Raw genomic sequence first — 288,358 nt, 5'->3', positions numbered from 1 at the left:
TAATCAGTTGCTACTGTTGGACATTTCAGGTTGTTTCCAATAAATGATGTTCTACTGAACATTCTTGTCCATTCATCTTTGTGCAATGATCTGATTATTTCCTTAGGATATTTTTCCAGACATGGAAATGCTGGTTTAAAAACTATACACGTGTGTTAAGGAGTTTTGCTCTCCAGAAAGTCTGTAGTATCTCACATCTCACCAGTGGAAGAAGGAGGGGTCCACTTTCCACACTCCCCAACAAGCATTGGAAACTTTAGGCGGCAGTGGGGTGAGAGAAAGTTCTAAGACTACATGTGAGGCTTAATCCCAATGACTGACCCTGGAGGGAATGGGTCCTTGGCAGGCTTCGCATAAAGGAGTCATTGCCTGGAGGCAGGAGTTCGCAGTTCATAATCTGCTCCTGTCTCTCTTGGTTTGAGGTTTCTATGAACTGACTGATTTTCAGAGACAAACAGGCTTCCAGGAAGCTTTCCCTCCTCCTGCTTCTTTGATGGCTACAAAGAACATGACAAGAGGATCTTGACCAGTTTAAGTCCAAGGAAGCTATTTTTGCATTAGGACACGATAAACGATGCCACATTTGGAAGCACAGGTACAGTTCTTGATCTTTTATTACAAAAGACCGTCACAGCCACAAATGGGGGTGTAACAGGGAAGTAAGCAGATGGAGGCATTGACCCCAGGAGACCAAGGGAGTCAGATGAAAGTTAGAGAAGCTTGTTCTGGGTTATCAGAGGGAAATACTGCAAGATTTCAAACCCTCAGACGTAAGACTGAGGATGGTGGAAGGGATGAAGGGTAACCTGCTCACTTCTGGAGAAGTCCAGAGTCAGGCTGACCCTCCCCTGGTGCCTCGGTGCCACGGCAGGTCCATGAGAAAACACTGCAGGTTCCGGGACCTGCAGCACTGAACTGTTCCTTTGCTACTATAGAAACTCAACCGCTGTCTTTTAAACTTTCACCTGTCACTAAGGACTCCTGGGCCTATCTGTTGACCTCTCCGTGCTCTGTACCGACCTCCGCCCTCTGTTTAAAATGTGTTCACCCTGCCCTGTGGTTCAGCGTGATCCACAAAGCCCCTCACTCCCGGAGGAATCAGGAAACCCCTAGTTCTCATTCTAGTTCTGTTTGTGTGAGCATCAGGCAGCCCTGGAATTTCACTGCGTCTCTGTTTCTTAGGCCCAACTGAGATGTGACCTATATGGACAAGTAGGAGGACAGAGAAGTGACTCAGCTAGAATCGCGTGGCAGAAGCCCTAGTTACCATCACCCTTCTCCCCACCCTCATCTCCCAAGTTCTCTGCCCCTTCTTTCTTCCCAAGCATGGAGCTCATTCCAACAAAGCCAACAGGAGTACGCGGACCTGCCTGCAAATGGTGACACTAGCCCTTGCCTCACTTTACCTCTGAGAGCCCTGCCAGTGGGTCCTCTCAGGCTCCGATCTATAGATGAAGAAACAGAGGCTCAGAAAGGTGAAACAGGGCTGGTATGAAAATTAAATGAGTTGTCACACATGAGGCTTTTAGGACAGGGCCCGGCACACAGCAAACACTCTAAATATAAGCTCTTATTTACTGTTTGCTATGACTCCTTTATCACCGCGAGCCCAGTGAGATGCACACTTAAGGCAGCCAGGGCTGCACTTGACACTGACAAAGGACACAATAAATGGTGACCGCTTTATGATCAGCCTAGTCTGGGACGATGTGCTTGATACCAGCACTGCATCTTGTTCACAAACTGGGAGTCGCAAGGCTCCCCAAAGACTCTGGCCCCTCAGATAATCTCCTCCCGGAACTCTTGGCCAAAGACTTCTTTATGGGGGATTAATCTCACCCTTTCCCCTGGTTTTTTTCCTCTCTTCACCGCGTGTCGCTTATCACTCTGCTTTACTCTTCGGCTCTCCACTTCCCTCTATTATCTCCTCAGCCGCCCACAGTGGCTTCCACTTTGCATCCAGCCACTGCTTTCTGGCTGCTTCTCCCCTGTGACTCTCCTCCCTTTGTCTCTGCGCTCCTGAGTCTGATACGTGCATCGCCGGAAGGTCAGGCGCACTTCTCAGCTACACGTTTTATCTCCTGCCTTTGGAAAACAATGATTGCTCTCCTCCCCTTACTTTCTGTCACCGGGAACTTTTTCCCTTTCTCTCTACAACTTTTTTTTTTTTTTCTGGAAATCACCAGTGGTTTGTTTTCACCTTTTTTCGTCCTAAATACCAACTTAACAATAGTTTTTGCAGAATGCATAAAGACGTGGGGGACTGGAAAATCTCTTTTCGTTTTCTTTCTTATGTCTTTGTGGTTTGGAAAAGGCACATGTATTTCTGCCCTGACCCCTTCCTTTTCTTTTGTGAGCTCCCCCTGACAAAGAACGACTTCAGTCTTGCCAGCAATATCTTCCTGTCAATAAATCACTCTTGTGGCTTCTCAGCAAATAGTTCCTTCATAGACCTTGACTTCCATTCACACTTGAAACATTTCGTATTTACCTTAAAATTCTTGGAAGTCCTCTCATTGTCTTGTTTTGCTTTACTTCTCAATATTGACACCCTCCTACAAATTGGAATCTGCATGGTCAAAGCCAGAGCTGAGATTGAATACTTTCTCTCCTGTACCTCTGATGACTTGCGTGTTCTTGCCATCCTCCCTGTTCCCCCGTCTCAGAAGGCACATGTTCCTAGTTAGTATTTGCATGCAAAGCGTCCTCACCTGTGAGTATATAGCAGGAGTCAAAATCCCAGCGACGGTTAATTCTCAATCACATAGGTGCACATTTGGTGGATGGTCTAGTCATCTCAGGCTGGCCCCCTCTGATGCTTACCGAATAGTCCAGCTGCTCCTTCACATTCCCCAGCCCCCCTGCAGATACGTGGGGTCCCATGACAGGGCCTGGCCAATGAGCTGTGGGTGGGAGTGACGTGCCCCACTTCCAGGCCAGAGTATAGAAGAGACAGAACAGTTCTCCAGCTGTCCCCTCACCTGCCCAGTGACTGAGGAGGCCTCAGGTTGAGATGATGGAGCCATAAGATTAAAGCCTCCCAGAGCCCTGCTGAGAGCAGGAAAGAACTCGAATTCAGCCCCTGGGCTTGTTGGGGACACATCACAACCTGGCTTACTCTAATATTCTAACATTTCATGCTATAGGGCTAGGGTGTCCCTTATGGGTTAACTTCAGTATTCTGAAAACTTACACTAATTTTAATATTGTTCCACAATAGACGTAGGTAGAAAAGTATCAGTTACCGAGACACACGCATAATGTGTGCCAATCTCACAAGGTAGATAGGAAGACGGATCAAGAGACAGATATAGATTATGTCAAATCACCACAGAGAGGAGTATGATGGAAAAAATTTTAATATCCTTAGGTGCTTAACCAGATGCGATTTTAATTACTCAGTAGAGCGACGGGAGAAAGAGGCAGGCTGCCCCACACGTGAGACCTAGATGGACTCCAGAATCATAGACATGTTCGACAACTCAACGTCAGCACCGCCATCAGGAGAGAGAAATCTCATTCTTAAGGAACATAGTCATATGCTCCAAAGGCAGATACCTCCTTATTACGACAGCGAATGCCATTTGCCTTTTGAAAAATATGTTTTAAACAGCAATTATGAAATCTCGAGCAAAACTTTTAGAAAAACTATAGATGGATAATGTTTGTTAGTGGAGTACGAGATGTGGAGTCGAGTCTGTAAATAATGTTTCAGACACCAAAAGCACATATCATAAAAGGGAAAAATGGAGAAATTCAAGTTTAAAGTTAAAATTTTTATATAGTGAAGTAAAAAGATGTGTCACAAACTGGGAAAAGTTATTTGCCAGTGTACAGTTAGCGAAGGATTCTTATGCAGAATATCTTAAGAACTCTTCAAAATAAGTAAGGAAAAGACCCAAAAAAGGTAGAAAAATGGGCAAAGATAGGAACTGGCAACCCATAAATGTGGCAGCCAAAAGGCTAAAGACCATATGAAACATATTCAACCTCTCTGTAAGCAGAGTTATCCACCAACATTGGATTTTTAGCTAAACTTGTCATCGCACTTAGCAAAAGAGGGCGTTATCCCCAAAGGCAAAGATTTACTTTGAGACAAAAGGGAAGGGGGCTCTGGATTTCTGCGGCTGAAGCATTACCCACAGCAGCAAGGCCAGACCTCAAAACACTGACCTTGAGAGAGCCCAGATGCCTTTGGGAAAGCAAACACTGTAAAGAAGGGCTTCTTTTTAGCCACCTGGCCCACATGCTGCTGAATGGCCCCAAAGCACCAGAAAGAATATGTGTTAAGGCTCCTCACAGCAGACACCCTCGAGAAGACTTCACTGTCATCGGGAGAGCCAGTGACACTTCCTGGAAACTGGTGTGAAATATTTCACGCTGCTGTCAAAGACCGTGTTGCTGGGCTCATGCCCAGAGTTTTCCTCGTCACTGTGGACAGACTGCAGTCGTTCATGCCTTGTATCAAAGTAATGAGTTATCATTGTTGGGAAAATTTATGTTGAAAAGTGTTGCACGCTTTAATGTTGGCAGTCACTTACTGGAAATAAGATTTATTAGTCCTTTGGTAAGATGCTATGCCAGTAGCTTTAACTGAGGATAAAAGTGTTAGGAAGCCAATGAAAATCAGCTCCAGCTCTAACAGTGACTTACTCTTCCCTAGACAGCTCAGCTCAGTGGCTAAGAGAGGCTAAAACTCTTACGATGCATCAGATGGATTTGGGGCAAGTTCCATAACCTCTCTGAGCCTCACCTCAGTTTCTTAATCTGTAAATGTGAAAATGAATAGTTCTTCTTGGGCTTTGGGGAGGATGAAGAAGACCAGGCACACAGCACAGTGCCTGGCACATAGCCTGCAATGCATGTCAGCCCTCCTTAGTAAAAGATTAACAGACTGTTTTCATCCCCAAGGGTGATTGTGCTCCTGGCTCCCAGGTTGTGGGATGAGAGCCTTAGATTGCTTCTCCATCAGTGGCCCTCATTTGCTGAGAGCCAGCCACAGCCGTGCTTGCAGAGCCCCTTGTGACCTTGGGCTTGTATTGGTGATACATATGACCAGGGTAGGGAGGAGAAGAACATGTCTGTGCCTGTGGAAAAAGCAGAGTTAATATTCACAAAGGAAAGATGTCTAGTCTCATCCTTCCCCACTACACGCCACTGCCCCTCTCAATGAATCCACCCTTGTGGGAGATTGACACTCGGTCCTGCCTGGAGGTGGGATATGGGTTAGATGACACTCCCTACACCCAGACCCTGCTTTCACTTCCTCCATAGCCTGTACAATTATTCAACGTGCCACATATTTTTCCTTATTGTTTCTCTGTACCAGAATGTCTGTGTGTTCACTGTGATATCCCAAGTATCTGAACCGTGGTACTCAGTAGGTATTCAATACAACTTGTTGAAGGAATTGAATAAAATTCAACTGAGTAAAATCCAATGTTGACCAAAGTTACTGTCATGGGTTGAATTGTGCCCCCCACAAATTCCTGTCTTAAAGTCCTAACCCCAGTACCACAGAATCTGTATTTGGAGATAGGGCTCTTTAAAGAGGTAACTAAGGTAAAATGAGGTCATATGGGTAGACCCTAATCCAATATGACTGGGATCTTTATAGGAAGAGGAGATAAAAAATATGCATGCACAGAAAGAAGACCATGTAAAGACACTGAAGCAAGACTGCTATCTATGATACAAACAGATGGAGAGATATACCATGTTCTTGGACTGGAAGAATCAATATTATGAAAATGACTATACTACCCAAAGCAATCTACAGATTCAATGAAATCCCTATCAAATCACCAATTGCATTTTTTACAGAACTAGAACAAAAAAATCTTAAAATTTGTATGGAGACACAGAAGACCCCAAATAGCCAAAGCAGTCTTGAGGGAAAAAAACGGAGCTGGAGGAATCAGACTCCCTGACTTCAGACTATACTACAAAGCTACAGTAATCAAGACAATATGGTACTGGCACAAAAACAGAAATATAGATCAACAGAACAGTATAGAAAGCCCAGAGATAAACCCACGCACCTATGGTTAACTAATCTATGACAAAGGAGGCAAAGATATACGATGAAGAAAAGACAGTCTCTTCAATAAGTGGTGCTGGGAAAACTGGACAGCTACATGTAAAAGAACGAAATTAGAATACTCCCTAAAACCATACACAAAAATAAACTCAAAATGGATTAGAGACCTAAATGTAAGACCGGACACTATAAAACTCTTAGAGGAAAACATAGGAAGAACACCCTTTGACATAAATCACAGCAAGATCTTTTTTGATCCACCTCCTAGAGTAATGGAAATAAAACCAAAAATTAAAAAATGGGACCTAATGAAACTTAAAAGCTTTTGAAAAGCAAAGGAAATTACAAATAAGATGAAAAGACAACCCTCAGAATGGGAGAAAATATTTGCAAATGAATCAATGGACAAAGGATTAATCTCTAAAATATATAAACATCACATGCAGCTCAATATTAAAAAAACAAACAACCCAATCAAAAAATGTGCAGAAGACCTAAACAGACATTTCTCCAAAGAAGACATATAGATGGGCAAGAAGCACATGAAAACCTGCTCAACGTCACTAATTATTGGAGAAATGCAAATCAAAACTACAAAGAGGTATCACCTCACACCAGTTAGAATGGGCATCATCAGAAAATCTACAAACAACAAATGCTGGAGAGGGTGTGGAGACAAGGGAACCTCCTCTTGCACTGTTGGTGGGAATGTAAATTGCTACAGCCACTATGGAGAACAGTATGGAGGTTCCTTAAAAAACTAAAAATAGAATTACCATATGACCCAGCAATCCCACTAGTGGGCATATACACAGAGAAAACCATAATTCAAAAAGACAATTGTACCCCAATGTTCATTGCAGCACTATTTACAATAGCCAAGTCATGGAAGCAACCTAACTGCCCATCGACAGGCAAATGGACAAAAAAGAAGTGGTACATATATAGAATGGAATATTACTCAGCCATAAAAAGGAACGAAATTGGGTCTTTTATAGAGACATGGATGGATCTAGAGACTGTCATACAGAGTGAAGTACTGTCATACAGAGTGAAGTAAGTCAGAAAGAGAAAAACAAATATCGTATATTAACACATATATGTGGAACCTAGAAAAATGGTACAGATGAACCGGTTTGCAGGGGAGAAATTGAGACACAGATGTAAAGAACAAACGTATGGACACCAAGGGGGGAAAGTGGTGGGGGGGTGGTAGTGGGATGAATTGGGAGATCGGGATTGGCATGTATACACTAATATGTATAAAATGGATGACTAATAAGAACCTGCTTATAAAAAAAAAAGACTGCCATCTACAAGCCAAGGAGAGAGGCCTTGGGATGAAATCAACCCTTCCAACACCTTGATCTTGGGCTTCTAGCCTCCAGAGCTGTGAGGAAATAAATTTCTGTGGTTTAAGCCACGCATTCCAGGATACCTCATTATGGCGGCCATAGCAAAACACTTCAGTCCTGAAGGAGGTTTCTGCAGCAGAACTGAGGTCTGGGTTTCGTTAGCTTGAAGCACTAATTTTTTAATAGTCCATCGTTTGGAAACAGTACCTCTTTAAAAGTTGAGCAACCCTCCCCCCACTCAATGGGGTCCAAAGACTTGAGTTTTCAGGTGACCCGGCCCAGCTCTTCTTTTCTTTCCCTGGAAAAGTCAGCTAGTATAGCTGCAGCCCAGGACTCACCCTCTGGGAAGTCCCGCCCTCCCACTGCAGGACAGACACCTCCAACAGCTGCTTTGGCTTCTGAAGAGTCCTCACATGGGATTGCTTATTGCACAGACAGTATCACTTGTTTACTTGGGGTCTCGCTCCACTGGAGAAGGGAGATGACAGTCATCTCATGTACTTTCTCATTTCCCAGTCAAGAGATGACAGCAGTGCTTGCTGTGTACAGGGCCCTGGGCTGGGCACTGGGAGGAGATAGATACAGTCGAGCTCACTTCCCTAGGGAAACCTATAGTCCAGTAGGAATAATACGATTTACAGACCTGAAACAGCCAGAGGCACAAACATACCCAAGGCGGGATCTAGTAATCCCCATCCTAAACGGTAGGTAAAGAGATGCTACAATAACTCAGAGAAGAGAGAGGACTCGACGCGAGAGTGGATGGATGGGGAGGCTGGGAGCATAGTCTCCTGTCATTGTAATATTGGGACTCGTGGTTGTAATGTAACACTGCACTATTGGGCTAGTGATAGTGGGCTGGGAGTAGGGTGGAGCCTTCGAAACTTGGAGGACAGCAGAAGTCAATGTCCAGAGGAGGATCTGAGCACGAGATGTGTTTGTCATGTCTCAGAGAAAATATCTAAGGCACGGCAAGGCCAGCCACCCATTTCCACACTAGATCCCAGGAGGAAATGAGCAAAGCATCTGAACTACATTCAGTTACTTGCTTTCCGACCACAGGCCTTTTGCCCAAACCCTCACATAGGCCCCTGATGTGTTCGGGGGTGATGACAGGGAGCTGCTTCTCTCTGTCCTGTTACACGCAGACACCAATGTCCCCACACTAGACCACATCGGATCCTGACCCTAAGCATCTCAGCACTGGTCAGTGCACACAGACAAAGGCAAGAACAGAAGTGGCATGGAGGGGAGAAAGTTTTCTCCTTAGAAGGTGAAACAGTGAAAGCTACTCAGTCACTCATGCTAAGTCTTCTCAGCAGGATACAGCCTCAAGCTTGCCTTTAAACCCCAGGTGTATATGAGGGGGAGGGAGAGAATAAGAGAGGGAGCAGGAGACCAAATGAATGAATGAATTCCAATAGATAACAGGGCATGCATTTAGAAGCACCACTAATAAAGTCTTTGCATCCTCCTAGCCTTAGCTTATCAAAACTCCTCCCCTGGGTATGAGGAAAGGAGGTGGGCAAAGATCTTTGAGATGCCCCTGAGATATGGCAGGCAGTGACCAGGCTGGTCTTCTTGGAGTAGAAGGGAGGGCCATGCTGAGTGATGACCTGAGGAAGAAGGAGGTACACGAGGCCAAAGCAAGTTTTCAGATTTGCCTCCCATACCTGAGACTAGGCTTCCCCATCAGTTCCTGTCACCTCTCCTCTTCTCCCCAGCCATGCACAGGTCTAGCAGTACAGGCAGGAACCGAGATAGGGTTTGCATTCCCATTATCCACAACTCCTTTGCCTCACTACCATGGACACTATGTTATTACTATTATTACAACTTGTTCAAGTATTTGCTCAGAAGCTTCATAGATTTTTCTTTCCTGAAACCCGAGTTAAATTAACTTATTTACATGTATACTTTGGAGCTGCATTGGAAGATCACCCTGTACTTTGACACAATGTATCTCTTTCCTAGTGACAGTGATGGAGGTTAAGAGAGATCATCTCACTTTGGTAAGATTATACTGTGATGTCACATGGCATCAAAACACAGGACATGTACAGGTGGTTTCCCAATATTTCTTTAGCAAAAGGGGTCAGAGGTGTAAGTAGGCGCAACTTCAAACTGAAAACAATGGTCTCATAATTGTTCTTAGCCATTTCTGGCGCGATCTTTCTGTGGGTCACCATCTCTTGGCACCCGTCTCCCAATTCTCTGCCCCTCTAAGGAGCCCTCGGACAGTTTATTCTTTATTGCTATGCTGGACAGCTGAAAAACGTGCATTTCTGTGAGTTCCTTCCTTCTTTCTAGCTGTAATCAAGCTGCAAGGTACATGTGAAAATTCCAATCAGGAACCTTTGGAACTTTTTTTCAATTCCCTTAAGCCAATTTTTTCAACGTCAAGAAAAATTTGCGATGAGCCTCCAGGCTATCCTCTGTTGAACACTTCACTTCTAATGATAGATGGTGTTACTAATCTTAAACACTCCCCGACTTCTCTTAATTGACTAGATTTGGCTCAGTGCCTAGAATCAGCCCCTTGGTAGCCTCCGACCAAGTAGACTGTTCAATAGAGTGGAAGGAAGGTGGTGATTTCATGTGACTTTGAGCAATGCTTTTCCCTCCTTAATTCTCCCTTTGCTGCAGCCTGAGCAACAGGCTAGGAAATAAGATCCCCATGATTCTTCTTTGAACTGTTGAGCATCAAACCCTCAACTATCCTTTTACTATAAATTAAGTTCACGCCTCTTCCTGTAGGGTGGTGCTTTCAATCATTTGCATTTCTCAGCTTTTATAGATTTGGAAATGTTTAGATGCAAGGATTGGGGGAAGAGATGTAGGCAGATGAAATGTACTGTTGGACAAAGTGGAAGATACAGAAGAGAGAAAGGAACAGAAAAGCAGGGAGAACAAGAGAGAAGGAGAGAGACAGAGAATTGAAGCCTTTTGTCACAGACCCACCTCCCAAAACTTCTTATAAGAAACCCCATTGGCTGTAAACTTAGCACTTTTCGATTTCTCACCAAAGGCTTTGGTACGACCACCATGGATAGTTCCCAAACTATCTCTGTAACTCTCTGACCAGCGGGGTTTGGTCACAGATGGCAGCTTTAGCAAATATAGGATCTCAATATAAAAATGCTTTGGGCTTTCCCTGAAATTTTCTTTCTCCAGACAGCTCAGTTGGAAGTTCCAGTAGTTTGGTCTTCTGTGTTTAACTTGACCTTAAATAATTACTGGCATTTACGGGGGCTGCCTCAGTAATTCCCAGATCAATGTTTTATGTTCCTGGATTGTACTCTTGACAGAGAATATCTATTTTTAAAGCAAATATATATTGAATATATTATGTACCCAGGAATAGAAGGAGGAGAGAAGATCGGCTCAAGGGTAAGGAAGAGTCAGTCTTCCCTTTGGGCTCCCGTGGGAGTGGGGCAGACGAGGGCTCCCTCAGCCATCAGCGGGACCAAAGCTCGTCATTGGTACATTGTTCTCTTCTAACTACTGGAGGAGGTGGGTGCTACGAAGCTTTCTCAGCATCCCAGTCCCATGCCCTCGGTACCCTGCTTGTACTTTTTTGCCACGTAGCTCGTGAGCTGCCACAGGGGGTGCATCTCTGCATCCTCCCTGGGCTCAAAGGCTCTCTTCACTATTTTCCTCCTCACATTGTGTGTCTCCCTTGATTTTTTTTTCCACCACTATATGTGTCAGCCTTTTTCTCCCCAAACATGACAAGATGAGTTTTAGAGGAAGCCCCATCCCCTCATTCCCCCTTCCCAGTCCCAACTGCTCTTCCTCTCTGTGCGCCCCCCGCAACCCACTCACCTCACCAGCCCTGCAGGAGCAGCTCCCTCACCTGCTCAGAGACGGAAGCCAGCTGACCAAGGCGCTGCTCTTCCCAGCTCTCTGGGCGGCTGCCCTCTGCAGCAGCGCACCTAGTGCACTGAGCGAGCGGAGGGCAGGGCTGGACCCCGGGGGGATGTTCACAAGCTTCTCTGTGCCTCAGCTTCAGTGCCACCTGGGTTGGGCTGGCCCTATGCAGCTTGGTGAGAGCTCGCTTTACAAAGATGCGGACCGCCTGTGGGTTTACCATTCACCTGCCGTTGTGGGGCTGCCAGGAAATTCTACCAGCCTGACCCCCACCCTGACATGTGAGTGCTGAGGTCTACCATGACCCTCTTTGGGGGAAGTCTACTCTTGACATCTCTAAATCTCACTGAGAACTGGTTTCCAATTTTTGATTCACCTGAAGGCCCCATAGCTCTGAGTACTTACACCTGGATAGAAGAACATGGTAAAACTCAAAACTGATAAACATAGACTGAAACCTTTCTTTATAATCTCTAATCTTTGAGTCATTCAAATCCCCATAATGCTTCTGAGTATCTCTGTTGTACCTGTCATGCGTGGCCTGTGAAAGATATAGGAGATGCTTGTCTCTCCCAATGTCATAGCACTGTTAGATCATTGGGGGCCAACACTTGGCACGTGGATGGCCACTTTCCACTTCTAAACCAGTTGCAGGGCTGAGTAATAGCTTAACCTTTCTTTGCTAACAAGCCTAGATTCAATCTCAGAATCTTTTCTGACATAGCGTTCCAGGTTATCATTGTCAATCAGTTGAAGTTGGTATCCGAGATAAAACACATTTGCCTTATTTATCCCAGACCAGTGTTTTTCAAACCGCAAGTTACAACCAACTGATGAGTATATTAATTTAGCAGGCAACAGCCAACATGAGGGAGAGAGGAAGGGAGGAAGGAAGGAAAGAAGAAAGGGAGGGAATGACTGATTGGGGAGGGTGGGAGCAAAAGAAACGGAAAATAACAGACAGGATCGAATAGGAAATATCAAAACATATCACATAGAGTTAAGTGTAAATATTTGGGTTGATTGCTCTCTGTTTGCCAACCCTCTCTCTCCCGACCCCCACCCCCAAGATTTATTCATCAACCTGCTAAGGACCTGGGGTCTCATCCTCCATGGACTCTATCACCACAGTTCCCTTGCCCCTGGCTTCTTGTTGGCCTTGGCCAGACAGGAGCACCAGCAGGAGATCCTAGAGGGCAGTGGCTGCATCCTTCCACTCCTGCAGCCAGGTTGTGTGGTCCTCTTGCCATGCTCCAGAGCTTACTGGACATCAGTATTACTTCCTTCCTTCTTTTATGTCTTTATGTCTAGGGGATGTTAAAAAAAAAACTATTAAATTTTAATAAAATGTAAATATTTCCAAAAACTTTTGCTTCAGCATTCGATATGTCCATATGTGTACATATGCCTACCTCTAAACACACACACACACAAAGTGTACCAGGACACAGTGTAACATTTATTCCTTACTGTGTTATTGTGGGTCATGGTCTAAAAAAAAGTTTGAAAGTCACTACCATAGATGGCAGGCTAAAGACTTTCTTTTGGTTTCCTCTCCACCTAGTGCTTTGAGAATACATTAACTGGTAGTCATTTCTGAGCTCCTTGGACTTGACTCCTGCCAGTTCACCCTTGTTAATTCACAGCTGGCTACTCCTTTTGTTTATCATTTCTCATCATTTGTTCATTCAGCAACATCAGACACCAGCCATGTTCTAAGTCTCTTGTTAACCCTGGAAGGCACTGCAAAGGTCTCTGCCCCTCTGGTCTTGTTTTCTCTACCTATCAGGGAACAATTTGAGGGCAGGGCTTCCTGCGGGCTTTCCTTCTTGTCTCCAATGTCTTGCTGCTCAAAGTGTGGTCCATGTACCAGCAGCATCAGCATCACCTGGTTGCTTATTATAAAAGCAGAATCTCAGGCCACCCCAGAAGTAAGGATCTGACTCTGCATTTTTACACACTCTCCAGGTGATTCGTAAGCAAACGCAAGTCAGAGAAGCACTTCGCCAAAGCCCAGCCTGTGCTGCATGAGGACTGGTTGCTCAACAAAGGGAGGTTGGGTGACTGAGAAGCTCTTGAGACTGGAGAAGATGGTACCCAGCAGATGGTGTTTGTGGAAGATGAGACCCTGGGAGCCCTGCTTCCCTGAGGCCTTGGAGACCAACAGGCTATCTGTGCCTTAGTCTCTTCCACCAGGAAATTGAGGAAATAGTCATTTCTCCCATTCAGTCAGCCTCTTATGGTAAAGTCCCAAGGGAGGAGCTACCAGGTTTCCCAACGAGTGAGTGAAGAGAGCATCATGTAACTGGAAGGGAGCTAGTCCAGGCTGGGAGAGGCTGAAATGATTCACCCATGGGGTTCAATTTCCTCATCTGTAAAAGGAGGATAATAATTGCTCTCCTGCCCACTTCTTGTGGACATCCAATAAAGTCCCAGGTGTGAAGAGGCAGGTGGGCACCAGCCTCATTATCTGAGCAGTTTCAGCTTCTGGGTTGTGTGGGGTCCAGAGCATTCTACCCTTTTACCATGAGTACCTGCAAGAACAAAAGGTTTCTGAAGGCCTTTACAACATTTTAAAGTTTATCCCAAATAGAGAACAAGGTAATTAAGCTCATTAGCAGAAAATAACTTGCTCAGCTTGTTGAAGGTCGGTGGCTCCAGTCTCATGCGCAGCACAGAAGGCAATGGAGAAAGAGGTGGAGTTGGAACAGCCAGACGATCCCTGCCTGGCCTCTCTTTTCCATTTTCATAGGCACTACAGAGTCTGGTGATGTTGAGAAGAATGGAAGTGGGAGCCAGCAGTGAGGAAATAATAGTGGAAAAGTAGGGTCTCTAGGAAATCTGTCTGGATGAACATTAACATAGGGAAAGCAGGTGCTTTCCTATGCCCTCCGGTAGAACATGCTCTCAGGTAGAAGCTCAAACCCAGGCAGAATCTAGTCTACAAACTCTGCTTTTGCAAATGCAAAGACTGGCTCTGAAAAATCATCTCTCTTTAAAATATACTCACTCATTCGATCAATATTTATAGAGTACCTACTCTGTGTCACACATCAGCAGTCAGAAAATACAATGCAGAAGAAAACATATTTTCCGCTTTCCAGGAGCATGTCTGATTTCATCAGTTTCTCTCTTAAAAGCCCTCAATAAATCCATAACTTAGAAGATGATATCTAGGTAAAAAGATGAGTAGTTGCCAGAGGTTAGGAGAAAGGGAGGGATGAATAAGTAGAGCACAGAGAATTTTTAAAGAGTTAAACTATTCTGTATCATACATAATGGTGGATACATGTCATTATAAATTTGTCCAAACCCATAGGATGTACAACACCAGAAGTGAATCTTAATGTAAACTATAAACTTTGGATGATAATGATTTGTCAGTGTAGGTTCATCAATTGTAACAAATCTACCACTGTGATGGGGAATGTTGATAATGGGGGAGGCTGTGCATGTGGGGGCAGGGGGTATATGGGATATCCCTATACCTTATTCTCAATTTTGCTGTGAACTTAAAATTGCTCTAAAAAATAAAGTCTATTAAGTACTTTTTAAAAAAAGAACAAGGATGCTCACTCTCACCAGTACAATTCAACATTGTATTGGAAGTCCTAGCCAGAGCAATTAGACAAGAAGAAAAACAAAAAAAAGGCATCCAAATTGGAAAGAAGAAGTAAAATCATCTCTGCAGATAACATGATATTATATATAGAAAACCCTAAAGATTCCAGCAAAAAATAGTTAGAACTAATAAATTCAATAATGTTTCAGGTTACAAAATCAATATGCTAAAATCAGTTACATTCTCTTTTCAAAAAAGAGAAATTAAGAAAATAATCCCTTTTACAATTTCATCAAAAAGAATAAAATACTTAGGAATAAATTTAACCAAGGAGGTGAAAAATCTGTACACTGAAAACAATGAAAAATAAAACATGGATGAAAGAAATTGAAGAAGATACAAAATAAATGGAAAGAAACTCCATGTTCATGAATTGGAAAAATTAATATTGTTAAAATGTACATACTACTCAAAGTGATCTACAGATTCAATGCAATCCTTATCAAGATTCTAATGGCAATTTTCACAGAAATAGGGAAAGCAATCCTGAATTTCGTATGGAATCACAAAAGACCCTGAAGAGCCAAAGAAATATTGAGAAAGAATAACAAGCTAGAGGTATCACACTTCCTGATTTCAAACTATATTACAAAGCTATAGTAACCAAAACTATATGGTATTGGCATAGAAACAGAAAGATCACTGAACAGAACTGAAAGCTCAGAAATAAATCCATGCATGTATGGTCAATTAATTTTTGACAAAGGAGCCAACAATATACAATGGGAAAAGGGTACTCTTCAATAAATGGTGTTGAGAAAACTGGATAGCCACATACAAAAGAATGAAACTGAACCCCTATCTTATACCATACATAAAAAATCAACTCAAGATGGGTTAAAGACTTGAACATAAAACCTGGTACTGTAAAACTCCCAGAAGAAAATATAATGGGCAAGCTCCTTGTCACTGTCATGACAACTATTTTTTTGGATTTGACACCAAAAGCAAAGGCAACAAAAGCAAAAATAGACAAGTAGGACCACATGAAACTAAAAAGCTTCTTCATACCAAAGGAAACTATCAACAAAATGAAAAGGCAACCTATAGAATGGGAGAAAATATTTGCAAACCACATATCAAATAAGGCATTAATATACAGAATATATGAGAAACTCACACAACTCAAAATATAAAAACCAAATAACCCAACTTAAAAACGGACAAAGGCCCTGAGAGACATTTTTCCAAAGAAGACATATAAATGGCCAACAGATACATGGAAAGGTACCCAACATCACTAATAATGAGGGAAATGTAAATCAAAATCACAATAAAATATCACTTCACAACAGTTAAGAAGCCTCATATCAAAAAGACAAAAGCTAACAAATGTTGGCAAGGATATGGAGAAAAGGGAACTTCTGTACACTGCTGGTGGTAATGTAAACTGGTACAGCCACTATGAAAAACAATATGGAGGTTCCACAAACAATTAAAAATAATATACCATATGATCTATCAGTCCCACTTCTAGGTATATGTCCAAAGGAAATAAAAACAGGATCTTAAAGAGATACCTGCACCTCCATGTTAACTGCAGCATTATTCACAATAACCAAGGTATGAAAACAACCTAAGTGTCTGTTGACAGATGAATGGGTAAAGAAAATGTGGTATATATATAATGGAATATTTTCCAGCCTTGAAAAAGAAGGAAATTCTGCCAATTGAGACAACATGGATGAACCTGAAGGGTATTATGCTAAGTGAAATAAGCCAGACAGAGAAAGACAAATACTGCACGGTATCACTTATAGAAGGAATCTTTCTAGAAAGTTGAACTCATAGAAATAGAGTTGAATGGTGGTTTCCAGGAGCTGGGAGGTAAGGGAAATAGGGAGAGAATGGTTAAAGGGTACAAATTTTCAGTTATAAGATGAATAAGGTCTGAGGATCTAATGTATAACATGGTGACTATAGTTGCTAATGCTGTAGTGTGCAATTGAAATTTGCCAAGAGAGTAGAACTTAAGTGTTCTCACCAAAAATAATAATAATAATACTGTTTAATATGGGAAGTGATGAACATGTTAGCTCTATGGTAAGAATCCTTTCATAATGTATATGTATATCAGATCATCATATTGTACACTTTAAATATATCACAATTTTATACTTCCATAATAAAAATAGAAAAAAAAGATAACATCTAAACTCCTTTGCTTGGCCATTCAAACTCCGGCCCCAATCCACCTTTACAGTTTCTTCTTTGGCCAACCCCACCCCTGCCATCCCTCCAGCATAAACTCGACACTTAAGCCAACTAAAGCTCTTTGCAACCCACCAGTTTAATGTGCTCTTTAGGTCTCCTTAACTTCACACAAGTTCTTCCCACTGTCTGGAATATCCTTTTTCCTCTCTTGTCTCCTTGATCAACTCCTATTCATCCTTCAAAGCCCATCTCAGAAGATATCTATCTGTGTAGCCCACTTGATGTCCTCAAAAAGTGACAATTACTCTCTCCTCTGTGCTTCTACAGCACATAACAGCATGTAGTTTTATTATATAATTCATTCAGCTGTTTACTCGCAGCGGCCAGCATTAGACTGAGTTTCTGGAGGCCAGGGCCATGTCTTTTTTATCTTTGCATCACCATCATTTGGATCAAGGACAGAGCTGGAACCAGAACCCAAGCTTCTAAATCCAGTGTTCTATTCATTTTGCCATCCTGCTAGCCGGCCAGCCTCACTTACCACCCTTAGGCTTTATTAGCTGGATTCCTGGAGGCCTGTAACAAGCACAAAGCAAAGAGAATTTGGAATCAGGATATGATTTCTTAAACTTTCTTTTCAGCCCTCTGATTCAAAGTCCATGCAATTTGGTTTTTATCTTATTTCTGTCATAACTAGTTCATCCTGGGAAAATGCCTTAATCTTTCTAGGTTGCCTCAGTTTTCCCATAAGTTAAATAGATATAAAGAAACTTCGCCAAGTCTTTTTCATAGAGATGTTTTAAATATTAGCCAAACATTTAACAAGTATCTATTAAGGCCCTATCATGTAAAACCCAGAGCGAAATTTTATCGAAGGGGAAAAAAGATGAAAAATCATAGTCCCTGTTCCTAAGTAACTTGTCATCTAATAGATAAGAAAAAATGTATACCCTACTGTCAGTAATAAAATACAAAATGTGTTAAGTGCTATAAGAGAAGTACAAATTATGAGCTGTAGAAGAGTGAAGAAAGGAATTATATAATTGCTGTTTAAATACACCCTTTATTATATTCTAGAGACTGAGATTTTTGAAACTTCCAAATTATGTTAAAATATTTTATAATAAGAGTCTGCTTAAGTGCATGAGACACTTTATTAACAGGAGGCTTGGGGAATTCTGAAGGAGACTGTCTACCTCCTTAAGAATGCCAAGGGGGAAGGGTATCAGTTACGGCATATTAGTTCCACGGTAAAAAGCCACTGGGCTGAGCATTCAGAAGACAGAATGTTCTGGAACAAGCTGTCTTCAGAGGCGTCAGAAAACATCTCTCAGAATTAGGCAGAGAGCCCAGGAATCCTGGCCCACAGAGGCCAGCTGTGGTCCTCAATGCCATCCAAATGGGTGCTTGGACCACAGACATGGGCTCTAGAGAAAAACACCTTCCTCATATGCAATCCACAGGATGCTAAGAATTATACAGAAAAAAAAAAAAAACAGTTGGGAAACTCCTACTTACACAGATTAAATAGATTCTTCTGTATTGTAGAACTTCTTGGATTCTTTAACATATTAATGTGCTTTAGAACTTTTGAAGAGGAAAATAAATACAGCGGTATTTCCCCAATTTATTAGACTACAAGCCTTACATTTTACAAAGCATTTCATGGAACTTGTGTCACACAGAATATTTTGGAAAACGCTGAAGAAAAAAGAAGGAATCTGAAACTTACCAGTTACTTCTTATATAAGTTTGCATATTTATTATAAACATGTAAGCATTTGATGGAGGAGTTTGTAGACATTGTACCCTTCATTCCTGTACCTTACTGAGTCATTGGAGCAAAGAGAAAAAGGGCTCAGAGAGAGAATGAATGACTGATTTTTAAATCTCAAATGTCTTGCCTGGCTTTATTATATTTTTCCTTCTTACAAATGCCAACAATGATGAAAACAAATGATGGACTGATCTCTCTGATCAAACTGCATTACTGGGATCCAGGCTGATTTTAAACAAATCAAGAAAAATACACACTTCCCAGAGTATACCTCTTAGGGGGAGATAGCTTTTGATTTTTGGGTTTTTTTTTTTTTTTTTTTTTTTTCTGCTGTAGCGGGCCTCTCACTGTTGTGGCCTCTCCCGACGCCGAGCACAGGCTCGGGACGCGCAGGCTCAGCGGCCATGGCTCACGGGCCCAGCCGCTCCGCGGCACGTGGGATCCTCCCAGACCGGGGCACGAACCCGTGTCCCCCGCATTGGCAGGCGGACTGTCATCCACTGCGCCACCAGGGAAGCCCGATAGCTTTGTTTTTAAAGTCCTCTGTGAACTTTCAAACAGCAAGGATCTGAACCAGGAGTGTCAACTAGAATTCTTTGGGGGTCCAGTTCTTATCTTATTCTGTTGGCTTCTCACTTACCTGGAAGACCAGAACCAAATGTAGGTGAGAATGTGCATTTGGATCCATTCATGAAGGACAGGTTAGACGTTTAACCACCTCCCCATTCAACCGACACGTTTAGAGAAACGGCTGTGACCCAGCATGGTTCCAGAGGAAGAGAAAGATGGTCTTTCCCACGTATGAAGATAAGTAGATATACAAGGGTACAGTCTCCCAGATGTTTTAAGCTCCCAGATCTACCTCTGATTCCTCCCCACATCAGAGACGCTCAGTTCCTCATAAAAATTAAAAACGAGCTTTTGACCCTTTGATAACATTTATAGCCATTTTCGTGAACCACCACACATACTGCTTTCAACTCCCTTCCAATTGTGCAGGCTGCTGACCACCCGTCCTGTCCTCTCTTTCTCAATCTTGCCTCACAATTTTGCCCTAAATGAGAATCTCAGCTGCCCAGCGATGGCCCTTTCTCTCCTCCCCACGAAATGAACAATCTCTCTGGTCCTGCCACAACTCCCACTCTCCCACTTTCTGCCCCTGCTGACTCCGGGTGACTCCTCTCTGCACCCCCTGACCTACTGCCCCCTCCCTGAGGAGAAGCCTGCAGACCGATGGCCCCGCCCTCCCACTCACACAGAGCGCAGTCCGTTCTGCTTGTGAGGGCCGGGTGGCAAAGAGCCTGTGAACGACTGCACTGTTGGCCTCATCCACTTCCAGCAGCAGCAGTGTTTATCTCCAGGTTGAATGGTGGAATACAGGAAATAGTCTCCAAAGAAATCAAGCCAATCTGCCTAGAAGGGCTTAGAGTTCCCAGAGTGGAAGTTGATGCCCGAGAATAAGGCCTTCCTTGTTTTGACACTGGTCGGAGAATGGATTCAAATTTCTGAGAGAAATGATTTGAACCTAGACGTCCACAGCTCAGAATACACCCTGAAGGGAAGCCCACAGTATGTCTTGCCCTGTACACCTGCCCAGACAGGTAGTCAGGATTCTCAGGACAGAGAAAGGCTAGAAATAGCAGAAGAAACCCAGGTGAGCCATTTATACTAGTCAACTGAATCTTTCATTCTCAAATATGAATGGACGACTAAGGATCAATAGAACATGAGGAAAATAAGTAGCAGAAAAGGGAAGGGTACTCTACTGCTGTGAAGATGGCTAAGTCAGCATTTTCTTCTTCCTTCTAGAAATCATCCAAAAGCACAAAGAAGGAAAATTTTTAAATCCAACAAATGATATTTTGGGTGAAAATAATAACAACAATGATAACAACAGCTAATGATTATAAAGCAATTATTCTGTACCAAGTATTGTTTGTAAAACTTTGTACACACTGACTCATTTAACTCTGCACTAAATCATAGATATAACTACTATACTGATTTTTTTTCTGATGAAGTTATTTAGGCACAAGATATTAAGTAATCTGTAGAATGTCACAGAGGCAACAAATCGAGAACTAAGATTAGAACCAAGGCAGTTTGATTCTAGGGTTCACAGTCTTAACCTTTGTACACTGTCACTACCTTCCATGACAGATAGAGAATGCACATTCTGAAGAATGTGTAATGTAGGGTCAAAGCAGATTAAATCAAGCAGAAGACAGAAATGAAGGAAAGAAATACAGAGAATAAGGAGAGAGATTGGTAGCAGCATATGTTAGAAAGCACCAGCAAAAGTACACTTAGGGAAAGCCAGGAGTGCACTGAAATGCAAAATGTATCTACAATTTGCCACAGTTAGTATGGGTTCTAAGGTAAACATGTCTGGTGGCAGAAGTTCTTCTGTTTCTGGTTGGTTCAGAGATGCAGAGGAGGTGAGCTAGAAAGAATACAAGTAAATGCACCAGCACTTTATGCCCTCCTTTATGGCAGAATATGACATATCCAAGTGATACGTCAGGGAGGAATCTGTATCTGTAGCAGCAGGGAAGACTTTGGGTTGTGAAAAACAACTAGTCTCGGTGACTTGCCTACACACACCCCACTCCACTCCACCCACAGAGACCTAATGTTGGCTTTAGGAAAATGCAACTTATTAAAAGACAAAAATTAAATGGGAACTTAACAAAAATTGAAACAAAGATATCCAAGAATAAAAGCAGCAAAACTTGATAAGAAATGAACAACATTTACTAAAAATTATTGCTATGAAACAGATGAAAGTTATGAATAAGTGTTTCTCAGGAAATTAAAAGTAATTAATTGAAGCAATTGCCTCTATGAAGCACGATTACAAAGCAGAAGTGTGAAAACTCAGGGAGAAAAAGGAATAGGGCAACAGGAACAGATAAAATATGAGCTGGCTCATTTAGGAGAAAAATATTAGGTTGATCTGTATGAAATTTTTGTGCATCAAAAAATGGTCAAAACTTGGTTATTGCATATGGTTAGCAAAATAGAAGGAAAAATACAAAATAAAACCAAACCATCATAGAAATAAAATTGAAATTGGAAAAAGCATCAGAAATTATCTAGCTTGTGAAAAAATAAAAGACAAAGGATATTAATTTAAAAATGCACAAAATAAAATGGAAATAAAAGGTCTAGAAGAAATAAAGAAAAAATATATATATACAGGAGCGATACAAAGGAAATCCAACGTAATTGCAGACCCAAAGAAGGAAACCAAAAACAAATAACAGACAAATATTTAAGTTATAATGTGGCAAAAAATTTCCTGAAATAAAGAAAAACTTGAATCTATATAAAAAAAGGGTACAAACGGTAGCCAGAGAAAATTGACCAAGAGCAGTCAAAACTAAGTCATTGCAGTAAAGTTTCAGACTTCAAAGATTAAACTCCTTTAGTCAATGAAAAAAAAAGATCACTTTTAAGTGGGGTACAAGTAAGGATAGCTCCATATTTCATTGCAAAATGAGACTGAAGACAGAAAGGAACAGAGGCAGGCATGAAAGTGGTGGCATGTTTACTTGCTTAATAACCATGACTATAGACCATTGAGTCCTAGTGTAGTTTTCCCACAAACAATGAATAAAGTGTGCCCACTGAAATACAACACAAAGTCAAATTGGAAAAAAAAAAGAAATAGTGCCAAAAATAATAGAGCAACACCTACACAATATTCAGGAAAAGAAAGGCTGACTCAAAGGTTTTATATCCAGCTAGACTAACTCTGTTTAGTTACAGGGAAGCAATTTTGAGCATGCAAGCACTCAGGGAGTGTTGGTCCGGTGAGCAATTCTTGAGGAAACTACTAGAAATAAACTTTGGCAAAGAAAGTGATAACTAAGGACAGTACAGAAAAATAATATTCTGTGAAAATTAATTATATTTACCTATATTTTTAAGGTGGCAAATTTAAGATAAAATCAAAGGTGGAATTACAGTGACAACCCAGAATGTAAATATTATTGGTCAGCCCTTGTAGAAATGATCAGACTAATAAAATTAGGAGAGGGGAAAAAGAAAATGGGAAGCAAACTAATTTCACTGATTGAAAGAGGCAAGTTAAAGTTTCTACAATATCTGGGAGTCAAAATATATTATTTAATAGTGCAAAGATAAATACTAAAACATATAATATTATTGACTAGCATCAGGTAATAGTAGAAAAGGAAAGAGGATAGAGAAGAGGAGGAGATACATTAAGTTTTTCATTGTTCATAAGGACCTAAAAAGTTGAGGACCGGACTTCCCTGGTGGCGCAGTGGTTGAGAGTCTGCCTGCCGATGCCGGGGACACAGGTTCGTGCCCTGGGCCGGGAAGATCCCACATGCTGCGGAGTGGCTGGGCCTGTGAGCCAGGGCCTCTGAGCCTGCGCGTCCGGAACCTGTGCTCCACAACGGGAGAGGCCACAACAGTGAGAGGTCCACGTACAGCAAAAAAAAAAAAAAAAAAAAAAGTTGAGGACCAAAGGTATTACCTAAAGTTATAATCATAAAGGTAACCACTATAATATAATAGAAACCTTCCTAAATATCAAGGAAACAATATACAGAAAGCAAGTAGAACAAACCACATAATAGAATATATATATTCTATAGTAGAATATACATATATATGTATGTATATATATATATATATATATATACAAAATTTAAGATAATATGGTAAAACTAAACATATTTCTCATACTAAAAATATGTACACTAAATTTATCATTCTAAAGAAAACATTTTTTTTCAGACAGGATTATAGAGCAAAACTCAACTTTAGGCAGTGATATATTCAGCAAATGAAAATAAACGAAAAAGGAGTGGATGTTCAGACAAGGTGAAATTAAGACGAAAATTAGTTGAATAAAAATAAAGAATGATAATTTAGAATGCTAAAGGGTAAAATTCATAATGCAGAAATATCATTAAGAAAGCAGAAATTCAGAAATATAAAGAAACATCATAATACAGAAGACTTTAATTCACCTCTTTCGATCCATCAAGATCAAGTGGAAGGGGGAAAAATAGCTAATCATATGAGTAAGTGACATAAAGGATCTGTCCAGGAAGATTAATTCTCTTCCCCAAAAGAGAAAAATAACAAAATGGAAGAGCAAAGAAATCAAAGAAATAATAGAAGAAAACTTTCTAAGGTCTAAATATAATAAGGAAACAACTAGTACATTCATGATTAATGAAAAATGACACACATCTAGACAAATCCCCATGGAATATCAGAACATCAGTGATCACAAACAGATACTAAAAGTGTCCAGAGAGAAAAACTGTATCAGACTTGTAGTGGTAGGTAGGCTTTAAGATGGCTCACAATGATCTCTGTCTCCTGGAATCCATGTCTTTGTGTAATCCCCACCCTCTGAGCATGAGCAGGACCTGTGACTCACTTCTAACCGCTAGAACATTGCAAAGGTGATGGGATGTCATTTATGTGATTTTGCTACATAAGATTGCCACTTTTGTCATGCAGGCAGGCTCTTTTTTGCTTTCTCAGCTTGCGCACTTTGATGAAGCGTGTCATGTTAGAGAGGCCCACGTGGGGAGGAACTGAGAACAACCTCTAACCAAAGTCAGTAAGAAGCTGAAACTCCCAGTCTTACAGTCCACAAATAACTCATTTCTATCAACAACCATGTGAGCTTGGAAGCAGTAGAGCCTTGAGATGTGAGTGAAGCCCTAGTGGGCACCTTGACTGCAGCCTACTGAAAGACCCTGACATAGAGAAAGCCGAACTGTGCCTAGATGCCTGACCCATGAAAAATGTGGATAGCAAATGTGTGGGTTTTTTCTTTAATTTTACGTTTATACTCTTAAAAGATTTACTTCACTGTTCATAATCCTGCTACTTTTAGACTCTGCAATCCCATATTTCATTTCAATTCTGAGGTGGGATTGCAGAGAACTAAGATGCATAGTGGAGGGACCACCAAGGCATAGAGTTAGTAGACTTTAAATCTGTTCTCAGCTTAACACATTATTTAGGCTTATATTTATGTCAGCATTATTTTGGTAAAGTCACTTAGACTCCTTAGCTTCAGCTTCCTCATCTGTATAAATGTAGGATTGGACTAGATAATACTTAGTATTCTTTCAAGTCCAAAAGTTCTATTTATATTTAATCTTAAACAAAGTAAGTGTCTGGTATTTTAAACTGCTAAGTTTGTGACAATTTGTTATGCATCACTAGATAACTGATACATTGGCATCAGATTTCCCTTTAACATATGTAGAATCAGGAAAAGCTTTTGAATTTGGATTATATTTACAGCTAAATTATCAATTAAGTAAAGCTAAATCATTTCAAATATTATTTCTGAAAATAATTTTTAGAAGTTTGCCTCCTACGCATAACTTCTTTTAAAATATATATGAGAGGTTGTATTTGAGCAACACAAAAAAAGGGACTAAGGGGAAAACAGGGGATCCAAGAAGTATAGTGGAACTAACCCAAGTGTTCTTTAAAATCTGAGATGGACAGCTGTGTAGCAGCTCCAGAAAGCAGTCTTTCAAAATTGATTATTTAACAAGTGGTCTGATTAAAGAACTGAATGAGCTTCGTGATAGGAGACCAAAGGAACAACAGTTTATTCAAAATACCTCAGGCTAATAAAGCCCCAGAAACTTTACTAAGATGGCAATGTCTTATAATTTTATAGGACTTGTTTTTCACCCTTCTGATACACGAATCTAGGGTAGCTGTTACTTTCTGCTCTCAAGGACTTATCAGCATAATTTTTTTTTTTTGCAGTACGCGGGCCTCTCACTGTTGTGGCCTCTCCCGCTGCGGAGCGCAGGCTCCGGACGCGCAGGCTCAGCGGCCATGGCTCATGGGCCCAGCCGCTCCGTGGCATGTGGGATCCTCCCGGACCGGGGCACGAACCCGTGTTCCCTGCATCGGCAAGTGGACTCTCAACCACTGCGCCACCAGGGAAGCCCAGCACAATATTTTTAATATGGTATATGGTGGAATGGTGAGTCAGAGAATTCGCCAGCAGATTAAACCTTAGCATGGTTAATGTAACTCTGAGGTTTTAGAAGTTTTGCTAACCCTGCCAGCAAACTATTCTGATATTTGGGAGATAATCTTTCTGAGTAATTATGATGTGCAGCCAGATTTGGGAATTCTTGATATGAAGATGAAGGTGTAGCCTTTAAGTTGTTTAAAACAAACCATGAAAGAGACTGGAAGTCAGACATACAGCATCTCCCCAAGAGAGCAACTTAACTTCTGTTCCTCATCTGGTCTAGATTGTTGTTCTGATTGTGTGTGTGTGTGTGTGTGTGTGTGTGTGTGTGTGTGTGTGAGAGAGAGAGAGAGAGAGAGAGAGAGAGAGAGATACTGCCCTTTCACTCTTATTTTACTCAATAGAAATTCTATGATCATTGTGGAGATGAAAGAAAAGGCAGAGCAGAATTTGTCTCTTGATGTCATCTATTAAGTGATATTAGAACAACCAGATGGCTTAACCATACAGGGAACTTTAGGTCATATAAAAAGGCTACCACTTGGGCATTTCTTTTAAATCCTGACCTTAGCTCCCAGGACTCAGGTTATGATTCCTTTGTTCTGGTTCTGTGGGCACAAAGACCAGCCACTAGCTGTAGTGAAATCAATATCCTTACCCTATGTAGCTGTACATAATTACAAATAACTGTAACTATATATTTTTGTATACTGTTTATATGTTTTATTTACCAATCATGTGAAAATTTCTATGTAGACAATGTTCTAAAAATAGCAGGTGTATGATTCTTTGTCTAAAAGAGTTTTAGAAGAGTTTCCAACATCCATGATTCTCAGTCTTCATAATAGTTTCTGGTTAATTGAAAAATAATTGTATCCATTCATGTTTATCAGATCGTACTCTGCTCAGAAAAGTGTGAAAATATGAGGTTGAAAAATGTACTCAACTGGAAAAAAGGAGACTGTTAATGTTTTAAATCACGTTTTCTCTTTCTTTCAGCTTCTTCCCTAAGAAGAGAAAGGGGAGCAGGAATTACCCCTCAGCAAGCTGAAGGTAGACTGTATCAAAAATCCGTCCTTTTACTGACGAGGTTTCAACGACCACGGGCTGTTGCAAGATGACTCAGATTCTGTGCAGTTGGAAAGTTGAAGGCAGTTCCCTGGAGGAAGTTTAGATTTTAATCTGACCTAGAGCATTGTAGGAGTCCAAGTCAAAGGTTCATGATGATTTGGGAGACCAGCTTTTCATCTTTATGGTTAAAATAAGAATTACAATGAAGTTATTGATAGCAGTCTAAAATGCTGTATGCTTTATTCAAAATACACTTTGGACTCTCTACCCTTTGATCAATGTCCTTCACCGTTTTAATAAGCTGTTCTTTTAAGTTGTCTCAAAAGGCATTGCAGGTGGGTAGAAAAGGATGCTGATGCCTTTCCTAGCTGTATCTACAGGACAGGATGATGAAACTACACCAGTCACCTGATGCCCATCCATTCTGGTTGACGACAAACTCCCCAAAAGGGAAGGCCAGCCTGTTGAAAGCTGGACTTGCAATCCTGATCCCGTAAGTCCTTGTAATAGGATGCTGTCACACTGAGAACATCAAGTAAAGGGGAGGTAAAATCCTTTTCTGCAATGGACTCCTCACCACTCTCCGTAGACGTGCCGCTGTCCTTTCCCACATCCATCTCCTGAAACTCCTTCAGGGCAGTTAGAGTCGGGCCAGCACTTCCTTCTCAACATCTCCAGTGTCAAGCTCTGTCTTCCAGCCTTTGGGTGGGTTGGCTTCTGCCTCTCTGCCCCTCCTGCATGAAGGCACAGGTATCACATCTACTCCCTTCCTATAGTTTCAAGTCTTATTTCAGTGACGGCATCATGAAGGAATAGCTATTATCTCTCACGCCCAAGACATTTTGAAGATATTATTGCCCACTCTGCCTTCTAGTTCTTACTCATCTTTCGAGATTCATCTCAGGTGTCACTAACATTCATTCAACAAATATTTATTGAGCGCCTACTACACAGGCACTCTGTCAAACATTAGGAGTACAGCAGTGAATAAAGTCAGACAAATCCACAGCCTCACAGAATGGAACGCACCTTCAGTGAACAGATGAGTCACCTCTTCTAGGACCACTGGTTTGGGTCAGCTGCCCCAACCCTTGGCTTCACTGGCACTCTGTGTGTTTATTACGTCTTCCTCACACTGGACATCAGTGTCTGCATCCCCACAGGTTTGCGGGGGCTTTAGGAGGTGGAACTTGCCTTTTTGTTTTTCTTGCCCCTCTAGTACCTGGAATGAAGTAGGTGCTCAATAAATGCTTGTTGAACATGAACATGTGAATGTTAAATAAAACAGTGCAGAATACGACTGGTTGCCGCGCCAGCATCCATTCCCTTCCTCCTTCCTAACTAAACAAAAAAAAGTTAGTATAGTTCAGGGAATCTATCCTCCCCCCACGGTCATGTGTTGCCCCAATCCAAAATCATCCAAATGATACAGAATTTGTACCAGGACTGGAGTGCTGCAAGAAACAGAGTCTATAGTTAGGCTGAACAGAAGAAGGGAAAGTGGAGAGCAGGGATGTCCTGGCATCCCTAGCAGGGAAGTTGGTGACTCTTGTTATATGATGGTAAAATTCGCAAACTGTCATTTGTGGAACCTCAGGACACCAGTCACGTGCTTACAGAAACAGTAGTATTAGGGAAGTACTAAGGGGAATTCAGAATATTGGCATCTTTTATGTCTTGCAACCTTCAGTCAGGTTATACGTGAATGAGACCAGCTCAGACTAAAGGTGACCTATCTGAAAACGGGGGAAAAAAGACAGCTTTGCTTAAGAGAGGTGCTTTCCGTCTGTCTGTCTATTCTCTGAGATTGAAATGGATTGACTAAGAGTCCAATAACTTGACGCCTTTCAGGGTTGAAAAAGCAGAATTCTCTAGTCTTAGATAAAATCGGTGGGAGCAGAGGCAAAGAGGCAGGAGATGAAGCAGGAGATAAGATTGAGCCCAGCTCTAATCCGGATCCCCAGGCCTCTCCCAGCACCTTCTGTTCAGCATTCTCCACCAGACAAAGGAGACACTCATGCTTATTGTGAAGATGCTGGCTGGGAAAAATCAGATTATGGGTGGTATCTCCCCGCCAAGCTATTGTTTCAAATTGCCTCAAGGCAGAGGCCATTGAATGAAGGGCCAGGGTGATGGACAGAACCCAGAGGCCAGATGGGCGGTGGGAATTCTCAGACTCAAGGACTATGACAAGATCTTTGCCCCATGGAATTGACTGGGCACAAACAGATTAGAAGCCAACCACCATAATGGAAAAGAATATGTTTAAAAAGTATATATATGTATTGATATAACTGGGGTCACTTTGCTGTACAGCAGAAATTAACACAATATTGTAAATCAACTATACTTCAATGAAAAAAATGATTAGAAGCCAGCCATGTTTTTAAAAGAAATATATTATTGGCTGTTTAACACATAAAGCAATACCCAGGCCCACCAATAGGAAGTGGGCTGCTAAGTTTCTATAGCCCCCACCCCCCCAAAGGGGATTCTTCTCTGTGCCCTTCTCAGATTTGGCTTTGAAAGACAAAGAACAGCAGTGATTCTGCAAAGTGCAGGTCCAGGGGCTGCCTGACACCAGTGGGCTCCTTCCTCCGCCAGGGCACAAGTGTCACAATTCCTGCTCTGTGGGCCGGTGACCAGTAGGTGCCGTTTCCTATTCTTCCCTGAATGAGGCTTGACCACAGCTGTTCAATTTTTTTTCAACCACTGAATTTGGGGTGTTGGGTGTTAGGAACACATTCTTGTGAAATAAAATTCACATTTTATGGCAAGACATGACAAATTTAAACATAAAAATTCTTTTCTGCCCTTTGACCTCCTCTCCCCCCACCTGCACTGTACATCGTGTATCTGCATCGACCAAACCCCTCGCATTGTAAGAAATACCTGCTCAGCCATAAACAGCAATATTCTCCCAGCATCAACAAGACAACTCCGTAAAAGATAACATTCCTTCTTGATCTTGTAAAGGGTCACACGACCCACCACGTTGGCACTTAGATCTGGATTATGTAAATCGTCAATAATACGCCATTTGACGTACGCCCCTCTGTCTCAAAAAACTTGTATAAACTGTGGCTTGACTTCTAAGGGGATAGAACAGTTCTCAGAGCTTTCTGAGATGTTCTTCCTGGATTATAATCCTCAAATTTGGCTCGAAATAAAATTTTCCATATCTTTTTAGACCGACTTATTAATTTCTTGTTGACATCCTTAACAAAACAGAGTCCCGCCACAGCATGGGGGGCGGGGGTGTCAATCAAGGCTTCCAGAACAACGTGAATCCTAAATTGAGATCTGAAGGATCAGAAAGGACACTGGGAGTCAAGAGTAGGGTGGGAGCGGGGAGGGTGAAGACAGAAGGCACTCTTAGAAAGCCCCACTCCGGCTGATGAGAATGGATTGGAGCGGGGAAAGAGGAGGGGGGACTGGAGGCCCATTGGGAGGCAGCTGATATAATCCAGCCTTGAATGCCAGACTCTGGGTTTTATTCTCGTTTGCCTTTGTCGGCATATCCTGATGTCCTTGCTAAACCCCTCAGGGCAGGGCCTTGGGTCTGTCCCAGGACTGGAGCCTCAGGGAAAGTGAAAGCAAGCCTGCAAATGCTCAGTCCCCTTCTGTGTCACTTGTCCTTGAGCCTATCTGCCCCTTCAGGAAAGTCTCCGGCCCCAAGGTCAGTGCAGCTTGCAGAAGATTCATTCTGATAAAGACTTGAGTCCTGATAAGCTTCCTTCCTCGCACCTCTGATGAAATAGCCCCGAAAAATCCCTTCCCTGTGTACTTTCCATACCCAGCTAACCTCCCAGATTAATTAGATACTCCCAGTAGCTAAATACGACAAGAAAACACAATTTCCCTAGAGCCATTTTGTTCCCTGGATCTTTTCCATCATTAGAACATAGAGTAATTTAATTTGGGCTCCCGGGTCAACCACACTGTTTAGAAGGTACTTTGGAGGCAGAGGCACTTCTCTGAGACTGTGATTTCAACTAAAAGCAAGTATATCCTTGAAAACCTGGCTACCCAAATAGCAGCAGAGGTTTCTAAAAGATGGAATCTAATAGATAATCCTGCTCAAAATATTTATGAAATTGTTTTAAGGGCCCTTACCAACCCACTAAGGAGTCCCTTTGCACAAACATGTAATGTATGATTTCAAAGAGGCCTCTTTACCAGGACCCCAAGGTCTCACAAGAGGAGTCTGCTTCAGACAGGAAAGAAAAGCATGAGATAAGAGGACCGCACATCCGCTCAAGTATTTGTATTTGGAGGTTTGCATTAAAAAGAGAATCTCTTTATACCATCCTGATTGGGGATTTTCAATTAAAGCTGAGTCCACCAGTTTTAACTTGGTTCAGCAGAGCAGAGCAGAGGAGGGGGTGCCTTGCGGGGGTGGCCCTGAGCCAAGGAGGCTTCCATTGGATGTGCTGACCAGAGCAAGGGAAGATGGGGAGATGGCCTGTTCCCTGGAGTTTGCAGGCGTGGTTTATAAGAAAAGGGAATGGGCAGCTCTTGGAGTGGGGGCCCCTCCAAGGGAGAGAAAAGGGGTCCCTCTCACACTCCCTCTTGCTTTTCTGAAAAGTAAAGCAGTCAAGGAGGAGTTGGCAGGATACTAAAGAAGGCAGCAGCGGAGATTGCCTTGACCTTTCACAAAATGGAAAGCCCTTTTAGTGCTTCGTCAATGGCTGGCATTTTGGAGTGCCCACTCTCTGCTGACTAGTCACGGGGTAAAGGGTTTCAACTGTATTATTTCACTTATTCATTTATCTCTCCCACCCCCAACAAACCTATGAGTAGATACTCTATTTTTATTCCCATTTTCTAGCTGAGAAAACTGAGGCTCATGGAGTTTGAGAAATTCATGAAAAGATAGCTGGCAATAGGTAGATCCAAAACTGGAATTCACATCTGAGTTCCAGGCTCTAAACCACTAGGGCAGACAGTATCCCCTTCGAAGGAGAATGAGATCCACTTGTCTTACATCTTGGTCCATCCTACTCCCAACTCTTGGAGACCAAGTTTCAAACCCCCTTGGATTGGTCAGTCAGTGAACTTGGTGGGCATATTCCAGGAGGGGTGTCCCCAGACAAGCAGCTATGTGTCTAGTGACTGATTGATGAGATGGCGCTGTCCTGAGGGAAGTAGGAGGACCTGCGGCATCTCGTTCTAGGCTCCCTCCCACCCAGAAAACCTACTGGCTTAGCTGCTATCAGGAGAGTGGCCTGCTAGGGAGAAGGAGGTGTCAGTTGGTCAGCAGACAGACAAACAAATAGAAAATGCCTTTCCTGAACATTGTCCTGAGCACTGTGGGAAGAAACAAAAGAGAAGAAATAGAAGCCTTCAAGGACCTTGCTGTCTGGTTGGAGAGACAAGATAAACAGAGTGAGCCATCTAAGGGCCTTTCAAAGCAACAGGCAAACATGAGCCTTTCCAAGCAGTGCAGGGGCAACACAGGAAGCACAGAACACAAGAGCAAGCCGGTGTGTGTGGTGGAGGAAGAGGGTGAGAGGTGAGGGGCATGCCTGAAGAAGATTTCCTGCAGGATGGGTGCTTGGCCATGGCGAGCTGGAGCAGAGGAGGGAAAACATCCAGGAGAGTCTAACTGGGACCACGCTCCAGGAGACTGCTCCCCTGTCCCTGGACCACACAAAAAAGGGGTGGGACTTAAAAGGCTCCAATTTGGAAACCTGACGCTACCTACCTCCAGACTCAGCGCCCTCCACAGTCCTTGGCTGGATGGACCCCTTTGTTCCTCATGTCTCCTATCCCCATGGCTCTGCAAACCACCTCATGGCAGGAATTCTTTGCCTCCTCAGAGCCCTGCATCTTTTGCACGGAGTAGGTGTTGCCAATGTTCTTCTCCCCAAAACCCATCTTTTGGCTTCTGTCACAGCTGTTCGGTTATGTTGGCTGAGAATTTGAACTGTAGTCTGAGGATTCTTGAAGGCTTCGAAACTCAAGAGAATGAATCCATAAAAATATTTGCGGGAAGGGACTGGCTATCAGCCACAGGATTTCCCATCTACTAGTAGCCACCTACCATGACTATGTGTCAGTTCATCCTCCACGTTGAGGGAAATACCCTAATGAAAACCCCAAACCCCTTTTCCTGTAGGGCTCACAGGCTCTTGTCTTCCAGGGTTGGGGGGATCCTATACATTGATTCATAGACATATAGGTCTGGAGACCCCCTTACCCAGTGTTTCTCCAAAGGTGTTGTGGAGATGACCTGCATCAAATGTCCTGGTGGTTGGTTTAAAATGCAGACTCCTGGGCCTGGCTATAGAACCATGGCACTAGAATCTCTGGGATCTGGGATTGGAAGTGGCTTTTCAACAGCTCTCTAGAAACCCTCATATGCAGAGGAATTTGCATCTATAACCTAGTCCACAGTTCGGAAATGAAGAAACCAAAGCCCTGAGAAGTTATGTTCTTGGCTTATACCACCATCAGGACATGTACCCAACAAATGCAATCTTGAGTTTAATAGAAAGAAATGAAATTGAACTGTGGAATCATGACAGCCCAGTGTGAGAACCCAGACCTTCAAAAAAAAAAAAAAGAATAACATTAGTTAGAAGGAAAGTAGATCATAGTCATGGGAAAATTCCCAGCTTTCTGAAAATGTGTTTTCTTTAAGAGGTTGGGGAGGCTTGCTACAGAGCAGGTGGAGATTGTGTTGTGGTACCCAGATCACTGAGTGCGGGGAACGGGGCAAAGGGTTCAGAATGGGGAAGCAGTGGGCTGCCAAGGAAACTCTACCTGCTCCACAGTTATGCCTGGGGCTGGATCCTGAATCAACAGAATTCCATATAATACATATGTGCCTTGAAGAAAGAGAGAGAGAGGGACAGCGATTGGATGAGTTTAGAGGAGCTGAAGGGGCAGTCGGGATAATTCTCTTAGGAAAAGGGCACATCACAGTGTAGTAACCTTCACCCATCAGGTCTGGCAACTTGCCTGTTTTCCAGAACATTTTGGAAACACAGGCGGCTAAATTATTCCTTCCTACTTGCTCCTTCTGTGAGAGAGGTAAAAGCAAAATGATTTACCTCTGAGCATGTTAGAAGCACCTCTTGGGAGGTTCCCAGCTGTGGACGCTGAAAGATCAGAGAATCAGAGATAGTGCAAGGAGGGTGGGGAGTGAGGAAGAGGCAGTTCAATGAGGCCAATAAAATGAAAGGAGTGATATGAGTAGTATTTATGGCACCCGGGAGCCTGAGGACTCTCCCAAGTAGGATACAGCCAAGACTCCCAGAGCTGACCTTGAATGGAGCTTGGAGAGGGGGAAGTGGGAGGGAACAGGATAGTCACACTGAGGCGGAGGAAGAACTACTTCCTCTCTGACCCGGGGCCTCCACATTCCACAGGGTAGCTTCTAAAAGGGTGGGAACTGGCAAAACCTTTCTTAGAAGGAACAGGAGTTTGCTTTCCCTGGGAGAAGCTAAAGAAAGGGGGAAGCTAATTAAATGAAAATTGAGGAAGCTCCTGGGCTGCACACAGGCTGAGAATAATCTGGGAGTGGTCATCAATCATCATAAACTAGCACTTACTCAGCATCTTCCCCCCAAGGGCGCACAGTACAGGCTCAGGATGTGACTGAGGCCACTGGTCACAGAGACTCCCTCGGAGCCTGAGAAGGAGTGGAATAGGGAGTCAGAACTAAAGAAGCCAGACTGACATTGTAGTGTGAACCAGCCCCAAACACTTCTCTCTCTCTATGAGAATTAACACATCATTCATTTGTGAGTGGTCATGGCTGTATTAGGGACTTTCTTTTAATTTTCAATTTTTCATGTTTATGCTTTGTCTCTCCTGCTAGAATGTCAAGTCCCTGAGGTCAGACTAAAGGGTCCCTCTAGTAAATTTCTTTTTATCTCCCCATCACTCCCTCCATCCACCTACCTACAATTGTGTGGTATTGTTCCCCATGCTTCTCACAGCTAGAAATGCAGAGGGAAACAGTGCTCAATCTCTAACTTTGATGAGTATACAGTGTTGTATAATACATATATACATATATGTGGGGTTTTTTTTTTAATTTTTTAATTTTTTGGCTGTGATGCGTGGCATGTGGGATCCTAGTTCCCTGACCAGGGATCGAACCCATGTCCCCTGCCTTGGAAGCGTGGACTCTTAACCACTGGACCGCCAGGGAAGTCCCATACATATATGTGGTATTGTACATAATCCAACAAAGTACCAGTTGTTAAAAAGGAGGCATGGGCACCGTGGATTCTCAGAATAGATGGGGGTGGTAGCAAGAAGAGCTCAGGCCCTAGAATAAAATGAACCTGAGTTTAAGATCCAACTTTGTCACGTAGTAGCAAAGAGACCTTCTGGGGTTATTTAAACCTCCCTATAATGGGGAAATAATAGAAACTCCTTCAGAGAGACAAGTTGAGAGTTACATGATTTAATGCATGTGACGAGCTCATTATGGAGTCTAGCGTAGGTAAGTGCTCCAGCTTTGTCTCACACACACACACACACACACACACACCCAGGAAGTTCATGACATAGTGCCAAGACGTTCACTTCTCCTGATCCCCCACACAAGATGATTTCACAAACAACTATTTCCTCAGGGCATTTTCAAATTCTCTGAGTGAAGTTCATTTGGGTGAGTGGCCAGGAATCTGAAAAGGGCGAGGATACCAGGAGTTTGCTTTTGAACTCCACTGACCTCAGTTTCCAACTCAGGAGTTCTTTCTCAGCTGGAACAAACAAGGAACTAAAGCCACCACACATTCCCTCCAATGTGCATATGCAAAAGCTCTGCGGCCACCAAAAACTGTTCTACAGAAAGGCTGTTGAAACACATGCTTGTCTCCCAGAGGGCAATGTCATAAGCTTATCTCACTTCTCTGTTTGGGACAGGAAGCCTGGTAAATGGTTGAAACTGGGGGGCCGGAGTGAGCAGTTGTGACCTAAGATGGTAGACAGTCCCTCATTTTATTCCCCTCCAATGCCAGCTCCTCCCCAGGGGCAGTGTTCAAGCCAGCCTAGCACGTGGTCTCAATGCAAAAGGGAAGAGATGCTCTATGTCTTCTTACCTCCCTCAGAGATGACAGCTTCTCTCACCTGGTGATGGATGCTCAGCTAATGAGGAATTCTAGTGACACATTTGCAATAAAAAAAAAAAAAATCACTGGAGCGTCCAAATGTTCTGTTCTCAATTTGCCATTAATCTGCTCATAAAGCAAAGAACTTAAGCAATGGATGGCAACACACAAAAGCCGAGTTCAACAATTATTTTCATTTATTTTTCAATTTAACAGACACTTTTGTGGTGCACACTATATGCCAGACACTGTTCTAAGTAACCTCTTACACTGGAACGGCATTTTAAAGTTTGAAAAGGACTTTTATGGACACTACCTCATTTGATGATCGGAATAAGCCTGAAAGGTGAGTTTGTTGTTTTAAGTCATCTTACAGATTTTTTTGAAAACTGAGTTTCGAGAAAATAAAGTTATCCATTCAAGACCATTCAGCTTGTGATAGGGGTGGGATTCATACCAGGTGTTCTGACCCTGTACTCTTTCCATTGTACAAATAAGAGAAAAGAGAAGAAATTTCCTGTCCTCAAATTGCTTATGATAAAGTGGGGAAAAGACACAAGCATGTATTACTGACATTTTAATCCAGGGCAACACGTAAGTGGACCCTGTAAGGGGATGTAGAAGGAGGATTTGTAAAGGAGGATTTGTAAAGAGTGTTGGCGGTGGGTGTTAAATGAGTCAAGGCTCTGTTTTTTGAAACAGGTGACACCATCCCAATTCGAACCAGCTTCAGGTGGATTCAGTGGAATCCACCGATGCCAGCAATGTGCTCGGGACTGGGCTCCCTCAGGGTCCCTTTGTGCTTCGTGGTCCTCTTCATCAGCTTACTTCTCAGGCAGGCATCTCCAAGTGGTGGTCCATGCTTACGTTCGACAGATTTAGAAATTTCAGCAGACAGAAAGCATCTCTTCCCACACAACTCCAGCAGAAGACCCGCAGTTGCACTTCGCTGTGCTGGCTTTGGTCACATGTTCTTCTCTCAACAAATCACTGTGGTCAGAGGGACACACAGCATGGATTGGCCGGCTCTGACCATGAGTTCACCCACAGAGCCTGGGGGGTGAAGCCGATCCCATCAAAATCATGAGCTGAGGGGACGGGGATGGTTTCTCAAGGGAAAAATGGGGTTCTATAAACTAATAGGGGTGAATGTGATGGGCAAGCAAAAAATAACCTCAGAGGCTGTGTTGAGGGCAGCTCCTGGAGGCTCCCAGGTAGGTGCTTTAGAGATGAGAGGGACACAGCACGAGGCAGAGAAGAAGCCCCAGGAGGCGGAGACATGAAGTCCTTGTTCTAATTCCAGCTCTTTCTGTAACTACCGATGTGACTTTGAACAAGTCATTGAGCCTCCATGAGCCTCAGTTCCTCCAATATAACAGGGAATAATAATTTAAATAATAGTAATAAAAAAAAACCCGGGTTGCTGTGAGTATCATGATATGATCCAACTGGATGAGATCATAGACACAAAAGCCTTTTGAAATGCTAAGTGAAAAAGATTTATAAATATCAGAGTGTATTTGAGGCAAGGGACTAACATCAACAGAGACAGGAGACAGGAATAAGTAGGGTGTGTATAGGGAATAGTAAGCAGATTGGACAGGAAAGCAAGAACAATAAATGCAAAAGCTTATATCCAGCGACCCCAACACACATCAAGGCTGAAACTTGGTCTAAGTCGGTGTTTTCTTTCTTTGGATGGTACCGGGAAGAGGATTCTTTCTGATGGCTGAGAGTTGGTGCCTGGAAAGGAGCCCCAGTTAATTCCAGTTAGGGAGGACTTTCCCCTTGTACGGCCAGCTTTCCCAGGGGAAAGGTGTGGACGGGGCTGGGAGCCTGGGTCTGCCCCCGGCCAGTGTTTGGTTTCTGGGAGGCCCCTTCCCCTGCCCACCACCAAAGAAATCACAGCAACAGGTGGGGAATGGGGAGCTGGGGAGGGCCAGGCCAAGGCCCCTGGAGGGTGGGGCAGGGGTGAGGAGGATTGGAAAGTAGCAGGTGGAACTCGAACAGTCACAGCTTTCATGTGTGACCAGCCCTAATTAAGGAAAATCACTTTTGTTTACTAACCAGTTCCCCGCGCCCTTCCAAGCTGAGCTACATTGCCGGCTCAACCCTGCAGAGTTTTTCTCGGTTCATGAGGATATGAGGCTGGTGCTGGGCAGGGTGGGAAGAGGAGATACGATGGATTTCTCCTACCAGTTAGGGGGTGGGGTGATCTGTGCCATTTCTCTCTAACAGCCTCAGGATAAATACAGGATGATGGAGAGCAGTGCTCATCCAAAAAAGCAAGAGGGGAGGGTGCCGAGGAGATTCTGTCGCTGGCCTGGCTTGAAGACAAAACTAGGGGCACTCCCGACCCCTGTGATCCCAGGCCCACCCAAATGAGATTCCAGAGGGGAATGAGAATGAAGATAAATAACCACTTCCTTGCCTGGAGCACTTCACAATTTACAGTGGAATTTCAAATAATTTACCATATCCACTTTTGCCTATGATACAGGCAGAGGTTTTCTTTCCAGAAGCAGTTTATAAAGTTGCTGTCATTTGTTCAAGATTCCAGCTGCTGATACATGGGAGAGCCGAGACCAGAAGCCGCTCCTTCTAACTCTCGTGGTCAGCGTTCTGTTGCTATGGAGTCTGCAACCTTATAAGGTTGGCAGTCTTCTCCGCCCTGGCTGGCCCTGCCCTGGAGAGCCTGTTTGGGGTCTTCTGGCTCTACCTAAAGAGCCTTTGGAACGGTTAATGAAGTACAGTGTAAGGAGTGTAAGGTGTGGGCTATCGTCTTGTATTTGCCCAATGTGACATGGCTCAGGTGACTCGCTCTTGGTTTCCGTTTTGCTGTCTGCAAAGCGAAAGTGGCATTACACACCCAGCCCACCCCACGGAGGCGCTGAAACCTCAGTGGCCGAGTGTGGCAAGTGCTTTGAAGAGTTCCCTGTGCTGTTTGTGCAGGAGAACAATGCTTCCTAGTTTCTGTTACTCTTCTGCCCTTAACAATAGATGCTCCCCCCAGCCCCAGTTAGGGAAAAGACTGTGTCGTCTCTGATCTGGGCTGCTGCTAGCTCACTCGTTTACTCAGGATCCCTCTTGGGTAGCCGAGTTTCACTGACTCTGTCCTGGGCAGGCTGCCCAGAGGCCCATTTTGCTGGAAGGATGAGTCATGGGGGGAAGAGCAGCTCCACTGGTGAGCAAAAGACACAGCCAGCTCCGAGCCGTGAAAACGTAAAGTGTTCTCTTGGGAGTGTGCAAAGACCTGACCTGTGGGAGATCAAAGTCGGGAACACACCGCTCCTCCAGAATCAAAAGCTCCTTGCTCTCAGGAGCAGACAGCCCAGATTCCCCCAGCTAGAAAAGCCGAGCATAACAGTGGAGGGTGAGTGGCTACCCGCCTGCCCCAGGCTGGGACGGGGGTCTGGCTATGTTTGCAAACATCTGCACCTGGGCTGCACCTGCCAGGCGAGGACTGACCTGGAAGCAACGGAGCGCACCTGCTCCTCTGATTACCCATCATTCATTTGCATTGGGGATGGTCCCGCTGAACTGTGCACGTCTCTGCATCCCTCCTTCCCTCCTGCTTGGGGTTGGCGGTCCCCAGCTTAGCCAGGGTCACTCAACAGTATTGTGGATTCAAACCATTGTCCTTTTCAGTCTCAGGGAGCTGTGGGCTCAGCCAGGACAATGGAAGAGCCCTCTTGTTCTGTGGTCAGGAATGAGCCATTCGTGTGTGATTGCTGGCGGCTTTGACTGGAGACCACGGAGAAGGAGGGAGAAAACCCAAGCCTTCCACAGCGCTCAGTTCCAACCAGGTCGCTTTTAATCATCAGGAAAATGGAAGGTAGCAACAGTGATGCTCCTCACTTTTCCACCCCCAATCCCCACCTGTACAGGTGTCTTTAAGCACGCCCACCCAGCATCAAAGCATGAGGAGCCCCTCTTCTTCTTCAAGGCTTACAAGGATGCCTTTGACTCCACCCTCTCCCACATCTTCAAGACCTTGCCCCACGAGTCATATTCAACCTCTTCCTCCACAGTCAAGCCTTCCCTTCAGTCTATGAACCTGCTCAACACATCCTATCCTATCAAATAAACAAACTAAAACTCTCCTCCACACCCCTCTTTGGCCAAGACCCAATCTCTTTCCTCCCTTTCTCATCCACTTCTCGAAGGACTTGTCTATACCCTGGGACCCAATGTCTGTACCTTCTTCTCGGCCTGAAACTAATTTGAATCCGGCTGCAGCCCTCACTACTCTACTGAAAGTCCTCTTGCCAAAGTGGCTGGAAAATTTTAATTGCCCAATTCAAATCTTTTTTTCATACCCCTTTACTAAAGTGACAAGTTGAAAATGCCATGCTTCTTAAAATTTTAGATGACCTTAGCTGTGATCTCCCATACTCCTTTAGCCTTCCTAATGTCTCTCTGACTAATTACTCCTTCATCTTCTGTGCGGGGACCTTTTCTTCTACCCACACATGAAATACAAGCATTCTAGAGTTTTATCCTACACTCTTAACCATATCCACTCTCTCTCTGAGTGTTTCAACTTTCACATATAAACTAATAACTCTCAAATATTTACAGCCCAAAACTTTTCTCTGAGCTTCACACTTGTATAACCAATGGTGGGCTAGATGTTTACCTGGATGGACACTCAACACATCCAACAAGCTCATCAGCTCATCCCTGAACAGTATTTCCTCCATCACTCCTAACCTCAGTTGCTGGCATTTCCATCCACCTGTCATCAGGCCAGACCTGAGAATCCATCCGCCTCTACTCAAAGACCACCAAACTTTAAGTCCCGTTAGTTGTGCACTCTAAAAGAAATTCTCAAAATCTGCACCATCCTCTTTTATCTTTCCTACCCCATTTCTACTTCAGGTCCTTATCCCCTTTCCCATAAACACGAAACAACCTCCCAACTGATCTCCCTGCCTCTAATTGTATCCCTCTAAATCCATCCTCTACAGACACACACACACACACACACATACACACACACACACACCATTGAAATGTAGGTCTGACCGTGCCACTTCCCTGGTCAAAGGCTTTTATTTTCTTATCATCACCCAGGCAGGTTCCTACGGACCTCCAAGATCATTCTCGTGCATACAATCCCAGTCTCAATTCCTACAGCTTTCAGCCTTGCACTTCCATGGAACTTTGCTCATTCTAACTTCTGTACCTAGAATATTTCCATCACGATATTAGAAACTGGATATTGACAATGCCAGAGAGAGAGGGTTTTTTTTAAACATCTTTATTGGAGTATAATTGCTTTACAATGGTGTGTTAGTTTCTGCTGTACAATAAAGTGAATCAGCTATACATATACATACATCCCCATATCTCCTCCCTCTTGCATCTCCCTCCCTCCCTATCCCAACCCTCCAGGTGGACACAAAGCACTGAGCTGATCTCCCTGTGCTATGTCGCTGCTTCCCACTAGCTATCTACTTTACACTTGGTGGTGTATATATGTCCATGTCATTCTCTCAGTTCATCCCAGCTTACCCTTCCCCTTCCCTGTATCCTCAAGTCCATTCTCTAGTAGGTCTGTGTCTTTATTCCCGTCTTGCCCCTAGGTTCTTCATGACCATTTTTTTTTTCTTAGATTCCATATATATGTGTTAGCATACAGTATTGGTTTTTCTCTTTCTGACTTACTTCACTCTGTATGACAGACTCTAGGTCCATCCACCTCACTACAAATAACTCAATTTCAGTTCTTTCTATGGCTGAGTAATATTCCATTGTATATATGTGCCACATCTTCTTTATCCATTCATCTGTTGATGGACACTTAGGTTGCTTCCATGTCCTGGCTATTGTGAATAGTGCTGCAATGAACATTGTGGTACATGACTCTTTTTGAATTATGGTTGTCTCAGGGTATATGCCCAGTCGTGGGATTGCTGGGTCGTATGGTAGTCCAAAGAGAGTTTAAAGTTAGGTTATACTACGGAAAACTCAGGAGCCTGCCTGTATTCCAGGTTATACATTTCTTTCCCTTCAGTCTCTATTTACTTCTTTAAAACAGACAACTAGAATTTTTACTTTCTAAGATGCAGTATTTCTCATCCCATCAACTCCCAGCTGTGTGGGACTGAAGACAGAGACATATCTAACTGTCCCTTGGGAGGACTTTCTACGCAGGGAACCAGTCCACTTCTGGATGCTGGACTGAGTGCAGCAGGTCTCCAAACCCACAATCATTTGGCCAAATGGTACAGGTCTCCCCTGCTTTTTGAAAGTTCACTTTATGCCACTTCACTTTTACAAAAGACCTTCATTAGTACCTGTTTTCACTAACCTAAAGAAATCTGAAGGAGATTTTCACTTTTATGACAAAAGGCAAAAAGTGACCATAGCGTTCAACATTTGTTTTGCAGGAGCTGTAATAGAGGCAGCACGCACCCCAAGCAGTGAGAGCAACACCACCGAGTTCCTTCCCTGGGAACTTCACTCAGCATCTCAGCCTCAATCCTCCATAGCTTTGAACTGTGTCTGTGAGCATCTGTGCTTTATCTCAATTTATTGTGTGCAACCATTAGCAAGATACGTCCTAGGGTAATTGTTTCTTCACTTTCACAGGAACATTGAAAAGACCACATTAAGATTGAAATTACAATTTGGGGGAGAATGTAGTTTCCTGAAAAATTTTTTTCAGGGAAAGACCTACCAGATTTATGCATCATATAAGTTCACACTCTAAGGTGGGGTGGGGGAATCCCTAAGAAATAACTGGTCAGAATTGATTTTTATCTAGATCCTACAGATACTCAATTTCTTAATAAGGCCTTTCAGCTTGAAAGAGGACATTGGGGCCAGGTAGGCTCAGATCAAGGCATTCTTTTTCCCTCCCCTGGTTGACACTAGACCCTGGTGCATCAGGCGATAATAGTCTAGGTCAGACACACATTCAGGATGGGAAAGTACGAATGTAGATAAAACATATCTTCTATAAGATCCTAGAGAAATCTGCTGAGACTATAGTACCAGGAATAGGACAGAACAGCCTCCACAGAAACTGTACAGGGATGGACAAACTCTGGTCAGAGAGAGAGAATTACCCATGGGAGAGCCTGCAAGACTCCACACTAAGAACTTTTCATGGGCCCAAAGTCATAAAGACTGAAGTTTCCATGTGATTCTGATTTAGAGTTCTTACATAGGGTTGACAGCAACTGGGATTCATGCGCTAGATACGTAACCATGGATCAGCGTCCTGGCGACATGTCCTCCACTATTTTTCCTTGTTAGAAAAATTGCTTCAACTTCCCATCTGCGAGGGGACTGAAGAAAAAGGGAGAAGCAGCTAGGTCAAGTTTTCTCTGGGGAACACACAGTCAGGTATTCTACATGACACTGGATTCCATTGCTTCTTCAAGAAGCCACCTAGATTTTCACTGTTGGGAAATCCAATCAGTACCCAAAAGAAAAGAGAAATGAATCTGTCAGCCAGCTGGGAGCAAGACAGACTAACAAAGCTCAGACTAGAGGCACTGCAGCAAATGTCAGAAAATGACAGCGATGAGAGTTTGACTCTAAAACTTGGAAATCATATCCCTGGCAGGTGTGGTCCCCAGTCAAGGTCAGGTGCTGTGAGAAGCACCATCTATAGAAACTCTGAGATGAGAGTGTCTACCCCAGGACCAGACCTAGAGGCTCAGGAAAGGGAAACTATCTGCCTATGTACATGGTTTTAAAATATCCTGGAAAAACATCTCCTTCTTCAGCCTATAGCTCCGTTAGAATAGCCCTCTACATGGTAGTGTGAAGTAGGGTTTTTTTCCCCCCCTTTCTCCAGTCTTATCTCTTTCTAATGTATCCTGCGTGTTGCTCCTAAGTGATCTTTCTAAAATATATGCCTAATGCCATCTTCTTCTCCAAAGCCTTTCAATAACTCCTTTTAGCTCTCAGATAAACTTCGAACTCAACGGAGGCTTCGTCATCTTTTGTGATCTGGTTCCCATCTTCCTCTCCAGCTTCCCTTCCACTTCTTCTCCCCCTGTATTGAAACGTGCAATTCTCTGAATGGAACCTGTGAATCTGGGCCTCCATACCTTAGTGCATGCTCTTCTCTTTCTGTGGAATAAATTCCTTCTACCTCATGTCAAAAATCTGCTCCAGCATCCCTCTTTACTCTCCCAGCTGGCGAGTGGTCTGTGCCCCCAGTCCCCCAAGTTCCCTCCCCTTAGCACTTGTCATGTGTGACTCTGCTTGTTGGTTACCATTCTGTCCCCTAGAGTCCTTGGGAGAGTACCAATCACTCATCTTTGCGCCCGCAGGCCCAGGAGGATGCCCGTCATGGAGAAGGTGCTCTGCAAATGTCTTACAGAAAGGTTTTTCTAAGGGATGGAGAAGAAAAGAACTGCTTGGGTGGGAAAAGAAGTCCTCATGGGGGAGAGGGAGAGGTAGGAAGGCACTGAGAGTATGTTGCTTTAAGTTGGGTTGAGGGCTGAGCTGTGATTCAGTGATGGACAGGTGGTCACACTTCTCTGTCCCGTTGACCCTTAGGTGCCCTCAGTCTGCTGTTCACAACTGACCAAAGTCACCTCCTCATTGCCCAGCCTCCCATTTTACTTTGCCCTTTTGGATGAGGGCAATGGGTTTGACCTGTGTCGAGCTACCCTGTCAACTGAAGATGGAGCCATGTCACTTCTTCTCCAACCAGCCTTCTTTTCTGTGCACCCCATGCTGTTCCCTCACACACCTGTTCATCTCTCTCTGATCAAGTTTTTAAATGCATCAGTGAAACGTCCCCCAACCTGAGCTGATCCTTCTGCTAATACAAAGTGGCAGCTCTTAAATAGGGTAGCCTCCAATTGTCACTTTCAATCATAGGCTCTGCTGAAGGAGACTTAGAAGGACTTAATTGTCTTAAGAAAACAAACAGAGGCCCTCTGCCACAGAGCTTCGTGCCGGCAGATAGACAGATAGGAGAGGGGACAAGCTGGCATGCCCAAGATCCTTCCTGTGATCCACCGCTGCCATTCCAGCACTTACAGACCGCGTGTCCCAGCGAGTGAAACCGACAACTCGACATGTCCCTTATCCTTTCCAATTAGCATCCAGCTCCTGTTCTTTCCCTCTTGCTGTCTGCCTCCCTCTGTGCGTTTGGCCCTCATAAAGGAACAAGGTCTCTGCTGTTATTCCCCATCCGACCCTCCCTCTTCATCTGAGCTGACCCCAGACCATTAAGACTTAGAATGTGACAACTGAAAACAGAAAGCCTTGTCCACATGAGATCTAGTCTAGCGGCCTCATTGCACAGGTGTGGAAGCTCAGCCAGGGGGAGCCCCTTATAAACAGTCACACAGGCTAGAGCTGAACCCAGGTCTCCTCCCAATTCCTAGCCCAGTTAGCTCTCTTCTGCTGCATCCGATGTTCTCAACTGGCTAAGCATTAGAATCACCCGGGGATCTTTAAAAAAAATTAATAAAAACCCTTGCCCAGACCCCACTTCCAGAGTTCTGATTTCACTGGACTTTGGGGGACCCAGGCATCAGTAATATTTTAGGATCTCCCCATGTGGTGCTAATAGGGAGCTCGAGCTTAGAATCACGCATGTACCATAGTGCTTCTCTGCCTCTCTCCCAGCCTCTGTCCAAATTCATTGGGTATGTGTAGGGAGGGGCTGGGAGGAGAAGTAATTAGGAAGAAGAAGGCTGGGTTACTGTAATGCTGGGAGCTAGGAAAAAACTCTAGAAGGAAGTTCAGTGGGCCAGACCAGAGATCCCTACCTAGTGATGTCTGTCTTCCTTCTGAAGAAGGGGTTTTTGGTTTTGTTCAAACCCCTGCTATCAACCATTTTGATTGGCCATGGAGCTTGGTACTAGGTGTTATTAATTTGTGTGGGGTCTTGTGAAGACACAGATAAAAAGGAACTGGCTCTTGATTTCTGGGACAACAGGTGGCACAAGAAACACGTGCAAAATAACAGAACTTTTACAAAGAACCATGCTTCTAGAAGCTCGCATACACATCGACCCCTGGACTGTGAACCCAGCAGGACTCGGGCTCATAACTTATTGGTCTCGTAGGCTCAGTGTGTGATGCTCACAGTAGGCACTCCGTAAATGGAGTCAAACTCTGAGCCTCAAGGTGAGGAAAGCACTGGAAATCAGGATGGTCTCATAGGACAAGCACGGAGCGGACTGACCCATCTGTAAAGTCAGACACTCTGGGGGACGGTGGCACACGTGCCCTGAACTGACTCCCCACACCTGGCTGATCACAAGATTCACCTGAGGCTTCTGAAAAATACAGATTCTTGGTCTCCACCCAGACCTATGTGGTCAGTCTCCAAGGATGGTACTTAAGACTCTGCATTATTTTCTAAGCACCTCAAGCAATTCTGATGATCAGTCAGGTTTGGTTGTTTCTGCTTGAGGGAACCTTAAACCTGAAATTGAATCACCACACAGTGAAGGGATTGAGAGTCCTACTTGGATTCAAACTGACTACACTAATTGATTCCAGCCATGACGTGACACATTGCTAGCTACCCCCCTGCAGCAAGTCCTCTACTTCCCTGAGCCTGGTCTGTCATTTGTAAAACCTGCTACAGGTGGCTCTCATGTGTGTAAAATATTTAGCACCACCCCTGGCAAAAAGCAAGTTGTCGTTAATTGGAAGCTCTTACTGTTTAAGTATCCCTTCCGTGGAGGAGAAGGGTTGGGAGTAGCCTAGATGTCAGCGGCCTGACATCTAGGGAGTGTGAAGCTGACTCTTTTTCTCTCCACCCTGGCCAGTCAGGATGGATACCCAGATGCTGGGAAGGAAGTGAAGACTTTCATCTTATGCCACGTTTTCCAGTGTGCAGGGGGCGAGCTAAAGGGCTGCAGTCCTTGAGCTCTTGGAACTCATTGGCCTTTACTCTTCTTCACGCATTATGTGATCTGGTAAGACCTTGAACCTCTTTGGACTCCAATGTCCTCTTCCCAAAACGGGGTTGATAATGTCCTATGTCCACCCATCGTCACAGAGAGGCTGGGAAGACCAAAACAGACCAAACCACAGTTCTACCTTGTTTACACTGGGAGTCCTTGAACACTTACGACTGTCAGGCACCGTGCGAAGTGGCCTACGTGTGTTATCTCCTACAACCCTCAAAATGGCGTTAGAGGTAGGTTTTACTTTATGCCCACCTTACAGTTAGGAACGTAAGTCTCGAAGAAGACAAATAACTCAAAGGCCCATAGCCGGTAGGGAGTGGAGTTGGCGATCCAGCCCAGGCCCAGGGCTTCAGGGTATAAGGTCACAACCATAATAGTGCCTCACGTCACCATAGTCCATCAGATTTTCACAGAACCTTCCCGTTCCTTATCTAATGCAATCCTCTCATTGGCCGGGGGGCCTAAATCCTATTTTCTTCAGTGTCTGAGTGCTATATTTGGACCCAGTTTTTGACCCTGAGGCCTGAGTCTTTCCACTATCCTATTTTCTCTAATGGAAGGACTTTGAAACTAAATGCAGTACATAAAGGAACACTTGCTAAACAAGACTGTACTTAAAAGAATACCTTTCTCATCAAATTGAACGTGCTGAATTTAGCTTTAAACATTCATTAAAAGAAAACCAGAAAACAAAACAACAGCCAGCTGTTTTGACTTGCTAGGAACATAATTGTAAGTGAACCCCTATTTAGGAAAACTTGGTACATAAGAATCCAGGATGACAACATAGATATCTTAAGGGTGAGTATTGGCACATTATAAAAGGATTTGCTTTAGCATTGTTTTTAACTGTTCTTTAATAAATTTGTTTTGTTTTCCCTTTCATTAAATACTTGACAAAGTGCCTGGGCTAGGGAGAGGGAGGAAGAAAAAATTCACATGTTAAAAGAGCAACCTGGGATGTCTCTCAGGGAGAGTCGCTGGAAACACACGATCACGTTGACCCAAAGAAATCCTATTATCTACAACTTTTCAGGAACATGACTATTGCACAAAAAGATGTACACCTGAAGCTTCTTGATGTTTAATCGCAGGTTACAAGTAAGACTCAAAGGGCTGGATTTGTGCCCGGTAAGTGAAAAACAGCACGAGATGGGAATCAGTCGATAGCCCTCTCGTGCTGAATGCTGCCTTCTGAGTCCCAGTCTGGCTCTCCTGTCCGGAGATCTGTTTCACAGGAACCCGAAAACCTGCCATGATGAGCAGGTGAGTGGAGGAGCCCCTGATTTATGTCATAGCTCCCTAGGGGCAGAAGTGCCTTGAGAAAGGACTGTCAGTCCTGATCGGTGAATCAATGAAGTCACTGACTGGGGGGACGGCTCGCTCTCTTCATTTTTAGATTTCTGTCATGAGAGAAATCACTAAGATTCATTTCTGGGCAGGATGATATTAGCATAAAGCTCCACTTTTATGCTTTTCTTGGGGGCAGGGAGGGGAGAAAAGGGAAGGATACAGGCAAAGGGTTTTTGAGTGGTGGTTCCAAGGGACGGTATAGTCTCCCAGCTGAGTGGGGCAGGTTTGAGATGCTGCTCAGGGAAATTCTGAAGTCGTGAGGCTCTGATCTGCAAGGGAAAAGACCCGACGTTGCGTGGATACTCATTTGTCAACTTCCTCTGTGACTGGGCTCCAAATGGCTGTGTAAATAACTCAGCCAGGGAGGACGGCAGAGCAAAGCGCCGGCAGTTATCGTGCTATGAAATATGCATTAATTGCATTAAACATTCAGTCTGAACCTCAGCAGCGAGGCCCTTTTTGTCAGTTTTTATAGTGTGCAGACAGAGCCCAGGATGCGAATGGCAACGGCCTTCTTGTTAGACCCCGATGCTGTAACCCCCGAGCTTCTCCTCAGATGTTCCCGGCGTGGCCTGTGGCTCCCCACTCAGCAGCAGTGGTGCTAATGAGGTCAGGGTCACCAGCTCTCACTCCCTAGGAGCTCCCACCTGCACTCTGTTCCCCAGATGCTGCCGACCGTGTCTTGAATCTCAGCCAGCCATGTCCTACCCTTGTCACTGGTCACAGGGGCTGGGTGTGGAGATGGAGGGCTTGGTAGACTCTGTCCCCACCAGTGCACCCACCAGTGGAAAAGCAGCTTCCCTCCAACAAGGGAAGGCAGTTCTCACTTGGATTTGATTATGACGTTTGAAAATTCGAGGTGTATTTTATAATGAGAAGAAACCATGGCAAGGGACAACAGCCAAGAGTGTAAGGATACCTTTGGAAAGAGATTTGGGAGAGAGAAGGGGAGAGACAGAGAGAGGGAGAGAGAGGGAGAGACAGAGAGGATCGTGTGTGCCGGAGGAGTCAAGCCTTAGGATTTCAAGGGCCTTTGATCTTCTACTTGTACAAAATCAAGTCCAAGAGTCTCACTCTGGCATTCAAGGTCCTCTTCAATGAGCCCTAACCTAACCTTCCTGACCTTACCGTGCACGGTTTCCCTACTCTTCTGCCATGCTCTAGCTAAACTGGACAAACTATGTCCCCAATTTGCTTTTTTATCTTCCTGCCTTGATTACACCGTTGCAACATCGAGTGACCAGTCATGCCGGTTGGCCAAGGACTGTCCCCGTTTCAGTTCTGAAAGGCCCATGTCCCAGGAAACAACTCAGCTCTAGGCATGCCGGGTCATTTGGTCACCCTGCAGTTCCCTCTGCCTGGAACTGATGTCCTCCCTCTCTGCATTTTTGCCTAGATAAACCCTTCAAAGTCAGGTCAGATATCAATACCATCTTCTCCATAACCCAGTCCATACTTTTTCACATTGATTTATCTCCCTCCATAAACCTGTAATACTACTCCCTTTACACCTCTCCACAGACTACCCCTCCGTATACCTGTGTATGTGCATGTACGTGTATGAAAACACACATCTACCACAGCATTTTTTTTTTTTTTTGCTGTGTTGGGTCTTCGTTTCTGTGCGAGGGCTTTCTCTAGTTGTGGCAAGCGGGGGCCACTCTTCATCGCGGTGCGCGGGCCTCTCACTATCGCGGCCTCTCCTGTTGCGGAGCACAGGCTCCAGACGCGCAGGCTCAGTAGTTGTGGCTCACGGGCCTAGTTGCTCCGCGGCATGTGGGATCCTCCCGGACCAGGGCTCGAACCCGTGTCCCCTGCATTAGCAGGCGGACTCCCAACCACTGCGCCACCAGAGAAGCCCTACCACAGCATTTTTAATAACTGTATATTGTTTATCATGTCGGAGTGCCTTCATTTATTTAACAAATCTTCTATTATTGGACAATGAGATCATTTCTCATTTTTATCATTATAAATAATACTGTAACAAACCTCCTTAAAAAGTACACATTTTCCCAGTTATCCAATATTATCTGAGAGATAAACCCCTCACAGTGGAATTACTGGGACAAAGGATGGATATATTTTAAGGCATTTGATACATATTGACGTTTACCCATCTACTTATATTTCATAAAATTCTGTTTTCCTGTACATTTTGCCAGCCAACATATATTTTGTCAAGTTATAATATCTGCAGTTCCCAAAGAGCATTTTTCCAAGCGAATGCCAACTTACATGATCACCAAATACACAAAAGCAGGAGAAATAAATCCAGGCGTGACACAAGCTAAGGAAAAACCAAAACAAGTCTGCTCTTGCGGTAAAGTAGTTAAGCTGTCGTCTTAAGCTCACTCTATCAGAGTTATTGCCGCTTATTCATAAGGACACCCAGCAACAGCTGTTCACCTGGCCGAGCAAGCTCTCCAAAGAAAGATCTCCATATGCCGCAGAGCGAGGCACGTGAGCTGGTTCTCAGACAGAAAATGTCCTTGTTTCCTGGTTCTGTGGGATGATGCTTCCATCGGAGAGATGGGAAGGAAAAAACCCAGCTCCGAGTCTGGTGGAGGAGAAACCTGTCATCTTCATTGTTTTATAGGGTTCAAAGGGCTCATCTGTACCTTGTTTCATCTGGAGGTGGACAAACAAAGCAAGTCTGTTAGGGACACTTTTACCGTTGGGTTTGCCCAGAGCCCATAATCAGCAAGTGACTGAACCAGGCTTGGGACTCAGGGCTTCTCGGAGGATCTTGTCACTATCAATACTGAGTAAAATACAAAAGGGAAAAAAATTTTTCTGTGAAGTGACAGCAGAAACACAATGCGAGGAAGAGGAATGCTCCTGATAGTTTTGCAGATTTTCATAGATGCAATCAGAGTATGTCTGGGTTAGTTTTAATTTTTTTTTTTTTTTAAACAATGGATCTGGTGATGGGCCACTGCCACCAGGGACATTGGGTGTGGAACTTATGAAATTCAGGTTATCTCAGGACTATGGGGAAATGATTGATCATGGACTTAGCACCACCTTGTGTTTCTGGATAAGTCTCAGTTTGGTGATCTGAAAAATGGGGATCTACAGCTACTTCTCAGGGTTTTTGAGAGCATGAAAGTGTTCCGTTCAACAAGTATCCACCATTATTCTGTCCTGTTCTGTTTATTCTTTGTCACCAGCCGGTTTCATCTCCTCTCATAGACTCTAAGCTCTTTGAGAGCAGGAATAAAGTGCTGCTAACATTCAACACCGCTCTGAGAAGAGGTGGTGGATAACATTCTTTGTATTGCAGCCACAGATAGGTGCAGAATACATGCTAGCTTATAAAACTGTAACATTATCAACTTTATATTGTTATACATATGTTTAATAAATATTAACTAATATATATACAGACTTTTTATATAAATGGGTTCATAATATAGATATTTTTCTTCAATTTAACAATATAACTTGGACATATTTCCACGTAGGTGCAGATAGATCCTCCTTGCTCTTTGTATTGGCTACCTAATATTTCATCAAATGGACTAAAGTACCATAAATTTACTTAGCTTTTCTTCTATTTTTTGGACATTTCAAATTTGTCACTTTTACAAATAATGTGCAATGAAACATTCTATACATGTACCATTGTCCACATATGTAAGTGCTTCTTTGGAGTCAAACCAAGAAGTAAAAATTTAGGGTCAGAACTCATATATCTTTTACATTTTGATAAATATTTCCAAACTGACCTTGCAAAGGCTGTTCCAAAATATCCTCCTAAACCCAGGAGTATTCCTATTTCATTTAACATAGACCAACCCTGGGTTTTAGCATTCTTTCCCATCTTTGCCAACTTAGAGAAAAATTATATCCATTGTCATTTTCAGTCTACTCAAGCCTGTTGTCAATATCCTTATTGATTCTTTTTCCTTATTTATTTGAATGCTTTATATGTTAAGGATAGTAACTCTTTTCTGTACAAATCTTAGGTACTTTTGTTACATTATTAATCCTTTCTTATTCTGACATAGAGAAATGTGTGTGAGGTTTTGTTTGTCCTGGTGGTTTTATTTATTAGGATGTCTCTTTACTCCTTCCAGTTTTGGTATCATGCTTTAATTGCCCTATTTTGTCAAGTGCTAACTAATGCATTCTACATCTGTGAAATGATAGGAACAAGATAATTTATAACGTTCTATGATTTTACATGATCAGAACCTCATTAACTCAGAAAAAATACATGGCAGCCACTATAAATTTTTGAACATGATGTATACCGAAGTATATATTTTAACGAAACACATAGTCCTTCCATACATAAAGTGCAGCTGTAACTTTGGCAACAAAACACTGCTAAGTGTTAACACTGGAGGTGTCTCAGGGGACCATTTTTAATTTTAAAAATTCAAATTCATTCATCCAAATATATCTGCTGAGCCCCATACTAAAAATATCAATCATCGCCATCCTTTCCACAGCCCCCCAAAAACATGGCTGTGTAACGCGACTTTGCCCTGGTCCAAATGATTGGACCAGTTGTGCACACCTGACCCAAGAGCGGCCAGTCCATTGGCTTTATTAAAAAAAAAAAAAAAAAGAGAGAGAGTAAAGAAAAAGAGCTGGGCCAGTCAGATTTCTTTTTTAGTGATTTAAGTTTTGGAAACTGAAAGAATAAACCCGTTAGCAGTAGAAGTTACAGCCAGAAGTCATAATATAGAGCTATGCTCTTCTAGGTGTATGCTGCTGTTTTAAAAAAGACAAAACTCTCAACAGGGCCAGCTTCGTGGGCATACAGCCAGTGGTCAAACAGGGCCCCATGCTTGGATTTGGTGCTTAATTTTATTTCTGAATTTGGGTTTTGTTAGTGAAGTGGATAGGACAACGAAACATGCACCAGGGGCCGTAGCCTCATCTCACACAGCCCTGCCCCCTGCTCCTTCCTGCCCTGCATCCTCAGACCTGCTCTTCCTCACTGCCCTTCATTGTCCTTTCTGCCCCTCTGCTCACCGGCCAGCAGGGAACTGAGTTTAGGTCGGGGAGGGTCGGGCTCCTGTGACCTGTGGCATCTAGAGATAGGGTGTGGTGACAGCTGTCCCCGCCTGGGGCCGGCACACCATGGCTCATTTGGCGGGCAATTCAGTGGGACAAATCTCTTGGCCTCCCCTGATCCAGGTACCTAGTGCATTATCGTGGGCAGAGGTTGCGGTACCACAGGGCCTTGGGCGGGTGCCTGTCTATCTTGGATTGGGGCAGTAAGCTCATGGCTCAACTTCTGTGCCCCTCCCCTGGGCATGGTGCTGCCATCTGGGGGATGGCAGGCAAGGGGAACCCAGCTGTAGGTGTGAAGTCACAGGGCTGCACCGCTAGGCATCAGTGAGGGTGTGAACTGCTCTGCAAGTGTCTCCATGCCTGAAGAAGGATGGTATTAAATAGTAAATATAAAACACCGTACAGGTGGAGACAAAAAGTCACAGAGGAAGAAAGAGGCCTTTGAAGAAAGGACAAACTTTATATTTTAGTTCACATCTAACGGCACTCTTTTCCTCCTTTTTGAACAAGGGACCCCCTCATTTCATTTTACAATGAACCTAGCAAATTATGTGGCAGGTCCTGGCTCTAAGTCAGCCACAGAAGCCATTAGTAAGGAAGAGAGAACAGAATAGATGGAGAGAGAGAAACTGACACGTGGCAAGAGGAAGAGCTACCTGGGAATCTAGTAAGTCATCGACTCCAGTCCAGAGACTTACAATCAATCCTCTTCTCTTGATACAATATGAGAGGTCTCAGCATCTTGCAACTAAATGAACCTGATTAAATGATGAAAGTAAACACTGCCTGAAAGACAGGTTCTAGAGAAGATGCAAGGATCATAAGTCATAGGCCTTGTTGCAAAGAGAATGAAATGGGGTAAAATAACACAATAAATAATAATAAGAAGAGTAACAGTTCACCCCAAGGGCACAGACGTTAGGTGAAGCACTCTGCACACACTGTCACATTTAATCCCCACGAAAACCCAGCCACCCCATGAGGAAGGAACTATTAGTTCACAGATGGGGGAACAGAGGTTGTCTACAATGCAGTTGGCAGAGCCAGGACCTGACTTGCAGCCTATGAGAAATCTTCTCAGAATAGTATAAAGCACTAAAATATTACTTCAGGCTAGGGAAGTCAGGGAATGCTTCTCGGAGGCTGTGCCCAACAATTGGCGAAGATTTGCTGAAGGAACCCAATTCAATAAATGACTAAATGAATGAATGAAAGTGAATTGGATTTAAAGGAAAGCCGAGGGCGGGGGGCAGGCAAAAATCCAGGCGGCTCATTCGTAAAAGGGCTGTGATGGTAAAGGACAATGTGAACGTGGGCACTGGGAAGTAGACCAGTTTGGCTGGAGTTGAGGGCACATAAAGGGATCAGAAGGCTGATTAGACCAGATGTTAAGATCTCCATTCTGAGGGTTTTATACTGTATTTGGTAGTAGTCTGCAGCCACCGAACAATTATAAGCAGAAGAGATACGATCAAGGTCCTGCTTTAGAAAAGGTAAATTAGTCGGTAGTAGGTAGAATGAATCAGACACAGCAGAAACAGAGGGCAAGAAGATGTGAGAAAGCTGCTACGCTAGACCAGGAAGGCTCCAAGGAGGTGGAGGGAAAGGAATCGATAAGACACACTTCACAGGAATAAACAGGAGTCATTGCATAGGTATCTGAGGAGGGTAAGGGGTAAATAATGTCTCGTCTGTGTGCCTGGAAAAAAGACGGCTCTGTCAGCAACACCAACGTCATCTGGTGGATCTATTTCTTATGTTGAGAGAGGAGAGAGGGGAATGAAAAAGGATTCTGGGAAAGATCTTGAAAACACTGTGTTCTTCCTGCATTTAGCCTTTTACTAGTAATGGATTTGGTAAATGCTTTCTTCAGAATTTCAGTCCAGCTCCAATCACATGAATGTGAGTTCAGTAGGATCTCTATGATAAGAATTTTCTGAATATAGTCAGAATCTTAATCTGAAAATAGTGATATTTTTATTTCACTTAATTCAATTTCCACTCATTTAGAATCTGTGATTCTTCTAACTGGCTAGGCAAAAATTTACCTTTATTGAAGCAAATCCATACTTTATAAACGAGGGCAAATTGCAAGTCTAAACATTTCAAGAGGATATCTACCACATTTAAGAGAGTAAAATAGCTTCATGTAATCCTCACCCTCCACACCCTTACAAGCATCGTTGACTTAAAATGGCTGATGTGGGCTTCCCTGGTGGCGCAGTGGTTGAGAGTCCGCCTGCCGATGCAGGGGACACGGGTTCGTGCCCCGGTCCCGGAAGATCCCACATGCCGTGGAGCGGCTGGGCCCGAGAGCCATGGCCGCTGAGCCTGCGCGTCCGGAGCCTGTGCTCCGCAACGGGAGAGGCCACAACAGTGAGAGGCCTGCGTATCACAAAAAAAAAAAAAAAAAAAAAAAAAAAAAAAAAGGCTGATGTGATGTTGTTCAGAAATCCCTCTTGTTTCTAAAGGAGATCCTTTCGCTGCTAAACAGGACTCAGTCAGTGTGCTTGAGTTATCATAGGCTCTCAAAAGTAATAAAAGCACATTTCTTAAACACCTTCTCCATTTCAGACTTCTTCCTGATTCAGGCTGACCTTTACCATACAACACTGTAAAGAAATCCCCACCGCGCTAGTTATCACGGGGAGCTGCTACTCATCTGGAAAGGCAAGGTCAGCGCCTCTTTTTAAGGCCTGCTCACACTCTGAAAAGGGCCACTGGAGTCAGGACAAGGAGGCTCGCCCGGGCCGTTCCACCCCGCCACCTTCTAGATCGCCCCAGCACACGGCTGAGTCGATTGCTTTTAATTTCCCTCTACCTGAGACCCTGCCATCACGTTGGCCTACTTTGACCCTGGCCTCTGGTTTCCATACTAGGACACGGCTCAGGCAGTTCACGCACCAGTGAACGGGTCGGTCCTGTAGTTATTGACTTAATTGTAATTTCAAAAAAGCCGCACGTCTGGGAAAGGATTTCCCATTTGTTAGGGTAGAAAGAAGGGGTGGCCTAAACTCGTGGATCTGGAAGCAGGGACAAAATTAACCAATAGTCTGAGGGACTGGAGCCATATATAAATAATTTCCTCAAGTTGAAAATGGGTCCAGGTTGAAATAGACAACCACGGAAGGCTGTGAAAACTTCCACTCTCAAGGTTCAAATTATAGAACAGAGCCTCACTGCTCTGATCAAGAGGCAAGATGACCTCAAAAGTCTTTCCACAGAACTCAAAGACTGTACTAATTTGCACATTGGGAAAATATGCCACATGACCACGATCAATGAGAATGATTTTTCCCAGCCCTCAGATAAAATTACTTGCGTTATTGCATCGTCCTCCCGTGTATACTGGGGAGAAAGGTGTTGCTTTCCTTGCCTAGTTACTCCTTGATGTTTTAGGCACAGCTGTGTTATGAGATCGGTGTGTCATACAGTGAAGAGTAAAGGGATAATAAACCACAATCAGAAGGCATGAATCTTTCAACCCATTCTTGTGTTATATTCCCTCTTCCAGCCTTCTGTGTATTTGAGCTATTTATCTATGCATCTATCTCCCTAAGTGCCTTAAAATGAGCCACCCAGAACCTTTCACAATCTTTGCCAGTTAGCTCTGAACAAGGTAGGTACTCAATAAATGTGTGGTACATTAAACTGGGCCAGCGAGCAATAACTGATTTCGTTTTTTCTCAATGGACCATATTTTTCTAAATGGAAATCCTGGAGTTGCACTTCTGGGTGAAACACATCACCTTCTTCCCTTCCGCATTCCAGGCATGTGACCTTAGACCTTTGGGTTGGGGTGGGGAGAGTCCAAAATGAGCTCACGGGGCATCAAAATCCCCTAAGGCTTCCAAATGTGGAACTTGACATTTTCCACATTCTCTAGAGATACTGGTTTACATTTAGACTGCAGTCCCAACCCATTCCTCCTCCTGGCCAATCCAACTCAATGAATTATCTTAACATATCCTTCACATATTTGACCATTTCAAAATAAACTTACCACCTGGAGAGAAGTTAGCTGTAGGGTCTCCTGTAGCCAGGCTGATGGGCCCAGAGCTAATATTAAATCAATGACCCCAGATGTCCCAGTAAACACATGGCAGCCACTACACCTGAGACAGCTTGTTCTTCGAGCCAAGACACACACCTGCTGTAGGTATAAAGTAGATTTCCCATGTGAAATTTCCCTGACACTCCAACTTGAATTGACTCCTTTGCTACCTGACCTTAAGGAAATAAGTTAAATGCTTAACTGGTGAATTTATTTTCAGGTGTACACAAGGGATGGAGGAGATATCTTGCCTGAAGTTAGATAAACTACTTCCCTTTTCCCTATCATTTTCTTTTTTAAAACTTGATTGATCCAAAGGTATTTCATTGAGTCATGTGAACAACAGGCACTTCTAGGCATATATGCATCTCTGGCATATTTACATATAATTGTTTTGAGAATAAATGTTAAGAGAGCTGTAACAAATTGAAACTTGAACATGTATGCCAGTGAGCTGTTTAAAAAAACCCGAATAGAAGAGAAATTCTTAAATCAATAAAGTCACTAGTTTCTATTTGAATTTGAAGATTGTAGCAACTTTCCATTTGGTCATTAATAATATAGTTGTACCCGATGATAATTAATTTCTTTCTGAGAAAATATTCTTTGGCACCTGCTAGTCAAAGAAGACAGTCTGAGAAGAAGAAATCAATAATCGGTTTCTTGAACCTATATTTTATATTATTAGAAAGGGAATGATTCTCAAATAGGGTGGGGCACTGGGTTCCTACCAAAGCATGTCAGAATCACAAAAGCTGGAGGAGGGTTAAAATGATACAAGTTTCCTCACCTCCCACTCTCACCCAGTCCTGCCTGTCTATGAAAATATCGGCTGGATGAGCACCTATTACTAATACATGTTTGTTCTCAACTGTGTAAGGCTGGAAACAATGTAAAGAACCACAGTCAAGGTTAAGTTTAGTGAACAAAAGTGATGAGAAGAGCTAGTGGGAAGCCAGACAGGGAAGGGGGAAAACTTAGCAGACATTTCCTCCAGTTTCCTTGGTCAAACACTACTAACCATTCCCTTTTATAACTCTGAGCTAATTGCCTTTGACTTTTTCACAGTCCTTCCATTTATGTGATTCAGAATAACGTTTGATCTCTTTTATTGCTCCAGATCCTGGTGCCAAAGACATTAAAATTTTATCTGTCTCTGTACTCGGATTCCTCCTCTCCATTCAATTGCCTGTGACCATGGAGGATCTGTTTTACCTCTAAATTTCTTGTCCCTCGCCTCATTACCTTATTTGTCACTACACTGAATTGGCTAATCAAATTACCTGCCTCTCCTCTTCTAAGACTCAGAGTTTTACGGTCCTTCCTGACCACACTTGTTCCTCCCTCTGATGCCCTGTGCCCTTCAGCCCCTGCAGGGTATCCTTCATTCTGTGTGCGGGAGTAGGGATCCCTGAGACAAGTGTGCTTAGCTCAGCCTCAAGAACTTTTCCTTGTGGGCCACTCGCCCCCGCCCTGGACGCCAGGATCAGCCGCCCAGCTTGCAGTCCCATCCCTTAACAGATCCCCAATGTGTCTGCAGAAGCGACCCACACAATGTGACGTAAGGGGCTCCTAGAATAGCTTGCCCTAAATAACCCACACCACTGACACCTGACTTTATGGAAGCCCTTTTAAAATTATCCAGAAACGAAAGAAAACCCCAAGCTCTGGGCTAATTGTTCTACATTATTCTAACAAGCATTCGTGTCATTCGTTTCCTCCATAAAGATGGAATTGGATTGTCCCGAACCGAAATGACCTCCCAAGTCTCTACTTCCCACGCCACTCAGCCCTCCCAGCTCTGTAGCCTGAGCCTGTGTCATATAACCATTCACAGAGCACGTCCACTCTACAGAAGCATAAACTCGCAGAGGCAGGGGCCACAGACAATACCTTATTCATCCATGTATCTGCCCATATACAGCACAATGCCTAGCACTTGGCCAATTTTCAATCTACATTTGTGGAAGGGAAATAGGAAAGGGGAGGGCGAGAAACAAAGAAGCTGTGTCTAGTGTTGCAAGACAGCTGGGGGCAGTGCCAACCTTTTACTCAGGGGGCTTGCGGTTCCCCCAAAGTTTTGTTTTTCAAATCCTCACTTCAAGTTCCTGTTATTTATTATTCAAGTGTGTTTGCATATGTGCTGCCTTGGACTGAAGTCTCTAATGTTGTTTTCTGTTTTCCAGTCTTAATTTCTGAATCTCTCGTGATGGCTTGTTCTCACCATTCATCAATCTTTCTTTGGTTTCCTTTAGGAAATGTATGTAGATTTCTAACATTTGCCCCCATCTTCCTGAGAGTTCCAAGGCAAAAAAATCATTTAATGTTTTTCAGCCACATCGACCTCTTTTTTCAATAAATTACTCTTTGCTGTGTCTTAGCCGTCCAACTGTCTCCATCAATGACCCCTGTGTTCTTTATGCACTTGGAAAATTTTCCCATGATTTCTCTTAACCTTCAACGCAGTCCCTACCTTTGCCTTTCTTATCTCTTTTTACAGTCTCTGGACTTTGTTCCCTAATCCTCCCCAGCAGTCTCTGTACCTGATGCTTAATGCCTCACATATGCCTCTTTCTTACTTTTGATTACTTTATTTTCACTTGTTCGCCCACATTGTAGATTCTCTTATTGCCAGGACTGCATGCCAGATGACCCCTGGGTTTATATAATTTATATTTGAAGACTTTTCATTTCCAACGCTGTTCTTCATTTCTTCCCTCACTTCAGCCCATGTGTTTCACCTGGCCTGTCTGACGCTCTTTAGAAATGCATGGCGCCTTTATGAAATGGGACAGTGACAATGAACTCCATTTCCAGCCTCAGCTGCATTACCTGCTTCCCCAAAAGTAACATGAGGTCAACAAGGTGCTCGTCTCTTACAGAAAATGTGTCCATAAGGAAATACCCCTTGTAAACAGTAGGATGAAAATTCCCTTCCATGTGTTGTCGACAAACCATATGCCACCCAGGAAGTGGACATTCTACAAGGAGAACCACAGAAAGAAAAAGGCTCCTTTCTGCTGAGCCTCCTCCAGCCCCTCGGTGATTCGGAGCCCACAGGCTGCCTTCAGAGGAAGAGAGGGCTCTGGACCCAGAAGATGGACCCAGAAGATGGAGGATTGCAGCCCCAGTCCTGGCTTTGCTGCTAACTAGCTATGGAATCTGAGCACCCTTCTCTCCCTTGTCCTCTGTCTGCTGCCTCAGCCTCAGTTTCCCTCATCTGTCAAGTGAGGGATGAACTCCAAAATTAAGAGTCTCACCTGCAAATCCAAGAGGGTCCACGGTGACAGTTTTCTCTCAGCTGCTGCCATAAATGACATAAGCAGACTCTGTCCTCATTATTCACACCCTCCCTTGTGTTCTTTTCTCCACCCCACTTCATTTCCATCAATGCTGTCCTGTTTTGTCATTTGCAACCCTCCTTCACCCTCCCCAAACATTCCAGAAGTAGGAAGGCTTCCAATGTCATGGAGACACAAGGGGATGAGAGGGCTGCATGGTGTAGTGTGAAGCCAGCCCTGGATGCAGACTTCGTGAGCTCACATATGACTCTTTGACCTTGGACGTGTTACTTGGCCTCTCTTCATGTTTGTGTTTCTCATCTGCAAAATGGGGACGACATTCATACCCAAGTCAGAAGGTTCCTGAAAGGTTAATACTCACGGAGCATTAGAATAATACCTAGCAGGAAGTGAGTACTGTATGAATGTTAGCTAAAGAAAAAAGAAGTATTTATGTTTTCGAAGATTTCAAATCTTAAAATAAAAGACAATTCTGTCATATAGAGGGAAGTAAGTCAGAAAGAGAAAAACTAATCCTGTATGCTAACGCATAAACATGGAATCTAAAAAAAAAAAAAAAAATGGTACTGATGAACCTAGTTGCAGGGCAGGAATAGAGAGGTAGACATAGAGAATGGACTTGATGACATGGGGTGGGAGGGCGAAGCTGGGGCGAAGTGAGAGTAGCATCGACATATACACACTACCGAATGTAAAACGGTTGGTTGGTGGGAAGCAGAAGCATAGCACAGGGAGATTGGCTCAGCGCTTTGTGATGACCTACAGGGTTAAGGAAGATGGGAGGGAGGCTCAAGAGGGAGGGGATATGGGGACATATGTATGCGTATGGTTGATTCGTTTTGTTGTACAACAAACTAACACAGTATTGGGAAGCAATTATACTCCAATAAACAGCTATTAAAAAAAATAGATAACTAATAAGGACCTACTGTATAGCACAGGGAACTCTGCTCAATACTCTGTAATGACCTATATGGGAAAAGAATCTAAAAAAGAGTGGATATATGTATCTGTATAACTGATTCACATTGCTGTACAGTAGAAACTAACACAACATTGTAAATCAACTATACTCCAATTAAAAAAAAAGACAATTCTAATGCATCAGTTTCAAGAAACAATAAACTACATAAAGGTTTAGAGGCTAGGAGGACTGTTGTGTTTCCCTAAAATTACAACACAGAGGCTGGCATCTTCTAAAAGCACACACACTGGTCCTATGGGGACTGATCTTAGAGCTCAGATCTTAGATTTTAACCCAGCTGTATTATTTTATATCAAAACTCCAGTTTCCATAGAAATATTCAGTATATTTTTTGAGGGTAACAAACCAATTAAAGAATGTTTCACAGTAGGTCCCTTTTGGGTTCCCAACCAGAGAATCTGTATGATCTCTGAGACCTTTTAGTTTCTGTTATAGACACAAGTTGTAACCATGAGGTGACCTAATTTTAAATTTCTCTCTGCCACTAGAACCTGAAATGTATCATCTCCAGCAGGTAAACTCACTCAACGCATAAAATCTACCATATTTTAGAATATCCTTCTCTATAGGTAAGGGGATAATAAATGAGGGAGAGACCTTCCAATAATAAGATGCTCATGACTACCAGATATCTTATTGTTGGATGTCTGGACACAGGAGGGACATAGTAACCATTGGGGGTCTCTGATGAGATGTTTCTAGATTTAAGGGACACTTGGAAACATCCCATAATCTTCAAAGACAAGTCACACTACTCTGCAAAGCTGAGACACTAGGGCAGTTTGTTGGAGATTTTGCCCCATGAAAAGAGATTTTTAAAAAGTATTTATTTATTTATTTATTTGATTGTGCCGGGTCTTAGTTGTGGCACGCAGGATCTTCATTGCAGCAGCAGGATCTTCTGGTTGTGGCATGTGGGATCTTTAGTTGTGGCACGCAGGCTCTTAGCTACGGCATGTGGGATCTAGTTCCCTGACCAGGGACAGAACCCAGGCCTCCTGCATTGGGAGCACAGAGTCTTAACTGTTGGACCACAGGGAAGTCCCAGAAAGAGATCTTTTGTAGGACTTGGCTAAACCTTAGTGAGTGAAAATTGCCTCTTGAAATAAACTTGATGTGAATATCAGTGTCATAGTGAAAGTACCTCAACGACCTTATCCTTCCAATATCTAAGTATTAACGTTTGAAAACCCATAGGCTGATAATTCGGAAGAATAGAGCTGTTACTTGAGACAACAATACGAGAAAGAACAGAGAGGCAGCAAAGATTGAGGACACGTTAGAAGGCTCACTGCTATTAGAAATATGACTTTTCTCAAATATTAAAAATAAATCTTTAATTCCCCACATGCCATCCAGAGTCTTTTCTACAAACATCTGGATAAAGGAATCACACCAAATCCACAGTGTTTTGAGACATTCCTGGAGCAGAGATGTTCTTGAGATTATGCTTTTGGATTACTTGAACAGAAATAATAAATACTTTCAGTACTTAAAGCCGTAATGCTTTGGGTTGGATTTGGATTTTTGTTTCATTTTAGTAAAAGGTGGAGATTCAAAGTCAGCTCCTTAAGCAGAAGGATATATTGGATGTGAATATAGTTTATTGCTTCCTGACCTACATTTTCCCCTTTTTTCATCATTTGAAAAGTTACTTGACAAGTTGAGCGCCTGCAGCTCAGCGTTTCCAAACATCTGCCTTGAAGGAAGCACTTTGCCTCAGATTTTCACATGATGATCAAAAGTGGGTTTAACTTTCTCAGGTTAAATGGGAACAAGGGGGATGGTCTGACGGGGATAGAAATATATTTGAGAGCAACATGAAAGAGGAAAAAATACTTAGAGCTGTCAGAAGCTTAACCCTAGAGTCAGCTTGGACTCCCAGAGACAGCCTTCAGCTAAGAGATGAATAATCTGTGATCTGGCATGGGTTCTGCCCCAATTTGTCCATCTGTACATTGGGGACTTCAGTGTCTACCAGTTGGGGAGAATGTAAAGTAGATGGATGACGAAGATGTGAATTAAAGTCCTGGCTCTGCTATAAACGAGCTGTGTGACAAGGAAACAACATGCTATCCTTTAAAGCTGATGTTCCTGCCAAAGAGGTCTCTACCACCTCTAGCATTTTACAATTCAGAATTTAAAAAGGAAAACCCAAAAATGCAGATTAGAGCTTCATACCAGCCTGAAGAAACTGGAAATTAAAATAAAGAAATTCACAGTTTTATTTCAATCCATTCAACAGTACAAGCAGACCTCGTTTTATTGCACTTCACTTTATTGTGATTCACAGATACTTCATTTTTTACAAATTAAAGGTTTGTGGCAACCCTGCATCAGTCGAGTCTGTCAGCGCCATTTTCCCAACACCATTTGCTCACTTCATGTCTCTGTGTCACATTTTGGTAATTTTCGCATTTCAAACTTTTTCATTATTATTAGATTTGTTATAATTATCTATGATCAGTGATCTTTGATGTGACTATTGTAATTGTTTTGGGGCTCCACGAACAGCCCATATAAGTCGGCAAACTTCACCCATAAATACCGTGTGCATTCCGACGGCTCCACCAACCAGCCGTTCCGCGTCTCTCTCCCTCTCCTCAGGTCTCCCTCTTCTTGAGACACAACAGTATTGAAATTAGGCCAGCTAATAACCTTACAATGTCCTCTAAGTGTTCAAGTGAAATAAAGAGTTACACATCTCTCACTTTAAATCAAGAGCTAGAAATGATGAAGCTTAGTGAGGAAGGCATATTGAAAGCTGAGATAGGCTGAAAGCTAGGATTCTTGAGCCAAACAGTTAGCCAAGTTGTGAATGGAAAGGATAAGTTCTTGAAGGAAATTAAAAGTGCTACTTCAGCGAACACATGAATGATAAAAGGTGAAACAGCCTTATTGCTGATACGGAGAAAGTTTCAGCAGTCTGGAGAGGAGGTCAAACCACACAACATTCACTGAAGCCAAAGACTAATCCAGAGCAAGGCCCTAACTCTCTTCAGTTCTATGAAGATTGAGAGATGTGAGGAAGCGGAGAAGGAAAGTTTTTTTGGTTTTCTTTTAAAGAAGATATTGGGGGTAGGAGTTTATTAATTTATTTTATTTATTTTTGCTGTGTTGGGTCTTTGTTTCTGTGCAAGGGCTTTCTCTAGTTGTGGCAAGCGGGGGCCACTCTTCATCGCGGTGCGCGGGCCTCTCACTATCGCGGCCTCTCTCGTTGCGGAACACAGGCTCCAGACGCGCAGGCTCAGTAGTTGGGGCTCACGGGCCTAGTTGCTCCACGGCATGTGGGATCCTCCTAGACCAGGGCTCAAACCCGTGTCTCCTGCACTAGCAGGCAGACTCTCAACCACTGCGCCACCAGGGAAGCCCGAGAAGGAAAGTTTTAAGCTAGGAGAGATTGGCTCATGAGTTTTCAGGAAAGAAGCTGTCTTCGTGACATCAAATTGCCAGGGGAAGAAGCAAGTGCTGACGTAGAAGCTGCAGCAAGTCATCCAGAAGATCTAGCTGAGATCATCACTGAAGGTGGTTACACCAAACAACAGATTTTCATTGTAAATGAAACATCTTCTGTTGGAAGAAAACACCATCTAGGACTTTCATAGCTGGAGACGAGAAGTCAACGTCTGGTTTCAAAGCTTCAATGGACAGGCTGACTCTCTTGTTAGGGGCTAATGCAGAGAGTGACTTGAAGTTGAAGCCAGTGCTCATTTACCATTCTGAAAATGCTGGAGCCCTTAAGAATTATGCTAAATCTGCTCTGCCTGTACTCTCTAAGTGGAACAACAAAGCCTGGATGACAATACATCTGTTTACAACATGGTTTACTGAATATTTTAAGCCCATTGTTGAGACATACTGCCCAGAAAAAAAGATTCCTCTCAAAGTATTACTGTTCATTGACAAATGCACCTGGTCACCCAAGAGCTCTGATGGAGATATACAATGAGATTAATGCTGTATTCATGCCTGCTAACACAACATCCATTCTGCAGCCCATGAATCAAGGAGTAATTTTGACTTTCAAGTCTTATTATTTAAGAATTAAATTTTTAAAAACTATAGCTGCCAAAGATAGTGATTCCTCTGATGCACCTTGGCAAAGTCAATTAAAAACCTTCTGGAAAGAATTCACCATTCTAGATGCCATGAAGAACATTCTTGGTTCATGGGCAGAGGTCAAAATGTCAACCTTAACAGAAGTCTGGAAGAGGTTAATTCCAACCCTCATGGAGGGGTTCAAGATTTCAGTGGAGGAAGTAACTGCAGATGTGGTGGAAAGAGCAAGAGAACTAGAATTAGAAGTGGAGCCTGAAGATATGACAGAACTGCTGCAATCTCATGATAAAGTTTTAACAGATGAGGAGTTGCTTCTTACGGATGAGCAAAGAAAGTGGTTTCTGGAGATGGAATCTACTCCTAGTGAAGATGCTGTGAAGACTGTTGAAATGACAACAAAGGGTTTAGGCTATTACATACACGTAGTTGATAAAGCAGTTGCAGGGTTTGAGAGGATTGACTCCAATTTTGAAAGCAATTCTGTAGGCAAAATGCTCTCAAACAGCACTGCATGCTACAGACAAATCATTCATTAAAGGATGAGTCAATTGATGTGCAAACTTCATTGTTGTCTTAAGAACTTACCACGGCCACCCCAGCCTCAGCAACCACCACCCTGATCAGTCAGCAGCATCACCATCGAGTCTAGACCTTCCACCAGCAAAAAGATTAGGACTCTGAAGAAGGCTCAGATGATGGTTAGCATTTTTTAGCAATAAAATATTTTTAAATTAAGATATGTACATTGGTTTTTCTAGACATAATGCTATTATACACTTAATAGACTACCATATAGTATAAACATAAATTTTATATGTTTAAACATAAATTTTATACGTACTGGGAAACCAAAAAATTTGTGTGACTCACTTTATTGTGATATTCACTTTACTGCATCTAGAAATGAGCCTGTGATCTAGAAATAAACCTGCAGTATCTCCAAGGTATGTGTGTACGTATTGAGCCCACAGTATGAACCAGAACAAGGGTTACAACCATGAGAAAAATCATTTTAGGCCCCTGCTCTGTCTGAGTTTACAATCTAGGGGGGAGATTAAATTGATCAAATAATTATAGAAACAAGTATGAAGTTATATCGTTAATGGTTGAAGAGCCCAAAAAAGAAAAGAACACAAAGGAGAAAAAATTAAAATGGCAACAAATGACTTTATAAGGTATTCTGAAATTAGGTCAATAAGAACTTGGAAGCATCTACAGAAAATTAAGAGTGCTAGTATTTTAAAATTACCATCTGTTCTGAAATTCTGAAGTATGTCACATAGAATGAATTCCATAATATCTTAGAGTTAGCCACCATATTTTGGGGGGTCTTCCTGCTTCAACCCTACTTCTTTTTATTCACACAGTCAACACGTTTTTACTGTCAAAGTGCTATGTACCTGACATCCCGCTAGGCACTAGAGACGTAACCTGAGCAAGAAAGTTCTTGCCAAGTTAGTCTTGGCTGTGCAATAAAACTTCTCAAAACTTAGTGGCTCAGGGCAACTGTGACTTATTAATTGTCATGATTCTGTGGGTTGGCTGGCTCAATCACATGCTTGCATTCAGCTGGAAGTCTGGCTAGGCTGCAAGGTCCAAGATGGCGTCATTCTAGCACCACGTCCAGCAGCTGGTACAGGCTGTTGGCTGGGCTGCCTCGGTTTTCCTCCACGCGGCCTTGCGGGCAACTATAGGCCAGGCCAGCTTCTTTACAAGATGGTCCCAGGGCAGCATTCCAAGAGGGAGAAAGCAGAAGCTGCAAAGCCTCTTAAGGCCTAGCCTTGGAGGTTATACACAGAGCATCACTTTCATTGCATTTTGCTGGTGAAAGCCAATCACAGGAACATTCAGTTTCAAGAGGTGGAACAGACTCCACCTCTAAGAAGAGTACATACCAAGGTGGGAGGAATTTGTGGCCCTGTCATCATGATTAAGAGCATGGATCTGGAACCAAAGACTGCCTGAGTTCATATCCTGCTCTGTCACTCAATCACTCACTCACTAGCTAAGTAGCACTGGGCAAGTTTCTTTACCTCGGTGCGCCTCAGTTACTTCATCTATAAAATGGCAACCGTAACAGTTACTACTTCACAGTGGTCACAGTATCCTCAAGAGGCTTAATTAAATAAGTTAACATATGTAAAGCCTTTAAGAGAGTGCCAGGTTTGTAGTAAGGGCTGAATAGAGGTTAGCTGCTATTATTATTAGTATTACTACTACTACAGTCTATCCGGGGTATATTCATCAATAAATTGCACATAAAGATATTTACTTAGCATGGTTGTAAGTGCTCTGAAGAAAAAATAGAAAGTAATAAGAACAAAGAGCACAGGCCACTTTGGGAAGCTTTCCTGTGCAGTGATTAACTGCTGAAGCCTGAATGGGACGCAGGAGAATTCAGATGAAGCGGGGAAGGAGGCAGGGTTTACACAAGCCAGGGTAGGAAGGATCACATCACACAAGGGACTGAAAATTTAGTCTACTCATTCTTTGTTTCCCTCAGCACTTGCTTACAAGAGTTGAATATCAGTATTCAACTATTAGGGAAAGAAGCTATTAGGGAAACAGTGGAAAGGAGTGGAAAACTGCTTGTCTTTGGAATCAGGCCCAGTTCCCAATTCTGCCCCGGCAGCTCACCAGCTGTGCACACTTGAACAAGTTGTTTAACCTCTCTGAATCTCAGGCTCCTCGGCCATAAATTAAAACCAGAGCACTTTAAGAGTTGTTGTGAACAGGGTACGATATTCAGAATATTTAGCAATCAGAACAGACACCAATGGGCATGTGTGCCAGAGTTTACCACAGTCTTAGGCGTGGTTACGAGGAGTAACATAATAGCCTTCCAGGTGCCTAAAGTTTAGTGGGAGCCCAAAACAGGTGCTCTGATTACAGTTGTTTATGTTTAGTGTTCTCTTTGCCCCCCATCTCCTCTGTGGGGCTCCCAAGGGACCGTATCTCCTCTCCCCTCCCAGCACCCTCACTGGGTGACCAGCCCAGACCTCCACAGTAAGCCGCTGACTGCCAGGCTGGGGTCTGTATCCAGGAGACTTAACCGGCTCCAGCGCCCAGAGATGGCTGAAGATGCATTACACAAGGCAGCCCTGCCATGAAAGGGAGGCTAGAAGTTGAAGGGTTTTAATGGGATTGGGGCTCCCCTTCCTGGGGGGCTTCTCTCTGCCACCCAACCCTTCTCCCTGCTCTCTGGGGCAGTTCAGCTTCAAAGATTCAGCAGCCTTTCTCTTTACCGCCACATCTCCACGCCTACCGGCCACCATTGTTCTTTTTCTCTCCCTCTCCCCTCTTTTTTTTTTTTTTTAACATGCAAGTTGCCATGAAAAATTTGTTAATGAAATATTTGCTCAGAAGTCTGCTCTGGGCTAGACTGATAACCTATCTGTGTTTGAGTTTGGCTTCCCACATTCTAAATACTCATCTTCTGTCTATTTAGCTTATTGATTGGTTTGGCAGGAAAAGAAGCCTTGTCATCAGTGACCAAGGTCAAACTAAACAAAAAGGGATGGGGTGGGGAGGACGGCCTGAACTGATGGGCCCCAGAGACAAGAGAGGCTTCTCCAAGTTTCCTTGAAGGAACGGTTCCCTCCCATCCATCCACCCCCAGTCCCAGGTTTCAATGCAGTCTTAGCTGGCAAAGTTGATTTGTTAGTTAAAGAACAGTTGTTAAACTACCAAGAATAAAGCCAATGGACAGCTGATATTTATAGCACAAATCCTTGGCCCCAATCATTGATAACCCACAAGCATTTATGGCTCTCTTAGGAGCTGAATGCTTTTGCTTCTGACTTGGTGTCTTAGTTATGTTTCTAAAAGCTGACAGTTAATGAGGGGGCAGTCAGTTAGCATGCACTAGCTGGGCAATGTCGGGGTGCCTGGGTGTGTACAAAGGGGCCAGAGTTGGGCTGGAATCCTGCTTCTACCACTATGAGCTGTATGACCAGAGAAAATGTACTGAGATTCTCTGAGCCTCTGTTTCCTCATCTGTCAAACATGGGCTATAGTACTATAGAGTTGCTATGAGGAAAGATAAGATAGCATCTATAAAGTGCCCAGAAGTAATGAGAAACCTAGAAGCAATTGTTGGAGGTCAAACGTCTGCTACAAGGATGTTACCAACCCGCTGCCCTGGGTAGCCGAGAGTTATCGCTGCTTGTACCAACTACGTCCACTCACTCACTGAACACAGGGTATGTGTGGCCCTGGGAATGCAGGTATAATTAAGACACAGTCCAGCTCTCCAGGAGCTTACAATATCTGCTGGAGAAAAGCACAGAAACACAGAAAGTAAATGGCCACAGACACTGTGGCTGGAAGGACAGCTGAGAACACAAAGGAAGTCTGACCATTTCCCCCTGGTGGGCAGAGGAGGGAGGGTACAGAAAGGCTTCTTAGAGGACGTTTTGAAGTACGCGCTGCTTGCCAGAGGGACAAGGGAGAAAGTGAGCGAGGGAAACATCAAAGCCATGGACTGCACAGCCCCTTCTGAGAGTTGCATGTGGTCCCTGACGCTGGAGGGCTAGGCGGGGGCCAAGCGGAGTGAGGGACGGGCTAAAGAGGAGAGTGGGGGCCTGGGACTGCCTGCAGGGGGCTGGGGAGCACGTGCTTGGTCAAGAAATGGAAGCAGTGAGTGTGGACTCTTCTTCAGGGCATTTGTCTGCCAATGAGAGCAGGACAATCAGGCATCAGTTATCGAAAGGACATTGTTAGAGCCTGTTGATTAAGTAGGAGACTTGAACACACGCATAGGCTATGTAGAAGGAAGCAATAAAGATGAAGAATCTGAAATTACAGGAGGGAGAGGAATCACCCAGTGGAGTCAGATGCTGGACCATGGGTCATGGGAAGGGATGGGATTGGGAGCCCGGAGCAAGGGTGAGCCTTAGGCATGGAAGGCAACACCTCTTCCTCCCAGCCTGGAGGGATGAAGTGAGAGGGTAGGTGCAAAAGGGAATGTTTATGGGTGAAGACAGAGCTTTAGTGCTTTTTTCTGAGCGTTTTGAATGCTCTATGAGTTAGAAGGCTGGTTACCTGCTGAGCAATAGTCTGGGATGAGAGAGGAGAGTAAAGGAACTGTGGAATGTTTTGCTGGGAGCTGGGAAAATTTACTCGGCTATATTCAAGGGTTGCCCAGGAACCTGAGGGCCCAGCTGAGACCACAGATCAGACATTTGGGGTGGCCCTAAGATGCCTGTTTGGGGGATTACTTCCTCTGAATTCAGTTGAGAGAAGACATGAGGCAAGTGGTGAGGTGGATGCAAGGATGAGGTTTTGCAGGATTGTCGCGGAGGAGGGCAAATGTAAAGGCACTGAGGGTGCTGGGGAGAGGAAGGCTGAAGTGATGGATCAGAGGGCTGGCAAGAGAAGTGAAGCTCCCTGGGGAGATTAACCGAAAAATTAGTCAGGAGACGGCGATCTCCCTGACATCAAACAGCAAGTGGGCTGGGAGAAGGGGCTGAGCCTGCTGATGTGTAGGAGGATGTGACAGCCGAGTCATCCACCGGCCTTCCAGAGAACAGTGGTGACTTCCAAGGGCTGACAAAGCCCAGTGTGTGGCCTGGGAGCAGTGGCTGCGGTGGAGCAAGGATGACACTTGCTTGTCTCTGGAATGTCACCAACACAGCTGAGGCTGGGGCACTGAGAAGATCATCACCCGGATGATTCCTTACTTACCAACAGGCCAGGACTCCCAGAGACATTGCCCTGAATTTTTGAGAACTGTCTTATTCTGTGCTTGGCCCATGGGTACCAAAAATGTCTGCAACAGGGAGATGCATATGGTTCCATTGAAAATGGAAGACCTCAAACATTGATTGAAGCCATGCTTCCCACACTGTGTGCCTAGGCACCCAGGGAAATGCAGCAAACTCGCTCCAGGATATTATTAATTTTCTAGGAAACCCAGCAATAGCTTTTAGGCACTACATAAACTACTAGTTTGAGGTTCAGTTTCAAGACAGATGGTGCTACGTTCCTTTCAATGACATCGGATCTTTGCAAAAACTAGGTTTTAGTGGTTGCTATGATAAAAATCAAGTACTGAGTGAAATGCAATGTGGAAGAAGAAATGAGAATGCTAGGGTCCAGTTGGATCCCATGGTTTGAGAAGTCATGCTGTGCTCCAAACTCACATTCCCCCATGAGTAAGTAAGCATGATCATGTAGGAATGAAATAAAATATCACCTTTTCTTTCCATTTATATTTATTATTTTTTCAAATGGCTTAAATTATTAGGACATAGGTACTTATTAAGTTGCTTGGACCAAATCACTTAACAAATGGAATTTGGGGGTATTTCTTTTGGCCTCAGTGCACTATTAAAACTATCACTAAGGCACTAAGGGTGCTGTGAACAGAGAAATTTGAGAACCTCTGGATTAACAGACTGTCCACACTTGGGTATCTGTTATAACTCTTAAATCATAGAAAATTAGAGTTGGAAGGAACCTTAGAGATAACTAAGAACAACCTCTGTCATTTTACAGAGGACACAGCTAAGCAAGGTTAAGGGGTATCGTCAAGGGTCATCAGTTGTTGGTAGGACAAGAACTAGAAGAACTAGAATCTGGTTTTATCCCGCCCTGTCTAATGTGCCCTTCCACTGAAAACAAGTAGCTTAATTCACTCATATCATTTGTGTAATGATAATAAAAATGTTCATTCACTTTCTCTCAAAAAGCCTATTTATAGAAATGAAAAACACTCAGGCCTGTTCTTCCTTGGTGTGAGCCTATACTGATATCCAGTCCTACTAACTGACATGTCTTCATTCGCTGATACTCCTGCAGGACCCTGTAAGTAAGTGAAAGCAACTTCTATTTTTAAATTTTTATTGAAATGTACTTGATTTACAATGTTGTGTTAGTTTCAGGTAGACAGCAAAGTGATTCAGTCATACATATACATATATATATATATGTATATATATATTCTTTTTGAGATTCTTTTCCATTATAGGTTATTACAAGATATTGAGTATAGGTTCCTGTGCTATACAGTAAGTCTTTGCTGGTTATCTATTTTATATATAGTAGTGTGTATATTTGAGTCCCAAACTCCTAATTTAACCCCCCACCCCTTTCCCCTTTGGTAACCATAAGTTGTTTTCTATGTCTGTGAGTCTATTTCTGTTTTGTAAATAAGTTCATTTGTATCATTTTTTTAGATTCCACATATAAGCGATATAACATATTTGTCTTTCTCTTTGATTTACTTCAGTTAGTATGATAATCTCTAGGTCTATCCATGTTGTTGCAAATGGCATTGTTTCATTCTTTCTTATGGCTGAGTAATATTCCACTGTGAATATATACCACATCTTCTTTATCCATTCATCTGTCAATGGACACTTATGTGAAAGCAACCTCTTTTGGCCAAGTCAAACTGAGTTCTGGAAATGAAATTGGTAGATTCTATATATTCTAGAGGGCTAATTTCCTAAAATGTTTCTCATCCCCAAAGTTTTGGATAGTGTTTAAAACATAAGGCATTCAAGCAAGTAGAGAACAAGGAAAGTGCACAGGACACAGATGTAGGCCATCAGCTCTGCTTACTCACTAGCTCCTGCACGTCCACTGTGATTCAGAAACATTACGAATGTGAACACATTATTTTATAAGCACATGAACTAGCTCAAGTCCCTCTCCCATGAACTGAGTGCCTCTCTCCAGATCCCTAATGCTGCCCAGGAGAGTTCGGGGAGGTGCGAAGGGCAGGTTCTCTGCTTCCTTCCTCTTGTTCCTTCCTCTTGCTTGGGTGGAGGGCTGTGTGCTCTCTGCATCTTGACACCCACCATGGTTCTCTCTGCTGTACTGTCTGGCCAAATGGTTCCAACTCTGGAGTACAACTCTTCTCATTTAATTCCCCAAGGCAATACCTGTATCAGACCCAGACTAATGATGGGGGCTGATGGCACAGTCCAGAAGAGGAATCTACTTAAATTTTAATGCTAGGAATCACTGTCTGAAAAAGTCACCAGCCATTCCTCCCCAAGGACTTTTCTCATTAGCTGTGGTCCCTCAGTTCCAGCTATCCACCATCTTCCACAGGCCACTCCCTTTTCTCTAGACCATTTATTCCATCTTCTCTTTCAAAGTCCAACCCCTAATCCCAGGCAGAAAATTCCAAATTGCAGTCATTCTGATTATTAGAGAATTTATTCCTACTAAGTAGTCCTGGTGCCTGTGTTCTCATGCCCAAGTAGACCCACCCAAACTAATGAAGGTATTGAACCTCATTTATAAGTATAGCTGTAACACCCCTTCAAGGTGCTGCCCTTTTTTGAGCATTTACTACAAATCCTGGAACAGGGTTGCCTTAAAATATTCAAAACTTTCCATGGTTGAGGGGTGCTTTACAAGCTAAAAGCAAATGATGAAAAACAAAGTGATTTTTCAAAACACCAGCTTCAGATGCTGCTGTATTTGTTTCTCTCTCAAGCTACTGATGCCACTGTTTCCAAAGATTGACAGAGTTGTCTATGACAGGCTCAGACCCAGAAACAACACCCAGAAGTGTGGACTCATTTCTTTCTAGTTCAAGATCATGGGAGGTGTGAACCAGAAGCTGGAGCAGCAGTTTGGGCATTGGAGAGCTTTATGAAGATAAGTCGGTGCTGCTGTTGACACATGAAGCTTCAGTGGCCCAGCCAAATTGATCAAATATAAACCCAATTTCCGATTTGCAGGGTTGGGTGGGCTAACAAATTGTATCAGAGGCTTTGTACCGAAGCCTTTAAGAAAACGGAGCTATTGCCATGAACCCATAACTCCCTGCCCCTCCCTCTGCCTCTAACACCTCATTACCACTATTCATACATAATCCAGGCGGGTGCAGACCTTACCCAGGGCAAGTGGATGACACAGAGGTGGGCTACAACCCCAGGGACAAGAGCTAATGATAGTAATAGGGGATACATTTTGAGGATCCTCTGTTTGGTCCAGGCACCTTTATATACACCGTCTCATTTATTTCTCACAATGGCCCTAAAAGGTAACTACTGTTATTATCTCTGTGTCAGAATCATTTTACGAAATATTTACCAATTGAGTTTTCACCTGTATGGTTTTGTTTACCTAGTTGCCCTCTACTCGCCCCCAAAATACACCTTGGCACGCATAGCACCTGGAGTAGGATTAGGATAACAAAAACAAAAATAAAAAATGAAAACAAAAAAAAAAACAAGTGTTCTTAGCATCTGAACTCCAAAATTTATGCCTACTCCTATAAGTCAGATTTGGAATTTGGGTAGATATAGATTTTTTTACCTGTGTAGTTGAGAGAGACTCAGGACAGAGAGAGGTCTAAGAGACCTGAAGTGGCCTCACAGCTGGGATATGAAGGATAGAGAATGACAGGTGTAGCCTGTAGACCAAAGAACAGCCAGGACTGTGGGTGGCTCTGTGCTGCCAGGAGGGTGGATGCTGGCACTGGAGAGCAGAGGAAACAGTCTAGAGCCACAGGTATCAGGATGGTCAGGCCCTCGCTACAACTGAGGGCCACACCTTCCCCATGATCTGATGCCCCATGACTAACCTCTACCCACTCTCCACTTCACCTCCCAAACCATATGCCGTCCAGGAAGAAAAGATGAATGACAGATTTTACTCTCCATTAACTGGGACAAAGTTTTCACTGTCTGTAGAGCTGAGGCTCAAGGCAGTAATGATGTTCAGTTACAGTAAAGCAAAGAAAAATCTCTTAGTCAGATCTGAGTTTGTTACAAAGGAAATTAATCCCGACTACACACAAGGATACTGAGGTGTGGAAAGATTAAGGAGCCGGCCTCAAGGACACAGTTGGTAAATGTGAGAGTCTGTCTGATTTCAGAATCCAAGTCTGTGACTGCTCTGCTCAACTGTGAACCAATTGTATCAAATCTATCACCTTTGGGCCAATGGTTTCCAAACTAGTCCAGCTCAACACCTTTGTTGAACTAAATGTGAAAACAGAGTGACAGCAGAGTTGCTTTGGCTGCAGAGTGGGAGCCAAAGCCCATCACCTCCCAGCAGCCCCTGCACACTGTCTCTGGGGGACTGTCCTAGGCAAACACGTTTGTTTCCCATCAGCTAGCACTCGTTCCTAAGGCCCGCTGACTCTGCCTCCCCAAAGCCTGTAAACCAAACTACTACATTCTTTGTCCTGCTGCAGTAGCTGTCATTTAGGTTTCTAGTACTTCCAGTCATGATAGTTCACCGTTTCTGACCTTCAGCAATTAATGAGGTCTGAGCCTCAGTTTCCCCATCTGCATCATATGAACATAGACTTGTTCTTAAGATTAAATAAAATATTTACATAAAATACTTTGAACGGGGCTCATAGGAAATACTCACATTATGAATATGATTATTGACTTTATGTAGCTTTTCCTTGAGATATATTTCTAATGTGAGCCCTGTGAGTTTTCTAAAAGGAATAATATATTTTTTTGCATTTATTTCTACTTCTTCTCTTGATGCCCAGATACTAGATTAAAGACAGTACAAGAAAAAATTTATAAGCCAATCTCATTTATAAGTATAGATGCAAAAGTTCTAAATAACTCATTAGCAAATTGAATCTTGGTGTGTATAAAAAAAGAAATTCATCATGACATAGTAGGGTTTATCCTAGGAGAGCAAGGATAGTTCCACATTAGAAAATAATTAATAGGTTTAAAATTTACAAACATCTGAATAAATGCTGAACAATCATTTGATAAAATTCAATATCTATTTGTGATTTTTAAAAAATTATTAGCCAACATAAATACAAAACACCTTCCTGAACTTGATGAATGCTATCTATTAGAAATTTAGAGCAAGCATTATTCTTAATGGTGAAACTTTAGAAGGATTTCTAATAAAATAAAGATCTTTTCTCTCCTCTCTAAATTTAACTCTATACTGGTATTCCTAATCATCATAACAACAACCAAAAAGGAGAGAGAAAGAGAATGAGAGAGAGGAAATAAAAGATATAAAAACAGGCATTATTTATGGAAAATATGATCATGTACCAAAAAAACTGAAAGATTTAATTGAAAAACTACTAGAACTAATAAGTACATTTAGTAAAACCCTGGATACAAGATAAGCATAAAAAAACAACAACATTCCCATAGACCTAAATTAATCAAGCATAAAATAAAATAGAAAATATACCCTTCAAAATATCAACAAAACTATAAAATATCTGGGTTTATGCTTCATAACATGTATGCAAAATCTTCATTAAGAAAAACTATAAAGCTTTCCTGAAGGATATAAAAGGAGATTTGACTAAAGGAAGGTATATACCATATGCATGGATGAGAAGACTCAAATTGTATACATGACAATTTTCTCCAAATTAATCTATAAAGGCAATTATAATCAATATCCCAAAGATTTGTTGATTCTAAAATTCATACAAATGCCAGGAACAGTAAGGACAATTTGAGAAAGAAAAATTGTCAGGGAAGCCCTTGACTATCAGTTATTAAATTCTTCAGCTTTCCCTCTCCATTTTCTTCATTCTCTTGCACCCTCCAGGCAATCCTATGGTGGTGGTGATGGTGGATGGCAATAATAACAGCAGCAATGGTAGCCTGCAGGAACCAAACTTCTAAGGGAGAAGAACTTTCTTCACAATTCAGTGGAGCAGGGATTCCATGAAGGTAAGGCCACATTTCATTGTTTTTTGTTTTTCGCATTCTTTCTGTCCTTCTACCACTTGGCCACAGACACACTGCAATTGCAGTGTTGGAAGACCAAAAGGAACTGAGAAGGGAACTGTGAAGCACTGGGAGATGACAGAGAGGGAGGAGCTCAAAACAGTAAGCCAATGAACTTCTGGGATCCCCCCAAACCCACACTTGCTTGAATCTAATCCTAATAAACATATCAAAGACTTTGAGAACTGAGCTAACAAATAGACTTCCACCCAGGTCCCAGAATGACCAGTTGGTGATGCACTCATGGGACAGATCTGAATAGCATTGCAAAGATGAAAACTTAACTGACATTGTAACCACAGCCTACAGAAGGCAAGTGGGAACTTGTGGTCTAAATCTAATCATCAATTAAAACAAAACAAAAACAAAAATATCAATGATATCCATATAATTCAAGCAAAATCCAGAGTCTCATAACCTGATATTCAAAATCATGTGTGAAGAATCATGAAATTCTCAACTCATGTGGGAAAAAATAATCAAAAGACACCAACAAGGAGATGACACAGATATTGGAATTATCTGACAAAGATCTTTAAAACTTATAAAAATAATTTAAAATGCTTTAAAAAGTGGTGCAAACACTCTTGAAACAAATGTTTTTTAAAAAGGAATTAGCAAAGAAATAGATGATAAAGAGAAGAACTAAATGGCAATTTTAGAACTGAAAAATAATGTAACTAAAATTTTTAAATTAACTGAATGGACTTATTAGCAGATTGGAGATGACAGAAGAGTCTGTGAACTTGAAGATAGATCAATAGAAATATTCTAATGTGAACAACAGAAAGAAAAATGATTTTAAAAACAGAACAGAGCTTCAAGGACCTGTGGGACAGCAACAAAGGGTTTAATATTTCTGTGATCAGAGTTCTAGAAGGCGATAAGAAAGAGGGAAGTTCTGAAAAAGTATTTGAAGAAATAATGACTGGACACCTCTCAAGTTTGACAAAAGACAAAAACCTAAAGGTTCAAAAGTACCCCAAACAGGATAAACCTAAAGAAATCCACACCCAGACAAATCAAATTCACATTGCATGAGTCAATTCCTATCTATATATATCCTATTGATTCTGTTTCTCTAGAGAGTCCTGGCTATTACAGTTGTTGTCAGGATACAAATCTTCGGTGGTTGCTGGACTGATGGCCTCAGTTACTTACTGATTGTTGGCTCAAGGCCACCTCAGTTGTTTGTAATGGAGGCCTCTCCAACATGACAACTTGCTTCTTCAGAGCTAGAAAAAGAGAGAGAGTCTGCTAGTAAGACAAAAATCACAATCTTTTGTAACTTAATCATGGATATGACATCCTTTGCTGAATCTTATTGGTTAAGAGCAAGTAACTAGGGTCAGCCTACCCTCAAGAGGAGGGAATTACATAAGGGCACAAATACAAGAAGGTGAAGATCATTGGGGGCCATTTTAGAGTTTGCCTACCACAAGTGGTTATATTAATATCAAAGTAAGCTTCATAGCAAAGAAAGGTCCCAAAGCTAAAGAAAAATAATACATATTATTAAACGTATCAATTTACCAAAAAAGGCACAGCAATCCCAAATGTGTGTATTCCTAACAACAAGAGCTTCAGAAATACATGAAGCAAAAACTGACAGAAATGAAAGAATAAGTAGACAAACACATAATTATAGTTGCAGACTTCAACACTCCTCTCTCAGTAACAGAACTAGTAGACAGAAAATCAAGAAGAAATAAAAGAATTGACCAACATCATCCATCAGCTAGACCTAGTTTTTAACCAGAAACAGCAGAATACACTTTTTTTCCAAGTGAAGATGGATTATTCACCAAGATAGACTGTATCTAGGTCACAAAATAAAACATTAACAAATTTAAAATAATTGAAATCATACAAAGTATATTTTCTGACCATATTGGAATTACACTAGTAATCAATAGATAGAATTTAAAAGGAATGTCTCCAAACACTGGGAAATTTAGAACTCTTAAAAGTAACCCATGGGTATTAAGAGGTACAAACTATGTATAAAATAAATAAGATACAAGGATATAATATGGCACAGGGAATATAGCCAATATTTTATAACAACTTTAAATGGAGTATAATCTATAAAAATACTGAATCACTATGTTGTACAGCGGAAACTAATATAATATTGTAAATCAACTATACTTTAATTTACAAAAAATTTTTAAGTAACCCATGATTCAAAGAGGGTCAAAGTTTCAATAAAACTGCATGGAAAAAAATGCAACATATGAAAAGCTGTGGGAGGTAGCTAAAGCAGTGCTTGCCTATGCTATAAAGAGAAAAAGGTATCAAATAATCTAAGTTTCTACCTTAAGAAACTAGAAAATAGAGTAAAATATACACAAATCAAGCAGAAGAAAGTCAATAGTGAAGGTAACTGCAGAAATCAATAAAAATGAAGACAGAAATATCTTCAAAGTAGTGAGGGAAAATAACTGATGACATATTTTTATATCCAGCTAGATTATCATGAAAGAGGGAGAAGAGGGTAAAAAAAACATTTCAGACATACAGTGACTATGAGTGTTTTCCAGCCATAGCCTTTTACTGTAAGAAATATTACACAGTTTTCTCCAGGAAGATGAAAATTAAACCCTGAAGGCAATGAGACACAAGATATTAAATATTTGTACACAGAAATTTAGTGTGAATTTTTTATAGTTTTCATTAACTATTGGATGTAAAAATAATGCAGAACAAATACTGTGTGTGAATAAAAAGGAAAAGAGTTATATTCTAGGTAGCAGTGACAACGTGGGCACATTGTTCTGTGGAAAGTTAAAGGGTGTTAAGGTCAATGTCATTTTCAGAAGGAAGAAAGAAATCTTGAATAGCTTCAAATTTAGAAAAATGAAGACCCAAATAAGTATGTTAACCAAAAAAAAAAAAAAAAAGAAGAAGACAGAAATACAATAGAGAAAAATCACTAAAACTGAAAGCTGGTTCTTAAGGAAAAATCATTAAAATTGATGTCTCTAACAAGACTAACAAAAAAATAAGAGAGAAGACACAAATTATCCACATCAGGAATGAAAGAGGCAATGTCACTGCAGACCCCACAGATATTAAAAGGATAATATAAAAACACTACAAGCAACTCTGCACAATAACCCAACACCTTAGATTAAATAGAACAATTCATTATAAACCACAAACTACTAAAACTCACCCTAGATGAAGTGGATAACTTGAATAATCCTACAACTGTTAAAGAAATTGAATTTTTAGTTAAAATCTTCCCAAAAAAGAATCTCCAGATCCAGATAAGAGTCACTGTAAAATTCTACCAAACATTTAAAGAAGAAATAACACTAATTCTACACACTTTCCTCTACAAAACAGAAGGGCAATACTTTCCAACTCATTTTGTAAAGCCAACAGTACACTGTGACCAAACTACAAAAAGATAGTACAAAAAAGAAAACTACACACCCATATTCCTCATGAATATAGATGGAAAAAATCAACAAAATATTAGCAAATAAAATACAGCAATATATAAAAAGAATAATTCACCACAAATAACCGGGATTTATCCCAGGAACACAAGTCTGGTGGAAAATTCAAAAATCTATAATATAATTTACCATACTAACCATCTATAGAAGAAAAACCATGGATCTTATCAATATATGCAGAAAAGCATTTGACAAAACATAGCATCCATTTATGATAAATACTCTCACCAAATTAGGAAGAGAAGGGAACTTCTTTAACATAACAAGGGGCATCTATAAAACAAAAAACACCTCAAGCTAATATCGTACTTAATAGTAAAAGATTTCCCCCAAGATGAATTCCCCCTAGGATCAGAAAGAGGGCTAGGATATCTATTCTCAATATTCTCATTCAACATAATACTGGAAGTCTTAGTGCAATATGCAAGAAAAAAAAGCATATAGATTTTAAAGGATGAAATAAAACTGTTCCTATTCACACATGATATGATCATCTATACAGAAAATCTTAGGGCTCTACAAAAAAACTTCTAGGATGAACTGAGTTTAGCAAGGTTGCAGGATACAATCTCAACACAAAGAAGTCTATTGTATGTCTACATACTAGCAATGTACAATTGGAAACTGAAATGAAATAAACCATACCATTTACAATAGCTTCAAAAAATGAAATACTTACAAGGGTATAAATCTTACAAAACATGTACAGAATCTGTATAAAGAATCAGAATCACTATGAAACGATGATTAAAAAAATCAGAGGACCTAAATAAATGGAAATACATATCATGTTCATGGAATGGAAGACTCAGCATAATAAAGATATCAATTCTCCCTAAATCTATGCATAGATTTAATGCCATGCCAATCTAAATCTCAGCAAGTCTTTTTGCAGATATTGATAAGAAGATTCTAAAATGTGTATAGCAATGCAAAGGACTCAAAATGTCCAAAGCAACTTTGAAAAGAATAAAGTTGGAGGACTCTAACTATGTGATGTTAAAACTTACTATGAAGTTACAGTACTCAAGTGTGATACACCACATTAACAAATTGAAGAATAAAAACCGTATGATCATCTAAATAGAGGCAGAAAAAATCTTTTGATAAAATTCAATATCCGTTTATGATTAAAACTCTTCAGAAAGTGGACATATAGGGAACATACCTCAACATAATAAAGGCTATATATGATAAACCCACAGCTAACATACTCAGTGGGGAAAAGCTGAAAGCATTTCCTCTAAGTTTAGGAATAAGACAAGGATGCCCACTCTCACCAGTTTTATTCAACATAGTCTTGGAAGTCCTAGACACAGCAATCAGAGAAGAAAAAGAAATAAAAGGAATCCAAATTGGAAAAGAAGAAGTAAAACTCTCACTGTTCACAGATGACATGATGCTATACATAGAAAATCCTAAAAATGCTACCAGAAAACTATTAGAGCTCTTCGATGAATTCAGTAAAGTTTCAGGATGCAAATTAATATGCAGAAATCTCTTGCATTCCTATACACTACCAATGAAAGATCAGAAAGAGAAATTAAGGAAACAATCTCATTTACCATTGCATCAAAAAGAATAAAATACCTAGGAATAAACCTACCTAAGGAGGCAAAAGACCTGTATTCTAAAAACTATAAGATTCTGATGAAAGAAACTGAAGACAACACAAACAGATGGAAAGATATACTGTGTTCTTGGATTGGAAGAATCAATATTGTAAAAATGACGATACTACCCAAGGCAGTCTTAGAGATTCAGTGCAGCCCCTATCAAATTACCAATGGCATATTTCACAGAACTAGAACAAAAAATTTTTAAATGTGTTTGGAAACACAAAAGACTCCGAATAGTCAAAACAATCTTTAGAAAGAAGAACGGAGCTGGAGGAATCACACGCACTGACTTCAGACTATACTATGGTAATCAAAACAGTATGATACTGGCACAAAAGGAGACATCTAGATCAATGGAACAGGATAGAAAGCCCAGAGATAAAGTCAAGCACTTATGGTCAATTAATCTATGACAAAGGAGGCAAGAATATACAATGGAAAAAAGACAGTCTCTTCAGTAAGTGGTGCTGGGAAAACTGGACAGCTACATGTAAAAGGTTGAAATTAGAACATTCTCTAACACCATATACAAAAATAAACTTGAAATAGATTAAAGACCTAAATGTAAGACTGGATACTATAAAACTCCTAGAGGAAAACATAGGCAGAACACACTTTGACATAAATCACAGCAATATTTTTCTGGCTCTGTCTCCTAGAGTAATGGAAATAAAAACAAAAATAAACAAATGGGACCTAATTAAACTTAAAGCTTTTGCACAGCAAAGTAAACCATAAACAAAAGGAAAAGACAACCTACAGATAGGGAGAAAATAGTTGCAAATGATGCTACCAACAAGGGACTAATTTCCAAAATATACAAACACCTCATACAACTCAATAACAAAAAAACAACCCAATCAAAAAATGGGCAGAAGACCTAAATAGATATTTCTCCAAAGAAGACATACAGATGGCCAACAGGCACATGAAAATATGTTCAATATTGCTAATTATTAGAGAAATGCAAATCAAAACAATACAATGAGGTATCACCTCACAGCAGTCAGAATGGTCATCATCGAAAAGTCTACAAACAATGAATGCTGGAGAGGGTGTGGAGTAAAGGGATCCCTCCTACACTCTTAATGGGAATATAAATTTTTAAAAATAAGTTTATTTATTTATTTATTTTATTTTTTGGCTGTGTTGGGTCTTCGTGGCTGTGGGCGGGCTTTCTCTAGTTGTGGCGAGCGGGGGTTACTCTTTTTTTTTTTTTTTTTTTGCGGTACGCGGGCCTCTCACTGCTGTGGCCTCTCCCGTTGCGGAGCACAGGCTCCGGACGCGCACGCTCAGCAGCCATGGCTCACGGGCCCAGCCGCTCCACGGCATGTGGGATCTTCCCGGACCGGGGCACGAACCCGTGTCCCCTGCATCAGCAGGCAGACTCTCAACCACTGCGCCACCAGGGAAGCCCGGGGGTTACTCTTTGTTGCAGTGCCCGGGCTTCTCATTGTGATGGCTTCTCTTGTTGCGGAACACAGGCTCTAGGCACGTGGGCTCAATAGTTGTGGCTCGCGGGCTCTAGAGTGCAGCCTCAGTAGTTGTGGTGCATGGGCTTAGTTGCTCCATGGCATGTGAGATCTTCCCAGACCAGGGCTTGAACCTGGGTCCCCTGAATTAGCAGGCGGATTCTTAACCACTGCACCACCAGGGAAGTCCCGGGAATATAAATTGATACAGCCACTATGGAAAACAGTATGGAAGTTCCTTTAAAAACTAAAAATAGAGTTACTGTATGATACAGAGATCCTACTCCTGGGTATATATCCAGAGAAAACTCTACTCTAAAAAGATACATGAACCCCAGTGTTCATAGCAGCACTATTTACAATAGCTAAGACATGGAAGCAACCTAAATGAAGCTAAATGTCTATTAACAGATGAATGGATAAAGAAGATGTAGTGTGTATATACAGTGGAGTATTACTCAGCCATAGAAAAAGGATGAAATAATGTCATTTGCAGCTATATGGATGGACCTAGAGATGATCCTACTAAGTGGAGTAAGTCAGACAGAGAAAGACAAGTATTATACAATATCACTTATATGTGGAAACTAAAACATAGTGCAAAACAGAAGAGGTGAGTTTTGAGCAAGCCTTTGAGGATCGGCCGGTCAGAGATGGTCAGGCAGGGGAGTAGAGGCACGAGCCCGCGAACGTCTGCCTCGACCTACAGAGCTGCTCACAGCACCAGCCGCCTGCTGTTCTTGATAACTTAGGGGCTGAGCAGGTCCGAGGGGCTCCTGGGCCAGTGGTGTGCTGGACGTGGCTCGCACGGGCTTTGGAGAACCAATACTGTGCATCTCTTCTCAACCCACTTTTACGTAGCATCATGTTAGTAGCTTGAAATCTACTGTGATGGGAATGTTTACACCATAGACATCAGCAGATGCTGCAAATCTGGGAATTATTTTCCCCCTGGATTTCTGACTGATCAGCACACTTTACCCCTGGCCCATTTCCCCCTGTGATTGAATGACAGAATAATAGAAATGATGAATGATAGAAAGGATGGAAATAGGAATGATAGAAGTAAATCACGAACTCTAGGAGAATTCTCAACCTGGATCTGATCAAGATCTTACTTTTATTTGAAATAGTTTAGTAAACAGTTCAGGAGTTCATTTTAAAAAACATGCACTTTTGGGTACCTACCACCTGGCAGGCATTGTGCCAGCACTAGGAACCCAAAGATGAGTATGACACAGGGGTGAGGAAAAGGGACATACAAATTGTTGGCAAAGTAAACTGGCAAAGGCTTTGATGGAGTTATCTGTAGGATGCTACAGGAGCACAGGAGGAGGACTGGAGTGGATGGAGAATCAGGAAAGGTTTTCCTGAGAAAGCAGCTCTTGTTTTGATTCCTGAAAGACAACTCCACGCAGAGAAAACCTACCAGCAAAAGCAAAGGTATGTTTGAGGGCTTTCTGCTCTATGCACTCTCATTTATAAGGCTGGGAGGTAACAGGCTCTGTTTTTAGCACACAAGTAATGCATTAATACATTTTTGATGTAAAAAAAGAAAACACCTAAAATCTCTTTAGATGCTCCCAATCCCCTTTAATTCTCAGAAGGCAGTATTGTTCCTAATTGGTTATGTATCTCATAGCCTTTTACTATATTACTATATGTGTGTGTACTTATGAAATCCTTCTTTAAAATATACAAATGGGGGCTTCCCTGGTGGCGCAGTGGTTGAGAGTCCGCCTGCCGATGCAGGGGACACGGGTTCGTGCCCCGGTCCGGGAAGATCCCACATGCCGCGGAGCAGCTGGGCCCATGAGTCATGGCCGCTGAGCCTGCGTATCCGGAGCCTGTGCTCCGCAATGGGGAGAGGCCACAACAGTGAGAGGCCCGCGTACTGCAAAAAAAAAAAAAAAAAAATACAAATGGTAATACGCTGTATGCATTGATTTGCAATTTGCTTTTTTCCCACTTGAAAATATGTCTTGCAGCTCTTTTCATGCCACTACAAATAGATTTATCTCATTCTTCTTAAGTGGTGTATTATATTCCAGAGTGCTGGTATGTATTCTTGGCCATCTTTCTACTGATGAACTTTAGGTTGTTCTTAATTCTTTGTGACTACAAACAATGCCAGAATTTAGATCTGTCTAAACCTTCTTGGGCATGTATATGAGTGTTTTTCTACATAATAATTATAATTACTGGGTCATAAGGTATAAATATTTCATATTCTAATAGGTAAATTATCTTTTTACATGACTTACCAATTTAGTCTCCCACAAGTCTATTTCCCTCAACCAGTTACCTTGATAAAGACTATTATCAAATGTGTTAATTTTTGCTAACTTGTTGGGTATAAAAATGAGATCTCACTGTTTTTCTTTTCGTTTAATAACTAATGTTATTTTTGAAAATAGAGATTTTTGCCTTGTAAAGTTCTAGTATTTAAATTATCAGAGTGCAAAATTAGCTTTTTTCTTTTGGTGTACACTTCTATGAATTTTAATGCATACAAAATTAAGACAGCCTCTTCTCATTTCTAACACCCGCCAACCATTGGTGTGTTCTCTATCTCTATAGTGTTGTCTTTTGAGAATGTTACGCAAATAGAATTATATAGTTTGTAACTTTTTAAGATTGGCTTCTTACTCAGAAGAATGCTCCTGAGATTCATGAGAGTTGTTGCATAATACCAATAATTTGTCCCTTATTATTGCTAAGTAGTATTTCACTGGTACATAAGGATGTACCAGGTTTGTTTATCCATTGACTGAATGAAGGACATTTGGGGTGTTTCTAGTTTTTGGCAAGTATGAATACAGCTACTCTAAACATTTGTGTACAGGTTCTTATGTCAATACATATTTTCATTTCTCTAGAGTAAATACCCTGTAATGGAATTTCTAGGTCAAGTAATAAGTGTGTGTTTAACTGTAAGAAATTGCCAAATTATTTTCCAGAGTAGCTGCGCCATTTTGCCTTCCTACCAGTAATGTGTGAGAGTTTCAGTTATTCTGCATCCTTACCAGCCCACTCTTTGTAATGCCAGTATTATTATAACCTTTCTAATTGATGTATCTTATGGTGGTTTAAACTTGCATTTCTCTAATAGCTAATGATGGCTAGCATCTTTTATTTGCCAACTTAATATCTTTTGGTGATGTGTCCAAAATTTTGCTCACTTTTTATTTGGGTTGTTTGTTTTTTATTGTTGAGTTTTGAGAATTCTTTATATATTATGGATATAAGTTCTCTGTTAGAATTGTGATTTGCAAATATTTCCTCCCAGTTTATAGTTTGTCTTTTCATTCTTGGAGGAAAAGTTTTTAATTTTGAAAGACTCCAATCTATAAATTTTTTTATGGATATGCTTTTGGTGTCATGTCTAATAACTTTTTGTAATAAGGTCATGATAATCTTCTCCTATACTTTCTTCTAAAAGTTTTACATTTCACATTTAGGTCTATGATCCACTTTCAGTTAATTTTTTAATAAGGTTTGATGTATAGGGCAAGGTTTATTGTTTTGCATATGGATGGCAATTGTTTCAAAACCATTTGTTAAAAAGACTCTCCTTTCTTCATTGAGTTGTTTTTGCACCTTTGTCAAAAATTAAATGGACATATTTTTATGTGTCTATTTTTGGACTCTATTATGTTTCAATGATCTCTTCCTCTATCTCTTCACCAATACCATACTGTTTTCCTGTTTGTTTTTTATAACCATTTTTTAAAATTGAAGTATAGTTAATTTACAATGTTGTGTTAGTTTCAGGTGTTCATCAAAGTGATTCAGTTTTATATATATATAGATAGATAGATAGATATAGATATAGATATTGAATATAGTTCCCTATGCTATACAGTAGGTCTTTATTGTTTATCTATTTTGTATATAGTACTGTGTATCTGTTCATCCCAAACTCCTAATTTATCTCTCCTTCTGCACCCCACTATCCCCTTTGGTACCCATAAGTTTGTTTTCTATGTCTATGAGTCTATTTCTGTTTTGTAAATAAGTTCACTTGTATAATTTCTTTTAGATTCCACATATAAGTGATATCACATGATATTTGACATTTGGAATTATTTCATTCATTTTTATGGCTGAGTAATATTCCATTGTATATATGTACCACATCTTTTCATCCATTCCTCTGTTGATGGACATTTAGGATGCTTCCACGTCCTAGCTATTGTAAATATGCTGCTATGAACACTGGAGTGCATGTATATTTTCAAATTAGAGCTTCTGTCTTTTCCAGATATATGCCCAGGAATGGGATTGCAGAATCATATGATAGCTTTATTTTTAGTTTTTTTAAGGAAACTCCATACAGTTTTCTATAGTGGCTGCACCAATTTACATTCCTACCAATAGTGTAGGAGGGTTCCCTTTCCTCCACACCCTCTCCAGCATTTATTATTTGTAGACTTAATAATGGCCATTCTGACTTGTGTGAGATGATACCTCATTGTGGTTTTGATTTGCATTTCTCTAATAATTAGCATATTTTCATGTGCCTGTTGGCCATCTGTATGTCTTCTTTGGAGAAATGTCTATTTAGATCTCCTGCCCATTTTTTGATTGGGTTGTTTGGTTTCTTTTATTATTGAGTTGTATGAGCTGTTTGTATATTTTAGAAATGAACTTATTTACAAAACAGAAACGAACTCACAGACATAGAAAACAAACTTATGATTACCAAAGCAGAAGGGGGCGGGGGATAAATCGGGAGTATGGGATTAACAGATGCACATCACCATATATAAAATAGACAAATGACAAGGATTTACTGTATAACACAGGAAACTATATTCAATGTTTTTTAACAAACTATAATGGAAAAGAATTGAAAAAATATATAGATATATACACATATATGTATAACTGAATCACTCTGCTGTACACCTAAAACTAACACAATATTGTAAATCAACTATACTTTAGAAAAAAAAAAAAACCTCCTCCAACATGCTTCCCGAGAGAGCCTAGAGCAACCAGGCACCCCTTCAACATTTATGAAATGAGCTGGGTCTGCAACTGCTCTTTCCCAGTTCCCACAACTTTTTGTACTTTACATGTATACTCACAATTGTTCTCATACGTATAGGCTCCACTTGTTTTGTTTCCATTTACCCTCATTTGTTCAACTGGATTATAAGCTCTGTCTGGATGAAGATCATTTCATGTATTTCTCTTAGATCTTTTTCTCACCTGGCACAATGCTGAGCACATAGAAAGGGTTTAGTATCAACATGTAATTAGCACCAGGCCTAAGTGCCCCTCTGGAGATTGAGTCACAGGAACTCAGTGACCACATCTGGGCTGTCTGTATGCAGGCACCTCATTGGCTTGCCCAGTCTCCGGCCTCTGGGCCATATTTTGGGTTCTACCTCTGGCTCTTGCCCCATCTGTCATTAAACTCCACACCTCCATTCTGTTAGCCCCACTCACTATGCTGCTTCTTTGTTCGCAAACACTTTCTAGTTCCTACTCACTGCTTCTTCAGGGTGGGTCACACCCCTGGTGTGCCCCTCACAGCCAAGTGTGACATCCTGGACGGATGAAGGGATGAAGGAAAGATGATTGGTGAAGAAACAGAACAGCTTGCTTTCCCTTTAGATCTCACCAGACTTGCCACTAGTGGTAACTGCCACCTACGATGTCTTTGCCTTGCTCTTGCCTCTGCTTATGACTCTTACCAATGCTCCAAGGCTTGTATCCAAGCCCATCTTATGTAGTAATTTTCAACACATACTTAATGAATACCTAAGATGCCTAATAATGAGTTCCTAATAAGGAATTGCCTTTTGTAATTCTTCCAACTCTGTGTGACAGGTCATTTTTCTGAATCTCTGAAACACCTCTGGTCAACTTCTCTCATTATATTTATCATACTTTGCCTGGTCTAATCTATTTATGCATTTGCCTTTGCCATCACCCCGATTAGATGGTAAGCCCTTGAGAGTAACTTTTTATACATTACTATCTTTATATTTCCGGCAGCCCTCGAAGGCAGGGTTTTGTGGCTAGTAAGGCACAGTGGGTATTTCTGATTTGACTCAACTCACTAAATTGAATTAAATGGCCAGATAAATGGATGGATGAATGAAACTATTAATACACGGTTCTGCAAGTCTCCCCACAGTACCCAGTCCATGGTTCTTCACAGAATAGACCCTCAGTCAATGCTGTTGACAGACCGATTGATGTGTCTGAAAACAAAGAGTGAAGATTCCTGGTGAGTCAGAGGTTTTTATTTGCTCAATATGTTTTAGCTTCAAATCCTAAAACAGTCATAGCCCCCGAGGTTTCAAAACCAGAATTGCAATCACCTTCTTTCTAGAGCCAGGTTGCCACAGAGACAGGCCTGGAGAAAAAAGTACTTCTGAATGGATAGGTCCAAGCGTATCTGAAGACAGAGAATTCCAAAGGCTTTCCTGGACTGCCTCTAGGCTGGGCTCTATTATTAACCTCCTCTGTGAGGCCGGGCTTCTGTCTGGCCTTGTGCGACTGAAATGGTTTTCTCCTGGGCTCATGCCATGGCTTTGTAAGCCACAAGCAATTCCTAGAAGCCAAGTCAATCAGAAAGATAAGGGAGGCCCCAGTGGTTCATGGTTGTAGAAGGCGTTTCCTTTGACATTAAGCCCGGGAAAGGACAAGCAATCCACAGCAGGCCCAAGAGAAACACAAAGCCTGGTTTGGGATGTCCAGGGGAGCACTTCCCAGCCCCAACCTTTCCCTTCTAGCAGCAAGACCCTCACCAGATTAGTGCCCACTGGGGGTTCGGGGGAGTGAATGCCCAGAGTCCTATGTGCAGCCAACCCCAGAGGTATCGCTGATATTCAGAAAGTGTCAAGGAAAGAAGCACAGCTCGGGCCCACCAAGTCCTGAGCCGTGCACTCTGAGAGAGCTGAGGGGGCATGGAGGGGCCGGGGTGGGGGAGGGAGGGGGAGGGGAGGGGAGGGAGGGGGGAGGGGGAGGGGGGCAGGAGGGCAGGGAGGAGTGAGAGACAGACTACAGATGTGCAACCAAAATGGAATTCAGCCTGTAGACATTTCCTGCGACAGTGTTTAAGCATGTCCTACTATACAGACTAGGGACAGGGGAGGAGGGGGTGGACACTCCAGCTCCATTCACAAAAGAAGAGGCTGTAACTTGCACCCTCAGGGATAAATGTTCTCAAGAACACAGAGCCGCAGCCTCCACAACTGCCAAAGTAAGTGGGTGCCTGTAACAGTGTGATCTCAAGGGCTCTGGGCAAATCTCCCGGCATTAAAAAAAATTAATTTTCCCATGAACCAGATAATACCTGAAATTCCATCATTGCTTTGCTTGAGGCTTAAATTTCTGTAAAAATACCAACACGTAGGGGGAGCGCTCCAAATATTATCAATCAGTTACACCTCGGTGTCTGGAACTTTTTGGATCCTTTCCTGCAGGCAGGTTTTCTGAGGCGCAGGGATGACAGAGTCAGGGGACCCTGGGTAACTGAGAAGGGAAGAGGCTTGGAGGAGCAGAGGAGGGGGTCATATAGCGGACACAAGTTCCTAAACGGACTGTTCCCTGCACAGTGTCACCTGGGGCCAGCCTCGCAGGTCACTGTCAGAGCCACTAATAAATCGGGCTCCAGGTTCTCCTAACCAGGGCCAGCTTCATGGGCGTAAACCTGCACAGTCCCACATGGCCCCGCACTAAGAAGGGCCCCGTGCTTTGCTCAATGCTCCGCTGTCACCATCTTGATGTTCTTAAAAATGTTTAAACGGGTGGCCCCCGCATTTGTAATTTGACTGCACCTCAAAAATTCTGAGTGGGAACTGCTCCTAATTACTCCCTAGAATATCACAAAAGCCCTCTGAAGGGCACAATTCTCTCCTCATCACACGTGTATTTCCTTCAGTCTATTTTTACACATGGGGGGATATTTGAAGAAATGTCCTTAATTCCGAGCACTTTAATTCACCTCCACCAACTAAGCCTCTTTCGAGGTGACTTAGGTGTCATGTGATCCATCCTATTATTAGCACATGCCCAACCCCCAAACTCCTGCTTCCTTTGCCCTTATATACATATCTCTCTCTTAGCAGAAAAGTGGCACATGACCTCCTAGCCTCAAGAATACTTGGCACAAGTCCCTGTTTCTCAGCCGTGTCCATTGTTCTCATCCAGAATGACACTGATTCTAAGCGTCTTGCTGACATTTCTGACTTTTAGTGGGGAGTGCCATTAATCAATCGGCTGCATCTGTTTTGGAAAAATTAAATAGCTCAAGTCAAGGCAAACACAGTAAATAATCTGTCAACAATCCAGGAGAGTAGTGGGGGCGGTGAAGGCAGGGCTTTGTCTTCTCATTATTTGAAATGCATTTAATCTGCTGCTGGATCCTCCACACCCAGGCTAGGGTTACTGGAGGCAGAAAGAAGAGATCAAAAGCTCTTTAAAAATGTGGAGACCAAACCAGGGTATTAACAGTGTAAGTGGGCTATTCAACACGTGTGTCATGGAGAATGAGTTAGCCAGCAGGAGGCTCATGAAATGGCTCTTCAGAGAAAGGAGCTATAACCTTCCTTGTGGTTTAAAACTATAGAAACATACTCTCTCTAAATTCTTTGGTATGTGTGGCCTTCCTCAGAAGAGACAATAGTGGAACTGTGGGTAAATATGGTTTCTGGAGCCAGACTGACTGGGTACCCATCTTGATACTCTCTCTTTCTAAACATTGACCTTGGGCATTGACCACATCATGCTTCCATTTCCTTATCTATAAACTAATTACTTGTAACTATCTCCAGGTTGTTGGGGGAATAAGTAAATTAGTATTTGGTGGATTAAGACTGCTGCAAATTTTTTGACGTTCTTCCCATTGAAAGGTGGGAATCTCATTTCCCCTCCTCTTGATTCTGGGCTGATTTATTATGGCTTTGGCTAACAGAATAGGGCAGAAGTGAAATTTGCCAGTTCTGGGCCTAAACTTGTGAAGAACTGGTAGTATTCACCATCTCTGTCTGACTGGAGAAGCCCCATGCAGAGGCAGTAAGACTACAGGAGAGGAAGAGGAACACAGCCAAACCCAGCCTTCTAGCCACTCTACCAAGGCACCAAGCATGTGAGTCAAACCACCTTGGACCCCGAATACCAGCTCAACCACCAGCTGAATATCACTGAATGACCCCAGCTGACACATCTGAAACAGAAGAATCACCCAGCAGAGCCCTGCCCAATTTTCTGAACCATAAAATTGTGAGACATAGTAAAAGGATTGTTGTTTCAACGTTTTAGGTTTTAAAGTAGGTTGTTAATTAGCCACACATAAATGAAAGAATCTCTACAGCACTATACAGCATGACCTATATGCAAAAACAGAACAGTGCTTGCAACAGAGTATGCATTCAATTCACTCTTCCAAATTCTTCAGGGACATACTTGTTTTGGTAAAATTGGGTGGATTTAGTTTTATGAATATTTTAAAACACTGGAACCTGTATCTAAAACTCCACAACTTTGAGCTCACTGTAGTCAGCCAAATGTCTTATATTACTTTTTCCTCCACTATCTCTGTGCAGGTAGTTCTCGCTTCCATTTCCTAGCCCCATTCCATTTTCAAATACTTTTACTTGGCTACCTTCTATTCAGGCTTTATATCAGTGCTTCTCAAACTCAATATGTACATGGGTCGCCTGGGCATTTTGTAAAAAAGGCAGATTATGATTCAGTAGGTCTGGGACAGACCTGAAATTCTGCACTTTTTATAACCCCCTAAGTGACGCTGATGCTGCTAGCCCACAGTCCACACTTTGAGTGAGAAGGTTATAGTCTCAGCTCAGGTATTACCTCCTCCAGAAAGCCTTCCTGGTTCCTGCTCTTTCACCCCAAGGCTGAGTTAGATGCTGTTGAAGATTCTTTTGGCTGACTGCCTAAAGACCAACTTTTATTTTCTTGAGTGCTGTCAAAGCCCCAGTTTTATTTAAGGTCTCCTCCTTCCCCCATGACTTGGTAAATTTTAATAAATCTAAATGCTGTTTTTGACATTGCCCTTCTTTTCACTGTAATTTTTTCACCAGTGGCCAGGTGACTTGGTTAGGAAATGTTAGGAGCAGCCTGCTGTTCAGGAAGAGGTACTTCTTAGAAAGTTTTTTTCACTCTTAAAAACTGATACATTAAAAAAAAAAAACCTGATACATAAGGAAGAAACAAGTCTTTATCTTTCCCTTGGTGTTAGTCTGTTGCTACTGTTGATGTCTGGAGCTACTGCAGCCATCTTGTGATCATGAGGGAAGTCTTGACAATATACTGAATGAGGATGGCAAAGTGAGAAGATGGAAAAAAAATTGAGTCTGTGTTTAGTCACTAAATGAACCAGCTCTGGGCTTTCCTAGGTTAGGATTTCTTTTTACGTAAAATGCATCTCTTTATTACTTAAACCATTTTTAGTCAAGCTTTCTGTTAAAAGTGGCTAAGGGCATCTTACTGTGGAGTCCTATGCCCTGGCTCTCTTCTACCCAGAAGCCATATATATCTCCTTATCATTGCACATCCTATATTATTCTGTGGTTACACATCTGCTTCCTCTGGTCAGGGACCTCTTGAGGTACATTATTTGCATTCCCAGCACCTGGTGTAGTGTAAACGGTATGAACTTTTATGAACTAAAGTGAACCCAAGGGTTTTCAATTAGAGAAAAATTAAATTTTAGCCACTTCAGGTATTATCCCCTATCAAGGTTTAACCTTGAAGAACTGCCTCTTGTTGCTCTGCACTCCTTAGCCTTACCTCCCACAAATAGTAATAGTCCTGGAACACAATCTCATTTTGATACCAACCCAAATGAAATATCATTAAGAAGGTTACAGAAAGGCCACATGACTCATTCTAAGACTGAAAATAATTTTTTACAAAATCATTATAATGATGATTGTAATGCCTTGCCTTTGCATAATAATAATGGTTACCATGAGCTGAGTCCATCATATCCCAAACACTCCTCCATTCCCATAACTCCCAACTAACAGGGATAAATAACTTGCTAAAGGCCACAGGGCAAGTACATAATGATGTCAAGATTAGAACCCAGGTGTCTGGCCCCTGAGCCTGGGCTCTTCCCATTTTGCTCCCCCCAAATCCCTTTCTGAGCAATGCATACTTGTCAAAGTGATTTTATGCACATGATCTCATTCAGTGCTCTCAAAGGAGCTGTGGGTATGATCAGCCACGTCGTTTTGATATTATTCAAGCTGCTAACTAAATATATGTTACGCTGGGATCATTATAGAGCTTTTTTCCCCCTGTATGTTCCAGTTTATTGTTTTTAAAATCCATTTCAAATAAGAAAACACTTTTTGGAGGAGAAAAGAACCTAATGTGACTGAATTGGGAAACTTTTTTTTAGTGCTAAAGGAAAAAAAATGAAGTTGGCCCAGTTTTTCATAGTGGCATGTTGATGCAATGCCATGAATGAAATGTGGGACGAATGAATGAAATATTTCAAAGTGGAAAAATAAATCATGAGGAAGAACCAATTCCCCAAAGAAACAAGGCTGCAGATAGCAATTCCCTAATTTCCAGCCCTATGCACATTTTTCATTCTGAGAAGACCCCTCTGTCAAAACCTCTTTGATGGAGACATAGAGCTAAAGCAAGAAGAGAAATCTCATTCTTTAGAGCATCTCTTTGCTTCCATCCCAGGCTTTAGGATGCTGGCATGTCTTTGTTCTCATGGACCAGGTGGTCAGCACTCATCACAGCTACTCAATGGGTCCCTTAGAAGTGAAGACAGAGCAGGTATCGCTCGATGCCTGTGAACAACAGAGTCAGTAGGGACGTGCTTTCATTTCTCACAAGAGCACATGAGTTTTCCCACTCAAAGCTCCCCTTAAGAACAAAATCCTCTTTTTATGGATTATCTAAAGCATAATATTTATGTTTTCTTAACTCACTCATAATAAGCTTGTAATAGTTAACTACCTGATCAACTGTTGAATGGCTGTGCTTCCAATACAATAACAAATAGTGATGGAACAATTCTAAGCACAGAGAAGGCACTCAGTACATTTTTAAAAAATTGAACAGAATGAGGTCAGGTTGACGTTCCTCCTTCCGTCTCCACATCCAGGTCAATGCTTTGCCCGTCCCCGCCTATCTTCTGGTGTCAGTTGCACACATTTGATTGATGCAGACCTGTTACTTTACTGGGACCCAGCAGAATATGGTTGTTGTTCCCATCAGATGTGGTGACCCACCTGTCAAAGAAGGGGAATAGTGCCTGATAGCCACCTTGTGTTGATTTCATGTGACACACCCTTGGGTGACCTCTGGGACAGGGCAAACTTGGTAGCATCCTGTCGTTTTGCATTAGGAGGTAGGAGCCAGGCTAGAGAAACAGGAATTGAGGAGGAGGAGGAGTAGTAATAATAATGATACTGATGATAATAAAAATAATAATTACTCTATTAAGAGCTGTCTCAGTTTGCTGAGCTGCTAAAACAAAATGCCACAGATGGTGGCTTGTAAACAACAGAAGTGTATTTCTCACAGTTCTGGAGGCTGGAAGTCCAAGATCAAGTTGACAGCATGTTGGGTTCTGGTGAGGGCCTTCTTCCGGGTCACTAACTGCTGACTGTGTCCTCACATGGTGGGAGGAGCGAGGGAGCTCTGTGGGGTCTCTTTTATAAGAGCACTAATCCCATTCATGAGAGCACCGCCATTATGACCTAATCACCGCCAAGTCTCCACCTCCAAGTACCATCACATTAGGATTTCAACATATGAATTTTGGGTTGGGGGACACAAACATTTGGATCATAACAAGGGTCTGAGATTATGCCAGACCGTCACATTGCCATTTGACAGTTTCCTGCATGGACCACTGTGTTGCCTCCCTTCTTACAGACAAGGACACTGAGGCCCACAGAGGTTACCGACATCTCATGGCTCGAAGCTGGCAGAGCAAGGGTATGAACACAGGCCTATCTGCTTCCAGACCTATTTCTGTTCACCGTGTCCAGCTGCTACCCACAGATCTGTCCTCCTGGAGCCAAGGACTCCCAGTGGCCTCAACCTCTGGAAGTTTGAGTCCAGTTCCATCGGATATCCTGCAGTGGCTTCCCAGCCACAGGTACACACTTCCTGTCCTGGTTCCACCTATATCTGTTGCACATGCCACATATGTCCCAGAAAGATTAAGGCTCTGGATTTTATAAATTTATTTATTTATTCATTTATTTTTGGCTGTGTTGGGTCTTCGTTGCTGCACGGGGGCTTTCTCTTTGTTGTGGTTCCCGGGCCTCTCATTGCGATGGCTTCTCTTGTTGCGGAGCACGGGCCCTAGGCGCGTGGGCTTCAGTAGTTGTGGCACGTGGGCTCAGTAGTTGTGGCTCGCGGGCTCTAGAGAACAGGCTCTGTAATTGTGGCGCACGGGCTTAGTTGCTCTGCGGCACGTGGGATCTTCCCGGACAAGGGCGCGCAAACCCGTGTCCCCTGAATTGGCAGGCGGATTCTTAACCACTGCACTATCAGGAAAGTCCAAGCCTCTGGATTTTAAATTCCCTCGGGACAATTATCAGTCTGGCATCAAGGATCTCCAACGACCGCCTCACCCTCCGTCATGACCCTACCAGGCATCTGCAGTGCCCATCACCCTAGGCTTCTCATTTCTCCTCACCTCCAGGCCTTTCCCTGGCCACCCCCTGGATGGCCTCCCTCCTCGTTTCCACCAAGACCTCGATGAGAGCTGCCTGACCAGCTCAGTGTCCCCTCCACACCTCGCAGACCTTCCCTTTCCTAACTCCTGCAGTGCTCACATTCTGTCCCACTTAGCATTTGCTTACAGTCTCACATGTACTGTGCCTTAATAGCTTTCTGTTTTTAATATCCTTTTTCTGATTGGATTGTAAGCTCCTTAGAAGCTGGGACCATGCCTTGCACTTTGCTGACACTGCTTTTCCAATCCCGTCCTTACTGAACTCCAGTCTATTGCAGTGAAGAGTGGAGGGGACACCTAAAATAAAAGGATTCCTTTGAGCACCTGATCCACAAGGCACTTTGCTCACTTTGGGTGTGGAACTAGAGTTGGTCAACTAACCAGCTAATTTTTCTTAATCATTTGACCCCCCCCTACCCCAGAACAGTCACAGAGGTGGCATTCCACCCCACCCCTAATAGTCACCCCTTGCAGAGAATCAGTCTCTCCCTCCCCGGTCCCCATGGAAACAGGCAGAGCCAGGCTCAAAGGGAAGGGGCTGGATGCCTCCTCCTGGACGCAGTGTACACTCTCACAGGGACATATTCTGTCTTAGCAGCAGCTCAGTTAGCTCCCAAAGTCCCAGCCACGTCCTGCATCAAGGTCCCCAGATGGCATGCTCTCTGTGGAGCATGCGGTGATGGAGGACGCACGAGCGCCACCAAATCACGTGTCCCTCTGTCTCGACCCTTCTATAAGATGTCTTGCTCTTAACAGCCATCCTGATGGTGAAAGAAAGCCTGGGCCACATCCAGCCTGTGACTGCTGGAGGCATGTTGGCCACAGGAGGTTGCTTTGCTTTCTTCTTTCTCATCAAGGCTTCCTTTCTTCCTCTCTCAGGCTGAGTTGGAAAGCTCTCGAAAGGTAGCAGATTGCAGGCACTGAAGGCTGGTATCTTCTGTTTATCCACAGAACGAGGACATCGGCCAATGCAAGAGCCCCTGTACTGTCCCTTCCATGTGCTCTTGGCTCCAGAGCACCCGAAGCAGCCCGCCTGGGCTGTCTGAAGTTCCACCTCCCCCCATCCCCAGCCTCCCCCTCCCCCAGGCTGTTTCAGAGGGAGCTGAAGGTGTGTTCTCTGTGGCACTGGTTCTCAAATTGTAGGATCATGACCCATCGGTGGAACAAGGCAACTTACCAGGTCACAGCTAGCAATTGTTTTAATGAAATAGAATGGAATAGAACATCTCAGTGCATCGCACATAGGAATGGTACTGCTTCATTAGATTATTGCTACACACACACACACACACACACACAATGATGTAAAATGCCCTTTTTCCTGTGGCTTACAATTTCAAAGGTTTGTAAGTCCTTGTTTCACAGGCTGGATGAGCCAAGTCTTGCCCTTGACCCTGGTTCTGGCACGGCGAACTTCTCAGGCAGTGTGGGATGCTTCCTCAAAGCTGACCAGGGGCTTCCCTGGTGGTGCAGTTGTTGAGAGTCCACCTGCCAATGCAGGGGACACGGGTTCGTGCCCCGGTCCGGGAAGATCCCACATGCCGCCGAGTGGCTGGGCCCGTGAGCCATGGCCGCTGAGCCTGTGCATCCGGAGCCTGTGCTCTGCAACGGGAGAGGCCACAGCAATGAGAGGCCTGCGTACCGCAAAAAAAAAAAAAAAAAAAAGAAGCTGACCAGCCCTCTCTCCCTTCCCCATTTGGAAAAAAAAAACTGCTAAGAGTGAGGCACAGGAACGAGAATGTAGGAGACGAAGAAATGGTTAAGAAGTGATTGCTGCCCTCCAAGAGTATAAATTGGAAACAATGCTTAAATAAGGCCAGCAGACTGGAAGAAGATACTTGAAACATCTGATAATATGGTGGAGAGGAGTTCATTCCCACGACCAAAGAGACCCTCACAGTTCTGGTTTTACCAAAAGGAGCAAAGAAGTTTTGCTGTCTCAGGTGTGGCCCTCAGAACTAGGGATGTGCTGTCAATTTGCCTCCAAATGCCTACATTTACCTTAAGCTAGGTTTTTAGCCCTCCATGGCCCACCCTCTCTAAAGCCAAACTGGTGCACAGGACTCTCAAAAGATACCCCTTTTGGCCGAAGGGAGTCTTTCCTGTTCTAGGTATCCATACTTCTATGCAATGTCTAGAAAAACTAAAATGGGGACCAGAAGACTAGACTTTACCCAGGGACTGACATATTTTGCTCCGTGCCTTTGGGTGAGACCTTTCACCTCTCTGAGAGATAGCCCTTCAGCTACGATCATGGAATGCGGACAAAAGTGACTGTACCCGGTAAATGGCTTTGTAACTTGGTGAACTTGGCTGAGGACAGACACATGTCCAGAAAGAATGAGGATAAGACAGACTCTCACAGGTCATTCCCGTAAGATGGAAAGATCTTTCCTCTACCCAGCCCCAATCAAAGCCAATTCCCTGCTGTCTGGGACATTTATTCCCTGAAACAGTGAAATGCCTGTTTTCTGGTGAAACACAAAGGATTATGGAGCACAGCTGACTTGAACTTGAACTAACATTCACACATGAACCAACCACATGGGTCTTAGGGGTGGCTTTGCTGGGTAAGAGCTGGGTGAGAGCAATCCTGCCTGGGCAAGTGGAATGGGCACCTCCTGTCTGGCACCAGCCTGATCACACTTTGCCCAGAGATGTGATTCTGGCACAGAGACACTGAGGCACTAGGGCTTCATGTGCAGCAAACTTACAGTTACTCCACAAGCCCTTGTTTGTAAACAGAGGTCCCCTCCCTTTAAAATTAGGTCCCCTCCCTTTAAAATTAGGGCATCATAAGTCATGTACCACAATGTTCATTGCAGCTCTATTTACAATAGCCAGGACATGGAAGCAACCTAAATGTCCATCAACAGATGAATGGATAAAGAAGATGTGGCGCATATATACAATGGAATATTACTCAGCCATAAAAAGAAACGAAATTGAGTTATTTGTTGTGAGGTGGATGGACCTAGAGTCTGTCATACAGAGTGAAGTATGTCAGAAAGAGAAAAAAATATACCGTATGCTAACACATATATATGGAATCCAAAAAGAAAAAAAAATGGTACTGATGAACCTAGGGGCAGGACAGGAATAAAGACGCAGACGTAGAGAGTAGACTTCAGGACACAGGGAGGGGGAAGGGGAAGCTGGGATGAAGTGAGAGAGTGGCATGGACATATATACACTACCAAATGTAAAACAGAGAGCTAGTGGGAAGCAGCCGCATAGCACAGGGAGTTCAGCTCGGTGCTTTGTGACCACCTAGAGGGGTGGGATAGGGAGGGTGGGAGGGAGACGCAAGAGGGAGGGGATATGGGAATATATGCATACATACGGCTGATTCACTTTGTTATAAAGCAGAAACTAACACACCATGGTAAAGCAATTATACCCCAATAAAGATGTTAAAAAAAAAGAAAAGGAGGCCAATAGATACATCTTTACTGCAACACTGTCTGCTGCCAGTTATCCTGTCAGTCCTAAATCCAGAGATAGTCTTTCACGACTTTGACAAGTGGCTGGAGTCTAAAGCTGACCGCTTTCCCCTTCTGGACGTTTTCCCCATGTTCTTTGTCCCAGTTCACCTCAACTGGACGTGCACCCTGCTCCAGGACCCTTCCTCTCACTCTAAGCTTCCTGTAGCCCCAAATCTAACACCCTCTAAGAGGGGGGTAGTGCCGGTGCTACCTTTTCATGGTGGATGGTAAGGAGTGACAAAGATGAACCTACAGGAGGAATGATCTGGTGGTGGACAGTCCAGCACAGTGTGGCGGGTGGGACCATTTGGGATAGAGAGAATGACCTCAGTAGTTATTCTACCTGGTCCTTCCTGCTACTAAAGGCAAATTTGCTCATTTCCACCATCCATAAAAATGCCCAGCCTAGTAAAAATGCTGTGTTACCATCTTACTGAATTTAAGCCTTCTTGAGTGGCTGGGGAGAGTGAGGTGGGAGAATCAGTTATAGTTGCTGATGACATGAGCAATCTATACAGTGGCAAAGGACACAGAAGTGATGATGGTCACCATCCCCGGGGAAATATCTATTGATTTCCTCCATCTTCATCACCGAGGGTTCAGTTTGGAAAATGGCGTTAAAAGGGAGAAACTACATCTTCTCTTTATTCTCTAAAGGAGAAGCTAAAGATGACATTAAGAATAATTTGATACAGATTTTTTACACCTTCCCTTGCTAAAGCAAATATCCTCCATGATGGATGTTGGAGGGAAAGGTCTCCCAATAGTCTCATTAAAACCCAAGTGATTATTATAAGGTGAAGTCTCAGTGTAAAAGCAATGCCTGAATCCATAAAAACTTTGGAGTTTGTACAGACGCTATAATTATTCATTGGAAAGGGAGACTGTATTTTGCCTAAATCAGATTCAGAGAGTATTGACCCAACATCAATCTCTACACACATGAAGCGCTTTACAGATGTCCAGTAACTTTACTTCCATTTTTCAATTACCTTTTACACATTCTGGTGAGCCATGCAGGGCAGGTTTTAATCCCTCAACCTTATTGACAAGGAAAATGAAATGAATTGTTGGAGGCCCTCAGCAACCAATGCTTTAATTGGGGTCTCCTATCTCAAGCCCTCAGTTCTTCCCTCTGTGCCATGTGGTTTTTCAAATTTCTGAGGTCCCTTTGTTCACACAATTCATCTCGAAACTGGTAGTGACCAGAGTCGTTGATTATAGAAATGTGAGACGTAGAGGTTCTTACTGAATCAGGATACAGACTTGGGTATTATATGAACCAAGTGGTTCTCAAACTTAAGCGTGTATCAGAATCCCCTGGAGTCTTATTAAACCACATTGCTGGGCCTCACCCCCCAGAGTGTCGGATTCAGAAGATCCGGGGTGGAGCCAGAGAATTTGCATTTCCAGCAAGCTCCCACGTGATACTCATGCTTCCGGCCCAGGTCACACACCTGGACAACCACTGACCTAGGGATTTTCAACTGAAAGCACCTGAAGGACAGAGCTAAGTCTTCCCTCTCCCTCTGCATCTGTCTGTGGTCTGGTCCATCCATCTGGCCTCTGCACAGGTTTATCACAAGATTGTTGCCTCATCCCTTAGCCTCTCTCTTTCTGAGGTTTTCCCAGGAAGGAGCCTGTATTATGAATGCCATGGGCCTCCTTCCCTGCCACATACTTTATATCTATCCTAGTGATGACATTTCCCCATTGTGGTCAGATTCCAACCTGATGGCTTATGATGATAAATTGCTGCCTTTCACTGTAGGTTCTGAGAAACATCAAAGACTTTAAGGCAGAAATGAGGAACACAAGCTTTAGCCACAGGACTAACTTGGCTAAGTAGCTCCAGGGGCTAAATACTATCCCATACCATAGTCCCCCAGCCTCCCCACATGATTCAAAACGCGCGTTAGTACGCTCAAGGCTCTGAGAAGTCCTGCAGTATGTAGACTGGTTTAACTTTAACATAGATCTTTCCAATTTTACATGACTACAGCCTCCTTTTCTTTTCCTGATAACGCTTCCTATCATTCATGGAGTAAAAGCTTTCTGATAAATACTCATTAGGAAATACACCCATTAAGGGGTGAGCTGCAGATCTTATGGAGTTGACGGGATAATTCCTCAATTTCAAGTTTACTCCTCAACCATCCCTTCCCCAAAGGACACACATAGGGAGGCTGTCTTGTAAAACCCAAGGCATGGGGGTTAGGGGAGGAGGGGCAGAGCAGAACACCTGCTTCATGCGGGCAGCTGGATCCCAAGAAGAAGGAGGGAGAAATTTCTCTCAAATTTACAAAGCAGATGGATCATCCCCCCTTACCTGGAGAAGAGTGAGTGAGGAGGCAGGAGGAGGCCAGGTGTGTTACACAAATGGAGCTTCTCTGGGCATAAAAGACAGCAAGGCGGGGAAGGAACAGCTCCTCTGGCCCCGCCACCAACAAAGCTGATCAAGAATCGAACAGACAGAGACTTGCCCCCGAGGAGCCTTTAAGACCATCAGGGAAGGGCTTCCCTGGTGGCGCAGTGGTTTAGAGTCCGCCTGCCGATGCAGGGGACACGGGTTCGTGCCCCTGTCCGGGAGGATCCCACATGCCGCGGAGCAACTAAGCCCGTGAGCCATGGCCGCTGAGCATGCGCGTCCGGAGCCTGTGCTCCGCAACGGGAGAGGCCACAGCAGTGGGAGGCCCGCGTACCGCAAAAAAAAAAAAGACCATCAGGGAAGATTCATGCAGGAAGCAGTGCAAGATATCATAAAAGCACTGATGGTGTCAACCCCTACATGCAACCCAAGAAGAGAGTCGTCATACACAGGAAACGCTTTACACATGTGGAGGTGGCTGGTGCACCGCCCCCGCGGATGGGATCCTGAACAGGAAAGCGCCTAAGCTGCTTCTGCTGGCAAATGCAGGTGACTCCAGAGGATGGATCTGTGGAGTCCTCCTCGCACAAACAAATAGGATCCCAGGAAACAAATTAACTCTCAGAGAATGACGTTTCCCTACCTGAATGCCTCACACGTGGTCATCAGCCGACATCTGTCATGTATTGTCTTCCTGCAATCCAGGATGAGGGAAGCGCTGAAACAATTCCTGCACCCGGGGAAGTGTGTTCCAGACATAGTCACCTTCTGTGATCCGAATAACCTCAAGCCAAGTTCTATTTTCCTGAGGGAGAAGGACAGAATCATGATATAGGAAGCCCTAAGATGGCCAGGGGTCAGGAGACGAGTAGCGTTTCCTCTGTGAAGGCAGGTCTCGTGCCCCTGATAGTGGGAGCTTCAGCCCAATATCCTTCTTGCTCCTACAGAGATGCCTGGTTCCTCTCGTGTCCCGCTGGGGACTCTTCCATGCCTCCGTGCTCTCCAGCAAAGCAATAGTTCTTGAGCAGCAGTGAGGATGGGGTGCCTCAGCTGCCCATCCACTAATAGCCCTCCGCCATCTCTCCTTTCTACAGGCTTCGAAAGCATTCTCTAACGCCTTTGAATCCATAGGCCGAGGATGTGAAGAGACAGCGCGCTGAAAAAAGACTGGTTCGTGAATATATGGAAAAGTGTTCAACCTCCCTATGACTCAATAAAATGTCACCATTTTGCTTATCACATTAGCAATTAAACAGACATTAAATGCTTGGTTTGAGCCAGGGTGTGGTTTAAACTGATGAGCACCTTACTGGAAGACATTTCACAAAATCTTAGTAAAAGTGTTCATGCATATGTATTGAATAACCTGGAAATATGTTCACAAGGTCTCTGGTTTTTAAGATGATTGCATTGGGTTGGCCAAAAAGTTCGTTCGGGATTTTCCATAAGATGTTATGGAAAACCCAGAATGAACCTTTTGGCCAACCCCAAATAAAACAGCATGTACAGAATAATCTTATCTGTGGGTGTGCAGGTATGTGTGTGTGTGGAAATGTATTTGGAAGGATAAGTTCCCAACTTCTGGTTCTGATTTGCTTTGGCTCTATACTACCCTTAGGCTTGGGTCCTTCCCAGAGCCCCATAATTTAGAGGGTCTCACCCTGGCCCTTCTGCAATCTGCCCCTCTCCCTGTGGCAGAAACTCTGCAAGGCAAAAGGGATGAACCCACCTGAAGCTAGCTCATTCTCATTCTAGTACACGCTCTAAAACCCGAGACCCTGGAATTCCCATTTCCAGGGCTGCACAAGCTTCCTGAGTCCTTTTCCCTGAGTAGATTGTGTTACTGGTGATCACACCCCAGATGCAACGGGTGGCCAGGAGGGAGCTGTCTGCAGGGGTGCAGATGGTGCTTGCACCTGGGACTGCAGCATCCACACGTGCACCCCACGGCCCTCGTGGTGAGGGCTTGAGTCATGGCTGGGGCGAGACAGGAGGTGGCCAGGAGCCTGGGGTCAGCTCTCCCCAGGCTACCACACTCTTACTCTGGACTTCAGAACTCTAAATTTGAACCTGTACTTTCAGATTGTTTCAAGCATAAGGATAGAAGAGATGTAATAGTCTGTCAGCTGGGTTTATAACTTCTAAGTATTTAGACTTTCTCAACTTTCTAAATATGGTATGTGGACCTTCACTTATACACTCACCTCAGACCACAAGAGTGTTAGGGATGGACCTGTTTTGGATAGTAGAATTAAGGATATTTTAATTCTCTCACTCTCTCCCTTTCTCTCCTTCCTCCTCTCCTTCCTCTCTATCTCTCTATCATTTATTATCTCTCCCTCTGTTCTTTTTTTATTTTTTACTATATACTAACAAATTGATGTTCTTTGTTTTAGTAATTCCAAGTCTATGAATCTAATCTAAAAAAATTATTAGAAATGTTGACAAATATTTGTGCATCTAGAAATTAAAATAACCTAAATGCTAAACAATGGGGAAACAGCCAAATGAATTATGGCACACCATATGGATAAATACTTTAAAATTATATTAGTAAATCCATGTTACGCTGATGAAGAATTTTAGCGAAAAATGCTCAATACAACATTAATTGAAAAGCAAGTTACAAAATATATAGTATAAATATAATTTAACGTATAAATATACGAGATATGTATATGTAAAAGATAGAAAACCACCAGGATATTAACTATGCTTATGTTAAATGAAATCCTGGATGAGGATTTTTTTCTTTATATTTTGGGGGTTTTCCTACCATGATTAGGGGTTACTTTTATAATCAGGAAGAACTTGTTTAAAAGTCTAAACATGTCTGTCCCTGCGTCCAGGTTTGTGTTTCCATGAGGAAGCCATACCCTGGTGGCCTTTGACGTAATCTACAAATGAACCCTGCATCCTGTTGCCACCGTGGAATCCTGCTTTCCAAGTGCTATTTCCCTTCTGTGCCTTCTAATGTTTGGATTCCTAGAGCAGCCCTGGGGCCTCAGCCTAATCACGAAGGTGCCTTTTACCTGGGCAGCCAGGAGGGTGGCCTCCCCGGGGAAGCAACACTTACAGGATGCTCTTACAAAAGCCGAGCAGACCCGCCTGCCTTCTCCTTGTGGGAACCTGGCCTCTATGAGCTGTTGAAGATCCCGCTTCATACCTCGCAGCTCCCCACACCACTGCCACCCCCTCCCTCCCCATACTCCACAATGCAGGTACTTTCATTATCTCTCACTTCCTGGGAAAAGTTCTGATCGATTACTTCACACAAACATTTACCCTCCTAAGCGTTTCATTTGTAACAGGGAGATGGCACGCTTAGCCTAGGGAAGGAATCTCCAAAGGCAGGATGTCCAACACATGACTTCTGAATGTAAAGACATTCGGGAACAGCAGTGGGAAGCAAGCTACCTGGTACCTGGAAACCAAATCATGTCAATCTCCTCCTTTCAGCAAAGGCCACTAAGACCTAGAGGATGCAGAACTGAGAAGACCTCCCCTGAGCATCAGAAAACGGAAACTGGAAGCCACACCAGCGGAGGCCAGACACCTCTTACTCAAACTAGAAATCAAGCACGAAGATTCAGATGAGAACTGCTGGGAACTCCCAGCCCTCAACCTGGACCTGACATTTCTAAATGTTGAGACCAGAGAAGAGAGCATCTCTTATTGTAATTGCTCTAACCATTATCAGTGTTCTAGAAACGCTTCCAAATAACAGACTAGCATCCTCTTATGATTTCCCCTGGTATGGGCTTCTTCCTACGCACTGCCCTCCACCTCACGCACAGAGCCTCACCTTAGGATGCTGGGCAAGGGCTTCATCAGCCCCTGCGTTTTCCGATTCTTGGCAGCCAGGCCAGGAGTCACGAGTCGGTCTGGAAGTTAGTTGTAAATGCTAGAATACAGACCACCAGTGACAGATATCTACCAGTAAAATTGTGTGACAGACATTCGGACCCCTAATTTCCGCCTCTTAAGAAAACAAAGGATTATACTAAATTTCCAAATCCTTTATTCCTCTATATCATTAAGCCTAAATATGGCTTGTATCCTATTTCCTTTTTTTCTAAAATCTGAGATCAATTTTCCAATTTGTCATAACATAGCCACGCTCTAAAACTTTTTCTGAAATTGTACTTATTTCCAGCCTGCCCGGTTTAGCCCCTCATTTGATGCTTGTTTCTTCTCAGTTAGTTTTGTCTTCCCAGTAAATTCCTGGAGGGGAGGGCTCAGAGGAGAACACGTCATTCTCCTCTGTGTGGCCACCTCAATGCTGAAAACATTGTTCAGGAAATAGGAAACCTAACTGGGCTGGCTGGCTGGTCTCAGCATCACTTCCCAGGCAAAACCTAAGCTTAGCAAACAAGCCGGGCCTCGGGTGAATCCTGCTCTCAGATCCCTCATTTGTAAATGGAGATGACTGTTTAATGAGTTTTAAATGAGATTATACGCAAGTGTTTATTACAACGCCTAGCACGGAACAAGAGCTCGGTAACATCAGCTCTTATGTTTTATTGCCATCGTGAGAATTTCTTTTCTCTCCTTGAAGCACAGAGTTTAAAACCATAATCCCCACAAGGAGAAAAACAGTTGGTGTCAAATCCACCTCCGACAGTTTGGGAGTCTCTGGGAGGCGTCGCGCACAAACTCCGTACTTGGTATGGGGTATCGACCTCAGAGCTTCAACCCGGGCTCCATCAGCCTAAGAAAAGCTTGGCTTGTTGCCTTGGAACTTATTGGCACAATAAGAGATAATGATTTCCCTGTACACACTCCCTCAGAGCAGTTATTGTTGAAGTATTTCCCTTATTCCTCCTTTACCGGAAAACAATACCTTATAGAAATCAGCTGAGGAAGACACTAATAGCAACTTCAAAGTGCAGCCTTCTCACTGCCCTGACTTGGCAAGGAAGCCTGTTTGGCGCAGTTCGCCTCAGACCCAGGAACAGAAAGTGACAAAAATGAGTCCCTGGGGACTGATGTGGGCACCAAACACCTGGCAGCTTTGGGGCCAGCAGGGCCAGCAAGAAGAAATCGGTTTCCTCAGTTGGCAGCCCCAGAAAGTCACAGCCACACTATGAAAATAAGGGTTTTTTTTTTTCTCTCTCTTTTCCACTCACTCTTCTTGCCTTCCATGATATTTCTTCTCTGTCCCTTGGGAAATCTGTGTCTTTGTGGGGTCTGTCCTCTGCCCTTCTTTTGTGAGCATACCAAGGCAAAGATGCATTTAATTTTCAGAAACTGTGTCTGTCAATAAATTGCTTTTGCTCTATCTTAGAGGAGGCGCTGCCACCATCCTCCCTGAGCGGACATTCCTTATGTACGGGAAGCGTTTCTCATTATCTGTCTTGACCTCTTGTGCAATCTCTTTTTCATCCTCTCCTTGGGCTTTTCTTATCATGGCTTGCACTCCCTCACCCTCGTGCTGTAATCGGCAGCATCCTCCTTAGCACATGGCGTCGTACCCCTTGTATGTGTCCTCTGTTATAACCTTGATTAGTTCCCCTCATCGTCCACCAGGCCTTTTAAATTGGGAATGCTGTCCTTGCACTCACCAAACCCAGCACTTCAGCTAGTTTGCTTCTAAACCCTCCAAGCTTGCCTTGTAGAGAGATCAGGCATGAGAAATTGATGGGCTCTGTTCCTCCACTGCGTGGACATTTACTGAGCACCTCCTGCGTGCCAGCGTTCTTCTAGATAAACAAGACAGATATGCTCCCTGTCTTCGTGGGGCTTCCAAGTGAACAAGAAAGAGACAAGTAAGCAGACGATGCTGGGCGATGAGCCCGAAGAGCCCAGACCATCACAACAAACTCACAGGGCTCTGGGGCTATTTGAAGACTCTGAGCGTCACACAGCACTACCCTCCATCTGCCGGATACAACATGAACTACTGGCTTGAGATAGTATCTATTTCCACATTAGATCACACCGCCTTCCTTTCAAGGATAGAGCTAGAAAGCTGGTTTTTTCAGCATTTGCTGTGATAAAAGAGACACTTGTGTAAAAATCAAACGCAGTGCCTAATCTGATCCTAAAGTTTAAGAAGGTGGATACTGTCCAGCAGCTCTGTACATCCCATGAGTAGGTAACTGTGGTTACCTAAGAATGAATTTTAAGTACTATATTTCCTTCTGTTTGTGAGAATTCTTTTTCAAAGGGTTACTAAGGCATTAAGGTATAATGACTTATACTGCATTGTTCAGACCTAACTACTTAATCAGGATAATTGCTAGGGATTTCTCTTGGCCAAAAGCTCATGAAAGCTGGGGCATCTCTGATCTAAGCTGAGACCTGAAGGATGAGGATTTGGTAGTTGGGCTGAGAGGAAAGAATGTTCCAAGCCGAGTAACATGATATCCAAGGCCCAGATATGAGAGAGAACAGGGGCAGTAGAGGAAATGTAAATTGTCTAGTATGTCCTGGATTCTTGCTCTCCGCCTGCCACCCCCCACACCGTCCAGAAGCCACCACTTCCACCCAGCCACTGGCGTCCCCATGCCCACTCACTCGCACATTTGCATACCCCTCCCCTTCCCAAGTGCCTGCCCCACTCTCTCCCCTCCCTCCAAGGCCTGAGCTCACACCTGAGCAGGGAAAATCAAGACCTAAAGATGTGACAAGCGTACTGGAGCGGGGCCAGGCAGATGGTCGCCCAGGAGTGTCGGGTGGCAGACAAGAGTCGGGGTGTCGGCAGCCCACATGGCAGGTCCGGCAGCAGGTGACAGAGACCCGGCCAGGGAGAGACTCGATTTCAGAGACAGGAGTCCAGTCCCTGGAAGGAACTGAGGCCCCAAGCAGGAAACCAAGCAGGGACACAGTTCCCAGAAACGGGGCACCAGGTGGAGGTTCAATGACAAAGGACAAAGTTGGAGCCCAGTTATAAGAACAGGCAGCAGAGCTGAGAGTGACCGGCTGGAAGGAAGTGGTCTATTTATAATAGGAGAAAGTCAGAAACAACTTTAATGTCCAAAAGTAGGGGATTATTTTAAAAATTATGGCAAAACTACACTGTGGAATAAGGTGAGGGATAAAAAAACATGTTCTGTAAGACCGTGTGAAAATAGGGAACGTTTCTTAAATCGTGTACGCTACCAAGCTGGGGTGTTAAGTTGCCCTCTACCTTGTAAATTAAAATGCCTATCTGGTGTATACAATTAGACACAGCAGAGAGGAAAGAAGAAATTGAACAAGGGCTGGAAGAAGAGAGAACCAAATATCATCTAAGTGGGCAGAGTGTAGCTGATTTTAATTTTTCTTTTTTCTATTTCTCTATATTTTCCAAATTTTCTGAAGTTAAAAAAAAAACTATCACCTTAGTTTCTTTAATAAAAATTAAAACAAAACCAAAAGCTACTTGGAGTCATAATCTTTCCCAGTGCAGACCAAAGCCACAGGAGAAATGGATCTCTCCAAATGGGTTGGTTCTCCTTACAAATATGGAAAGCCAACAATTAGAAGGCAAGAGATGGGGCTACCCGGATGTTTGATAAAACACCAAGGCCAGCTTGGAATTAGGAAGAACAAAAAATAAAAGACCAACAACCCAGTTACCCCCATTCCTGCTGCTACCTCTTTGTATGGTTCCCTTTCCTTTACCTCTACTCGTGGCCAGGTATTTTGTCTCTCCCCAGTTGTAACCTGCTGCTCAAACTACCTCTGAAGCCCTGAACGTCTGATGAGGGGAAATCAGTTGCAGTGGTAGCATCAGGCAGGACAGCACTGTCTGGGCTAGTGACAGAACACAGGGTCTGGGCCAGCAGTCCTGGGTCTGAACCTTGACAATGTCCAAAACCAATGGTGTGACTTTGGATAAACCATTTCGGAGCCTATTTCTTCACCATAAAGTAGGGAGAAATAATAATATTGGCTCTACTGGATTACCGTGAGGCTTAAATGAGATAAATCTTCCTGGCAGTGCTTTGTCAACTACAAAGTGCCAGGCACGTATCAAATTTACATTAATAACTGCTAGTTGGAGGGTCTACTAACACAACAAGCTACATTTCTGGAGCATAGCAGAGATCTCACAAAGTCCATTAAACACATCATCTCTATTCATTGCAGTTATGTCTCTGTACTTGCTTCTTTGTCTCATAGAGACAGACCACATGGCTCTGATTTCCATGGGGAAAATGCAAATGAGTGCCTCTTCTGTCTCCATTAGGGAAATTCCACAGAATAAAGTCCCAAGACTATGAAGCTATAAGAGAGCTAGAGAAAAACTAATGACAAAAGCCCTTGGTCATGTTGGCTTGGCATCCAATATTTCTAGCTAAGACATCAATACGTCTCTGCTTTCCAATGATCCTAATCTTGATCAGAGCCTCAGGTCATGACCTGGGAAATACAAAGCCTCAGAAGATTAAATGAAAAAATCAAGTCTAAGATGACCTCTTCTTTCAGAGTTCCTAAGAAGCCTCAAAGGAGGCCATCAAATATTCTCTCATTGAGTTCAGAGATTTTATGTTGAAAGATGAATGAATTAATAGACAAGTGAATAAATGATGAGCAAATGAAGACAGGAAGTTTTATTTGGAGGAATGAGAATTATTCTCCAGTCCCTTAGGAACAAAACAAGAAGAAGAAGAAGAAAGGATATGGCCATTTTAACTACCAAAGAACCATAAAAAGTGGACAGAATCCAATATGGGGGCTTAGAGTTCTGAGAATACTTTCAGAGAAAACCATTAAGTTCTGAGAAACTATTAAGCTTCCCAGCCAAGGAACTCCACCCTCAGAGAGCCACATGAGGTTCAGAATAAAGCTGTCACTAACCCAACAGACCAGAGTCTCTGCTCCATCCTCCCTCCGGCCTTTGCTTCCCGGAAGACACCCAACACCAGCCACTTCCCTCCAACTGCAACCTGCCAGATTTTGACTCTCTCCTAAGCCACCTCCCACCCAACCTCTTTCTGTTCCCACTTCTACTACACACTCAGTCACTGCCTGACCCAGGGCGCCCCACGCTTGCCTGCTCAGAGCTCAGCCCTGAAGCCCCAGCCCCAGGCCAGGCATGGGAGCAGCGTGAGCTCAACAGCTCCTGCATCTGGATGGAAGAGAGCTTCCTTCTCAAACCTGACTCCTAAGCTCTGAGAAGTCAGGGCCCTGGGATCTGTGGCCGCCTTCTTAGTTCTTGACTATCTGAGACCTTTTCATGTGTCTTAAGGACTTTTTAAATAAACATACTCAACTCCAATAGAAATATGAACCACCGCCTTGAACTTAATTCACGTCGACTGAATCAGAGTTTTGTTTTGGAAAAAGCAAATCCACTCATTTTGTGGAATTTTCCACGTGTTTCTGAAAACCCTGAATCTGGCCCCATGCCAGGGTGCAAGGGCTCAGGGGGCAACCATCTTCTCTCGCTGCTTCTTTGTTCTTGCCTCGCAATTTCCTTCCATCTTGTAAAGCGCCGCTTCACCCAGAGTGCTTCACAGGCAAGGCACGCTGCCACATCCTCCCTCCCAGCCTGGGAGGCCATGAATCTTTCCCTGGTTTCCCACAGAACCAGCCAACAGGTGGCGCCATATAATGTCCTACCCCTTATTCATTTATTTATTCATTCATTCACTTAACAAACATTACTGAGTAACTAGTATGTACCAGCCATTATACTTAAGACGATCTCATCAAGGAAAATGATCTTATCAAAAATATACATACTACGGTTTATTTTAAAAGTATAGGAAATTCCAGTCAAAATTCTGGTGGGTGTCTTACCAGTGGGGAATAGTAGGGAATGAATAAGGGAACGTTCTCGCTTTGCCACCTCCTAAAACAGGCACCTCGCTCATCACGTTGGGCTTTATAAGGAAGAAAGGAGACTCAAGGGTCCAAAGAACTGAGTGAGAAAGGATCCAAGTGCACTGTACCATAGGCCTGAGTAGAAAAACAAGTTATTTTCCCAGAAAAGAATCACCAAAATGATAACGATACTTTATGCCCCTATGTCTGTTTAAAAAGTGATTTTCAACTTAGACAAAAGGGGTAGAGAGGGACCTGCTGGATGCTTCTGCGGTGTGTGGACTGTCCTGAGCTTTCTGCCCCAAATGGAAAGAAGCTTCTGAGACGTGGCTGAGCACCCTTCGTCTACACAGCTATGATATCGAGCCAGTTCAGGGTTTCCCCAGACCCCGCTGTGGAGAAGAGGAATCGGGGAGAAGAAAAAGAGAATGCTGATCTGTTTCGTGAGTCACAACTGCTTTCTCTACCATGTGCTTCAAGTCCACATATGAGTCAAGAAACTCCACAACTGGCACAAATGACAGATTTGAGGGAAAAAAGTAATCATGCAAAACCGCCAACTAGAACAGATTTCCCTGTGATTGAAGATGGCAATAATAGGACAAAAGACAGATTTTTTGCCTTCAAGAAACTCTCTCTTCATCGCAGCCAAGGCAACACAAAATTCAAGGCAAACATTCCAGTATTTTCCCCCCACTGTTTGGAAATATGGAAAAAGAAAATCTTGCCATAATTTTTTTTTTCCCCTAGTTCTACCAGAAGTGACACTTTTTTTTTCTCCGGCGTTAACAAATGACAGAGTATGATTCTTCTGGTGCTTGGAACGGAGGACAGACCCAGCAAAGAAAAGAGTCTGGATGGGAGACAGTCTGCAGGAAATTGTAAACCTGCTAAGAAAACAGAGGCCCCCTCAACAGGCTGTCTTTACAACATTAGTCTTTTTGAATATGATGAAAATATTATCTGCCTTATTGATCACCAGCTCCCTAAATAGAACAGAGTTGTTTATAACAAATGCAACCAGCTATCATAAATGTGCAAAACCATAACACGCTACCCTCATATCCTGGCTCTGTATCCACTGCCAAACACCAAGCAGGGCAGATGAAACACCACGCATTTTGTTCATACGGAATCTGGGGAATCATAAGAATCTAAAAATGTCACAAGATTCTAAATGTAAGAGGCAGTCTGTTTTGAAGGATCGAAACACAGAGTCCCCAAATTAGCCTTTTTTCCCGTAGAGTTCTGAATTGTTTTCTAACCTTTTGGTTTCCCTAACTGTAGATTGCTAAAAGTGAGTGGGACCCTAGAGATCATTTAATCCAATCCACTCATGTGGACAGCTGAGGCCCCAAAGAAAGGATGTGTCTTTTCCAAGGTCACACAGATAGCCAGTTACAGAGCTGGGAATAGAATTCAGATCTAACTCTAGATGACTCAGTGCCCTGGTTAGGTGAGTTAAAAGCCAGTTCAATTTTGGGGTGGCTTTGCGCAGCAAGAATTCTATTTGTGAATATGAGATTGTGCATCCTTTAAGCCAGCTGGTAACGTACATGTTGCGACTTCCTTAGCTCTTTCTCCCACCTCCCCATCCATGTCTAGGGAATACAGAAGATGGGTCATAATGACAGCCATAGCTCTGAAGGACAAAGGTACACCTCCTCATGGGTATTCTCCTGGCGCAGGTAAGACTGTGTTTCTAGAAGTTTTTTCTTTGTTTTTTTGTTTTCATGCATCTTGGGACAAGCTATCTTTCCGCGTCACTTTTTTTTTTTTAAACAACCTTGAGTTTGAAAAGTGACTTCTTAAAGCCTGTCTTCCTTTAGAATTGGGCTTATAATCATCACATTATCAGCTCATCTATGTACTTAGCAGGGCAGGCATTCAGTGTCTCTTTAAATGCTCCCTGGGTTCACCTGTCCCTGGTCCCAACCCTGTCCTTTAGTTTTCACATTGTTTATTTCCTACATTATTCTATATGTATATTTCCTAATTAACAACAAAGTAATTGGGTCTTTCCATTGAAGTGGCTCTGGCTTCTCTCTGCAAGGAGCAGGTTCAGGTGAAACAGACCAGTGAGCTTCAAAAGTGTATAGAGGGGCTTCCCTGGTGGCGCAGTGGTTCAGAGTTCGCCTGCTAGGGGCGATGCTAGGGGACACGGATTCGTGTCCTGGTCTGGGAGGATTCCACATGCCGCGGAGCGGCTGGGCCCGTGAGCCATGGCTGCTGAGCCTGCGCGTCCGGAGCCTGTGCTCCGCAACGGGAGAGGCCACAACGGTGAGAGGCCCGCGTACCGCAAAAAAAAAAAAAAGCGTATAGAAGTCAGAGCTGTCTCGGTCACCCAGCGCTGGTCCCAAACTGCCACTGACCCTCTGAGTGATGACTCACGCAGCCTCTCTGTTCTTCAGTTTCTTCTTCCTGTCTCATCTGAAATGGGCTGTGCAGCTAAACTAGGCATGTATTTACCCTTCTCTTCTCAAATCCCCTCCTCGTGGTTTCTACAACATTCTCCTCTGAGTCCTCCTGCCTGGTCTGTCTCCATCTTCTTCTTTGAACCTTCTTCCTCTTGATGCACTGAAAGATTTCTTCTCCCAGCTGTGACCTTGGCCCTGCTTCTCTCACTCCTATGCTGGCTGATGAGACCCAAACCCGACTCACACCTGAGCACTAACCTGCATCTCTTCATGTCTTTGGAAGGTTATCACTTGGATATTCAAATAGCAGTTTCACATTTTCTTTTTTTGTGTGTCTCTGAATATATCAAATTCATTTTTTAAGGAAATTCTTGGTTGAGATATAGCTCACTGAATTTTTTTCTTTTTTTTCCACTGTTTTTCAAATTGAAATATAGTTGATTTACAATGCTGTGTTAGTTTCAGGTATACAGCAAAGTGATTCAGTTATACATATATATATATTCTTATTCAGATTCTTTTCCATCATAGGTTATTACAATATATTGAGTATAGTTCCTTATGCTATACAGTAGGTCCTTGTTGTTTATCTGTTTTACATATAGTAGTGTGTATACGTTAATCCCAAACTCCCAATTTATCCCTCCCCATCCTGCATTTTCTTAACTAGAAGAAAACACAGGTGAATGTTTCTTCCCCAACTGGACCTCACTTATAAGGCTGGTGGAGAAAGCCCTTCAGAGACAGGAGGATGACCACCTCTTGTTGGACTACTGGAGCACAGGAGCGTGTGTGGCCATGGAGCCACCAGGCAGGAAGGGCCCTCCCACGCTGACTCCCATCAGCCCACGGATAGCGCCCCCAGAGCTGTCGCCCAGAGCATGACGGAGGAGCGACAAAGCTCGTTACTCCTTTTCACTAAGTTGCCCTAAGCCTCTCTATTCCCTCCTCATCACTCATCTGAATTTTCCAGGCTTTCCAGTTTACTTTGCAGTGTCGTTGTCTTCATCCTTTGGATCGAGCCAGCCTTTGCCAATTCCTACCATTTCCATAACTCAGACAGTCTTAAGCTATCTGGCATTTATAATTAATTTACCTCCTACAATTATTTTTCCATGTCTTTTTCTCTCTACACTTCTTTCCAGTATTTAAAATACAACAAAATAAAACAAGAAAGAAAAAAACTTGCATCTAACACAATCTGGGGGGAACTGGGCATTTCACCATGTCATTCAGGAATCTCTATAAAACGTGGTAGCTCCCATAGGCTACAGCACACACAGTTTCAGATGTTATTTTATTTTATTTTTATTGAAGCATAGTTGATTTATAATATCGCGTTAGTTTCAGGTGTAAGCAAAGTGATTCGGTTATGCATATATATGTATATATCTATATTCTTTTTTCCATTCTTGTCCATTATAGTTTATTACAAGATATTGAATATAGTTCCCTGTGCTATACAGTAAATTCTTGTTGCTTATCTATTTTATATGTGGTAGTATGCATCTGTTAATCCCATACCCTCAGCTTATCCCATCCCTTCCCTCCGGCTTCAGATGTTATTAGGTTAAAAATCTATGAAATTACCATTTTGGCAGATCAAAAGTGGTTGAGTATTGAGACTGTCCCATGGTTCAATGTCATATTATAAGCACTCTGTTCAAATTTGGCTTCACTGTGACTCCTAAAGTAAAGGATGTGTGCATGTCCAGCAAAAAGTCAGCAGAACTGTTACATGGTGTTCCGAGCAAGGGTCTGGCAGGATAAAGCCATCGGCTTCTCAAAGCAGCTGAAGAAAGTGTCGGGGGACTGATGGTCTGTGTCCCGGCCATTCGTGGTCAGGAAAAGGACACCTGTGTGCCTGTCTGCTCCTTTCTCCCGCCTGCCCTTTGCAGAGGAAATGCAGCTGGAATGTCCTCTCACCACAACAATGAGGAGAAGTGGACAAGAGGCTGTTTCATCACCTTTTCCTCTGCCCCGATGCCCCGCTGGGGACTGGAGAGCAAGCGTCCACTGTGTTTTGGAGGCTGCAAGAGGAAGTCGCTGTCGTTAACCCAACTTGGGTCATTCCTTCCGGGGTACAATGGTTGGAGGTGGAAACTTTAGCAGGAAAGCCAAAGGAGTTCTTTGACCCACGTGCTTGTGTCTGGGTCTATGGGTGAGGTCGCAGGCATCCATTTGTGTCACCGTTTATGATACAGATCACGGTGGAGTTTTACCCTGAAAGTAAAGACGAAAAAGAGGAAAAGTCTGGGAGCTGGTGTTGGTGGTGTCATCACAGCCCCAGAATGGAGTCCAGTTTTGTTTTCATAAACAGGAAATTTCTCTCTTCACAGCTTAAGATGGGATATAAAGAAGTATTGTTCTGGAATGACTCTCTTCCTTCTTCTAGCTGATGTTTCTAATGGATTACCCCACCCCCTGCAGAGGCCAAGAGGGCCAAGATTTTTTTCAACAAAACCAGCCCCGGGCCACTTCTCCAAGCAGAATGGGCTTCACTTTGACATCTTCTCTCCCCTTGCTCACTTCTATGCCAGCAGTTCTCTGCCTTCCAGCAACTTATCCCTGGTCCTGCCTGGCCTTCCTACCAGGAGTAACGCATCCCATTGGGTCATCCGTGCCAGGGTCCTTAATGGGTCTGCATGTTGCATTGAGGATTAAATGTACATGTATCTGTATAAGGAGAGTACTTAGAACCACACTATATAAATAAGCATTCTATAAATGTTAACCAATAGGACTGCAGGAAGTGATCATGAATGGAGCATTATTGTTATGAAGACTGGGGTGGTATAAGCAATCACTACTTGAGGACTTTGATTACAAGTCAGCTCTGAATTACTGGATGAGAAATTACAGGATCTCTTCACCTGGGCTCTCTAAAGCAGTGCTGTCAAATAGAAATGTTAAATTTTCTAGTAATCACATTTTTTGAAGTAAAAAATAAAAAGATGAAATTAATGTTAATAACATATTTTATTTTATCCATGAATCAAAAATATTCTCATTTTGACATGTAATCAAGGTAAAGTTTTTAATGAGATATTTTACTTTCTTGAATGCCTTGTCTTAGAAATCTGCTGTATAGTCTACGCGTACAGCACACCTCAGTTTGGATGCTAGGTTTTCAATGATTAAAGTCAAATATAATCCTACCAAAGCACTGAAGTTTTGTTTAATGGGGAAAAAAAATGGTCCTCATTGCTTCATGTTTTAAATTTGAATTTAAATTAATTAAATTTCAAATTCAGTTCCTTAGTTTCACTGGCTACATATCAAGTGCTCAGTAGACATGGGTGCCTAGTGGCCAGCGTATTGGACTGGGTAGGTCTGAACTGCCCACCAACTTCCTCCGATGCCCTCATACCTCCCGCCTGGCCCGTGCACACTCTGGCCCCCGCCTTGCTCTCCTCACTCCCCTGCACTACTTCCTGCCTATGCTGGGCCTCTGCTCACACATTTCCCTTTACTGGGAATGCCTTCCCCTCCTCTAATGCATGGTCTCCTTCAACTCCAAAGTCACCTCCATCATGAAGCCTTTCCCAGCAGCTTCCTCTTAGAACTTATCAGCATTCCCTCCAACCTGGTGTGCTCAAGGCTCTGTTATACGCAATATGAACGCGTTTGCATCTATTTGCTAAGCGTGTATGTGTGTGTGGGCGTGCACACACGTGCATGCGAGTATTCTATGTTCCCAACTTGACCGTAAACCCTTCAGGAGAGCATCCCTGGCATTACAAACCATTTTCCTCTCACCTGGGCTATCGCAGTAGCCTCCTAGCTGGTCTCCCTACTTCCTCCCCCGGCCCCCTTGAAAATCCACCCTCCACACAGCAGCCAGAGTGACCCTGTTGGAAACACAAATGATCATATATCTCCCCAGCTAAAAGCCTTCTGGTGACTTGCCGCTTTTCTTAAAATGAAGTGCACATTTCTCAGCCTGGCCTCTACAGCTTTACTGGGGAGCGGGGGGGGTGCGGGGCAGGGGCAGCCATCCTCTGTGGCTTCATTGCCTCCCCCATCACAGTGCCCAGGTGCCCAGCCACACTGGACTTCCTTCTGCTGCTTGAGTACCTCGCGTTCATGTTCACCTCAGGGCCAGTACCCTGGTTGGACCCTCTGTCTTTCATGCTCACCCAAGCCCCAGATTGTGCTCAGTTGGTTTCATCTTGTCATATGTGAGGTCTTACCTGACATCCCATTAGTCTCCACTCCCACTTCGAAGCCCCAGGCTTACACTCTTTCACAGCTCTCTGTTTGATTTTCTTCATCTGTTCTTACAACTTTGTTGATCTTCTCTTACAACTATTTGAAATCATTGTTCATTAATTGACTGGCTTGTTTAATGTCTGCCTCTCCACTAGAATGTAAGCAGGGAGCTCACCCCTTCTGTTCACTACTGTACCTTAGGGCCCAGAGGCTCAGCAAAATGGAAGTCTTCAATTAATATTTCAAATTAATGAATGAATATAAAATCCCATGTAACTCCTACAGCTGGTAAAACCCAATGATATATTGAGGGCTAAATCAATATCACAATTCACAAAGCAGATAAAACAGTGGTTGCAAACTCAGGTCCTTACAGAGACTTGGCAATAGTACATGAGTAAGGCACAGTAGGGAGGGGTGGGGACTGTGGCCAACAGGAGAGTGCTGTTTCCATTTAGAAGAGGCAAAATCATTCAGCTCCAATCATTAATGTCTCATCAGAATACAGGCCTAGTGTGACCTGAACCTTTGATTTTTCAAGAAAAGCTAAACATTCAACTTTTTAAATAAAATGTTTTAATTATTCAAATTATATAGACAAAATAAAATAAGTCTGCTGGATTTATTTAGCCTACCAGTTTGCAACTCTGAATTCTAATGCCTTTGGTTTAATTTGGTTTAATTATGGGCACCTGAGACCCATAATTTCTCTTTTCTTTTCTTTTTCACATTCCCCTTCTAGTGCTTCCTTCAACTCAGTAACTCAGAAGTCATTGGGTTTTTGAGTTCCAAATCCAATGACCCTTGATTTCAATCCTCATCTTCTTTGATCATGTTAGACCTTGGCCTCAGTCGTGTAGTGGCTGCTGAAAGGCACCACCAAGATCCCCCTTCAGGAATGAAGGTTTATACCCCTAAACTGCTGGGAGCATTGCCTGCAGACAACGCTTAGCTCTCAGCCTCCTCTGGGTATTATCTAAGTTGAAGAGAACTGCCTTGCCCAAGGCCATGCCCCCTTCTTGGTGGGCGGCCCACATCTACTGACAGTTTGCCACAAAGGTATAGAGTCCTGTCTCTCTTGCCCAAACTCAAGACATGTCTGAAGGGGAACACCCATTTTGGAGCTCCCCACAGGGTCTGCTGAGGCCTCGGTTGTAAGGCCAACACAGCCCAACTTCTCCCTCTACCTAACCCTGTTTCATTAACCTCCCTTTCATAAATATTAGCACCCCCAATCAATTTTTACACATGATCTTCATGTGAGTCTGCTCCTTGCGGACCCCAAGTATGACTGTTGGTATAAGAAGCGAAAATGTGGACTAGATCTCTTACCACCTGGCTGGCAACAAGGACCCCTCCCCTGGTGTTGGGCCAAGCACAGACAGCCCCTGGCACAAGGTTGCAGGGCCACTATCAGAGATTTCCTACCTGATGAAATAGGATGATGTGCTTGTAGAGGGAGATGCACTAGCTGGGGTTATGAATCAGGTATTTGAGAAACTAATTATGGGAACAGTATAATTTGGTGGCTCTTGGGAAGTTCAGTTGAGGCGTTGAAGAAAGATAGTAAAAGTTGGATTGTGAGAATGGGCACTTTGGGCTTTGTGTGTGCAAGAATGAGCAGTCAAGAAGAGGAGTCACCATCTTGGCAAGGGGAATAGACCCTGACCTGCAAGAGGAGGTAGGGCTGTTGTTACAGAATGGGGACGGAGAAGAATATGCTTAGGCCCCCGTGATGCATTTGAGCATGTCTTGGTTCTTTCTTGCCCAATTTTGACAGTAAATGGACAAATACAGCAACACTCATCTGAGAAAGACATGATGTCCAGTGGCTCAGGTTCTCAGAGACAAGGCGTCAGCTAAGCCAACAAGACCAGCAGAAGCGCTAGATGATGGTGAAGGGAATCTAGGCTCGACGGAGCAGGGGAAAGGTGGGGTATCAGCTATAGCCCTGAAACCAGCTGCAGTGACTGGGGTTACAATTTATCTCATTACTGTCCTCTTCCAAATTTTCCTCAGGAAGAGATGAAATTCCCATTGATTCCTGAAGGAGCTGCTCCAAGAACATATATGCAGTGATTCCAAGGGGCACAGGGTGGACTGTAGTGGACACTGTAATAAAGATTCAGCCACTGACATGCTGACTTTTCCTTCTTGAAGTCCCCCTTAATTCTCAAATGCTGTATTCCTGCTACCTCTCTGATGGCCTCTACCTCCATCTCTGGACACCCCTCTTCTTCCTCCCAGTCCTTAAGGGTAAAGGTAGTTTATCTTAGTCACTGCTCTTTGAAAGAGAGGATTTTCTGATAACAGGATGCTACCTACTAGCAGAAGATCTACACCCACACCTACATAAATGGATTGCTGTGGGATCTTTACCTCTCCTATTTTTCACATTTCCTAAAAGTAAAGCATCAGTTTCTCTTGTTTGGCCCCAGGAAATATAACAGAAGGTGATATGTATGGCAAATGGTCTTCCCAAGAGAGTACTAGAAGTTTCTCTAATCCTTTATAAAGATTTACATTTTGCAATGTGATACCCTCTCCCTCATTGCTGGTCTACACACACACACACACTCTCACTCACTCACTCTACTCATCACAAAAATAAGGCAAAAACACATACCCACAGACTATATGTGAATTCCATCTCACTGCCCATCTTTTAGTCCATTGCCTGATAACCCCCAGCCTCTGGGCAGCAAGGCCAATTCCCTTTTCTGGTTCACATTAATTCTTTGACTCCCATATGACCAACAGAATCTTATGAGACTAACAGGTGGTTTAACATAATGGAAAACACAATGATCTGAGAGCAAAGAGACCCAGGTTTCAGGCACGGTTTGCTGCTTACTAGCTATCTAGCCAATCAAAATCTCGATTGCTTTACCTTGGACCCATTTCATTCATTCATTCTTTTATTTATGAAACACTCTAATGCCTGCAGAGGCCAAAGCATCAGGAGAGCTATTTCTCTTGCAGAGTTATCGGCAGGCGTGAATGATGGCAGCTCACCGTCTACCTCATGAAAACCCTTCGTCTTCTTGAAGACATCTTGCCCGGCATCTTGCGCGCCACCTCTGTGCCTCTTGCCCCATTCCATCTTTAGCCTTTCATACCTTCCCAGCATTTAGGAAGATCAATGAGAGGCCACAGCAAGCTGGATGCCACCCTTGATATTTAGAGCAGGAACCGCACCCCCCACCCTCTTGTGGAGTATTGACTTCTTTCCCTTTGGGTCTCTAGCACTCAGCACAGATCTGGCACACAATAAATAGCTGATATAAATAAAAGAGCCCAGTTCCTCACACAACTTCCATGCCTGCTTGGGGCTTTGTCAATCCCTGGGCAGGTCCCAGAAAACATAAAGGCAGAAGGAGATCCTAACATCAAACACCGCAGACGATGGGAGAAAGGTGCAGGACACGTGAGTTATCACCAAGGGTTTCCAGGGATACAGAGAAACTGGCTTGGAAGTGAGTCACCCCCGAAGGGTTTGGAGAATTAGGGCACACGTCCAGGCTGATGGGAACAAGGGGAGTTGGCACGCACCTTCCACCCTCTGAAAGTGTGGGAACATCGACTGGGTCAATAAGGGCAGTGTGGGAATCCCCCTGGGAGCTGAGAAGTGGCCATGTGCCCTCTCAAGGCCATCACCAGGACGCTCACTACCTGTCTCTCAGCACCCAAGTCCCTGGCGTCTGTATCACCTACTTCCTGGTTTTGAGGCCCAAGGAGGTGGGAGGGGAAGAAAAGCCACAAAGCCAAAGGATTGAGTGCCCGGAGCCTTAGAAGGATGGTGGCCTTCCCCTCACCTGTCTCACTCTTTTGAGTCTCTTCCTTCACTTTGCTAATAATGTAAAGTATCAGCTAAAAATTGCAAAGCATGCATTTCATTTGAGTTTTATTGCCCTAACAGACAGCATTAGATTACAAAAGAGGACATTTTTCTTCTCAGTTTTAGCTTATTCTGATGATTTATGATTAGATACAGCAAGAGTTCATAAACTTCCCTGACCTGCTGACAGTTTTTACAGGCTCCCAGATTTATTTCCATCTCAAACTTAACAGCTTTCATGTGACTGATATTCCCAGCGTCGCAGCGTGGCCGAGCCAGGGGCTGGGAGAGCGCCTCTAATCTCCATGTTACTAATTTAAATGAAGTCTTGGTCTGTTGTTTAAAAAAGACATCAGTCATCCTGGGGAGGTTTACAGATCCTCTTGTAATGTAATGTCAGCCCCTTCTGAGATATGAGGTTTATAAACCCTCACGATGTTGAGTGTTGGCAGACACGCCAAGGTCACTGTGTATGGCAAAGGGGAGGGGAGGGGAATGCGCTTCAGAGCAGGAGCAAAGAATTCCAAAGAAAGCGTGTTCTCCTGGAGAGACGGGGGTGTGACTGTCAAGAAAGGAACCTGAGGCTGGTGTCTGGGGGGGACTGGAGAGAGGAAGGCAGAGTCGAGTTCTAAGGGCGGGACCCCTTGCTCTCAATTCAGCACGTCTCAACTCCCTCTGAGGCTGAGAAGCCCTGAGAAAACGCAGCCCCTGGCCTCTGCCCTGAACATCATCCTGGGCACCCGCTCTTTGCTGGCGAGGGACCCGCTGCACGGGGCAAGTTGAGCTGTGCCCCCAAGTCTGGGTAGAGAGACCCTGAAAAGTCTGCTCCTCTCTACCTGCAGACAGCCTCCTGGGCTTGGGAAATCTCAAAAAGGAAGGCATGTTTGCCCAGCTCTGGGAGGCCCCCCAGAGGCGACGAGGAGGAGAAGGACAGGACCCCATCATCAGAGTGAGGCGGAGCTGGGAGAAGACAGATTCCTTGCGCCAGCCTGGGCTGTTCTCACACATTCACACGCCCGGGTGTCTGAAGGTCACTTCCAATCAGACTTTCACTGGGCAGGAGTTGCCTTTGTGTTATTTGGAGATCAGATAAGAAGTGACAAGTAGCAATAAGCTCTGGCTCACTAGGGAGATGGCTGAGGCCCACAGGGCTGAGGGCTTGGGGGATGGGGGGGGCACTTTTCATTCCCCTGGGACAAGAGGGAGGTGTGGAATGAATGCTTTGCCCGTGTACTCTCTTGTTAGAAGGGGAGAAAGGCCAGCCTTGTGTACCTCTGAAGGCCCAGGTTCTCCAGAGGGAGAGTCTGCATGATGAGGATTCACCATTTGCCACCCTGGACCAGCAGAGGCAGGTGACATTGCTGTTCCTACTGACATTCACCCAGTGCTAAGCATATGCCAGGCACTGGGTAGGATCTCAGTCAACCTTCACAGCCATTGACAATTGAGAAAGGTGAATGAAGTGGATGTTATTATTGCCATTTTACAGATGCGATAACTGAGGCTTAGGATACTACAGAACTAGCCCAAGACCACACACCTAGTAACTGGTGGAGTTGAAGTTCCAATTCTAAGGTCCAGTTTCTCACCCACTACATCCTAACACCAGCTAAGAAGACTACAGATAATAATAATAGTAATAATAATAATAAAATACCAAGCTCCTGTTTGTCTATAATCCCCTGGAACCCAGACAGTTGACCATTTCCTCTTACCCTGGAGGGAGACTGAGAAACAATGGTTTATTTCAGTGTTTCTCAAAGTGAGGTCCAGTGCCCACCACCATCATGGGCTGTAACTGGGCTGCCAATCAAAGGCAGTTTCCTGATGGGAGCCCCTCCAAGCTCTGCATATCAACACGTGCCCTGGGAGATTCATACTCACTGAACATTTGAGAACCACTCGTCTTTTCAAAGCATGTAGTTGGTGTCCTGGAGCACTTTAGCAGCAAGGGAGATGACACCGTTTCCCAACAATTCCTGACTTCTCTCTTCACAATGCAGGCTCTCTATTTGCTTGACATGAATTCCTAGAGCAGAATGTTAGAAAATATAAGCATAAACATACGTTTCAAAGGCACTTCAGAAAGGTTTGGAAATTATCCACCAATCTTTGTCATTTATCTCTTCATCTAGAGCATCCGTAGATAATGGTAATAGAGAAAGAGCCGGATGAACCAGATGTTGGCATTTGTTAACTGCAGCCATTTCCCTGTTGGAATACCAGATGTCTCTGTTTTGGGGGATTTTCTCTGGAAAATCTGGTGAACCACATAGCACATTTTCTCAAAGAGTGCCCTATGGATCACCAGCACCCCAAACTTCTGGGGCTGTTTGTTAAAAATGCAAATTCCGAAGCTCTACTCCAGGCCTACCGACGTGGCTACCCTGAGGGATGGGGTCCTGGAATCTGTATGTGTAACAAACTCTCTGGATGATTCATACATACGCTCAGGTTTGGGACTATACCTGGTACACCTGGGAGAAAGGACCTGGGTTTCACAATCAGATGGACCTTAGCTCAGAGCTAAGCTCCACAGTCAAACCCTCATATGTTGTTGCTTGGAACAGAAAATAGTGCAACCACTTGGAAAAGCAGTTTGACAGTTTCTTGTAAAATTAAACATATACTTACCATACGACCCAGCAATTCCACTCCTAGGAAGTTACCCAAGAGAAATGAAAACATGTTCACACAAAAACTTGTACACAAATGTTCAGGGCAGCATTACTCATAGTAGCCCCAAATTTGGAGCGGCCCAGAGCCCATCACCTGGTTACTGAATGAATAAATGTGGATACACAGTGGAAGGCTCCTCAGCAAGAAAAACCAACAAACCACTGATACAAAAGGGTGAATCTCAAAACAATACGCTAAGTGGAAAAAATCCAGATATGGATCACTACGTACTATATCATTCCTTTCAAATGAAATTCTAGAAAAAGCAAAACTAATCTCTAGTGACAGAAAGCAGATCACTGGATGCTTATGTCAGGGATGGGAGAACGGACTGCGAAAGGACATGAGGGAACTTTTGAAGGTGATGAAAATGTCTTGTATCTTGATTTTGGAGGTGTTACCTACGTGAGTGTGTTTGTTAAAACTCATCAACCTCTACACTTAAAGTGGGTGCACTTTACTGTATGTGAATTATAACTCAAATTGATTTTATATATTTTTTAAAGTTCAAAAAGCCCCATCATTTATGAACTATGTGACTCTGACCAAATCACTTAATTTCCCTGTTCCCTTCTCCTTACCCCAATCCAAAGTAGTTTCCAATATTCCATTGTGCCTCTCACCCTAAAATCATCCTTCCTACTTTAAAACTCTAGAAGCCCTATTGGTTATATAAAGCTGTCTTTTATAATAAATAGGTAAGTGTCACGGTTCAAATGTTTATATCAATTTTTAAATGCTCTTGGTGATTTAAGGACGTGTTCACCATCAATCATGTGATCCTGGCTGACAAAGTTTGGCAGTAGCGTTGCACGCTGTCAGGAAGGATGTTAGGTGTTTTGGCCAATAGTAGATGGAGGCCATGTTTGCTTGGGGTTCATTTTGCCTGGCAGGAGGATCCCAAAGCCACTGGAGAACAGGACTGAGGTGCGGCTGTCCAAGGGCTTACATATTTATGGATAGTGCATTACAGCCCGGAAGAATTAAGCCATTTACCCACAACGCCCACATGGGTAGCACCCTATGCGGGAAACACGGGCTCCCTTCACCTTTCACTTGCACCTTATGGGTGCAGCCCCTTCATTCATGTACTTAATACATTCTCATTAAGCACATGTTTAGAATATGTGCCAGGAACAAAGAACAGCCACTGGGGGTTCAAAAGTGAATTTTAAAAAATATATATTTCCTGCCCTCCAAGAGCTCAAAGTGTATTCAGAGCACAGATACATAAGAAAAAAATAAAAGCAATATTTTGTAATGCTATGATACAGGCAGATGCAAGATGCTGTGGGTTTCAGAGGAAGTCAGGCTCAGCTCTTGTTTGGGAGGAGTAAGGAAGGCTCCACGGAGGAAATGACGCTTTAGCCTCATCTGAAATGATGATTAGATGTGCAACAGACAGAGAAAAGGGGAAAGAAGCTTTCTGAGCACAGGGAATAGCACATGGAAGAGCTCAGAGGCCTGAAAAGGCCTGGTAAAGCCTGCTAAAGCCAGGGAATGCAAAAAATTGATGGTGGGAGTGAAGAGTGAAGTAGACCACAGTAGGTAAAAGCCTTGTATGAGGGTGGTGGCCGCCCATCACGGGGAGCTGCTCTGTTCCCACTTGCTGCAGAGAAAGTGTGGCTTTTAAGTGCTCACACTTGCACTCTTCGCTAGAGGTTGCCCTTGGCTGACTGGCGCTGCCTCATCTAGAGATGCCTGGGCGTTCAGACGCCCCTACCTCTGGAAGACCCACAGCCAGTGGCTAACCTGCCTTGCCTCTGGACAGGACAACTTCCTCCTTGGTGCAATTCTTGCTCCAGAGCGCCCCCTGGGATCAGACAGGGGTTGCGCAGCTCCTGAAACATCTGCGTCTGGCTTCTTCTCCAGCCGTATTCTGCTTATTTCAGCCCCTTACAGGTCCCTTCTGAGAGCTCTTCCTCAACAAATCACTTGAATACTGCTTAAGGAAACCCAGCCTAAGAATCCAAGCCAAGGACCCTGGGCTTCGGTCTCTAACCAAAACAGCACAGCACTGGTGCCTTTGCTGTATAGCCCAGGGCTGCCTATATTTACTGTTTGTGGGTTTCTTTCATTTTTCCCTCACTGTGCCCCCTGCAGACCCCACCGTGGAGAGAAAACAAGACCTTCGCTGAAATGAGTCGCCTCCACTTTAGATCGTGGCTTTCTGATTGCCATCTCTCTGCAGACGGACACTTGAAACCATCCCTCGCTCCTTCCCTCCTCTGCCTCCCAACCCTTCAGCTCCTGACCCCTCTTCTGTTCATTTCACTTCTGCCATTGGTGTGTCCCTCCACCGCCAGGCTTGCAACCTGTCTGGCCATCTGCTTCCGTTCCCTTCTCCTCCTCTCCGTTAGTTTCCCCTCTGCCCTTTCTAAAGCAGGTCTCTGGCCGCATCCCTCTCCTACTTAAGAACCTCTGCTAGCTGCCTGCTGCCATCACCTTAAGGTGACTTGACCTTTCAAGTCCCTTTTCAATCTTGCCACAATATATCCTTCCAGTCTCTCCCCTACTATTTCCTGATACAAACCATTGAGTAGAGGTATAGTGGTGAGGAAAGTTTGGGGCATGTAGTAGCTGTATCACCTTGGACCAATTACTGATACTTTCTGTAACTCAGTATACTTATCTATAAAATGGCAATAAAATATCTATCTTTGGTGGTTTCTAAGGGTGAACAAGAAGCGAACTAAATGGCTAGGTCAATTTAAAGTACTTGATCAATTATATTCCAGCCAAATGGCACGAGTTGTTACTCAGCAAACACCATCTAGAACTTCCTTCCTCCGTGTTTTTCCTCAAGCTTCTCTCCCCACCTAGGACAACTGTGACAGTCAAACTACCTCAGTATGTAACTCCTTAATAACAGATTAATATCCAAAATATATAAAGAATGCAACAATTTAATGGCAAAAAAACAACTAATCTGATTAAAAACTGGGCAGAGGATTTTAATAGACATTTTTCCAAAGAAGACTGACACATGACCGATAGGAACATGAAAAGATGCTGAACATCACTAATCACAGAGAAATGCAAAGCAGAACCACAATGAGATGTCACCTCATACCTGTCAGAATGGTTATCATCAAAAAGACAGGCGATAACAAGTGTTGGTGCAGATGTGGATAAAAGGGAGCACTTGTGCACTGTTGGTGCAGCCACTATGGAAAACAGTATGGAGGTTCCTCAAACAATAAAAAGAGAACTACCATAGGATCCAGAAATTCCACTGCTGGGTATTTAGCCGAAAGAAACAAAAACACTAACTTAAAAAAAACAATCTGCACTCCCATGTTCATTGCAGCATTGTTTACAACAGCCAAGATATGGAAACAACCTAAGTGTTCCTTGATGGATAAAATGATAAAGGAAATGTGGTATATGCATATACAGTGGAATATTATTCAGCCACAAAGAAGAATCTTGCCACGTGTGGCAACATGGATGGACCTTGAGGGCACTATGCTAAATAAGCCACACAGAGAAAGACAAATACCATATGATCTCACTTACATGTGGAAATGAAACGAAAAAAAAAAAAAGGCCAAGCTGACAGACACAGAGAACAGACTGGTGGTTGCCTTGATTGGGGGATGCAGGTAGGCAAAATGAGTGAAAGTGGTCAAAATGTACAAACTTCCAGTTTTAAAATAAATAAATCATGGGGATGTAATGTAGAGCACAGTGACTATAATTAATAATACTGTATCGTGTATTTGAAAGTTGCTAAGAGAGTCGATCTTAAAATTTCTCAAAAAAAGGGACCTTGTTGGCTTCCCTGGTGGCGCAGTGGTTGAGAGTCCGCCTGCCGATGCAGGGGACACGGGTTCGTGCCCCGGTCCGGGAAGATCCCACATGCCGCGGAGCGGCTGGGCCCGTGAGCCATGGCCGCTGAGCCTGCGCGTCCGGAGCCTGTGCTCCGCAACGGGAGAGGCCACAACAGTGAGAGGCCCGTGTACCGCAAAAGGAAGAAAAAAAAAGGGACCTTGTTTCCTTCCTTAGATAAATAGTTCCTTTTCCTGGCTTTTCAGCCCCATAAGAGGCTGTCTTATGACCCAAAACAATGTAGACATGTGGACAGACTCTGACTGGCAACTAAGGAAAAATGCAACAATAAAATGTCATTTTAAAGACAGGTGGGGTGGGGAGTGGTTGAAGGGGAGGGGGAGGAAGGCGGCAGAGATGAGCAGAAGTGGACGCCTTGAGGACAGTTCTCTTTCAGAGGGTGACAGTTGACCTGTCATTGGTGCTTTGGAGCTGCGAGCAGAAAGTGGAGGCTTCAGGTGCGGAAAGCATCCCCCGGCCCGTGTTGTCACCATGCCCTGCCTTGGGACATGAGACCAGGCAGCTGAGTGAGCCAGTCCCACTCACCCCACCCCACCCTGCAGCCAGTCCTCAGCCAGCCCACCCCCAAGGGGCTGACAACCCACTGCCTTCTTGGGAATGACGATCTAACACTCCCCATTCACTCTTGGGAAACACGTCCTGCAGCCTGTACTTCCTGTGTCTAACTGCAAGTTGAGCCCATTTCTACCTATTTTTCCCCAGGTGGGAATGTGAGGACAGAATTGAAGATCGGTGACTTCCTACTGAGCTTGGTGCTAAACTCTGACAAAAATGTCCACTGACAGTTCATAGGCTGCATCGGGCTTCTGTGGCAGCAGGCCCCCCCGCCAGCCAGATCCATGGAGTTCCCCGTGTAGGACCTGAAGTCCCGATTTCAGGTCGAATGAGGCTGTTTCATCAGCATCACCCCTGGTGGACACCGGGGGCCTGTGCTTCCCCTCCTCACATTTGGATACAGCAATAAATGCTAACGCTGACATCACATGTACTGGGTGCCAGGCACAGATCAGATGATTTACATGATAAAAAATACATATACTAAAATTCATTTCATCATCACAAGAACACTGAGAGATAGATACCAGTATCATCCCCACCTTACAGAGATGCTGTGACTCAGGTTAAATAATCTGCCCAAAGTCACCCAACTATAGGACGGCAGGGCTGGGTGTGAAGCTGGCAGTCAGGCTGTAGAGTTGTGCTCCCAACATCTCACTGCCTTTGAGGACCTTCCCCAGCCCGTCTCCCTGTCTCCCCCGTCCCATTACCTCCTCCAGTCTAGACTGCGCACTGTGGCTCTCAACAGACAGACATGTCATCGTGTTCCTCTCTGGGCTGGAGCCCACAATGGCTTGGTCCTGCCAGTCCCACACTCCAGGCATGGGGATCAGGACCCCCTTCTCCCTTTCCTCGTCCAGAACCTTCGCATGGTTTATCTGGCTCTGCCACCAGGTTCACCCACAGGCCACTTCTAGAAGTGCCCATATGCCCTCCTTATCATAGACCTTCCACTATTCATATCATAATAGGACCATGACCTGGTTTACCCATAAATGTTTCAGATAAGAATTCTAGGTCTCTTATGGTTTTCTTCCCTATTATTTTTCAAACCGACTGAAGAAAAGGACTGTTTATCTTTCCTCAGCAAGGTTAGTATAATTCCAGGGAAATTAAATTCTGCCCTTGAATGCCTAAAATTCCACCATTAGAGATTCATTTCTTTGACTTAAACTTTGTCTTCCCTCTTCCCTTAAAATGAATAGGCTCTTAGTAGGAGTTACCAATTGAGCATTTCTAGCCATTATTCTTAGAATGGGTAAGCTGAAAAGATTCTAATCCTGTATCAGCATTTGAAGGAAGGGAGGACAATAAGGAGAACAGAAGAGTATAAGCACCAAATTTAGGAATTGGGAGAAAAGAAAGGTAACAACGAGAGGAAAAGACACAGAAAGGGGAGGCTAGTGATGTCACAGAGCAACTAATCTGCCCAATGATTTTGTTGCCCCATAGCACACCAACTTGCCCCTGCACTATCACTGACTCATTGAGCTCAGCATTTTGGCAAAGATTTTCTAGGTGCAGGCTCATGTTCTTTTTCCTTCCAACCTTCACTCCCCACTCCCCTAACAGCTGATGCATCAGATCTACAGCCACAGAGTCAGGACTTGCAACTGGGACTACCAGCCATTGGTTTGCAGCCCATCTGCTTGTCTGCCCACCTGCCCTTCACCAACATTCCTTGGACCTCCACCCACCTCTGACATTTCCAGAAATGAACTCTCTGAGGTGAAGGCTTTTGCTGCAAGCCAGAGTTTGGGGCACGGAGCCTGGCATCTGAGGTCCTTCAGATAATCCATTGTTTAGATGCTTTCATTTCCAGGAACAAAGGCTCTCCCACCCCCACCTCTCCTCTCTGTCCCTTCAAAGGGCACCACTATGTAGCAGCAGAAACGCATCATGATATCATTTCTGATATCCATAGGTTTCAGCAATCAGTAACTGGGTTTTATTCCAGGAAAAAGCAATATTCTTTGACAAATAAGCCATTTACAGAGCAGTTTAAATGACATGGCAAAGAGTGACACTACAAACCGATGAGCCTGTTTTCTCTGGTCCTATTCACCAAGAAGCAGCTAATGTCCCAGATAAAGCATGTAGATCACATGTGACTTATAACATGAATACAGCACTGGATAAAGAGCCACAGGAAGAGACCACCCTGGTCAGCCACTGCCCTGATGAGACACCCACCCAAGCTGACTCTTTTTCCTTCCTATCTTCGAATGGGAAAATATCATCACTCCCATGTCCTTGAGGGTTTTCTTAAAAGGCTTCCATTCCTTAAACATTTCTCTTCTAGTCACTGAGGCGACCAAACTCGGGTCTCCACTAGCCCTGGAACTATTGTAACCTGCTTGAATATGGGGCGTTTCCAGGAGGCAGATGTTTTAACCAGCAGGGGAAAGAAAGGTCTGTTTCTTATTGACGGAACCCTAGCATGTGTAATAGAACTTCAAAGATGCAAGGCCAGATTGGGCAGGCAACATCAAAAGCTTTTGACTGGTGCTGAGTAAACTTTGTATTCTGACATACAAGTTCTTATCTATTCTGCTCCAGACTTGAGAGAGGGAGGCTGCATCTAACCAGATCACATTGTTTTTCCTCACAGCTGCCAACTTGGAAAAATATCAGGACACAAAGGGACCATTAAAAAAAAAAGAAAGAGAGAGAGAAACACACACACACACACACACACACACACACACACACACACACACACAGACATGTTTTGTTAGTTCCTAAGCAACACAATATTGCCAAGATGGGGGCCCTTCGGAAAATAAGAAGACATTTGCTACACTACCCATCGACGCCATTCACTAATCCTAATTTTTATCTTTTTATAAAGAAATTAACAGTATGTATTTGGATAAAGTCTGCTACTCCCTACCATCCACTTCACTTCACAGTGTCTCTGTCTCTTTGATAAACATTCACGTTCTAATAAGGCCAAATCAAGGGTTTAATTATATCTAAACTCAAACAATGAAGCCATTTCCTTATTAAAAATTTTTTAAAATAATAAATTCACTTATTTTTTAAATTGTTTAAAGGAATTACATTCACTTCTTTGGATTACCTGCTTTTTCCATTATTAAAAAAAAAAAACAAAACTTTAAAATGTGTTTCATTTCAACATAACTGAATAACATTTCCCCAGTCTGGGAACCAGAGTCTATCAGGAGGGCCATCTTTCTATCAAAGCCTGTATGTGCCTCCCTCATGTGGGTTTGTTTCAAGACACCCAGTTATTTCCTCTGAGAACATCAATGTGTATCTACACTGGGGAAAGGAGGAAGAGCCTCACAGAAGGGAAATTAGTTTTAAACCTGGGGTTTTCCTCCTACATTAAGAACACATTTATTTAATCAGAGGGTCCTTCTGAGCATCTTACGCGTGGGTTCTGTGATTTCCTCCTGCCTCTCGGCTCTGTGCCTCTGTGGTCACATCCATATTTAGAGAAGCTTAAACAGGAGACCCTGTAGACCAGTGCCATGATGCTCAACCTCGAGTGCGGTTCAGAAACCCAGGGCCCTCCTAGTAGGAGGATGGACCAGGGACCCGGAGTGTCAGCCCCACCTGGATGCTTGTAGGAAATGCAGACTCTCGGGTCCTGCCCCAGACCTACTGAGTCAGAATCTGCATTTTAACAAGCTCCTTAGGAAACCTGTGTGCACATAAGTTTTGAGAAGCGCTACCCCAGAGCTCTTCAATGTACACATGCCCAGGCTCCAACCCTGAGGTTTTGGGGATGATCTGCAGTGAATTCGTGGATTCTGTGTCTCAAAAGTGCCCACAGTGATCTGCTGTGCCTTAAGTCTAAGAACCAGTAGTGAGATGCTCAAAGGTATCAGACAGACCCAACCTGCAATTTTGGTTTCTTTACTTATTAGCCCGTGACACTGAGCTGCTTAGAAATGAGCTAAAGGGACCCAGAAATTCTTAACATTCAGGGAACTACGTGTAATAAGGCCCCTCAAAGAGCCCAGGGAATGGTCATCTCTGAGGTCCCTGATTTTCCTTCTATCCTTCCCTGTCCTTGCCATGTCTTCAACCCAGAAAACTTTTCCACTCTCCTTTCTGCTTCCAAGGTCTGGCCATCTACCAGAGGAGGCATTCTGAGAAGGCTGTTTTCCTCTGATGCTACTCCTCAAGGCCCTTTCTGCCTCCTTTTTTTTTTCTTAAATATATTTATTTATTTATTTAGGCTTCATTGGGTCTTTGTTGCTGCATGTGGGCTTTCTCAGAGTCACCTCAACCCCTTCCCTTCTCTGTCCCTATGTTCCCTTCAGGGGCTGGCCCTGTTCCTCATGCTGAGAGGATACCCAATAAAAATCAGTTAAGTCTAATCGAAGTCATTCTCATGAGTTCCTTGAATTGCCATTCCAAAAATATCCTCTCTTTTATACATCAAGGCCAGGAGAAAAGAGGTATTTCTATTGAATATTGGTTTATAAAGGCCACATCTTTACAAGCAAAAGTAAGCAGAATATTGAGGCAATTCATTTATTCAGTGAAGCAATTATTAGACCAATAACCTATAATTGAAAGAAACATAAGCATTTAAAGACTAATTTATTTAGCATATTCCACTGTCAAACCTGATAGTATTAATTATCAGAGTAAGACATTATTTTGACTTTGGTTTCTGACAGAAGAGTGACTTTACAGTATCTTTCACTCACTGATACTTTAATTAAAGAAGTCCAATGGGGTCCACCCATTCTCATTAGGTGGGTTTTACAGTGACAAGGAAGTGGGTGGGATCAGGGTTGAAGGGGGTTGTGTCCCCGGAAGTGGCGCAGGAGGTGGGGCTAGACCACTCAGATTCATTGGATAATCTCTCACCCTCCACACCATTTGCCCTAGGTCAATACATTCTTGACTCACTTGATTAAAAAGTGGACAACTGCCCTGGATGATTCATAGGCCAGATGATACTGACCCAATAACCCAGAGGTTCCACTTCAATTATAGAGGCAAATGAAAAATTCCTCGCTGGCAAAGAATGAAGTATTTCTCAGGGAGAAAACTGGTAGCAAATAGTCTTCTATCCTGCACAGAGAATGCCATCATCTCCATGACTCTCACACACAATGGGATTCTTCTTTGAGGACCATAAGAAAACAGGGGTCTCTTTTTCAGCGGGTAGACAGGTCAATAGCAGGGGCAGGATTAAATGCTCACAGCTCTGTCTTCTGAGCAGAGTGGGCTGATCCCCCCAGTGAGAGTGGCACCCAATCCTTTCATGTGGGCCTGTACTACAAGCATCATGGCCATTCTTTTTTTTCGAGAGCCCACTCTGTGCCAGGCGTTTCACATACAATATCTCATTTAATCTTTACAATCACCCTGCAGTAAATAGTCCAATTATTCCTTGTGACAGATGAAAAACCTGGAACTCAATGAGGTTAAGTAACTTGTCCCAAATCATTCAGTTAATAAGCTACAGAGCTGGGCTGAGTACCAAGTTCCCTGGCTCTGAATATGTCTTGCATCATAACTGGTCTTCTCGAGGCAGAGTCTCCAGGGTCTGATCCACGTTGCCTCCTCTTCCTCACTCTATGCTCTCCTAAACAAAACTGTGCAGGTTACCCCTTCTATTTCTGGTTTCATGTCCGGTCACTTCGTAAGAAGTCCACTTCCCTCAAGCTTACATTGATCCGTCAAAGAGGGCAAGGACTTCAATTCACCTTTTATGGAAAGGATTTGATAAAGTCTTTGGTCTCCTTGAGGCTGCATGTTTTTGTGTATGTGTGTGCGTGTCTTTTTATTTATTTTTTATTGGAGTATAGTTGCTTTACAGTGTTGTGTTAGCTTCTGCATGTTTTATATTTCTTTGTAGCCCTGCCCACCACTTAGATAACGTCTCAAACTCACCTTGGGTTCTCCATACCTGTTACTGAATGATTAAATGAGGGAAGGACTGCTAAATGCTACTGAGGTAGTAACTCCACGCTTCTGTTCTGACCACAAATGATCTATTTAATTGATTTTAGTGACTCTGCAGTAGCTGTTAACATTACCTCAGGGCAAAATTACTCATTTCTTGTTTCTAAGACCTAGGAACTTATATGCAGAATATGTAATAATCTATTGTATCAAATACCCACTCCTATTTAAATAAAAATAGCTTGCTGCACAGTGTGACAGCCCTGGATACACAAAATAAGGACAGGTGACTTATGAGTCTGCACAAAAGAGCCTTCTGTCCTGGACACAGCTGTTTCAGAAAAACACAGCTAAGAGTATAGAAGGAAGCCGGGTAGGTAAATATTAGAAGAGGCCTTTTAAAAGCAGCCCTGGCTATTGTAAACAGAGCTGCATTGAACACTGTGGCAACCTAAGTGTCAATCAACAGATGAATGGATAAGGAAGATGTGGCACATATATACAATGGAATATTACTCAGCCATAAAAAGAAACGAAACTGAGCTATTTGTAGTGAGGTGGATGGACCCAGAGTCTGTCCTACAGAGTGAAGTAAGTCAGAAAGAGAAAAACAAATACCGTATGCTAACACATATATATGGAATCTAAAAAAAAAAAAAAAAAGGTCATGAAGAACCTAGTGGCAGGACGGGAATAAAGACACAGACTTACTAGAGAATGGACTTGAGGCCAAGGGGAGGGGGAAGGGTAAGCTGGGAAAAAGTGAGAGAGTGGCATGGACATATATACACTACCAAATGTAAAATAGCTAGCTAGTGGGAAGCAGCCACATAGCACAGGGAGATCAGCTCAGTGCTTTGTGACCACCTAGAGGGGTAGGATAGGGAGGGTGGGAGGGAGAGAGATGCAAGAGGGAAGAGATATGGGGACATATTTATATGTATAGCTGATTCACTTTGTTATAAAGCAGAAAGTAACACACCATGGTAAAGCAATTATACTCCAATAAAGATGTTAATAAATAAATAAATAGAAAGCAGCCCTGATCACTGGATCCTTAGGTTGTGTTTGTTAGACAAGGATACCCTAATAATGTTTAGTATTGATATAGCATTTGACAATGCAACAGACAGGCAACAAGAAGGCCGTTCTTCTAAAGATGAGCAAGTGGGGACATGAGAGACCAAGCTCATGACTTCAGACCAGGCAGTAAGTCACCCAACAGCAAGGAGCAAAGACCCAGGCTGGGACTGCCTGCATGACAGTCTACAAACAGCAGAGCTGACAGGAAAGGAATTTTTATCTCCAAGCCCAGCATCTCAACCACTCCATCAAAGCCGACAGTGGGCAGAAGTATATTGCGGAGGGGAAAAAGAAAAGGGAGCTGGATACTGGCAGAGAGCACCCCGTGCTCTCCTGCCCACTTCCCTGAATCTCTCTGGCCTGCTGGTACCACTGGAGCAGTGGCCACTGTCTGCTACTTCCCAATAGTAGGTGGTGTTTGCAAGGCCCATGACACTTTTCAGTGCCCACCTCTTTTTCATCCTTCCTCTTCAACCCCCAACTCCCTAAATTAGTGCCGGCATAAAAAGCACTCTTCATTCCCTCACTGTGGTCAAGTTAGAAGAAGCCCTGGCTTTGGGGTCAGGTCCACCTGTGTTTGAATTCAGGGATCACTATTTGCAATCATGTGATATCGAGCAAGTGACTTCATCTTGCAAAGCTTCCTTTTCCTTCTCTTCAAAATAGGCATAATATCATCTGCCACATAGCGTGCCAGTCGGGACTGAATGCTAAGATATAGACTAAGAATCATGGGGCTTCCCTGGTGGCACAGTGGTTGAGAATCCACCTGCTAATGCAGGGGACACGGGTTCGATCCCTAGTCTGGGGAGATCACACATGCCACGGAGCAACTAAGCCCGAGTGCCACAACTACTGAGCCCACGCACCAAAACTACTGAAGCCCACATGCCTACAGCCCATGCTCCACAATGAGAGAACCCACCACAATGAGAACCCACTGCAAGGAAGAGTAGCCCCTGCTTGCTGCAACTAGAGAAAGCCCGCGTGCAGCAACGAAGACCCAACACAGCCAAAAATGAATAAATGAAAGAAAGAGAGAAAGAAAGGAAGGAAGGAAGGAAGGAAGGAGGGAAGGAAGAATCTAACCAAACGCCTGACATATGCACCCATGCTCTGTAAATCCTAGTTCTCTTCCCTGTTGCTCTTATTTTCTGTCCTTCATAAGCTGCTCCACCTTCTGCTGGGATGTAACTAGGAACAGCTGGGAAATACCTGGTGAGGGTTTGCTTCATTCCATATGTCCTTGAAATGAATCTTCTGTCCTCTGTGCTCCTCTTCTCACCATTAAACCCCCTTCCTTTCATCTCTGGGGAAATCTGGAAACCAGAAGATGCTCTGGCCTCCTATGGCAAAGTACTGGGATTGATCTGGGTTAACAATGTCCCAGAGTGGTCTGCACTGACTGACAACCCAGTTTCCCCAGAATTCACCCAGTATTAGCACTGAAAGTCCCATATCCCTGCAAACACTTCATCCCAGGTAAACCAAAGCTGTTGGTCACTCTCACTGTCTGCAAGGTAGTTTCAGACACAAATAGAAAGCTCATAACTTCTCAGATTTGCAGATAGGAGCAAGTGACTTAAATAAAACTCAGTCAAAAATCTATCTGAGACACAGGAGTTCTACGTTCCTGTGGCTGAATGTTCTTGTCAGGGAACAGAGGGTCACTTGAGATGGCCTCATATGGGACCTCAAACACCATTCTTTCAGATGGCCCACAGGCTGGACATGACAGGCAATGGAAGAAATTCAAGACACCTTTTTCTTACGGTACAAAGAATACTCTTCAGGCCTTGCTGCTAAATAAGAAGATAGCAAATGCATACCCAGAGGTGAGGTTGTTACAGTGCTAATCTACTGACACTGCCGACCCAGGCAAAGCAATGTTTCCAGGCCAGGAAGTGAGTTTCTCTATCCTTGCAACATAAGAGAACAAAAGCGTACACACCAGAATCATTTAGACATTGAGGGAATCTCAACTCTTTCACACTTTCCAGCTTGTGACACCTGGAAAAACTGCTTAATCCCTCTATGCCTAGATTTCCTGGACTAACAGTACGTATATTATAGGGTTGTTGTAAAGAATTAATAAAATAATCCATGTGAAATGCCTAACATAGCTTTCATTTCTGGTATTATGGAAGATCAGATTACTTGGAGATCCTCCCAATATGAAACACCTAGAAAATACTGAATAGATTATAATAAAAATCTTTTTTAAAGCAATAACTGGATTTATAAGAAAGTGAGGGAAATTTCCTGAGACACAAAATGAAGAGAGAATTGAAAACCAGTGTAGAAACCCTGAGCTGATGCTGTAGCTGCCAGTGGGAAGGCTGCCAGATTTGGTAATGCAAGGGCTTGGGTGTGCATGTCCACATGAGGTCAAGGAGATTAGACCTAGAGTCCATATAATGCAAAGAAGTGAAATGCAGACACCTTCCCCTCCTCTTCCTACAGAAAGCCAGAAGCCTTGATATGCTACCCTAGTTGTAGGAAGGAGTAAACAAAATCTATATTTAAACTCAGGAAGATGATCAAGTAGCTTAGCTATCTGAAACTGAGCCTGGATAAAGAAAAGAAATAGTCTCCTCTGATAATTCATGAGCACAGGCTTGCCTTCTTATGGGTTTGGGGTTCAACTTTGCCCTAGATGCATGATATAGAAAAATTAATATAGAAAGTGATTAAGGCCTACGACTCTGATGTGCCTGGCAGAAACAAATAAAAAAATTTCCCTGTAGGGACATAATCTTTCTCAAGCTGGAATAGTCCCTCAGATAAATGTCCACTACCATAGTGACAATCCAAACTTATGAAGGACACAAGGAAGCAATCCACAATGGGCTAAAGTCAGCAAGTTCAGCAAATAGCAGAATTTTAACCCCTGATAACCCTAACCTAAAATAAACTATCAGAATTCAGCTAAAAACTAAAGATGTTTAAAATCATTAAATACATTAAAGAATTTTTTAAAAGACACAATAAAATGATGATTATTGTGGGAAAAGAATTAAATAGAATTTCTAGAAATGAAAAACAGTCATAGTTTAACCAGAAAATTAGATAGAGCCAAAGAGAGAATCAGTAAACTGAACAATGAATATGAGGATGAGATATCTGAAGGTGCAAAGTGAGGGCACCCAAATTGCAGCCAAGAGAGACAAAGATATGTGAAACAGAGGCTAAGATTTGAGGATGATAGGATGAGAAATTTCAACACAGATCTAATGGGAATTCCAGAAGAAGAAAAGGAAGACAATATTAAAAGAAATAAGGGCTGAGAAGTTTTAAGAATTAAAAAAAAAAGATGTAAGCTCATGAGCCTTGAGTGTAATAAAAATTAATTTATACCTAAACACATTACAGTGAAAGTGCATAACATTAAAAACACAGATTTTTAAATAAAACTATAGAAAAAACACAGAATACTTTAAAAATAATTATTATTAGATGAACAGCAGCTCTTCCAACATTTTTTAATGAATTTTTCAAACTGAGCAAAGTTGGTAGTACTTTACAGTGAACACCTATATTCCCATTACTTAGATTCTACCATTTATATTTTATTCAGTTTAACTATATTTGCTTTATCACATATCTATCCTTTATCCATCTCTGTATTCATCCATCAGTCCCTCATTAGCTTTTTGTTGTTGTTATTTTATTCCATTTGGGGATGTTTCTCATATGTGTGCATTTCAAAGTAAATTACAGGTATGACTACATTTCTCCCTAAATGCTTCAGTAAGAATATCATTAAATAGAGTTCAAACTTTGTTCACAGGTGCCTTATTTTTATGTCAAATTTACATACAGTGAAACACACAAATAGTAAGTGTAAATTTCTGTGTGACCTAAACCTCTATCAAATATAAAACAGTGCCGTCACCCCAGAAAGTTCCCTCATGTGCCTTTCTAGTCAATCCCCATCCCCATCCCCTCAAAGGTAACCATTATACTGATTTTTTTTTCTGTCATAGATTAGTTTTACCTATTCTGAAATTACACATAAGGGAACTCCTACATTTTTTGTATAAGGCTTCTTTCACTTACCATACTGATTTTCATTGTCATCCATGATGTTGCCTGTATCAGTAGTTCATTCCTTTTTATTTCTAAATAGTTTTCCATTATATGAATACCCCAGTTTGTTTTTCTATCCCCCTACTGATGGACACCTGACTTCTTTACATTTTAGAGATTATGAAAAAAGCTGCTATGAACAAGCCTTTTTGTGAACATATTTTTTTGTTTTTCTTGGGTAAAAACCTAAGAATGGAATTGCTGGGATCATAGAATGGGTGTGCATTTATATTACACTACCAGACCTTTCTCCAAATTGGTTGTACAATTTTACATTCTCAGTGATGTATGAGAGATCCAGTTGGTACACATCTTTGTCAACATTTACTGTTGTCAGTCTTTTTAATTTTAGCCAATCTAGTGGGTGTGTAGTGGTAGTTCATTGTGCTTTTAGTTTACATTTCACTGATGACTAATAATGTTGAACACTTTTTCATGTGCCTACTGGCCAGTTGTCTATTTTTTATGAAGTATCTATTCAAATCTTTTGCTGACAACAGTCTTTTGCATGGCAGCAAATTAAAACAGAAAACAACAGAATAATATTTCATCAGTGAGGGTCCAGTAAGAAACCACAACAGCAATTTAAGCAGTGAAAGTTTAACATAATGAATTATTAACTAATAAAATGTGGTTAACAACTAAAACAGGCAAAACAAACCCTAAGGCATAGATAGATAGAAACTACAGAAAAAAACCTGCTACCCTTAGGGATCGAAGGAAAGTGAACAAGAAAGTAATTTAAAATCCCAGAGGACAGTCAATAAAAAAAAATAATAATAAAATCTCAGAGGACAGGAACCTGCAGAGCTGAAATTTAGACCTCTAAGGAGAGGGTATGGATGCCATTGAAGTGGTAACAAAGAAATTGACCACCAAGTGAGCCATTAAAGCTAAGAGACACCCTCCAGTGTGGTAACAAAGAAACTGGCTGGAGGGTGCCACAAATAAATAAGGATCTCTACACCTTGATCTGCTCTTCCTGTTGAGACAAAAAACAGAACACCAGAAGGAAAAAGGTTTCCTTTTCCTCTTCCTCTTCTAGCATTGTAATGTCCCTCTGGTGCCCTCTCTTGGCAGAACCTAACATGGAACCTTCGGGCAAGGGAGAAACATAATCTACAGGGTTCAGGTGTGATATCACAAAGTATGAAAAATAAGGGTAGATTTGGAGCTGAGAGGCAAGAAATTAAAAACAGGCACAAAGATCTTCCAAGTGCTGAGAAAAAGAAATACCTGTGAACCTAGAATTCTATACCCAGTTAACCTATCATTCAAGAGTAAAGACATAACAATGACTAAAAATGTTTTTTTTTTTGGTTATACTTCATATAATACATACAAGAGAATATATGTAACAGATAGGTAAATTAAGACTTTTTCAGTAGGGGGCTTTAACACCCACCTTACACCAATGGACAAATCATCCAAACAGAAAATAAATGAGGAAACACAAGCTTTAAATGACACAATAGACCAGATAGCTCTAACTGATATTTACAGGACAGTCCACCCAAAAGTGTCAGAATATACTTTCTTCTCAAGTATACATGGAATATTCTCCAGGAGAGTTCACATCTTGGGTCACAGATAAAGCCTCAGAAAATTTAAGAAAATTGAAATTGTATCAAGCATCTTTTCTGACCACAACGCTATGAGATCGGAAGTCAGTTACAGAAAAAAAACTGTTAAAAACCACAAATACATGGAGGCTAAACAGTGTACTACAAAATAATCAAGATATCACTGAAGAAATCCAAGAAGAAATAAAAAGATACATAGAAACAAATGACAACTAAAACACAACAACCCAAAACCTATGGAATGCAGCAAAAGCAGTTCTAAGAGGGAAGTTTATAGCAATTCCATCTCACCTTAAGAAACAAGAAAAATCTCAAATAAACAATCTAACCCTACACCTGAAGAAACTAGAGAAAGAAGAACAAAGAAAACCCAAAGTCAGTAGAAGGAAAGAAATCATAAAGATCACAGCAGAAATAAATGAAATAGAAATGAAGAAAACATTAGCAGAGATCAATAAAATAAAATCTGGTATTTTGAGAAGACAAACAATATTGATAAACCCTTAGCCAGACTCATCAAGAAAAAAAGAGGACACAAATCAATAAAATTAGAAATGAAAAAGGAGAACACACAACTGATACCACAAAAATACAAACGATTATAAGAGACTACTACAAACAACTATATGCCAATAAAATGGACAACCACGAAGAAATGGACAAATTCTTGGAAAGATACAATTTTCCAAGACTGAACCAGAAAGAATTAGAAAATATAAACAGACCTTTCACAAGAAATGAAATTGAAACCATAATTAAAAATCTTCCAACAAACAAAAGTCCAGGACCAGATGGCTTCACAGGTGAATTCTATCAAACATTTAGAGAAGAGCTAACACTGATCCTTCTCAAACTCTTCCAAAACATTGCAGAGGGAGAAACACTCCCAAATTCATTCTACAAAACCACTATCACCCTGATATCAAAACCAGAAAAAGATATCACAAAAAAAGAAAATTATAGACCAAATCACTGATTAACATATATGCAAAAATCCTGAAAAAATACTAGAAAACGTAATCCAACAGCATATTAAAAAGATCATACAGCACGATCAAGTGGGATTTATCCCAGGGATGCAAGGATTCTTCAATATGTGCAAGTCAAACAACGTGATACACCACATTAACAAATTGAAGAATAAAAACCATATGATCATCTCAATAGATGCAGAAAAAACTTTTAACAAAATTCAACACCCATTTATCATAAAAACTCCCCAGAAAATGGGCATAGAGGGACCCTACCTCAACATAACAAAGGCCATATACGACAAACCCAGAGCAAACATCATACTCAATGGTGAAAAACTGAAACCATTTCAACTAAAATCAGGAACAAGACAAGGATGTCCACTCTCACCACTCTTATTCAACATAGTTTTGCAAGTCCTAGCCATGGCAATGGAAGGAGGATAGCGGTCAAGGCCTTACCACCTAACAATAATAAATAAAAGGAATACAAATTGGAAAAGAAGAAGTAAAACAGTCACTGTTTGCAGATGACATGATACTATACATAGAAAATCCTAAAGATGCCACAGAAACCTACTAGAACTAATCAATGAATTTGGTAAGGTTGCAGAATACAAAATTAATGCACAGAAATCTCTGGCATTCCTATACACTAACAACGAAAAATCAGAAAGAGAAATTAAGGAAACACTCCCATTTACCATTGAAACAAAAAGAATAAAATACCTAGGAATAAACCTGCCTAAGGAGGCAAAAGACTTGTACTCAGAAAACTGTAAAACACTGATGAAAAAAAATCAAAGATGACATAAACAGATGGAGAAATATGCCATGTTCTTGGATTGGAAGAATCAACACTGTGAAAATGATATAGTACCCAAAGCAATCTACAGATTCAGTGCAATCCCTATCAAACTACCAACGGCATTCTTCACAGAATTAGAACAAAAAATTTTACAGTTCATATGGAAACACAAAAGACCCCAAAGAGCCAAAGCAATCTTGAGAAAGAAAAATGGAGTTGAAGGAATCAGGCTCCCCAACTTCAAACTATACTACAAAGCTACACTAATCAAGACAGTATGATACTGGCAGAAAAACAGAAATATAGATCAATGGTACAGTATAGAAAGCCCAGAGATAAACCCATGCACATATGGTCACCTAATTTACAAGAACAAAGGAGGCAAGAACATACAATGGAGAAAAGATAGACTCTTCAATAAGTGGTGCTGGGTAAACTGGACATCTAAGTGTGAAAGAATGAAATTAGAACACTACCTAACACCATACACAAAAATAAACTCAAAATGGATTAAAGACCTAATTGTAAGACCAGACACTATAAAACTCTTACAAGGAAAATATAGGAAAAACACTCTTTAACAAACCAACAGCAAGATCTTTTTTGACCCACCTCCGAGAGTAATGAAAATAAAGCCAAAAATAAACAAATGGGACCTAATTAAACTTCAAAGCTTTTGCACAGCAAAGGAAAGCATAAACAAGACAAAAAGACAATCCTCAGAATGGGAGAAAATATTTGCAAATGAAATAACGGACAAAGGATTAATCTCCAAAATATACAAACAGCTCATGTCAAAAAAACAAACAATTCAATTAAAAAATGGGTGGAAGACCTAAATAGACATTTCACCAAAGACATACATATGGCCAAGAGGCACACGAAAAGATGCTTAACATCACTAATTATTAGAGAAATGCAACTCAAAACTACAATGAGGTATCACCTCACACTGGTCAGAATGGCCATTATTTAAAAATCTAGAAACAATAAATGCTGGAAAGGGTGTGGAGAAAAAGCAACCCTCCTGCACTGTTGGTGGGAATGTAAATTGATACAACCACTAAGGAAAACAGTATGGAGGTTCCTTAAAAAACTAAAAATAGAAATACCATATGACCCAGCAGTCCCACTATTGGGCATATGCCTTGAGAAAACCATAATTCAAAAAGAGACATGTACCACAATGTTCATTGCAGCACTATTTACAATAGCCAGGACATGGAACCAACCTAAATGTCCATCAAAAGATGAATGGATAAAGAAAATATGTCACATATATATAATGGAATATTTCCAGCCATAAAAAGAAGTGAAATTGAGTTATTTGTAGTGAGGCGGATGGACCTAGAGTCTGTCATGCAGAGTGAAGTAAGTCAGAAAGAGAAAAACAACTACTGTATGCTAACACATATATATGGAATCTAAAAAAAAAAAAAAAAATGGTACTGATGAACCTAGTGGTAGGGTAGGAATAAAGACGTAGATATAGAGAATGGACTTGAGGACACAGAGGTGGGGATGGGGAAGCTGGGGTGAAGTGAAACTAGCATCAACATATATACACCGCATGTAAAATAGTTAGCTAGTGGGAAGCAGCAGCATAGCACAGGGAGATCAGCTTGGTGCTTTGCGATGACCTAGAGAGGTGGGATAGGGAAGGTGGGATAGGGAGGGTGGGAGGGAGGCTCAAGAGGGAGGGGGATATCGGGATATATGTATGCATATGGCTGATTCACTTTGCTGTACAACAGAAACTAACACAGTATTATGAAGCAATTATACTCCAATAAACACCTATTTTTTAAAAAAAGACTTTTTAGGCAATGAAAAACTGAGAATATATAACTAACAAACTCTCAATTCAAGAACCACTAAAGTGCTTTCCTTCAAAAAAAAACTTTGAATCCAGAAGGAAAAATAACATGAAAGAAAAAAATGGCAAGCCAAAAAATTGGTAAACTTATGAGTAAATATAAATAAAAAAGGACAGTATAAATCAATAATGATTTTAAGAACACTAATTCGTGGTATAAAAGCAAAGCATAGTGGAAATGTTGGACAATAATATGGTGGATGGAAGGAAATGTTAAATGTTAAAATGTTAAAATGTTTTAAGCTCCTTGTATTTTTGGAAGGAGGATAGCGATCAAGGCCTTACCACCTAACAATCCAGAAAACAGTATTACTGGTACTCCCTGGAGGTGTACAACAGAATCTTGGATGACAGCTTCTAATATAATGTGCTATAATGTTAAGGTTGCCTCTAAATAACAAAAATAAAATGAACAGTCTTAAAATCAGTAGAATAGCGAAAAGAATAAAGAGAGCTTGATCAATTCAAAATAAAGTAGGAACGGAAGGAAAAAAGAAAAAATTAAACCACAAAAAAATGGAAAACACAAAATCTTTGGGAGAAATAAATCTAAATATATTAGTAATTCCAATAAATATAAATGAAATAAACTTCCCAAGTAAAAGATGAGATTTTTTGTTGTCTTTTCAAAAAATCAGTTATATATACTGTATAAAAGACATATAAAAGCATAGAAATATTATAAGTGAAAGGATGGAAAAAAGACATCAGATAAATACTATCTGATAGAATGCTGGTGTCACCATGTTAATATCAGATGAAATAGATTTCAAGAATTATTAGAGATAAAGAGACACTTTATAATGATAAAGAGAACAATTCATCAGAAAACTAAGAAAATTTACAAACTTCTGTTGACATACCTTTGAAATATACAAAACAAAAATTAATAGACTTTCAAGAAGAAATTGAAAACTGCATCATCACAGTAAGAGATGATAATATACTTCTTTCAAATTAGTAAATCAAGCGGATAGAACAATCAATAATGACATAGAAGGTTGAACAACACAATTGACAAAGTTTACCTAAAGTCATATAAAGAACTTTTCAGGCAACCCTACAGAATATATTTTTTTCAAACACATATAAAACACTAACAAAACTTGGTCATATGCTAGGCTGCAAAGCAAGTTTCAATAAATACCAAAGTATTGATATCATACAGATCAAATGCCTTGACCATTACACAAGTAAGTTAGAAATTAATTACAAAAAATATTTGATGATGTTAAAAGCACACTTCTAAGTAAAATGGGTAATATATCCCTTTTCAGTAGTGAAATTAGCGGCCGCAGAATAGAGAGAAAGAACCTGGCCTCTAAGCATATTGAATGTGCAATCTTGATTCTCCTAGGCTTGTCTGCCCAACAATTGACTTCCAGGAACTTAAAAGCACTTTCACCTGAAAAGTTTGTCTTTTCATAGTCACCTGGAGCAGACATATCCAGGTGGAAAGTTTCCCTTTCACTCTTCCAAAGGACAAAATTACTGTCTTAAAGCTGAATTGGGCTGTCAGTGCTCCAAAATGCTTGAGATAAGAGGATGCTCACTGGGATTGGAGTGTGTAACTGATGGGTGAGGGGAACCCTAAAAACAAACATGCTTCAGTGTTTATCCAGAGCTGTCCCCAAGAAGAGACAGTGCTGGTCTATAAGCCTGTCTTCCATTGAAGTTCTAGGCCCTAGAGCAGGGGTTCCAGTCTGGCAGGACAAGAGTCTAGAAAAGGGAAGTAAGTGTGCACTTCATGCAGCAACATGGACTGAGGGCAACAATAGCAAGGGTGTCTAGCTCTCTGGATCCTAATCTGCACACCCCAGCATCCCACTGCTCTAACATGACATACCATGAGAGCACCCCTGTACAAATGGCAGAGTAAATCATTCTACCTTAAATGAAATATGGTGGCAAGCTAACTTATCAGTCTGCCTCTGGCAAGTTTGGTGAATATAACTCTAGTTCTCTGGAGTGTATATTCTCAGCAGGGGCAATATCGCCCCCAAGGGGGCAAAATTTGATTGGGAGGGTAAAAATACTTAAATATTACAACTTACAGCCTTCCAAAGGGCCATAGCACATAAATAGACATACAGTATATAAAATTTCATGGGGGAGAGGAGACAACTAGGGGAAAATTTTAAGTCTATAAAGGCTCCATAAGGGGGCAACAATTTAAAAAAGGGGGGGGGGTGAGAAATACCCCTCTAGAGGATAATATCTGTGAGTAGACAGATACATATGAGTCTGACAAGCAGATTCTGCCCTAAAGTAATTCTACACCTAGGCACCAGCCAGACTAATTGACCAACCTCTCCATCATCAACAGCTTTTAAACTTCAGGAGAAGGTATCAATCACTTTGATAAAAGGCCACAGAACTCAACTCTCAATTTTCCAATCAACCTCTCAACAAATATTTGGTAGTTTCTACGTCTGTACAATTTATTAGCCACTTGCCACATGTGGCTACTGAGTACTTGAAATGTGGGTGGTCCAAATGGAGAAGTTGGGAGATACTCCTTCACAAACCTCTCTTACTGCTGAGTGTTTTGCTTGGTATGAGTTATATCTTTGGGGCTTTTATAACAAAAATACCATAGACTGGGTGGCTTAAACAACAGAAATTTATTTCTCACAGTTCTGGCACCTGGAAGTCCAGGATCAAGGTATGGCAGATTTGGTAACTGGTGAGGGCCCGCTTCCTGTTTCACAGACTGACATCTTCCTGCTGTGTCCTCACGTGGCAGAAGCGTGTGAAGGGTCTCTCTGGGGAATTTTTATAAGGGCACTAATCCCATTCATAAGGGCTCCACTCTTATGACCTAATCACCCTCCAGAAACCTCACATCCAAATACTATCACAATGGGGACTCGGTTTCAACATATGAATTTTGGGGGGACACAATCATTCAGTCTATAGCAGTATGCCAAGAATGTGAGGCACTCATGCTTTTTACATGGGATGTTATCAGATTTGTGTTTGCAGTAAGTAACCTTGAAGGATGAGATAATATCTCCCTCTGGGACAAAGAGTGGGCTTGCCTGCTGCTCGCTATTAAAGAGTAAGGTTCCCAAGCTCTAAGTTCCTCGACTGTGATATAAACTCACGTGCAGCATCTATCTGGGCCCTCTGTGTCACCTTCATGGGACTTATTAGTTTTCTATTACAGAGTAATAAATTATCACAAACTTGGCAACTTAAAATAATACTCACTTATTAGCTCATAGTTCTGAAGGTCATGAGGCCACACAAAGTTCTCTGCTCAGGGTCTCAAAAGCTGAAATTAAAGTACTACCAGGCTGAGCTCTCATCTGGAGACTCAGGAAAAATCCACTTCCTACCTCATTCAGGTTGTTGGCAGAACTTAATTCCTTGTGATTGTATAAATGAGGTCTCCGTTTTCCTTGCTGGCTGTCAGCAGAGGCCACTCTGGGCTCATAGAGGCCGCCTGCATTCCTTGTCACATGGCCCCTCCATGTCAAAGCCAACAATTTCTTACCATAAATCCCTCCTCTGTTATTAATCTCTCTGACTCTCTCTCTCTCTGACCTCTAGCCCCATATTTAAGGAGGTCAGACCAACCTGGTTAACCTCAATTCTTAAAATCTATTTTAAGGTCAACTGATTTGAGGTCTTAATTATATCTGAAAAATCCCTGCACAGCAGTGTTTGGTTGAATAACAAGGAGAAAGTGTGTGTATGTAAGGAGATGGGAATGTCTCGGGCCATCTTGGAATTCTGCTGATTACAGCGGACCAGGGCAACTGAAGCAAAGATGTTGATGCTCACACTGCTTGCCGTGCCATGAGTAATAAAGTCCTTTATCTCTGACCTAAGAATCTCATCTCTTCTGTCAGCATCTGTGAAATAGGGTAAGTAGCTTGTCAGAAGGGTAAATTCAAATCCCAGACCTACCCATAAAATATACACTGGATTTGAAATGACAATATTTTGGATATATATGATTAAGTATGGTATATTATTAAAATTAATTTTACCTGTTTATTTTTACTTTTTAATGTGGTTCCTAGAAAAATTAAAATGACATCTGGAGGAGGCTTGCATTATATTTCTATCAGGTACTGCTGGTCCATATGCCTGGCTACTATTGAAATCTGAGGCTCTTTGGCAGGGGTTACAGTCTGCCAACACATCTGTGTCCTACAAATATTTTGTTTGGCCAGGACGGTGTTCAAATTCTTTATTATCTAGATGCCTTTAAGAGGGGTATGTACCTTCTAGTATACCTCAGGCCCCACCACTCCCCATTGTTTTTTACCTGGTCCATTTATGCATTTACTTTACCCACTGACTTCTGTATTTCGATTGTGTGACTCTTGTAGTCACACCTATACTTTCGTTGGGTTTATTAAAAGATACTAACACAAGAGGGTTACCAAAGAACAGCATTCAACGAAAGGTTAACCTGCATGGCCCAAAAAGGCTGTAAGAACTTCAGAAGGAAGCAGTCCTTAAGGGAATGGTGGTGGCCATGGGTCAAGAGACCTGGTTCTAGACCCAGTTCTGTCACTGATTTCGCTGGGAGACCTCGGGCAAGTCAGTTCCCCTCTGTGGGTTTCCATTCCCTCAATGACAGTGAAGGATAGAACTAGAAGGCCTCAAAGTTCCTTTCTGAAGACCTAAAAGTGAAGGCTTGCAGGCGAAAACAATCAGAGAGAGCTATGCGGAAGGACAGGACTTGAAAACACCTGCTTCTCTGTCCTTTGCACATCATTTCCTTGCTGTCATTGGCCCTAAAAGAAGGGAGAGAGTCAAGGAGAAGACTCAAAGTCCTACAAAGCTCCAATGCATAGTTTGTCAAAGAATGAAGTCAAAACCCTCGGCTGCGCTGTTGTTTTGTGTTCTCCACGGATGTAGATCATTCGGGTTTTGGCCCTGTACCCCACATGGTAGGTAATCAAGTGCTGGCAGCGTCCTACCCTCCCCTCCCTCCCACTCCTGACAGTGGCATTTAATACAATCCAGAAGCAGATGCTGCACATTGGGGTTGGTGGCTGGCAAGTTCCCATTCTCTCTACCCATGACATCTTTTACATAACCTGAATTTCTTTCATTAAAAAACATCTGCCAGCTCCTGTTATCTGCAAAGATGTGCCACGGCAACTCTCCCTGCAAGCCCCTTTTGTAGCCAATGCAAACAGGTGGAAGCAAAGCCTCCGTGGGGTCTCTTGAATGTAGAGAGAAAAAGGCAGGGAGGGAAGCACCTCAAATTGTATGTGGGCGGGGGGGGGGGTGGGCACGGAGGGTGGAAAGATCTCTCTTGCAATTTATCCTTCTTCAAAGCTCTCCCGGGGCTTCCCTGGTGGCGCAGTGGTTGAGAGTCCGCCTGCCGATACAGGGGACACGGGTTCGTGCCCCGGTCCGGGAAGATCCCACGTGCCACGGAGCGGCTGGGCCCGTGAGCCATGGCCGCTGAGCCTGCGCGTCCGGAGCCTGTGCTCCGCAGTTGGAGAGGCCACAACAGTGAGAGGCCCGCGTACCGCAAAAAAAAAAAAAAAAAAAGCTCCCCCTCTCATCAGAGAGGATTAGAGGAATTTGGAAACATGAGCATCACCCCTCTCTTATGCATTCCACAAAATAAGGACTGGTGCCTTGTAACAAACCAAACGCGCAGAGTGAAGAATTCATTGAGATGGGCCTTACTTGTGAGGACTCATGTTGCATTTTGCCCAGAATGAGTCCGATCTGTCAGTGGGAAGAGGAGGCCAGATGCCTTTGTCCTCCGTTGCCTTTGTCTTCTGCCCCATGAACTTCTGAAGGAAAATCCTTCACAATAATCTTGAGGAGGAGAGGGAACATTTGCACACCCAAGGCAGGTATACAAATGGAGACAACACAGGATGTGTCTAATAGGTACCAAGCTAATAATAAACTGTTAAATAAAATATTTTCTATCCTCAAACCCTACACATACACTTCCAGATCAACCTGGAAGGCCAGTTTCACACTGAGAATTCTCAGACTCCTTAGAGTTCTGCCTGGGATGAAGAGGTGCAGAGAAAGCCAATTCCAGGATTCCGACCTGCTGCCTTTTCCCTTGCCATCCTGTCCTGCACAGCACAAGCCTCTCATATACACAGATACTCCAGTCCACATACCCAAGTCCCAAATATGTCTTCTTTAAGCCACAGCCCCCCTGGCAAACCTGCAGGCCCAGCGTGTGCATGAAAGTATTATATCCTGTGCTCTGGAGGACTGACCCAGGAAAAAAGCTACATCAGCTCTGAAGGGCCAAGGAACTCCAGAACTTGGAATTTCTCAACCCAGAGCATGATCTAGAAAGTGGAGGTGGAGAGGCATGAGCTCAGGGTGGACACGCGTCCTAGTGCCACGATCCTTCATCCTCCATAGAGCACAGTCAGAAGAGAGACAAAGCATGGCCTTAAAAGGGCATCCCTCTGGCTGGGTCTAAGAGCAGTGCTGATGTCAGCCACTCACTTTCACTCCTGGGCCACCTCTTAAGATGGATCCAAGTGTCTCTTCCTTCCCTATCCACCCAAGCAGGGTCCTCTCTTCCGCTGTCCACCCCATTACAAACGTGCTACCTTCTCTAAGAAGAGTGTCCCCATTCTTAGAGAGGAGGTAAGTCCCTTTGGTCCCCAACCCACGTGGATTAAGCCTGAGCTCCACTGAATCTAAGAAGGAGGTACTGAAGGCAATAATGAATGACCTCCTCTATCTCAGGGTTATCCTCCAAACCTGACAGTTTCTAGAGGGAACAGCCTTCGTGCTTGGGATGTTCCCACAGCACATTCCCTAGCATGGCTCCATGTGGGCAACGAGACAATCGATGCCTTTTTAAATTATATTTATTATTTTTTCTGATCATAAAAGTATAAAAGATTGAGAGATGTTTTCAGGTAGTAATAAGGTCTGGCATGTTTTGTTAGCAATCCTTAGGACAAACTTCTAAATTTGCAGCCCGAAAGTCACTTTCCTCCAGGGTGGCTCCTCAGTTATCAGACAAGGCTAACTGCTCAGCAATTTCTTCATATTCTTAATATCTGCCTTCTTGTAAGTTCCATCCGTTGACGCAGTTTCACTGGCTCGCTGCAGCAGCCGACCTCTGTGGAGCAGCACACCTGCTCCCTCAACACAAATCTAACAGCCCTCGTTCCTTAACTCCTAGGGTCAGACGTGACAGCTAGTGCCAAGCGCCTAACACCGTAATCATTACATAGTGAGCACCTCAATAATTTATTCTCGTTATTATCGCTTTATTTCTTTCCATTTCACATTAAGAGGTTAAAATTTTTTAATAAGTAAATACAGCTAACCCCCATTCTCTGCATATTTCTCCACCTTTTTTTCATTCCCACTTTGCCTCCCCTGCCTCCTCTTCCCCACATAGTCCAGGGCAGGGCAAGGAAAACAGGAAGATGAAAACCATAAACGCTCCTTTCTTAAAATTCCATCTCAACCCTGTCTAAAGACAATATATTTACCCCCAAAGTGAAAATATCCAATGAACTATCTGCATTATATTTTGGATCTTTTAGCTACAATGTGTCAACTATCCTAGTCCTCTTGCAATCATCTTGAATAACGTCCCAAACAATGAGGACATAAAGTGCCAGGTGGTGGCTCAGAGTTCTGAAGGAGACTAAGCTGGGAGAAGACTGAAGACGTGGAGTCTCGTATCCTGTTTTGGCCACAGCGATGAAGAAAACCCACAGCCGGCTTTCCCAAGCATTCCCAGATCATGGCATGAGGGTAAGAGAACCAGGGACAGGGTTAGAAGAGGTTCAAGGTTAAAACAGTTCAAGAGAAAGACGTTGTGGTAGAGGAGAAGTAAACTGTTGATTTCACTTAGAGAGAGTTAAGTGGAATGAGTTTATGTCAAATCCAAAATAGCACCTCCTTGGATTTGTAAGTGCACTTAGGAGTAACCACATTTCCCAGTACTCAGCACAGCATCAGGACTTGTTGAAAAGGAAAAAAGGGGAAATATATACGATTCACAATTAGCAATCAACCGAATGTTGGTAAATGTTAGTAAGAAATAGCAATCATGAAATATTCAAGCAATCCCAGAGTTTCCCAGCGTTCTAAATTGTATAAATGGCATGGTGTGACGGTTCTCAACAGATCGATATCTTCAGCCACTCTTCCTAAGAGCTGGACCATTGGGTGTTCTTGCCAACACCGTCAACTGCCAAGGACCTTGCTGCCAGGGAGGAGGGTGGGCATGAGGGGAATGGGCCCCTGGTTTGTTTGACTCTTCAATGACACTTTCAAATTGCAAGATTTTCCTTTTTTTTTCTTTGTGGCAGCCCTTTGGAGGGCTTTCTGGCTTTCTTAGACTTTCTGGGTAGACTGTCCCTAAAACAAGCTGAAGACCTGATTTTAGGATGAGATTTCTTCCATGAATAGATGTGGTTGTGAATGGCCATCATGGATAAAATATACCACTTCCTATCCCCGAAGCTGGCCGTGGGGTTCACTCAGCCTAGCCCAAGTGGGTTCTTTTTTTTTTTTTTTGTGGGATCAGCCATGGCTAATAACAAGGGGAGAGGTGACCCAATTGGTAATATTTACTTTCCTCTATCTAGAACAGGGTGGTTTCCTGGACTAAATAGAAGGACCATAATTCACTAACGTAGATAAATTAATGTTTAGAATGCACTAAGATGCTATGTTGCTAGTTATTAGTTTTTTTATGTGGCTAGGAAACTGCCTTCCCTCATATTATCTCCCTAAGAGTAAAATTATCCCTGCCAACCTCAATCTCAGAAAAGTTGATTAAAACAAAGTGTCCCCTAATGAGACTGCAGGGGAAGCACTGCAAATTCCCAAATGTTCCACACCTATCCACTCTCTTTACCTAGCCCCACAAGACTTATCTAGAATAGAGGTCAGTAAGGGCCAGGTAGCCACAGAAACCTAATTAGGTATACTCTGTGGCTCAGGCTTTATCAAGAATCCTATAGTATCTTTAAAAATATACATACAGTCAGGTTTTCCAGGGTCTAAAGACTTTCTAAAGCTGTATGCATGTAAGTGTATGGATGGCAATAAATGACACGTGGCAATTTTGCTAGATTTAAAAATTATATTTTAAATATTTTAAAATATTACCATATTATTATTTTTCCAAGTAAGTGTTCCTTTTGATTTATGTTTACTACACAGTCATTCAACCAACATTTACTTAAAGGCATATCAGGTAGATTATTTCTACACTTATTTTTTACCCTATCCCCATATCACACTTGGGAAGATTATCCTACAAAGATGAGTGAGGGGATATTTTAAAGGTGAGCACTAGAAATTCTGAACGAGAAAAAGTATATTATGTTTGGATGAAATGCCTAATGGCTTATTTGGGTATGAAAAGATAGAACGAGAAGTATGTTCTAAAAGGAGAGATCAAAACAAAAAAGAACTGAATAAATATCTCTATGTCAGGAAATGAGAGGAAATTTTTTGTACCTATTATCGGAAAAGGGGGAAGGCCAAAAGGTTCAGAGCCTGGAGAAGTTTCGGGGAATATAAAAGAAGTCAAACAGAGAGAAAAGACGTGGGGGTAAAATGCAACATGCAGGGAGAGGAAAGGGTGGCCACTGAAATATTCCAGATGCTGGGTATGGCTGAGAAACTTTGAAGAATGGCTATAATTAATGTTGCATTTTTAATTATTACTCAGAACCATGCTGTAACCTCCCTCCTATGCCCCAAACCTTCAGTGGACCCACGGTGCTGGGAGGTGGGATGGAGGGAGTGGCAGTGGAAATGAAAGGAATTACCAGAAAAAAGAGGCCACATTTCATGTTTGCATCTACTGTACTCAAAGTAGAGGTCAAAAATTCTCTGGATACAGGAATCTTAGCTAGAAGTGACTAAGAAAAATGTAAGTCCCTCCACTTCCAAGAATCTTCAGAGGCATTGATGGGAATATTAGATTTCATACGGCAATTGAGACTTTGTTTTAAAAATATGTTAAAGACAAGTCACAGACTACAAGAAAATATATACAAAAGACATATCTGCTAAATAACTGTTATCAAAAATACACAAAGAACTTTTAAAATTCAACAACAAGAAAGCAAACAACTTGGCTAAAAAATGGGCAAGAGACCTAAACAGACACCTCACCAAAGAAGATACACAGTGGCAAGTAAACGTAAGAAACGATGTTCAACATTATACATCATTAGGGAATTTCAAATTCAAACAACAGTAAGATACCACTGCATATATCAGAATAGCCAAAATCCAAAACATTTGGATAGATGCCTAAACAAAGGACAACAGCAGATGCCACAGGAATGCTCGGTCATTGCTGGTGGGAATGCAAAATGGTGCAGCCACTTTAGAAGACAGGTTGGTAGTTTCTTACAAAACGAAACATACTCTTACCATGTGACCCAGCAACGATGCTCCTTGGTATTTACCCAAAGCAGCTGAAAATTTAGGTCCACACAAAAACCTACACACAGATGTTTATTATAGCTTTATTCATAACTGCAAAACTTGGAGGCAACCAAGATGTCCTTCAGTAGGCGAATGAATAAATTAGCTGTGGTACATCCAGACAGTGGAATATTATTCAGCACTAAAAAGAAACGAGCTAATCAAGCCATGAAAGATATGGAGGAAACTTAAATACATATTGCTAAATGTAAAAGCCAATCTGAACAGGCTACATACTATATGATTCCAACTATATGACGTTCTGAAAAAGGCAAAACTATGGAGACAGTAAAAAGATCAGTGGTTGCCAAGGGGAAGGGGGAAGGAGGAATGAACAGGCAGAACACAGAGGATTTTCAAGGCAGTGAAACTATTCTGTATGATACCACTAATGATGGATACACATCATTTTGCATTTGTCAAAACCCACAGAATGTACAACACCAAGAGTGAACCCTAACTATGGACTTTGGGTGATAATGATGTGTCAATGGAGGCTCATCAATTATAATAAAGGTACCACTCTGGTAGGGGATGTTTATAGTTGGGGAGGTGGAGTGTATATGGGAAATCTCTGTACTTTCTGCTACATTTTGCTGTGAACCTAAGACTGCTCTAAAAAAATTAAGGCTATTTAAATTTATTTATTTATTTATTTATATTTCAAAAGGATGACTTCAGAAGTCTGTAGGCCACAGGAGCTCCCAGATGGCTAACATCTGGGTTAAGTGACCAACACTTCAGGGTGAGCAGAGAGAAACAGTTGTCAGTGGTCCAAAAGTTTTCACTCTCGTGGAGCCGTGTGGACGGCTCATTTACTTCCGGGTGCACTTTCCCACCCTCTTGTGGTTTGGCTGACCATGGGCCAGTTCTGACCAATGAAATGTTCCTGGAAACGGCCTGCGTCACTTCCTTGCCAAAGCATGGGATTGTCAGTGCCTGGATCTCCAGGCTTCCCTTCCCCTGCCGTGGCCATGGGGGAAGTGCACATTGGGAGGGATGAAGGACCTGAGAGGTCAAAGCAGTCTGTGATGCCAGGCTGGAGATCTGGAGGGCAACTTTTGTGGAAAACCAGTAGCATATACAGGGGACTCTGCATGGAGAAGAAATAAAAACTTCTGTTGTATGAAGCCCCTGAGGTTTAGTTTGCTACCAAAGCCCAAACTGGTCCATCCTGACTGCTATGCCAAGTTACAGTTTCCAGTTCAAGTTCATTGAGGCCAGACTGGTACAGGTATGCAGAGCAGGAAAACCAGGAACAAGGGAAGGCTGAAACTTTTGTGGAGAATATTAATCATTTTAGGTGAATTCAGTTTTGAGGGTTTTCTCCAATCTGAACAACACTTAGGTCAGGGCCACAGTGCCCATTTTGCTTCTCCCAGTTTCCTGGAGAATGTATTCTTAGGGGAGAGCAGAGAGGGCTGCCATCCATCATTTTGGAAAGTCAGGAGATGTACAGAGATAGATGCCTAAACAAAGGACAAGTGCATTAACAAATCTCGCTGTCCAAAAGTCAGGGCTAATGTTAACCAAGATGAGCATTACTGCGATTCCATCAAGATGTCCCGTTATTTATTTAACTTTTCCATTTTCATTTTTTATTTGGGTAAGATAATTGCTTGTGATAAGCCTCGGGTGTGGAGGTCTGGTGCATACAGAGTGGCAAGGCGAGATTCAGTTTGTAGTCTCAGGAGGCACTGGGGAAAGGAAACGAGGTATTAACATATTGAAATGATCTCAAGTCATGTCCTTTAGCACCTTTCTTCCGAGAAGAGAACCTCTCCAAAGCAAATGGCCTACTCACAACAAGAAAAGGGCCCGTTAGGAGGATAATGTGTTTACCTGCTTAAGGAAAGAAGATCTCTTATGAGCAGATTTCGTAAGAAACAAAATATAGATATATATAGTGCTTCTCTCCCTGGGTCTGATACCACAATGTCACTCATGCATTTTACTTCATAGCACCTACACCAGTGCCTCCCACCGCTTTCTGGCCAAGACCCTAAACTGGACAACACTAGGAGCCACAAGTCCTAAAATGGAGCTTCAGTCAATGAGTCCTGTTTATATAAACGATGGCTTAGCACACTCTCGTAATCCTTTCAATGGGAAAACAACCATGACCTCAGGCTCCTGTGTGCCGCTGTGCACTCCTCTCCCTGCTACCTGCTCTGTTCTGGCCTGAACACACCAGAAGCTTCTGCAGAAGCAAATCTGGGTGTGGTCTCTGCTTCTGAGAAGCTGGTAATGGTTGCAGGCAAATTCAAGAGCTCTGTTGGATACGAATGAAAATAGCCACTGGTATCGTGTTCACAACAAGCCCCAGAAGTGGTCTGGCTAGCCTCTTCTTTTTCAGATGAGAAAAATGAGGTTTAGAGGGTAAGTGACTGGTCCAAGAAGCTTCATCCCCAGAACTCAGGACCCCCTGCTCTACCTGGAAAACTTCTGCTCAGCCTTCAGAACATATTTAAAGGTACACTTTCTGGTGAAGTTTCTTCCAGGTCCTCCCATTTGTGCCATCTGTTTGCAGGCACTATTATCATACTCGTGCAGGGGATTCATACCAGTCTTAGCTTCTACACAGCTGTCTCTCCCACTGGACACAGCACTCCTTGAACAAGTGCCCTGAGCCCCAATATAACTCTGGATTCTCAATGCTTTACCCAGGGCTTTGAACCTGATTTGGGTTGTTATAAAACTGTAAGCTTCCTCAGAGGACAGTGTCAAGGCATGATGGATTTTAAAAACTCAATTAGCACTGTGCACATTTTCTTACTGGGTAAACTGAGATTCAGAGTTCTTCATCATGTTGCCGCCATCACAGGTCCAGTGGGGCTTACGGATCCAATGGACCGATCTAGGGGCTCCAATGCCTTCTGGTAGTAGCATCGCTTCCTCTCCTGCTGTCGTCACTAGAGGTGGCTGGGATGCTAGGTAAGAACAATACTCAATCCACGCTTTATCACGCTCTGCTATCCCTTGCTCCAAACGGCACGACCGCAGCCTGTCCCTGTGTTCATCTGCTTCCCATCTCACTCTGCGGAGATGCCACAGGCAGAACTGAGAGCTCGATCTGGAGCAAGGCCCCACAGAAAGATGACCCCCCCCAAAACCCTGTCTGCTCTCCAACTGGAATGGCTTGTGATAAAGAAACCGCTGTGCTTCGGGTCAGGCAACAGTGCCAACCACAGAGACGGATGATAATTCCTCTTACTGACAGGGAGCCTCTATCATTTTAGAATATGCTTATTTTTCTGCAAAGAAACCAGGCCAATTTATTCAACCGTTTATAATGTCATCGTGCATTTATGGAATGGAAGCACTCTCCGGGCTCAGTGTGACAAAATGCTGATCACCAACTTTTGGTGGTTCTGTCACCAGGAAGCTGGATGGATGTCAGGGCGGAGGTGAGGGTTCCAGGGCAAATAAAGAAAACAGGCTTGCCCTCTTGCAGATTACATGCTGGAATAGGAGGCTTGCTGGGTAGTCTGCATTCACTGAGTACCTTCAATTACCTGACACTGCAGCAGGCAGAACAACTGGAGGGGAAAGAGTCAAGGGCTGTGTCCTTTGGTGTGTCACTGCAACTTTCAGAGTCTCCTTGTCTGTAAGATGGGGATCATAGTATCTGCCCTGCCCGCATCAGAGCTGTGGTATGGATGAAACAGTGGATAAGAGAACTCTTTGTAAACACAGTGTTCACAGCATCCCATTTCTTTCCTTTATGGCCTTTATCATACTCTAGAAGTATTTTGTTTCTATTCCTGCTTTGTTTAATGTCTGTCTCCTCTAGCAGAATGCAAGCTCTCTGTAGGCAGGAATCTAGAACTGTGGGGAATGCACAGAATAAACTCATACTTAGTAGTTGTTATCACCCTCCTGCCATCCCACCTCAAGACATACTCGTTCCTACATCTACAACTCCGCTCAAGCTGTCCCTTCACTCTGAAAACACCTTCCCCTCATCTTTCTAGCCACTTACACCCTATCTTCCTTGAAGGGCCACTTCAAGTCCCACTGCTTCTATGAAATGATTTTCTCATCCCTTCTTAAAATCTTCCTTTGCCAGGCATTTCTTGACTAGGGAGCACATGGTTTGCAGCCTACGGTCACACACTCATTCACACTGTCACTTGGCATGGGTGGGGTCACGTGGTAAGTTTTCTGTCCTCCTAAACCCAAGGTTATGCTGGGTCCAGCTCTGAGTCTGTGAGTATTCCCTAATAAGAGACATACTTCTCCCACAAAGAGCAGGAAAGTATGCCCTAGCCTGGGAATTAAAATCCCCCCTGATGTGGCCATCCCCCCTCCATTTCCTTGGATTCCCTTGACCCAGGTGGATGGACCCCAAATTCAGAGATTCAGCCAATGCAAAGCCAATCCTCGGCAGACACTAAGTATCCTACAATTCAATTCAATTCTGACACTAACTACCCAGAGTTAGCACAGGCCCACAGGGTAAGGGCTCAGTCCCACAAAACAGCCCCCCCCAACTTTAGACACCCATCGCAAGTAGTAGGTCCCCAGTTTACCCACACTTTTGTCCAAATGGGCTACAAATTAGGAGTTCCCACCTCCCCTCCCCAGGTTTGTAATTTGCTAGAACAGCTCACGGAACTCAGGAAGACTCTTTACTTATGTTTACCAGTTTATTATAAAGAATACAACTCAGGAACAGCCAAATAAAAGAGACGCACGAGGCACGTTACGGTGCCGGGTAGCAAACGAAGCTTCCGTGCTCTTTCTAGGGGCATCGCCCTCCCAGCACCTCAGTGTGTTCACCAACCGAGAAGCTTATCACGTCTCCTTGTTCAAGAGTTTTTATAGAGCTTCATTTCCAGCCCCACTCCACCCCTGTTTCCTGGAGGTCAGTGGGTGGGAATGAAACTTCCATCCCTCTAATCACTTGGTCTTTCCGGTGACTAGCCTCATTAGCATAAACTCAGGTCCGATCAAAAGAAGCTCTGACAGGGCGAGAGAGAGTCATGGGCATATACACACTAACAAACGCAGTAAGGTAGATAGCTAGTGGGAAGCAGCCGCATGGCACAGGGATATTGGCTCGGTGCTTTGTGACAGCCTGGAGGGGTGGGATAGGGAGGGTGGGAGGGAGGGAGACGCAACAGGGAAGACATATGGGAACATATGTTTATGTATGACTGATTCACTTTGTTATAAAGCAGAAACTAATACACCATTGTAAAGCAATTATACCCCAATAAAGATGTTAAAAAAAAAAAAAAGAAGCTCAATATACATAACAAAAAACACTCCTCCTCTTATCACTCAGGAAATTCCAAGGGTTTTAGGAGCTCTGTGCCAGGAGCCAGGAATAAAGACCAAATATACTTAGGATAATGCCTTCCAAGTCCATCCATGTTGCTGCAAATGGCAAAATTTCATTCTTTTTTATGGCTGAGTAGTATTTCATTGTGTGTGTGTGTGTGTGTGTGTGTGTGTGTGTGTGTGTGTGTGTGTGTATCACATCTTCTTTATCCATTCATCTGTTGATGGACACTTAGGTTGCTTCCATATCTTAGCAATTGTAAATAATGCTGCTATGAACACTGGGGTACATGTATCTTTTTGAATTAGTGTTTCTGTTTTTTTCTGATATATACCCAGGAGTGGAATTGCTGGGTACACCTGTAACTTACATAATATGATACAGCAACTATACTTCCATTAAAAAATACAAGACCAAAAAAAAAATACAACACCAAATATATTTTGTATTATACCATAACAGCCAAGTGTAATAGAGGCATCTCTCTTGACATAGATGAGTTGGAGGCCCTCTGAGGAGTTATTACGCTGTCTCCTTTCCAATAATGATGGCTGTATTACTCTGCTTTCCATCTTGCTCTGGCTGCTAGGAAGCAGAATCTGAAAACTGTTGCTTCATCACAATTGTATTAAGCTATATGATGGGCAATATTTCTCCCTCTTCTTTGTCTCAATCAAGATTTTACATTTTTCTATTCTATTAACCTTACTGTACATGTACATAGATTCTTCCTGAGAAGAGATGAGGCATAAATAAATGAACTGATAACCTAGCCTAGGACCAGTGTCTAAAGAGGAATTAATAAAATGAACCTCCAGATGGAGCCTGCTGACCTAAGCTGCTCGGCTTTCTCAAAGCCAAGTACACAAATCCCCATGAAGTCAAGCTTTCAGGGTCAGTAGGATACTGTTTAGAACTCTACTCAGTGTCCACATGGGATGTCCTCAGTGAACTTAATCAGACGATTAACCACGACAGGGGGGTGGCAGTGAGGCTGAGAATACAGAAGAGGAGACCATCAGTAGCAGGCCCAGGAACGCAGGCTGGGCTGAAATCAGGGTCAACTGTTGAAGGCGGAGACTTCGTGAATGAAGCGGGACTTCAGATGGGCCTTTTCTCTTCTGAGGTGTGAGCTTCTTAAGGACAGCAACTGGGCAGGACTTATGGATTTCTGACTCCTCAGCTTCTAGCACAGAGCCTGGTACACCTTAAATACTCAGTAAAGTGTTGCTTCCCTCTTAACACTATTCTTTGTTCTCCTTCCACACATAACTATGAACACTGGGGAGCATATCAATTTGTTTCCATGGGAGAAAAGATCTCTGGGCTGGAATCAGGAGACCCGGGCTCTGGGCCCCACTAACAGGAGTTACGTGATCTGCAGAGCGAAAGAGCAGCAGTTGAAGGATGCAGCTTAAGTCAGATTATTTGGATTTGAACCCTGACTCCTCTTCCTGCTCTGTGTGTTTCAGCAGCCATTTAACATCTCTATGTCTCCTGCTTCCTCCTCTGTAATATGAGGGTAAATACCTAGGAGGTGTTGGGAGGATGTCATGAGTTACCATATATGCAGTATTTAGATAGAATACTCCCTAGCACATACTCAACATTCATATTAGCTTTTATTACCTTTAACCAGTCACAATGTTTCTAGGCCTTAATTTTTACATCTCTCAAGAGTCAGGTTCAAACTAGATGAGAGACGTCACATATGTGCCTTTCATCGCTACAGGCACACCTCAGAGATATTGCGCATTTGACGCCAGACTACCTCAATAAGGGGAATATCACAATAAAATGAGTCACGCCAATTTTTTGGTTTCCCAGTGCATGTAAAAGTTATGTTTACACTATACTGTAGTCTCTTAAGTGTGAAATAGCATTATGTCTAAAAAACAAATACGCATACCTTAATCTTGAAATACTTCATTGAAAAAAATGCAAACCATCATCTGAACCTTCAGTGAGAAGTAATCTCTTTGATGGTGGAGGGTCTTACCTCAATGTTGATGGCTACTGATTGATAAGGGTGGTGGTTGCTGAAGGTTGGGGTGATTGTGGAGATTTCTAAATAAGACAACGATGGAGTTTACTGCATAGATTGACTCCTCCTTTCATAAATGATTTCTCTGTAGTATGCGATGCTGTTTGATAGCATTCTACCCACAGTAGAACGTCTTTCAAAATTAGAGTCAATCCTCTCAAAACCTATTGCTGCTTTATCAACGAAGTTTATGCAATATTCTAAATCCTTTGCTGTCATTCCAGCAATCTTCACAGCATCTTCACCAGGAGTAGATTCCTTCTCAAGAAACCACTTTCATTGCTCGTCCATAAGCAAACCTCATCTATTCAAGTTTTATCATGAGATTTCAGCAATTCAGTCACATCTTCAGGCTCCACTTCAAATGCTAGTTCTCTTGCTATTTCCACCACATCTGCAGTTACTTCCTTCACTGAAGTCTTGAACCCCTCGAAGACATCAATGAGGGTTGGAATCAACTTCTCCCAAACTTCTGTTAATGTTGATATTTTGACCTCTGTGAGTGTTCTTCGTGGCATCTAGAATGGTAAATTCTTTCCAGAAGGCTTTCAATTTACCTTGCCAAGATCCATCAGAGGAATCACTGTCTATGGCAGCTACAGCCTTACGAAATTTATTTCTTAAATAATGCGATGTTAATATCAAAATTACTCTTGATCCATGGGCAACAGAATGAATGTTGTATTAGCAGGCATGAAAATAACATTAATCTGATTGTACATCTCCATCAGAGCTCTTGGGTGACCAGGTGCATTGTCAATGGACAGTAATACTTTGAGAGGAATCTTTTTTCTGGGCAATGGGCTTAAAATATTCAGTAAACCATGTTGTAAACAGATGTACTGTCATCCAGACTTTATTGTTCCATTTATAGAACACAGGCAGTATGATTTAGAATAATTTCTAAGGGCCCTAGGGATTTTCAGAATGGTACATGAGCATTGACCTCAACGTCAAGGTACCAGCTGCATTAGTCCCTAACAAAAGAGTCAGCCAGTCCATTGAAGCTTTGAAGCCAGGCATTGACTTCTCCTCTCAAGCTATGAGAGTCTTAAATGGCATCTCCTTCCAATAGATTTCAATCTACAGTGAAAATCTGTTTTTTAGTATAACCACCTTCATTAATTATCTTAGCTAGATCTTCTGGATAACTTGTTACTGCTTCTACATCAGCACTTGCTGACTCCCCTTGCACTTTTATGTCATGGAGATGGCTTCTTTCCTTAAACCTCATGAACTAGCTTCAAACTTGCCTTCTGCAGTTTCTCCTTCTCTCTCAACCTTCACAGAATTGAAAAGAGTTAGGGCCTTGCCTGGACTAGGTTTTGGCTGAAGGAAATGCTGTGGCTGGTTTGCTCTTTCTATCTAGACCACTAAAACTTTCTCCATATCAACAGTTAGTCTGTTTTGCTTTCTTACCATTCACGTGTTCACTGTAGTAGCACTTTTAATTTCCTTCAGGAACTTTTCCTTTGCATCCACAACTTGGCTAACTATTTGGCACAAGAGGCTTAGCTTTCAGCCTGTCTTGGCTTTCAATATGCCTTCCTCACTAAGCTTAATCTTATTTCTAGCTTTTGATTTAAAGTAAGAGACATATTTCACTTGAACACCTAGAGGCCATTGCAGGGCTATTAATTGGCCTAATTTCAATACTGTTGTGTCCCAAGAAATAAGGAGGTCTGAGGAGAAGGGAGAGAGATGGAGGAATGGCCAGTCAGTGGAACAGTCGTAACACACAGAACATTCATGGGTGAAGTCCCCATCTTATATGGGCATGGTTCATGGCATCCAAAACAAGTACAATAGTAACATCAAAGATCACAGATCACCATTACAAATATAATAATGAAAAAGCCTGAAATATCGTGAGAATTACGAAAATGTGACACAAGAGACACAAAGTGAACAAATGCTGTTGGAAAAATGGCACCAACAGACTTTCTTGATACAGGGTTGCCACAAATCTTCAATTTGTAAAAACAAAAACACAGTATCTTCTAAGTGCAATAAAGTAATGCACAATAAAATGAGGTCTGCCTGTAGTTTCTCTGCCCATAACAGACATCACTAATTGATTACAACACTCGCTCCTACTGGGTCCAGTTATAGCCTCAAAATCTTTCCCAGGGCAATACTCCAGGCAGCCATTGCCAGTCTTTCAGAGTCAGCACAAGAAATGAAGCCAATTCCTTACCCTGCATAGAGATTATCTTACAGATTCTGTGATTCTGTGATTCTTAATGAACAGACGTGAGAAACCGGTGAGAAGGTCAAGGGAAAGGAAGGGAGTCTGCCCGGACAAGACCTTCAATGTCATTCCAGGTACCATCTTTGACTGACAGACCCCTCCAGACACACAGCTTTGAGATTCTGCTATTCTTCAGTTTCCCCTGGGACAATGACTGGACTGTTTTCTCCCTTTGCAGTGTAATTGCAGAGATAAAATGGTGTGTGGCTAATTGCTGGGTAGGCCACAAACAGAGCAACCTCACATGTAATTTCAGATTGGCGGAGACTGTAAATTATTCAACATGATAACCAAAAGATTATAGCAATGTGTGGAAGTGGAGAGGACGTTTGAGGGAAACAAAAGGATGGCTTTGAAGCCAGGGTAGTCACAAACAACCTTGTATACACGTGAAGAATATACTTTGGGACGAAATACAAGGGGACAGCTGAAACTCGGACCTGGGAGAGAGGCCTGAGGGTTCTCACTCTCCAGGAACCTTTGTTCCTATAAGAATAATAAACTATTAGTGAAAGTTAATACTTAGTTACCCATGAAAGTCCACAAACAGTACAAAGTAAAATGCGCCATGTTGATTAAAATAACCCAGCTGAAAGACCTTCCCATCAAGCCAAAGCCTCCTCTAACTCCCCTGTCTCCATTGACGGCCCCTCTATTCTCTCCATTACTCTAAAGGCTTCTTTCTCTCTTCCCTCTTCCTCTAAGTTCTCATCCCATCATCACTGTATCCTGGTGAAGGCCTTCCTACCCTACTTTTCTTTCCATTCCCATTGTCATTGCCTTCACTCAGGCATGAACCATCATGGCAGCCTCTGAGCTCCAACTTCCAGGCTCTTGGTCTTCTGGCACATCACCACTTTTTCTAGGTTTCGCAGAGAAAGCTCTGATCAGAGCACTTATCTACTCAAAACCTTCCATGGTTCACCCCGTCTGTCAAGTGAAGCTGAGCTCCCAGCCTGGCATATAGGGTCCCGTGTGGCTCCACCCACCTTTCAGGCTTAATTGCTGCCACTTCCTTCCCCTCCTTCTGCTCTCCCTGGACATCCTAGAAGCTGTTCCTGAGACATACTCTCTCCTCTAGGAGCCTTTGCTTGGCTGTTCCCCCACCTCGACGGCCTTTCCCATGGACTCTGCAGGCCAGACCTGGGTGACTCCTTCAGGATGTTTGAATGTGCTGACAATCACCTGCTTGAGCTCCAAAATCATGACACAGTTCCTGGGGCAGTAGGAGGGCTGTGCATTCCCTCTGAAGGGCTATAAGGAGCCTGCTCCTACCTCCTAGGATCCCTTGGCCTGTGCTACCAACCACCCACAGCACGGGCTCCTCCAGCCTTGACCACAGCCCTGATTAGCCCTGGCCTGGGGGCAGTGGAGGTTAGCCTGCTGTTAGGATAGTTGGCATGTGGTGGAGAAGGGGTTGGCAAAGAGGTTATAGTAGGTAAAAATCTCTTCAGAAGCCTCTCTGGTCCTTCTTTATCTCCCACGTTCTTCATTGTTGTTCTCTGAGTTCCCAAATTCCCTTTAAGGCCATTAGAGTCAAAGCCACAATATTTTGATACGATTCAAGTCACGTTTTCCTCCTCAAAACAAACCCCAGCCAGCGAGGTCCAGGAAACCATAGACTTCATCCACCTTTAACTCCTGTCCTATCAGTCTAAGGTGGAGAGATCATCCTGACATCCTCAGGTGACAATCAAACTCTCACCACCTCCACTTCATGCACCTCCAGGATGGGCCTGCCTTGGCCACTCCCCACCACTTCAACCCATCTGCTGGGATGGCACGGCGTCTGCTCACAAGTTGGTTGGAGCCTGTGGAGGTGCCAGGCAACAATGTGTTTTGATGGGCAGCCTGCAGAAGGTGGCAGTTGCCATCTCTGGTGAGGGAAGGCCGTAAGCAGTGCCAGCCCTGGCATGCCAGGTCTGTACACTTGTTCACACCTGTTGACTCTCCAGTGCCAAGAAAAGCATACTTGAGCTAGGGACAAGGGTTGTGGGAGAGGACGTTCCCAGAGCACCAGCATCTTTGGGTGTCCTTGTGGGGACAGACAGAACCTAGAGAGATTTGGTCAGTCAGACCCAGGGCCGCATCTGTGTCCGGCACTGGAACTGCTTTGTCTGGCCCTGGAATACGTCCTCTACCACAATCTGCACTCACTAAGGAAAAGGTAGCCAGCAGGGAGACTGCAGCACAGACACAATTCAATACAGAGACAAGCCTTAACTCCAAGCCAGAGAGGAGATGCAGAGAGAAGGGCAGGTTAAGGTTAGGAAAGTTCTTTCCACCAATAGCCTAAAATACTTTGAACCCTGATAAGATATGTCCAACGCAACTGGAGGCCTCCGATTCCGCACTCCCTCACCTGTCTCAGAGAATTGCTATTTTCTAGCTAGGACATGAGTCCTGCTCCAGAGTCAGACAGAGCTGGCTTTACAGCTCAGCTCCACTAACTGACTGAGTGATCTTCAGTGAGTTACTGACCTTACCTGAGCCTCAGGCTTCTCTCTCTAAAATAGCGGTAACTCCCCTACCTCCTTGGATTACTACAAGAGTGAGACAGGACAACATAATTCAGGTGTTTCCTTTTCTGCCTTGCCATTCCCTGTCTTCCTTCATTCTCCATTCCAAATAGGAAAGGCGTTACAGGAGCCAAATGGTATTACAGATGTCAGCCTAGGACTAAGTCACTGGAACTAAGTAACAGAAGAGATTGCAAGGTAAACACAGTGGGAGAGAAAAGGGAGAAGAGATGGAAATGGGAGAGAGGGAAACTGGGGTTCCCTTTCTAAAAGGCCCCTTCCATCTCCGCACTCCCATGTCAATGCCTCACCCCAATAACAGCCCTTGCTCTGTACTCCATCCCCACCTCAGCTCACCAAGACCACCCCATCGCCTGCTTAGGCAAATTCAAATTAGGAAAGAAAGTACATAGTGAATTTTCATCACCTAGAAACTCTATGTACACAAGACGCTCCTACACCAAATCCTTGACCTTCTTGCTTGCTATTCTATGGTGCCTGCCATGGGCCGATGGCCATGCTGGGCAGAGGGAGGGTGACACGAGCATGAGTCCTGCCTTCAGTCTCTCCATGCAAGAGGCAGAAACAAGCTCAAATAACCCTTAAACAAGACAGAATGGATGGATGCACCAACCAAGACGTAAGCAAACAGCTCCAGGGAAATATGCCTTTAATTTGCCTCTACCTTCCTCATTTGGCTGGTGTTCATGTGCTGACCACATCCGTCAGGCCTGTCTCCTGCCATCAGGTCCTTGAGAGTAGGACCCACATGCACTGCAGCTTAGGGCCATCATGGAAGGTCTCACTAACCCGGACACACTTGTTTGCATTAGAAACTGTGAGCGGCCATCAGAAGTTTATTTGGGTGGCTGGTCTGACCCTGCTAGTTTCGTGCCACTCCTGTAATGGTGGCCCGTTGGATTTTAAGGTTGGATGGCATACTTGGGGACAGACCTGGATGCTGGAACATCACACGTAGGAATAAGATCTCAAGTCCATAGCTGAAAGCCTGAAAGACAGCTCAGATCTGCCGGAGATCCCCAAAGGATTTCCCTGAGGAACTATCCTAAGCACTGAATGACATATGTGAAGAAGGAAAGGAAGAGTAGAAAACGATTGGAAGACACAGGAAAAGCTCCACCTGCTTCCCAAGGTGAAGAGGAGAGATGGGACCTGCCAGGGATGAGAATAGAGGCGTGAATCTTGGAAGTGGAAGAAAATTCTTGTAGAGACAGTCCCTGGATGCCTCAGGGCTACCAATGGAGTACTGACCCCTAAAGCTCCAAGGGGGACAAAAGGTTGAAGGGGGACAAAGGGTGCTTGAACAGAGTGGATCGGATGGACACCCAATCCCAAGAAGAATCTAGCTTTCATGTCCACAAGACAGCCAGAGCAGAATTGACCCACCATAAGGAAATCAAGTCAATTCACAAAACATATAATATATTCCTCCTGTGAGTCTCTTTCCAGAGATCAATGCTGAGCTAAAACATAGTCCCCCAGCCCCCCATGGAGCTTAAAGTCAAGAAGTCTGCATTCAGAGCCTAGCGACTCCACTGAGGAGCTGGGTGAACCTGAGCAAATTATATAAGCTCAGTCTCTCCATCTTTAAAATGGGAATAAAAAGTAATACATAATTCAGGGACTTCCCTGGTGGTACAGTGGTTAAGAATCCGCCTGCCAATGCAAGGGACACGGGTTCGATCCCTGATCCGGGAAGATCCCACATGCCGTGAAGCAACTAAGCCCGTGCGCCACAACTACTGAGCCTGCGCTCTAGAGCCTGCAAGCCACAACTACTAAGCCCGCACGCCACAACTACTGAAGCCCGCATGCCTAGAGCCCGTGCTCCGCAATAAGAGAAGCCAACGCAATGAGAAGCCCGCGCACCGCAATGAAGAGTAGCCCCCGTTCACCACAACTAGAGAAAGCCCGCGCGCAGCAACAAAGACCCAATGCAGCCAAAAAATAAATAAATAAGAAGTAATACATAATTCAAAGAGTTGTTGTGAGAACTAGATCAGGTGTACGTGGGAAAGCGCAGCGGTACGCCCAGAACGCAGGCTCAGGGAATGTTAGCTGCTGTTATTGTTGTTGTCATTGTTATCCTTACCATGGTCTTTATTATTATTGTTAGTTGCAAAGTTTAGGTGGGGAGACAGTAATGAAATATAAGTACAGAAAATATCATTTCAAACTGTGAAAAGTACTAAGTTATAAGCACCCTAAGCAGAGGTTGCTTATGGTGATGTGAGAGTGAAAACTAGGGCCCTGACTTGGTCAGGGGATCTGAGGAAACAGCCTTGAAGCTGAGAACTGAGGGCTATTTAGGTGTTGACAATGGCAAAGGGAGTAAGGGGATGTGAGTGGGTGAGTGAGACAAGGGCTCCAGGCAGGGGAAACAGCTTGTGTCAAGTCCCCGAGACACGTCCAAAGTCATGGCAAGAAGCTGAACCCCACAGGACAGATGGTGATTCCCAAAGGGCAAAAGATGGAAACAGAAAGCCCCAGAAGGCAAGAAAACACAGATCTATGCTCCCTCCTGTGTGGGTGTGAGGTTGAGAAAAGATCGGGAGAATCAGCTTTTCTGCCCACAGCAGGCTGATGACTGCTGGAGACACCAGCACAACTCCACCATGATCTGGAATCCATGAGCCACCTAAGTGCCAGCAGAGCCCAGGCACGCTGCCAATCCTGGGAAAAAACAGAACTGTCCATGTCCCTACCCACTCGTCACCATCACCCAGGAGGCACGGTCGGTGTCCTGCCCCAGGCCATCCAGCTCCACGGTGCTTTCACTTCTGTCTGACAGGGTCACGTGGCTCTCGCCAGCCAGCTCCACCACTTCCCGGAAAGAACAGCCAACTCTGGCACCAGCCCAATGGTACCAGTCTCTGACTCAGCACATCCACTAACCTCCCTTCTGAGAAAGGAAAAAAGTGTTGAAGCAATACCTGAGGCTCTCCTCTCTGGCTCCACCTGCGTCCCTACCTCACCCACTGAGTGTCGGTCTGTCCAATGGGAGAAGTCGGGGCTTAGGAGTTTCAAAGACCAATGTATGAATCTCATCTCTATCACTTACTGTGAAGTAGCCTCAACCTCCTCATCTGTGAAATGGGGCTAATACCATTTACTCACAAGACTTTCCCAAGAGGATAAAAGAGATGATGTGTAAAGCATCTTTTGCAGTGTCTACCACATGCACTCCATGAAGGGTCAGTAGCATGGCTATTACTATAAAATTGATCTACATGGGGCAAGGAGAATCAATCATTTTGGGAAGATGGCACTGAAAGCCCCCACTTTGAGTCTCTCATAGTCACCACGCACCAAATTTGCTCCTAAATTACCAACTGTGTGGCCTTGGGCAAGTTACTTAACCATTTTCTGTCTTCGTTTTTGCATCTGCAAAACATGTATAATAATAAATCCTACCTTGTAGGGTTGTTATGAGATTTAAATAGATTAATATAAATAAAATGCCTGGCACCCAGTAAATATTTGCTGTAATAATAATGATTATTATTTCAACTTGGGTAATAAATAGGTCACACTGGCTGCTATGGAGGCAAAGTGAAAATAGAGAGACCAGTTAGAAGTTCACTAAGATAAATCAGGCAAGAGGTAGCAGCTTGGATCAGAGTAGCAACAGTGTTGGAGAGAAGCACTTGCATTCCGGATATATTTTGAATGTAGAGAGACAGTTATTTGCTGAAAGATCAGCTGTGAGGGTGGGAGAGAATGGGAGGAGTTAAGGATGAGCCCCAAAGGGCAGCGCTCAGCAACTGCAAGGATGGAGTTGCCATTTCCTGACTAAGAGAAAAGCAGGTATGGGAGGAAATCAGGAGTCCCTTATTCCAGGGGAAATTACTCATATGACTAAAGATATCAACCAGGTATCTGGATGTGAAAGTCTGGATTTCAGAGAGAGGTACCAGCCTGGGATATAAAAAGTCAGGGGACTCAGATGAAATTATTACAGACTGGGAATGGATAAAGAGAAAAGGTCCAAAAACTAAGCCCTGTCTGGGCTTAGGAATTTCAAAGACCAGAGTATAAATCTCATCTCTACCACTTACTGTGGAGCAGCCAGGGTGGCAGGAGGCTAGAGAGAAAATGTGTCTCAGAAGATGAATGCATAAAGATGTGGTATGTATACACAATGGAATAGTACTCAGCCATAACGAAGAATGAAATAATGCCATGTGCAGCAACACAGATGGAACTAGAGATTACCATGCTAAGTGAAGTAGGTCAGAAAGAGAAAGACAAACACCATATGATATCACTTATATGTGGAATCTAAGATATGACACAAATGAACTTATCTATGAAACAGAAAGAGACTCGCAGACATAGAGAACAGACTTGTGGTTGCCGGGGGGGGGGGGGGGGGGGTCAGGTGGGGAGGGATGGATTGGGAGTTTGGGATTAGCAGATGCAAACTAGTATATATAGAATGGATAAACAACAAGGTCCTACTGTATGGCACAGGGAACTACATTCAATATCCTGTAATAAACCATAACGGAAAAGAATGTGAAAAAGAATATATGTATATATATATATATATATGCATAATGGAATCACTTTGCTGTACCGTAGAAATTAACACAACATTGTAAATCAACTATACTTCAATAAGATAAATTTTTTTTAAATGTGTCTCAGGCTACAAGTGAAACAAGGATTTCCTGGCAGAGGGAGTGGTTGATCATCGATGCCAATGCAGGGCTGATGGCCAAGTGGGACGGAGCTAAGGACTAACATTGCACTTGGCAGCGTGGGGTCATTGTACACCTTCTTTGGTGGAGTGGTGGGGGAAAGCCTCAATGCAGCTGAGATGCTTATCCTACTTTACAGAACAGGGAGAGCAAGGCTTGTCCAGAGACCCAGAACCAGTAAGCGACAGAGCCCTCTTCCCAGACCTATCATCATTCCATCACCTCTTGGGGTTTGCGGGCACATGGGACTAGAACCCAGACTTCAGGCAGACAAGCAGGAGGTGAGGATTATACATTCAAAGAGTAGGCAGCACAGTGTTAAGGAAGCTACACCCTGCTGGGGAGGGTAGAGATTACTCAATAGAAACTGAACACAATTCTCAGGACATTCCCATTCTGCAAATCATGGCCTATCCTCAGTCCCCTCTGAATCCACTTGACATCTGGAAAAAGAATAGAAAGGGTATTGGCCCCAAATTGAGAAACTTCGGCCGTCATTCTGCTGCTACCACTCACTGTGGTGTTTTCCTCTTTCCATGCCTTAGTGGCCTCATTTGTAGCATGAGGTTGGCTTGTGACACCCCAGGCTCCTCCATCTCTGACTCTGCAGTTCATCTGTGCCTCCTCTCCCAGAGCCGGACAGGTGTTTGCCCCGGGTCCTCACAACAGCCTCATCACTGAGGAGCGTGAACAACAAAGAAACCACAATGGCTCTGGGTTACTGAAGTGATGAAGGAAAAAACTTGGGGTACTGATTATCCAGTGGCCCGTTAGAAGTCTCCTGGAAAATGCACTGGTGTTGGGAATGTAATTAAAGCAAAGCATTCATTCATTCCTTCGCTCATGCAAGTTCTCTATAGAAAAACGGGCCAGGCCCTGGGAACCAGGCATTGGGACCACACTGACCACATCACTGAACAAAATCAGGCACAGTTTTTGCCTTCCTGGAGCTTGTGGTCCACTGGAAGAGACAAATGGTAGTCAGTTAAGAGCAGAAATACGTATAAAGTTACAATTGTAAGTGCAATCAAAGGGAAGTACACGATGCCTTGAGAGCATATAGTGGGGGATTTAACCTCAATGGAAAGATCAGGGCAACCTTTACTGAGGAAGTGACAATGAGGCTGCCACGCTAAAGAGCTAACAAGGCAAAAAAAAGGAAGAATGTTCCAAGTGAGAAGAATGAAGTGGGCCATCTCCATGATGGGAGTGAGTGTGACAAATTCATGGTCTAAGAGAGGCCAGAGTAAAGGAATTACTGAGAGCGATTGGGAGCATGGTGAAGGATGGGACTGGGATGCAGGAGCCAGGCCAAGAGTACCTCTAAAAAGTTTTTAATGTGTGCATCTTTTGACCCAGCAATTCCAGCTCTAAGATCTGATCCTACAAGTACTTGCACAAGTCAACAAAGATATACATGTACGTGTACATATGCATATACATATACGTAATGAATCTTGGTACATCTATTGAAATAAAATGCTATTCAGCTATTAGTGGATAACAAGGTAGATTTACATGTACTAATGTGGAAAGATATGTTATTAAGTGAAAAAGGTAAATTGCAGAACAATGTATAAGATGAAGATAATTTGCTTTTTAAATATATATGCATATTATATATTGGGTATATTCTATACAATTCACTAAGCATAGAAATGAATCCAAGACTATATACATCAAGCTATTAAAAATAGTTACCTCTAAGAGGTAGAAATGGAGGAGAAGGCCTTTATTTTTCTTATGTGTCTGTTTTGTTTGAATTTTTTTTTATATCCAGTAACTATTTCTTTGTCAATGAAAGAATCTTATATTTTGTTTTGTTTTTGAAGAGACAGAGTACCCACCCATCTCCTTAAAATTCCGCCAATGAACCCAGAACAAAAATTAATCCTAGGTTTGTGCTTCCTTGGAGAAAGTAGACAACCATCCTACATTATCCCTCACCACCAACCTTCCCTCTCTCTTGCTTTCATCTTCTCATGGATTTAGTGGGGAAGAAAAAGTGACTAGGGGTTAAGTTTGATGAAAAGAAGGAAGGAAGAGAACTAAAGAAAGGAAGAGGGGGAAGGAAGTTCAGAGGAGGAGGAAAGGAAGAAAAGAAAGAAAAAGAAAGAAAGGGAGCCCTTCTATTTCCCTCTCCTCTCCATATGTCCCTCCAAAAGTCTCTGAGCAAGAGCCCTCAGGAGTGAGAGAGAAGCGAATCCAGGTATGAGGATGCACCTGCCAAGGAGATGGGCAGAATAGCCCCGGGTTTGGACACCGAGCACAAGAGCCATAAGAGTAACAACTCCCATCATCAGGTGCAGACTCCTGCGTTGGACCCTTTTACATACATTAACTCAAGATTAAGGATCTCAATCCCTAATTCTGCATTTAAAAAGCAGAAGCCCTGTGACCTCCCAGAACTGTAACTTCTCTCATCATCTCAGTGTTCTTAGCTGGATCATGGAGGAAACTTCCTAGCTCGCAGGGCTTTCTGAGGATCAAATGAGAGCCTACAGAAGTATACATATTATTCATTCTATAATGGATATGATTATTGTCACTCCAGCTACTGAGCCAGAACAGAGAATGCTTATGAGCATGAAGTGCAGTAATCCTGTTATCCAGTGGTTACTATGTGGTAGCTCTTTAGATCTGCTGAAAAACGGTGACTGTGGAAATAATTTTAGTCCCATTCACAGATTTTTAAATAACTGACTGTATGCAGGGGAGAGGATTTGACTGTGCAGAGGGGTGGTCGCTAGTACCGCGCAGCTGCTATGGCTGTGAAAATTTAACCTCAAGCAGCCTAAACATTCATTTTACAATGTACACTGCTGATTACTTAATTATGTCTAAAATATAAGTCAGACACACTACAAACCCCAGGGAGTAAATTACACAGATCTATGAAGCAATATGCACTCATTCTGGTCTCACATTTGTGAATTATTTTTTCCCCCAGTGAATTTGAAAAATCTCTTCCTTTTCTGCAAAAGGTATGGCTATTGCAAACAAACGATCATTTTCTCAGTATTATGAGCTCAGTGGAGGAGAGCCCATCTTCAACCTAACGTTTCAGACTCTTACCAACAGGTTCTTATCTTTATGTATATTTGAACTAGGAGATCTACATATGCTTGATCTCAGCATGAACCTCCCTATGACCTGATTTTGTTACCATAGTCACCAACTAGATGAGTCTTGTTGACTGCAGAACAACAGTCAAAGGATTTCTATTAAGTTCCAGGGTGGAATAACAGTCATATTTTGTGAACACACTTTATAGATTATTTTTCCCATTTGCTTGCCCCAAGGTCTGCCTCCCTCTATCTGCTGAGAATGCAGTTGTTACATAAACTGCAAAGAAAATGCTTCCTGGGGCCAGTAATTAAATTTTCCTATAAAATGAATGGATCCGCTGGACTCCTATTTCCCTCTTCTCCCTCTGGGATATAACAATGTACATCTTACTCAGGACTCACCTACAGTCATCCTTTCCTAAAATAACTTTACCCCCACTCCATGGCCACACATGTGTACATGTGCGTGAAAATACACTATGACCTTTACTGATATCAGCTATCCTATATATGAAAACACTTAAGGGTAATTTTGAAAGGTTTAGCTGGTGAGGTTTTTCATATAACCATTCCAGCCAATGAGTGTGGTCAGTGATTCAATGATCTCATGAAAACCATGCTTGATGATTTATAAATGGTGACATTAATAGGTAACATGTACTTACTCTATGTTTTATGACTATATGAGTTTCCAGTGGCCACCGTAACAAATGAACAAAAATTCAGTGACTTAAAACAACAGAAATTAATTCTCTCACAGTCTGGAGGCCAAAAGTCTAAAATGAAGGTGTCAGTAGGGTAGTACTCCCTCCAAAGGCTCTAGGGGAGAATACTTCTTGCCTCTTCCAGCTACAGGTGGCCTCGGGCATTCCTTGGTTTGTAGCTGCATAGCTCCAATCTCTGCCTCCATTTTCACATGGTCTTCTGCTGTATCTGTGTCTTTTTTTCTATCTCTTATGAAATACTCGTCATTGGATTTAAAGCCTACTGGATAATCCAGGATGAGCTCATCTTGAGAGCCTTAATTACATCTGCAAAGACTCTTTTTCTAAATAAGGTCATATTCACAGGTTCTGGAAGTTAAGATGTGGATCTTCTGGGGGGCCACCATTCAACCCACTATAATAACAACATGCTTTTCCAAAGGTTTTATAAAATTAAGCTTAGAATTTTTGTACGTGCAATGTCAGATACTTATCACCAATTTGAACTTAATCCAATGCCAAAGACTATTTACAAGAAAATATACTTCCCTCAGCACTTATTTATTAATCAAAGTTAGATTTTAAATTGGCAAATCAGGTGTAAGAATGCTGAGAAGTCATTAAAAAATCCTAATCAAATACCTTAGGATTTCTCAAAATGGCTCTAAGACCAAAATAAAGTCCAAACATGAGAGGCATTCTCAGGAGAGGGAAGAAACAGAAGAATGACTGGAATTGAGAAGACCACTGAAACAGCTCAGAACTAGTCAAATAGATGAGAGTTAATATAAGGGGTGAAAACAGTCAACAAGCCATAAGCAACAGGGAAGACATGGCAACATATCAGAGCACTTGAGTGCAAAACATCGGGAGCAAGGGCCACCATGGGATGTATTTTGTTGGTGGCTGTTAGGATGGCTGGACGGGTACTGGTGTTACTTTGTGCCACTGCACCACCTCACCATGCACTCTGTGCAATATTATTTTGTTCTTGTGATGGCTGCCCTTGATCATGTAGCTTCACGTTTCAAGCTATCTCAGGTGTCAGTGTATATCTCCTCCCTTGTTAAAATGCTGTGCATGCCACAGAGTTTGGGTTGGAAAGCTTGGAGGTTTTTTGGTTTATTTTTGTTTTGTTTTTTAGCTCCTGTTAAAGCAACATATTAAGAAATGAGTTACCAGTAGGGAGAGGAATGGGGGAGGGGCAAAATAGGGATAAGGGATTAAGAGGCACAAACTACTATGTATAAAATAAATAAGATACAAGGATATATTGTACAGCACAGGGAATATAGCCAATATTCTATAATAACTTTAAATGGAGTATAATCTTTAAAAATATTGAATCACTATGTTGTACCCCTGAAACTAATATGATATTGTAAATCAACTACATTTTAATAAAGGAAAAAGAATGGGGTGAAGGTTTAAGTTTGTACTCTCCAAATATTGGGTCCCACGTCCTGCCACCCCAATACCTTAAGAAAAGGGATTACGTTCTCTGTCTCTTCAACTGCCCTGTCACAAAGTCTACCGACCACCTCGGGTATTGCTCAGTTTCCTACGCTGCTGCAACAAATTTCCATAAACGTGATGGCTGAAAACAGCACAAACAAATTACCTTACAATTTCAGTCCGAAGTTGGAAATGTGTCTCACTGGGCCAAGATAAAGTGTCAGCAGGACTGTGTTCCTTTCTGCAGGCTCTATAAAAAGAATCCTTTCCCTTGTCCTCTCCAGCTTCTAGAGGCTGTCAACATTCCATGGCTCATGGCCCTCCTCCTCTGTCTTCAAGCCAGCACAAGAGGTCTTCTCACATAGCATCACTCTAACCTCCTCTTCTACCTCTCTCTTCCACACGTAAGGACCTTTGTGATTACACTGGGTCCATCAGGATAATACAGGCTGATCTCCCCATCTCAGGGTCCTTAATCACTTCCGTGAATTCCCTTTTGCCATGTAAGGTAACATACTCCCAGGCTCCAAGGATTCAGACATGGTCATCTTTGGGGGGTCGCTATTCTATCTACCACAGGAACCAAACAGATCAAGAATCATGGCAGGGGTGGTGTGGGAAGACGTGGAGTTAGCATCTCCCCACAACTAGGACGGCTGCCAGCTGCTGGGGGGCGGGGGGACTCTGATGCCCAAGGAGATGGGAGGAACCCCAAAGTGAACCAGTAGGATGTAGGGGGACTGAGGGGGGAGGAGAAGTGGAGGCCAGACAGGATCGGCGCCCCTGAGGCTGGGGAGATCAGGAGAGGCAGGCAGGAGAGACTCTCCGGGAAGAGCAGGAGAGAAGCAGGGGGCGATCGCCTGGCCCACTCAGGCCAGGGAGCCTGCTGAGCTCCCAGGCCGGTACCCCCACTCCAAAGCCCCATCCAGGCCACATGGGTCCTGGGGGCAGAGGAGGGAGGACAGGGAGATCAGGAAAGGCAGGTGGGAGGGGCCCTGCCAGACCGGAAGAGCAGGAGAGGAGAGGAGGGTGTTTGCCCCACCCACTCGAGTCTAGGAATCCTGCCGGGCTCCCAGGTGAGGCCCCCTGCCCTCTGAGACCAGGGGTGGGGGGCACGCCTGGGCCCCTTCTGTTCCTTGAGCCTAAGCCCCACCCCCGACAGCCCCCAGGGCCTTTTCTAGCCCTGTGGGTCCTGAGCATTGGCCCCGCTCTCTGCCCAAACCTTGCCCTTGCTTAGGCGCCCCACTCCACAGCCAAGGCCTATCCCCCCCTGCCTTTTTTTTTCACTCTTCTTTTTTACTGTTGTGGTACTATTGTACCTTTCAGTTATTGATTCATCTATATTTTTATTTTTATATTCTTCCTAACATATCTGTTAGTTTCCTAGTCCAATTTTACTTTTTACTTTGTTATTGTTGTTTGTTTTGTTTTGTTTTGTTTTTCCCACTCCAGGCAGCTTGTAGGATCTTGGTTCACAAGCCCAGGGTTGAGCTGAAGCTCCTGCAGGTGGGAGCTCCAAGTCCAAACCACTGAACTAACAAAGAACCTCAAACCCCAGGGAATATTCATCGGAGTGAGGTCTCACGGAGTTCTTCTCAGCACCAAGACCCACCTCTACGCAATAGCCTACAAACCTCCGAGTTGAAAACCTCAGGCCAAACAACCAGTAAGACAGGAACAATCCCACTCATTAAAAAAAAAAAAAATGAGATGGCAAAAAAATACGTCACAGATGAAGGAGCAAGGTAAAAAAACCTACAAGACCAAATAAATGAAGAGGAAATAGGCAATCTACCTGAAAAAGAATTCAGAGTAATGATAGTAAAGATGATCCAGAATCTCAGAAACAGAATGGAGGCACGGATAGAGAAAATAGAAGAAATATTTAACAAAGAGCTAGAAGAACCAAAGAACAAACTGAGATGAACAACATAATAACTGAAATGAAAAATACACTAGAAGGAATCAATAACAGAATAACTGAGGCAGAAGAACAAACAAGTGAGCTGGAAGACAAGATGGAGGAAATAACTGCTAAGGAGCAGGATAAAGAAAAAAGAATGAAAAGAATTGAAGACAATCTCAGAGACCTCTGGGACAACACTAAACGCACCAACATTCGAATTATAGGGGTCCAAGAAGATGAGAAGAAGAAAGGGTCTGAGAAAATATTTGAAGAGATTATAGTTGAAAACTTCCCTAACATGGGAAATAGTCACCCAAGTCCAGGAAGCACAGAGAGTCCCATACAGGATAAACCCTAGGAAAAACACACCAAGACATATATTAATCAAACTAAGAAAAATTAAATTCAAGAAAAAATATTAAAAGCAGCAAGGGAAAGACAAAAAATAACATACAAAGGAATCCCCAGAAGGTTATCAGCTGATTTTTCAGTGGAAGCTCTGCAGGCCAGAAAGGAGTGGCAGAATATACTTAAAGTGATGAAAGAGAAAAACCTACAACCAAGATTACTCTAACCAGCAAGGATCTCATTCAGATTCGATGGAGAAGTCAAAAGCTTTTCAGACAAGCAAAAGCTAAGAGAATTCAGCACCACCAAACCAGCTTTACAGCAAATGATAAAGAAACTTCTCTACACAGGAAACACAAGAGAAGAAAAAGACCCATAAAAACAAACCCAAAACAATTAAGAAAATGGTAATAGGAACATACATATCAATAATAACCTTGAATGTAAATGGATTAAATGCCTCAACCAAAAGACACAGACTGGCTGAATGGATACAAAAACAAGTTGCATATATATGCTGTCTACAAGAGACCCACTTCAGACCTAGGGACACATACAGACTGAAAGTGAGGGGATGGAAAAAGATATTCCATGCAAATGGAAATCAAAAGAAAGCTGGAGCAGCAATATTCATATCTGATAAAATAGACTTTAAAATAAAGACTGTTACAAGAGTTAAGGAGAGACACTACATAATGATCAAAGGATCAATCCAAGAAGAAGATATAAAAATTATAAATGTTTATGCGCCCAACATAGGAGCACCTCAATACATAAGGCAAATGCTAACAACCATGAAAGGAGAAATTGACAGTAACACAATAGTAGTAGGGGGCTTTAACGCGCCACTTACACCAATGGACAGATCATCCAAACAGAAAATAAATAAGGAAACACAAGCTTTAAATGACACAATAGACCAGATAGATCTAATTGATATTTATAGAACATTCCACCCAAAAGTGGCAGAATACACTTGTTTCTCAAGTGCCCATGGAACATTCTCCAGGATAGATCACATCTTGGGTCACAAATCAAGCCTTAGAAAATTTAAGAAAATTGAAATCATACCAAGCATCTTCTCTTACCACAAGGCTGTGAGACTGGAAATCAATTACAGGAAAAAAACTGTAAAAACCACAAATACATGGAGGCTAAACAGTGTGCTACTAAATAACCAAGTATCACTGAAGAAATCCAAGAAGAAATAAAAGAATACATAGAAACAAATGACAATGAAAACACGACATCCCAAAACCTATGGGACACAGGAAAAGCAGTTCTAAGAGGGAAGTTTATAGCAATTCAATCTCACCTCAAGAAACAAGAAAAATCTCAAACAATCTAACCCTACACTTAAAACAACTGGAGAAAGAAGAACAAAGAAAACCCAGTGTCAGTCGAAGGAAAGAAATAATAAAGATCACAGCAGAAATAAATGAAATAGAAACGAAGAAAACAAAAGCAGAGACCAATAAAACTAAAAGCTGGTTCTTTCAGGAGATAAACAAAATTGATAAACCCTTAGCCAGACTCATCAAGAAAAAAAGGGAGATGACGCAAATAATAAAACTAGAAATGAAAAAGGAGAAATCACAACTGACATGCAGAAATACAAAGGATTGTAAGAGACTACTACAAACAACTACATGCCAATAAAATGGACAACCATGAAGAAATGGACAAATTCTTGGAAAGATACAATTTTCCAAGACTGAAACAGGAAGACTTAGAAAATATAAACAGACCTTTCACAAGAAATGAAATTGAAACCATAATTAAAAATCTTCCAACAAACAAAAGTCCAGGACCAGATGGCTTCACAGGCGAATTCTATCAAACATTTAGAGAAGAGCTAACACTGATCCTTCTCAAACTCTTCCAAAAAATTGCAGAGGGAGAAGCACTCCCAAATTCATTCTACAAAGCCACCATCACCCTGATACCAAAACCAGAAAAAGATATCACAAAAAAAGAAAAATATAGACCAATATCACTGATGAACATAGATGCAAAAATCCTGAACAAAATACTAGAAAATGTAATCCAACAGCATATTAAAAGGATCATACGCAAAAAAAAAAAAAGGGACTTCCCTGGTGGCACAGTGGTTAGGAATCTGCCTGCCAATGCAGGGGACACAGGTTCGAGCCCTGGTCCGGGAAAATCCCACATGCCATGGAGCAACTAAGCCCATGCGCCACACACACACACAAAAAAAAGGATCATACAGCACAATCAAGTGGGATTTATCCCAGGGATGCAAGGATTCTTCAATATATGCAAATCAATCAATGTGATACACCACATTAACAAATTAAGGAATAAAAACCATATGATCATCTCAATAGATCCAGAAAAACCTTTTGACAAAATTCAACACCCATTTATAATTAAAACTCTCCAGAAAATGGGCAGAGAGGGAACCTACCTCAACATAATAAAGGCCATATATGACAAACCCACGGCAAGCATCATACTCAATGGTGAAAAACTAAAAGGATTTCCACTAAGATCAGGAAGAAGACAACGATGTCCAATCTTGCCACTCTTATTCAACATAGTTTTGGAAGTCTTAGCCACAGCAATCAGAGAAGAAAAAGAAATGAAAGGAATCCAAATTGGAAAAGAAGAAGTAAAACTGTCACTGTTTGCCAATGATGTAACACTATACATAGAAAATCCTAAAGATGCCACAGAAAACTACTAAAACTAATCAATGAATTTGGTAAGGTTGCAGAATACAAAATTAATGCACAGAAATCTCTGACATTCCTATACACTAACAACAAAAAATCAGAAAGAGAAATTAAAGAAACACTCCCATTTACCATTGCAACAAAAAGAATAAAATACCTAGGAATAAACCTACCTAAGGAGACAGAAGACTTGTACTCAGAAAACTATAAAACACTGATGAAAGAAATCAAAGATGACATAAACAGATGGGGAGATACACCATGTTCTTGGATTGGAAGAATCAACATTGTGAAAATGACTATACTACCCAAAGCAATCTCAGATTCAATGCAATCCCTATCAAACTACCAATGGCATTCTTAACAGAATTAGAACAAAAAATTTTTACAATTCATGTGGAAACACAAAAGGCCCCAAATAGCCAAAGCAATCTTGAGAAAGAAGAACGGGAATCAGGCTCCCTAACTTCAAACTATACCACAAAGCTACAGTAATCAAGACAGTATGGTACTGGCACAAAAACAGAATTATAGATCAATGGTACAAGATAGAACATATATATACAATGGAATATTACTCAGCCATAAAAAGAAACAAAATTGAGTTATTTGTAGTGAGGTGGATGGACCTAGAGTCTATGATACAGAGTGAAGTCAGTCAGAAACAGAACAACAAATACCACATGCTAACACATATATATGGAATCTAAAATAATAATAATTGTACTGATGAACCTAGTTGCAGGGCAGGAATAAAGACATAGAAAATGGACTTGAGGACATGGGTGGGAGGGCAAAGCTGGGGCGAAGTGAGAGTAGCATCGACATACATACGCTACTGAAAGTAAAATAGTTGGCTGGTGGGAAGCAGCAGCATAGCACGGGATCAAAGCACCGAGATCAGGTCGGTGCTTTGCGATGACCTAGAGGGGTGGGGTAGGGAGGATGGGAGGGAGGCTCAAGAGGGAGGGGATATGGGGACATGGGTATGCATATGGCTGATTCACTTTGTTGTGCCACAGAAACTAACACAGTATTACGCAGTAATTATACTCCAATAAAGATCTATTAAAAAATTAAAAAAATAAAAAGAATCACAGCAAGCCAACTCCTTGCAGTCTACACACAGGTCACACCACCAGGTTTGAGCACATCTCTTCTAATCACCAGGGTTTTTAGTTAATTCCTACGTCAGTAGAAGTAGCTGGTAGGGGAAGGGAGTGGCAATTAGAGGTAGGTGGCTAATGGTCAGGTCATCAGCAGCTGAGTGTTTACAGTTTCCAAGTACAAAACTATCCCTTTCCAAATGATTGCCCTAAAAATTCTACCCCAGATGGGAATGAAGTACAGGTGTGCCTCATTACAAGTAAATGCCACATAAGGAAGCCTGCCTTTACATAGATAATTTGCCAAAGCAATGAGTCACCGTCACTGCACTGATGTCAACAAACCCTCACCCTGCTGGAACTCCCAGCAGTTTGTACCACTTAAAGGTCTACTAATGGGCTAAAGCAGTTACTAGTAGGCTAATAAGCTAGTCATTAACAGCTTCTTAAGTAGCAGCCTGGGGGAGCTGTGAGACTCTAGTTACAGCCACTGAGAATGTGTTGTCTTCTCAGGTTAAAAAAAACCCTAAACTGGGACAAGAATTGTTTCCCTAAAGTTTGACTTACTTGGCTCCAAATATGGAGGCAGCAATTGTTCAAGTTACGGAGGAATTTCTCCCTTTATAAAGATATTCACTCTGAAGTTCCCTGCCAAGTTCTTCCCCTGGGCGCTGAAATTTTGGTTTATAGACCATGAATTACTTCCAGAGACTCTAAGGAATACAGACATCTTGTAATGGAGCCTTAAGACATAACTTTAAAAATCAGTCAGAAATGAAGAACTTTAAAAATCAGTCAGAAATGAAGATAGAGCCTGGTTACAATTTTAATACGAATGTCCCAAGCATAACCAGCTAAGAGTGCAAATGAAGTCAGGGTCATATAAAAAGCTGATTAACCCTACCATGAATCTAGACCCTCTTATTCACTCACTCATTCAATACAGACTTATTGAGCACACAGTGGGTAGTGATCTAGGCACAGGAGAACATTAGAAAATAAAAGGGTGAAATTCTGTGTTATAGTTTACATTCTGTAAGTGGAAAGACTGAAAATAAACAAAAAACAATGAAATTATATATCAGAAGGTGACAAGTGCATGGAAAAAGATAGAGCAAGGGAAGGTGAATCAGGAGTGCTGGGCGAGAGAAGTAGTAAAGGGACACCTCCTTGAAAAGGTGACATTTAAACAAAGGCTTGAAGGGGGTGAAAGTAATAAGGCAGGAGGAAATCCAGGCATGGGCAACAGCTAGTGCAAAGGCCCTGAGGCAGGACAGTATCTAGTTTATTTGAGGAAAAGTAAGGCAGTCCATGTAGCTGGAGAAGGGAGATGAAGTCATAGGGGTAACAGGGGCCTGGACTGTATGGGTCTTATTAAAGGTCTTTGTAAGGACTGTGGCCTTTTTTCCAAGAGGAATGAATTACTGTTGGTGGATTCAGAGCATAGGAGTGAAGGAATCCCGTTGTCAGAAGTCTCCCTGACTTCTGGGGAGACCCCAAGTTGCTTCTGGGGAACCCCAAGACAATGTCCACAGGCTGGCTTCTCCTGTGGTACCCTCCTCATCAAGGAACGTCTTCTCCTATCCCTCACCAGTGTCCTCTGCGAAAATGCCCAAGCCTGGCCTGATGCTCTCTGATGCTCCTGCAGGGCCAGCCCCAGCATGCCAGAGCAGTCATGCAGGTCTTCCCAACCCCATCCTGCCCTGGGAGAGCTGATTCCCAAAGCCACACAGCTTCCACACAGATGCTTACAGCCTTCCAAGAGAATACCTCCTTCAGCTTTTGGCCCTTGTGCTGGGCTAGTAAGCCATGCCTATTTCTCAAAATGACATTCCCCAACATTTTCCAATTTTCAACAGGTATTCTTCTCTTACAATTGAAGGTTTTTCTTGCATTATATCTTCTCATAGCTCCATTTTCCATGAGTATCTTATTCCTTTGAAGTCTAACTATATGAGTTTAAAATATAGCCTCTTTTCTCACTTCTATTTTGGATTAATCCTATCTTGGAAACCCTTCTGATGGCAGGGGATACGTTTTTTATTGTATTTCCCCCCAATACTGAGCACCAAGCTTTGCATACAGTTAAGTACTTAATCAATATTAGCTACATTACTATAGCCTATGACCTCAGCCCTGTACTAGACACTAAAGCCATCATAGATGTGAAAGGTATCCTCCTCCCCCCAAATAAGCTTATAATATGTTTGGTAGACAAGACAAGTCTGGGAAACAGCGTCAAATAATGGTAGAATATGGATAAGCACAAGAATTGAACATTATAAACTCTGGCTCCTGTAAATTCAAGGAGGAACTGGGTGGGGTCAGAACAGTGGAGAATGGTTTCCCAGGGCAAACAGGACTTAACTGGAGATCCCAAAGGATGAACAGGGTCGAACAAGACACACAGAGCCACCACGCTCCTGTGAAGAGGAAGCTATGGAACAATTTGTGTTGCTTACACTATTTTTACAAGCATCCTTGTTAATGCCTATGATTTGGCCAGTGAACCCTGCCTGGTTTACAACATTAAGTTTGGGAGTGTAGAATAGACCTCAGCAGAAACCCTATCACTGTCCCATCAACAACAAAAGCAAACTATACTATACTTACCCCCATTAAATGAGCTTAAATAACAAAGATAAAAGTGTGTCAAACTCTGGGGTAAAAAAATGTCAGGCAGGGCTTCCCTGGTGGCGCAGTGGTTGAGAGTCCACCTGCCGATGCAGGGGACGTGGGTTCGTGCCCCGGTCTGGGAAGATCCCACATGCCGCAGAGCGGCTGGGCCCATGAGCCATGGCCGCTGAGCCTGCGCGTCCGGAGCCTGTACTCCGCAACGGGAGAGGCCACAGCAGTGAGAGGCCCGCGTACCGCAAAAAAAAAAAATAATAAAATAAAATAAAATACATCTATGGACATAATAAAGGAGCTTAAAATGGCTGCAGAAACCATGGGACATTATCATAAAAATTGGTTATCCAAGAGATGAAAATGATTTTTGTATGCTAGCATTAAAGTTTGTAGTCTCTGGGTGCTGCTGCTGGGGAGGAAATTATAAAATTCATTAACCAACATCCCACTTACCCTCTAATACCTAAGAATTGGTATTGATTGGTTTCATAACCATATATGCGGATCCCAAGCATCATCATTTGACTCTGTTGACTGAGCCCAAGTCCCTGCTAAGAAATTAAACTTGTGTTTAGTATAAAGACTTCACATTTGTGCAACAGATATTCTCTAGGCAAGACTTGAATAAATCAGATCACATACAAAAACAGGTTGCTGCCTAAGAATCTAGTAGGTCTTTTCATTATAGAATAATTATTTTGAAAAGTGAACAACTATTGCCTAATTTATCTACTGTGTAAAAGTGGCCTTTTGCTAACTGTGTTTTCTGAAAGCAGAGTTTACTTGCCTTTGTGGGTTATAATTCCTCAAAAAAGATCAACTGTTTTTCTTTAAATATAAAACAATGACCAACCTCCAAAGAAGGGTGTAGTCAGACACTCAAGTCACTGTCTTTTCATTCCCCTTCCTTGCTTTAAGTCTTAGCCAGATTTTTAGCCATGTGAGTTTAGGGTAATCATATATACAGGTTTGCTCAGGACAGTGCTAGTTTACACTTGATGTGCTGGCCTAACTATTTAACGCAACTCACTCCCAAAATGTCCTGAGTTGCGTGATAAATTATATGGTTACCCTATGTATTACAGGTTCTAAGGAAGTAGAAATTTATTGTATGTTGAAATCAATTAAGAAGGTAACACACAGCAAAGGAAACCATAAACAAAACAAAAAGACAACCCAGAGAACGGGAGAAAATATTTGCAAACGATGCAACCGACAAGGGATTAATCTCCAAAATATACAAACAGCACATGAAGCTCAATATCAAAAAAACAAAGAACCCAATAAAAAAATGGGCAGAAGATCTAAGTAGACATTTCTCCAAAGAAGACATACAGATGGCCAATAGGCACATGAAAAGATGCTCAACATCACTAATTATTAGAGAAATGCAAATCAAAACTACAATGAGGTGTCACCTCACGCCAGTCAGAATGGCTATCACCAAAAAGTCTACAAACAATAAATGCTGGAGAGGGTGTGGAGAAAAGGGAACCCTCCTACAGTGTTGATGGGACTCTAAATTGGTACAGCCACTATGGTGAACAGTATGGAGGTTCCTTAAAAAACTAAAAATAGAACTACCATACGATCCACTCCTGGGCATATACTTGGAGAAAACCATAATTCAAAAACATACATTCACCCCAATGATCACTGCAGCACTATTTACAATAGCCAAGACATGGAAGCAACCTAAATGTCCATGGACAGATGAATGGATAAAGAAGATGTAGTACATATTTACAATGGAATATTACTCATCCATAAGAAAGAATGAAATAATGCCATTTGTAGCAACATGGATGGACCTAGAGATTATCATACTAAGTGAAGTGAGTCAAAGACAAATATCATATGATATCACTTATATATGTGGAGTCTAAAAAAATGATATAAATGAATTTAATTACAAAACAGAAACAAAGCGGAAAGGTGGGGGGGGAGGGATAAATTAGGAGGTTTGGATTAACATACACACACTACTGTATATAAAATAGATAATCAACAAGGACCTACTGTATAGCACAGGGAACTCTACTCAATACTCTGTAATAACCTATATGGGAAAAGAATCTGAAAAGGAATAGATATATGTATATGTGTAACTGAATCACTTTGTTGTATACCTGAAACTAACACAACATTGTAAATCAACTATACTCCAATGTAAAATAAAAATTAAAAGACAAACAAAAATGAAGGCAGCATTTTGGACATTATTCACATTACCTCCAAGGACGAAGTCCCAGCTCTTTTATAATCCACTTGGAAGGTTTTGCTAAGAATTTGGTGAGTGTACATTTTCAATCCCAAATGAAAATCCTATCATTACCTCCTTCTCTCTAGCACCCACTCTCTTTTGTCTGTGGTTCTCTAAACACTGTGGATAATATTTGCAGGTTAGCAACTGAACTTAATCAACACAAACTTACTAAACCCCCCAAAATATACCTCAGGTAATGCAAAATCCCTGGTATATCAATCACTTGATTAGATTATGATTCCTCACCATTTTCAATGCCCTTATACTCAAAAGTTTGTCTTCCTGGTTTACATGTGGAAACTAAGGCTTAAGAAAAAAGGATAACTCATTGGGGACATAGCCTAGTAACAATTCCAAGCTTTTCCCAACAACTACTACCCACAAACCCTGCCCCAACACACACACACACACACACACACACACACACACACACACACCCCTCCCCAGTGATAGCAGAAAACCTTCAAAAGAAACATTCATTCTACAAATGTCCTATTTTCTGGCTCTCTATTTTTTATATGCTGAATTGGTAATGGAGCTAATAAAGGTTCAAGATTGCTCTTTCTGGGGGCCAAATTTTTCTTTTCTCCATGTCATGCTTTTTATTCAGAAAATAATTCTCTTTGCATTGTTTTCACAGAAGCTTTCCAACACCCCCAAATAATGCAGAGAAATTGCTTTTATTTTGAATGGGCTTTTTCAATGCACACTGTATCTCTCAGCATATCTATTGTATTAATCTAAGCCTTAATGATACAATGGGTAAAAACAGTGTACGGATGTGTATAAATGAAAAATTTAATAGATTTCCCTCTTAATGTAATAGAATTGGCATGAGGCATTGGGAACAGGAGTGAGAGTAGTCACTCAAGCATTGTGTTTACATGATATTTAAATACAAGTGGCTGGGGTATAAGTACTCCTAAGTACACCTGAAAGGGATGGTGCCTCCTAATCATTGTTTCAGCAAGTGACAGTTGTTTACACAACAGCAGCACATTCGCTGCTGATCTGAATAATCAACATGCTTAAATACCAGCTGGATAATAGAAGGATAATTGAAACATAGTTTAAAGCTGTGATTTATAGGCACTGTAGCAACACTTTTATTTGCTGTACAATGCAACACTTCTGTGCAGTCTCTGAAAAAAAACTTTTAAGGCATTGTTTCAAACATTGGGATCTATTAAACTTGATTAATATGTACCTATATGTACCCATAGCTCAAGCCATGCCTGGGCATACTTGAGACAGCTATTGTACAATGTGTTTTAGCAAAACACTTGAGGCTGGAATAGAACCATTCAGGAGGCCGGCAATGCAGTGTGTCCACCAGGGCCCTGAACGGTGGATGGCGCCACAGGTACCTGAGGCAGAACCGAGAGCATCACCTAGGTCTCATGATTCACAGGTGAAAATCAAGAGGGTTGACCTGGTAACCCCGAAAGGTAAAATTTTACAAAGTTATGATTGTGAACTCTAGCAAACCTTTCTCGGTTTCTTCACACGTCCACTTCCTTCTTTCCATGCTGATTGCCACCATCTTAGTTCAGGACAGTTTTACCTCTTACCTGGTGAATGCAAGAGGCCTGACCTGGGTATCTCTTCCTAGGGCAGCCCTGTTTCAACCAGCTCACACAGCATCGCCAAGTGAATAGTCCCCTTTCAGGTGGAAGCTCTGGAGTAAGACGGCTGCCTGCCCAGGTTGGCCCTTATGGGTAGGCAGCACCTGGCAGGTGTTAGTTACCACCCAAGTCCTTACATTTGGAGACCCTGAAACATGATTGCACCTGTTCACTTAGAATACGTCATACCTGGGGAAGTTCCTCCTGTAACCAAATCAGCAGGAGCCTAATTTGCCTGCCAGCATGCTGATGTGTTCATTGATTTATCAGTTTACTAGGGGAAATATCTCTTAGAGGATAGTTCATATTGGTCATTCAACACTCTCTTCTGGAATGATTGCCTCAGAGGAGAAAATTACGTGTCAGAAAGTTGCTTAATGAACATAAAGTAAGGGCAAAGGAACAGAATGGATTGCCACTATTTACTCCAGAGAAAATGTTGCCTAAAAGTAACGACACCCAGGCACCAAGCCAGATATCTATTATCTCTAATTCTTACAAGATCCCCCAGGAATTATTATTCCCTTTTAAATATAAGGGACTGATCTAAGGCCACACGGTTGCTGAGTTATAGCTTTGAAGCCACACCATTTGCTAACTAATTACTAATCATATTGCAAGCTCTCTCTAACTCCTCCCACTTCCCCTCTCTCTCTCTCTGTCTCTCTCTCTCTCTCTCTCTCTCTCACACACACACACACACACACACACACACACACACACACACACATTGGGCTGAATAAAAAAAAAAACCAGGTGTATATTTTCTGACTCCTTTTTCAGTGAACCACTTGCACCAGTCACAGGGGCTGTCTTACACCCCTTGGAATTGGCGGGTGCCCTATAAGTGTGGAACGAGTGACTAAGTGAAAGGTTAAATGAACGTTGGATGGTTACTTAACGCTAGACATGTCTTTCTGAGACCACAGCTTGGTGCATGGTAAGACAGCCTGGGCAATCATTGCATCTCTAATCTATTAAGAAATGGTGTTGTTTCTGCAAATATCTAATCTCATCTGGTATGAGTGGCTCACTAAAATTTAGTTTCCATTACAACCACATCCTGAAATTCTGAAGACACCTTAGCAGCATCCTATTTCTAAGGCCATCGGTTTCATTGTTACTCACCCACTCAAAACCAGGTCCAAAACCAGGAGGTCCATTTTCAGAAGAAAGAACAGCAGTGCCAAGAGCCTTTCCTGCAGGGTACTCAGCAGGTCAAACTTGATGCCATCTGGCCCTCAGATCGCCTTCTAAGAGAGTTTGCCCCAGTCACTGTCACTGCTGAAGTAGGAACTTTCTACTTCTCTCTGAACCCCAGCTGAGTGGAGGGGCAAGGGCAATGACAACAAGGACAACAGATGCAGGGGCCAGCCAACAACCTACCACACGGCCGGACACAAAAGAAGAGCTGGGTCGATCATCTCAAGTTCTCTCTCTCTCCCTCCCTCTCTCTTACTCTCAGATTAGAGAAAACTCGGGCAGTTGGTAGTGAAGCCAAAGGCAGAAACTATTCCCAAAGAGAGAAGCCCTGAGGTACCATCAGGGCCATGAGAAGCAGGAACTATGCTATATAGAAGCAGGAACTATGAAGTAGAGAAACTAAAAGAACAGCAGAGGAAAGTGGTCAAGCGTGTGGACTCTGGAACCACTGCCCGGGTTTGAATTCCAGTTCATCCTTGTTCCAGCAGCGTTACCTTGGGCTATTTACTCACCTCTCTATCAGTGCCCGGCACATGGTCAGCACCACACTCGCGTTAGCATGTTAGGGACTGTCACTGAGCACTTAAAATGTGCCAGCCAGTGCTCTCAGTCTATTACATGTATTAACTCAATTAATCCTCACAACAAGCCCATGAAGCACTATTATCATCCCCATTTTAAAGATCAGGAAACTGAGGCACAGAAAAGTTAAGTGACTTGTCCAAGGTCATGTCACTGGTAAGTGGCTGGGCTGGGATTTGAATCCATGCAATCCAGCTCTAAAGCAGCCCTACAGAAAAAGCACAGACATCCTCAAAAAGAGAATAGGTGATCTGCAACAGAGAAATAGCACACTAAGGAGGTATTCTGGCCAGAGACCTCGTCCTAACTCACAAGCATCCTCCAAGTCATCCCCTCTACCCTTTGCCTCAGGTGGCCTGCATGGGTCTCTTTCTTGAGACTGAAAGAGTCTGTCTAAAACTGAAATTGGTCCTGTGTTGGGTTGGGGAAAGGTGCCCTAGAGGAACAGAACAGGATCTCAGAAGACACGTGGGACAGATGTAAGTGGACAATGCACAGTGACAGGGTGAAGGGGGCAGGAAACCCCTATAGCCCCACACACCAAGACACTGACAGAGTGAACACCGGGCTTTCGTTTACAGAATCTCGGGACCCTGAGCCACTAGAGGGTGGCTTGTGGAAGATGTGGAGGTCTTGGTCTTAACTCAGTTTCATGGGGTTAGGAATGAGGTAAATGGACCTTCCTTGGGTGTTGTATCATTATTTATGATGCTAAATGTTGATATAAAATAAGTGATCTTCAGCATGAAATGAAAACACATTTACATTCTTGGGAAGAGTTGCTTCATTTTATCAAAAGTCTGTCTTGCCATTCATTAAAATGATGTGTGGGGTTTTTTTCTTCAATTTCTGAACTATTGTAATTATATTAAGAGATTTCTTAATATAGATATACAGGAAAAATCCTGTATAACTAGAACAAAAATTCTTGACTATAATCTATTTTTTAATTTGCTGGCATTTTATTTTATTTGTATTATTAGCAAATTTTATTTGCTGATATAACACATTTCTTTTAGGATATGTTCATCATATATGATCATGATGGATATATTCTCAAAGAAATTCATTACTAATTTTGGTTGTTAATTTTATTAGGTTATGGTATGAAATTATGCTCGCTCAGAAAACAAAATTATAAACTTTTACATTGTTTTCATGGTAGAAGTAATTTTAAAGGATGAGAATCATCTATACTTTAATAGCTTGAAAATAGTTTACATAAAAGAGCTTGACCCTTTTCTTACGGTAAACTTTTTCAATTTTTCTGGTCATTAGTTTATTCAGATTTATCTTGACAAAATTTTTACAATTAGTAATACAAAACTTTGATCAGTAGTCTCTCAAAATTTTAAAAACTTTTTCTACATATTTAGTTATATCCCATTTTGATTCCTACATTATGAGATTTTTCTTTATTATATTTTCCAAGTTTTAATAACTTTTTAGTCTTTTCAAAATCTTCGAATTTGAATCTATTTACTAACTACACTGCTTTATAACTGTTAAAGAATTTATAAATCTCTGCTCTTACATTTAATTCCCTCAACCTGCTTTCCTTGGGACTTTTTTTTTTAACTCTATTTCCAGTTTCTTAAGTTAAAATATAATTCACTCATTTACATTAACTTTTTAATATTAAAAGCACTTAAGGCAATGAAGTTTAATTCTGTCACTGCTTTGGTTACATCCAATAAGTTTTGATATGTAATGTTCTTGATATTATTTTCTAAATTATATGCAACTGAAATTTTAATATCCTCATATCATTTAGAAACTGTTGGGGAGGGTTGTGTTATTGTTTTCTTATTTTTTTGGTTTGATTGGAGGTTTCATTGCTGCTTTTTGTTGTTTGTTTGGGGCAAACTTCTAAGTGGTTGGGTATGTTTTCTTAAATTAAATTTGGTGGGTAATTTCTAGGTTTTTTTACAGTACAACCAGAGAAGACAGTCTGTACCATACACAGGCTTTTTGGAGTTTGTTAAGATTTTTGGTTGAAGTTTAGAGGTTGCGTGGATGCTAAAAAAGAACTAACACATACGGTAGCATACACTGCTCAATAAATACATATTTACTAAATCAACTCAATTCCCTTTGTAATTCAACTTCTCTACATATTTATTGTTTGCAGACTTATTCTACCAAAAGGAGAGAGAAACATTGAAGTTGCTTGTTGATATTGTTTCTCTGTTGATTTCCTTAGGTATTTCCAGCAATCTCACTTTATATATTTCAATTAAATGTTATGGTGCATCGAAATACATGATGTATATATCCCTTGTAAATTTTACTCTTTATCAATACAAAGTAACAAGTGGTGTGATGGTAAACTGGCTCTCTGAAGAAAAACTGTTAAAGCCATGATTTGTAGCATTTGCCGGTTGTCCTGTAAATGCTCCCATCAGGGCTAATTTCAAGTGAGTGATGTAAGGTCACTGAACTAAGAGCTGGAATGAGATGGACACAATTGGTTCTCATGGGCCAGCACATGCCAGCTCCAGAACACCACTGAAAGTAAGCATCTTTATGTTTTATGATCTTTGTCTTTGATTCTGTTCTAGTACTAAGAATACCTATATACATTTTTTTTTGCTTTCGTTTGTTTGCATCTGCCTGATATATTTTTGCCCATTCATTCATTTTTAGCCATATTATGTCAGTTTTTTACATCTATGTCTCTTGTGAACTATATTTTGTTTTAAGGCCCATTCTGAGATTCTTTATGTTATAATAGGCAGGCTTGCCACATTTATATTTATTGGTTTTGCTGATATATTTGGTTCTACATTTTTTTGTTTTATTTTTCTTTTGCTTCCTTATGCTTTCTATCATTTATTATAGATTTCACATTTATTTTTCCAGTTTTGATTTCTAGGATTTGTTATCTTATGTTTTTTTTCCAAAAGCATCCTGAAGTGTGTATTTCTCTAATCGTCACCTTCCAAGAGTGAAAAAGTATCTTTTGAGCTCCTCGTATTTAAGATCAGAAATTTTGGACCCAAGGAGAGGGTTGTGATTTCTTAAAATGCTAAAAGAGAGAGTACTCATAACACATAAATGTCTTAATATTCAATTATATTATCCAAGGTTTGAACCCCAAATTATTATAATCACTTTTTATATTATGTTACTTTACATACTTTAAGAATAAGACATTTGCATTCATTTTTATAATTACATAAAAATGTAATTTATGCCTATCTGTAACTTAAATAATTTTAGAACTGACTCAGCCTTTTAAAACAGGAAGATAATAGAGCATGAAGGTGAAGAGGATAGACTCTGGCACCACATTTCCTAAGTCCAAATACTAGTAGCACCATCAACAAGTCATGTAACTCTGGGCAAAGTTATTTAACCTTTCTGTCCCTCAGCTCCTCATCTGTAAAATGGGCATATTAATAGTATATACTTCATAATGTGGTATAAAATGTATATCAGGTAATGTGAATAAAGGTCTTAGAGCAGTGCACTGTACATATTTGCTTTATCATCATCATCATCATTATATTTTAATGTTGCTCTCTCTTTCTAAGGACTCTCTCAAGAAAACATCTTGGAGTGATTTTTCAAGATGGACATATGTAGTGTATTTCCTAGACCTAGTATAGCCAAAGCTGTCTTTCTGTTACCTTCACATATTAAAGACAATATTACTAGACTTTAAATTCTTGGATCACAACTATTTCCCCTCAAAATCCCATAAATGAAAAACGTCAGTTGTAGTTTGATAGGGATTGCACTGAATCTGTAGATTACTTTGGGTAGTAGAGTCATTTTCACATTGTTGATTCCTCCAGTCCAAGAACATGGTATATCTCTCCATCTGTTTGTATTATCTTTAATTTCTTTCATCAGTGTCTTATAGTTTTCTGCATACAGGTCTTTTGTCTCCTTAGGTAGGTTTATTCCTAGATATTTTATTCTTTTTGTTGCAATGGTAAATGGGAGTGTTTCCTTAATTTCTCTTTCAGATTTTTCATCATTAGTGTATAGGAATGCAAGAGATTTCTGTGCATTAATTTTGTATCCTGCTACTTTACCAAATTCATTGATTAGCTCTAGCAGTTTTCTGGTGGCATCTTTAGGATTCTCTATGTATAGTATCATGTCATCTGCTTTACTTCTTCTTTTCCGATTTGGATTCCTTTTATTTCTTTTTCTTTTCTGATTGCTGTGGCTAAAACTTCCAAAACAATGATGAATAATAATGGTGAGAGTGGGCAACCTTGTCGTGTTCCTGATCTTAGAGGAAATGGTTTCAGATTTTCACCACTGAGGGCAATGTTGGCTGTGGGTCTGACATATATGGCCTTTATTATGTTGAGATAATTTCCCTCTATGCCTACTTTCTGGAGGGTTTTTATCATAAATGGGTGTTGAATTTTGTTGAAAGCTTTTTCTGCATCTATTGAGATGATCATATGGTTTTTATTCTTCAATTTGTTAACCACTGGCACTTTTCACAGAACTAGAACAAAAAAATTTCACAATTTGTATGGAAACACAAAAGACCCCGAATAGCCAAAGTAACCTTGAGAAAGAAAAAAGCACCTGGAGAAATCAGGCTCCCTGACTTCAGACTAAACTACAAAGCGACAGTAATCAAGAGAGTATGACACTGGCACAAAAACAGAAATACAGATCAATGGAATAGGACAGAAAGCCCAGAGATAAACCCACACACATATGGTCACCTTATTTTTGATAAAGGAGGCAAGAATATACAATGGAGATAAGACAGCCTCTTCAATAACTGGTGCTGGGAATACTGGACAGCTACATGTAAAACAATGAAATTAGAACACTTCCTAACACCATACACAAAAATAAACTCAAAATGGATTAAAGACCTAAATGTAAGGCCAGACACTATAAAACACTTAGAGGAAAACATAGGCAAAACACTCTATGACATAAATCACAGCAAGATCCTTTTTGACCCACTTCCTAGAGAAATGGAAATAAAAAGAAAAATAAACAAATGGGACCTAATGAAACTTAAAAGCTTTTGCACAGCAAAGGAAACCATAAACAAGACAAAAAGACAACCCTCAGAATGGGAGAAAATATTTGCAAATGAAGCAACTGACAGAGGATTAATCTCCAAAATTTACAAGCAGCTCATGCAGCTCAATATCAAAAAAACAAACAACTCAATCCAAAAACGGGCAGGAGACCTAAACAGACATTTCTCCGAAGAAGACATACAGATTGCCAACAAACACATGAAAGGCTGCTCAACATCACTAATCATTAGAGAAATGCAAATTAAAACTACAATGAGGTATCACCTCACATCAGTCAGAATGGCCATCATCAAAAAATCTACAAACAAAAAATGCTGGAGAGGGTGTGGAGAAAAGGGAACCCTCTTGCTTGTTGGTGGGAATGTAGATTGATACAGCCACTACGGAGAACAGTCGGGAGGTTCCTTAAAAAACTAAAAATAGAACTACCATACAACCCAGCAATCCCACTACTGGGCATATACCCTGAGAAAACTATAATTCAAAAAGAGTCATGGAGCCTCCCTGGTGGCACAGTGGTTGAGAGTCCGCCTGCCGATGCAGGGGACACGGGTTCGTGCCCCGGTCCAGGAAGATCCCACATGCTGCGGAGAGGCTGGGCCCGTGAGCCATGGCCGCTGAGCCTGTGCGTGCGGAGCCTGTGCTCCGCAACAGGAGAGACCACAGCAGTGAGAGGCCCGCATACCTCAAAAAAAAAAAAAAAGTCACGTACCACAATGTTCACTGCAGCTCTATTTACAATAGCCAGGACATGGAAGCAACCTAAGTGTTCACTGACAGATGAATGGATAAAGAAGATGTGTCATATATATATACAATGGAATATTACTCAGCCATAAAAAGGAATAAAACTGAGTTATTTGTAGTGAGATGGATGGACCCAGAGACTGTCCTATAGAGTGAAGTAAGTCAGAAAGAGAAAAACAGATACCATATGCTAACACATATATATGGAATCTAAAAAAAGAAAAAAAAACAATGGTCATGAAGAACCTATGGGCAAGAGGGGAATAAAGATGCAGACCTACTAGAGAATGGACTTGAGGACACGGGGAGGTGGAAGGGTAAGCTGGGACAAAGTGAGACAGTGGCATGGACATATATACACTACCAAATGTAAAATAGATAGCTAGTGGGAAGCAGCCGCATAGCACAGGGAGATCAGCTCGGTGCTTTGTGACCACCTAGAGGGGTGGGATAGGGAGGGTGGGAGGGAGGGAGACGAAAGAGGGAACAGATATGGGAACATATGTATATGTATAGCTGATTCACTTTGTTATGAAGCAGAAACTAACACACCATTGTAAAGCAATTATATGCCAATAAAGGTTACTTATAAATAAATAATTCCATAAATGACTCTCCATAACTTTCTGAAATTTAATGTAGCTAAAAAGTCTAAACCAAACTTATTTTTGTTTCTTTGTAGATAATCTAGTTTTTCTATGCGAATTTTTGTATGCTCTTTTTATCATTATTGTAATTCAAAGTATCTGTCAGAATATCTAGGTATGGTTTCCTTTTCAGTTGTTTTATCTGGAATAGTCTTTAAAATCTACTTACAAGTCTTTCTTCAGTTCAAAAAAATTTTTCTTTCATCACATATTTATGTATTTGGGCTTTGCTTCTTTCCATTTATTCTATTCCCAACTTCAGAGGCACCAATTATTCATGTGCTGGCTCTCCATTCTGCTCTCCACTTCTATCATTTCTCTCTCACAGTTTTTATCCACTTTCTCCTTCTGCATTCTTATAGAGCTTTTGTCTTTCAAAACAATATGATTTTCTAATATATCATTTAGTGCCCTTCACTGACACCATTTTGTCACTAAATACTACTATTAAAACTTTGGATTTTTTTCAATCCTTTCATCTCTATCCATCTTTCTTTTCACCTCATCCTACAGCACGTTTCTGGTAGCCATGTTGATTTGGCCTCTATTGAAGACGTCAAAGGATTTTCTGAGTTTTAAATCTGCACCCTAACATTGATCATTCTTAGCAGTATGCATTTCCTTGAGTTTTCCTTTATTCGTAGTGTTTTAATAGGCCTTCCTTATCCTCGAACGAGGTGAATATCTACCTTTAAAATTTGCCAGAAGACATGGTTAAGTGATTGCACTAGTCTCAACTTCTAAATGTGTCTGGCAATCTCATCCCAATCATTTCTATAGCAAGGGGGCAGGCTAATGTGCGTATCTCCACATTTAATTCCCAAATACAGCAATTTCACCTCTGCTAGATCACCTCTGTTCTCCAAAATAGCATCATTTACTACAGTGGTTCTCAAATTTTAGCATGATCAGAAAGCTTGAACCCCATCCCCAGATTTCTGATTTTGCATTTCCAACAAATCTGCTCCAGGACCACACTTTGAGAATCATTAATCCATGAAACCGCTGTCTGGTTCTCTGATCCTCTGCAATGTTGTAGTACGTGAAATGCAATGATTTGCAGCACAAGCTTCTCTTAGGTTTTTTCTCTCTGTGCATTGCCCTCCAGTGTTTCACATCTGGCTTCTTCAGATAAAATGCGCCTCCACAATCCTTCATTCCACTTCCTACTCAGTTGTTTTTGGTGAATCTCTGACTTCAAGGAGTTATAAAAAGATGATGGAGATGGGAAAAACATGAGAGAAGACATCAACTCCTCTAACATCTAAACTGTGGGTTGAAACACACATTCGCACCTCAGAAGCATGAGAAAAAGGAGGGCGTAAAGCCCCTTTCTGTCACCGTTCAGGTCGTCTCTGTTTCATGCAGCCAAGAGTATGTCCATCTTTATTTAAGCAGTTCTTTGTTATGGTTAGTATAGCTTCATCATAAATTTTGGCACTTGGCTGTTGGCACTCTACTTTTAATTTCCATAAATTTTTCAGTAGATCTCTGCTGAAAGCTATATCAGGCTTTACTGGCCAGGCACCATTTTGAATTGACACCATTTTGCACCAAAACTCTCGTTTTTGCACAACTTGACCAAAATAAAAAAGTCCAGGGATCCTGACTTCTTACTTTCACATCCATCCCAATTCCTGACTCCATAACACTGATGAAGAACCCAAAGACATAAGCCTTATGCAACCAAAGATTCCTGTGACTAGGCGCCAACTACCACTAACTTCATAGCTGAAGCTACTTAAATATAATCCTTTATGAAAAATGTAGTGAAATGTTCGTACAGAGCCAGTCATACAGGCCATGTGACCATGGCTAAAAAGGGCGCCTTCTCTGGTATTTTTAGACCCCAGCATCACCAGAAACATCCCACTCTTTCTACTACCACTATTTCCACCACATGACTCCTCCAGAATGTGACTACTCTTAATTTGCATTAAGCAGCTCAGAGCAGTGCTCTACCTCCTATCACATGCCCAGCTGAGCTCTGCTTGGAGCTCTGCTGAAGGGACCAGTCACAAACGGTTTCCCAGGGGAACAGCAGTTCCCACACAGCATTCCAAGGACATAATATGCTTTAAAAAATGTGCGGCAGACATTTTCAGGAATTGTTCACAGCCACTTTGTAAGAGGGAGAGAGTACACACATGCAAGAAAGATGGTAAGCATCGGAGTGCTCAGAAACACGGAAAAGGACATTTCTCTATTGGTGATAATGCCTATTATATGACATTCAAACACCACAAGTGCCATTCAGCTGCTTGTAAGTCACAAAAGGTGAGTGAAAACACTTATCTCCGTTGTCGAATGGGAAAAGGAGGTGGAGAATCCTTCACACAAAGATCCACTTTGACTTAAAATACAGGGTAAGCAGTACTAGAAATCTCCATGCACAAACCCACCTATTAAGATTCTGAACAAACAGGGAGCCTCAATACCACAAGGCTCTGTTGTTAATATGTGGTTAGTTATGTCAAGGACACTAAACAAAGCTGCTTTTCAAGTGTCAGTTTGAGCTCTCCCAGTTTATAACCATGGGGACTCCTGGGTCACAACCCCAAACGGGCAGCCATTGTGCCGGAGAAAACAGCAGATGGGCCCCAGTGCAGACAGAGCCACTAGGAGACCAGGACTTCAGCCACCTGGGCTGAGTCTTAGCAAAATTCAGAAGTAGATGAGGTTTTACTGGGAGGTCTGTTTGTTCTCCTTCCCGCACCTCCTCTGTGCCTGCTTCCCCAGCTCTGAGGCTCCCCTGGAGCCTCCCTCCTCCCAGGCAAGCCCCACCCCTGACTCGGGTGCCCCATGAAAGCCTTCCCTCAGGACCCTGGTTCTGCCAGTCTAATAATCTACTTGATGCTGAGGCTCTGAGGGCTGCTGATAGATAAACCCATCTCCTTGCCAGATAACAGATGCATTTTGTGCCAGATAAAGTTAGCGTTTGAACAACTGCCTTCAATGCCTCATCACCACTAGGCTGGGAGGTGAATGGTGGGCTGGGTAAGGAGGGACATAGTTTCTCCTCAAACGACGCAGCTTCCCTTCAATTAAAAATAGATACATATATATACATATATGTATATATACATATATACATATATCCAAAAAAAAAAGATGCAGCTTCCGACTCCACCCTACAACAAGCCCAACCCTGTTTCTGCCCCCGTCCCCGTCGCACTGAGTTTGAAATAGTGTTTCCTGGATCCTTTGCTTCACTTCCCATTAGCAAGTTCTGAAAATTCTGTGACGGTGAGGAACAGAGGGTGAGGTCCTGTCCCAGTCGGCCATAAGCTGAGCTGTTCCGCAGCCCCGCCCTCTCTGGAGGACACTCTCCTCCCCCACTGCTAAGATAAAGACAACCTGCTGCTGCCTTTCAAGATCTTGTTTAAAACAAGCTGCTTTTCAGATGCCCTTGAGAGCAATTAATTCTCTCTGTCACTGCACTTCTACAGCACTCATCCTCCTGCCATCTTGAACCTCCCATCCCAGCCAGAGAGGCAAAGCACTGGCCTTGTCCAGGCAGCCAAAGGCCAATGCATCTCCCCCTCCTCTGAGAACCACGGAGAACTCCGAGCCTTCCTAAAAGGGGCTGCCAACTGTGCTGGAAACAGAACCATTGTCTGACGCCCGAGCACAATGAGCCCGTGAGTGAATGGATGTCCAGGCAGAGGAAACAGATGCCCGCTTCACCTCGCAACGGAGTCGAGGAAAACGAGAGACGACTGGCCTCGGAGAGCCTCTCCTAGCAAGTCAAAGGTGCGCTAATGTTGGCCTCTCCCGCCAGCCCCGCCGAGAGCCCACGTCGGTGCCTCCTCGCTTCTGAGTGCAAGTCATTGTATTTACTGCCATATTAAGCCGCTTTCAAGTTCTATAGGGCAAGAAGGGGTGAAAGCTGAAGGAAAGGGACCTGAATTTGCATTCAGTAGGAAATTAATGGAAATAGGAGTGAAAGAGCTTCTTCCGGAAAAAGTAGAAAACACACCGAGCCAGGCTTAAGAAATGATCCCTTCTCCATTCCCCCTGCCCCAGTCCATTTCAAGCCCATTGTCACTCAGTTGCTGCGACTGTCACAAAACCCTTCTTCCTGAACTGCAGTCCCTGCCCCAGGTTTTGTCTGGCTCCACTCTGTCCTTCACAGCACTTCCAGAGCTCTGGTCTTGGAAATAAATGCCATCATGTTGCTTCCATGTCGAGATGCCTGGCCAGCCCCTCCGCCTGCAGAGTGGAGGCTGAGTGTCTCCACCTGGCTCTAAACTCCTCATCCGCCTTCATGTCCCTTTTTCATGACCCATTCCCATTTTCCCCTAAGAACCAGCCACCCTGAACTTCTTGCTTTGCCCCTTGAATAAATTAGGCTCATTCACAATTCTGAAGCCATTAGGATACCATCCTTTTGGCCTGAAATGCCTTTTTATGGCTGTGATGCAGCCCACACGCAATACCTCTTCTATGAAGTCATTTCAGAGTCCCTCCTTCTCCAGGTTGCCCCTGCGCACCTCTGTTCTCATCTGCAGCAGATTGTATTGTAATTTTCCATTCCTGTGTCTCCCCCACTCAACTCTGGACTCCTCCGAAGTAAGGATGGTGTCTTAGGATCATTGTATCTTCCGTGTCTATCTTGGAGTCTGGAATCAAGTAGATGCTCAGTGTTTACTGAATGAAGGAGGCTGGAGGAAAATCAGCCTTCTCCACTCTTAGATCTGGGACATCATCCACATACCCAGCCTGCCAGGGAGAGTGACTGCTGAACACCATGACCTTGACCTCACAACCACAACCACCCACTCCCATTCGATTCTCCCTCCTAATAGCTTCTCAATCTTTCACCTCCCACACAGCCCACTTGTGCCCTCCCCAGGACCCTTCTCCACACCTAGAATACCACCTCTCCATTCCTACAAAGGTGCTGAAAATTCACCTTCTTCTGTCAGACTTCTTTAAGCAATTGCACTCGGGGCTGGTCGTTCCCTTTGTCATGTCCCACCAGAGGAAGAGGCCTATTTCACACTGTATTATTCTACCCTTGGATTCTTGAAATCTTTTTATTCTCTTGGATGTGTATGTCACAGCTCACAGACGAGAACTCAGGCTCCCTAAAAGCATAAACTTCCACATCCTCCCAAAGCTTCCTGCCCACTGCATCGCAACAGGTGTCATCATGTTAAGGGGGAAGGAGAGTGAACACAAAACCATCTGTTCTTTACTTCATATTTAATTTGGAGACAATTATATGAATCACCAAAGGATACGCTGCAGTGTTGCACTTTTATATGGAGTATTTAATATTTTTGGACAATTCACAAGGCAGAAAGCTCTAAGGTCACTACGCTGTTAAGAGCCAAACTCGGAGTCTTTCCATACAAAGATCAAATCTTTGGAAAGACTATATGTAAATTTGGGACAAACAGAATTCCTTGTTCCCAGTTGTTTTTTATATACAACTTTGCAGGAAATGAAATATTCTTAGAGCCTGGACTCCAATTATGATGCCCAGGTGCCTAATGTAATTTGCAAAGTCCTTGCTCCAGTTCCCTGGGGTAGAGTCCATCTACTCTGGAGGACATTTAAAGGCCTTCATTTTCTTAGGAAAGTTCACTCTTTAATGTAAGAAGTTGTAAAAATCTGCTGGGCTTGAAGAAACAGACACCACAACAGCCCACCACCACCACTACCAAATAAAACCCCTACTGCGACCTCCCTGCCACTGGGAAGTCTGCTGGAGGGTTGGATGTCTATCAGTAACTCTCAGCAGGACACTTTTCTTTTTTCTAGACACAGCTGAACCTCTAGGAGGCTCCCATAATAGTTTATATTATATAGATAGTTCAGCTATGTTTTATTGCTAATACAGTCATCCAGTGTCAGCTCACTCCCTGCATGAGCTGAGTATACTATAGTGAATAAGGTGCATGGCATCCCTGACTCAAGGAGCTTGGATCTTTCCAAGAAGAGAAATTATTTAGGTGACCGCAAGTGTGATGAACATTATGGAAGAAATACGGACTATGTAAGTGCTATGGGCACACATAATAGAGAGAGAAACTAGTCTGGGGAGGGAATCAGGAAAGGCCTCTGGGAGTGTATCATTTTTAAATTGAGACCTAAGGATTAACAGAACATAGTCAAAGGAGGGGGAAGGGCCTAGAGAGAGGTTACATCTCATACCCAAAACCCCACAGCACAAACGGCAGAGCCAGGATGGAAACCCAGGCAGCCTGAATGCAGATGTATTAACCACTAGGCCCACGCGTGGGCTGGAGGTGTGGCAGGGGGTATGTCAGGCGAGACCTTGTAGGATTTTAGTCCTAGAAAAATGAAAAGGAACTGCAGAGTTGTAAGCCGGGAACTGGCATGATCATTCCTGTACCTTAAAAAAAAAAAAAAAAAAAAACAGGCTGCTACCTTGAGAATGGATTGGAAGAAGACAAAGGTGAGTTCAGAGAGACCACTGAGGAGGAGAGGGGATGGTGGCCAGGACCAGGTGGAAGCTGTGGTGGTGAAGCAAAGCTGATAGTCTCCAGGGATGCTCAGGTGGTTCAGGTAGTAGGAATGTCAGGACTGATACATTGACTATATATAGCCAGAAGGCAGAAATTATCACTCAGCTAGATGTTCTCATATGCCTTAACTTAATATTTCCAGTAATTCTATATATTTATCTTAATTTTCTGCATAAAACAATGAAGATCTAAAGAAATGGTCATTTCAAAGTCAGAGAGGCTGTAAATGGTGAAGACAGGATTTGAAATGTATGTATATAGATCTATCTTTCCTGCTGTTTGAGGGCAAGGCCCATGTCTTGGTCATTTTGTATTCCAAGCTGGATGGGGCCCATGCCTGGCGCATGGCAGGGGCTCAATAAAGTACTGAACTAATGAGTAGGAGGAAGGGTGTCCGTGGGCTCCAGCTCTGCCCATGACGTTGCCTCTTAGGACATCATCAGACAGTGGCACGTCCCACTGTCCCCAAGCAGCACCATCAGAATTTTTTAGACCTACTAAACAAAGAGGTTCACCCCAAAGTACCCAGATGTCACCTTTCTTTGCCTGCCTATCAGGCCCCAGCTGTTGACACCTGCCCACTGGTCCTCTCTCACCTGACGATCTAGAATCCTGAGTCTGCACCTCAAAGCCTCATCAATTCCTTAAGTAAAAAAAAAAAAACAAAAATTAAGCCAAATTAAGCTGGACAGCTCAGGTATTATTTAAGTTCCTCCAAAGTCTTAATAAATTTCACAAATATTTAACAAGGAAATTAATTTATGTAAAGATCTGCACATATTTGACAGACTTGAACCAATTTAATAAATCCTGTCCTGTTTTAATAAATGATGGATTAGGGTTATATTTCCTACAAACAGTAAATACATAAAGAAAATATTTGTTATGTGTGTATATATACTGTGCCTGCCTTTTCAAAGATCAAGAAAAGATTATCTTCGCCAAAAGGACTTTAAAGCATTGTGTTGTCTGTGTGTTTGTTGGGAGAAGAGAGCGAACTAACACATGCTCAGGCCCTCAGGCTGAAGATGACTTCTTGGACGAGATGGCATGCCAGAGACAACATCGAAAGCTCAGACTATGTAAAACTTGCGTAAAGACAAGAGTGGGAAAGGGTCTAGAGTACCTATATGCTCAATTTTTAAATAGGAAATGCCTCTGCCTCTCATTCTTTCTCCTGGCACTGCTTCCTGACTTTCTTCAATCAACGACATCCTATCCATTCTTCTTCAAGACTCAGCTCAGACTTCCGCTCTTGTGTGAACACTTCCTTAGCTTCATCTCCACCTTCAGGCAGAGGTAGCATTGACTGCCCTAGACTCTGATAGCAAACCCGTGAATATCTACAGAATAGCACTTATCCTACTGCAGTTATCAGTGTGCCAGTCTGTCTCCCTCACTGCTCTGTGAGTTCCTTCGTGGCGCCATCACCAACGACCCCCATTCTCTCAGCAAATATTTGTTGAGCAAGTTTGTGCTGGGTGATATGCTAGATAATGACCATGCAATGGAAAGAAAAGGACAGGCAGATGATACTTGCCTTCATGAAGCTTATAGTTCAGCTGGGCATAGTGGACGTTGTTGGTGTCCCTCCCACATCCTTTCAGCATTTACCTCCATAGAAAGTAGGATTAGAGGTTGGGGGTGGAGATGGTAGAGGTTACTACTCTTAACATATATAGGACAAACAGGAGTGCCAGAGAATGATTTCCCCCACAAGCAGTCCTCAACCAATGATGGATGGAAAGTTTTTAGATAAATACCCCAGCCTCCTCCATCCTTCACTGGGATAACACTGTGGCATGTTCTATATTGTTTCCCAGATCTCCCAGCAGGACTGAGCTCCAGCTGCCCAGAGCAGTACCTAGCTTGAAAACATTCCCTTTATGGGTTTCCTTTCCTTTCCTATCTCACATCCCCAATTGTTCTCAGATTTTCCTGGGATCATCTTGCAAATTAACTATTCACAACTGAATTCTTTCTTTGGGGTCTGCTTCTGGGAGAACTCAGATCAAGACACTGGAGAAGAAACAATTAAGTAAGAGATTGTGTGGTCCCCACCTCCGGGTATCCACACTCTTGTGTAATCCTCAACCTTTGAATGCGGGCTTGTGGGCTGGACTTATTGACTCGTTTTTAGTGAACAGAATATGGTTCATGTGATGGGATGTCACCTCTGAGATCAGGCTATAAAAACACAGTGGCTTCCATTGCCGGTTTTCTCTCTCTCTCTTGCTCGCTCTCTCTAGGGAAAGACAGCTGCCATATTGTGAAGCAGCACTGGGGAGAGGACCACATAGTGAGGAACTGAGGCTTGCCAGCAACCACATCAATGAGCTTAGAAGCAGATCTTCTGAGACCTGCCAACCAACAAGTGAGTGAGCTTGGAAGCAGACCATTGCTCATTCAGGACTTGAGATGACTGCAGCCCCAGCCAACACCTTGACTGCAACCTCCCGAAAGATGCTGAGCTCACCTGGCTGAGCAGCACCTAGATTCCTTACCTATTGGAGATAATAAATGTTTGTTGTTTTCATCTGCTAAGTTTGGGGTAATTTGTTATGCAGCAGTAGATAACTACTAGAAGTGATATGATAGAGTTCTAGGAAGATGGTGATATAATTACATCATGGGCTGTCTTCCTCCTTTTATTAATTCTCTCCCTGAAGCAATTCAGTTAGTGTAAAAGAAAATCTTATAGCACCACTGAAAAGAAGAAAGGGGTTTCACCTACGTATCTAAAAATTTGGGTTCCTATGAAGACAGGATCCTAAAAATAAGGAGGAAAGATTGCCACTGGCCTATCCTGCCTACACCTGGAAGAGACCCTTCTTCTATGTCAGCTTTGCAGAGCCCCTGCCCACACTCTCACTGCACTTCAGTAAAGCCTTAGACTCTGCCAGGCAAGCAGCTATAGAAAAATGGGTTAAACAATGCAAAGGAGAAGTTCCCAAAGCCACCCTCCTTCCATATGATGCTTTGTTTGCATCCAATAACTCCACAGATGCCTTCTCACTCGCCAGGAGTCACTCTTTATTTAGGAGCCACATCCATTGTGAACACAATACCTGTAGAGATGCTGATAGGGGCCAGAAAGAGTTGCCACAACTGCCCTTAATTGGGCCTGATGCCCTTCCAATAGCTTCCAACTTAGATTTTAAAAATTTTTTGAAAGACACAAACTACCAAGGCTCACTCGAGAAGAAATGGAACTCCCATTCATTGCTGATAGGAATACAAAACGTATAACCTCTTTGAAAAATATTTTGGCAGTTTCTTACAAAACTAAATATGCACTTACTGTATGGCCAATCAAATACGAAACTTCATACACACGAGTTGTACATGAATTTCCATAGCATTTTTATTTATGACCTCCAAAACCTGGGTTAGGGAAGGAGTGTCCGTCAACTGGTGAATAGATAAACAAATTGTGCTACATCCCAAAAAAGAATACTGCTCAGCTATAAAAAAGAACTATTGATACATGCAACAACATGGATGAATCTCAAAAGCATTATGCTAAGTGAAATATGTCAGACACCAGAGAGTACAGAATAATTCCATTTATAGGAAATTCTAGAAAAAGCAAAGTTAAAATGATGGAAAACAAGTCAGTGATTGCCAAGGGTTAAGATAAAAGAAAGGAATTAACTACGAACTGGCAAAAGGGAACTCTGTGGGATGATAGAAATATTCCATATGACGATTACAGTGATGATTACACAACTGTATACATTTGCCAAGTCTTGAATTATATAATTAGAAATGATAAACTTTATTGTATGCAAATTTTGCTTCAAGGAAACACATTTTTTAAAATAACATCAGGTTTCTATTTTTTATAGAATAGGGACAATCTGAGAAGAGGAGAGTTATTGGAATTCTTTTCAAATCACAAAAATAATAACTCAATGGAGGAAGTGAATCACAGAATTCATGTTAACGAAAGCTGATGTGATTTAAAAGACTGTCTTGAGAAATTCATCCAAAATACAAGGCAAAAGACAAAGTATTGGGATTTAAGAGAGAAATGGTAGGACTCATGGAGGATAGAGCCAAGAGAACCAATATCAATACAAAAAGATGTCTAAAAGAAAAAGAATGTGGTGGATGAGAGAGAATAATAATGAATTGTTCCATAGATAAGGTTGGGTCAGTGGACTTCTCTTACATAAAAAAGGATTGATCCTAGCTCCATTCATAGTCATAAAAAAGTTTACTTAATTGAATACCAGAATACAAAGAATAAATCTCTAGAAAAGAATGTTTTATGAAGTCCGTTTCTTCTAATTGGATGTGGCATCTATTTTGATTGGTAAATATTCATGCTGCACTGGTGTTTCATATCTCACTGTTTCATATTTTTAACATCATCTCTGCCAACAAAAACTTCATATCCTGAATATATGGATAACTCCTATAAATTAATAAGAAATAAAGAGCCCAACAGAAAATGGGCAAAGGGTGTGAACAGGCATGTAACAAACGAGAAAATGGCCAATAACTATGAAAAATATTCTGCCTCAGTAGTAATCAGAGAGACGCCGTTTAAAAAAGCAAATGAAACAAACAAACAAGCAAAATTAATGAGATGCTAGTTCCCATCCTTAAAACTGACAAAAATTTAAAACTCTGGCCACACCAATTGTTGGTAAGAATATGGAAAAATTAAAACCTCATATGTTCCTTGTGTATACTGACACAATTACATTGAAAAGTAATTTAGCAATATCTAGTAAAACTGAAAAAATCCTACACATCCTATAACTCAGAAATTCCACTCCCAGTTTCATGCACTAGAGAAACTCTTTCACACAAGCACAATGAGACACTAAAGCTTTTGTACATAAGAACAACAAATTAGAAATAATTTAAATGCATAGGGAAATAAATATAAAATGTGTAATATATTCATGTGATAGGATACTCTAATTAAAATGAGTAAGTATATCTATATGCATTAACATGGGTATATCTTTAAAAACACATAGATTGAGTGGGGGGAAGGTCTTAAAATGTAATGTACAGTATGAGATCTTTTAAGTAATATTTAAACGAACAAAACATTACTTTGTGCTCTCAGTGAATACAGGTAGTAAATATATAACAGTCTAGGCTGAATACACACTAAATTCATGATAATTGTTCCCTTTGAGGAGGGACAGAAGGGAATTGGATTAGAGATGGAAATCAAGGAGATTCAAGCTTCATCTGTGATATTTTATTTGTTTAAGAACAAATCTGTCATAGACTAAGACAAAATATTTGCAAAAGACATGTCTAATAAAGAACTGTTATCCAAAATATAGAAAGAACACAACAGTAAGAAAACAACTAGATTAAAAAAATGGGCAAAAGACTTATACAGACACCTCATCAAAGCATATATACAGATGGCAAATAAGCAAAAGAAAAGATGTCCAACATCGTACATCATTAGGGAATTTCAAATTAAAATGAGATGCCACTACATACCTATTAGAATGGCCAAAATCCAAATCACTGACAATAGCAAATGCTGGCAAGGATGTGGAGCAACAGGAATTCTCATTCATTGATGGTGGGAATGAAAAACGGTACAGCCACTTTGGAAGACAGTTTGACAGTTTCTTACAAAACATCCTTTTACCATATGATCCAGCAATCAAGATCCTTGATATTTACCCAAATATAGTTAAAAACTTATGCCCACACAAAACAAATACACATGGATGTTTATAGCAGCATACTCATAATTGCCAAAACTTGGAAGCAACCAAGATGTCCTTGCGTAGATGAATGGATAGATAAACTGGAATATTATTCGGGGCTATCAATCTATAAAAAGACATGAAGGAATCTTAAGTTACTTTAACCTATTACTCAGTGCAAGAAACAAATCTGAAAAGGCTACATGCCATCTGATTCCAACTATAAGACATTCTGTAAAAGGCAAAATTTATGGAGACAGTAAAAAAATCAGTGTTTCCCAGGGATGAGGGAGGAAGGAGGAATGACTAGGCAGAGCACAGAGGATTTTCAGGGCAGTGAAACTTTGTGTAATACTAAAATGGTGGATATATTCATACTTTTATCCAAACCCATAGAATGTACACCACCAAAAGTGAACCCTAATGTAAACTATGGACTTTGGGTGATAATGTGTCAAAGTAGTTCATGGATTGTAACAACTGTACCACTCTGGTGGGGATGTTGATGTCACCATCAACATGGAGGGCCAGGCAACAGTGGGAGTGGGGGAGGGGTAATTTAGGAACTCTCTTTACTTTCTGCTCAATTTTTCTATGTCTTAAAATTTCTCTTAAAAGTAAAGTCAGGCTTCCCTGGTGGCACAGTGGTTAAGAATCCGCCTGCCAATGCAGGGGACACGGGTTCGAGCCCTGGTCCGGGAAGATCCCACATGCCGCGGAGCAACTAAGGCCGTGCACCACAACAACTGAGCCTGCGCTCTAGAGCCCACGTGCCACAACTACTGAAGCCCGTGTGCCTAGAGCCCGTGCTCTGCAACAAGAGAAGCCACTGCAGTGAGAAGCCTGGGCACCGCAACGAAGAGTAGCCCCCGCTCACCACAACTAGAGAAAGCCCGCGCACAGCAACGAAGACCCAATGCAGCCAAAAATAAATAAATAAATTTATTTTTTAAAAAAAAGTAAAGTCTTAATTTTTTAAAAAAATCTCAGGTACACATGAAAAATTTAACATTTGTTCATTTGGGGTGGTGAGTATCTAGGTTTTATTACATTCTCTTTTGTAATTTTATTTTTGTTTGTTTATTTTTAATTTTCAAAAAAACATTTGGAAGAAAAAGTGATCAGAAATATATATTGGAAATTATAAACTAAAGAAAATAAAGATGAATATTTAACAGTGATGAAAGGTACAATCCACAAAGAAGATAAAATCATCATAAATATTTACATTTCAAAAATATCAGAGAAATTTATAAAGTAAAATCTATTATATAAACACAAAGAAGCACTGAGAAAGCCTCAGTAATAGTGGAGATTTCCCCTTGCCTTCCAAAAAATCAATAGGTGAAATATATAACAAATAGGGATATGGCAGATATGAAAAACCACTGCAGGCCCAATTTAATAAATGTGCTTTGAACTTTTAAAAATATAAAACATATTGCATAGTTTGAATTACATATTTGAAATTCTTTTCAAATATCCTTGGATGATTTTTTTAATTGGGTTTATATTAGACCACAAAAAAACTTAAAATACTTAGAAAATAGAAATATGACAAGCCTACTGTCCTGGCCCTATGCTAGTTCACATTCTGAAGGAGTCAAGCTATCTGGGAAGGGCCCCCCTTGCCAATCTCAGCACCAGGAAGTCCCTCAGCACAACCCTCAGATCTTACCCCAGGGGCAGGGTCTCAACCACCCATCCTATAGGGTTGCCAAAGATGCCTGGAGCAACTGTGTCCCTCTCTGGAAATTCCCCTTCTGAGGAGGACAAAGAAGGGGCTAAGCTGAATGGAGAAAACCCACAAGCTGAATTCTTCTTGACCTAATTTACGTCAGTCACAAATTATAGCCTCTAAACCCTTTCTTTTAGAGCAATTTGCATCGATTCTTTATAATATAAACACATAAATTTCCCATCATATTAGTTGGACTTCTGGAGTAAAAGAGGTGAATGAAAAAAGAATACAAAGGGGCACAGTTAGAGAAGAGAGGAAGGTAAGGAACTGGTGAACGTCAAAAGCCAAAGGGACGTCCTATCAGCAAAGCATATGCCTCAGGCTTCCTAGACAAAGTTTTTCTCTGGCTAATTTAACACATGTGAGCTGGGTTTGCTACCATTACAAGCACTACACGTCAGGTTTCCACTGCCATACGTGAAACCCCAGAACAGACTAGGTCTGCACCCTCTCATAAACCTGAGTCAAAATAAATGGGAAGATTTATAAAGGGGAGGTGCCATTCTTCAGCTACATTGGTTTAAAGATGGTGAAATAAATGAGTTAAACCGTTCGCTCAGAGTGTTTCTTGAAGCAAATCTAATGTGCAGTTTCATCACCCGATGTGACTTTAACTCCTCAGTAAATCAGAAAGCTTAACAAATATTAAGATGGCAAAGATTCCCTGTGTGGGACGGATTTGCTCTTTCATCCATTATCATTTAGGAAACCAAGGGCTCCAGAAGAAAGCAGCCAGAGGGTCACGTGACAAACGGGGGCCTCTGAGAGGCAATGGAAGCAGAGGCCAAGTCCCCGCCAAGGACTTCAAGGTGAACGTTGCTCTCTCCCATCCTCCAAGAAGATTTACAACTGCAGAAGTTTCCAAAAAGTGAGGTCTGCTCCTTAACTCTTGACACTTCCTCAAAGCTGACCAGTGACACCCCTCACCAGCTACAGGAAAACAATGCGAGTATTGCCTTGGGACCCCCCAAATCCCTGGGAATAGGCCATGTGGGAGAAGACACCCCCAAGCATGCGGTTCTGAGAGACTGATTTACGAGACCCCCCAAGTTCCATCCAAAAAGAGCCAATGAATAGGAGGGCAAAATCCAACAGCCTCACCCCCTTTTTTCAGTCACACACAAAGCCAACACCAGAGGCCAGAGATGGCCATTCACCCATGAAATACCTAGAACCCCAACTCTGGAGCTGGAAATACGTAGCAATTGTCCCATCCTGGGGACTCAAACAGTGACTATGGACCCCTGGACCATGTCCTTGTGGGCCTCGGGGACCATCAAAGGGACTTAGGGAGAAACAGGTAAAGAGGGGCCAGTGGGGTTCCTCGCTTGATTCCAGCAAAGCAGCTCTACCGGTACATACTCTATCCAATGACATTTGGCATAAGATATCTTGGGAGAAGAAGGGCTGCCTCTGCTTATCTTATAGATGACAAAACTGAGGTGCAGACAGGAGAACAGAAGCGCACAGCACTTAGCCAAGCTGTAGGAGTTTTACTGCCATAGGAGTTCAAAGAAAGAAAAAATGATGAGATGCCCAGGGGCTCCTGAAGGCCCTCTCAGTTCATATGCCTTTAAAAGGGGAGATGAGCAAAGAAAAGTCACGATTCTGCATCCCCAAGGTAGGGCAGTGTCTATGATAGAAAAATTGCACCGAAGTTTGTGAGTGGTGAAGGGGACACATGGCAGAAATCGTCTCCAGCTCAAAGGCATCACATGCCTGCCTCACAGGCCCCTACAGTGCAGAGGTTAAGTTCACCCAAGACCATGGGAACCTGTGCTTCCACGAGGTACCCGTCCAATAAAACGGCCAATCAGATACCTCTCCTCTGAATCACTCCCTCCGCCAGCACAGCTACGACCAGAATTGATGCTCAGAACAGAACTGCTCCTCCTAGCATCCGGGGAGCCCCAGTTACAGGAGACATTTTGGGTGATAAGGCTTAGAGGCCTCCGCTGTTTCTCAGAGCACAGGAAGAAACTTCCTCGTGTATCCAGGCATTTGCCTTGACTGAGTTAAAAGGGAAAGAAGGGAGAAAGAAAAGAGTTGTAGAGGTTTATGTTGAATTTCGTCCTGATACCGAACCAAAATGATCTCTTTCTCTAAATTGTGAATTTTTAAGGTATTAGCCTCTGTTGTTATTTGTCTGGGAGTCCATAATAGTCCCATTTTATTAGATCCAAATTTCCTATTTAGACAAGAGAGCCTAAGAGCCTCTTCAGAACAAGTAAATAATATGCATTTTCTAAAGTAATTTGCAGAAAAATATGCGCTTTGCTCAGATTACCAAAAGGATAAATTCACTAAGAAGATGATGATGTTGCTTAATAACTTCAAAATGAAGTATTTCTGCACGCAAACTGAAATACTACCGTATCCTGGAAAGGTCCCCTTCAGCCTGCTTGGTAAATTATAGCTCATTTTACTACCCTCCATATGCCATTTCAGATGGCTTTGAAAAAGCAGCTGAGAGAAAGCCATCTTCAAACCTGCACGCACTGTTTTTCAGCAATAGAGTTTTCCCTGTCCCTCTCCCACACCCATAATCAACCACATGAAATATCCTTGCGTGCACGGTCAGAAACAGCCTTCAGGAAGGGATTGGAGCACTTGTCCGCTGCAAGCTCCAGGCCCCGTCTGCAGACTGTCTCCAAGCCCAGCTCTGTTTGGGGTGGGACCTAGCAGAGGAGAGCCCTGCTAGCAGCTGAATCCCCCCAGCACCAGCCAACAGACCATTAGGAGCAGTTGCTGCATCCACCCTGAGCCCAATAACAGTTGGGCTAAAATTAGCCAGAGGGCCGGGGCAGACTGCCTGGAAGGAGACTGAGCGGTGGAGAGGGAGAGGTGAGAACAGCCTGGAAGACCAACCTTGGAGAAGCAGCCGGGGTCTCTCCTGACTCTGTCTGAAGAAAGGAGGGGGAGGTGCTGGATTCTCAGATGGGGGCTGGATGGCAGCTGCCTCAGAACCTCAGGACTTCAGGTCAGTTACTCCCTCACTCCTCACTCAGATCCAGTTCTATGTCTCCTCTCTGAGATGCCCTTCCCACTCCTCGCTGCTAAACCCTGTCTGTCTAATCCTTCAGAACTCTCCTAAATTAACTATGAAAATTCCCCTACATTAATCCTGGTCAGTTTTTTTGTTTGTTTGTTTTTGTTTTTTTATAAATTTATTTATTTTTATTTTTGGCTGCGTTGGGTCTTCTTTGCTGCACGCGGGCTTTCTCTAGTTGCGGTGAGCGGGGGCTACTCTTCCCTGCGGTGCGCGGGCTTCTCATTGCGGTGGCTTCTCTTGTTGCAAAGCACAGGCTCTAGGCGTGGGGGCTTCAGTAGCTGTGGCACGTGGGCTCAGTAGTTGTGGCTCGCGGGCTCTAGAGTGCAGGCTCAGTAGTGGTGGCGCAGGGGCTTAGTTGCTCCGCGGCATGTGGGATCTTCCCAGACCAGGGCTCGAACCCGTGTCCCCTGCATTGGCAGGCGGATTCTTAACCACCGTGCCACAAAGGAAGACCCTGGTCAGTTTTAGATTTCACTTTTTTAGGCCATAGTCTAAACTAGTCAAATAGAACAGATGATTAAAACCCTGAAGTGGTACATCTCAATCAAATTTGGACCTGTGCATATATTCCCAGACTATTGGTTTTGGAGGTGGGAGGATACATCTTTCAGAGCTGGGAATTTACCCTACTCCTTCCCTTAGATCTCTGGGATTCAGTTTTCCTCTTAGGAATTTGCTTAAAGCAAAGTAAGGATCCTAACCGCGTGTCTCTTTGCAAGAGGTTTACTGCTTTCAACAAACAAGCAGATCTGGGTGCCAACTTGTAGTGACTTCAACAGACTGTCACAGCTCCACTGCGATGGTCTAGAGTACATCTTCCCACTCCATTCTCCACCCCCCCCCATAGGCAAGAAAGGGAAGCCAGGGGCTAGGGTGAGGGGAAGCATTTGTACCCTCTACTGGGATCCATTTTATGGTTAATGCAAGTCTGAAAGGTCCTTGGCCACTATCCAATGATGCAGACTTTTTCACCAGGTGCTGATTGGTGAATCGGTAATCAATGAGAGATTGGCTGGCACTGACTGCTGCTGTTGCCAGGCTGATCACTGTCACAGTTAGACAAGGGAGGCTGACCTTCAACTTTAACTGTAACTTGCCCAGTATTTCTTGGTTCTGTGCACTACAGTCATTTTCCTGGTTACAAAAGCAGAGCACATGTTCCATCCTAGGCATTTAAAACTCTGAAGATACCTCCCAAAGCCAAGTTCATTAGGAAAGGTGTCCAGATTGCCATGCTGATATTTTGAAGAAGATAGCATTCGAGAGGGTATATAAATTCTGATGTATTCTCTAAGGAAGAGGTCACAGAACTTTAGAGTCACATCTTGATGTGGTCTGTAAAAACGACTTCTAGTTAAAAATACTTAGGATTTCTTTGGAATGGGTATCCTTTATGCTTTCTTATAAACATCTATTTTTTCCATTACACTGTGTGCTCCCCTAGGAAAGGAATCATGTTTATTTCTTCCACAGCCAGCCCACTACATACCCGCCCTATGGATCAGAATCCAGAGCACCTTATAGATGGGTGCTCCAAACAGACTACTGACACTTGATGGGGTTTTCCAGCTCTTGAATTTGGTACACTTTCCATCTCATAAACACATGCCCACACAAAACCAAAAGCCCAAAAAAACTGACTGTAGATAAGGACACCCATTGCCAGACATCAAGCATCACTAATTTCCCAAAGCCTCTCAGGCTCCATCAGAAGGCCAGCAGAGTCACAATGGCTACTTAATGATAAAACCCTTCCAGGTGCTTTCATATTAACATGGTCCAATGTAATATCAAGCTGAGAAGAATAAAGGTTAATATATTCTATTATTCCCAATTGTCATAAAAATTTTACCTAACAATATGGTTCATTAAATGCTGAATCTAACAATTATGTTCACCATAATAGAAATTATTCAGACAGATATGATCTGAATACTTGTGATTTATTAATTTAGACACAAATTTAGTTAGCAATTGATTTCAGTTGTGTCTCCCCCGAACAATAAGTTTTGTGGAAAAGCATGATGGAAAAAAAATGTCAACTAAGAAATATCAGGTAACAACAAAGGAAACAACCACTCTAGTTTCAGAAATGCTATTATGGCTTTCCCCTGAAACAATAACAACAAAAACGATTCCAGGCAGCTTGAAGAGGTGACTCTTTTCCATCCAATCAGAAACACTGCTCCTGACCTGAGGGGTAATGACATCCCAGTGAGTTGTACAGCTGCTGTGACGCAGACTCACTCATGGAGCAGAGGGGATGTTACAGCCCCAGGTTGTTCTGGATCCACTGGAAACCCCATCTCCAGCTCCAGGTCTAAATGGAGAATAATTGCTATGGCTTCCATCTCTGGTTCCCTGGGGTCCTGGAGAAAACTCAGTGCTACCCCTCACCATCTCCACAAGTTTCTGCTATGTCATACTTGGAACCAAACTTTTGCATTCCTTCTTTGGTATCAAACACAAAAGGATGCTACCCATAATCCAAAAGAAAAATGCAGAGAGAGAAATATAGAGAATTCTTTGTTTTTAAAAAGGAAAAATGTAATTTTTCTTTCAGTGGTCCTTTAATCAATTCTCCACACCCAACTCCATTCCTATCCCAACTAGATCTGACAGACCAGTGGCAATTTTCCATTTAGAAAAAGGAAACGGTTGGCTTCTCACGATGCTCCAAGAGTTGGGGTAAGGGGATGACAGGGCAGGGAGGATGGGAGGAAGAAGAGGAAGGAAATGGAGGAGATGTCTTCCACCTCTTCACTCCTCCTTCCATTGGAAGAGTGAAGGATCCAGGGGCCACAAACTTAACTGGCTTCCCTCCTACTGGTTCCATGCTTTGGGCCATCAAAGATTGTTAACTAGGGCTTCCCTGGTGGCGTGGTGGTTGAGAGGCCGCCTGCCGATGCAGGGGACACGGGTTCGTGCCCTGGTCCGGGAGGATCCCACATGCCGCGGAGCGGCTGGGCCCGTGAGCCATGGCCACTGAGCCTGCACGTCCAGAGCCTGTGCTCCAGAGGCCACAGCAGTGAGAGGCCCATGTACCACAAAAAAAAAAAAAAAGATTGTTAACTATATTCCGTTAACAAATACCTATGTTAATAATAGAAGTAGACATTTGGGACCCTGCATTTAATCTTTTTACATTCAGATTTTGATCCCTTAATATAATTCTCCACTAAAAGAAATCCAGGCTTCTTGGTGGACTGGCTGATTCTAGGTCTAGGGTGTGAAATATACAAGATAATAAGCCTGGAACATGGAGTCATACCAGGCAACCAGCAAGACTACCAGGTCTTGTCAAAAGGACTCAGGTGCCAAACTAAAGGGGCTCCAACTGAAAACAGCTGGAACGACTTTATTGAAACCCACCAAATACATTATAAATCCATGATTTCCTAATGATACAAAACAACAACAACAACAAACCTCATTGGTCATCTTTGGAGAATAGAAGAAAATCAACTCATCACTTGAACACTGGTACATAAAGGGAAAGAATCAAGCATTTATCTGGCTTCTCTGTAACTCAAAGTCAACAGATAATTGGTGAGAAGTTTCTCTATATAGAAGTATTCCAGCTGACCAAAAAAAGGAGGAATAGTAAAATTTCCATATCACTATTTTTTGACTCTAATTAAAGTAATGAAACTAGGCAATGCTCTTCAATGGTTGCTGACATTACAAAAGGAAAGATGACCAGACATTATGTGCCTCTGGGAGGATGTACAGAACATCTATAAAGTATCTTCTATAAAGTTTCCTTGCAAATACATTGAATCTGGTTGCAGCAGACTGAATGTTTGTGTCCCCCCAAAATCCACGTGCTGAAACCCTGATTCCCCGATGGGATGATGTTTGGAGGTGGAGTTTGGGGGAGGTAATCAAGTCATGAAAGTAGAGTTCTCATGGATGGGATTAGTGCCCTTATAAAAAGAAGCCAGAGAGCCAGCCAGCTCTTTCTGCCAAGTGAGGATAAAGCAAGAAGTCAGCAGTCTGCAATTCAGAAAAGGGCCTTCACCATAACCCAACCATGCTGGCACCCTGATCTCAGACTTCCAGCCTCCAGAACTATGAGAACTCAATTCCATTGCTTATGAACCACCCAGTGCTCTATTTTTTATAGCACTTTGAACTAAGACACTGATCAAGCTTCTAAATCTAGTTACCAGTTTATAGGACATACTGGAGGCAGAAGAACATGTTCAATGATAGCACACAAACGCATCTAGCAAAATTAAGAATGTAGAAACTTTACAAGGACAAATCACCTGTTATTCTTTTAACCCATAAGTCACAAGGAAAACTGAAAACAAAATAACCACAAAAAGAGGAATGGGGAGACCAATGGATTGAAAGAGACTTTTTTTGAGCCGTATTAATCAAGTGCAGTGTGTGGACTTTAGATACAAAGTCCCTCAAACAAACCAACCTAAAGAAAAAGCTATGAAATAGGGATTCCCTGGTGGTCCAGTGGTTGGGACTTCGCCTTCCAATGCAGGGGGTGTGGGTTCAGTCCCTGGTCAGGGAGCTGATATCCCCCACGCCTCGGGGCCAAAAAACCAAAACATAAGCAATATTGTAACAAATTCAATAAAGACTTTAAAAATAGTTCACGTCAAAAAAATTTAAAAAAAAAAGCTATGAAATAACCAGGGAAATTTGAACGCAGATTGGACATTTGATGATATTAAGGAATTGTTATTTTCAAGTGTAATAATGGTAATGTAGTTATGTGGGTTTTTTTAATAAAAGAGCTTTAGTCTCATACAAACACAAACATACTGAAATATTTACTGGTGAAGTGACATTGGTTTGCCAAAAATTCGTTCAGGTTTTTCCATAAGATGCGTCCAAAAATCTGAACGAACTTTTTGGCCAGCCCCATATGATGCAGAACCGGGGCTGGGGTCAGGTCCTCAGGTGATGCAAAGGCAGGGTCAGCACCTGAGGCAAAGCGCCCATCAATGCTGCACCCTAGACACCTCACTTGCCTCTCCCTAGTCCTGGCCCTCATGTGATGTCTGTAATTTGCTTCAAAATAATCCAATATTAGGGACAGAATAGCAGGTGGGAATATAAATGAAACGATTTGAAACGTTCTATAACAAAAAATATAATTTTTAAAAATCCTTAAAATTGATCATGCTAGTTTTTTAAATGTTTCAGCTGACAGTAAACTTTGAAATAACTGACAGTAATTACTGTTTTCAAATGTACTGCCACTCAGCACTAGACTGCGAGCTCTTTCACATCACAGCTTATTCAGCTTTGATTGATTGACTCAAAAACACATATGGCATATCTCTGAGAGCCAAGCTCTGTGCTAGGAGCTGAAGATGCAACATTGAACAAGAAAGTCCCTACCCACAGGATGCTTACACTCTAGCAAAGGATGACACCACAGAAAAACAAACTGACACAGAAGGGAGGGGTTGCTAAGACAGAAAATCACAAAAGGGGATGTATTTGAGGACAGGAGGCTAGAGAAGGCATCTCTGAGGTGGGGCTGCTTGAGCTGAAGCCTAAAGGAAAAGAAGGAGTCACCACATGAGGAGAGATGGGAGAACCCCAGACGGAGGCAGCAGGAACCCACAACAGAGGTCCTGAGTCAAGAAACACCTGGTATGTTCAAGAAAACAAAAGAAGACAGGTGGGGCTGTCACATAATCAGCAAGGGGCAGGGAGGAGCAGATGAGGTTGAAGAGACAGGCACAGGCTATGTCATTTAAGTCTTTATAGCCATAATAAGATGTTTGCTTGTTTGTTTGTTTGTTTGTTTGTACGGTACTCGGGCCTCTCACTGTTGCGGCCTCTCCCGTTGTGGGGCACAGGCTCTGGACGCGCAGGCTCAGCAGCCATGGCTCACGGGCCCAGCCGCTCCGCGGCATGTGGGATCTTCCCGGACCGGGGCTCGAACCCGTGTCCCCTGAATCGGCAGGCGGACTCTCAACCACTGCGCCACCAGGGAAGCCCTGTTTGTTTGTTTTTTAATCTTATATCCACTGTAACAGTCGGAGTGTCTGGAGCATAATGAACTCAATGTACTGATCTAAATTAACTCCTTCTATATTTGGAAAGTTGCTTGGTTGGAACCTCAGACACAGCCTCTTTATGGATTAATTCTTCAATCTGTATTAACCCCAGTTCTGTTGATTTCTCAAGTCTCTATTTACTTCAGGAAACCTATTGAAACTGGCCTATTTAACTCCTTCACTGCTTCAGCACAGGTTTGGCTGAGAATGAAATGACAATGAGTCTGAAAATCCTTCATGCTTTTCCACAGCTTGAAGTGAGTTGCAAGGTGGAATTAATTGGGGTTGGCAGGACTGGAAATTGGACATAGCCTCTTAGTTCCAGGGGCATGAACCCTTCCCAGTTTGGCTTCCTAATTTGGTTTGAAATAAATTTCTGGAATGTCAAACATGCCCATATTTAAAGGTAAGTGTATATGTATATTCCAAAGCCAAATAAAAATGTCTTTTGGATTATCTGCCACTTTCTATTACTGGTGATACAATTCCCCTCATTTGGTGCCTATGATCAAGAATTAACATTACACCTCCAATACAAAAGAGTGGGAAAGGTAACAGAGAGGAGAGGCTTTCAAAATAGCCTGAAATAGAAGCAATTTGTCTATATCTAATTTGTTGGGTAAAAGGACTTTCACCTATTAAGAGAACAAGGGAATCTAGTTTGAGGTCTTGAAAGAGAGAACAAATGGAAGGTTCTTTTTCTTCATAATTGTTCACATTTAATGCCATTACAAGGGCACATTAGCTATTCCAACTGAAAGCAATTTAGTGAAAATGTATGCATCTTGGTGGCATAGATATGTTAATGCTGGACATGAAATATAAACCTTTAGGGAACTGAATACTAAAGAGGGCACGAAGGGGCTTTGTTCACCAACTCACCTGGAGTTGGGCTCCAGAGAAGAATAACCTGGAATACATTCTCCCTTCCTGCAACCTACAGGCTGTGGATGTAGGGAGCACAGGGAGATGGAGATGGGAAGAGGACCAGCTGCGATCTCCATGGTCTGAAACCGCCACAGAAGGGAGCAGATCCCGCCACCTGGAATTTAACCCCTGTCTTCAACCCCAATCTATGACTTCATAGGCCTTAAAAAATGTAAAATCCATTTTTAACAAGTCTTCCCTGATGAACCCCATCCAGATCGGTCACTCTCCTTGGGTTCCATCTACATTTGCACGTGTTGATGGGTTGCTCCAAAGAACACACAATTTACCAATACCTTGTTCCAGATCATTTCATATGAATATTTTTGTGTTCATTTGAGAAATCAGGTGCCTGGAACTTTTCCTTCTCATTTGGGAATTCAGGTATAAAGTCAATTTTCTATAACTGTTCGTGGCATTATTCCCAGAAGGGGAACTATTGGATGACATTTCCATCAGAGATGAAAACTGACCAGCCATTTTATTTAAACACTGTTTGGTAACTGGAATTCCAATTCAGTTGGTATAATTTGTATTGATTCCTCCCATATGTTCCTTCACCAATTCCCAGTATCTCCACTTCCTTCTACTGCCCCTTTATCAGTAGGCTCTAGACACACAGACATCTGCCTGGAGGCAATCAATTCTGCTGCCAATATGGAATTTCACACTCACACACACAGAAGTAAAAGCAAAAGTCTAAAAGAGACTAGTAAAAAGAAAATAGAGAAAGATAGGTTTTGACTCATTTCCTTAAGGCTCTCGGGCCTGCTTTCTATTAAATTTGTGTACTGATTTCTTCCGGTCTGTAGACAGGACATGTGGTCATTTATTTTCATGGCTCACTGAGCATCTTTTCATATGAAACCAATGACCCGTCTGTTAAGAGAAAAACAGAGCCCCTTCAGCAGTCTCCTCGTTACATCCTTACCTCTCCCCCAAAACCTTGGGAGAAAGGATCCTAAGACTATGAACCAAAAAAACAGTGTTGCTGATGCCACACATAACGTAAGGGTGACACTAGGCCTTACCTGGAGCAGATTCCAAGGCTTAGAGCATCTTGAAAAGCTGACTGTGATTTTAGCATCTATTCATTTCTCCACGTGAAGAAGCAGGAAACATGTACAACCAGAATCAGAATAAATAATATTGACTTGTCCCTTCCTTCTCTTTCCCATACTTCTGGTGCCACCTTGAACTCCATCTCCTCAGTAAGGGCTCCTCTGGCAACCCCAGGACTGATAAGCCTTCACTCCTGACCACACCTAGAGCTCTCTGTCTGGAGCATGCTCCTGGTGTGCCAGGTCTTGTCACCAGACTGTGTACTTTGAGGCGACAGACAGTCTCATTCAGTTTTTATTCCCACAATTACCAAAATAGCACCAATAAATATTTTTTCAATAAATACTTATCTGTCTAAAACCTTAACTTTCAAAGGACCAGATCTTTGTTACTTATTTTGTGAGATATCTCAAAGTAGAACTAAATAAAAACTATTACGTAAGAATTAATGAACAGTTTCTCTAGACAGGAAGCGAGAAGTTAGAATTTAAGTTAGGTGGAGTTTGGGAGGAGGGGAGTGAGAGAGCAAAGAGAATACAGAAATCCATCCTAGTCTTCCCCCTTCCAACCTCTGGACATTCTCCTACTCTAAGCCTGACTCCAAGCCCCTATCAAAGCAAAAGATTTCTTCTTCCTCTAAGAAGAGAGATGATGGTCCCTAAGGTATGACTTCAATGTAGGCAGTGGTAGCATGAGGATGGTGGTAGAAGGAAGGGTAGGGATTGAACTCTGGGAATCATTTGCTGTCAGAGTGGATGGGACCTAAGAGATTCTCTTAGTCCAACTTCCATATTTAACAGATGAGAAAAATGAAAATCAGAGAGGATATATGACTGACTCTAAATTATAGAGTTGATCCTGGGCAAAACAGGGATTAGTATACAGGTTTTCTGAACCCCTGGTCCTATATTTTGAACGAAGTCAGTCAACTATATCTCTTTAATAAAAATGATATTAATAATGGAAGCAAACAACTAGAATTAATCTCTTAAAAGCTGGAGACTCACTGAGTTTTTTAAAGCTACTTATAACCTATCTATGAGAGATACAAATAGAGTGACCTACGAAAGTTATAATAAAGGGATGATAATATAGAGTGTTAGCAAGAATGTGAAGGACACTACTGATGGGAGGGCAAATGGGCACAGTCACTTCAGAGAACTAGTTAAAATATCTGGCAAAGTTGAAGATGCAGATTCCCTTTAACCTAGTGATTCCACTTCTAGGTATAGAAACTCTCATACATGTGCAAGAGAAAAAAATGCTCATTGATGGGGCTTCCCTGGTGGCGCAGTGGTTGAGAGTCCGCCTGCTGATGCAGGGGACGCAGGTTCGTGCCCCGGTCCGGGAGGATCCCACATGCCACGGAGCGGCTGGGCCCATGAGCCATGGCCGCTGAGCCTGTGTGTCCGGGGCCTGTGCTCCGCAATGGGAGAGGCCACAGCAGTGAGAGGCCCGCCTACAGCAAAAAAAAAAAAAACATGCTCATGGATGTAAATGACATTAGAAATAACAACCAAAAAATAGTCCTGTTAGAGATCAGATTCCCCAGGATACAGGCTCTGAGATGAAAGTCCCTGTGCAGGAGCAGCTCTCTTGGAAGCCAATACCTGTGAGACACTGACGCAAGGAGGACTGGGCAGGGGACAAAGCTGAACAGCACTGCAGCAGTAACGGAGGTCTCAGCCATTTCTACAGAGAACTTTGGATCTGAGACTGCCCCTCAAAGTTGTACCAAATTGAGGCAAGAAGTTCAGGCCTTTGTAACCCTCATCAACTAGTCACTGGATGTGAGCTGCCCTGGGAACCTAAGAAGGGGTGTGACTTTGGGTCAGTAGCTCCCTTGGCTGAAGGCAATGACTATAGAAGGACTCAGCTATGACCCATCAGCAGCCAACATTCGCTGCACCGGGGAGAATGCGTGTCTCGGTCCTAAAGAAAGAACTAGGTGACACACCACAGTGTCCACTATAACATGCCTCCACCCAAAAAATATGCAGCCAGAAATTTAAACACATTTCTGAAAAAAATATTGGATTAAAAAAGAAGTAGGGGACAATCGAAGATGGCAGTGTGGGAAGACACCTAGTTAGCATCTCCCCACAACTAGGGTGCCTGCCGGCCACTGGTGGGGGACCCTGATGCCCAATGAGACAGGAGGAACCCCAAAGTGAACCAGTAGGATGTGGGGGGACAGAGGGGGGAGGAGAAGTGGAGGCCAGACACTATCAGTGCCCCTGAGGCCGGAAAGATCAGGAGAGGTTAAGCAGGAGGGGCCCCCTAGGACAAGCAGGACAGGAGCGGAGGGCATTTACCCCACTCACTCAGGCATGGGGAGCCTGCTGAGTTCCCAGGCTGCTCTCCTACCCCCAAGGCCACCCCTCCCCCAGCCACATTGGTCTTGGGGGCATAGGAAGGAGGCCGAGGGGAGCTCAGGAGAGGCAGGTGGGAGGGGCCTTCCAGGACCGGAGGAGCAGGAGAGGAGAAGAGGGCATATGCCCCGCCCACTCGAGTCCAGGAAGCCTGCTGGGCTCCCAGGTGAGGTCCCCCTCTGAGACCAGGGGTGGGGGGCACGTCTGGCCCCTTCTGTTCCTTGTGCCTAAGCCTCAGTCCCCACAGCCCCCAGGGCCTATTCCAGCTCTGTGGGTCCTAAGCATAGGTGCTCCCACCGCCCAAACCTCACCCTTGCTTAGGTCCTGCCCTCCACAGCCAAGGCCTTTTCCCCCTTTTATTTATTTATTTATTTATTTTTCTCTTTTCCCTCCTCCTCTTTTTTACTATTGTGGTATTGTTATACCTTCCGGTTGTTGATTAATCTATCTTTTTATTTTTATATTCTTCCTAGCATATCTGTTAGTCTCCTAGTCTAATTTTATTTTTTACTTTGTTTTTGTTTGTTTGTTTGTTTTGGTTGGCTTTTTTTTACCACCACAGGTGGCTTGCAGGATCTTGGTTCCAAAGCCCTGGGTTGGGCTGAAGCGCTGTGGTGGGAGCTCTGAGTCCAAACCACTGGACTAACAGAGAACCTCAGACCCCAGGGAATATTCATTGGAGTGAGATCTCACGGAGGTCCTCATCTCAGTACCAAGACCCAGCTCTACCCAGTAGCCTACAAACCCAAGAGTTGGAAACCTCAGGCCAAACAACCAGTAAGACAGGAACACAATCTCACTCATAAAAAAAAAAGAGATGGCAAAAAAATATATCAAAGATGTAGGAGCAAGGTAAAAACCTATAAGACCAAACAAATGAAGAGGATATAGGCAATCTACCTGAAAAAGAATTCATAGTAATGATAGTAAAGATGATCCAGAATCTTGGAAATAGAATGGAGGCATGGACAGAGAAAATACAAGAAATGTTTAACAAAGATCTAGAAGAACTAAAGAACAAAACAGAGATGAACAACATAATAACTGAAATGAAAAATACACTAGAAGGAATCAATAACAGAATAACTGAGGTAGAAGAACAAAAAAGTGAGCTGGAAGACAAGATGGTGGAAATAACTTCCAAGGAGCAAAATAAAGGAAAAAGAATAAAAAGAATTGAAGACAATCTCAGAGACCTCTGGAACAACAATAAATGCACCAACATTCGAATTATAGGGGTCCCAGAAGAAGAAGAGAAAAAGAAAGGGTCTGAGAAGATATTTGAAGAGATTGTAGTTGAAAACTTCCCTAACATGGGAAAGGAAATAGTCACCCAGGTCCAGGAAGCACAGAGAGTCCCATACAGGATAAACCTTAGGAAAAACACAAGAAGACACATATTAATCAAACCAAGAAAAATTAAATTGAAAGAAAAAATATTAAAAGCAGCAAGGGAAAAACAAAAAATAACATACAAAGGAATCCCCAGAAGGTTATCAGCTGATTTTTCAGTGGAAGCTCTGCAGGCCAGAAAGGAGTGGCAGCATATACTTAAAGTGATGAAAGAGAAAAACCTACAACCAAGATTACCCAGCAAGGATCTCATTCAGATTTAATGGAGAAGTCAAAAGCTTTTCACACAAGCAAAAGCTAAGAGAATTCAGCACCACCAAATCAGCATTACAACAAATACTAAAGAAACTTCTCTAAGCAGGAAACACAAGAGAAGAAAAAGACCTGCAAAAACAAATCCAAAACAATTAAGAAAATGGTAATAAGAACATACATATCGATACTAACCTTGAATGTAAATGGAGTAAATGCCCCAACCAAAAGACACAGACTGGCAGAATGGATACAAAAACAAGATGCATATATATGCTGTCTACAAGAGACCCACTTCAGACCTAGGGACACATACAGACTGAAAGGGAGGGGATGGAAAAAGATATTCCATGCAAATGGAAATCAAAAGAAAGCTGGAGTAGTAATACTCGTATCCAATAAAATAGACTTTAAAATAAAGACTGTTACAAGAGATAAGGAGGGCCACTACATAATGATCAAAGGATCAATCCAAGAAGAAGATATAACAATTATAAATGTTTACACAGGGGCGGAGCCAAGATGGCATACTAGGAGGACACGGAATTTGTGTCTCCTCACAACTAGGGCACCTACCAGGCAATGGTGGGGGACCACGGACACCTAAGGGGACAGGAGGAACCCCCAGGAGTTAGGTAGGATGTGGGGAGTTGGGGGGAGTGAAGGGGGAGGAGAAGTGGAGGTGGGATGGGACTGGCACCCCTGAGGGGTGGCTGGGGGAGGGGAAGGGATCCCACACCAGAAGGAGGAAATTGGGAAACCACTGGGAGGGCAGAGGGTCAAAAGGGAGCATGGCCAGGTTTCCCCTGCCCACTGGTGCCCCCAGGAACCTGCTGAGATCCTGGGCCTGTTCCTCTGCCCACCTAGACACCCTCCAGCCATGTGGGTCCTGAGGGAGTGGGAGGGAGGGAAGGGGGAGCAAAAGTAAAGGCTGGACCTCCGGGACCAGCACCCCTGAGGGGTGGCTGGGGGAGGGAAGGAGGTCCTACACCCAGCGGGACCCACCCACGGTTAGGGGTCCAGCAGTGACGGGGGACTCCCTGGGGGAGGCAGTGAGGGAGGGGCACAAAGGAACGGAAGGGAACGTGGCCAACTCTTTCCCTGTCCACTTAGGCACCAGAGAGCTGTTCAGCTCCCGGGCCTAATGCTCTGCCCTTGGAGCCTCCCTCCTGCAGCACAGAGGCCAAGCCCCGCCCCTAAACCCCCACCCAGGGCCCTACCTCTAGGGAGACCCCCTCCAACGCGCTGAGTCTAAACCCCACCCACACACCCTCACTCCGGCCCTTACCTCCAAACTCCAGAACACCACACTCCAGAAGCTGCCTCTCCCCTTGCACGCAGGTCCTAAGCAGAGGCCCCGCCCAGTGCTTGAACGACACCCCGCCTAGGCACCGCCCCAGGCTCAAGCATCACCCCCCACCCACCTAGGTCCCAGGCCTCCCAAAACCACACCCCTGCCTAAACTACACCCCCATAGCCAAGGCTTTTTTTTTCCTTCTTCTTTTAGATTGGGGTTCTGTTTTACCTTGTTTCAGTGTTGTTGATTCTTTTATATTTTTATTTTTCCTAATAAATCTTTTATTTTTCTAATTTTACTTTATTCTTTATACTTTCTTAGTGATCTCTCCTTTTGGTTTGTCCCCCCACCCCTTTTTTTTTCTTTTTTCTACTGTGGTTTTATTTTACCTTGATGAAGTTGTTTCAATTATACTTTTATTTTTCCTAATATATTTTTTATATTTCTAATTTTATTTTGTTTTTTATCCTTTGATATTGTACTGCTCCTTTTTTTTTTTCTTTCTTCCTTTTTTTTTTTTTTTTTTCTCTACTGCACCATGAAGCTAGCAGGATCTTGGTTCCCAGGCCAGAAGACAGGCCTGAGCTCCTTGGTGGGAGCTCCGAGTCCAGAAAGCTGGACTGACAAGGAACCTCAGACCCTAGGGAACATCAGTCAGAGTGAGGTTTCCCAGTGGTCCTCATCTCAGCACCAAGACCCAGCTCTATCCAACTGCCTGCAAACTACACTGCTGGACGTCTCAGGCCAAACAATAAGTAAGACAGGAATACAGCACCACCCATCAAAAAAAAAAAAATGAAACGACAAAATATTTGTTACAGATGAAGGAGCAATGTAAAAACCGACAAGACCAAATAAATGAAGACGAAATAGGCAACCTACCTGAAAAAGAATTCAGAGTAATGATAGTAAAGATGATCCAAAATCTCGGAAATAGAATGGAGAAAATACAAGAAACATATAACAAGCATCTAGAAGAACTGAAGAGCAACCAAACAGTGATGAACAACACAATTACCAAAATTAAAAATACTCTAGAAGGAATCAACAACAGAATAACTGAGGCAAAAGAATAGATAACTGAGCTGGAAGGTAAAATTGTGGAAATAAGAGCCAGGGAGCAGAATAAAGAAAAAGGAATGAAAAGAATTGAGGACAGTCTCTGAGACCACTGGGACAATATTAAACACACCAACCTTCGAATTATAGGGGTCCCAGAAGAAGAGAAAAAGAAAGGGTCTGAGAAAATATTTGAAGAGATTATAGTTGAAAACTTCCCTAACATGGGAAAGGAAATAATCAATTCCAGGAAGTGCAGAGAGTACCATACAGGATAAACCCAAAGAGAAACAAGCTGAGACACATATTAATCAAACTATCAAAAATTAATACAAAAGAAAAATATTGAAAGCAGCAAGGGAAAAGCAACAAATAACATACAAGGGAATCCCCATAAGGTTAACAGCAGATCTTTCAGCAGAAACTCTGCAAGCCATAAGGGAGTGGCAGGACATATTTAAAGTGATGAAGGGGAAAAACCTACAACCAAGATTACTCTACCCAGCAAGGATCTCATTCAGATTCGACGGAGAAATTAAAATCTTTACAGATCAGCAAAAGTTAAGAGAACCTACGCCACCAAACCAGCTTTACTACAAATGCTAAAGGAACTTCTCTAGGCAGGAAACACAAGAGAAGGAAAAGACCTACAATAACAAACCCAAAACAATTAAGAAAATAGTAATAGGAACATATATATCGGTAATTACCTTAAATGTAAATGGATTAAATGCTCTAACCAAAAGACATAGACTGGCTGAATGGATACAAAAACAAGACCCGTATATATGCTGTCTACCAGAGACCCACTTCAGACCTAGGGACACATACAGACTGAAAGTGAGGGGATGGAAAAAGATATGCCATGCAAATGGAAATCAAAAGAAAGCTGGAGTAGCAATTCTCATATCACACAAAATAGACTTTAAAATAAAGACTATCACAAGAGACAAAGAAGAACATTATATAATCATCAAGGGATCAATCCAAGAGGAGATATAACAATTGTAAATATTTATGCACCCAACATTAGAGCACCTCAATACACAAGCCAAATGCTAACAGCCATAAAAGGGGAACTCAACAGTAACACAATAATAGTAGAGGACTTTAACACCCCACTTTCACCAATGGACAGATCATCCAAAATGAAAATAAATAAGGAAACACAAGTTTTAAATGACACCTGAAACAAGATGGACTTAATTGATAATTAGAGGACATTCCATCCAAAAACAACAGAATACAATTTCTTCTCAAATGCTCATGGAACATTCTCCAAGATAGACCATATCTTGGGTCACAGATGAAGCCTTGGTAAATTTAACAAAATTGAAATCGTATTAAGTATCTTTTCTGACCACAAGGCTATGAGACTAGATATCAGTTACAGGAAAAACAACTGTAAAATTTACAAACACATGGAGGCTGAACAGTACGCTACTAAATAACCAAGAGATCGCTGAAGAAATCAAAGAGGAAATCAAAAAATACCTAGAAACGAATGACAATGAAAACAAGATGACCCCAAACTTATGGGATGCAGCAAAAGCAGTTCTAAGAGGGAAGTTTATAGCAATACAATGCTACCTCAAGAAACAAGAAACATCTCAAATAAACAACCTAACCTTACACCTAAACCAATGAGAGAAAGAAGAACCAAAAAACCCAAAGTTAGCAGAAGGAATGAAATATAAAGATCAGATCAGAAATAAATGAAAAAGAAATGAAGGAAACGACAGCAAAGATCAATAAAACTAAAAGCTGGTTCTTTGAGAAGATAAACAAAATTGATAAACCATTAGCCAGACTCATCAAGAAAAAAAGGGAGAATCTCAAATCAATAAAATTAGAACTGAAAAAGGAGAAGTAACACTGACACTGAAGAAATACAAAGGATCATGAGAGATTACTACAAGTAATATATGTCAATAAAATGGACAACCTGGAAGAAATGGACAAATTCTTAGAAATGCACAACCTTCGGAGACTGAACCAGGAAGAAATAGAAAATATAAACAGATCAATCACAAGCACTGAAATTGAAACTGTGATTAAAAATCTTCCAACAAACAAAAGCCCAGTACAGGATGGCTTCACAGGTGAATTCTATCAAACATTTAGAGAAGAGTTAACAGCTGTACTTCTCAAACTCTTCCAAAATATAACAGAGGGAGGAACAACCCCAAACTCATTCTACGAGGCCACCATCACCCTGATACCAAAACCAGACAAAGATGTCACAAAGAAAGAAAACTACAGGCCAATATCACTGAGGAATATGGATGCAAAAATCCTCAACAAAATACTAGCAAACAGAATCCAACAGCACATTAAAAGGATCATACATCATGATCAAGTGGGATCTATCCCAGGAATGCAAGGATTCTTCAATATATGCAAGTCAATCAATGCGATAAACCATATTAACAAACTGAAGAAGAAAAACCTATGATAATCTCAATAGATGCAGAAAAAGCTTTTGACAAAATTCAACACACATTTATGATAAAAAATCTCCAGAAAGTAGGCATAGTGGGAACCTACCTCAACATAATAAAGGCCATATATGACAAACCCACAGCCAGCATCGTTCTCAATGGGGAAAAACTGAAAGCATTTCCACTAAGATCAGGAACAAGACAAGGTTGCCCACTCTCACCACTATTATTCAACATAGTTTTGGAAGTATTAGCCACAGCAGTCAGAGAAGGAAAGGAAATAAAAGGAATCCAAATTGGACAAGAATTAAAACTGTCACTGTTTTCAGATAACATGATACTATACATAGAGAATCCTAAAGAGGCTACCAGAAAACTACTAGAGCTAATCAATGAATTTGGTAGAGTAACAGGATACAAAATTAATGCACAGAAATCTCTGGCATTCCTATACACTAATGATGAAAACTCTGAAATAGAAATTAAGGAAACACTCCTATTTACCATTGCAACAAAAAGAATAAAATACCTAGGAATAAACCTACCTAAGGAGACAAAAGACCCGTATGCAGAAAACTATAAGACACTGATGAAAGAAATTTAAAATGATACAAACAGATGGAGAGATATAGTATGTTCTTGGATTGGAAGAATCAACATTGTGAAAATGACTCTACTACCCAAAGCAATCTACAGATTCACTGCAATCCCTATCAAACTACCAATGGTATTTTTCACAGCAGTAGATCAAAAAATTTCACAATTTGTATGGAAACACAAAGGACCCAGAATAGCCAAAGCAATCTTGAGAATGAAAAATGGAGCTGGAGGAATCAGGCTCCCAGACTTCAGATTATCCTGCAAAGCTACAGTAATCGAGACAGTATGGTACTGGCACAAAAACAGAAATACAGATCAATGGAACAGGATACAAAGCCCAGAGATAAACCCACACACATATGTTCACCTTATTTTTGATAAAGGAGGCAAGAATATAGAATGGAGAAAAGATAGCCTCTTCAATAAGTGGTGCTGGGAAAACTGGACAGCTACATGTAAAAGAATGAAATTAGAACACTCCCTAACACCATACACAAAAATAAAGTCAAAATGGATTATAGACCTAAATGTAAGACCAGACACTATAAAACTCTTAGAATAAAACACAGGCAGAACACTCTATGACATAAATCACAGCAAGATCCTTTTTGACCCACTTCCTAGAGAAATGGAAATAAAAACAAAAATAAACAAATGGGACCTAATGAAATTTAAAATCTTTTGCACAGCATAGGAAACCATAAAAAATACAACCCTCAGAATGCGACAAAATATTTGCAAACGAAGCAACGGATAAAGGATTAATTTCCAAAATATACAATCAGCTCATGCAGCTCAATATCAAAAAACAAACAACCCAATTCAAAAATGGAAGGCCTAAAGAGACATTTCTCCAAAGAAGATATACAGATTGCCAGCAAACACATGAAAAGATGTTCAACTTCACTAATCATTAGAGAAATGCAAATCAAAGCTACAATGCGGTATCACCTCACACTGGTCAGAATGGCCATCGTCAAAAAATCTACAAACAATAAATGCTGGAGAGGGTGTGGAGAAAAGGGAACCCTCTTGCACTGTTGGTGGGAATGTAAATTGATACAGCCACTATGGAGAACAGACGGGGGGGTTCCTTAAAAATCTAAAAATAAAACTACCATACAACCCAGCAATCCCACTACTGGACATACACCCTGAGAAAACCATAATTCAAAAAGAGTCATGTACCACAATTTTCACTGCAGCACTATTTACAATTGCCAGGACATGGTAACAACCTAAGTGTCCATCATCGGATGAATGGATAAAGAAGATGTGGCACAATGGAATATTACTCAGCCATAAAAGGAAATGAAATTGAGTTATTTGTAGTGAGTTGGATGGACCTAGATTCTGTCATACATGCCAGGACATGCTAACACATATGTATGGAATCAAAAAAAAATGGTTCTGATGAACCTAGAGGCAGGGCAGGAATAAAGATGTAGACATAGAGAATGGACTTGAGGACACGGGGTGGGAGGGGAAGGTGGGGCGAAGTGAGCATCGACATATATACACTACCGAATGTAAAATAATTAGCTAATGGTAAGCAGCAGCATAGCACAGGGAGATCAGTTCAGTGCTTTGCAACGACCTAGAGGGGTGGGATAGGGAGGATGGTAGAGAGTCTGAAGAGGGAGGGTAAATGGGGACATATGTATGCATATGGCTGATTCACTTTGGTGTACAACAGAAACTAACACAGTATTGTGAAGCAATTATACTCCAGTAAAGATCTATTAAAAGAAAAAAAAGTAGGTGTGCAAATAACATACTATTTAGAAATGAACAACAAAAAGAATACAACAGGGCTTCCCTGGTGGCGCAGTGGTTGAGAGTCCGCCTGCCGATGCAGGGGACACAGGTTCGTGCCCCGGTACGGGAAGATCCCACATGCCACGGAGCTGCTGGGCCCGTGAGCCATGGCCGCTGAGCCTGTGCGTCCTGAGCCTGTGCTCTGCAACGGGAGAGGCCACAACAGTGAGAGGCCCACGTACCGCAAAAAAAAAAAAAAAAAAAAAAAAAAAAAAGAATACAACATTACCAAAATCAAGGGCACATACCCTAAATGAACCTTAAGCAAATTTATGGCCTTGATACATTTGATAGAAAATAAAATTGTTGGTAACTGAACTAATGAAATATCTAGAAAAGTGAAAATAAATAAACCAGATAAAGCAGAAAAAAATCAATGAAAATAAACAGAAATTAAAGATAATATGTTCTTAAAAAGCATTGCTCAATGAAATAAGAGCTATGTCTTTGAAAAAATAAACAAACGGCTGAATATGATAAAGAAAAGGAAAGCTAGAAATGAACGGAAAATAGTATTTAACTACGGCTATAACTTTTTAATTATAAGAGAATACTATATACAATGCTATGGCAATTAATTTGAAACCTAGATTAAAAATAATGATTTCATAGGAAAGTATGAATTGTAACAGTTTCACGAAACACAAGCATCAATGGACAAATAGCCTTTGGAAAGATTCTACCAAACATTCAAAGAACAGAAAATAGCCCATTTATATCAGATGCTGCATAGCATGGAAAAAGATGGAAAGCTACTATACTCATTTTATGATGTTAGCATAACTCAGATACCAAAAATAGACAAGTACAACATAAGAAAATAAAACTAAATGCCTGTATCACCTGTGAACAGGCATGCAAAAGTCCTAAATAAAATGTTAGCAATTTACTAGTAGCATCTTAAAAATAATAATGAATCATAATCGAGATAATTTTATCTTATAAATATAGGATGGCTCAAGCTTAAATACCTACTCTTGTTAATCGCTGTATTAATATATTAAAGGAAAAATCAATATAATTATCTCAATAGATGCCACCCGAAATTAACACCCATTTATAATGTTGATTATCTGTGATATCAATGATTATAATGGCCTACAGTGGCTTAAAGAGCTCACAGGGACCAGCACAATCTAGCCTATTGTTACCTCTCTGAGTTCATCATTTTGAAGCTCACAGGATAGAGGGAAAAAAGGATAGCATTAATCGTTACCACAGTGATTAAAGTCTACGGGGCAGAGCATCAGAGAGGAGGGGGCTGAAACAAAAGGAATCCGATAAGCCTGCATAAAATTTACCTCGAACTTTTGTCAAACTCCTGAGGGCAAGACCTCAAAAGACCTCACAGAGAATAGCCACTGGGAGGTAAAGTGCTGTGCAGAGATTTCAGAAGTTAGGCACTACTGAGAAGATGTCTAAGTACGGGTACAGCCAATGTGAATAAATTCTAGGGAAAATCTCAGGCTTTCGGTACTACAGTCTTACAGAACTTTACTATCGAGTAAAGGGTACACAGGATCCCTCTGCAGTATTTCTTACAACTGCATGTGAATCTCTGGCGATCTCAAAATAAAATTTTTAATTGAGAAAAATGAAGGCAAAAAGAAATGCTCTCAAATAAGTCAAAACTGAAAAAAATAAAAAACCAGCAAATTCATCATAAATAGTTCTGATTACACTAAAGGAAGTTCTCAGACTAAAGAGGATCCCAATAGAAGAACAGAAGTGCAAGAAGGAATAAACAACCCCAGAGAAGGTAAATATATGGATAAATATAAAAGGCATTTTAAAGAAGAATATTAGCAACAACCAAAATAGCAAACATACACAAATCACCACCACAACCACCACCACCAAGAACATGTATATCCTTTAGCCTGCTAATTCCACATCTCAGGACTTGCCCTACAGGAACACATTAACATCCACATGCAAAAGGAGACATGTATAAAGGCATTCTCTGCAGCTTTGTTAGCAACGGCAAAAGTAGTATGAATACCCATCAGTAATATGAATATCCATCAATGGGGGATGGCTAAATAACCTATGTACATACAATGAAAAACTATGCAACAGGTAAAAAAAGAGTGGGGTTATATTTACTTGTGCTAATATGGAAAGAGTTTTTAAAAAGGAAGTAGTAGAAATACATATACAGTATGGTACCCAGTATATAAAACATTGTAATCTTCTAGAGTGTGTAGGTATACATAAATGAAACACTTTTGAGCAATTACCATATGCCAGACATTGCTGTAAGTGCTTTACACAAATTAACTCTTTTAATCCTACAAAACCCCTATGAAATAGGTTCTATTATTGTCCCCATTTTTGCAGGGAAAAAACTGAGGCATAGAGTTAAGTAACTTGGCAAATCACTCAGCTGGTAAGTGACAAGACAGGAATTCAAACCCAAGCAGATGGGCTCCAGAGTCTGTGCCCTTCCAATAATGCCCTGGATAGGGGCTCAAAAGATGCACTCCAAGTTTTTAACAGTGGCCACCTCTACCCAGAAGAATGGGCTTGGGGAGGTTAATCCAGGGAAACTTTAGCTTTGTCTGTACTGTTTGAATGTTTAACAAGAATAAACTTGTGTATTGTTCAGGACTTTAAAAATAACAACTAAAATTTAAAAGGAAAGTGATGAACCTTACTAGAACAAAGTTTGGAATGAATTTAAAAGTTTAATTCAGTTGTGGCCTGATTCTATACCAAGAATAACAGAAATATATATATATAAGGTTTCCGGGAAGATGGCTGAACAGTAAGACGCGGAGATCACCTTCCTCCCCACAGATACACCAGAAATACATCTACACGTGGAACAACTCCTACAGAACACCTACTGAACGCTGGCAGAAGACCTCAGACCTCCTAAAAGGCAAGAAACCCCCACGTACCTGGGTAGGGCAAAAGAAAAAAGAAACAACAGAGACAAAAGAATAGGGACGGGACGTGCACCAGTGGGATGGAGCTGTGAAGGAAGAAGGGTTTCCACACACTAGAAGCCCCTTCGCGGGCGGAGACTGCAGGTGGCGGAGGGGGAAAGCTTCGGAGCCGCGGAGGAGAGCACAGCAACAGGGGTGCGGAGGGCAAAGCGGAGAGATTCCCGCACAAAGGATCAGGGCCGACCGGCACTCACCAGCTCGAGAGGCTTCTCTGCTCACCCGCCCGGCCGGGCGGGGCCTGGAGTTGAGGTTCAGGCTTCGGTCGGAGCACCGGGAGAGGACTGGTGGCGTGAACACAGCCTGCAGGGGGTTAGTGCGCCCAGGGAAAAGTCTGGACCTGCCGAAGAGGCAAGAGACTTTTTCTTCCCTCTTTGTTTCCTGGCGCGCGAGGAGAGGGGATTAAGAGCACCGCTTAAAGGAGCTCCAGAGACGGGCGCGAGCCGCGGCTAAAAGCGCGGACCCCGGAGACGGGCGGGAGACGCTAAGCCTGCTGCTGCCGCCACCAAGAAGCCCATGTGCGAGCACAGGTCACTATCCACACCCCCCTTCCGGGGAGCCCGTGCAGCCCGCCACTGCCAGGGTCCCGGGATCCAGGGACAACTTACCCAGGAGAACGCACGGCACGCCTCACGCTGCTGCAACGTCACGCCGGCCTCTGCCGCCGCAGGCCCGCCCCGCACTCTGTGCCCCTCCCTCCCCCGGCCTGAGTGAGCCAGAGCTCCCGAATAAGCGGCTCCTTTAACCCCGTCCTGTCTGAGCGAAGAACAGACGCCCTCTGGCGACCTACATGCAGAGGTGGGGCCAAATCCAAAGCTGAGCCCCTGGTAGCTGTGAGAACAAAGAAGAGAAAGGGAAATCTCTCCCAGCAGCCTCAGGGGCAGCGGATTAAAGCTCCACAATCAACTTGATGTACCCTGCATGTGTAGAATACATGAATGGACAACGAATTGAGGAGGTGGACTTTGAGAGCAAGATTTATGATTTTTTCCCCTTTTCCTCTTTTTGTGAGTGTGTATGTGTATGCTTCTGTGTGCGATTTTGTCTGAATAGCTTTGCTTCCGCCATTTGTCCTAGGGTTCTATCCGTCCGTTTTTTGTTGTTTTTTTTTTGTTTGTTTTTTGAATTTTTTTCTTTTTTTCTCTTAATAATTATTTTCTTATTATAATAACCTTATTATATTTTATCTTCCTTTATCTTCTTTCTTTCTTTTATTCCTTCCTTCCCGCCTTCCTTCCTTCCTCCCTCCCTCCCTCCCTCCCTACCTCCTTTCTTTCTTTCTTTCTACTTCTACTAATTCTTTCTTTCTACTTTTTCTCCATTTTATTCTGAGCCGTGTGGATGAAAGGCTCTTGGTGCTGCAGCCAGGAGTCAGTGCTGTGCTTCTGAGGTGGGAGAGCCAACTTCAGGACACTGGTCCACAAGAGACCTCCCAGCTCCACCTAATATCAAATGGCGAAAATCTCCCAGAGATCTCCATCTCAACAATAGCACCCAGCTTCACTCAACCACCAGCAAGCTACAGTGCTGGACATCCTATGCCAAACAACTAGCAAGACAGGAACACAACCGCACCCATTAGCAGAGAGGCTGCCTAAAATCATAACAAGTCCACAGACACCTCAAAACACACCACCAGACCTGGAAAGACAAGATCCACCCTCATCCACCAGAAAGACAAGATCCACCCTCATCCACCAGAACACAGACACTAGTCCCCTCCTCCAGGAAGCCTACACAACCCACTGAACCAACATTAGCCACTGGGGACAGACACCAAAAACAACGGGAACTACGAACCTGCAGCCTGCAAAAAGGAGACCCCAAACACAGTAAGGTAAGCAAAATGAGAAGACATAAAAACACACAGCAGATGAAGGAGCAAGATAAAAACCCACCAGACCTAACAAATGAAGAGGAAATAGGCAGTCTACCTGAAAAAGAATTCAGAATAATGAAGTAAAGATGATCCAAAATCTTGGAAATAGAATAGACAAAATGCAAGAAACATTTAACAAGGACCTAGAAGAACTAAAGATGAAACAGACAACGATGAACAACACAATAAATGAAATTAAAAATACTCTAGATGGGATCAATAGCAGAATAACTGAGGCAGAAGAACGGATAAGTGACCTGGAAGACAAAATAGTGGAAATGACTACTGCAGAGCAGAATAAAGAATAAAGACTGAAAAGAACTGAGGACAGTCTCAGAGACCTCTGGGACAACATTAAACACACCAACATTCGAATTATAGGGGTTCCAGAAGAAGAAGAGAAAAAGAAAGGGACTGAGGAAATATTTGAAGAGATTATAGTTGAAAACTTCCCTAATACGGGAAAGGAAATAGTTAATCAAGTCCAGGAAGCATAGAGAGTCCCATACAGGAGAAATACACCAAGACACATATTAATCAAACTGTCAAAAATTAAATAGAAAGAAAACATATTAAAAGCAGCAAGGGAAAAATAACACACAAGGGAATCCCCATAAGCTTAATAGCTGATCTTTCAGCAGAAACTCTGCAAGCCAGAAGGGACTGGCAGGACATAATTAAAGTGATAAAGGAGAAAAACCTGCAAATAAGATTACTCTACCCAGCAAGGATCTCATTCAGATTTGATGGAGAAATTAAAACCTTTACAGACAAGCAAAAGCTGAGAGAGTTCAGCACCACCAAACAAGCTTTACAACAACTGCTAAAGGAACTTCCCTAGGCAAGAAACACAACAGAAGGAAAAGACTTACAATAACGAACCCTAAACAATTAAGAAAATGGGAATAGGAACATACATATCAATAATTACCTTAAATGTAAATGGACTAAATGCTCCCACCAAAAGACACCAATTAGCTGAATGGATACAAAAACAAGACCCATATATTTACTGTCTAAAACAGACCCACTTCAGACCTAGAGACACATACAGACTGAAAGTAAAGGGATGGAAAAAAGATATTTCATGCAAATGGAAACCAAAAGAAAGCTGGAGTAGCAATTCTCATATCAGACGAAATAGACTTTAAAATAAAGACTATTAGAACAGACAAAGAAGGACACTACATAATGATCAAGGGATCAATCCAAGAAGAAGATATAACAATTGTATATATTTATGCACCCAACATAGGAGCACCTCAATACATAAGGCAAATACTAACAGCCATCAAAGGGGAAATCGACAGTAACACATTCATACTAGGGGACTTTAACACCCCACTTTCACCCATGGACAGATCATCCAAAATGAAAATAAAAAAGAAACACAAGCTTTAAATGATACATTAAACAAGATGGACTTAATTGATATTTATAGGACATTCCATCCAAAAACAACAGAATACACATTTTTCTCAAGTGCTCATGGAACATTCTCCAAGATAGATCATATCTTGGGTCACAAATCAAGCCTTGGTAAATTTAAGAAAATTGAAACTGTATCAAGTATCTTTTCCGACCACAACGCTATGAGGCTAGATATCAATTACAGGAAAAGATCTGTAAAAAATACAAACACATGGAGGCTAAACAATATACTCCTTAATAACGAAGTGATCACTGAAGAAATCAAAGAGGATATAAAAATATACCTAGAAACAAATGACAATGGAGACATGACGACCCAAAATCTATGGGATGTAGCAAAAGCAGTTCTAAGAGGGAAGTTTATAGCAATACAATCCTACCTTAAGAAACAGGAAACATCTTGAATAAACAACCTAAACTTGCACCTAAAGCAATTAGAGAAAGAAGAACAAAAAAACCCCAAAGTTAGCAGAAGGAAAGAAATCATAAAAATCAGATCAGAAATAAATGAAAAAGAAATGAAGGAAATGATAGCAAAGATCAATAAAACTAAAAGCTGGTTCTTTGAGAAGATAAACAAAATTGATAAACCATTAGCCAGACTCATCAAGAAAAAAAGGGAGAAGACTCAAATCAATAAAATTAGAAATGAAAAAGGAGAAGTAACAACTGACACTGCAGGAATACAAAAGATCATGAGAGATTACTACAAGCAACTCTATGCCAATAAAATGGACAGCCTGGAAGAAATGGACAAATTCTTAGAAATGCACAACCTGCCGAGACTGAATCAGGAAGAAATAGAAAAGATGAACAGACCAGTCACAAGCACTGAAATTGAAACTGTGATTAAAAATCTTCCAACAAACAAAAGCCCGGGACCAGATGGATTCTCAGGCGAATTCTATCAAACATTTAGAGAAGAGCTAACACCTATCCTTCTCAAACTCTTCCAAAATATAGCAGAGGGAGGAGCACTCCCAAACTCATTCTACAAGACCACCATCACCCTGATACCAAAACCAGACAAAGATGTCACAAAGAAAGAAAACTACAGGCCAATATCACTGATGAACATAGATGCAAAAATCCTCAACAAAATACTAGCAAACAGAATCCAACAGCACATTAAACGGATCATACACCATGATCAAGTGGGGTTTATTCCAGGAATGCAAGGATTCTTCAATATATGCAAATCAATCAATGTGATACACCATATTAACAAACTGAAGGAGAAAAACCATATGGTCATCTCAATAGATGCAGAGAAAGCTTTCAACAAAATTCAACACACATTTATGATAAAAACCCTGCAGAACGTAGGCAATAGAGGGAACTTTCCTCAACATAATAAAGGCCATATATGACAAACCCACAGCCAACATCATCCTCAATGGTGAAAAACTGAAAGCATTTCCACTAAGATCAGGAACAAGACAAGGTTGCCCACTCTCACCACTATTATTCAACATAGTTTTGGAAGTTTTAGCCACAGCAATCAGAGAAGAAAAGGAAATAAAAGGAATCCAAATTGGAAAAGAAGAAGTAAAGCTGTCACTGTTTGCAGATGACATGATCCTCTACATAGAGAATCCTAAAGAGGCTACCAGAAAACTACTAGAGCTAATCAATGAATTTGGTAAAGTAGCAGGATACAAAATTAATGCACAGAAATCTCTGGCATTCCCATACACTAATGATGAAAAATCTGAAAGTGAAATTAAGGAAACACTCCCATTTACCATTGCAACAAAAAGAACAAAATACCTAGGAATAAACCTACCTAAGGAGACAAAAGACCTGTATGCAGAAAATTATAAGACACTGATGAAAGAAATTAAAGATGATACAAATAGATGGAGAGATATACCATGTTCTTAGATTGGAAGAATCAACATTGTGAAAATGACTATACTACCCAAAGGAATCTACAGATTCTATGCAATCCCTATCAAACTACCACTGGCATTTTTCACAGAACTAGAACAAAAAATTTCACAATTTGTATGGAAACACAAAAGACCCCGAATGGCCAAAGAAATCTTGAGAAGGAAAAATGGAGCTGGAGGAATCAGGCTCCCTGACTTTAGACTATACTACAAAGCTACAGTAATCAAGACAGTATGGTACTGGCACAAAAACAGAAAGATGGATCAATGGAACAGGATAGAAAGCCCAGAGATAAACCCACACACATATGGTCACCTTATCTTTGATAAAGGAGGCAGGAATGTACAGTGAGGAAAGGAAAGCCTCTTCAATAAGTGGTGCTGGGAAAACTGGACAGGTACATGTAAAAGTATGAGATTAGATCACTCCCTAACACCATACACAAAAATAAACTCAAAATGGATTAAAGACCTAAATGTAAGGCCAGAAACTATCAAACTCTTAGAGGAAAACATAGGCAGAACACTCTATGACATAAATCACAGCAAGATCCTTTTTGACCCACTTCCTAGAGAAATGGAAATAAAAACAAAAAGAAACATATGGGACCTAATGAAACTTAAAAGCTTTTGCACAGCAAAGGAAATCATAAACAAGACCAAAGGACAACCCTCAGAATGGGAGAAAATATTTGCAAATGAAGCAACTGACAAAGGATTAATCTCCAAAATTTATAAGCAGCTCGTGCAGCTCAATAACATAAAAACAAAAATCCCAATCCAAAAATGGGCAGAAGACCTAAATAGACATTTCTCCAAAGAAGATATACAGACTGCCAACAAACACATGAAAGAATGCTCAACATCATTAATCATTAGAGAAATGCAAATCAAAACTACAATGAGGTATCCTCTCACACCAGTCAGAATGGCCATCATCAAAAAATCTAGAAACAATAGATGCTGGAGAGGGTGTGGAGAAAAGGGAACCCTCTTGCACTGTTGGTGGGAATGTAAATTGATACAGCCACTGTGGAGAACAGTATGGAGGTTCCTTAAAAAACTACAAATAGAACTACCATATGACCCAGCAATCCCACTACTGGGCATATACCCTGAGAAAACCATAATTCAAAAAGTGTCATGTACCAAAATGTTCATTGCAGCTCTATTTACAATAGCCTGGAGATGGAAAGAACCTAAGTGTCCATCATCTGATGAATGGATAAAGAAGATGTGGCACATATATACAATGGAATATTACTCAGCCATAAGAAGAAATAAAATTGAGCTATTTGTAATGAGGTGGATGGGCCTAGAGTCTGTCATACAGAGTGAAGTAAGTCAGAAAGAGAAAGACAAATACCGTATGCTAACACATATATATGGAATTTAACGGAAAAAAATGTCATGAAGAACCTACGGGTAAGACAGGAATAAAGACACAGACCTACTAGAGAATGGACTTGAGGATATGGGGAGGGGGAAGGGTAAGCTGTGACAAAGCAAGAGAGGGGCATGGACATGTATACACTACCAAACGTAAGGTAGATAGCTAGTGGGAAGCAGCCGCATAGCACAGGGAGATCAGCTCCGTGCTTTGTCACCGCCTGGAGGGGTGGGATAGGGAGGGTGGGAGGGAGGGAGACTCAAGAGGGAAGAGATATGGGAACATATGTATATATATAACTGATTCACTTTGTTATAAAGCAGAAACTAACACATCATTGTAAAGCAATTATACTCCAATAAAGATGTTAAATAAAATAGTCCCAACGACACTGATAAGTAAGTTATATTATCCCCATTTTACAGATAAGAAAGCAAGGTCCAGAGAAGTTAAGAAGTCTGCCCAAGAACCTTTCTGATAATTCCTCACAGTCAAAGCACTAGTCATACATTTTTCAGAAGCTGCTTCTTTTATAGTAGAAGACAACTTATATGGAGACTTCACTACTTTTATGATAAAAAGGGGGCTTTAGAAGCTAAATACATGCATGCATATGCAAGTATATACAACCACAGCTTCAATCTTGTATGTAGTTTGGGAAAGAGAAAAGAATTTCCTGTGAAATTTTTTTTAGTGTGACTCTCTTCTTGGACCCAAACTCTGCAATGAGATCACTGTAATTAAAACATACATAAAGCCTGCACAGATGTTCCATAAGTACCAGACGCCACTGACACTTTGAGCCCAATTCTGTCCAACACCAAACCATGCTTTTTCTATGACACCATGCTGCACTTCCTAACTCTTGTTCCTTCTGCCTGGGGCCCCCTCCCCAACTCTCTCCACTTGTTGGGATGTCACCCAAACTTCAAGTACCATTTCAGTTCCTAGCTCCTGCAGGAAACCTTGTCTGAATCACCAGCCTATTCTACCCTCTTCCTTCTAATCTTACAGCAAGGAGGGACAAAACTAAACAGTCAACAACAACAACAACAAAAAAATATATATTATATATATATTTGCATACACAAATACAAAGAAAAGCAATTTGTAAAATGGTTTCAGGAAGTACACTTACTGTTATAAAAATATCTCATCAAGTAAGAGATAAGGGTTCACAAAAGATGAAAAGTCACAAAATAGGAATGTGGTTCAGAAAAAAGCCAGGAGTCTTACAAGCAGTTTCATATTTATGAATATGGGGATTCACATGGGTCTCAGCCTATCCAGGAGTTGATGGCATTAAAACATATACAAACCCAGCAAATAAGTTCTTGATCCATTTGTTCCTTGCAGTGGACATACGGATATTACATTAAAATCATCCTATTCCCCAAATCATTTATTAATATAAATAGAGCACTCCACTTGCTGTTTACTTTGTATTCTAAAAGGGATTAAAGCGACTCCTACTTAACCTGAGCCATATCTGGGGACTCAGTAATTAGGCTGGACTCTGACGAGCTGGTTGGTTGCAGAAGTGAGTTATCCAGTCAACCACGCATAACCAGTGAAATGCAAAAAAGGACAAGGTGAAAGGCAGACGCTGCTCAGTGCGGGAGGATGCCTGGGAAGCCCCTAATGAGTTAACTCATGGAGGCAGTAGGTCCCTGGAAGGGTCTTCTTAGCTGCACGTGCCATGGGCCTTCCCTGGAACTCAACAGTCAAAGCAAATCAGAGGAGCCCATCAGTCCGGTCTAGAATTCCCAGAGAGCACACACAGGCCAGCCAGCTGGTGCAAGGCCCTGGGTTGCCCAGGGTGGTGTAGAGCTGGGGTTTTCTCACTCAGAGCTCAGGGCTCCAGCAAACAAATCCTTAGATCAAAACCAGACAGCTAGAAGGGACAGAGCAATCACATCAAAGAATCTTAGGGCTGGATCAGACTTTGAGAAGTTATTTACCTCTCCTCCTCCAGCCCTCACAGATCAGGACCACCTTCTCACCCCACCCCCCTTTTTTATTATTACTATTATTTTAAAGGAAACATTCCACAACCTCCTTCTGTCAGGAAGTTCTCCCTGAGCTCTACCCCAAATTCTCCTTGGGGTGTTTTGAAACTTTATCCCTAGAGGAGCTAGAGAAGAAATACAAGACCCCAAAAATATATTGATAAACTTCCCTGAGCTAAAAAGAGATTCACACCCACTTAAAGAAACTATCTACAAAACTGTGGTCTTATAAAACAGATAAGTGGTGGGACAAGGGTTAGATAAAGAAGGGAAAATGCGTTTTAGCGTTACGAAGGGGGGTTATTTTAAAAATGGAATTATTTCATGAATTTTTAAGGTGAATTATCATGGTATATTGAAGTGATTATAGAATAGCAAATGCTTCATAGAAATTTTTAATAGGCAAATTGAAAGTTAAATTTCCCATGGCCCATTGTGTATCTGTACGTAATGCGTAAATTTGTAGGTTTAGCACTCCCCGATCCACCAGGCTGGAACATGAGGCTTATTGGAATCTTCATGTGGCAGACAGGAGAAGGAACCATGGGACCAGTTAGGGAGGCCAGCAGTCGGATTCAGAATACCCAAAGAAAAGTGAAGAATGAAGATACTTTCAGGACAGACATCAGAGTCAAAAACATCCAGCTGCCAAACAGGTGGTATCACTATGCTTCTTGGAAGGTTTATCCAGAATGAAGCAGGACACAGCTAGGGGCTGGGACGCAGGAGGCAGGGTCCAACCTCTACAGTTAAACAGGGAGCCAGACCCACAAGCAAAGGAGACCAAGGCAGAAAGCCAACAAGAAGACATCTTTTCAGGGAGGGACATAACATGCCAAGTTTTGAGCACAAAACTAATTCCAAATACCAGGTACTGGTAGGAATGGGGCACCTATTCTGTATTCATACTTGGTTCTCTTTGACTGTGGACTTGCTCATGGCAGATGCTTGGTAGAGCTAAGGCAGGTGGTGGTAGCAGTTGTAAGGGACCCATTGTGAGGAGATTTTATCATCAAGTAGCAAATAGTCTCACAGACTTAGATTGTATGTTAGAGATTATTTTCTTCAGTGTAGTTTTGGACTTTGGGGTGAGACCCACCTGCAGGTCATGGAATTAGTAGCTCTCAACCCATCGGTTTTTGTTCAGTTTTGTTGTGAATAGAATGGAACTAAATGCATTGCATTTAGTGAGGCTAGGCATTGTTTCATGGAAATTTGAGGGGGCATGTGTGTGCACACGTGCACGTGTGTGTGTGTGTGTGTGTGTGTGTGTGTGTCTGAGAGAGAGAGACAGAGACAGAGGGACAGAGAGAGGCACAGACAGAAAGAGAGACAAAGAGAAATAATATGATGTAAAAGTAATTTCCACTACAGTTACAATTTTTAAAATTCTAAAGTTACTGAACAAATCAACCTATCTGGTTTCACAAGTCAGTAAATGAAGGACCAAGCAGGGGAAGGGATCGCAGAAGGAATATCCTAGTCTGGGTCCTTCTGCCATACCTACTGCAAAGACCAGGCTCTTTGAACAAAAACAAAAAACTCTGGACACATGACAAATTTATTTCTGTGAACACTCTTAACGGATATCAAATAAAATTACATTTGTTGTGCATTTAACAAATTGTGCTAAACCTGCACAAAACAGGACTTCCTCAGAAACATCCCAGGTATATGGTTGCTAACTACAGCCTGTAACCTCTCATATGGTTACCATAGCTATAGCCTACTGCCTGCTTTGTCCACCGAACAAGAAACTAAACCTGCAATTCAGATATTTAGCCACTATGTGTCATGTCACAGAGACACACTCTAAACAACAAGGCTCCAGGGTTGCTCTTTTGGTAAAACAATATAATCTGATATTAAAACTGATATAAAGCAAGGCCTAAAAAATAAGTAATTGTTTTAGAGCAAAAAAATTTTAATTTAAAAATTCTAAGGTACAATTTAGTATCTTTCTCTCTGATCCATATTGCAATCTTAACAGTTCACCCTAAATTTTAGATAAATCAAAAGCCCCTAAAGTTGGTTTATCCTCAGTTCTTAGGTTTCCCTGGCACCAAGCTTCCTGAGCCACTCAGCTCCCAGGGGCCTAATATAAAGCCATTTCTTTCTAGACTTCTGGGATCATTAAGGGAAAGAACTTTTGTTTTTTCAAGCTCCCTGTTCTCAGAGTCTTACTTCTTTCCATTCCACTAAGCAGAAAGAACAGAGAGAAGAGGCTTCAGGTAACATGAAGCCATAAGTGCTAATCAGAGCCTTACTCCCCAATACTTTCTACTTCATCTTCTTTTATTCTCCCCCAACCCTTTGGTTTTTTTCTACTTGAACTCAGACTGAATGTGTATATCCTCTACTCTCTACCTTCATAAGTCACATCCATTATCCAATGTAATTCTTGGAACAATGCTGGTAGGGGGAATAGAAGTATCCCCAGTTTATAGAAGAGGAATTTAAATCCAGAAAGATGACATGATTGCTAATGTCTCACCCATAAGAAAAGTGCAAAGTCAGAGTTTGTTACCACAAGTCTAGTGTTCTTTCTAGTGTTTCTTAGTCAGGATCCAGTGAGGAGACACGATCTCCACAATAGTTTGGACAAGAAAAGTTTAATATGAGAACTATTCAAAGTAACAGGGAATTAACTACTAAAGGGTAAAGAGAACTCTGGAGAATAAAGGGCTTGAAGGCATAGGGAGCAGATATAGGGGTAGTGACTACCCCCTATACTACCTCTAGGGCAGAGGCACGGCACCTATGGAAGGAACACCACCCTAGGGCTGAGGGCTAGAGCTCACTGGGGAGGATGTGGCTGTGGCCCACTGGATGGTGAAGAGGTTGGAGTGCTACATGCCAGGGCTGGAGGGCAGAAAACTATCTGCTGGGGGTGGAGAGGGCACCATGAGATTCCCTGGAAAGCCACCCACTGGGATGCCAGTGAAACTCACTAGAAAGTGAGCACCACTGGATGACCTGCAAGTCAGTGGCCACTGAGTAGGAGCAGGAAGCTGCACACCGGAACCAGGAAGGAACTCTCAGCGTCCTCTACTGGCAAGGGTAATATTGCATCAGCTGGCAAAGAAAAAAGATGTTACAACACCCAGCTCCAGCACCAGAAAGCAGGATAAGGAAGGCTGGATTTGGAGCTGAGAGATGATGAATTGATAACTGGGTACACTTAGCAATCCAAATGTGACTGGCGTTTGATAAATAGAAGCACACCTGTCATTTCTTTAAAAGGCAATTTGTCGATGCTCATTGCTTCAAAATTTGAGGATCATGTCTCAGTCGTATGGAAAAGCGTGTTTTCTTTTGCATGATGACACCATGAGGTATAATGATGAAAGTATAAAGACCAAACATGGGAATTACAGAATAGGTTACCCCTGAGGGGAAGGTGGGGAGAGTGATCAGGAAGATGTGCACAGAACAGCAGGGGGGTTCATGGGTGTTTGTTATATTATTGTAGCCTATACCTTTTTGAATGTCTGAAATATTTCATTGTAAAGATATATGAATAAAATAATTAAGTATAAATAAAATTTTTAAAGACACAATGAGACAAAGATTCAGAATTTCTTCTTATAACTGGTTAATTTTCTTTACTAGCTTTTTCTTAATTTCATCTGTAGTTTCTATGCCTTGGCTTTCTCCTTAAAAACTGGTTTTCCTCCAGTTCTGTCCTGAGCCCTTCTCTCTACTTACTCCCCACTCTCTCTGCATTATCTTGTCTAATTCCAGCACTCCCTTCTCTATGTGAATAATATCCAGATTTTATATTTCTCACTTGAATAGGGCTCCTGAGCTACGCTGTTCACTCAATTGTTTATTTGACATCTCAATTTGGATAGGCCACAGGCACCTGAAACTTCCTACGTCCAGACTGAACTCAGCATCTTTCCCCTACGTCTGCCGCTCTTTTTTCTCCTACCTTGATAGCTAGCATCCACCAAGTTGCTCAAACAAGAAACCCAGGCACTATCCTTCGTATCTTCCTCATTCTCCAAATCTAATCACCAAGTTCTGTCAATTGCACTTTTTAGTGTTTCTTAACTTGATTTGTCCTCTCAGTCCGCCGTATGAATTTCCTGGTTGAGACAACCACGATCCCTCACCCAGGTCACCAAAACTTCTCCCTCTGTCTCCTTTCTGCTCCCCTCAAACCTAGCGTCCACTGGAGTCAGACAGAACCCTATCATGGAACCAGATGACCTGGAAGCTCCCTGGGGCAACAGTTTATAAGACACCTTGAGACGTCATTCCAGCAGATCAAACATGTGGTGCCAGTTAACTCAGGCTCCCGTGTGTGAAACACCATTGACAAAATGTAAAATGGTGCCCATCCAGCCAGAGTGGATAGTGTCCCCAGAAGAGCTGACCTAGCACTGCAGTATTTCTCATAGTCACCATGTGATTTTCTTGGTGAAGCCTAGTCCACACCGCCAACCTGAGACCATCCAGATGGCAGGCCTCTGAAGTCACCCGTTTCTGTCTGCTGAAATACTGAAACTCAGTTATTTATGATGCAGTTCTGATTAGCAAACAAGTGATTTATTTCATCTAAATTTGAAGGCCTTTAGACTCACAGATATAGAGAACAAACTAGTAGTTACCAGTGGGGAGAGGGAAGGGGGAGGGGCAATATAGGGGTAGGAGAGTAAGAATTATAAACTATTAGGTATAAGATAAACTACAAGGATATATTGGGGAATATAGCAAATACTTCATAACAACTATAAATGGAGTATAACCTTTAAAACTTGTGAATCGCTATAGTGCACACCTGCAATTTATATAACGTTATATATCAACTATACTTCAATTTAAAAAGACCTAAGTAAATAATTAATTGATTAAATAAATAAATAAAATTTGAAGTCTTGCAAGAAGTTGTCTTATTCAGAAAATGACACACACATGCAAAAAAAAAATCAGGAGAAGGAAAAAACTCAGTAAAATGGGAATAGTTTTTATCTACATGAAAACCAAAAAAGAAGAAATTTAAAATATTTTTTAACAAGATTATGTAACCACATTTGTGTGAGTTACACCTAGGCATGATTAACACCTTCCAGATGTATATATATATATATAGATAGATAGATAGATAGATAGATATAGATATATAAAGTTTAGACAGAAGAAAACATAATCCAAATATGTTAAGTTGTTATGTTATATTCAGGGGAAAGAATTAACTCCTTATTTTGAAAACAAAGAAAGAGATATACAATTTTTTATTAGCAGAAAATCAGTTTCTCTTTTTCATATAAAAATAAATATTAAATATAGTTTTTCTAATTTGAAAAGATACATGTACCCAATGTTAATTTAGCATTATATACAATAGCCAAGACATGGAAGCAACATAAATGTCCATCGACAGATGAATGGATAAAGAAGGTGAAATAGATAGATAGATATCATACAATGGAATATTACTCAACCATAAAGAAAGACTGAAACAATGCCATTTGCAGCAACATGAAGGAATTAGAGAATTATCATACAAAGTGAAGTAAGTCAGACAGAGAAAGAAAAATATCTTATGATATTACTTATATGTGGAATCTAAAAAAATGATGCAAATGAACTTATTTACAAAACAGAAACAGTCTCACAGACATAGAAAACAAACTTACAGTTACCAAAGGGGAAAGGGAGGTTGAGGGAGGGATAAATAAAGAGTTTGGAATTAGCAGATACAAACCACTATATATATAATAAATAAACAACAAGGTCCTACTGAATAGCACAGGAAACTATATTCAATATCTAGTAATAAACTCTAATGGAAAAGAACATGAAAAAGTATATATTTGTATAACTGAATCACTTTGCTGTACACCAGAAACTAACACAACACTGTAAATCAAATATACGTCAATGAAAAGAAATAATAAATAAATAAACATTTAGGTTTTTTGTTGTTGTTTTTAATAGCTCCTTGAAGGGGCATCAGATTCCTCACCAGCCCAGAGCACTGATGACAACGTCCCTCAGAGTTCCCAGCCAGAGAGTCGGGAGTAAAATTCAAAGTCCTTACTGTCCTCCAAGAGCCTTCATGACCTCTCCCCCAGCCCTACGTCTCCAGACTCGCCTCTCTCTCCTCCACCCTCTTAACTGTGCTCCAACCACTCTGAAGCCTGTCCAGGTCCTCCAGCTCCCCACACCGGCGTTCACCTCTGCTGGCCTTTAGCACAAGGAGCTAGAACATGCCACTCCTGCCCCCATGCCCAGCCTCTGAACAACTCCTACCTGTTTTTCAGGTCTCAGGTACGATTGCCCCTCTTCTTAAGAAGTCTCCATTAGGCATCCCAAACAGCTGATCCTGTCACACCTGCTCCTCTCTCATCACGACACTGATCACGCTCACCTATAAGTGTCTGTGGACAAGACTATCTTATACGTGTGTAAGCTCCATCAGCTCCAAATGACTTGAGAGTTGTGGCCGCAGCCACTAGCACAGTGCCTGGCACGTAGGAGATATTTTATAACTACTTATGGGATAAATGAATCAATTCGTAAATTGTTTCTCCTTGCCATCAGAGAGGGGAAATGAGTCAGGATACTGGAATCTACCCTGATGCTTTGAGTGGATGAAAATAATAAACTCAAAAAAATGGCCACGAGATGGAGGGATGGGGTGACAGCCAGCTCGGTGACATTTTACGTGTCAGATTCTCCCACCCAGATCGATTTCCTATCCACCCCAGAATGTTACCGGGGTGCTAGCCTCACCAGCAGTCTGTGGACATAGTGAAAATGGTAACACTATTCATCTAAGCAAAGCGGAAACAGCCAGGTAAATCTGTCCTGTTCAAACCACACAAGGCATTCCAAGGCCAAGTAAAAATGAATATTGGATTAGCCCTCCACTCATGCGGATAATTGAGAGTGAGTCCAGTTTGGGCTTTGTTTACTTGTCTACTTTTAAATCCAGCCAGCCTGGGAGGAGAGTGTGGCCAGCAAGACAGGACAGGGCGGGACAGAGCCCGCTGTTGCTCTGGACAGAGACAGTACTGGCCACCGAGCAGCCCGCTGGGGTCCACTGGGTCAAGAACCACGAGGACCTCATTTTGTCCCCAGTTCCTTTCATTGTGTCTCCCAACCCAGAGGGAAAAAATGGGGCAAAAGGACTAACAGCCATCCTACCAGGTATAAAAGCAAACATCATATAAATTTAAATAACAAATACGTTGTCCTCAGAGAGAAGAGAGGAAAGGGGAAAAAGTAACCCACCCACCCATGTATGCCAAGTCACAAAGTTTAATTAGGAAGATAAGAATTGGGGAGGCAAGATCGGGTGGATGCTGCTTCCTTTTTCAGTTATGAGCTGGGGGGAAAGGAGGAAGAGAAATAATTTAAGCAGAAAATTAACATCTTCTAGTATGGACACCAATTGGGGAAAGTGGCAGGGGGGTGGGGCGGGGGATGAATTGGGAGATTGGGATTGACATATATACCAATATGTATAAAATAGATAACTAATAAGAACCTGCTGTATAAAAAAATAAATTCAAAAATTCCAAAAAAATAAATTAAATTTTTTTTTAATCAAAACAATAAAGAAAATTAACATCTCCTAATAATCTTAGACAAAACCCGACTCTGTTTTGCTTTGGTTTGTAAATTAGCTCATGATGAAAGTGTCTCTTCAGCTCCGTACCATTGTCTTCTCCGGGCCGTTCGCTGAATGCCGCCCCGACCCGAACGCCCTTGCAGCTCAAGTACAAGATTCGAGAGTGCGAGGGAACAATTATTATAAAGTGAAGTACTTGCAGTTTTGCTGCAAAATCAATGAACTTTTCAAGTGATTTTTATCATATTTTGCAGCTGTTCGGTTGGCTTTTGAGTGTTTATCACACCGTCAGCTCCGGTGCTTCTAAAGAGCCTTGTTCATCTCGAAGCCTCGCCTTCTCCTTGAAGAGCCGCTGCCTGCCGCCGCCCTAGCTGGAAAGGTGGGCGGCTGGAGAGGGGACACCAGGGGCTACTGCCAGTGAAGGATAACCTTCCGTGTCGGGCTCCCGAGCCTCTCACCTCCTCGCATTTTTTGACACTTCATAGGCCTGGGTTCTCGCCCCAGCTCAGGATTACCTGGCTCACCTTATCGTGAAATTCCGGGAAAGCCCATCTTGCATCTTCTAGCATCACAAGCTGATGGGGGTGAAGAGTATGTTAGAGATCAGCTAGCTTCTGTGTTGCATATAGGAACATGGAGATTGTAGGAATCGCCCAAGAACACCCAAGACACTAGAAAAACAGGCCTTAAAGAGGAAGATTCAGGGACACATGCGCAACTCTCATCGACAGGGCTGAGCGGGGGGGGGCAGGGAAAAGAACATCCTTGTTCTGTGCAATCTTCCTGCCCAATGGGCTTGTAGATGAAACCATGTCCATGAGTTGAGCTTGAGGACACTAAGGAAGTAAAATCCAACAGAAATCTTTGGTTAAAATATATTTGGTTCATTTTCTCGTATTCAGTGAGAATCCAGGTGACCCACATAAAATACTGAAGCGTCAACGTACAGGTTTACTTTAAATGGCCCTAAAATGGGCCTATTTCATAATGCCAAATAGCACTATATTTAGTTGTGATACTGAATTAGGGAGAAATCTGAAAATATTCCCACTGTCTTCTACTCCCCTCTTTGTTCCGAATTCAGTGGAATTCGGAGAAGAATCAGAACCAGTTGTTCCTTTAGACCCAGGAGTAAGTGCTCTTTTGAATGTGGGGTAAGTGAGTGTTTTCTCCAATAACCTTGCTCTAGGTAACTTGATGGTTTTGATCAACAACTGGTTAACCAGGAAATATTTCTGAAGCATTTGCTATGTGCTCAGCACAGAGATGAGTTCTCTGAGTTCCATAAAATAAGGATGAAATTCAGTTCCTTACTGCAGGAGGCAAGGGCTAAACTCCACAGCATGTACTCTTAGGCCCCTTGATGGGTGTCTCAGGATGGGTCAAATTTAGATAAGTGGAGAGAAGAGAGGACAGTCCACAACAGAGAATCAGCACAAGAAAAGGTGGGGTTGATGCAGGCGAGAGTTAAGAGCATCCCACTAGGGTTATTTTAAAGACTCACCTGAATTAGGTAGAGCAGGCAATGTGCAGGCATGGGGTTTTAATTCCACCTGGTGGTGCTAAGTTGGGGGTATATCAGGAAGAGATTTTATTATGGTTACCCTCAAATAAATGTCTACAAGCTCAGTCATTGCTAGTGTCTTTTAACCTGCTGGCTTTGAGAAGACCAAATGGCAAACCAAGGAACTCTTACCAAGGATTGACTGGTAGTTAGGGAAAAAAAATTGACCACAATAGCAAACATGTATTCAGTTACATCTACAAACCAGCTGAGTCACAGAGAGGTTAAGTAGTTTGCCCAAGGTCACACAGCTGGTAGGTGGCAGAGCAGGATTTGGAGCCAGCTGAGATTTGGAAATCCTGTTAAGACACCATGACTTTTGAGGTGACAATGCTGGCTGCAAGTATTCAACCTCTGGCAAAATAAGAGTTTGACAAAAGAAATGTCTTTTCAAGACCTCAAGTCAATCAATATTCCATTTGATCAAGCAGCATGAACAAGAACATCTACAATCTGCTTAGCACTGTAGAGCAGGGGATCCAAAGACCCAGAAAAAGACAGCAGAAAGAGACAGAGCATCTGACTCCTCAGGGCTTAAGCGTTTAGAGTTAGCTCCCTAGAAGAGATAGAATCAATCTAGGCCTAGAAGTTTGGGTAATATTTAGAAGAGAAGTCAAAGAACATTGAATAAAAGAGAACACAGGGACTTCCCTGGTGGCACAGTGGTTAAGAATCCGCCTGCCAATGCACAGGACATGGGTTTGAGCCCTGGTGCAGGAAGATCCCACATGCCACAGAGCAATTAAGCCCGTGCACCACAACTACTGAGCCTGCACTCTAGAGCCCGTGAGCCACCACTACTGAGCCCACATGCCACAACTACCGAAGCCCAAGTGCCTAGAGCCCGTGCTCCACAACAAGAGAAGCCACCGCAATGAGAAGTCTGCACACCACAATGAAGAGTAGCCCCTGCCCACCACAACTAGACAAAGCCTGTGCACAGCAATGAAGACCCAACACAACCAAAAATGAAAATAAATAAATTCAATAATTTTTTTTAAAAAAAGAACATAGCATGAGCTAGGATGTGGAAGTCAGAATATGCACACATTTTCAAAGTCAGCCAGTAGAATGATCTGGTGGATGTAGAGTAACAGGAAGTAATAAAAAATGTTAAAAAGGTAAAGTTAGGCCAAATATAGCAAATTTAAACATTCAGCTAAACTAAAGATGTCATGTTGTAAACACTGGGAGGGCACTAGAGGAGTTGAAACTGTGTGTAAGTCGGTGAAAATTGTGTTAGAAATAGATGGCCCAATGCAGCCATAAATTAATTAATTAATTAAAATTTTAAAATAATAAATAAATAAATAAATCCACCTGTTTTGCCCTAGCTTATCTTTTGTTTGATGACTGCAAAGAAAGTAGAAATGGTCCTGGGTTCCTGCCGTGAAATGGATTGGAAAAGGAGAGAAGTAGTTGCCCACTCTTCCAATGGAAAGAGTAGGAGTGCTAGTGGCTTCAAGGATTTTATGGTGACTAGCCCCTGTTCTCCCTCTGAACCTGGAGCAGTGAAGGGGAGACAGGTCTCCATGGGAGAGAAGGGAACGGGTGTCATGCGCACAAAAATCAGGTTTTACATGAAGCCTGGAATCATTTCTGAAGACAGGGGCTGGAGAACAGTCTCTGATGGAATTCACCAGTGACCACAGAACACTCATCTGAGAGCCAGCAATGGCACCATGGGCAGAATCTAACACGGCTTTGACAGCAGAAGACCTTGGTCCACACCCAAAAATGTCAAACAGGCCTCTACCCAGTGTAGCGACAGCCTCCAGGGGGTGATGGGGTGGGAAGCAAACATTGGTTATAGAGGCAGAGAACACAGCCATCAGGTGCAAGAACCCCAGAATCCAAGAGGAAGTTGGGCCATGAGCAGACACCAACTTAGTAGTTGTCGTGGATTAAATTGTGCTCCTCCCCAAGATCCATATGTTGAAGTCCTAACCCCAATGTGACTATATTTGGAGGTAAAGCCTTCAATGAGGTCATTAAAGTTAATGAGGTCCTAAGTGTGGGGTCCTAATCCAATAAGACTTGTGTCCTTATAAGGGCAGGAAGAGACACTAGGGATGCATTTGCACAGAGTAGAGGCCAGGAGGGGACACAGCCAGAAGGTGGCCATCTGCAAGCCAAGGAGAGGGGCCTCGAGAGAAACCAACCCTGCCAACACCTTGATCTTGGACTTCCAGCCTCCACAACTGTGAGAAATAAATTTCTGTTGCTGAAGCCGCTTAGTCTGTGCTAATATGTTATGGCAGCCCTAGAAAACTAATACAGTAGTATATTGAGATTTTGTGGGAAGAAACGATATCTATGTCCAGGTGAGTGTTGGGCTGGTGGGGTGGGAGCCAGAACCTAAAGCATCTTCACTGGAAGCTGAGCCAGAGGTAAAGGCCTCCATTTCCTTTGCAGAAATTCTGGCCTGAAGGCTGATTTAAAAGTTTCAAGGCACACAGGAAAGATCCTGTGAGGAGAGCCTCACAGAAAGAGAAGATGACAAATTACAAAGGATATCTGTGATGGTTTATATAAGGAAACTGCTTCCAATATCATCCAATCACCAAGACTTCCCGAGTGGCGGCCACTGGGATTTCTATAGGGAGCCTTAGCCCAAAACACAGCAGCAATGAACCCTGGGGGTCAGGGACAAAAAATCAATACGCGCACTGCCTTTGAAAGCTCAAGATGTGCTATAAAAGCTTTGAGCAAGGACAAGAAAAAATAGAGTTCCTTTGGGTCTAGAGATTTTTTTCTTTTTTTTTAAACAGATTGCCTGTCTGCTCCAAGAGATGGAGATTGAAAAGTTGTATTCTCTGTGTGGAGGATCAGAGAAAACCTTGAAAATCCCAGGATCCTAGAGGACTCACAAAGGGTCTCAAGAAGAAGCAGGACTGTGAGGTCCTCGTGTTCTGGCTGGTGTGGACATCAGGGCAAGACAGGGCTCCCCACTGGCGCTGGGACAGTATCTTTGAAGTATGCAGAGCTGCCCTTGTTATGAAGAACCACCCAGGCCTGAAGCTCTGCTTCTGGACACAGCAATTTGAAGGAAAAAAAATAAAATAAAAATAAAATGAGGTCTACACTTCTTGGAGGCTTTGGCCTGATTTTAGAGGGTTCAAACTTCCATGTGTCTAGGAATCATCAGGGGGTTGTTAAAAACATAAATTCCTAATATCTACCCCAGAGACGGTGCTTCTCAAACTCTCTTTGGTGAAGGGCCAGGTTTTACCTATTTCCACTTCATCATAGACAGGTACTTTTGTAAAATGCAATACAAATGGATTTATAGAAAAATTAAATTTTAAATAGCACATACTAATCCAATCCCTAATTTTTTTTTGTTATTAGATTCAATGGATGTAAAATTATTCTGTCAAATTGTTATAAACTTTTCTGAATGCTTGCTGTCACTTTCTGTTCTTATTTTGGTGAGGACCGATCATCAACGGTCTATGAAGAGGCAGGACTAAGTCAGTGAGTCGTACTGAGCTTGTTCTAGAGTATGGCCCATTATTAACATGCTGCCCACTCCATAAACCAGCCCCAGTGATTAGGATGCAATTATTCAGGAACTAAACTTGGACAAATATTGCTCTAATCCTATGCCATCCAATACAGTAGCCACTAGCCACATGTAGCTATAGAACATTTGAAACATGGCCAGTTCAAATGCAGCTGTGCTGTAAGTATAATATAATACACAGGCTGGATTTAGAAGACTTAGTATATAAAAAAGAATATTAAATGTCTAATAATTTTTATATGGATTAGATTTTGAAATAATAATATTTTGGATATTAGTGTCTGTTTCTTTTTAAAATATGGTTACTAAAAAATGTTAAACTACAAATAAGGCTTGTATTATATGTGCACTGGAGAGCCCATTCTTACCAGGACATTGTCTTCATTTGTGCATTGATTTCTTGGTATCTATTGCACGCTTACTCTGAGCTGCGTATAAACCAGACATATGCTTGTTCCCCAGGAGCTTACTGATAGGTACATTCCCACCTGTGAGTTCCCACATCACAGATCCTGCTCTTAGGGGCTGTGATGTATCAGAGTAGCAAATACCTTGGAATGGAGCACAAGGCTTTGTTGAATTGGCAGCAGACCAAAAATAAATGGAAAATTGAAAGTAATAACAGTAGTAACAATATCGATAACGAATAAATACTTACCACATACAAGGTTCTATGCTTAAAACTTTGCATGCATTATTTTACTTAATCCTCATAACTCTCCAATGAGAGAGTGAGACGGTCAGTTTGATGGGTCAGTTTGGCTAGGCTGTAGTACTCATTCACTTAATCAGGCACTAACCTAGGTGTCTCTGTGAAGGTATTTTGTACATGTAGTTCGTAGCTACAACCAGTTGACTTTAAGTGAAGATTACTCTTGGGACTTCCCTGGTCGTCCAATGGCTAAGACTCCACGCTTCCCAATGCAGGGAACCCGGTTTTGATCCCTGGTCAGGGAGCTAGATCCCACATGCCGCCACTAAAACAGATCCCTCACACCGCAAAAAAGATCCTGCGTGCTGCAGCTAAGACCCGGCACAGCCAAATAAATAAATTAAAAATAAAAGAAGTGATTACTCTTGATAATGTGGGTGGGCCTCACCTAATCAGTCGAAGGCCATAAGAGTAAACACTGAGGTTTCCTGAAGAAGAAATTCTGCCTTAAGACTGCAACGTCAGCTACCGCCTACTGTTTTCAGCCTGCTGATCTGCCCTATAGGTTTTGGACTTGCCAGCTTCCACAACCGTGTAGGCCAAGTCCTTAAAATAAATTGTCAGCCACTTTAAATTATTTTAAATTCTTGAAAATAAATGGAGTCAGCCAATTCTTTAAAATAAGTCTATATCTCCTATTGGTTCTATTTCTCTGCAGAACCTTGACTGATACAGGGACACACGGTTTTTTCTGTTTTATAGTTGAGATTAGTGAATTTACCAAACATCTCACAACCAATCAGTGGCAGAGCTAGGCCTCAGAACTAATGTGTCTTGATTTGAATTCCATGTTTTTACTTGCTTTGTCCGTGCATTCTCAGAGAGAAGGCGGTGGCCAAGCAGGACACTAGCAAGGCAGGAAACACTGGCAACTGCCCATGGAAACTGCCCCAGGCTGCAGTCGGACACGGTGTTGACCACGGCCCGGGCTGGGCTCTCTAACTGCACAGGAGGTGTCTGCTTTGGGTTAGAGGACATGGTGTCATTCAGAGACTCAGCCTCACTGCCCAGAACCAAAGCTGGTCAGAGAAGAGAAACCCTTGTAGGTGCCGTTGAGAAACAGCCCTGAAAAGCCCAGTCACTACACTCTTGAAGCAGCAGCATTAGTGCCAAACTCCTGATCTGGAAAGAGGGTTTGGACATCTCACCATGCCCAGGAAACCAGGAAGCTACAGAGAACACAGAAGATGACAGATTACAAAACCCACCCCCTCCACCTTGAACCAGAGTAAGTGTGCTGGTGAGGACAAGAATTCCTGCAGTTCATCTAATGAGCCTGAGCTACAGAATAGGAGGCTTATCAACATTTTGATCCCTGACAGTCCTCTGGCTTTGCATGTTCTAGAGAAGTACTTGGTCCATCCTTACAAATTTCTATTTCCCCAATTGTCTAGCACAGTGCATAGCACATAGTAGGAATGCAATAAATGTATGTCAAAGGATGGATCTAGGGGTGAATGGATGAACGAAGACGCTTTACAGATGACAAATATTATATACCAAGTATGTGACTATAAAAGAAAATCATCCCATGTATTGTCCAAGATCCATATAAAGAAAGAAAATAAAACAGGGAGAAAAGGGAAATTTGGGGTGTGGGCAAAGGCCTGCCTGGATTCAAAGAAGCAAGAAATCACTTGCAGGCTCCCTTGGCAGTGTGGAGACCCGTGAGCGGGAGGCATGAGGCACGGCGGGGGCCGGACACCGGGTGGAAAGTTGCTCAGGCCCTTGAAGGCCAGGCTCCAAAGTTTGGACAGATGTTCATTTCCACAGCAGGGGCCTCTCCAGGAGGCTCCAAGAGGCAGCACGGTGTGGGAGATAAAGCTCGGGTTTGGAAGCAGAAGACCGGGACCGCGTTTGCTGCCCGCCAAGGGTGGAGGAGGCGTGAGGGTGAAAAGGGCCAGCTTCCCCTCTGCACGGGGCTTCTCAGCCTGGAAAATGGAGATAACACCTCCCATTAGGAAAGGCTTGGGAGGGCTTTGTGTACCATGAATGTGAAGGGCTACCGGGCACTCAGAGCCAGAAACAGGCTCCTTAGCAGTCAGTCTGCAGAAAAATCTGCCTTCTGTCGCTTTCCAGTACCCCTTCCCAGGAGAAACTGTGGCCACAGTAACTAGGGTATGGCTTCCTCCACAACGTCAGATTCCTGTTCTGTTGTGTTTTGTTTCTCTAGTAAAGCACAGGCTAGCCTGGTCCCCTCTCTGGAGAGTCTCTCCCTGGAGCCTGGCAGCCAGCTGGAGCTTGCTGGGCACTTGCCTGCACCCTAGCCCACCTCCCTTGCCTGCTATGGAAAGTCCCTGAATTTCACCAGAGTTTCTCCCTGGACTGCCTTCCCCAGCCCTGAAATGATAACTAAGGCAAGAAGGTCACTTCCATAGAGAAAAATACACCAAACTGTGTGGAGTTCGGAATGACCAGATTCAGGAGTATTGATGAAGGTTCCTGTCCTTACAGCCTTGATGAGTTTGTCCACGGTGGGTGTGCATTTCTCATGCCTGTACTCACTCCATTAACAGCAAGGGCAGCCACAACACCCACTCCTGCCCCGGGATCAGTTTCCCATAGAGAGAGATTCCCCATCCTCAGTCTCTGACTGACCCCGTCCAACCACACAGCAATGTGGTCGAACTGGGAGGGGGAGCCAGGCAGCGATGGTTTATAGACAGAGAAAAAGTAGTCCCTGTCATCACACAGCTTTTAACTGAGTGACCTTTTCTTCTCTAGGCCTGTTTCCTCATCTGTAAAATGGGGAGATCCTGTACCTAGATCCAGGGCCAATACACAGAACAGAGTCACTTGGAACATGATACTCAGGCATTCATTCATTCAACACATAATTATTGAGCATCTGCTATGTACCAGGCACTATTCTAGGCACTTGGGAAGCATCAGCTAATGAAGCCAATGTTGTGGATATCATCCTAACAAATGCCGGTGATACTTACATGGGGAAAAAAATTTCAAAACATTGTGTGCCACCTCGAGGTGTTAGCTGACCCCAACCCAAAGAAGACTCTTTGCTGTTCTATCAGGAGTGGTCTCATGGGCAACAAGGAATACTCTGCAAGAAGGTACGGTTCCTGCTTCCTTGACGTCATTTTCACGAGTGCGTTAAAGGCATCTTCAAGGTCACTTCTAACCCAGCTTCATTCCCTTGAACATAGTCAATATTTTTTTCGACTTAATTCCAATTTTCCTCCACACTTCCAAGAGTGGATCAAATGCACAGAAGGAGACAGCAAGGTATAACCACAGAGGCAAGGCCATGTAGGAACATGGGAACTGCCGCTGGGAGCCATTTGGAGGGGGAGGGGCATTTCCCAGGAAAAGAGGGGTGCAGGGCAGAAATAACCCCATACATAGAAGCCCACCACCACAGCTAAAGCTAATATGAACACTTGCTCCTACCAAGCACTTTGCAAAACAAGTTTCCCATGCATTTCCCATGCATTGTACCGTTTAAGATATACATGCATTGTGTCATTTAATCCCCACCACAATACAGCTGAGTAGCTGCTCCCATTTTACAGTTGAGGAAATTGAGCCTGAGAGTGGTTGAGTAACTCTGCCCAAGATATATAACAGATCAGAAATAGCAGGGTTAAGATTCCATCCAAGTTTTCTACCCCCCGAACCCCATGCTCTTGACCCCTCAGGTATACTGTATTATTTAAAAATCTCCCAGCTCTTGAGAGGCTTATAGTTCAGTGATTCTTTCTTTCATTCAAAAAAATATCTATTGAGCACCTCCCGGGTGCAAGCAATGTTCTGGGTGCTGGGGGGAGAATGATAAATAGGATAAAGTCCTCGCCCTCAAGAGAGTTATGTGGTGCTATGGGGGGTGGCAGGGCAGAGGGTATAGGTAATAAACAAATAGATGAACACATACCATAACTGAGGAGCCACTCCTGGGGACACGGGGGGTCAGGTGTTGAAATTGCCTGGGTTTCTTTTCCAAATCTGACAAATTCCCTTTCACCAAGAGATTTTTTTTTTCTTTTTTTTCTTTTTTTTTTTTGCGGTACGCGGGCCTCTCACTGTTGTGGCCTCTCCCGTTGCGGAGCACAGGTTCCGGACGCGCAGGCTCAGCGGCCATGGCTCACGGGCCCAGCCGCTCCGCGGCATGTGGGATCTTCCCGGACCGGGGCACGAACCCGTGTCCCCTGCATCGGCAAGCGGACTCTCAACCACTGCGCCACCAGGGAAGCCCTCACCAAGAGATTTTGATATGTCCTCCCCTAAGGAGCATGCCCACCTCTCCAACACACATTCAGATCACAGCTTAAAGAGCTCCAGGTGCGAAGTGTCCCATCCCAGACTTTAAAAGGCACTGTAAGGAAATGCATGGGAATAAAGTTCAGGATAGTGACTCCCTAGGAGAGGGAGACTGAGAGAGAGAGATGAGATTGGGGAACTCCAACTAGATCAGCGGTGTTTATCATTTTAAGCTGGGTATTAGGCGTAGGGAAATTTCTTCAATTTGCCTTTATAACCGCTGGTGTGTTCACACTATTTCATAATATTTGTTTAAAGTGGTCTACGCTGAGGGTAGTGCTGAACTTCCTCTCAATGACTACTTCGCAACCCTCTCTGTTCCTCAGAATCACCTGGAGAGCTTGTATAAGGTACAGATGGCTGAGCCCTATGTCTAGAGATTAGCTTCAATGTGAACGGCTGGAGCCCAGGCATGGGTGGTTTTTCAAAGTTCCTCTGTGTATTCTCACGTGCAGCCAGGGTGTGCCGGTGCTCCAAGTCCAAACTCTCAAAGCCTCGTTTCCCTCTGTATAAATAGGGGTGCTAATTTTCTATACCTCAGACGATGGTTCTGAGGCTTAACTGAGATAACATGTGGGAAGCCCTCAGCCCAGAGACTGACCTAGAATAAGATCTAGGTAAATGTTAGCCGTGTATCACTGTTATCCACAAACAGACTCCATCTCTGACAAACCCTACAGGGAGCCTGTCTTATCCACCCTGACAGGGACAACTCAAATCTCACCTCTTCCATCAAGTTTTCCCAGTCTCCTCCTCTTGATTGGGCTTGGTTTGTGCAAAACACACAGTGTATGGGATAATGGAGCTCTATGATGACTTGCCACCATCTCCCTGGTATTGCCGTCATTTGTTTGTATGGCTTCCTTCCCCCCCACCCCATCACTCCTCCTGTTACTTCCTGTGGTAGGTGTGGGATGTGCCACCCAGCTCCTCCCCTTAAGGAAGGACTGCCTGCAGAGCTGTGAGGGTACCCAGTCATACCATGGGCACCTCAATCATTTCTTAATGTTTCATCATGCCTCACACTCACTACATACTTGATGGAAATATTGTATGATCACTAACCAACCAGGGAGCTCTTTTATCCCTCAGCTATCGTCTCTACCTTCTCTGGCTTCCGTATAAACAGGCAGCATCCCAATCTTTTCTTTGTTAGAAAAATTGCTACAACCATTAGGACAGAGTAAAACCTTAATATATGAAATTGGTTTTGCACTAGTTCTATGTATCCTTATAGTGATTTTCCCCCCAGTTTAATAATAGTCTTTGTAAGGTATTTAGATGTTTATATTAACATTTTACAGTTCAAACATGGCACCTCCCAAGAACTTTTTAGTTCTTTAGCCTAGAAGGTTTAGCCCAGAAAGAACTGAGTTGGCACGTGAATAAAGAGAATGTTCTTAAACTGTAGAAGATAGACATCCTCACATCCACCTCCCCATTCCCTTTACTCTCTCTTAGATCTCTTTGTGAATTTTGTTATATCATTTGGTTGTGACTTGTCTTCAAGTCTCCTGCACCTAGAACTGTGCCTGACACATAGGAGGCTCAGTGACTGTTGCTGTTATGATTCCTTTTGGAGTGTTTCTGCCAGCTATGATTGGGATTCTGAGCTGGCAGGGGTTGGGGGAAGGATGATAAGAAGTGACAAAGTTCACAAAGGAGCTAAAGATTTTCCCATCTCCCCTGCAGTGCAATATATCTGATTATGCACATAATTAAACACATTCTTATGGAAGGCAATTCTCTCATAAACAACAAACAACGGAAGGTGTGTCATTATAACTAAAACAACACAGTAGTGTGGCTTTGCACCATGGGCAGGAGGTGGACATTGCTTTAGTAGGGTTTTTGCCGTAAAAGCCCCTTTCAGTAATGTGCCATTAACCAATAGCTTGTGTCACTTACTTGGCTTATTCTCTCTCTCTCTCTCTCTCTCTCTCATTGCTCCAAACAATGATCTAGAGCATTTGACAGTCCCACAGTGCTGGGGAGACAAAAGTTGGGATTCAGGGATACCAAGGTGGCTATTACTTAAGAAACCAGGATCCTAGAGAAAAAAGAACCTCAGCAAAATAAGCTTAAAATTCTGTGCAGCTCTTACTTTTGAAGTATTTGCTGGATCCTACACTCCCCTGAATGAGAGGCTGGGAAACCAAGTAAAAATAGCTGCTAAGTGGCTACAAATGTTTAAAAAAAAATTATCAGTTGTATTGATTGCAAAGACTAAAATTAGAACAACAGCCCTCAAAGGAGGAGTAGCCCCAATTACACACCAAACTTTTAGTTGAGACACCAAAAGGAGAAACCAGAAATTAAGCAGCCCACAGAGAGTCCACATATAATCTGAAATTGTTTTGAACTATCTCAATACGTGATTGAATCAAAGTAATCTGCCCTTAGTCTAATTGCTGGCCAAATAAATCTTCTCCAGAGATAAATAATATCATCAAGATCCTTAGAATTTTTCAAATACAATAGCCAGCATTTAATCAAAAATTATGAAGCATGCCAGAAGATAGGGCCAAAAGATTGAACATCTAGAGAAAAAGTAGACAATAGAAATACTCACAGATGATCCATTTATTTGAATTATCACACATGGAACTTAAAATAATTATGATTAATGTGTTCAAGAAAATGCATGACAAGATGGAAATTTCACCATTGAATTATTTTTAAAAGAATCAAATGTAATTTCTAACAGAAAAAAATGCAATTACAGATATCATGGAGTAGAGAGATGGATTTAACAGCGTATTACTACTATCAGAAGAGGAGATTATTCAACTGGAAGATAGATTAGCAGAAAATATAAAGACAGACACACAAAGGAAAGAGATTATAAATAACCTATGGGGCAAAGAAGAAATCAAAATGAAAAATCAGAAAATATTTGGAAATGAAAGATAATAAAATACAACATTATGAAAAAATAAAATCCAACATTATGAAAGCTTGTAAAATACCACAAAACCCTAGTTTAGAGGGAAATTTATAGTTTAAATGAACATACTAGAAAATAATGAAGGCTGAAAATCAATTATCTAAAGCATCCAGCTCAAGAAGCTAGGAAAATTAATGGCAAATTAGACACAAGGAAAATATAAGGAAGAAAATTTAAACAGACTAATTAATTTAAAAAAGACAACTTAGAAAAACTGACACAAGGACAAATTTAAAAATCTGAAAGCTTATATCTATTTAATAAACTGAATTCATAACTTAAAACTTACAAAGAAAATTCCAGGCCCGGATAGCTTTATCAGTTAATCTTTCCAAATATTTAAGAAAGAAATAACACCGATCTTATACTGACAGTTCCAAGTTCATTGTATAAAATCAGCATAATCTTGATAGCAAAACCAGTAAGCTTATTTTAAGAAAAATATTTAAGCCAAGATCTCTAAAAAATGTAAACTCAAAAGTCTTTTTGAAAAGTCTTACTCAGCTAAAAACATAGGCAAATAGAATCCAGTAATATCTAAAAAAGAAAAGACAACACAAACAACATATTTTAATCCAAGAATAAAATGTTGATTTAGAATTTGAACATCAATAAATGTAATTCATCATATTAACAAAAGATAAAGATAAAAACATGTAATCATCTCAATAGATGCAAAAAAAGCATGCAATAATATTCAACACCTGTTTGAGATTTCAAAAATCATGCTAGAAATTATTTTTCTTTCCTCTTCTTATTTTATTTTATTTTTAGAATTTTATTTATTTTTTTATACAGCAGGTTCTTATTAGTTATCCATTCTATACATATTAGTATATATATGTCAATCCCAGTCTCCCAGTTCGTCACACCACCCTCTTTCCCCCGTTGGTAACCATACATTTGTTCTCTACATCTGTGTCTCTATTTCTGCCCTGAAAACCAGTTCATCTGTACCATTTTTCTAGATTCCACATATATGCGTTAATATACGATATTTGTTTTTCTCTTTCTGACTTACTTCACTCTGTATGACAGTCTCTAGATCCATCCACGTCTCTACAAATCACCCAATTTCACTCCTTTTTATGGCTGAGTAATATTCCATTGTATATATGTACTACATCTTCTTTATCCATTCGTCTGTCAATGGGCATTTAGGTTGCTTCCATGTCCTGGCTATTGTAAATAGTGCTGCAATGAACATTGAGGTACATGTGTATTTTTGAATTATGGTTTTCTCTGTGTATATGCCCAGTAGTGGGATTGCTGGGTCATATGGTAATTCTATTTTTAGTTTTTTAAGGAACCTCCATACTGTTCTTCATAGTGGCTGTAGCAATTTACATTCCCACCAACAGTGCACGAGGGTTCCCTTTTCTCCACAGCCTCTCCGACATTTGTTGTTTGTAAATTTTCCGATGATGCCCATTCTAACTGGTGTGAGGTGATACCTCATTGTAGTTTTGATTTCATGCTAGAAATTTTAAGAAATTAATCAAGCAAGAAATACAAATGGAACTGTCTTTAAATGAGGCAAAAAGTAAAAAAGATAAAGGATATTTACCCCAAAAATAAAATGTTTCATACATTATACTTAATGGTGAAATACTGAAAGTTTTTACCCTGAGGATGTCCATCATCACCACTATTGTTTAACAGTAGACTTTTAGAGGTCCTAGTTGGTATAATAAATCAAGAAAGAGAAATATAATATATAAAAATTTGAAAATAAGATATTAAATCATTATTATTCATAGATACATAATTGGTTACATACAATTCCAAAAATAATCAGATAGATAGATGTTCAAATAATAGATAGATAGATAAAATGTTCAAATAAATAATTGATTTCATCAAGGTCACTGATAAATGGTCAATACAAAATTGCATCACATTTCCATATGTTAGAAACAAAAGATTAGAAAATGGAATTTTAAAATGATACCATCTACAAAAACAACTAAAATATCAAATACCTAAGAATAAATCATGAAACTATGAAACATTACTACTGAGAGAAATCAGAAAAACTTAAATAAATAAAGGAATAAACCACATACATAGATGGGAAGATTGCAAGTTTTAAAAACGTCAGTTCTCCCTCAATTGATACATAGAGTCAATGCAATTCCAATCAATATCTCAGCATGTATTTTTTTCTGGAAACTGATAACTACTTCTAAAAATCTAGTGGAAATGCAATGGTAAAGAATAAACAACACACTGGATATCCATACTGGAAAAACAACATTCTCTTGACCCTTAATTCATACCTACACAACTATAAACCCAGATTTTTTGTAAAATTAAAATATTATACTTCTATAACAGAGTTGTCCAATTAAACTTTCTATAATGATGGAAATGTTTTATATCTGTACCATCCAATGTCATAGCCTTTAACCACATATGGATTTTGAACACTTGAAATGTGTCTATTAAAATGACTGAAAATTGAGTTTTTAAAATTTTATTCATATCGAATAATTCAAATTTAAATTGTCACAAAGACTGCTGCTTTCAGCATAGATGAACTGGAAAACTATATTTACATTTCTACCTGAAAAATGCAAATAAAAAGACAAAAAAAATAAAACAATATTTTTTAAGATACTGAACATCAAGCAACAAAGAAGAGTGACCCTTGAGAAATGGGAAACAAACAAGGTGAGTCCTATGATTGCTTCAACATACTGCTTGAGAGAGTTTCCACAGTGCAGGGAGAGGAAACCCAAGCAAAGCCCAGAGAAATTCCAGAGTTGAGGAGATGGAGTTGAAAGTCCAAGGAAGTCAAGCCTACTAGAGTGGCAAAAAAGAGTACCAAGAAAAAAGATAGCATCATACAGAGAGAACTCTGTAGATCTGCAGAAGGTCCCATCAAGTATTGAACAGAGAATTGATCTGCACATGTATGAAGAAACTACCCAAGGCCAGGGGAGAAACCACAAGAAATAATCAGAAAGACTAGTATAAAGCACTCACACAAAGCTGAAAATATTACCTGTTGCCACCAGCCAAACTGGAAAACTTCATAAGTCACAGGGCATCAGGCAGAGTGCTCATAGGGTCTTGCCTCAACAGTGAGCAAACATTAACCTAAACTGCTCTGATCTGCCTAATAAAACTTAAAACCAAGACCCCATAATATCACTGCTTTCAAATAACTTCTTCCCAGAACAAAGCCCAAGAATATTTATAGGAATATAAAAACATCTAGCACCCAGTGAGGTAAAATTTACAATGCCTCATAAAAAATAAAAACTTACCAGGCATGCAAAGAACAGGATAAAACAACCAATTAAAATTAGCAGACATGGATATTAAAATAGTTATTATAACTATATTCCATATGTGCAAAATATCAAGTAGAGGCATGAAAAATACATTTAAAAGACATATCAAATTTCAAAAAACACACTAGATGAAATTAACAGCAGAACAGCCATTTCAGAAGAAAAGATTAGTGAACTTGAAGATATTACAATAAAAACTATCTAAAATGAAACACAGAGAAAATACTTTTTTAAATAAAGAGAGCAAAAGTAAGCTGTGAGACAGTTTCAAGCAGCCTAGTTATATGAGTAATTGGAATTTCTGAAGGACAGGGGGAGGAAAAAGAAAAAAAAATACTTGAAGAAATAATGGTTGAGATGTTTCCAAATTTGTTGAAAACTATAAAACCACAAATCCAAAATGTTCTATGAACCCCCACAAGAAAAGAAATATGGAGAAAAATACACCAACGCACATCATAGTCTAGTTGTTCTAAACCAGTGATAACACATAATCTTAGAAGCAATCAGAGGGTGGAAAGCCGTTATGTAGAGAAATAAAAGTAAGAATAACGGCAGATTTCTCACTAGAAACAATGCAAATGAGAAAACAGTGGAGCAGCATCTTTAAAATAGGTAAGAGGAAGAAAACTGCTAACCTAGAATTCTATATCCAGTAAAAATATTTTTTAAAATTAAGGTGAACTGGAGACTTTTTCAGGCATACAGAATCTGACACAATTCATCACCAGGAGATCCATATTACAAGAAATATAAAAGAAAGTCCTTCAAGCAGAGGCAAATAATAATAGATGGAAATAAGGATCTATACAAATGATAGAAGAGCAGCAGAAGTGGTAGCCAAATCAATAAATATGTAAGACATTTTTCTTTTTATATTTTGTTAAATGAGAAAACCAAAACTATGAAACTTCTAGAAGAAAACAAAGGACAAAATCTTTGCGATCTTAGGTTAGGCAAAGATTTCTTAGATACAACAACAAAAGCAGATGTATAATAGAACAAATTTATAAATTGGACTTTGTCAAAATTAAATCTGCTTTTCATAAAACACTGTTAGAGAATGGAAAGACAAGCCACAGACTAGGAGAAAATATTTGCATGTTACATATTTGATAAAGGACTTAAGCCCAGAATATTTTTTTAACTCTCAAAACTCAATAGTAAGAAAACAAACAACAACTTTAAAATGGGCAAAAGATTTGAACAGACATTTCACTAAAGAAGATACAAGGATGGCAAGTAAGCACATGAAAAGATGCTCAATGTCATTAGTCATTTGGGAAATTCAAATTAAAACTATGAGATACCATTACACACCAACTAAAATGGCTATATTCAAAAAGACAACAGAAAATCCCAAGTGTTGGTGAGTATGTGGAGCAGCTAGAATTCTCATGAACAGTTGATATAAATGTAAATACTAGATTCACTGAGGTGTAATCGATATACAATAAACTACACATTTTAAAGCATACAATTGGATATGTTTCGACTTATGGATACCTGTGAAACCATTACCAAAATCAGGGTAATAAACATATCCATCACCCCCAAAAGTTTCTTTGTGCCCATTTGCAATCTTTCCCTCCCAACCTTCCCCCTGTCTTCAGGCAACCACTGATCTGTTTTCCGTAACAATGGATTTGTTTGTATTTTCTATGATTTTATATAAAAAGAATCTTTTTTATGATTTTATATAAAAAGAATCTATATAAAAAGAATCATGTACTCTTTTGTTCTGGTTCTGCTTCTTTCAGCATAATTATTTTAAAGATTTATTATGTTGTTGAGTGTATCAATATTTCATTCCTTTTTATTGCTGAGTAATATTCCATTGTATGGATATACTACAATTTATTCATTCAGTTGTTGATGAACATGCAGGTTATTTTCAGTTTTAGGCTATTATGAATAAAGCTGCTCTGAACACATATTAGTTTTTCTATTGCTGCCATAACAAACTGTCACAAACCTAGTGGCATAAAATAACAGATTTATTGTCTTACAGTTCTACAGATCAGAAGTCTGACAATGGTCTAAAATCAATGTGTCAGCAGGGGTGAGTTCCTTTCTGGAGAGTCGAGAGGAGAATCCATTTCCTGGTCTCTTCCAATTACGAGAGGTACCCAAATTCCTTGGTTGTGGCCCCTTCCTCCATCTTCAAAGCCAGCAATATTGCATCTCTCTGACCTTTCTTCTGTTGCCACATCTCTCTCTGATCACAACTAAGAAACATTCTCTGCTTTTAAGGATTACTGTGATTAGATTGGGCTCACCTAGATAATTCAGGCTAATTTCCTCATCTCAAAGTCAGTAACATTAATTACATCTGAAAAGTCCTTTTTGCTGTGTAAAGTAACATAATCACAGTTTCAGGGATCAGGGTGTGGACATTTTTGAAGTGGGCAGTGGTGGCCATTATTCTGCCTGCTCTGTGATGTCCATTTCCTTTCGTTTCTCTTGGGTAAATACCTAGGAGCAGATTGGCTGGTTCATGTGGTAGGTGTATGTTTAACCTTTTAAGAAACTGAAAAGCTGTTCTCCAAAGTGGTTGTAATATTTTATTATAAAAGAAATCTAAGTAGCTACATGAGGCTAGTGATGACTGTATTAGATGATGACGTTCTAGAATATAAAATAAGAGAATATATGCATGACATTGGGCATACATAAAAATTTCTTAAACCAAAAGCAACAATCATCAAGGAAATGATTGATAAATTGAACTTCATTAAAATTAAGAATTAAAGGGGCTTCCCTGGTGGCGCAGTGGCTGAGAATCTGCCTGCCAATGCAGGGGACACGGGTTCAAGCCCTGGTCTGGGAAGATCCCACATGCTGCGGAGCAACTAGGCCCATGAGCCACAACTACTGAGCCTGCGCGTCTGGAGCTTGTGCTCCGCAACAGGAGAGGCCGCAACAGTGAGAGGCCCGTGCACCGCGATGAAGAGTGGCCCCCGCTCGCTGCAACTAGAGAAAGCCCTCGCGCAGAAACGAAGACCCAACACAGCCAAAAATAAATAAATAAAATGACGTAAATTATATTAAAAAAAATTAAGAATTAAAGCTCATCAAAATATAGCATTAAGAGGGTGAAATGGCAAGTCATAGAGTCGTAAAAGATATTTGCTTTATAAATATTAATAAGTTGTGTGTGTATGTAGGACTTGTATCCAGAATACATAAAAAACAACAAATCATAAAAGAAAGATAGAGAACCCAATTTTTTAAAACAGGCAAAAGACTTGTACTTGAATTTCTCAAAAGAGAATATTCAAATGGCCAAAGACCACATGAAAAGGTGGTCCTTATCGTTAGTCATCAGGGAAATGAAAATTAAAACTTCAATGAGGTACAGTGCACACCCACCAGAATGGTTAAAAGTTTCAAGAAATGTTTAAAAACATTAAACTAAATGTTCGTGAGGGTATGGAGCAATCGGAATTTTCACACACTACTGGTAGGAGTGTTAATTGTAATTAAATTTCAAACACTTTGAAAAATCTTTACTAAATCTAAACATATATAGTCCCTATAAATTAGTAATTCCATCTTTGGTATATGCCCGTCCTAATGCACACAATGTGCATCAAAAAACATGTACAAAAAGGTTCATAACACTATTATTCATAAAAGTCAAAAACAAGAAACAATTCAAATGTCTATCAATAAAAGAATGAATAAATAATACATAACATATAGACACTACACACACACAATAGAATACAATAGAGCAATGAAAATGAAAAAATACTGCCATACTCTCAAACACGAATGAATCTCACAAATACAATGTTCATTGAGTAAAAGAAACAAGACACCAAAGAGTACATACCGAATAATGACTAGTGTTAGAAGTCAGAATAGCAGGTACCTTTGGGGGAGAGGAGGTGTTGGCCAGAAGAGGATAAGAGGGACTGTTCTGGGCAGCTGATAAGGTTCTGCCTCTTGATGTGTGTGGTGGTTACACAAGTTGTTCACTTTGTAAAAAATTTAAAAAATTATCTTCTGGGCTCCCCTGGTGGCGCAGTGGTTGAGAGTCCACCTGCCGACGCAGGGGACACGGGTTCGTGCCCCGGTCCGGGAAGATCCCACATGCCGCGGAGCGGCTGGGCCCGTGAGCCATGGCCGCTGAGCCTGCGCGTGAGGAGCCTGTGCTCCGCAACGGGAGAGGCCACAACAGTGAGAGGCCCACGTACCACAAAAAAAAAAACAAAAAAAATTATCTTCTATAAGTATAAATTATGTACTTTTCTGTGTATACACTGTACTTGAATTTTAAAGTTTAGTAAAACAATTTCTTATTTAAAAAACAATCAAAAAATTTAAAAGAAGAAATCAGTGACCTAGATAAAGTCCTGCCTTCAAGTTATAGGTGGGAGATGCTCCACTGTAAGCATCCTTCCTGACTAGCCAGCACTAGCTTGCGCTCCCCTACCTGTCATTTCTCCAGATCAGACAATAAGACAATAAACAGCCTCACCAGAAGAAAGAAATAATTGCAACCACACCATTTTTGACTTGAGATTTTTCTGGTTTTACACCTAATTTAACTAAACCATTCTCCTCCCCCTTCCCTCACTCCCCGCCCCTCACTCCATTTCTGCATCCATTTCACTCAGCTGAAACAACAGAGACGAGCAGATTCAGGTAGAGTGCAGAGGCAATTATAAAATAGATACTTGTAAAGGCATCGCTGCCATTTGTGCCACTTGAAATATTATCCCTTATGAGTTTCCTCACTGAATTAGTGCCATTTAATGTGTGCATATGGCCAAGGGGAAAATATAAAATTGATCAATGAGAACAGGAAAATTACTCCGGAGAATCTTTGTGGCTTTGTGAATTGTTGCTTGACATTGTGGTTTTACCAGATATAATGGCATGATTTACAATTTACAACAGGGCTTGGGGGATGCGGATACAAACACTTTTACTTAAAATACCAGGAGCAGATGGGGGAAAAAAAATACAGACTGGACTTGGTCCAGATGCTGACGATGTTACACATATTCCGACTCCTACATGAAGGCATAAATAACAGCAATTCCTCATCGTCCACAGAAATGCAAGAGATCCTCACAAAGGTAATCCAAACAGTGGATAGATACAAAATAATTTCTCTATGTCAAATTATTTTGGAGTATATGCATTACAGTCTATGGTGCTGCTTGCTTTTTCTAGTGGGGATAGCTGATGAACTAGTTATTCATGATATTGCACACATAATCATGAAATTGCATCATGAAGACAAAATTCTAGAGGAGCTGGGAAGCACAGAACCAGCCCATTTTTCAGTTCTGTCCCAATATGCACGTCTACCCAGCCATACACTCCATGCTAGAAATGGACAATTTCACCTTTCAGGCTGATAAATAAGAATTGTGATAGACTTATAAAGATACCCAGACCTGGATCTTAGTATCAGAGCTTCCGCCAAATAGCTCTATGACATTTGACAAGACTCTTACCTGATCAAGATCTTGATTTCCTCATCGATAAACCTAGTGGAAGATGACCAGATGATTGCTTAGGCCAACCTGACTCTAAGTAGCCTGTGGTCAGTTTAAGCGGAGCTCTCTCTCCTCTAAGACCTCTATCTTTCCCAGTCTCATCGCCTTCAAAAATCATTATTTACATTTTGAAAGTTTCAATATTCTAGTTCCTGTTGCACTCCAATCTCAGGAGCAGATGACAATGGTTATAAAAGCAGTAAAGAAATTAAGTAAGCAGTGGAGATGTTAACTAAGAGATGAAAGCAAGATTTGCCAGAGATAAACTGCGACATAATCAATAGAAAGTTGGTTGTATTTCCAATTCTCTGGGTATTAGTATGATGCTCATCTCCTCTGAGGAAAGTCCCAGAGGAAAGGAAATAAAAAGCAGTAGGAGGGATAGCAGTTAGAGATAGGGAAGAACTTCCTGAGAGTTGTTCAGACTAGAACTTATTATAGAATTGCATTTGGGTCTTGTTTTGTAGTACCTGCCCTTTGGGTCCAGTTTTTCCCAGGTCTAAGTTGGTGGGGAAGAGGTGATGATAATCAAATTCTCAAAAGAACTATATTTATTAAAAAGGTCATATGACTGTTCAATCAAAAGGTAGAGAAGGAAAGGGCAGTGTTAAAAAATAATTGATAGGATGTTCCAACTCCAAAAGGTTTGGAATGGCTGCATTATGGGATCTCCTTCCCTGGGGAAGTCCTTTGGGATTATTGGCCTCTGGAGAATAGCGACTAGGCTTGGAGACAAATGAAGAATCAGGTGATTGCTAAAGGCTTGACCCAAACAGATAATTATCATTTAGGCTAAAATGTCCCAGGTAGCATATTTCACAAGTGCCAGTCGCTCTTATACACGGTTTGTGAGGAGGTAGCCTATGTGAGGTCGTTGAGAGTTTGAGACGAAAACCTGTCCACTGCTCTTCTGCACTCACCCTCTCAGCAACCCTCAAGTCCCTTCTCCCCTTGACCTTGGGGCCGCACAGAGGCTGTAGCAAACACTGCCTTCTCAGAGGAGGAGCCCTGAAGGCACAGCTCAGAGTATGACAGAAATGATGGTGGAACCACAGCTGTGAAGATCAGGAACTCAACCCCTGAGCACAGAAGGCCACGAGACCATCTTTCCCTTAATTTTGTCCCTGGATGTGGTTTCATGGATTCAGACTGCTTAGCATCCCAGGGAAGAGTGAAAAGCTCTAATGGAGGCTAACAAATTATGTGAATTAGCCAAAGAGAAATTAAGAAGTTGTAGCAGATCTCAAGGTAAACTCATTTTAGCATATTTCGTAGCTAACATCAAAACAACTGGGAAAATCTGCTCTTAGCACTGGGAAGATTTCTTGACTGCATAATGTAGACAAATTCCTTAGCCTCTCTGGTTCTTGTTTCCACCAGAACCTTTCCATCAAGTATTTAGATATTGTACAAAAATGCATATAGTACAAAAAGATTTAAGAGAAATAAATAGTTGCAGGAGTGACAGCAAAGGAAAAATAAGATTATAAACAGAAAAATTATAGTTTCAGTGGCATTCACACATAAAACATAAGACACATAGTCTTCTTAAGCCAGTGAAGATAGGCTAAAATTTGGCCTTTGAGCTTCTGGGCAGCCGAAGCAAAAAGGAAAAGATCAGTTATAAAATACAAGGTGTACATGTAGTGCGAAGGAAGCCAAACCTTTCCTTAAACAGATACCTGGAAGGAATTTTTAGAAGGTCTTTATAAGATTCTATATGAAAAAAAAAAAAAGATTCTATATGATGCAGTGACAGCATCTTCTACAAAATTCCTAAACCCTAAGAGATACATGTGGCTATTAAGGTCCCCAATTTCTCTACAGATAGACTAGGAAAGATACCACAGATCAAACTATTTCAAGAGGGTATTATGAAGTCAAAAAGAACTGATTGCTGGAAGCCTGAGCACTAAGAGATGAAAGTAATTTGGTTGAGTTGGGCTCATGAATGAATGTGTCATGCCTCCACCATGGAAAATCTGGCCAGCTTGATGGTGCATTTAGCAAGACCAAATGAATCCTGATACTTTGTCTCTTACTTGTGTAAAGGGAAAATTTATCTTTTATTTACCAAAGTTACATTATGCGGGGACTATGTCCAATGTAAATAATATCTGTAGGGTCTCTCACCACAGCACACACATAGTAGGGTTTTTTTGAAACCCTGCTATGGGTGATAGAATGAATATGTAAATTTCTGTTCTCAATCTAATACTTTAGTATTAGCTATCAGTGAGTGTTTAAGATCATATCATAATTAAACTTGGGCTACAAAAAAAATCCACAAAAGCAAAATTCATCACTATGTCAGCCTTAAAAGATTCCATTTAGATATGCTAACTCCTGCTTAAGGGGCAGCAGCTATGGGCTAAATTACCACACTATTAGACGGTGAATATTGGTGTCCACATAGGCACAGTTTACTGACTTGAAATAGACGTTGTCATAGGACATTACTAGCCAGATCATGTGTGTCCAGTTAGTCTCAAAAATTTTATCTGGAACTTTTTGTTCAAATAAAATTGACATAGACGGATATACAAACAGTAGCTGAGCTATTCTAGTTGAGGGGTTAGGGGACCCCAATAACTCACTTCAGTTGGCACTAAAATCGGCCCCACCTGCCCTCCCAAATGTACCCACATGCTAACACCCTGGTTTCTGAGGACATGAAAGAACCCAACCTCCTCTCAGTTTATGGAGGAGGAGAAAGGAGGCATCCCTGACTCGCCCAAGGTCACAATCTTAAGACCACAGAAAAGCCCAGCCACCCGGAGTCAAACAAAAGGGCGTTTGGAAAGTGAGCCAGAAGAAATCATGACAAGCCAGGGCACACACAGACCAGGAGGTATAGGTTCCCGTTTCTGGCATCCTCCTCCTTGGGCAAGCCCTGGCAGGGGCGCAAGTGATGCCTCTTCACCCAGGAGGGAATAGGGAATAACCCAACCCCAGAAGAAGAAAAGGAAAAGCAAGAGAAGTGAAACACCCTGCTCGATCTTGGTGGAATCTTCACTCCCTTTTGAGGACACCTGGCAAGCCAGGGTACATCTTCCTTCAACCCCAGCATCTCCGGTAGAGGCCACAGGCAGCCTCCTTCTCGCCTTCCCGCTGGTCACCATCCTTCAGCATCCGCCGCGGCCACCACCACCGCAGCAGCAGTGACAGCAATCCTGAACAGACCCCCAAAACTCCAGCTAATTAAAGACAAATAATGAAACACATTCAGGCAGGGGAAGGTTGGCAAAGGCCCCCTGCATTGTGTGACCACCTTGGCACCGAAATGGTTAGAGACCGCATCCCTCCACGGCGCCTCCTCTCATTGCGGTGGAGAGCTCTTGAGAACGTTATTAGCTGGGTGTGCGCCTTGCCGTTTTTCCACACGAGGCAGATGGGTAATTACGAAGCTAATAGTCTGATTGAGAGAAATCAGATGCAGTGGTTTGCCCAATTAGATGATACATTAGCTTCCTTCTTTGTAAGCAGCTAATGTGTGAAGCAAAGTGGTATTTTCGAGGGTCAGAATCCTTAAACAAGTGCCGAGTTGCAGATTATTGTATCTCTCTTTTTTTTTCTAATGGAGGAAAAGTGCTAAGTCTTCATTACTAAAAGCATAGAAAATGCAAATCAGCTTCTGAAACAAAAGAGAGAAGGGACAGGCGAGAATATTTGGTGTCCGATATGTCAACCTACAACATCAATTACATTGAAATGCAATGCATGGCAGCCTAATCAAGGATAGTATAATTGTAATAATTGCGTGCTTTTGTTGGAGAGCTGCTGCTGTTGTTATTTGTCAACCATTTGTTCCTCTCTATTGTTAAGGGGGGGAAAGATTTTTTTTTTTTAATGTAACTGAGAGATTGTGTAGGTAATGGGTGAGCAGGCAGCTCATCCGCAGAATGTGTATGAGGGGTCTTGCTTCCCTGCTACATGGCGGCTCCTCCGTGGCCCAAGTGAGCTGCTGGGACAGCGACATGGGCTTGGGGCAGGAAGGGACAAAGTGGCCGGCCCTGCTAGGGTGGGCTTCAGTCTCTGTGTCCCTAGTGTCCTGGGGCAGAGGCTAGCCGAGTGCTGGGCCTGAGGAGACTGGGAAGAAAGCAGTGTCAGTGGAAAAAGCCTCATGCCACATCCTTCTCCTCTTTAGCAAATATAAAGAGATGGAGAAGAGGCAAAGGAGATATAACTGGTCCACTGACTTCTCCACCTCATTCTGCTTCTTGAAGTTTGCGGCTAAAGAAGGATTTGTTTTGTTTTTGTAAATGACCTTTGCCTGCAAAACTCCCATGGGAAGTGGGGCGGGAGAGATCTTGGGTAAAATAACAACAGAATGAAAGATACGGTAGCTGGTACACCAGCCAGGATAGCACTGTCCCCCAAGGCACAGATGGCAGCAGGGCTCAAAGGCTCAACTCCAACTCTCTTCCTCACTGGCCTGGCGAGACCAGCCTTTCTGCAGCCTCCCAGGGCCTCGAATCATCCTGAGCCACACCCGCTATCTGGAGAGACACCAAACCCAGGATGCTCTCGAGTCTCCAGCAGATAGAAAGAGCCCTCGAAATGCTTCTAAGTTATAGAGACACATATCTTCTCCTCTCCCTTCCCTCTCTCCATGCCCACTTTTTTTTTTTTTTCATGTGTATAGATGTTTCCTGAAGCATCCTTACAGGGAAGGGAGAAGAGAAAAAGTCAGCTTAATAGCCAACTCTAGAAAGAAAAAGAAAACACAACACAACACGAAACAGAGATGTTCGTGGAAAGCCGAAGTTGAGCTGGAAAATTCTTCTTAGGAGCAGCGCTCAGCATTCAGATCAGATAAGAGGTTTATTTTCTCACTTCGATTGGTCTTGCCAATAGGTTGAAACAGAGGCACAATGGAAATTGGCTAAAACATTTAACAGAGCTGTTAAATCTCATTCTCCACAGCTCAAAAAGAACAATCCCGGCCTCGTCTTTACGGAGGGGAGGCTTCATGGGCTGTAGGAGGCTTTGCGTGTATCCCTGACAATCCTGTACATACTCCAAAACTCACACTAATTAAAAGCAAATAATCAAATACATTCAATTTGAAAAGTTGGCAAACTCGCGTGTATTATTGCGTTAGCACCTTGGCATGGAAATGCTCACATCGTGCTAATCTCGTTGTGCAGAAGAGCTCTTGAGTTCCTATTCACCCAGCCCATGCCCCCTCCTCCCCTCTGCCTCCCCTCTGGGCTGCCTCACCGCTCCCCAGCCCCCTGCAGCTCCCCCACCAACTCTCCTGCTTTACCAGCAAAATAAGGAAGAAACTGGGCCTCAAGATGGGCATTTGCTTTCATTTGGATGGGACAGAGGTCTGATGGAGAAAAGATGTCCTTCCTCTCACTGGCTTCTTATTTATCTACCTAGAGAGAAAAGGTTGGCGAGATCCTGCAATTTTTATATAAAGTTTGCAGCAGCGGTAAGCCTTGGCTAAACCATTCACGGTCACCATCCTCACCCCCTGACGCCACCCTCCTGGGTACACTTCTTGTCAAACTTGTAGCTGGATCTGAGCGATGAGCTGACAGAATGAGAAGAAACCTTCAGATCCAATGCTGTTGCCTCTGGGATTTGAGTTTCTTAGGGGCTGGCTGAGGGATGAGAGGAGGGAGTGGGCCAGAGAAATGCAAAACTCCTGCCATCAAGAATGGGGTGAGATGAGCTCAGACCAGCCAGAATTTTTCTGGCAGATCTGCTACCTAAGGCACATTTTTCTTTCATCCTGGGCCACTGCCAATCACAGCCTCCCAGCATCCAGGGCTAGGAGGAAGACGGGCAGCTTGTCCTCAGCTCCAAACAAAAGAAAAACAAATAAAGTCACATTCAGCTGCATGACACTCGTGTCAGATGAAACAGGAGCGGGACAGGCAGCTTCTGTAGCGGGTTCTGGGGGGCAAAGAACAGGTGCGTGAAGCGAGCTCCTAGGAGTAGGTGCTTGAAGGAGCCGTGGGGAATCCTTGCCAGGGAGACTCCGGATTTGTCTGTGGGTGAGGAGGCCTAGAGGGCTGTTACCTGAAGTCCAGAATTCCAGGTCACTTTCCAGTATGTCCTCAAGCACAGTAACTAATCAAGAGCATCAATGTATTGGTACTTTCATTAGTTCAGAAAGAATTCTCTGAGGAAAGCATGAGCCAAGTGTCTTAGTTGAATTCTTGCTTGTGTATGGAGCCGGTACAAATACTGTATCGCACAGTTCTTGCAAAAGCTGACCACTCCCTTCTCCTTCCTGTTAATCTGGTCCATGGGCTTCACCTGAACCTCCCGCTGTTAAAATGACCTCCTCTTTCCTTACCAGGTTTCTGTTCCTTGTTTCATTTATTACTCATTCAGTCATTCGTTCCTTACTATATTCATTCAACAAACATTTATTAAGTAATAAGATTCTAAAGGTACTGCAATCAACCATGAGAATACAAAGGTGAATGTGGTTAGATTCAGTCATTCTAATCCAGGGTATTTACCCAAAAGAACTGAAAGCAGTGACTTAAATAGATAATTGTACCCCAATGTTCACACCTGCATTATTCACAATAGCCTAAAGGTGGAAACAATGCAATGCCCATCAATGAATGAATGGATAAGCAAAATGTGGTGTACACATACAATGGAACATTATTCAGCCTTAAAAAGAAGGAAATTCTGACACGTGCTTCAACATGGATGAACCGTGGAGACATGGATGAACCTCGGAGACATTATGCTAAGTGAAATAAACCAGACACAAAAGGACAAATACTGCATGATTCCACTTATATGAGGTGCCTAGAGTAGTCGAATTCATAGAGACAAAGGCCAGGGGGAGTTAGTTAGTGTTTAATGAGTACAGAGTTTCAGTTTCTGAAGATGAGAAAATTCTGGAGCTGGATGGTGGTGATAGTTGCACAATAATGCGAATGTACTTAATGTCACTGAACACTACACTTGAAAATGGTTAAAATGGTCAGTCTTCTGTTAGGTACATTTTACTGCAATGAAAATCAAATACAAAAAGAAGTGAATAAGGTTGATCATAGTCCTCAAATAACTTGGAGCAAGGGAAGAAGACAGGTTTAAAAAATATAGAGTGAGTACAATACTGTGAGGTGAGTACCATACCCACACAGGGAACAAGGGGAAATGGGGTATAAGGGCAGGTGGGGGGTGGAGGGCCGGGGGGGTCCAGAGTCTGGAGAGATGGCATTCATGCTGCCCTAGATTAGGTTATCTCTGAGCCTCAGTTTCCTCATCCACAAAAGGGGAGAGTAATGATGAGCCTCCATTTCTCGAGCACCTACAGTGTGTCAGGCACCACTCCAGGTCCTTTAGTTCATCAGACCTCACATTTAGCCAATAAAATGGAAATTTTACCACCAACTTCCCACAAGCAAACAGAGTTAAGAGATTGATGGATTGATAGCTAGTAAATTGGAGAGCCAGGGTTTGAACACAGACCTGCACGAATTTCTAGCCCATGTTTTTCTCACTACACTAGCAGTTTGTGACTGTAAATTCTCTTTCAAATTTAAGGAACAGCTTACTGAAAACAATGTCTCGGGAAGAGTGGGTTTCCTAAGGCTTAGTTGTGTCCCCCACAAAAAATGGTTGGAATCCTAACCCTTACTACCTCAGAATGTGACTTTATTTGGAAATAGGGTCTTTACAGAGGTAATCAAGTTAAAATGATATGATTAGGGTGGGCCCTAATCCAATAAAACCGGTGTCCTTATAAAAAGGGGAAATTTGGAGGAAACCTTCAAGATGGTGGAGGAGTAAGATGCGGAGATCACCTTCCTCCCCACAAATACATCAGAAATACATCTACATGTGGAACAACTCCTACAGAACACCTACTGAATGCTGGCAGAAGACTTCAGACTTCCCAAAAGGCAAGAAACTCCCCACATACCTGGGTAGGGCAAAAGAAAAAAGAAAAAACAGACACAAAAGACTAGGGACGGGACCTGCACCTCTGGGAGGAAGCCGTGAAGGAGGAAAGGTTTCCACACGCTAGAAAGCCCCTTCGCGGGCTTTCGCCACTGTGGGTGGCGGAGGCGGGAGCTTTGGGGCCGCAGAGGAGAGCGCAGCAACAGGCGTGCAGAGGGCAAAGTGGGGAGATTCCTGCACAGAGGATCGGTGTCGACCAGCACTCACCAGCCCGAGAGGCTTGTCTGCTCACCCGCCGGGGCAGGCAAGGGCTGGGAGCTGAGGCTCGGGCTTCAGTCGGATCGCAGGGAGAGGACTGGGGTTGGCGGCGTGAACACAGCCTGAAGGGGGGCTAGTGCGCCACGGCTAGCCGGGAGAGAGTCCAGGAAAGACTCTGGACCTGCCTAAGAGGCAAGAGACCATTGTTTCGGGGTGTGCGAGGAGAGGGGATTCAGAGCGCTGGCTAAATGAGCTCCAGAGATGGGTGTGAGCTGTGGCTATCAGCGCGGACCCCAGAGACAGGCATGAGACGCTAAGCCTGCTGCTGCAGCCACCAAGAAGCCTGGGTGCGAGCACAGGTCACTCTCCACACCTCCCTTCCAGGGAGCCTGTGCAGCCCGTCACTCCCAGGGTCCCGGGATCCAAGCATAACTTCTCCAGGAGAACACACGGTACACCTCAGGTTGTTGCACCGTCACACTGGCCTCTGCCGCCGCAGGCTCGCCCGGCATTCATATCCCTCCCTCCCCCCGGCCTGAGTGAGCCAGAGCCCCCGAATCAGCTACTCCTTTAACCCCGTCCTGTCTGAGCGAAGAATAGATGCCCTCCGGCGACCTACACGCAGAGGCAGGGCCAAATCCAAAGCTGAACCCCAGGAGTTGTGTGAACAAAGAAGAGAAAGGGAAATCTCTCCCAGCAGCCTCAGGAGCAGTGGATTAAATCTCCAAAATCAACTTGATGTACCCTGTGTCTGTGGAATACCTGAACAGACAACGAATCATCCCAAAATTGAGGTGGTGGACTTTGGGAGCAACTGTAGACTTCAGGTTTGCTGTATGTGACTGAGTAGTTTCTGATTTATATATTTATCTTACTTTAGTATTTGGAGCTTATTAACATTGGTAGATTTGTTTATTGATTTGGTTGCTCTCTCCATTCTTTTTTTATGTATAGATTTTTTTTCCTTTTTCTCTTTTTTTGAGTGTGTATGTGTATGATTCTTTGTGTGATTTTGTCTGTATAGCTTTGCTTTTACCATTTGTCCTAGGGTTCTGTCTGTCCATTTTATTTGTTTTTTTAGTATAGTTTTTAGCGTCTGTTATCATTGCTGGGTTTGTTATTTAGTTTTGCTGCTCTCTTCTTTCATTCTTTTTTTTTTCTTTTTTTATTAATTTTTAATTTTTAATAATTTTTTTAATTTTTTATTTTAATAACTAATTTTATTTTATTTTATTTTTCTTGCTTGCTATTTTCTCCCTTTTCTTCTGAGCCATGTGGTTGACAGGGTCTTTGTGATCCAGCCATTTGTCAGGCCTGTGCCTCTGAGGTGGGATAGCTGAGTTCTGGACATTGGTCCACAGAGACCTCTCAGCTCCATGTAATATCAAACAACAAAAGCTCTCCCAGAGATCTCCACCTCAACACTAAGACCCAGCTCCACTCAACGACCAGCAAGCTACAGTGCTGGACACCCTATGCCAAACAACTAGCAAGACAGGAACACAACCCCACCTGTTAGCAGAGAGGCTACCAAGTCATAATAAGGTCACAGACACCCCAAAACACACCACCAGATGCGGTCCTGCCCACCAGAAAGACAAGACACAGCATCATCCACCAGAACACAGGCATCAGTCCCCTCCGCCAGAAAGCCTACACAACCCACTGAAACAACCTTAGCCACTAGGGGCAGACACCAAAAACAACGGGAACTATGAACCTGCAGCCTGCACAAAGGAAACCCCAAACACAGTAAGTTAAGCAAAATGAGGAGACAGAGAAACACACAGGAGATGGAGTAGCAAGGTAAAAAACCACCAGACCAAACAAATGAAGAGGATATACGTGGACTACTGAAAAAAGAATTCAGAGTAATGATAGTGAGGATGATCCAAAATCTTGGAAACAGAATGGACAAAATACAAGAAAATTTTAACAAGGACCTAGAAGAACTAAAGAGCAAACAAACAATGATGAACAACATAATAAATGAAATTTAAAATTCTCTAGAAGGAATCAATAGCAGAATAACTAGGGAGAAGAACAGATAAGTGACCTGGAAGATAAAATAGTGGAAATAACTACTGCAGAGCAGAATAAAGAAAAAAAGAATGAAAAGAATTGAGGACAGTCTCAGAGACCTCTGGGACAATATTAAACACACTAACATGGGCTTCCCTGGTGGCGCAGCGGTTGGGAGTCCGCCTGCCGATGCAGGGGACATGGGTTCATGCCCCGGTCCGGGAAGATCCCACATGCCGCGAAGCAGCTGGGCCCGTGAGCCATGGCCACTGAGCCTGTACATCCGGAGCCTGTGCTCCACAATGGGAGAGACCACAACAGTGAGAGGCCTGCATACTGAAAAAAAAACCCAGCAACATTTGAATTACAGGGGTCCCAGAAGAAGAAGAGAAAAAAAAGGGACAGGGAAAATATTTGAAGAGATTATAGTTGAAAACTTCTCTAATATGGGAAAGGAAATAGTCAATCAAGTCCAGGAAGGGCAGAGAGTCCCATACAGGACAAATCCAAGGAGAAACATGCTAAGACACATATTAATCAAACTATCAAAAATTAAATACAAAGAAAATATATTAAAAGCAGCAAGGGAAAAACAACAAATAACATACAAAGGAAACCCCATAAAGTTAACACCTGATCTTTCAGTAAAATCTCTGCAAGCCA

General features: G+C 42.3%; 1 long non-coding RNA gene across 4 annotated transcripts; it reads right to left on the bottom strand.

The window, feature by feature from the left end:
- Positions 1-49,800: 49,800 nt before the first annotated feature.
- On the bottom strand, positions 49,801-240,322 carry LOC307192219. 4 transcript variants are annotated; one of them, XR_013830009.1, is made up of 5 exons: positions 239,704-240,322; positions 125,574-125,718; positions 104,110-104,271; positions 78,518-78,591; positions 49,801-50,851 (listed from the first exon to the last, which is right to left on the bottom strand). It is a non-coding gene; the product is annotated as an uncharacterized lncRNA (long non-coding RNA). The 4 variants fall into 4 exon arrangements; XR_013830012.1 differs by lacking the exon at positions 49,801-50,851 and having other exon boundaries at positions 77,852-78,591; positions 239,704-239,846; positions 240,115-240,322; XR_013830010.1 differs by lacking the exon at positions 78,518-78,591.
- Between the last annotated feature and the right edge of the window lie 48,036 nt (positions 240,323-288,358).

Source organism: Stenella coeruleoalba, assembly GCF_951394435.1.
Source record: "Stenella coeruleoalba genome assembly, chromosome: 1".
NCBI classification, from domain to species: Eukaryota; Metazoa; Chordata; class Mammalia; order Artiodactyla; family Delphinidae; genus Stenella; species Stenella coeruleoalba.
This window is presented reverse-complemented; position numbering and strand designations above follow the sequence as displayed.